At 39.2% G+C, this 246590-nt stretch overlaps 9 protein-coding genes and 2 pseudogenes across 11 annotated transcripts; 5 read left to right on the top strand and 6 right to left on the bottom strand.

Moving 5' to 3' along the window:
• Nucleotides 1-42830: 42830 nt before the first annotated feature.
• LOC137294937 (DNA repair protein XRCC3-like) lies at nt 42831-87283 on the bottom strand. The gene is made up of 7 exons (XM_067826151.1): nt 86938-87283; nt 85639-85776; nt 84763-84849; nt 66539-66661; nt 48687-48838; nt 47246-47458; nt 42831-43244 (listed from the first exon to the last, which is right to left on the bottom strand). Exons 1-7 carry the CDS (start codon nt 86990-86992, stop codon nt 42984-42986), a joined length of 1029 nt encoding a protein of 342 aa, XP_067682252.1. The 5' UTR covers nt 86993-87283; the 3' UTR covers nt 42831-42983.
• Nucleotides 87284-89946: 2663 nt separating this feature from the next.
• On the bottom strand, nt 89947-107623 carry LOC137293721 (tyrosyl-DNA phosphodiesterase 1-like). 2 transcript variants are annotated; one of them, XM_067824428.1, is made up of 16 exons: nt 107540-107623; nt 105701-106535; nt 105258-105431; nt 103060-103103; nt 102215-102270; nt 101749-101845; nt 101069-101103; nt 100373-100465; nt 99728-99910; nt 99345-99423; nt 98861-99037; nt 97621-97736; nt 97204-97311; nt 92207-92309; nt 91549-91660; nt 89947-91084 (listed from the first exon to the last, which is right to left on the bottom strand). In XM_067824428.1, exons 1-16 carry the CDS (start codon nt 107588-107590, stop codon nt 91008-91010), a joined length of 2340 nt encoding a protein of 779 aa, XP_067680529.1. In that variant the 5' UTR covers nt 107591-107623; the 3' UTR covers nt 89947-91007. The 2 variants fall into 2 exon arrangements, with proteins under 2 accessions (XP_067680529.1, XP_067680530.1); XM_067824429.1 differs by having other exon boundaries at nt 107537-107558.
• Nucleotides 107624-107782: 159 nt separating this feature from the next.
• LOC137294581 (B9 domain-containing protein 2-like) lies at nt 107783-113748 on the top strand. Its single transcript, XM_067825628.1, has 4 exons — nt 107783-107946; nt 108750-108837; nt 109090-109215; nt 111842-113748. Exons 2-4 carry the CDS (start codon nt 108750-108752, stop codon nt 112153-112155), a joined length of 528 nt encoding a protein of 175 aa, XP_067681729.1. The 5' UTR covers nt 107783-107946; the 3' UTR covers nt 112156-113748.
• LOC137294580 (protein arginine methyltransferase NDUFAF7, mitochondrial-like) lies at nt 113642-121629 on the bottom strand. Its single transcript, XM_067825627.1, has 10 exons — nt 121448-121629; nt 120419-120567; nt 119640-119720; nt 118945-119055; nt 116425-116721; nt 115838-115948; nt 115369-115518; nt 115073-115178; nt 114621-114688; nt 113642-113838 (listed from the first exon to the last, which is right to left on the bottom strand). The coding sequence occupies exons 1-10, from the start codon at nt 121524-121526 to the stop codon at nt 113659-113661; spliced, it is 1332 nt and encodes a 443-aa protein (XP_067681728.1). The 5' UTR covers nt 121527-121629; the 3' UTR covers nt 113642-113658.
• Nucleotides 121630-121849: 220 nt separating this feature from the next.
• LOC137294858 (ERO1-like protein beta) lies at nt 121850-153909 on the top strand. Of its 2 annotated transcripts, XM_067825993.1 has the most exons (15): nt 121850-122072; nt 124172-124291; nt 128712-128795; nt 134289-134345; nt 137318-137391; nt 138997-139070; nt 140439-140559; nt 140837-140880; nt 143466-143480; nt 149328-149420; nt 150352-150518; nt 150975-151051; nt 151869-151938; nt 152557-152783; nt 153707-153901. In XM_067825993.1, the coding sequence occupies exons 1-15, from the start codon at nt 121953-121955 to the stop codon at nt 153756-153758; spliced, it is 1395 nt and encodes a 464-aa protein (XP_067682094.1). In that variant the 5' UTR covers nt 121850-121952; the 3' UTR covers nt 153759-153901. The 2 variants fall into 2 exon arrangements, with proteins under 2 accessions (XP_067682094.1, XP_067682095.1); XM_067825994.1 differs by lacking the exon at nt 143466-143480 and having other exon boundaries at nt 153707-153909.
• Nucleotides 153910-170019: 16110 nt separating this feature from the next.
• LOC137293805 (uncharacterized) lies at nt 170020-175281 on the top strand. The gene is made up of 6 exons (XM_067824554.1): nt 170020-170238; nt 170895-170964; nt 172133-172196; nt 173559-173680; nt 174472-174496; nt 174652-175281. Exons 1-6 carry the CDS (start codon nt 170130-170132, stop codon nt 174721-174723), a joined length of 462 nt encoding a protein of 153 aa, XP_067680655.1. The 5' UTR covers nt 170020-170129; the 3' UTR covers nt 174724-175281.
• Nucleotides 175282-179406: 4125 nt separating this feature from the next.
• On the bottom strand, nt 179407-193902 carry LOC137294625 (fibrinogen-like protein 1). The gene is made up of 3 exons (XM_067825684.1): nt 193829-193902; nt 191206-191302; nt 179407-180001 (listed from the first exon to the last, which is right to left on the bottom strand). The coding sequence occupies exons 1-3, from the start codon at nt 193862-193864 to the stop codon at nt 179496-179498; spliced, it is 639 nt and encodes a 212-aa protein (XP_067681785.1). The 5' UTR covers nt 193865-193902; the 3' UTR covers nt 179407-179495.
• Nucleotides 193903-195802: 1900 nt separating this feature from the next.
• Nucleotides 195803-199347, top strand: LOC137294626 (uncharacterized). The gene is made up of 5 exons (XM_067825685.1): nt 195803-195864; nt 196538-196612; nt 197235-197365; nt 197979-198096; nt 198397-199347. Exons 2-5 carry the CDS (start codon nt 196546-196548, stop codon nt 198579-198581), a joined length of 501 nt encoding a protein of 166 aa, XP_067681786.1. The 5' UTR covers nt 195803-195864; nt 196538-196545; the 3' UTR covers nt 198582-199347.
• Nucleotides 199348-201500: 2153 nt separating this feature from the next.
• Nucleotides 201501-203765, top strand: LOC137294082 (aldo-keto reductase family 1 member B1 pseudogene; annotated as a pseudogene).
• A 6635-nt stretch (nt 203766-210400) lies between these two features.
• LOC137294406 (actinia tenebrosa protease inhibitors-like) lies at nt 210401-230191 on the bottom strand (annotated as a pseudogene).
• Nucleotides 230192-230936: 745 nt separating this feature from the next.
• On the bottom strand, nt 230937-233181 carry LOC137294401 (thrombin inhibitor hemalin-like). The gene is made up of 3 exons (XM_067825405.1): nt 233064-233181; nt 232168-232266; nt 230937-231136 (listed from the first exon to the last, which is right to left on the bottom strand). Exons 1-3 carry the CDS (start codon nt 233179-233181, stop codon nt 230937-230939), a joined length of 417 nt encoding a protein of 138 aa, XP_067681506.1.
• Between the last annotated feature and the right edge of the window lie 13409 nt (nt 233182-246590).

Below are 246590 nucleotides of genomic sequence, written 5' to 3'. Positions count from 1 at the left end.
GTTTATTGAATAGAGGGATGTCTTGGTGTAGTTTTTTACACCATAATCACATTTATCTTGAAAACGGTGAGAATCGACACCAAAATGTCACTCTATGCATTAAACAGTCATCTATAAAGTTGTATGCTTCATTTTAGTTTATTGGAGTTCACTATGTCCAGATAAAAATGCATCACTTTATGCATGCACAGACTGCATGCTCACTTTGATTTCATTATGTACAGTACATCATTGGCAATGGCAGACAAAATAGCCTGGAATGGTGTTATCACTAATTGGAGCCCAAGATGTGTCACTAGTCTCCATTGAAGGGACAACACCTTAGAGCTGTCCTGTACTGAAGAGCGCCATCAGTAACAACTTCCAGGAAAATCAATGGTGGAGCTGACAAGATGGCTTAGCTTGTCATTGTAGATCTATCACCTTCCATGGCCAGGACAGACATGGGAAAGTGACATGAGGTTTACAGGGCAATTGGGTCTCTCATTTAATCATGCGTTGTAACAAGTCTTCACGCTGCCATCTCTCCTGATGTTCTGAGATCTGAGGCTTAGGTCGAGAGTACTATGACGTTCTTGGAATGGCTAACTAGTGTTATTATGGCCAGGGGCAGATAGCAGATTGTCGCAACCAGGAATCAAGTGTCTCTCTATATAATCCATAGTTGTCTTCCGAGCTCTCAGTCCCCATATAACTGGTATATTTGTGAAACTGGTGTCGATATAGGTGATCACATGTTGTGGCTGTTCGTCAGGCAATCTTGAATTCAAAATGTATTGCTCTTATAAGAATCACGCTTTCTTTTGCAACAGGATACTTTTACATTGTGAAGGAATTAAATAGTCACTCTTAAATTTTCCATGTCCAATCAACCTAAACAAATATTTTGTTTTCTTTAACTAATTCTTTTGTATGCATTGCTATTTTACAACTTTGAAGCGAATACCGTGGTTGTTATGATCAAGAAAGACGATACAAATTAAGGAGAAACAAAACACCTGAAGTGTTGAGGAATTTCTTGGCAGTACATTTTCAAGCTGTTACGAACGTAGCTCTGCTTTCTTTGGCCTAGACGGAAAGCTTGCATAGCTGTTTTAAAAGACAACAAAAATTCTGCAACTCTGTCAAAGGAAACAGATATATTGCAGCCACTGCAGCAGGTGAAATATTTTCTTAAAAGATGTTTGCAAACATTGTGCCAGTAATTTGTACACATTAAACCCACAATTGATTGTGAAGACTATGTGTAGTTTAATTAGTACATTAATCCTCTAAGTTACACCTGTCTTCCACATAGACTGACCCCCTTTATCCTTATTTTAACTCTATATCATCTGGTACATTAACTCTCCATCATCTATCATCAGTGTATTTAGGTGACACCCTTCCCAGGGACGTTAACCCTATGTAAGTTAACTCTGTCACCTGTATAAGTTTTCTGTGTGAGTTGTTGACCTTTGATCTCCCAGTAACTTAAATCTCTGCTAAACCTAACCTTCAATGACATTGTGTATTAACTTTTCATGAATATTATCGCATGCATTTGCCAGTCTGTATTTACATAGGCAATGTCATCTGTGTTCATTACATGACCCTCTCCAGGTGAGGAGCCTTGTACAAGTTTGCTTTGGCAGAGCCACTGGGGGGTTTGAACCCCTCTTCTCCCCCCACTGCCACAAAAGCACACACACCGGTTTCACAATTTAGAGTGTAAATAGTCCCACTGGGTACCCATTTTCTGGTGGATGAACAGAAGCTATTTTGAACAAACTGTTCTGAAGTCCTGGGTTTGATTCCCCACATTGATATAGTTTGTAGGGTTGCTGTAGTTGGTATCGTGAGATGGTCTGAGTTTGGTTCCATAGTAAGATTGTATAGGTCGATGTTGCTGCTGCTGCAAGCAAGCCTAGATTCATCTGCAGATCTGTATAGATTACTTGTATGTTGGATTTGTATTGATTACTTGGGGTCTGGTGCTAGAATGTAAATAGTCCCTCCGGGTACCCATTCTCTGCAGGGTGACCAGAGGCAATTTTGAACAAACTCACTTGCCTAAGTTGAGGCCACATGTATCAGCTATGCTTCTTTGTGGGTCAGGAGTGAAGCTGTTACACATGGGGACTGATCCAAGACCTCTCCGTCCCCAACATTGCTTAACCACAGTTGATTTGTGACCTGAGCTCTATGCATAGGACCACAAACGTCCTGGTTAATATGTTATCTCATTGTTCTGAAGTCCTGGGTTTGATTCCCCACATAGATATAGTTTGTAGAGGCCATTTCAGGTGCCCCTGTCATGATATTGCAGGAATATGATTTAAATGGCATAAACCCCAACTCACTCACTTGTATCATGTTCATGGGGGTATGCATTATTGTATGTTTTTATCCTGACAGGATCTGTGGTCTGTGAACACCATATCAATACCCATAGGTTTAACAATGGTGGCATAATGATGTCTTCATAATCTCAGCCATTCCTCACTCATGATACTGCCCCGGCCAGTCCAACACGGATAGGTCACAGGTATTATGCTCCATATCACTTACTCACTAATCATGATTTGTCATGTGCGTAAAATCAAATCAGGCCTATGCTGAATTTATTTGGGTCCTCCACTGTAACACCACCAGTGTCTGCTGACGTAGCACATTGTTATCACTGTGTCTTGTTATCTTATCACTGTACCTTGTTATTTTATCATTGTTATCGCTGTATCTGATGTAAGAAAATCTACAGTATGTTCCAGTGACAACCTGCCAGCCTCGAACAGTACAACTCCATATAAAAGCATATTAATCATGATTGAAATGTCCATACAGTTTAGCATCACAACTGCATGGTGAACAGGTCCAGCGATACTGTGCACATGTGGGGCTAATAGCACCACTCAAAAACTGCTGACGTAAGGGAACACTTAGCCCTCATGACTAAATCATCATGCATGATAAAAACAGTGGTAACCTCTGTGACAATCAACACCAATGCCATGGTCCCTCCCTGGGCATATATATTATTCACAGATAGATGTGTCAGTTCTGCATATATACACCACTTGGACATCCCGATAATGGATCATTCATGACATGCTATGGCATGCTGATATAGAGTTTATAGTCAAGAGGCCTTGAGGATCACCATATGTGATGAATACTGTTGTGAATGAGTTGCGGATATTTTCAAATATCATCCACCTGAAAATAAATCCTTAACAATGCCACATCAGTGTAAACCATGACGACTGGAACATGATGTGAGTAGGTTGATGTAGTCAGTATGATCAAGGTACAGATGGTCTGAGTTTGGTTCCATAGTAGGATGGTATAGATCGATCTTAGTGCTGCTGCATAGCAAGCCAAGAGTCAGATCTGGATAGATCACTTGTAAGCTGGATTTGCATTGGTTAGTGGGGGTCTGGCCCACTGTGGTATAACAGAAATATTGGTGACTCCACCTTTGTGCCACTACGATATATATCAAGCATAACTATGTGATATTGGTGACTCCACCTTTTGGCCACTGTGATATATCCAAAATGTATTATTGGTGACTCCACCTTTGTGCCACTATGATATATATCCAGCATAATTATGTGATAATGGTGACTCCACCTTTTGGCCACTGTGATATATCCAAAATGTATTATTGGTGACTCCACCTTTGTGCCACTATGATATATATCCAGCATAATTATGTGATATTGGTGACTCCACCTTTTGGCCACTGTGATATATCCAAAATGTATTATTGGTGACTCCACCTTTGTGCCACTATGATATATATCCAGTATAATTATGTGATATTGGTGACTCCACCTTTTGGCCACTGTGATATATCCAAAATGTATTATTGGTGACTCCACCTTTTGGCCACTGTGATATATATCCAGCATAATTATGTGATAATGGTGACTCCACCTTTTGGCCACTGTGATATATCCAAAATGTATTATTGGTGACTCCACCTTTGTGCCACTATGATATATATCAAGCATAACTATGTGATATTGGTGACTCCACCTTTTGGCCACTGTGATATATCCAAAATGTATTATTGGTGACTCCACCTTTGTGCCACTACGATATATATCAAGCATAACTATGTGATATTGGTGACTCCACCTTTTGGCCACTGTGATATATCCAAAATGTATTATTGGTGACTCCACCTTTGTGCCACTATGATATCTATCCAGCATAATTATGTGATAATGGTGACTCCACCTTTTGGCCACTGTGATATATCCAAAATGTATTATTGGTGACTCCACCTTTGTGCCACTATGATATATATCCAGCATAATTATGTGATATTGGTGACTCCACCTTTTGGCCACTGTGATATATCCAAAATGTATTATTGGTGACTCCACCTTTGTGCCACTATGATATATATCCAGTATAATTATGTGATATTGGTGACTCCACCTTTTGGCCACTGTGATATATCCAAAATGTATTATTGGTGACTCCACCTTTTGGCCACTGTGATATATATCCAGCATAATTATGTGATAATGGTGACTCCACCTTTTGGCCACTGTGATATATCCAAAATGTATTATTGGTGACTCCACCTTTGTGCCACTATGATATATATCCAGCATAATTATGTGATATTGGTGACTCCACCTTTTGGCCACTGATATATCCAAAATGTATTATTGGTGACTCCACCTTTGTGCCACTATGATATATATCCAGCATAATTATGTGATATTGGTGACTCCACCTTTTGGCCACTGTGATATATCCAACATGTATTATTGGTGACTCCACCTTTGTGCCACTATGATATATATCCAGCATAATTATGTGATATTGGTGACTCCACCTTTTGGCCACTGTGATATATCCAAAATGTATTATTGGTGACTCCACCTTTTGGCCACTGTGATATATATCCAGTATAATTATGTGATATTGGTGACTCCACCTTTTGGCCACTGTGATATATCCAAAATGTATTATTGGTGACTCCACCTTTTGGCCACTATGATATATATCCAGCATAATTATGTGATATTGGTGACTCCACCTTTTGGCCACTGTGATATATCCAAAATGTATTATTGGTGACTCCACCTTTGTGCCACTATGATATATATCCAGCATAATTATGTGATAATGGTGACTCCACCTTTTGGCCACTGTGATATATCCAAAATGTATTATTGGTGACTCCACCTTTGTGCCACTATGATATATATCCAGCATAATTATGTGATATTGGTGACTCCACCTTTTGGCCACTGTGATATATCCAACATGTATTATTGGTGACTCCACCTTTGTGCCACTATGATATATATCCAGCATAATTATGTGATATTGGTGACTCCACCTTTTGGCCACTGTGATATATCCAAAATGTATTATTGGTGACTCCACCTTTTGGCCACTGTGATATATATCCAGCATAATTATGTGATATTGGTGACTCCACCTTTTGGCCACTGTGATATATCCAACATGTATTATTGGTGACTCCACCTTTGTGCCACTATGATATATATCCAGCATAATTATGTGATATTGGTGACTCCACCTTTTGGCCACTATGATATATATCCAGCATAATTATGTGATATTGGTGACTCCACCTTTTGGCCACTGTGATATATCCAACATGTATTATTGGTGACTCCACCTTTGTGCCACTATGATATATATCCAGCATAATTATGTGATATTGGTGACTCCACCTTTTGGCCACTGTGATATATCCAAAATGTATTATTGGTGACTCCACCTTTTGGCCACTGTGATATATATCCAGCATAATTATGTGATATTGGTGACTCCACCTTTTGGCCACTGTGATATATCCAAAATGTATTATTGGTGACTCCACCTTTTGGCCACTATGATATATATCCAGCATAATTATGTGATATTGGTGACTCCACCTTTTGGCCACTGTGATATATCCAAAATGTATTATTGGTGACTCCACCTTTGTGCCACTATGATATATATCCAGTATAATTATGTGATAATGGTGACTCCACCTTTTGGCCACTGTGATATATCCAACATGTATTATTGGTGATTCTGCCTTTTTGCAACTGCAATATACAGTCGAACCCTGTTTACCTTGATCCCACATATCCGGAAACCCCACCCTTCGGACGATATTTATGTGAAACGAAACTTACGTTCATTAACTGTTCTCACTTAACCGGATCCCGCGCTTCTGGATCTGGGCGGGGAATTTTCAAACCATTCCCATGTGATTTCATTCTTAATCTATTCAAAGGCATTTGATTTGAATTGATTAATTAGCCATCAAAACACTAGGGATGCGTGTCACTCAGGTTGTTCATTAGGATTTGGCGGGTTTGAGAACATCTCATCAGTAACGAAAACACATGTTAAGGAGAATTAAGGTATACTACACTGTAATTGTACTGTATATAACACTTATAAATCGACCCTCACTATCTGTCGCGATGCAAGTTAAAAATAGCCTGCCACATGATCTAAGTCATGTGATCCCGTCCGGAAATTTACTTTCTGCAGACAGCATAAGTTTGCAGACAGCATAAGTTTGACGCAATGTCACATGTTTTTAGGGTATTTAAAATTACGAAAAAAGAATATGCAATTGGCAAAATAGGGACGTTTTCTCATTGATTTATGTTTTTAATCTAACTTACCACCTGAAGCTGCACATGCTACATGATTACTTCCGCAGCAACCTGGTAACCTGCGTTCTGCCTTCCATGTATTATCGGTACACTTATATGTTATGATAATTCACTGTTATTACTAAATTTACTGTTGATTTATTGATATACGTACATGAAATATATTTGCTTGCACGGACATCTCGCTATCCGGATGATTTTTGAGTGAAAGTGACTTTGCCTTTGGGCCACTGTGGTATGTTCAATACATGTGATATTTGGTGACCTCTACCTTTGGGCCACAGTGATATATCCAACATGTGTGATATTGGTGACACTACCTTTTGGCCACAGTGATATAGCCAACACATATGATATTGGTGACCTCTAGCTTTTGGGCCACTGTGATATAGCCAACATGTATGATATTGGTGACTACCTTTTGGGTACGGTGATATAGCCAACCTGTATGATATTGGTGACTACCTTTTGGCCACAGTGATATAGCCAACCTGTATGATATTGTTGACCTCTACCTTCGGGCCACTGTTATATAGCCAACATGTATGATATTGGTGACCTCTACTTTTTGGCCACAGTGATATAGCCAACATGTATGATATTGGTGACCTCTACTTTTTGGCCACAGTGATATAGCCAAACTGTGTGATATTGGTGACTACCTTTGGGCCACAGTGATATAGCCAACCTGTGTGATATTGGTGACTACCTTTGGGCCACAGTGATATAGCCAACCTGTGTGATATTGGTGACTACCTTTGGGCCACAGTGATATAGCCAACCTGTGTGATATAGGTGACTACCTTTGGGCCACAGTGATATAGCCAACCTGTGTGATATTGGTGACTACCTTTGGGCCACAGTGATATAGCCAACCTGTGTGATATTGGTGACTACCTTTGGGCCACAGTGATATAGCCAACCTGTGTGATATTGGTGACTACCTTTGGGCCACAGTGATATAGCCAACCTGTGTGATATTGGTGACTACCTTTGGGCCACAGTGATATAGCCAACCTGTGTGATATTGGTGACTACCTTTGGGCCACAGTGATATAGCCAACCTGTGTGATATTGGTGACACTACCTTTGGGCCATTGTGATATATCCAGGTGATAGTGGTGCCTCCACTATTGGATCACTGTGATATATCCAGCATATGTGATGTTGCTGAATGCTTCTTGGGCCACATATATATCAGAATTATGGATATTTGTATGTTCCACAGCGAACGCTCTGTGGAATTCAGTGAACTTATACATGGACTCTAATGATGTTCATCTCATGTTTTGTTTTTGTATTTTATTGTTATTTAACATTACATTTAAACGTAGGAACATTTTGCTTCTTTCTCTATGATGATAGTGTAATATGGGATGAAGGAGTGGTGTACGTTATCCACTTCTCCTCAAAAACTAACTCATGGAATTAAATGAACTTTTTTGTTTTGTATTTTATTGGTTTTTGTTTTTGTTTTGTATTTTATTGGTTTTTGTTGTTGTTTTGTAACTTAGGTACATTTTCCTGAATTTCTCTATTCTCATAGTGTAATACAAGATGAAGTCTATCCACTTCTCCACAAAAACTGCTCAACAGAATTGACTAAGCTTATACCTGTGTTTCACTGGGACTGGAACGGTGTTCATCTTACAGTTGCATAGATGCTTATTGAACCTGTTTAGTATAAATTAATAAACAGAGCACACGCAGTGTAGGGAACTCTTCCTACAGCAGCAAGGGCATCTGTATCCCTGGACACAATGTTTTCTTGTTTAATAAGCACCTTTGGGCCAAGGTCTTTTATCTATCTCATTACTGATCATAAGTACTATTATGAGTGACATACAAATAAGTATGTGAAATACTACTGACATCATCTATGGGGCACTATGATGTATTGGAGATGTGACGTAATCTACTTTACTCCATTTCATTCAGATTCATTTAGAGTATAAAAATATAGAGCTGTCCAGAATGAATTCAGTACTGATGAGTGTGGTATGTCTGTCAGCAATGTTTTCGTCCAGCATGTGAAAGGGAGGTTATTGAGGGAGTGGATGTATAAACATTTATCCTGCTGGATGGTGGCTGGAGCCTGGTAGTAGTATCCAAGCTACTATCCGCATCATATGGCCAAGACAGACTGATGTATACAGGAAAGGTTTACATATCCTTAGCTCTCCACAGTTAACAGCTAGGAATGGGTTTCTGGGCAGCAGCAACGGACTCAAAAAAATTCCTCAGATCACTTTCAGTTTTGATATGACACCTATGAAATTGTATAGCTTCAGATTTTGAAATCTTAAAGTAGAACCAAACAAATTAGAAATTAAGGGTGAGTGATGACTGTGAAGTGTGACAGTAGTGAATGAAAATGTTTTGAAACTGTTTCGATAAAATTGCATCCTGTAGGATCGGTTTAGTATTCACTTTTGCTGGAGCCAATTTTTGTAGTTATTCTTGTATATTTATAATTGATTTAATTTTGTGTGGTGGGTATTACACATGAATCTGTTTCTGTTTGAGTGAGAGAAACAGGATCAGCCCATTAGAGAGCTAGTGAGTCTGAAATTGCTTAATTACATGCAAGATGTTAATTACGTGCAAGATATATAGCTCATCATCAGGAGAGTTAGCATGTAAATGTCAAATAAAGGAAATTGTTTTATGGATATAAAACAATCATTCGAACAATCAGTATTAATCATACCTAGGATGTAATTGGTACTGTTGTTTTTCTTTATGTGTACACTCACATCCCTTATGCTGTGGATAAGCCAGGACCAAGTGCATGCATGAAGGTATCTGTAGAGTAGAACAGACAGGGATTTATTCCTGTGCATTTCTACATACCAACATGGAAAATTGTTTGCATTGTCATGTTACAGTAGACAAGTGGGCGTATTGACTTTTTTTAACATGTAAATGTCATTTGGAGGAATTGGTCAGAATATGTGTCCTAACAACTGGTGTAATGTAAGCTAGCTTTCTTTCTTATGTGGAAAGTGACAAGTGGAGTTTGTATTTGGATTAGGATATACTGGAGACAAATTCTACCTTATGTGGAACATACTGTGCAATAGTTTTGGTTAAAATGTGAAAATGCAATTTCAAACCAGTAGGATAGGTCTGTTTATAAAGTTCCCCAGTTATGGCATGAGGTTTCAAATAGTACTCAGCAGGTTTCAGGTCTCAAAGTACTTTGCAAGTTTCAAACACAACAATGTGGGTTTCAGGTTTCAGATAATGCATCATGGGTTTCTGGTGTTAAAATTGCAGGTTTCAGGTCTCAAATAATAATCTGCAAGTATCAGAAAATACAGTAGGAGTTTCAGATTTCAAAAAGTACAATGTGGGTTTCAGGTCTCAAATAGTACTTTGCAGGTTTCAGGTCTCAAATAATACTCAGCAAGTTTCAAATAATGCAATGCAGGTTTCAAATAGTACTTTGAAGGTTTCAAATTGTTCAAAGGATACAAAATTATGTGTTTATGGTCATTAGAACATGAAAAGGAAATGTTTTATGTGTGTATGCTGATGTTTAAAACAGCTATTTCAAGGACCATCTCTGTCATACATGTTTGGATGGTTGTTGGGACATGAAAAAATATCCCGAACTTTAAGCATACAAGAGCAGGCAGAACATTGATGAAAATGATTGGGTTGAAGTTATTAAAACAGCATTGTCGATTTGATTTCCGTAGGATACTGAACGATTCGGTGAGTCACAACAAACAGGGAGGTGTTTATATTGGCGAGCTTTGTGTGATGAGCTTTACTGGAGTTTGAAGGTGATATTGAAAGGGGTATTATGACATTTTCTAATATCACATTTCAGGTTTATCTGAAAGGATGTCTATGTATAACATTAGCACTTTATAAAAAGGGAAGGGTTCAGATTACTAATGTACTCATTTTTGAGGGTCCTTCTTCCGCATTGTCATTGACCTTTACAACTTGTGGAAATACCCAGGATGATCAGAGGAATTAGATACTGAACAAACACAACAGAAAACATGCCTTACTGATGGATAGCCACTACCTATTTACAGTCGCTGTGCCCTCTCACTGAGATGGAATATGACTGGTGATTCGTAGCAAAACATGCTGTATGAAAATGTATTGCATATATATTATTTAGTGTGTGGGTTTCGTTTTCATACCAATTTAGCAATATTTCAGTAATATCACAACAGGGGACGCGAGGAAGGAGCTCACCACAATGTGCATTATTGAGATAGGATCTTGAAGTATTGATAAATGTTTCATGGTAGAGACACATAGTAATCTGAGTGTAAAAATGTAATACTGATTCTGAGCAGACTTGTTGACTAATTAATTATTCGTTTGGACAAAATATTGGATTACTTAGATGTTGGTTAGTCAAAGTTTGGATTTACCAAAATGTTGGATTAGATAGATTGTTAGTTTATTCAAGTGTTGGTGTAGTGAGAAATGTTGGATTAGACAAATTTTTGGATTACTGAGTTGATGGTTTAGAGAGAATGTTGGATTAGGTAGACTGTCAAATTACTCAAATGTTGGTGTTGAGAGAATGTTGGATTAGACAAATTTGGGGATTGCTCAGTTGTTGGTTTAGAGAGAATGTTGGATTAAACAGATTGTTGGATTACTCAGATGGTGGTGTAGGTCAAATGCTGGATTAGACATATTGTTGGATTACTCAGATGCTGGTTTAGACAGAGTGTTGGATTACTTGGAGTTTGATCAAGATGGATTGTTGATTAATCACGTGTTGGTATAGAAAGGATGTTGGATTGCTTGGCTTTTGATCAAGACGGACTGTTGATTAATCACATGTTGGTATAGAAAGGATGTTGGATTGCTTGGCTTTTGATCAAGACGGATTGTTGATTAATCACGTGTTGGTATAGAAAGGATGTTGGATTGCTTGGCTTTTGATCAAGACGGATTGTTGATTAATCACATGTTGGTATAGAAAGGATGTTGGATTGCTTGGCTTTTGATCAAGACGGATTGTTGATTAATCACATGTTGGTATAGAAAGGATGTTGGATTGCTTGGATGTTTGTTAAGATGGACTGTTTGTTAATGGAGAATGCCTGGTGTCTGAAGCTGGTCTAGATGATCTTTTTGTTTGTGAAGAATGTAAGACCTTCAAAGTTTTATCATTGGAACTCCTTACTTGGAGCTAAAACTAGACGTGTACTATTAATCCCTACTTTGTTGTTTGAAGGAGAAATTGTCCAAAATGCAACAATATTATAGGATCAGTTCACAAAAATATCTTGCTGAATAGTAAATATTTGATAGTGCTTGTCTGATACCTTTCACAGAGTAAGGAAGACTCAATTGGGCTTTGAGTAGCTCTAGCCAGACTGGAGGCGAGGCTACCAGCTCCCCATTGCCAGTTAAAGGCATACTGAAAACAGTATTGTTCATGTGATGGTGGATGGTTAGAGGCATACCCCTGAAAACACAAGTGTTCACAAGCAGCCTTTCTCTGAATAGTTAAAGCATACTCCTGAAAACACAAGTGTTCACAAGCAGCCTTTCTCTGAATAGTTAAAGGCATACTTCTGAAAACACAACAGTGTTCACAAGCAGCCTTTCTCTGAATAGTTAAAGGCATACTTCTGAAAACACAACAGTGTTCACAAGCAGCCTTTCTCTGAATAGTTAAAGGCATACTTCTGAAAACACAACAGTGTTCACAAGCAGCCTTTCTCTGAATAGTTAAAGGCATACTTCTGAAAACACAAGTGTTCACAAGCAGCCTTTCTCTGAATAGTTAAAGGCATACTTCTGAAAACACAACAGTGTTCACAAGCAGCCTTTCTCTGAATAGTTAAAGGCATACTTCTGAAAACACAACAGTGTTCACAAGCAGCCTTTCTCTGAATAGTTAAAAGCATACTTCTGAAAACACAACAGTGTTCACAAGCAGCCTTTCTCTGAATAGTTAAAGGCATACTTCTGAAAACACAACAGTGTTCACAAGCAGCCTTTCTCTGAATAGTTAAAGGCATACTTCTGAAAACACAACAGTGTTCACAAGCAGCCTTTCTCTGAATAGTTAAAGGCATACTTCTGAAAACACAACAGTGTTCACAAGCAGCCTTTCTCTGAATAGTTAAAAGCATACTTCTGAAAACACAACAGTGTTCACAAGCAGCCTTTTTCTGAATAGTTAAAGGCATACTTCTGAAAACACAACAGTGTTCACAAGCAGCCTTTCTCTGAATAGTTAAAAGCATACTTCTGAAAACACAAGTGTTCACAAGCAGCCTTTCTCTGAATAGTTAAAGGCATACTTCTGAAAACACAACAGTGTTCACAAGCAGCCTTTCTCTGAATAGTTAAAGGCATACTTCTGAAAACACAACAGTGTTCACAAGCAGCCTTTCTCTGAACAGTTAAAGGCATACTTCTGAAAACACAACAGTGTTCACAAGCAGCCTTTCTCTGAATAGTTAAAGGCATACTTCTGAAAACACAACAGTGTTCACAAGCAGCCTTTCTCTGAATAGTTAAAGGCATACTTCTGAAAACACAACAGTGTTCACAAGCAGCCTTTCTCTGAATAGTTAAAGGCATACTTCTGAAAACACAACAGTGTTCACAAGCAGCCTTTCTCTGAATAGTTAAAAGCATACTTCTGAAAACACAAGTGTTCACAAGCAGCCTTTCTCTGAATAGTTAAAGGCATACTTCTGAAAACACAACAGTGTTCACAAGCAGCCTTTCTCTGAATAGTTAAAGGCATACTTCTGAAAACACAAGTGTTCACAAGCAGCCTTTCTCTGAATAGTTAAAAGCATACTTCTGAAAACACAACAGTGTTCACAAGCAGCCTTTCTCTGAATAGTTAAAGGCATACTTCTGAAAACACAACAGTGTTCACAAGCAGCCTTTCTCTGAATAGTTAAAGGCATACTTCTGAAAACACAACAGTGTTCACAAGCAGCCTTTCTCTGAATAGTTAAAAGCATACTTCTGAAAACACAACAGTGTTCACAAGCAGCCTTTCTCTGAATAGTTAAAGGCATACTTCGGAAAACACAACAGTGTTCACAAGCAGCCTTTCTCTGAATAGTTAAAAGCATACTCCTGAAAACACGGCATTATTCACAAGATGCATTTTGCTAGAAAATCTCTCCATGATCTAGATGTACTTCTCAAAATACCTCCACGGCAGGATTGTTAAAGGCGTACTCCCTAAACAGTTTGGTACACTTAATGCTTTTTACTGCATTGGTAAAGCCATACTCCTAAAATATGGCATTGTAAACCTGATGCATACCTCTGGATTGTTAAAGCACAGCATTGGACACTTTTCAATAGATGCATGTTGTTGGACTTATAAACGCCCAACCAACTCTGAGGTTCCTGTACTTGTCTAATTAAAGGTATAAGTCTGGAATGGTTGCATGTAGTGTCCGGTCTGGCTGGAGCTACTCAAAGTACTGGTTGCTTTTCCAAATAAATACTGTCAAAACATAAGGCAGTTTCATTTGTAGACCACAGGAAAACATTTTTTCACAGTGATTATATCCTTTGTAAAATTATTCAACAGTTGATTCAGAATTATGTTTCTACATCATGAATATTGCAAAATAGATCAGAAAATACTATTTCATAGTTAGATAGATATGAACTATGTGATTTACTGAAGTTTTCCTAAAAAAAACCCCATCAAATACGTTGCAATTTATTGTAAGCTATATTTACCTGTGTAAATTGTAATTTTTTCACCTGTCCATGTGCTATATTATGTTTATTGAATTGTACTCTTGGTCATGTAGCTAAAACAAAAATACTGAATAAAGTTCCTGTTCGTCATGGATTCAGGTTTGTATAGCTCTAAAGCGTAATATGTGAAATGGTGTTAACACCGTAGTCTTCCAAGGGTTAGTGACATCATCAGTTTTGAGACATACTGACATGAAACGTTGATGCTGTCATCACAGAGGTGTCTGTTCTTTCATGACACATTAACATGAAAGCTAAGGACTATACATATATCAATTTCACACAGAAATGTTTTATTCAGCAACAGGTGTCAGTCTGATTATGATGAAGATTTTAAATATTTTAATAAAAACAATGGGTAAGTGAATTTTATGAATGTTTTTAGTAAAATGGTATGGTTGATTTTGCATGAAATCATGATAGTTTGTTAGTGTTGTTGCATGACCTGATAAAGTATGGCATAATAAAGTATGACATACAAAATTTCTGTCAAAGTATCAACAACTGCCAAAGTATCATATGACTGTATGACATCTGCTTGCTTCGAAGATGAAACCTAAACATTCATCTTGTCGTTCATAACCCTTATGCCTCAAATGTTTAATTTCTTAAGAAACATTTGATTTTTAGTTCAGTTTGTATCTTAACTTTATTCTAAGTTTTAGCACCTCAACAAAGTGTCTGTGTAGAGGTCATGTTGTAGTTACAATATTTTTTAGAATGAAAGGACTTAGAACATACTGGTGAAAACATTATTGTTCAATCATTTTTCAAAAAAAGAAACAAACAATAACATATTGTTTACTCAAGTGAACTTGCCTATGCTGATTTTTATGCATGGGGTAATAGGTATACATCTGGGTGATAAACATTCATGAACAATTTGATGACATCTGATAGTACTCCCAGTGTGAAAACACATACTTGTCAGTTCTGAGGGCTGTATATGCAACAGGTATCACCCCTCATGCAAGTCTAATGTAATCTTACGCTTGACAGACTTTGCTGTTGTCTCGTACTGGTTCAGTATGTGAGAAAACAGTTGGAGTTTATAGGTTCAACCTTCAACATGTTCTGTGTCACAGAATGTTGTCACCCCTGATTTGGCAGTTCACCAGCATTTGACAGCTGATGTCTAGGCATGTTGTATACTATCTGATTCATGTCATTGACATGGACTTTCACTTGATGTATTTATTACCTTAAAAATAAAGGTGAGCTACGGTACCTGGACATAAGTGAGTCATCATTAGAGAAAAATAACATATGCGACTTACAAATGTTAAGTTTTGCAAAAATAATTTTCATGAATTGAGAAGAAGTCATTTTATTTTGATATTTTGCAAACATCTTGAATATCATCTTCAGCTATATGTACATAATTTTCTTTCATCTTTCGGTTGATTGGTAATCGAATGACACCTAATTAAGCACCATAAGTACAACGTAATTTTAATCTGTCCCATAGACAGCCATGTTGTACCAGATTGGTATGCCTAGTATATGTTGTTTGAATAGTTGCAGTTTTCCTAACAACCATAGGAAAATTGACTGGAAATCATGTGTATGTAGCTGAGATGATTTCCCAGCTGGTAGATAAGCATTGAAAGCTATCGGACTGAAACTGAATTTATGAAAATTATTCTTGCAAGAGTTCAGTAGAATGCAAGTCTATGATGACTCACTTATGGCCAACTACTGTACATAGATTAAGGATTTCTCTTTTTCACTTCTTCAAAGGCATTGTTTACGCTCAGTGTTTGTCACTTCCTTCCTTACTGAAAGTGTGTATTGCGTGTACCAAAAACTATTTGTGTGGCTTTGTTGTTTCATTTGATCAAGTTATGCATAAACATCCTAGCTTGATTACCATGAACACTAAAGTTTAATTTTACACCATACAGAATTTTATTAACCTGTATTAATCTTTTATAGTAACACAAGACTCACCTTACCTTTTCAATAGTTAACAAAATATTTTATGCTAAATATTATTTCATCAAAACCTTGGTGAAACAACACTCTGTTTGACAACTGCTCTTTTACTCATAACGTGAGATGCAAATATGCAATTTGCTGACATACAATATGAGCCAAGTAAAGACACATTTGTGTAATAGTAATTACTCTTCTAGTGCACCACTGCTGAGGTTAAGATAACCTTTAAGTGTAACCTTTGCCTCATGTGACGAGTGAGCATGGATGTCTTGGGGCTAACAACCTTGACGTGGCCTAGGGTCTAGCTCATAGGTGTTAGTAGGCAGATTCAGTAGCCCAGTGAATCAACTACACAGATATACCATCTCAACGCTGATGAAAACAAAAGATCTGTGTTTAATTTCACCTTCAAGCATGACTCACATGTTACAAATAGGGAATAATGTGTTACCCACGCAATCTTCGTCATCTAGTCTGTCATACAGATTCCAGAAGCAAATATATATAAGAAAGCCCACACATCTAGAAAATGTGGCAAGTCTATATTTCCACAGCTTCTGGAAATCCCGAGGACTCCTTTTCATTATATTTCATGTTGTTGTTTTTTCTAAGAGCTTTTTTTTGGTAAAATCTGTTCATTTGAGAGAGTAGTCGCTAGTCTACTCGCCATCATAAAAGTAACTAATGATCCTGCAGTTTACCATAATTACTGTTACAAACTGTGTTACGCCAGTCTCTCACTTGTGGTAATGTCAGTATTTACTGTTGTAGTTATTTTTTTACATGAAAGTGGACATGTTAATCTGACAAAACATGTTTAGAGATTTGTTAGATAGGCTAGATAAATATATCTTGGTAAATATGTCAGTACCCACAGACCCACATTCGAAAATGATATCAGGTTGTAATATTCATTATTGGTACTACATGGACAAAATTTAAGAGTTTAAATAGTACATTAAAAAAATAATGTAAAACACATGATTTCTTAGATTTTTATGTTTTTACACAGGTTTTATCTTCTTGTAGAAAAAATAAAATGAAATTCATGACCTTTGTTTCTTAAATAATTTGTAATTTCTTTAACTGAATGACTGAAGATAATTCAAAAGGTATTTGTTAAAATTTTACTTGTAAGTTAGAACTAATTGTAATTATAATTGAATTGAAATGTGTATGAGAAAGGAAATAAGAATAAGAAAAGGATGCTTTTGAATGTGTTTGTCCTTTTAGACTGATTATTATTTGTGTATGTGATAGTATTTTTCTGTGAAGATAACAGCCAGGAAATGAAACTATGGCTGTGGTCAGATCAGAGACCTCAGTCTGGGTGAGTTTCCAGTCCACTTTCATCTGGAACCTCAGACAGAGGATGAGTGATGGGGAAGTTGAATTAAAATTTGATATCAGTTCCTTTTATTAAAACACATCTAAGAGACAGTATGCTGATGGTTTGCATTCATTTCTGATTGTGACATCACAACGTTACTTCACTGTCGATTTAGTCCTCAAACCGAAAAATTAGAGCCATGACAAGGAGGTCAGCAACCCAATACCTACAGAATAACTGACTTATGTGTTTATTACTGAAGAGAAATCTTGTGTGTTTTTCATATGAAGGAGTAACAAAATAATTATTAACAGGTTAATTAGATCAAAAGTTGCTGTGTGAGCCAAGATTACAAGAGAGATGGCACTGAGTTTGCTGTAAGCATATCATCATCACCTGATCACACATGTGATGAAGGATAATTACAGGTTTCATCACCCCTTCATCAGAGATGTGATACCTTTTCAAAGAGCTGTAAATGTTTGCTCAAAATAATATTATAATATAGCCTTGATATTATATATCCTAGCCTTGCTGCAAGGCTGTACTGAATGTTATACTCATAATAATCTTAGCATCTTATCCTTTAATGAGGCAAGGCTAGATAAAGGGGGCAAAGAACTCAATCATTTAAACCATTAATTATTACCATAGAGACTTGTTCAAGTCTGTTATATATCCCTTCTGTTGCACTTGTTGCTGTTTTAGCTTTTTTGTCTCAGCCAATATCATTTTCAAGAAAATTAAACAGTGAAAACTAGAGTTAATGCAGATTTATGAGTCTGTCAAAGGAAGTCATGGCTTTAGCAATGAGAAACCACTTGAGGTGGAAACAGTTTTTGCAGGTGTAATTAGATCATTGAAACCTCAACTAATCAGCACATTTAGCTGCCAGCATATTCTTTGTTTGTATAGTTTACTCATAAACAGGAGGGTCTGAAAGTTGGCAGTAAGCTTGTTGTTAGACATTTTCCAGTGATAGATCAGTTTACTGACTTGTAGCAGTCAAATTATTCAGCTTCCTTGTTACTGATGAGCAAGTGCTTCTGTGTTTTACCATTAACCTCTGTACTGAATTGTAGGGTTTATTTGTCATTTGATTAAAAACTCAGAATCCAATTTTTCTTATCATGGATTTGCTACAATTCATGTGACTTTGCATCCAGTGGGACACAGTAGTGTTTTCCTGTGTCCATTGTATACCTTTGTTTGTACTGGTCACAGCATGTAAAATCCAGACTATTGATGTTGTTGTGGCTCCAACCACTTCTTCTAATACTACTGGTATCACTGCTACCAGCACTACCACTGTCCCCAGACGAACCACAAATGTAACTATTACACCAATGCCACTACTGCGATTACCACCACTACCACCACCGCCACCACAACTGCTACCACTTCCACCACCACTACCACCTTACTACCATTACCATGACTACTCCAGTACCACTACCACCACCACCGCCACCACCACTACTGCCATTGTTCTTCAGCCCCATGTGAAAGTGCCAGTGGTTGGGTCATGAGGGAAGTATCTCTTGTTGCCTTGGCCCCAGCCCAGGTCAAGATAGCCAGCAAATGAAGCAGATAATAGCGATACAATTACTGTTACTGATTTAATGTCAACATGGCTAAGTGTGAAACTGTTTACACAGCTCAGTAGCTCTTTGCTAGCCAAGTGACAGAACGCCAAGCAACACATGGTGTTGCCAGACTGCATGTGCTCAGGCCTGCCTGTTGCAATGAATTTCATCAGGATGCTGGTATTAGTTATGTAGTCATATAGATGATTATGTATACCACAGGTTTGGGATTTAATCAGACTATTTATGATAGGAAATATCTGAATTAACTTTTGAACTTGATAATTATTTTGAAGATGGTCTGCATGGAAAAATGAATTAACCTGTTACCAAGAAATCAACCAGTTTTTAGTCTCTGTTAGGACCCAAGAAAAAATTGTATTTCTTTTAACATGCTGACTCACTAACTCACCAGCCTACCAGCCTGATCACTCACTCACTCACTCACTCACTCACTCACTCACTCAACCACTCACTCAACCACTCAACCACTGACTAAACCACTCAACCACTGATTCACTCGCTCACTGGCTCACTCAACCACTGACTCAACCACTCAACCACTCACTCAACCACTCACTCAACCACTCTCTCTCTCACTTAACCACTGACTCAACCACTCACTCACTCAACCACTCACTCAACCACTTAACCACTCACTCAACCACTCTTTCTCTCTCACTTAACCACTGACTCAACCACTGACTCAGCCACTGCTCACTCACTCACTCACTCACTCAAGACTGATTGGTGTGATTAATAAAACAATCCTTTCCCCTACAAAGCCTAAAAGACAACACTTAAATGTATTACATGAGTAAGACTATATTCAGAGAAAACAATGTTTTTGCTATTTATTTTCCTTAGTTCGGCTTTAAGAAATAGTGATAGCTACATTCAGGTGTACTACTCTTTGATTCTCTAAAACCTTGGCATGGTAGTCTTCATGAAAACGTAGATGTTGGCACCACCCCAGATGCCTACTCAAATTGAACACATGAGGAACGTGGTAATATCTTAGAAAATAACAGCTTGCTTTCATGTATAAACTAACATAGAGCATTTAAGATAATAGTTGCTAAATACAGAAATCCATGTCAGCATCATAACTGAAAGATCAATATACTGTAAACTGTCTTATTTTTGCGCCTTTAAATTTTCGTGAGTGATGGTCACTAAACCTTTTTGCGCCTTCTTATTTTTGCAAGGTGATCTTGTTACATCTCTGAATGTATTTACACGACACGCAGGTGCGTGACCATTGTGCTGTTATAAAATAAACAGATTTGCAAAGTGATCTAACAACAAATTAATGTAATTGATTTCAGAATTAATCCTTTTTAATTAGATGTTAGAGCAATGAAAATAGAATGTGATGAGCCATGTTAATCCAGATTAGCCAAACGGTGACATGTGATTGAGCAATGACACCTGTGTTGTTTTTGTGTTGTTGACTTACCTGAATAGAGTGTATGATATATCTATATTATCTCGTGTTTTTATTCTCGCGTCATGAAGTCAGACACAAAGTTCGCGAAAATTAAACGGTCGCGAAAATTTGACTGTTTACAGTATGTACTGTTATTAGAAATTTCATCACATTTACCAGTTAATCCAGATTCATGACATAGCTACCATTTTGATAAGCCACTGCTTGCACATATCTGGCAGAGGAAGAAAAGGTGTAATGATCAGGGCCAGATAAACAAACAAACAACTAGTGTCTGAAATAAACTTATTTACAGGAAAAAAAGTACATACTCACAAAAAAAAAAAAAAAAAAAAAATATGAAAAGGAGCTATGAAACTGAGAAATGTGGACTTGCCTCATAATTTAGACTTGCATGGGCTTTCTTGGATATGTTTGTTTCCGGATGTGTATGGCAGACTAAAGGCCTCTATGTGATGTATTAGGTGTGTAACAGTGAATTGTTTTCTGCCTTTTGCTCTTTCTGAAAAAACCTTAAGAATCTGGACACCAGTTTCCAGTATTCCTCTGCATACCTGACACTTTACCTTTCAGATTAAACATTCCTAATTAGTCAACAAGAAAAACACAGGATGAAATGTGATGTGTAACAGTATTTATTGATTGACAGTGCCCAATATAAACAGATCAATGCAACTGTAACACCAGCATGGATCCAATCCATAAGTCACGGACTCATTAGTGATAAGGATTAACTTCTAAGAAAAGAAATGTCTGATGGCTATGTGGTTGCCCTGTAATAAGGAATGATTGGAGCTGCCATTAGGATTAAGTAGTAAAGCAAACTGATTCATGAATGATTAAGATCTCAAGTTATTCCAATTAATCTAACAAGATCTCATTATAACAGATCTGGCATATGCTTTTAAGAGGTAACATGACAGTGCTGGAGGAAATGATATTTTCTAGTTGAGATAGTGCAGTGAACTACAGTAGATACTTATAATGAACTAGGGTAGATGGGGTAGCCTAGTGGTTAAAATGGTGTCTTGCCACGCCAAACACTTAAGTTCATTTCCCCACATGGGTACAATATTTGAAACCCATTTCTGGTGTCCCCAGCCTTGATATTGCTGGAATATTGCTAAAAGCAGTGTAAAACCATACACACTCACTCACTCACTCACTAACACAATCACTATAATGAACTGATCAGTATAGAAAACTCTTTTTATACAATTTCTTACAACGTTGTCAGATGTGACATATGTTTTGCTTGGGATTAAAAGTTATCAGTAAAGAACACATTCTCATCCTTTAGTTAGTTGAGTCAATACCAGACTTTAAGAGTCAGGCACACTGTTCCCAGTACATGAAGTCAGACATCTAATCCAACTCAGCACTTCAGCACTTCAGCACTTCAGCACTTCAGCACTTAATGAGGAATCATTATCCCAAATTTGACACATGTTATATATGTTATTATGGCCGTATTGTCTCACTGACACACATGAAAATATCCATAGAGTGGTTGATCAACATGGACTTTGTCAGTGGTGGTTAACAGGGAGTATTGGGTCATTGACTCCTCAAGGGTTAAGTCTGACAAGCAGGGTGCTGCATTTGGGAAGACTTACTATGTGGGTATCTCTGTCACATCTAGGGTTAAGGAGTGGATCAGATAAACATGTTTGTAATGATTGCTGGCAGGTGTTGATGAATGTGATTCCTCATCTGTCTTCAGGATAGTGAGTGAGTTTAGTTTTATGCTGCATTCAGCAATATTCCAGCTATATGGTGGCAGTCTGTAAATAATGGAGTATGTGCCAGACCATCCAGTGATTAAAAGCATGAGCATCAATCTGCTCAGTTGGAAACTGATGAGTTGTGTCAACCAAGTCAGCGAGTCTAACCACCTGATTGTGCATTAGTCACCTCTTACGACAAGCATGGGTTACTGAAGGCCAGTATGGGTTCTTCAGGATAATGGTTCTCACTGCTTCATCTACAGAAGCAACCCAGCTCCTATCCAGGGTTGCTGACACTGTATGATATGCAGATTCTGACACTGCATGACACACAGGACTAAAGAAATCTGACACCATGTGACACACAGGACTTCTGACACCATGTGACACAGGATTTCTTACACTGCATGCCACACACGACTAATCTTACACTGCATGACACACAAGGCTTCTGACACTTCATGACTCACAAGGCTTCTGACACTTCATGACACAAAGGACTTCTGACACTACATGACATGTTGGACTATTGACACATCATGACACACAAGACTTCTGACACTGCATGACACAATGCTTCTGACACTTCATGACACAAAGGCCCTCTGACACTACATGACACATTGGATTACTGACACATCATGACACACAGGACTTCAAATTTGTAATGGTCATTATGGCCTGCAGTAAACGTGTTGGTGTATTTATCACAATAACTTTCAGCTTTTCTGTGTTTTGTTTTTTTTCTTTTGAATGACCTGATGTCTCACCAGGCACACTTGCTTTGTGATCAGTGACATTTTTAATATTATGTATGAAGTAATAAATTTAACTAAATTTTAAGTTTATGTATAAAGTATTTTCAACATTAACTCAGATAGTGATGGTCTGCAACCCCAGGAGTGGATTGTGATGACAGCCTGGAGGCAATAGTATTATCAGTGTTTCCAACACTGACATACAAGAACATGAAGATAGTTGCCATATGTGTCTGACCTGATCCTGAAGGGGTTAAACCTGGCAGGTGTGTGTTAATTTCTGGGTTGCTATTCCCACACATCCTTCCAGGTGTCTGGTGGTAGACCGCAGTGTGCACAATCTGTCTGCACAAAGTTCATCCCAGGTGGAACTGATACAGAAGTTAATAGGGAAATGCCCCTCTGAGACTTAACCTTTGATGATATTTTATCACTGGACCATGTCTGTGCAGTTACTTTGTTTCTGGGTGTTCCTTGGAGATGAAAAGACGTTGAAGTTTAACACCCAAGGATTTTTTGTTTTAATTTAAGTTCCATTTTTACGATTTCCAGTGTGTCAGTGGAAGTGTGTTATGTATAAGTGCAGGGTATACTGTGTACTGATGTTCAAAATAGTATATAATTACCTTATTGAGTAGGACTGGATGTATGCTGCTGTGGTGTGTATTTATAACATCAGGTCAACTATATGTGAGAGAAATTCCCAACATGATACTCACTTTGGATGCCTACTGCTTTTGTTTCATCTATAAGCTTGTGCAGGGTGCTGGCAAACTATGTTGATAATCAGAGAAAATTGTCATTTGAACCCATAATCACTGGTTCCTGTCATCCCTAAGGGACACAACTCTGATCAGAATGTAATGCATTGTTCAACAACAAACACAGTTCTCCAAATAATGAGTGATAGCATTAAACAACTTAATAGCATGAATGACTAAAATTTGATCTGTCTATAAATGATTTGGAACTAAATAGAATCTCCTTTCAGGACTGGTATGTTATTGGGAATTCAGTCTATTAGGTATGTCAACTTCTGAACTGTGAGCATGTCATGTTTAGTGGGGCCTGCATCACAATCTTGTCAAATAACCTGCTTTTTGTTACCAGGACGCTGGTTTCTTCCACGGTATTCTGGGAGAGGCAATTATTAATGCACATTCATACATTCATGTGTCATTTTCATGAAATATGTACAAACTTCCTCATTGTCAGAATTGTGATGAATTGATTTTTTACATGTTTGTAAAATTCATTTAAGTTTCAAGAGTTTAGGCTGAGAATTTTATGATGAGAAATCAACTGAAGCTGCTGAATTTAATTTTATTATATAATGTTCATTTTAATTCTTCTACCGCAAGACATGTAATCTGTGTTAAGCCATCATTTCTCAGAAAGTGATAATTAAAGCTATTTGCTCTTGTACAGAAAGAAAATTTCTTTCAGAAGAATGAAGCTCCTCTGAGGAACTGAGGAATTAAATTTGAAAGTTATATTTTGAAGGAAGATAAGAAGTAACCTCAGTTTCAAATTTAAACAGTTATATTTAGTAATGGAAGGCCATCGAGGAATCAGCTCTTTCAGATCAGCTGAGCTCAAAAACATAAGTTTTACAAAATCAATAACCTCCAGAAGTTCCACAGCACATTGGATTGAAAGGAATGTTTTAATTGAAAATGATGTTTAGAAAGCCATTGTTACTGATGTAGAGGCTGCTAGTTGATAAAAGGTACATGGTGTGTGAGATTTTCTTTACGTCTTTGGCCTTGAGCTGGGAGCATGACCCCTCCTCAAACAAAGGTCAACACCTAACAAGTTCACACCAGTCTGCTTTCATGTCTTTGTCAGATTAGTTCACTGTCCTTGGATGAGACACATGGTCTGTACTGTAAACCTTCCACTGCCTCAGGATCTGCCAATAGTTTCTGTCAGAATACTATGGTCTCACATGAGGTTGGACTGGTTCAATCCTATGTCACCTCAAACCAAAAGAAATATAATACTTGATGATTATATATGTAACCCAGCCTGGTGCTCAGTATTTAGGAGATGAAACAATGACTGATCAGCTAGGAGTTGTTGTGCTGTATCTGATTGAAGTAACCATGTCAAACTGTTGCACAGTATTTCAGTGGGGTATCACTATATGAGAAGTAATAGTGTGCAGACCAGTGCAAGCTGCCACATGTTTGATGAACCACACCCACCCACTCACATACATTTGTTAAACCACACCCACCGATGCAAACATGTTTGTTAAACCACACCAACCCACTCACACACATGTAATTTAAACTGTACCCACCCAGTCACACACATTTGTTAAACCACAACCACACACTCACACACACATATGTTAAATCACATTCCAACCCCACCTCCCAACACACATGTTTGTTACACTACTGTCACACTCTCATACACATGTATACTAAACCACACCCACCCACTCATACACACGTTTGTTACACCACACACACACTCACACACATGTATGTTATACCACACACACACTCACACACATGTATGTTACACCACACACACTCACACACATGTATGTTATACCACACACACTCACACACATGTATGTTATACCACACACACACTCACACACATGTATGTTATACCACACACACACTCACACACATGTATGTTATAACACACACACACACACTCACACACACATGTATGTTACACCACACACACACTCACACACATGTATGTTATACCACACACACACTCACACACATGTATGTTATACCACACACACACTCACACACATGTATGTTATACCACATACACACATTCATACATATGCATGTTAAACCACACACACACACTGACACAATGCACATTCACATGTGTGTGTTGAGACCATACACACACATTCACACACATGTTAAAAACTGACACACACACACACTTACACATGCACATCATCATATGGTACAAAAACCTTGAATATCACATTAGCTCCATTTCACCATCACACCTCCAGCAGACAATGCAGTATGGAGGTGTGTTGACAGTGTCCAGTACTCTTTCCAGTACAGGCTGATCATGAGTGATATCCTACCTGTTCATCAGCAGTGATTACAGAAATCAGGCACCATTTGGATCAAAATGACCCAGTGGTTGATAGGAAGAGCATAAAACAAAGCATTAGAGGTAGGAGTACAAACATTCTTTCACCACTGTTACATGTTTTAGAGAGAGGCTGTTGTCATGTTCTGGGTGGGGATCCATTTTTATCACAGGTGACTAAAGCAAAGACTGGATGATTACAGTATGTGGTTAAGAGGGGTCAGTGTACCCTGAACATGTGGATTGTTGCTACTCTATCAGCCTCTCGTCGTCGGACTTTCATAGCTTAAATATTGATAACTAGCAGAAAACACTGACTCCAGTGTTTTGTGAGTGAGTGAGTGAGTGAGTTTGATGTTATTTCAGACTAGTCAGCTTAGTGTTGGAGGAAACGGTTATAGATGATTAGATCCTTACTGCTTTAGTGAAACCCACAAGCCAAGTTTAGGTGAAACCTACGATCCTGGTTTAGGTGGAACCCACAAGCGAGGTTTTGGTGAAACCCACAAGCCAGGTTTTGGTGCTAACAAACCACAAACATAATCAAGGAGTATTTTCAACCCATGGTTACTGGTATCCTTATGTATCCAATGAACACAAGAATTACTGGTAGCTCTGACCTGATTAGTGGTACAGCTGTAATATATTAGACCTATTTGTACAGAGACAGGATTAAGTTGACAGTAGTCCAGAAGGCTGTAGTTTGGTGTCAAGGCTGTGCCATGTTACGAGTATACTGAAAAATCATTGTGTGTCTCCTAATTAATGCAATGTCCTCCCTGGCCTGAAATGTGTCGTGAAATTACCGTAAGCACACGAGTGAGTGATAGTTGTTTGATTAAATACATATTCTATATTTCACTATCCTCACAAATTTACCTTGCATTGTGTAACATGGGATCTGACATTCTGAGATAAAAATCACAAAAACAGGGAATGACATTTACATAAATAGGTCAAAGACTAAGACTGAACATGTTCAGTACTGTTACACAATTTGGCACAATAGTTTGATAACATATGACCTGACTTCTCAGCTAAATATCTCACATAGTCACCAAGATGGTTGTAAAATGTTTAATTATACGATCAGTTAAAATGGTTAGCAAGGGAGATGGTTTGTACTCTCATGACTTTTTTATCAATTTGTATAAACAACTGACCACTCTTGACATGGAACTTGGTGAGAAGCAATATCTAAATGTATTGATAATTGGGTGATTGGGTAGCCTAGTGGTTAAAGCGCCTGTATAGTGGTCACAAGGGCCCAGGTTTGATTCCCCACATGGTTACATTGTGTGAAGCCCATTTCTGGTGTCTCCCGCCATCATATTGCTGGAATAAAGCAACGTAAACCTGAACTTGCTCACTCGCTCACTCACTCACTCACTCTAGTGTCAGTTACATTCTGTTTTATGAACTTTGTTACCTATAGCTTCTGTCCCTGTGGACTGAACCTGATGTGACTCACACAAGTGAAATACATCCCGAAGAAGTCATTCACTCTCCCAATGTGTGCAAGGGATATTTGCATTTTTTACATTTATTTCATGGTAATTATTTCATTATTTACAATGTGCTGAAGTCTGCAATAACATACTCTCCTCTGAAACACGTTAACAGATTTGAGTGATCATGAATACTTTCGCCATTTGACCAATTTCCCTGACTTACCAGTTGAGCGGCCATGTTGTAAATGTTTCCTCGACCAGATCTCCAGGTTGTGATTGCTGCTTGCTCCTGCTGGTTGTGCTGTTTGTGTCAGACCAGACGACCAACGATGACTGAAAGATTGCCATATAGTGTTGTGAAAGCAGCATTAATGGAGCAATGTGGCTCTCTGGTGCAGTGATGGTACACCGATTTAGATGATTCCTGTTGATTGCTCTATGTACTGTTCTACAAGCTGGGAAGGAAAAAAAATGTCCTTATGATTTCTGTGAACTGTGTTTCTAACATATTTCTAGACAATTACACCCAATAGGAATGAAGAACAATGTCCTCGTGATTCCTGTGAACCATGTTTCAAATATATGTCTGGACAATTACTCCCAAAGTGTTCATAAAGGATCATGTTGCATTGTAAAGGACATTGTCTGAGACATCTAAGCTGGAGTGGAGTTTTTAGTCAGGGCTTGTTTGTTGTATAATTTCACAAAGTCAGTGATATGTCGGTCTGTAAATAATAGAGTCTGAACATGATAACCCAATGGATGATGATATGAGCATCAGTCCATATATGGTGACTGAGTCTGACCACTTTATGAACTCCCCTCTTACCACCAGCAGAGGATACTGTGAACCAGCTCTAACCTTGTAGATTTGGGCAAAAGAAACTGTTATGGATATACCAATTGATTAGCAAATACTTCGGTTGATGGTAACATAAACGAAGTACTGAAAACATATACCCGACTCTTAAACTCAGCTTTGAGGACTAGTAGTTACATTCATGTAAAACAATTAAAAGTCATCACCAGTGCCTTACCACTCACTTATGGTGAAAACATCTTCTCATTCTTATGAATGAAAGACAGCAATAAGAGTTACCTCCCTTAAACCTCCACCAAGTTCCCAACAAATTGCTTTTCCAAGGTGGTGGCAGACCTATTTAAGATGATGTCAAATTGAGTCAGGAAATCTGCATTGTTGGTCAAGATTAGTGGAGTCACAATTCAACAATGCACCAATGACAAACTTTTCAGAATATGACATGATTCATTTGTTTTAGTATTAATTCATATTTTGATATACATCGTTTTTTATGTTATGTAATAACAATGATAATAATCATTTTCATGTTGCGCCGATAGTTCATAATTTTGGGGAGCCGAAAACATGATTGCCCCACATTTTTCTCATTATGATTGGGTGGTCAAAGGTCAATCGGGGATCAGCTAATACAGCAGACTATGGAGGTGTCATCAGATCATGGCATGTAACACATCTAAGTTGTGTTTGTAATGGGGCTGGTGGAGAAGACACCATGACATTAAGGAGAGTGTAGAGCTGTGTGTGTTATGAAAGTGCCGAGTCAGCATTTGGATACCTGTTGCATGGTATCTGCTGTATATGTATGTATCTGTTTCATTGCAGGCTTTCAAAACCAGTCTGTGTGTTAGTTTACCAGATGCTCTTAATACATTCTCCTTACACAGGAAATATCAACTTCATGAGCATCATTTCTTCCTTCATTTGCGAATATAGAACTGTGGAGGGCACAAGGCAGTGATCCCCACAGCCAAACACAAAGGCTACACCTCTTGTATTTCTAGTATACATTTTTCTAAAGAAAATATCTGTTTAAATAAAAATACCCCAGCAACTTAAGAAAAATTTGTATGTGTGTATCTCTTTTTCCTCTTTGGTATAATATTCCCGTGAAGGTCCCAGGGTAGAATAGGCCTTCAGCAACCCATGCTTGCTATAAAAGGCGACTATGCTTGTGGTAAGAGGCGACTAATGGGATCGGGTGGTCAGGCTTGCTGACTTGGTTGGCACATGTCATCGGTTCCCAGTTGCACAGATCGATGCTCATGTTGTTGATCACTGGATTGTCTGGTCCAGGCTCAAACATTGTCAATTAAGATTTACCTTCGAAGGATAAGTGTAAAATATGTTTGTTTACTGATTTTCCAGGGTGAGCACACAACCTAAGCTTGGTTTCAATGCTTGTAATGTAGTAACTGGGGAAGTATGCAACTCCAGCTTCATTTCAATACTTGTTCATATCACATAATTCTTTAATATTGAAAATTGCTTGAACAATGATCAGCTCCGATTACAGTTTCCTGTTGTTCACTAAACTGACTGTTTTCATAATGTTGTACATTATTTTCAGGTCATGACATTCAAGAAACTACAAACTGTTTCCATGGGTAATGTGTTCGGCAACAGATTAGAAAGGTAAATGAACATGCAGCTATATTGATATCTTAATCCACTTCTACTAGTGATACAAAACAATAGTTGTGTAAGCAGTATAGACAATATACTGTGTAACTTATATTCTACCATGACTTCAGAAAATACTGGATTGTGATTGGTTAATCAAAGTCATTCAGAGATATATTTACATTATTTACCTTTGATTTTCCAGCACAGTATGTATTATTTTAATATGAATAACACGATTATGGCAGAATGGAGATAAATGTACTGTGTTGGTTTTAAATCAAATTTAGAGCTACCATTGTTATATTTTCATTATATACCTCTGATGTTTCAACACAGCATGTTTATCTTCCAAATTATCTCACTACCTTATTTGCCATGGAAATTCACAAAAATGGAATGTGCAAGTAATCACGAGATTTTCAACAATGACCCTTTAACCATTAAGTCAGTTTCTGTTATACACCTTTACAGGAGTAATTATATACAGGAAGTATAACTATCAAACACCTGTAGAAACCCTGTGTGCCATGCAGAATAAACTGTAATTCATTTACACATTGTTAGTTATTTGTCCAGGTGTGAGTGAGTTTGACTAAACACTGCTTTTAGCAATATTTCAGCAATGGTCACGGCAGGGGCTTCACACACTGTACCATATAGGGAAATATCTTCCTTAACAGATTCCAGTGGATGCAAAATGGTGATGAAATCATAGCTTATACCACTGAAAATCAGTATTGACAGGTGTTAGTTAGAGGGGTAAGTCCCTGCCTACTGGTGGCAACCAGTGGTGAGTGGTTGGGTGGTTGGTTGGTTGGTTGGTTGGTGTGAGTGAGTGGATGCTGCTTCTTTCCACCAATGTACGAGTGAGTGAATTAAAATCCTTTGTGTCACCTTCAAAGTATTCAACTTGTTGGCATTAAAAGTTGACCTATTGTTATTGTTAGGACAAATGTTTCTGTACAACTGTAAAATATAACAGATGAAATATAAAATAAAAGTAGATAAATGTAGCTTGTAACATGGCTTGTCACAGTATTCATATGAATGACTTTATGCTTTCACTTGAGATGAATTTATTAATCTTCATCCTGGTAGATTTAACATTGGTACATAACGTATCTAAAATGTAGAAGACATGAATCACTATTTTCTTGTATACCAAACTTACAGTGACTTAGGAAATGTCTGTATTCTACTGAATTTAGAGCTTGTCCATAGTTATGCTCAGTCTTCCAGAAATTGCAAACTACTAAATGTGATTGCCACCATGACATGTCTGTCATGTTTTATAATGGGACATACTCTTTGAGAGAGGGAAAATGGGTAGTTGTTTTATGCCAAACCAAGCCACATAACTCAGAAAAAAGCATGTTGATTGAGGGAACAAATGTTTGTGCAGTTAGAAATGTTTTCGATATGTCAAAGGAGTCTGCAGTAGATAAACCGGTGGTTGAAAATATGAACAACAGTTCATGACACTGGGTCACAAAATGCAAACTCTTCACTTTGACCAGCAGATCCTCTTGATTCAGCATCACTGGATTTTCTATGGCAGCATCATTTAGGCCTAAGATTGTCATAAAATTACTGTCGGAAAAGGTAATGTTCTGTTTCAGGTGCTCAGTTTCATCAAGTGACCTTGACATTTTGACCTTAACCTTATGAATGGTAAAATCGTTCCCCAGGGTCGCAGGAAATTATCCATTGAAGAATATCTTCAGACGTCATTGGTCTTTGTGTGGAGCCCACATGCTACCAGCGGCAACGTCGGCAGACACATCATTTAGTAATTAATTGGACATCTCCAGTTTATATCATGATGCATTATTTCACTGCTAATATTAGAATCACTTGCTCCACTGTTGGAAACTGTACATGAAAGATCCTCTATGTCCATATATATATTAGACACCCTTTTGCAATTTATTCCATCTTATTATATCAACAATTTTTTTATTCATACAAAAACCTGATTTTTAGATTAATAGAAAACAGATGCAGTTATAGATATGAAAAAACTTGAATTAGTAATATAAAAAGAATGAATTACTTATGCAGTAGTATATATAGCAAATGATATTTATATAATAAATATAATATAATATATAATATATTTATATGATATTTAGATAACCAAAATGTGAAAAGAATAAAGGGATTTAAAACTGATAAACTACTAAAATACAGTTAAAGAAGATGGTTTTTCATGACTATAGCTTACATCCCATGTCATAGCAGAATAACTTGTCATTTTGCTGCCAGTGGCTAGCCACATTTGTGATAAACATTTAAGGAGGTCTTTTTAGTAAAACAGTACATATACCCAAAGTAAAATTATGGTATAAATAGAGATATAACATTGGATGAATAGTAACATGGCATTAATTGCACGTACAGACGCAAATATGAAAAACATGTCACTTGTAAATTTCCTTGTAATGTGTATAGAATCTGTGGTCATGATGAGCCAGCCGTTCATTGTTGTTGTCCCGTTGGGAACCTTCTACAGCTATTGCAAGATAAATACTTATCCTTTTGAAGTAGCAGTTACTTATCCATGTTCAGTGCGGCACACAAGCCATTGATTGCTTGTGCCCTAAGGCAGAGCTATCTGTGGTGTTATTTGCATGCATTAATGCTTGGCGACACAGCCTTCTGAGTGACTTCATTACAATCTTAGGTATCAATGGAATGGATCTGGTTTTTGGAGTAGGAGGCTAGCAACACATCAGTACAAGCATGTTCACAGGTTCTCTCTTAAGAACGGACTCAGTATTTTGTGTCTTTTAATTGTTTGTTGTTTAATGCTACACTTCGCAATATATTAGTCGAATATGGGGGCCTTCTGTAAATAATCGAGTCAGGACCAGACAATCCAGTGATCAACATGTCACAGCATCGATCTTTGGATATGATGACATGTCAACCAAGTCAGCGATGCTGTTAGACACCTCTTATGAGAAACGTGGATTACTGAAGACCAAGTCTAATACAGATCTTCATGGGGCAGTATTTAGTTTCCAAGGGGTGTAAATGATCACATACACTAGTGTCTATAAACACACACGTGTTTAAGAGATTTATGCAGGGACAGTTAAGTTTTCTTGACTCAACAAAATCAGTGACATCCGTCTTCACATCATGCAATAATAGTAAGTTTAGTTTTACGCCAGGTATATGGCGGCGGTCTGTAAAAATCAAGCATGGACCAATCAATCAAGTGATCAACAGCTTGAGCATCAATCTTTGCAATTGGGATACGGTGACGTGTCAACAAAGTCAGCGAGCCTAACCACCTGATCCTGTTAATTCCCTGTCATGACAAGCATGGATTTCTATCAGTTCTACTCCGGATCTTAGCAGGTCTCATGCAGTAATCGGTTCTGTATTTTGCTTTATCTGCCAATCAGAGGAAACAGTCCATTTTCCAAAACAAAAGCATTTTCTTGGTGAACAAATGAAACATTTGTGACATTTTAATGTGTAATGTGATATATATATATATATTTATTGTTACAGATCCCATGACTGAAAATTCATTTCTTTGGTGCAAATGCAGAATTGCAAATGCTTTTAACAGAATCCTTTTAGGAGTTTGACATTTTATTGGATTGGTATATGCAATTGGAAAAAATCCCACTGGACACTTACAGATCATTTTGATCCATACACCACAGACTTAAATTTTTGTTTTGTTTCTGTATGAAACATAGATAATAAAAAATATTTTGATATTACTTTCTTTTTCAGTACGATCAATACTTTCTTGAGCATTCTTGCAGTTCTTATTGTGCAATAATTTTTGTATGTTGACTTAATGCAATACCAAGATAATTTGAAAGTCTGGAATGTGGTCAATGCCTCAGGGTAGCAGTAACATGTGTTGAAGGCCTCAGTGAAATACTAGGATGTGTTAAAGGCCTCCGTGTAGCACAAAGATGAGTTGAAGGCCCTGCTGCTGTAGTAAGATGTGTTGTAGTTGACGGTTTGAAGGTCTTAGTGCAGTACCTGAACACGAGTTGAAGGCCTCTATGTAGTACTAAGATGTGCTAAAGGCCTCAGTGTAGTACTAAGTTGAGTTGAAGGCCTGCCTCAATGTAGTACTAAGTTGTGCTGAAGGCCCCCATGCAGTACTAAGATGTACTTAAGGCCTGAATGTAGTACTAAGTTGTGTTGAAGGCCTGCCTGAATGTAGTACTAAGTTGTGTTGAAGGCCTGCCTGAATGTAGTACTAAGTTGGGTTGAAGGCCTGCCTGAATGTAGTACTAAGTTGTGCTGAAGGCCTCCATGCAGTAATAAGACGATTTGAAGGTGTCAGTGCAGTATTATTTTGGAGGTCTCATTGCAGGTCTGACGGGCAGTAACCACATGATCCTTATCATTCTTTACCATAAGATACCTCGGGTAATAGATACCTCTTCAATACCCAAGTTCCCACAATGAGTGATTCATAGAAGGAGTAAAGCATACATGTTGTGTGCATTTTCAACTTGTTCTATTGATATTTCAAAGTTATGATATAGGCAAGCCCAAGCCAATTTTTGAAAAATGTTTGAAAGTAAAAGACAAAATAGCAAAAGATTTCACTTGAAGGAATGTTTTGAAAATGTTAATCAGTTATGTTGGGAGATGTTTATAAAGAAAAAAGAGTACGCAAAAAAACCCAAAGTGAATTAAATAATGTCCCAAGGGAGATAACTAAAATTACATCACAGCTTGAATATTCGGTGATATTTTTAACAGAATGAAGGTAAAAGGGTCATAAACCTTCATGATTAGTTATCTCGGGAAGATTACAAAACATATTCCAAAATTCACATCACGTAGAAGAGGAAACAGAACAAGGCCATTACCAGGTCACTATCTAAGTGCACAGTGTGGAACATAAAACCTTACAAAGCCTGGTGTATTAATGACTTGCTGGTTGAAAGACCAAGCACCTGCTAGAAGGGCTGACAGATCAAGGCCATTGCTCAAGTTGGTGTACTTCATTAAGGGTTGTCTCTGTTTCTGAGACTTACTTTCATGACTATAAGAACCATCCTTCAGGCAACTGGGCTGGGGAGGTCAAAAGTTAGTCGTGGGTGAGCGAAGTTGATGAGTGCAGAGCATTAGTGAGTGTGAGAGCGTGAGTCAGTGGGTGGAGTGATTGTGAGAATGCCAGTGAGGAAAAAATGAGAGATTGAATAAATGACAATGTATAGTTGAGTGAGTGCAGTGATATTCAGATCAACATTCCATGATATCATAGTAAAGTGATTCTGATCAACAATCTGTTACTGTCACCTCTCATATCAAGCAGAGGGCGCTGCGATGATAGGGTCGAGAAATAGATTTGTTGTGTCAAATGAGATCACTCTGGGTATGATGACACAGGACCCAGCCAGGTTGCAACTCAGAAATGCTACTTGGTGACACCTTTAAATGGCTGATTTTGAGTGAGTGAATATAGTCTGACTTTGAACGTGAGGGTGACTATTATGGACTCATAAATGCATCCTTCAAGGTGATATCTGAAACTTCCTAGTTACACATGGGAGAGCTCAGGAGCACTTGAAGTATCAGAACTCATGTGTTTGTGGCAGCAGAACTGGTGTGCTTGAGTTACAAGAACCAGTTTGACTGAAGTGAGAATTCATATACACACATATATATATTTATATACACAAAGTTGACAGTTTTAAGTTTGAATGAGAGTTCAAGATGACATATAGCCAAACCATCTTAATACATTCAAGAGCTTGTCTGTTTGTGACTGATGTGATTCGAATATACATAGGCTTCTGTCACAATTGAATTAAGATGTACCTGTAGACCTTAATTTTCAAGGTCAGGAATAACAATTCTCGACATAGTCTTCACCCACTGGTTTACACTTGGTATCCAATCCACTGAAGACATTCAACGATACTGCTCATGAAGCCATGTAATCTGCACTGAAGGGATAGGACCATGAATCGGCAAGTGTCTCCATTACAGCCACAACTGCTGATCTAGGCATACATAACATCCTTTTAAATTGCCTTTTCCTAGACGTACTGAATTCAAACAACCCAACAACAATCCACAAACATTTACCCTCCTTGAAATGTTGATGCATGACATAGCTCTACTACCCTGACCAGAGGCTGCCCCAACACGCTGGCCACATGACATAGCTCTACTACCCTGACCAGAGGCTGCCCCAACACGCTGGCCACATGACATAACTCTACTACCCTGACCAGAGGCTGCCCCAACACGCTGGCCACATGACATAACTCTACTACCCTGACCAGAGGCTGCCCCAACACGCTGGCCACATGACATAACTCTATTACCCTGACCAGAGGCTGCCCCAACACGCTGGCCACATGACATAGCTCTACTACCCTGACCAGAGGCTGCCCCAACACGCTGGCCACATGACATAACTCTATTACCCTGACCAGAGGCTGCCCCAACACGCTGGCCACATGACATAACTCTATTACCCTGACCAGAGGCTGCCCCAACACGCTGGCCACATGACATAACTCTACTACCCTGACCAGAGGCTGCCCCAACACGCTGGCCACATGACATAACTCTACTACCCTGACCAGAGGCTGCCCCAACACGCTGGCCACATGACATAACTCTACTACCCTGACCAGAGGCTGCCCCAACACGCTGGCCACATGACATAGCTCTACTACCCTGACCAGAGGCTGCCCCAACACGCTGGCCACAAGACATAACTCTATTACCCTGACCAGAGGCTGCCCCAACACGCTGGCCACATGACATAGCTCTACTACCCTGACCAGAGGCTGCCCCAACACGCTGGCCACATGACATAACTCTATTACCCTGACCAGAGGCTGCCCCAACACGCTGGCCACATGACATAGCTCTACTACCCTGACCAGAGGCTGCCCCAACACGCTGGCCACATGACATAACTCTACTACCCTGACCAGAGGCTGCCCCAACACGCTGGCCACATGACATAGCTCTACTACCCTGACCAGAGGCTGCCCCAACACGCTGGCCACATGACATAACTCTATTACCCTGACCAGAGGCTGCCCCAACACGCTGGCCACATGACATAGCTCTACTACCCTGACCAGAGGCTGCCCCAACACGCTGGCCACATGACATAGCTCTACTACCCTGACCAGAGGCTGCCCCAACACGCTGGCCACATGACATAGCTCTACTACCCTGACCAGAGGCTGCCCCAACACGCTGGCCACATGACATAGCTCTACTACCCTGACCAGAGGCTGCCCCAACACGCTGGCCACATGACATAACTCTATTACCCTGACCAGAGGCTGCCCCAACACGCTGGCCACATGACATAACTCTATTACCCTGACCAGAGGCTGCCCCAACACGCTGGCCACATGACATAGCTCTACTACCCTGACCAGAGGCTGCCCCAACACGCTGGCCACATGACATAACTCTACTACCCTGACCAGAGGCTGCCCCAACACGCTGGCCACATGACATGGCTCTACTACCCTGACCAGAGGCTGCCCCAACACGCTGGCCACATGACATAACTCTATTACCCTGACCAGAGGCTGCCCCAACACGCTGGCCACATGACATAGCTCTACTACCCTGACCAGAGGCTGCCCCAACACGCTGGCCACATGACATAACTCTATTACCCTGACCAGAGGCTGCCCCAACACGCTGGCCACATGACATAACTCTATTACCCTGACCAGAGGCTGCCCCAACACGCTGGCCACATGACATAACTCTATTACCCTGACCAGAGGCTGCCCCAACACGCTGGCCACATGACATAACTCTACTACCCTGACCAGAGGCTGCCCCAACACGCTGGCCACATGACATAGCTCTATTACCCTGACCAGAGGCTGCCCCAACACGCTGGCCACATGACATAGCTCTATTACCCTGACCAGAGGCTGCCCCAACACGCTGGCCACATGACATAACTCTATTACCCTGACCAGAGGCTGCCCCAACACGCTGGCCACATGACATAACTCTATTACCCTGACCAGAGGCTGCCCCAACACGCTGGCCACATGACATAACTCTATTACCCTGACCAGAGGCTGCCCCAACACGCTGGCCACATGACATAGCTCTACTACCCTGACCAGAGGCTGCCCCAACACGCTGGCCACATGACATAACTCTACTACCCTGACCAGAGGCTGCCCCAACACGCTGGCCACATGACATAACTCTATTACCCTGACCAGAGGCTGCCCCAACACGCTGGCCACATGACATAACTCTACTACCCTGACCAGAGGCTGCCCCAACACGCTGGCCACATGACATAACTCTATTACCCTGACCAGAGGCTGCCCCAACACGCTGGCCACATGACATAACTCTATTACCCTGACCAGAGGCTGCCCCAACACGCTGGCCACATGACATAACTCTATTACCCTGACCAGAGGCTGCCCCAACACGCTGGCCACATGACATAACTCTATTACCCTGACCAGAGGCTGCCCCAACACGCTGGCCACATGACATAACTCTACTACCCTGACCAGAGGCTGCCCCAACACGCTGGCCACATGACATAACTCTATTACCCTGACCAGAGGCTGCCCCAACACGCTGGCCACATGACATAACTCTATTACCCTGACCAGAGGCTGCCCCAACACGCTGGCCACATGACATAACTCTATTACCCTGACCAGAGGCTGCCCCAACACGCTGGCCACATGACATAACTCTATTACCCTGACCAGAGGCTGCCCCAACACGCTGGCCACATGACATAACTCTACTACCCTGACCAGAGGCTGCCCCAACACGCTGGCCACATGACATAACTCTACTACCCTGACCAGAGGCTGCCCCAACACGCTGGCCACATGACATAACTCTATTACCCTGACCAGAGGCTGCCCCAACACGCTGGCCACATGACATAACTCTATTACCCTGACCAGAGGCTGCCCCAACACGCTGGCCACATGACATAACTCTATTACCCTGACCAGAGGCTGCCCCAACACGCTGGCCACATGACATAACTCTATTACCCTGACCAGAGGTTGCCCCAACACGCTGGCCACATGACATAACTCTATTACCCTGACCAGAGGCTGCCCCAACACGCTGGCCACATGACATAACTCTACTACCCTGACCAGAGGCTGCCCCAACACGCTGGCCACATGACATAACTCTATTACCCTGACCAGAGGCTGCCCCAACACGCTGGCCACCTGGAGTACCTGTTGTCCTGGTGTACATCAAAGGAAACCTGATCTGAATACGGTAGTAGAACAGACATGACCAACATGCTCACACCTGTACTACAACTGTCAGCATCTGCTGAGTCAGCACTTTGTGCTGGGTGAATGCTGTGCATGGACAGGCTCACGAAAGTAGCATGTATCTATGTAAACAGACAAAGCATTCTTGTTTAATAGGGTATGGAATATTACTTATACTATTCAAAAGATGTTAAAGAACACCCAAGGGCATGACAGGTTATTCACAATCATATGAAAAAATAAGATTTTCTTTACTTCTTTTGAGTGATATAAACACAGGGCACTTATAGTAATGCTGTTTCGGGTCATGAATGTGTGGCTCAAAACCAGTTGATATGCATTATGTTTAATTAATAGTAATCCTTTCACATAGTCAGAAACTTTAAACATGCTTAATATGGAAGTTTCAGTGTTCCATATAATAAACCATTTTGAGAAATGTACGGATTCCTGCTGTAATGAGGTTACCTGGTGCTAAGTACTTACTGCTGAAAACTTCATTGCCTGGCATTTTGTCTAAAAATAGAGGCAGGGTTTCCTAATGAATAAGCTCCTATGAAAAACAGATACAACTGCAATTGATTTACTTTTGTGAATGAAACCAGACTCAGACTTTACTAGTTATATGAATGACATCACATGTAAAATGAGATTATTACCTGAGAGTTAAAAAAGGCTGTTACATTCCATACAGCTGGTTTTGAGTGGATTTTGGAGTTAAACATGAACAAAAACCTAATGAACAATTTCTTGACTTCAGTCAGACAGTTAGGTAAGTTGCCTTGAGTTCCCCCGAAATGATCTGAGAACAAATAGGTCTGAGAGAATCAATTTAAAAAAATAAATAAATAAAAAATAAAATATCACACGACATAGGTAATTTTATTTCTCAGTAACAACAGTATACTTGTTTATATGTTAATTAAACAAAACTCATGTCAATCTTGTGAACATACACAAATGTACTACTCAAAACATGTTAAGGATCACCATAAGTTTTAGTATTACAGAAGTTAATTTGCTATGTAAGAAATAGTGAGTGAGTGAGTGAGTTTGGTTTTACAAATGGACTTCACACAATATGCCCATATGGGATGTAAGAAACAATTAATCTGTCATAATGTGAACAAATTAGATGGTCTTAAACACTTTTACTGACTAGCATATTTCAATCTCTTATTGTTATTAAACAGCTTGTGGCTTTGTGAGCATAGTTTTAATAAACAATCACTGTGTGAATTTTCTAATGGGCTCATGGCACTCATTAAGGGGATTACGGTAGCTGTAATTAAATAGCAATAAAACTTTGTGACTTGTGAGTATGGTTCAATACGCAACCACCATGCCAATTTTCTAAGAGCTCATGGCACCTATTAAGGTGATTAAGGCAGCTTTAATTAAATAGCAATAAAAATTTGTTACTTGTGAGCATGGCTTCAATACTCAACCACCATGTCAATTTTCTAAGAGCTCATGGCACTTATTATGGTAAATGTGGTAGCTGGAACTGAAAACAGGAACTACTTCTAATCCCCTTCTCTGTAACGGTCATCCTCCTTACTATGGTCCTTATGAATACACGAGGGGTCAACGTCCTGTCAATACACATACCTGTTGACTGTGGCTAACATGACAGGTTAACAGACCTGTCATGTCTCACAGCCAGTGTTCAGTTGTACAAAGTGCTTGTAGTATTTCACATCAACACACTCCAAGTCTGTGAATACCACAACCACATAATACTTCCCAATCTTGCCATTAACATGAGAATACCGTGAGCCTATGTCTGCACCCCGTATGTACACACTGAGGTTAAACACAACACAATAGCATAGTCAGAGCTAGGTCACACAATGTACAACATCATACTCGACATTGTACTCACATTTGCATATGGCTCATATCTTGCATATTCTGTCTGTCTCAATATGTATGTTCATGTATACTCTTCAAAAAATGTAGGGGAACCTGAACTTTGAAGTCTGGTGGAAAGAAAACCCATACAGGAATTATGAATCTTGACGTTTTTCAAGGCAGGTCGATAAATCACTGTAGACCATTTTTTCCAATAATTTTCTCGCATCTGTGCATGATCAGGGTTTTCAGGGTCAAATCACACACTACTGACTGAAAATTGTACACCTGAAATTTTCCTGTCATACTCCAGTCACCTAACAAGGGGGATAACTGAACAAACAGCTCTGCTTTGAATGAAATCCATGTGGATTCTCAAAACATCCATTATTATTGTATCAACATTGATTCAATCCCATATATCTCCCAATTACGACAATCGTACATTGAAAGTACCCCTACTTGTTTTGAAGAGTATATTTGCTGAGTGTACTGAATTAATGGGTTATAGTATGAAGTGAAGAGTTGGCTAGAATTATGACAAATATGTGAGATGATGTGACAAATGGTCAAACAGATCTTTAATACATTAGTTTGTCCATAATCAGTGAGTAAGTGATATTGATTTCATCCTGCTGTCAGTAATATTCCAGTAATAACACAGTGGTGCACACCAGAAATGGGTTTCACACAATGTACATATGTGGGGAATCGAACCTGTGTCTTTGGCCTGACAAGTGAACCCTTTAACCACTTGGCTACCCCACTAGCCCTCCATAATCAGCAATGGTCCAGCAATGGGACCCGCAACTTATCCATGAGTGTATTTGTTGTTAGATGCCTAGTTTAGCAATGCTGAAGCTGTGAAAGTGAAGCCGGTACATAATCAAGCATGGATTGACAATCCAGTGATTGTTAAAATGAGGAATGATCCAAGTCATTGAATACATTGACCCAGTATCAAAAATGACTGAAATCCAGGTTTCATTGCATCAGCAGATACAATGGGTTTTCTTGTCACAAGCAATATATGTACATGACAAAACATCAAAGCCAGGGAACTACTGATTATCTGTTAGAACAGATTCCATGGGGCATAAAAGACCTGTATGTGGTTCAATTATATCAGTGAATCAGTGATGACACCAGGTGTTTGTGTATTTTCATTACCCCATTGGCTTGAAAAAAATAAACATAAACATTTCAAAGCTGTTTAACTTACACATTTGGATGCATGGTTAATTGCAGTAGTGAGTGAGTGAGTCAGTTTAGTTTTATGCCTGGCAATATTCCAGCAAAATCATGGCAGGAGACACCAGATATGAGTTTCACACATTGTACACTTGTGGAGAATCAAACCTGGGTCTTTTGTGTGGCGTGCGAACGCTTTAACCAATAGGGTACCCCACTGCCCTCCTCATAGCAGAGCAAGCAGTACTTTCAGCTGCATACTTCAAATACTGCTTTATGTTTTGTTTAAAATCCATGCAATGCTATTTTAGGTGAAAGTTTCAATATTAAAAAAAGCCGTTCAAAAGGAATAGGTGGATAAACAATGATTAAGGCGAGGTTTTTAATACATGTATTTGTAGAGAGAATTTCAAAGACAGCACTGACACATAACAACAATTCTGTCAACATAAGTGGACAAAAGTGACCTTCATACTCTCTCCACAGTAAATGATCATGCACACACAAGGGACACACTGTCCCTACTCAAGCCCAGAGACGCCCTGATGGTCAACAACAAAAGCACAGGCTCCAGGTGGAAGATGAGGGGCAAACATAACTTCTAACATCCTCACTGCACACTCAATGTTCTCCCGGCCCCCATGGACTGGCTGCACAGGTAGGACCACCTTCTGGCGGGTTCGACGCAGCATCAGACGACACATGATCTGATTGGACCAGGACAAGCCCAGAGCTGGAAGGACGGGGTTCTGGCTGCTGTTTGATGACAGGTTAGCAGACACCTGGAAAATACAAACAAAACTTAATGAATGTGGATTCTTACAATAACAATGAGCTTATGCTGGGAGGAGCACCTGCTTGGAATAGGATTAGGCAAGATGGTGGAAATTTTTTTCCTTTAGATTACTGTCGAATGTGGTGTGTTTTTTTGTTGTTGTTTCTTTAAAGTATTCTGAATTAAACAATACCCTGGTGTAAAACTCCTTTGATCCAAACCCCAAACTAAAACCTACATGGAATATGTAAGCAGTGAGATAGATAAGAAATAATTCAGTACAGAGAAACACTGATGTTTCCTACACCCTCTCAAACAGTGGCGGCTTTATGAAACACGTATATCAAAGTCAAAGCATCCATGTTATAGTCCTATTGTTTGAAGTTTAACAGACATCAGTTCTCTGATTCTGCCACTGAGGCAACAAATCTCAACAGTAGCAGTACCACAGTGAAAGTCAAACACAGCAGGTGCTGTTTCTGTTGGAGTATATCTCCGGGCTATACGTTCCGATAACTCTCCACAATAACTATTCCACTATAGTGCAGAGTTCTTGAAACATATAGCCTGGAGATATCAAGGATGAGTGTTGTTGTACTTTTCCTGAATTTTCCTTTAAAGCTCACCTGGATGAGTGGTAGTGGGTTACTGTATTGGGAACTAGGTGTCAGTGAAATGACATCCCACCCTTACAACAGGTGACACTGACTATGCTGGTCTTACAGGGTTTATACACTATTACCCTGACTACTAGGCCTGGTTACCATTATATTGGTCTTACATGTTTCATGTACTGTTACCCTGACAAATACCATAACTACTAGGCCTGGTTACCATTATATTGGTCTTACATGTTTCATGTACTGTTACCCTGACAAATACCATAACTACTAGGCCTGGTTACCATTATATTGGTCTTACGTATTTCATATATTATTACACTGACAAATTCCATAAGTGTTAGGGCTGGTTACCACAATACTGGGTTTACATGTATCATATGCTATTACCCTCACATATTCCATGACTTTTAGGACTGACAGTTACCATATTGGTCTTACAGGGTTTATATACTACTACCCTGCCCAATTCCATGACATTTAAGGCTAGTTACCACTGTATTTGTCTCAGAGTTGATGGGGTGGGGTAACTCAGAATAACAGAAATATCAATGGTTTAGTTTTATATATTTTCTTGTGACTGGTTTACCATTCAAAAACCTACAATCATAATAATTATTACTTTTCATGACTTCATAACAATTTGGTATTTTACAAAACCATTGCAGGTTTTGCAAAAGGAAATTTAATGACCATCAAGGTGTTAATGACCTCTTTGACCCCTATGCCAACTAAGACAGCACTTGTTGTAGACAACCCTAATTACACATACACAAACAGACTAACAAACTTTAGCATATAAAATAGACAATGGATGAGTTTTATTTATTTCTTTGTTGCTGCTTTGTCCCCAACAAATGACTGTTGTAAACTATTTTTGGTTTTAAAATTAACCTTGTAGGACAATGTTTTATCCATTTTTCATTTTACCTCATATATTAGGCATTTTGACAAAATAAATCTGCAAATCTGGGTTAGACTTGATCCTCAGTAACCAATTCATGTCATAAGTGGCAACTAGCAAGATTGGGTGGTCAGGCTCACCGACTTGGTTGCCACATGTCATTGTATCCCAATTGCAAAGATTGATGCCCATGCTGTTGATCACTGGATTTTCTGGTCCAGGCTTGATTGTTTAATATTTCTGTGATATTGCTGAGTGCAGTGTTAAACTAAACTCACTCACTCACTTACCAATCCTACAACAAAGAACCTTGTTTACTCTCCTGAAATTAGACTACCAGTAATTTAATAATTCAGACAACCTCTATAATGCACAGATGGTTGCTGTTAAAACTTTCAGTCCTCCATATTATTTCACACTGGTGATATAAAGGCATGTATCAAGACGTGTATGTCAAGGTTGTTCTTCAGACTGGTGACATTTCCTGGGCAAGTGCACCTATCTGCGGTCTGCTTGATGATATGCCTTTCCACAGCCCTCCAGTACATGGCCTGGCCATCAAGATGGTTGTTGGAACACCCACAACAACAGCAGACTACAATGACACCTGTAGGTTAGCTACGACAGGGTTTGATAGACATGGTGACTCATTCACACTACAAATAGATGGCTTGTAAGGCTTTCTTAAAGGGCAAATGTCTACAAAACTGAAACTAGCCTGCATGTGATTGATAATTAGACAGATGTAGAAGGACACTTGATTCTTTCAGCAGACTGAATATCAGCTTGAAAAATGAAACAAAAACTGAACTGAACTCTCTACGATTAAAGAAACAGAAGTTCAAAAGATATACCTAGATTTTCATCCACACCCCGGTCACAGGTATTTCTGCCAAAAGGTCTGCATCATATCACTGTATTGTGTCCATAAATTATCAAAAGTTTGTTGGTTTACCTTAGATACTTGAGTTGTCGAAAACAGTAACTGAGTGAGATTAGTTTTAAGCCGCACTCAGCAATATTCAAGCTATAGGGCTGTCTGTAAATAATTAAGTCTGGACCAGACATTCCAGGCATCAACAGCATGAACACAGATCTATACAATTGGGTTATGATGACATGTCAATTAACCTTGGGATTTCCAATGACAGATTCAAACACCTGTCAAAGTCGGAACATCAGTAATTATCAAAGGGAACTAACCAAAGTTGAAATAATTATAAGGCATTGTCAAGAACTACATGAGAAACAATGCAAAAATATACACAAATATACACATGTTGGTTATCAATGCAATTTAACCCGCAAAAGGAAATAATATTTTATAAAGTGCTCACTATTTGTTTCCTCATGTTTAAGAGCTATCACGTGTCACTGTATCTCACTAATGTAAACTTTTCAACCAGAATATCATGGCACCTCAATGACCTCTTGGACTTTTGTTACAGCTCAAAACATCCTGGTCAGTAGGTGGGAAAATTAAAATAGAAAAAAAAGAAAAGAAAAAAGTTTCTTTTTCTTCAAAAAGTCTGGTGCATGATAAGCTAAAAGGTGCAGACTGAATTTTATAGGTCCCTGGAAGTTAGGATTAGGTTAACGGTTAGGTTATGGTAATGTTATGGTTATGTCAGGGATAGAGTTAATTGCTGAAGGCAGGGACCTGTAAAGTGCAAGTGATCCACAAGAGGGTATAATTAGCAATCTGTAATCTATTGTCTTGCTGTACAACCTTTTCTTTTGTATTTAATGGAATAAAGAAGCATTTTCTATATTTATGTATTCTATATCTATATTTTTTACGAAAGAGCTGGAGTTGGGTTGTTTAAGTGTTGAGTTTCTTGTTTCCATAGACGTGTGAATGATGTGAGAGGTTATATCATCTTTATGACTTCGACTTCAGATAATGTTCATGATTAGGCATCATAACAAAGACATACCTCACATATGCACCATCAGAACGACTGGTTACAGTGATTTACCTAACACAAAATTCTGCACGTGCATAAAAACTACACATTTATGCAAAACAAAAGGAACTTGAAATATATTGTGAATAAACCAGATATTATGTCTACAAATGATAAATAACAAGCACAAAATGCAAGTTATGACCACAAACAATCATGGACATGTATAAAGTGCTTCTGTCCATACATGTCAGCATGATGAAAACACTAAGACATTAATACCTACAAGGTTCTCAGTCACGTTACTTATCCCTCCGGGTACCCATTTACTTCTTCAAGGAGAGTTGTAATTTTGAACAAACACATATGCATGGGTTGAGACAACATGTGTCAGTTATGCTTTATTGTATGGCAGGGCTGAAGTGATAGAAACTTGCAGGAGTCAAGCGGCCACGTATGGCAAGGACTCTCTGTGACAGATGTCGGAAGTGATGAAGGGCAAGTTGTGATTACGAAAAGCACCTTAGTAAGATAATGTTACGGGAGGTTGGGTACTTTCTACTCAAATATACCCTACCTGATTAACGCAGACTATGGGAATATTGTACTGATGTCCGAGCTTGTGCAGGTGGGCTGCGAAGGATGCCATGTGCTTAGCGCGTTTCACTGTCTCCCCTTGGCCGTACTCACAGCGGAAGAGAGCAGCGACGGAGTCTATGACCACCAACTTCACCATTCCCTTGGCCAGGAGGATGGGGATCTTCTTGTGGACACAGAACATCAGGCTCTCCTGGTGCACACAGGAACAATACAGATAAGGACAAGACTTTATGGATGAGCAACTTCTTTAATCAGGCAAGTCAGCCACTTTCTTTGTGAATAAATAATATTTGTCATATATCTCATATTTCCAGCATACGTTCTTTGAGAGGCATTTGAGAAGGTGTAAAGATGAAGGAACACCAGGTTCTCGGGAGAGTCAACTTCTTCATATTGCAGCAAGTGCAAGTATTTACCAACACCGTTATCAAGCAAGTGATGTTATCATTTCAGCACACTCTGCTATACCAATACATGAACAAGTTTCACAACTCAAATTGTTGAGGATTCAGTGTATAGTTTCAATGAATAGTTGTGCTACATGGAATAAAATAAGCAGTGATCCACCTTGATTTTCCAATAAAAGCTAACAATAACCCTCCTGACGCTGTGGAAAATGTACCCATGATAACTTTATTTTTTCGCTGCCTAATAAATCTTTATGAAGAGACGCACGCAAGGTCCCGGGTGTAGAATAGGCCTTCAGCAGCCCATGCTTGCCATAAAAGGTGACTGTGCTTGTCGTAAGAGGCGACTAACGGGATCGGGTGGTCAAACTCGGTGACTTGGTTGACACATGTCATTGGTTATCAATTGCGCAGATCAATGCTCATGTTGTTGATCACTGGATTGTCTGGTCCAGACTCGATTATTTACAGACCGCTGCCATATAGCTGGAATATTGCTGAGTGTGGCGTAAAACTAAACTTACTCACTCACTCACTCTAGCATCGGAAAATAAATAAAACACCATTACATATTTTTTTAGAGTGAATGGTGTAATGGCGCTTGCCTGGCGGAAGCACTGGACCACCTAATCCCACTTCTTTCTTTTCGGGTTGTGGATGACCAGTTATGATCCGGATCTTCATCACTTTTAACATGATCATACTATATTCCAAGTTTAATCAAAATCACCCATGTTTAAGTGACAGCCAGTATGAAACTCATCATTAACTTACATTTCATATTCCTGTGTTATCACATGCAAATATGTATGTTATATTTTGAATACACACAAGTTTGTTTCATATAACTTTACGGAATGACCAACACTGAACTGTGGATGATCATGAGACCTAACGAAGATTTCCTAACAACATAAGCTCTGGATTTGTTTTTGCAAGAGATTGCAGGATGGTAAAATCAGCTAAGAACTCTTGTTTATGTGATAGTGAGGCAGATAAGCCTTGACCTACATGCTCAGCCACATGCTCCACGAAGATGTTATCTCCCAGATTAGTGAGATCCTGCTGCAGTCGTGGCGGAGACCACTTCCTCGTGAAGTGCTGGATCACCTGGTGAAGCCTCTTGTTCGGAAACACATCCTCAGTGCACACATACACAGCACCTGAGACAAACAACAGTCTTTTATAACATACACAACTATCCTCTCACAAAACTAACAAAGAGAACGTTGAATGCTTTATGTAGATCACGCTTTGTTAAATTATATAAAAGTCACATGTGATATGTCAAGGAAAATGTTGGAATCCTCTGGCACACATGGTAAGCATGTTTTTGAGGAGTGAACTTTCAGCAAACAGCATGTTGATTCACATGATTCATCTTTGAGTGTATGTCAGAAAACCATGTCTACATGTAGCACAGATCAGACAATGTTCACTAAATACGTCCTTTCTACAGTTATTCAAATTACTTCTTCAAGTGTTTCAGTTTCTTAGCCACTTCTCACTTTCACATTTGAAATTCACATTAAGCAGGATGATTTTGTCAAGGACATGACGGTGGTAAGCTTTTGAGAATAAAAGACTGACATTTGGAAAACCAGTATCAAAAAGTGCCTTGTAACAAAATGTGTCTGGTGATAATTTTGACTTTAGTGATAATCAACTGTATTCCTCTTTCACTATCTGACCAAATGAAATAACCCAACCTTGGGATAACAGCATACAGAAAATCAAAAGGAAACATCATTTCAGGCTATCTTAAACCAAGTACTGAAAATGTCTGCCTCTAAAATCAATGTCCTTGTACCTAAACATTTGGGTGTGTATGTTGTGGCCAAACAAGTTTATCTAAACAACCTTTGCGATATAAGATATGTACATAACAATACCACTGGGATAGCAAAACCACTGCTCAGTGAATCAGTTGGGTTATTTTAAGATACTGAATTATAACAGTTTTTCATACAAAACATGCACACTAACATATTCTTAAAGAAGAATGTTATAAGATAGGGTAAGAGTCTGACTCAATAATGTTTTTATCGTCTTTAAATCATTTTGTTTCTTGAAGTGAGTGAGTGAGTTGGATTTTATTCTGCTTTCAGCAATATAACAGGGATGGTGGGTGTTGGGTGCTGATGTCTCCAGACTGACCCATAAGGGGAATCAAACACTGCCAAGGTCATGATGTATGAATGCCATATTGACTGTGCCACCTCTTTGACTCCTTAAGAAAGTTCAAGCATACAACATTGATTCTTAAATATTGGACTGGTAAAAAAAACCTAATGATAATTGTGTTTGTAAGTATTTTCAAAATCAGAAACAGACCTTTCACCATCATCTCCTCAATATACAACCATGAATAGTCAGCCTGACACAGTTACACACACTTTGGGGAAATACATGTCTTTCAGCTACAAAACCTTGACAACGGATATATACACCAGGAAACTGGAAACACATTAGGCACTGCAAACACACAAATAGCACTGGAGACCTTAACTCCTCAATCCCAAAGAGGCAGAAACCAAGTGGGAAAGAAACTATATAAATCATATCGCACATAGTAATCAGCCAATTGCCAGTTGAACCTTGAAAAAAAACACCTTAGGTACTGGGAACTTCATCTCCTGTGAATCTCCCCTGCGATTATAGCAAAGGAAGAAATTTATATCTATCAATACTTCATATTGACATCACTGTCATGACTGACCTGCATCCTATGCTGCTCTGCCACCCCCTCCATAGTTCAGGCCAAAACTACATTGTAATCCAATCAGTGTTGCCAGACAGGTCCCTGATGTGATCAAGATACATTCTAATCCCCCTCCCTATTGTATTTATTAGCATCATGGTGTGATTAGCCTGTCTATCTTAGAGTCAATCATTGATCTGAAAACCAGACCAATTACCGCTGGTTACTTGTGCCTGAGCTTATTTGACGGTATATTGTTACAAAATATTGCTGTGGTACCACCAGCCTGTCATTGGGAGGTTGCGGTTGCGTTGCGTTGCGCTGCGCTGCGTTGCGCTGCGGTGAGGTGAGGTAGTAAGTGCTAGTACTCCAGCCTTATCACAGAGGAGGACACCAGAAATGGGCTTCACACATTATACCCATGTGGGAATCGAACCCAGGTCTTTAGTGTGTCAAGTGAAACCTTTAACCACTAGATTAATGCTTTAACCCCTGGGCTAGATGGTGGTGGAGAAAGAAGGAGTATGTAGTTCTGCAAGCACTATGGAATCCTGCAAATAAACCAATCAACAATTCTGCATATAGAAGAATATTGAGTGAATGGTTTACACCAGACCGTATGTCCTGGCATGTCAGTAAAATGTGCAGGCATGAGTGAGTGATATTTAACGTTATATCAGCAATATTTCAGCCAAATCTTGATAGTGCAGACATAAGAGCACACTTTAGTAAATTCCACGAAGGCTCAAAATGAAAGACAACGTAAGGGATGGGACTCTCAGCAGTTCACTGTGACTGTACCCTGAGACAACTGGGCTATCTGAACCCCTCCATGTGTGGTAGCTAAGACATCACATTCTTGTATCCGCTCTACTGAATCTAAGTCATCATGAGAACAGCAGGAAGGTGTTAATTTTGTTTCAAGTTGGCGTCACATTGGAACTGTGATGCACCATGAGAGCACTCCATCAATACAAGATGCACTTCCTCACCATGTTCTGAGTTAGTAACATCCATCTCCATGTATTTTTAAATTTGATCTTCAGCTCAATGACCCTACAATTCCACAAATGCGGAACTAAAGCATCTCAAAAATAGCCTTTTGTTTCTAAGAGCCAAATCTGTTGTCAGTGATAAGAAAAAAATCAGTTGAAGGGACTAAAATAACCCCCAAACACTTTTTTCTTATCTTAAATGTTTCTATTTGAGATACTTAGATGTATGTAAATATGATATTAGATTTGAAAATATACTAGGATCAGAATAAGCAAGCAGAAAAATCAGTCATTTAATAAACTGTGAATGCTTTTAAGAAATCTTGCCTGACAGATATTCCAGCTTGTTTCATGAAAACAAAATTCTCAGTAAGCCTTTGAGGGAAAATATCTGTAGTTTGCTAATACGTCTGCCACAGACAGAACTGGAGATCTATCAGTTGTTGGTGAAGACCCAGTTCAATTTCCCAGGGACATTGAATGAAGCCAATTTCTGGTGTGTTATTGCAAGAATACTGCCAAAAAGCAGGGTAAAACCAAACTCACTCACCCTGCTGGCAGATTCGTTGTCAATGAGTCCCACTGGCAAGTTGTTTATAAAAAGCAAGAAACAAATCTTCACAAACAAATCAATCATCATCATCAATAGAAATTAGGATTAACCAGATACTCTTCAGATCTTGATTGGGATACAACATCCACATCTAACAAAATAATGGGCTTCTGATATATTGACATGGCAGCCTTCCGCTCCCTGGTCACACCGAACACCAGATACGTTTATTACATTAGCCTCATGTTGATATACTGCAGCAGATACTATTCACAGGGGGCACACATGATCCAGCCTGTCCGTCTGCTGGTGACTCATTCACACTGCGACCCAGTGTTAACTCCATGCAGTGGTGCAGCCCTCCCCATGTCAAGTGTCATCTTGCTCTACACTGTTGGAGTTGACTACCTAACTGGCAACAGTTACACTCATGATGACATACAGCAAAGTATGAAAATATCAACATCAAAGCCCTGATAAATGCTGTAGTGTTTTAGTGGAAGTAATCAGACATTATCAATATCAGAATTCTCCATTTTTAAATCCATGACACTTCAACAGTAAGAAACATTTCAAAGGTTCAGCCAAGATGTGTTACTTGACTAACGAGAGTACTGAGCATTTATCATTTGCGCAAGTAGAACAATAATGACAGGCACAACGTAAGTAATATTTTTTAATACATTTTCAGGATAACTTTCAATTTTTCAAAACCTGAATCATTTGTCCTGCTTCAGCGACAGCCAAACATTCACACAGGAAGTGCTCTCTCTGTCATGTAAAGGAGTTCAATCATGGACTTGGCAGTAGAGTTGGGTTTTGCAGGTTTTGTTGAACAATGTGAGGAGATTTATGTTGTAGGAAGTAGAAGTGTCTTTTGTAACAGCAACGTGATGTCTACCATGGTGTGTAGCAGCACAGGTTACATTCCCCGGTAATGGGTATATGTGCAATAGTTCTATTGATCTGGGGCCTTGTGTAAATACATTCTGACATGACCTTCTATTGTGAATTACAGCAGTATGACCCGAGTTTAAAAATATGTCATATGTAATGACCATAAATGAGGTGCATTTAACACTTTGCTAATCTCCTTCAGTCAAGTCATGCAGTGTCAGTGAAATGTGAGAGAAAAGCCTGAAAAGATGCAGATGTTTACCACTTAGGTGCACAGGTATGGTGTCGATTAAACTTAACTCACAAGGAGTTTGAATCTGGGTTACACACCAATGATCACACAATTGATGATGGAGCTCACCACACTTAGCAATATCCAGTTATATGGTGGCGGTCTGTAAATAATCAAGTCTCGACCAGATAATCCAATGATAAACTGCATACACTGATATGGGGGGCACAGTGGGTGAGCTGACTAAAGCGCTAGGCTAGTGATCCAGCAAGATTGAGGTGTCGTGATCGAGTCCACCTGAAATCTTGGAGTGAGCCTTGTGTGCAAACTCTTTCATTGTTGTCACAACCCCTAGTGTACAGTACACAACTCTTCACACTTAAAAGAACCCACAAATCTGTTGGTATATGACCAGATGACTACATGAAAACACCTAGTTGCGGGTAAAACAATGTGTATGGGATGAGAAGCGCCACAGTCGCTCAGTGTAACAAGTGGCTGCAACATTTGTATACTCCACAGGGGAGTTGAGACTGATATTACGATGTGCTGTTGAGATTGACATCCAGTGATCAAAGGAAAAAATACCAGCATTAAGCATGCACTAGTGTGTGGATATGTACACTATAGAAATATCCTATAACCTCTAGAGTGATATGTGACAGCCAAGCAAGTGAGGCTGACTACCAACTAACCAGTTCTGTTATGCCTCTTATGACAAGCTTGAGTTACTGAAGACAATTGTAACCAAAACGTTCACAGGTGCAAACTGATACAACTGAAAAACTGAAAACTGAAAAACTGATACAACAGATTTATACCACTGAACCATCCCTAATACAAATATGAAATGTTCTTGGGAGGATAAACACAAACACTTATGAAAATAAATGTCCTATATTAAAAAACTAGAAATTCCATCATATTATTATGGTGTCTCATAGCAACCACTGTACAATGTATCAATTATCCTTTAAAAGATAAATTACCCTGCAGCCATGTCATCCTCATGTCTAGAATACTTTGGTATGTATTCAAAGGAAATGACCTTGCTTTGCAAATTTTTTCTGCATAAAAGATTATGGTCTTGCACCTTTATTGCGTGCTATCTAACAAAAGACTGGCACCTAATACATTTGGAGGCATGTTTATTTTAATGATTTCATCTAGGTCATATTACTGTGGCTATATTAGCCTTGGCCAGACCGAGCCAGGAACACTGGGACCTGTGAAGATCTGAGTTAGAATTGGTCCTCGAAAGTCCCTTACTCGCGACTGATAAAACCCTGTATTTCCCTCGACACGATGTCATTACTTATATTGTTCACAGACTGGAATATTGCTGAGTGTGGCATGAAACTAAACTCACTCACTTGGGAACAGGATCTGACAGCGAAACGTCAGTACTCACACTAGGAGATACGGAGGTGGATTGCTTCTTTATATTATATTCTTTCAACTGTCAACAGGAACTTCAAAGGTCATGTTAGTAATTTAAATGTAGCAAACGATACAAGAGCAACCTGTTGAGGAGAAATGAAATGCAAAGTGTCCAGAGCCTAGATTTTCTAAGTTCTCTTAGTGCTAAGATGGTCGTAACTGAATGTTAGTGTATGGCACTTACAACTATCTTAGTGCTATGAGAGCTTCGAAAATCTAGGCCCAGTAGTTTTAGATAATAGTTTTTAGGTTGTTACTAACAGAAGGATGGCTAATGAAGGACTATGATGAGCACTCACTGGTTGTGCAGGAAACTCATCCAGTACTAGGAGGTCTGATGTTCAGGCACATGATCAAACAAGAGCCATTAACTGCCATGGATCTCAGCAAATGCTACACTTGCCAGTCGTCATTTTGCCTAGATGACTGATGACATTTCCTGACTGACTCAGGAAAAAGGTGGCGACATTAAGATCTTCTCAAGAGACAATCTAATGTTACTGTTGTTTCCACATCTTAAACCCTGGTGTTTAGTGTTCACAAATAGAAACATCACCACCTAGAATAATTTCCAGCGAAGAAACATACTTTTTTTGCAATAGACAGTGCGCACTCAGTTTGTTATTGCAAAGATAAAAGAAATTTAATAGTTCCATTTCTGAAAAGTGGTATGAAAATATACCATGCAAATGGGTACGTAGAATGGATCATCAGATGCTACTTAGCCCTTGGGTTATGTCAATTCAATAAAATATCAGTTCTTCAATACTTGGAAATATCAACAATATGCTGTAAACAGGCACCTGTGGAAGTCTGTGTTTGAATTGGTCATCCTGAACACATGATTATTGTAAGTGGCCAGTAATAAGATTGGGTGGTCAGGCTTGCTGACGTGGTTGATTCTTGTAAACTGATGCTCAGATCAATGCTCTTTGTGTCAGTGACTCGTCTGTCTGGTTCAAGCTGGGCTATATTTGTACCCACAACACGAAGCTGGAATATTTGCTGACTGCAGCATTACATAACAAACAGTGCTCTGGGAAGAAGGTGAGAGGGATTTACAATTGCCTTCAAGATTATATTAACAAGAAGGCAAAGACATTAATATACCCCTTGCAATGGCAAAATATTCTTATCAATATGTCTACTAGTTACGATGATGTTAAATGCTTTGGTGTGTCGATGGCAAAGTGGAAGGAGAGTACTTAAAGGTTTTAAAGTTCTGCTCCTGGAAGGAGCGCTACCACCAAATTTAGTCAAAACCAAACTTATTTCATTTACAAATCCAAAACTACCAAAAGGCACCAGTTCATCACCAGACCTATCTATGTGCCAAGTTTGGTAAAGAAATGCTGAACAGTTTGCAAGTTCTGCTCAGGAAAAGACAAATGTGCATGTATGCACAGACGGATGGACTGACGAAATGCATTTTAATATCCCCTTAAAATGCATTGGGAATAACAATAAGTCATCTTCTATAGAGACTGAGGGAAAACCAAGTTCTATAGATAGTCAACTTCTTTATTGCATTGGGTGCGACGTTTCGGTGCTGGTATTAACACCGTTATCAAGCAAGTGACTGGTGTCTGCATAATCCCCCAATGTAGGTTGTCACCAAATTTAAAGATATTGGGTACAATAGTTCATGAGATATCACGTTAACAAGAATCTGAACAGTGGCCAAAGTGTCGTGGTGACCTTGAAAATGAACTAAAGGTAACCAAAACTGACTGGTGTCTGTGTGATCCACCAGTGACCAAATTTGAAGACATTGAGTACAATACTTCATGAGATATCGCTTTAACAAGAATTTGAAAAGTGGACAAAGTATTTTGGTGACCTTGAAAATAAGGTCATAATGGCAGGATTTTCATTCATTCTGGACATGTCAGATAAATCTGAAGTATCCACTGCTTACTGATGATCCAGCACTACTTCGATCCCCAGGCTTCATCTGTATCAAAGTTGCATCAGATGCAGCACTTTTAAGTTTTTGAGAGGAAGAAGTTTCCATGACGCTGGTCAAGAAACATTGGACCCGAGACTTTCCTGCTGAGCTGGTGTTTTCAGTAGTATATACTCCTTGGTATGAGTCACAGCACACACAGCCACATAAAGTGTCACTGCACTTGCAAACCTTTAATCAAATACACTTACTTCCTACATTCTGGTGTTAAAATGTCAAACAGACACTCACTTGACATTGACATTAGCATTCACACGACATTGACATTAACACAAGCTAGCACCAGAAACAGTGGAACTAAAGAAAGCTGATGGTAAAAAAGGATTGCAAATTCTTTTCGAAGCTGGGTTACTAATGGAACCATCATCAGAGCTGCTACTGTGTAGCTACCAGTTCACTTTGTTCATTGTGAGCCGCCCTCATCAATGCTAAAGCATATGACGATGGCCTATATACAATCAAGTCTGGGTCAAACAATCCAGTGATAGATATTGTGAACAAAAATGAAAAAAAAAACATATACTATTGAGTACAATGTTTAAACATGTCAAAAAGTCTCATAATGAAATTTATTTAGCCACCTGTATTAGCATAGGCTGCTGAAGACATTCTGACCTGGGATCCTGATAGGGGTATAACAGATGATCGTAGAACATAATGGTAAGGTTAAATGAGGTCACACTTACTAAACCCTTTTAAAAAACACTAGCGCAACATGACTCGCTTACCTGATTCAGGAAAATCAAAATCTCATTAGTAAGTTCAAATTTTACATTGGCATTATTTCATTCGTACAGTGACTGAAAGCCTCTCAGCAATGTTTAGACACTATAGCTAATTTTGTTAAAGCATTTAACTTTCAGCTTCAGAGGAGCTTCTGTTTATGATGAGATGTAGAAAATACAGCAACATAAGAAAAAGGTTGTTAAAACTGATTAAACAAAACCAAATATGCCCAAATAGGTAATAAGTAAACGCATGACATGCTGCATATCACTTTTCGCAATGGAGCAGAAATGTCTGACAGGTGCCAAAAATGACAGTTAAAATATGGCCACCATCTGAAAGCTGTGAAAATGTTCAGGCACAATAGTCAGGATGATTCATTCAACTCTGAAGGTCAAAAAAATAAAAACCCACATGGATTTAGTTGCAGCCTTATTATCAATAATCAGTAACTTGATTTTCAATAAAATAAAATAAAATAATAGTTAAAATAAACTAAAATCAAATTTACTTTGATTATGTTTATAGAGTTGGAACAAGCTAAACACTTTAAATCATAAACAAATCATCCTCCACATGGCTGAAACAAGTGACATGAATCATGAACCTGCTTATAGTTTCAGGCAATAATATAAAAACATCCATTATGTAAAGCTTGACAGTAAAACAAGAAACCATTTTGCTCTAACATAAGCTACCGAGTCTCAACATAATGTGTGCATTGTATATTGCCACATGAGGTCAGTGACAGTCAATAAACAACACAATATCTACAAAGGTATACAAGGAGACTGTAGAGGTAGGCCTTCCACATGGACGGAGCAATAACCAACTGTTGTAAAACTGGAATTATTTCATTGTACGTGGCTACACTACCATGATACTGCTGAATGTTCAGACAGTTTAAAGTTTAGTCAGACAGCCTCCTCTCTACTGATTCAAACAGGCGTAAAATATGTCCCTAGACCTCTATGATACATGAGAGTTTGAGTGGCACACTGAGCACACAAAACCTATCAGAAGATAAACTTCCACATTAATACATAAAAACCACTGTGTCAGTTTGACATAGCTGACTTACTGGTAAAGAAACTTCACAGACAAGTGTGATTGTAAACTATTTTGTAAACAAAACCAAAATAACAAAATGTCTGATGAAAAGATTCGAGCAAAATACCTTCAATTCTTTTGTTAGTGGGAAGCAGATAATATAGACAGCTTCTTTCTTTCTCAGTGACAAATTTTTTTGCAATTTTGGCTTTTCTTTACTTAGTTTAAATATATAGCAGATTTATGCCTGTTATAAAACATGCAGGAAGAATAAAAGAAGCAAAAATCTACATAGTTTTAAAGAAGTTGTTCCCAACTTGATGATCAACCGACTTCCATTACACAGAATTTAATCTTGACAAATGCCTGGAACAAGTTGCCCCATGGATTTGTGTCATCGGTGACATTGACTCATGCAGAACATGAAAACAGGATTGCAACATTTCAGTAGAACCACAGCAAAACAGACCACAACAAACCCACAGTCGAAACCAGAAAACGAAACTGTTTCCAAATTTTGCTAGCCAGTTGGGCTATCTATGCCTGTAAGTTCATTCATAACCCTGAAATTTGAATGTAGACATTGATGCAGGTTTCATTAATAAGCTGCTAATATGATGAATAATTTTATCAAGTCATAATCTTGCAAGAGTTAAAAGAACATATCTTAACAAGTTGGAAAGAGAGATATATTTACAAAATGACCCCTTGACGTTTCACTAGACAGTTGGACCAGTGACTGGAGATTTACTGGCCTGACTGGAGTTTTACTAACCATAGGCTATGATACAGGCCAGTGAATATTTCACATATTTGTCAAAGCATTCTGTTTGCTGGTGTCTCCCCTGGAAAAGGGGCAGGCTTTAATCACCCTTTATCACCCGGATTGTGTTTGCTTGGAATTGAGTGGTTATTTCTCCAAAGTTTGAATTTCATTATGACACATGGTGCTACTGGCAGCATTTACAGTACACAAGATGTGTCAACTGCAAGAGATATCATGTATTTATTCATAACCAAATGTTGACTTGTTTCCTGTTCGGGGCACAAGGTTAATGATGATGAGATAAGCATCGTGATGTGCCAAGGAAACCAAGGGACAGGAACTGAAACACTTCAGAAAAGTGAAACAAGATGGTGACAGTTTTTCTTCCTTGTTATGTTTATGAACATTGAATAAAGACATAATCAGCACATTTTGGTGGAAGTCACAGTGGCTGAGTGGAATAGGCGGCAGGCTTTGTGGGCTGGCAATTAGGTGGCTGGCACTGAGGGTGTGGGTACGAATCCCGGATGAGACTCAACCCAAAGGTCTCAGAATCTGGACTTAATTAAGAGTGAGTGAGTGAGTGACATGGGCATCGATCTGCACAATTGGGAACTGATGACATGTGTCAACCAAGTCAGTGAGGCTGACCACCCGATTCCGTTACTCGCCTCTTACGACAAGCACAGTCACCTCTTATGGCAAGCATGGGTTGCTGAAGACCTATTCTACCCCGTGACCTTCACGGGTCACTTAACTAAGAAAGAGTAGTTCCACTATAAGTTATGTTACATAATAAGGAAGACTGAAGATCAGAAACAGATCATTTGTGGGGTCTTTGGCAGTTTTTCAGGCTCAAAACGATCCCTTTTCCAGTAGTCATGTTACACTAACCAGATTTGTACGTCCCAAATATTCTAATGCATATGAGTTCAAAAGCTTCGAGCAGCAGCCAAATGTATTGCAATTGTTCTCAGCATTATGGATTATGATTAAAAAACACCAATGGTATATGGTTTGCTGGCCCTGCAGTTGACAGGCTCCCAAATCATATTTAGTTACAAGTAAAGCAAGGGTCATGAGAAGATGACATATCCACCAGGTCCCTGCATATCTGAAAGGACAAATCATCTGACAGTTACATGACATTTCTTTAGACAAAGTTCAAATTGTTTCCAAGGAAATAATGAAAAATATCAATGCCAATATAAGTAAACAGCAAAGGCACCACATCAAGATCTGTCTCATATATCTGCCAAGTTCGGTTGAAAGATATCAAATGATTTTTCAGTTGTGCTCAGGAAACAAAGCCCATCCCTCCCTTTTGAGACTAAGTCTGTATCATTTCCATAGAAACTGAGAAAAGTGCCAAAAAGCTGAAAATAGCAAAAGGCACCACTTTGGTGTCTGCCTCACATATCTGCCAAGTTTTCTGAAAGATATTAAGAGGTTTTTAGAGTTGTGCTTCAGAAAAAGTGTCCAACCCCCTCTTTTGAGACTAAGTTCAAATCCATGGAAACCAAGAAAAACAAAAATGCCAAAAATCAGTAAATAGCAAAAGGCACAACCTTATCTTCAGTTTGTTAAGTCTGGCAATTTTGGTCTAAAAATATTGAACGTTTTTTGAGTTATGGTCCAGAAACAAAATGATTATGGACGGATGGATGGATGGATGGATGGACAGACAGACGAGGCGGCGACTATATCCAACCACTTTACATGACAGTGGTACAACAAATCATTTGTCTGAACCCATCCCCCCCAAATAAAACCCCCACTGTTTATAGTCAAATTTCAAACCAGTCATATGTGTTTGATGAGCAACAAGAACAAGAAGACAATGGCAAAATACTCTTATGAATATGTCTACTAGTTATGATGATGTCAAATGTTTTGGTGCGTATGTGGAAAAGACGAAGGAGATTATTGAAAGACTTTAAAGTTCTGCTCCAGAAAGGAGCACTGCCACTAAATTCAGTTCAAGCCAAACTTGTCGCCATGTAAACACCAAAAATATTTTATTCAGAATTCCATAAATACCAAAAGACACCAGTACACTAACAGGCCTATCTATGTAGAATGTTGGGTGAAGAAATAGTGAACAGTTTTAAAGTTCTGCTCTGGAAAAGGACACTACCACCAAATTCAAAGTCAAAAGTGTTGTCATGGAAACACAAAAATGTAGTTTATACAGGATATTATGTGGATAAGTCTGGTGAAGAAATATTGACTTGTTTTAAAGCTCTGCTCCAGAAAACAGCAGAACCACCAAATTCAGTCGAATTTGAACTTGTTACCATGGAAACACCAAAAATATTTCTGTAGAAAATCCAAAACCACTAAAGGATCCAGTACACCACCAGAAATACAAGGGGATGTCAATAAGTTTGAGCCTTGCATAGAAAAACACAAAATATTGGTATGAACCACATTTATTTTTCAACATAGTCCCCTTGTGAGTCAACACACTTGTTCCATCTTTTCTGCCAGGCGCTGATGCCATCTCTGTAGAAGGCGCCATTTTGGTCCTCAAACCAAGCCTCAGTAGCAGCAATAAGCTCATTATCATCTACAACCACACAAATGTTTCTTGAGATTTGGGAACAGATGGTAATCACTTGGTGCCAGGTCTGGAGAGTAGGGGGGATGCGGCAAGATTTCGTACCTGCATTCCTGGACAGCAGCGGCTGCAACGCGAGAGGTTATGTACTGGAGCATTGTCTTGATGTAGAAGAATGCCACGTCTGATCTTCCACCGGCGCTTCTCCTTGATTGACTGTTGCACTTGCCTCAACAAGTTAGCTTAAAATTCCCCATTCACTGTTCTTCCTTTTGGTAAGTAATCTATGTGGATGACGCCTTTGCTATCCTAGAAGACTGTCGCCATTACCTTCTGCACTGATCTGGAGGCTTTGAACTTTTTGGTCCTTGGAGAAGTGACATGTTTCCATTCCATGGATTCTTGTTTGCTCTCAGGATCATGGTGGTGGATCCAGGTTTCATCACAGGTTACAAGCCTAAAGTGAAAATCTTCTGGATTCTTGTTGTATCTGGTTAGCATGGAGTTGCTTATGGTGACCCTTGTTTGCTTCATTTCATCTGTAAGCATTCTTGGCACTCATCTTGCGCACACCTTAGACATGACGAGATGTTCATGAAGAATTGTCTCGATGGATACGTGTGAAATGCCTGTGGTCTCCTCTAACTCATGGAGTGTGATTCGACGATTTTCCAGCACAAGTCTACGCACTCTGTCAATGTTTTCCTGACTAGTGCTTGTTGTTGGGTGACCTGGACGGGGGTCATCTTCAAGACTCTCTCTACCATACTTAAATTCATTGACCCATCGTTTGACGGTAGGAGATGAAGGGGAAGACTTCCCATAAACTGCTGAAAGCCTTTCTTCAAAGTTCTTTGCCGAGTTTCCTTCAAGAACTAAAAACTTAATTACTGCTCTATACTTAATTTTATTCATTTTCACTGCCATGAGGGGGGTGTCTTTCTGTCAATGTGACCTGTTCAAAAACTTCTGAGAGTAGGATACCAAAACTTATATATCACATCAGCTACACCCCAAGGTTCAATGTCGTACCATAGACTGTGACACCGGGGTATGAAAAATGCTCAGAGCTCAAAACTTATTGACATCCCCTCATATCTATGTGCCATGTTGGGTGAGGAAATATTGAATGGATTTAAGGTTTTGCTCTAGAAAATAGCACCAACACCAACTCCAGTTAAAGTCAACCTTGCTGCCATGGAAACGCAAAAATATATTTAATGACAAATCCAAAAGTACCAAAGGGCACCAGTTTACCACCACACCTATCTATGTACTGAGTTTGGTGAAAAAATACTGAACGGCTTTAAAGTTCTGTTCCGAAAAGGACAAATGTGCACGTATGCACACACAGAGGCACGGAGGTAGTGCATTATAGCAAAAAGGAGGGCAATGTCTCTCTTGACAATGTCCAGATTGCCAGCAATACTTTATTGAATAACATGGATAAAGTTAACTAGCTTTCCTTCAATTTGGCTGACAAACACAAGGCTACTATAAAACTGAAGAATACAAACCAATTAAAATAGTTAAATGGCCCCAAACAGCATCCATTTAATTGCTTGACCCCAATCAGCCATGCTTGTAGGAAGTAAAGCAGGTGCAAGTATTATGGTCCTGACCAGCCAAGACGTTGCCAATGTTTACTGTAAGGGTCCAAAGAGAAGCAACTCTGCAGTATCACCTGGGTTTCAGGAATGATCATTGTACCCCTTTAAAGGTCACATGCAACCAAAAAATCAAACATAATTAAAACACATTTATCACTTATTCATGACATATAATATACATTGCTGCTTTTAAAAAAACAAATAAACAAAATTATAAGCGTACAATCGCGATTCAAAAGTGCAATATTTTGTACTTGGGTTTACTTCCCCCGAAACGAAGCCCTCGGGAGACCGAACCCGGTCTTAGCACCTGGATGTGCACTCAAGTGTAACGACGGATTCTGATTGGCTGTTTCATTTGCTGATCTGCTGAGGGTTCATTGTGTGTAAAGACAGATGATCTGTTTGATGGGCATTTTAGAAGTATAGCGAGTCACAAGAAAGTAAGATTCTTTATGGATAACAACTTCTTTTTGTGTACTTGATGCGTCGTTTCAGTATGGATTCATATACTGTTGTCAAACAAAATCATACACACTAAAACAAGTCGTTATTCATGAAGAATGTATATAGAAATGTTGGGTTTGGAAAATACATGTTCTCCGAATTTGCGCTCGATCCAATAAAAAATGACATCAGTAGAGATGGTAAACTACTGCGTGGCTGGAATCTGTCATTCGTCCAAGTACAAGGCAGGACTGACAAGAGTTTGCACCAGCTTCCGTGAGATCCAGTCATCCGAAAAAAGTGAATGTAGTTTGTTTGCAACCCACAGACATAAAAACATGTCATGTGTATCACACGTGCCTAATTACATAATGTGGCAGAGACGGGACTCGGGTGCACGAGTCATAAATCAACTTATTTTCTTTATGTCGTATACTCTGATAGGTGTTAAGTTCAAATTACACGTGGTCAATGAACTCCGATTTCGCGGGCTTTTTTTTCATCGCGTTTTTTTCAACTTTATAGGTTGAATTGGCATTTTTTATGATTTTTTTTCGGTAAGTGCATACCGAAAGGTACCAGAATCTGCAAAGTTGTGTTTTACGTTGCATGTGACCTTTAAGGGATGCATATTGAGATGGAATGTCGACAATGGTGAACAGTAGCCAAGATATTCTCTGCCCTTGGCTGGGTGACTACAGTGGACAATGGTATGAGCACATCTTGAGGACCTGCTCAACTGAGTAGACAAGTCAGAGTGATTGAGCATGTCTTCCGAGCAATTTTAGCAACATGCCAGTAATATTGCATGGGAAATATGGAACTGGCTGCATAAATGGTAGCTATGTGGATATTCAACCAAAGTCTGTCAGTAACAACTGACAGATTTAGCCCTTAGGCTGTAGCCCTCCACCTAACTCGGGGGAAAGGCATGAGTTTTTTGTTGAGCAAACATTGAGAGAATTGCAACACTGACATGGGTTGCGTAGGATGATTTAGTCAGGAAATTGGAGAAAAAGTACAAACTTGATCTCTATCCTAAGATATGCCACAAACATCTGTTGACTAGAGTTAGGGAATAATGTAGATATAAAGCCGATGAAGTTCTGGGCTCTTTGGTTTAAAACAACGACATAAAAGTGAAGAGGTCTTTATAATGAGGTATGGGTAATGACTGTTAATGTAGGTGGTATGCCATCTGATTTCTTTGCTGCACTGCATCCTTGTATAGGATGTGCTAGAGTCATTGGATTTGTTCATGGCTTGGATGGTTGGTTTGTGTTTAAATGCAGCACTCAGCAATATTCCAGCTATCTGGCATTGATCTGTAATTATCTCTGCCAGATAATCCAGTGATCAGCATCAGGACCATCGATCTTCACAATTGGGATACAATGACATGATTGTGTCAACCAGGTCAATGAGCCTGACCCTGTAAGCGTTAAAGTGGGGGTATTTTACATTCATTTTCCCATTTTTTGGAACAGCCCCACAGGACATTTGGGTTAAAAAATGCTCAATGCTGGTTGAAAGAGGCAACTAAATGGATCAGGTGACAGATCGCCTTGCAATATAAATCAGCTCCACACTTGATTATTTACATGCCACTGTCAGTGCATAAAAATGCACATCTGTGTTTTTCAGCAGTTTTAGCAATATTCCAGCAATATCACGTCAGGGGATGATGCACATTTGTCTTGTTACAAGGCATTTTCTGAAGAGGTAGTTATCTCCAACATTTAGGCTTATGCTGAAGATTTTAAGAGTGTTTCCTGTACATCTGATTTCACTGCTCAAAGGTTTTCAGTTAGCCTCGCATAATCAATATTTGTGCACCTACACGTTTAGGCACGGTATGCGGAATTAACAAGGCACATGGAAATCAACAATTATACAAACCTTCATCAATATTAAATGTTCATAAAAACATACATTTCAGCATCTGACACATCGCTATAGTAGTGGGATGAAGCCATCATCCACACGACAGTATCAAAGTCAATTGAGCGCAATGACATCAATATTCATGATCGCTAAAATCCAGACACACAGTATGATGATTAGTTTACGCAAAATGCTGATACCGATGTAGGATTTAAGTTCATGTCTCACAATGCTGACAAGAAGGTTTTAGTTAGGAAATGTTCAGAATTTGTCTACTTTTGTCTTTTTTCATCAAAAAGATACATTTAAACAAGTACATTTACTGAATAAACACAAGCATATGTTCATTATTCATTAATTAAAACCATTTGATTTGACCATAAAAAGTCAAGATTGTTTTCACTTAGTAACTATTTAACATTTACAAGATTTACCAATACAGACGACTGGCAAATCAGCGATGTCATGAATGAAAACTATTTTTTAGGGTTTAATTTCATCTTGATGTTTTAGCATTAGTGCAGGGCCCACTTGCACAAAGCAATCTTAGCGCTACGACTATCTTAAGCCTATGTTTAAGAATGGGAGTTACAATCATGGTAGCACTAAGATCGCTTTGTGCAAGTGAGCCCAGAAGAGTAAAACTATGTTTGCTGGAAAACATTGGATAAAAAACTCTACTTTGAAGTTTGTGATTTCCGAATCGTGACACCAGGAAGAAGATGACTTCCTGTTTACAAACACGAAATCTTTCGTCACACTTCTATCTGTAGCGACTGCGCAAATCCGGAAGTGACAGGTGTGTGAAAATAGATGTCAGCGAATTTACATTATGCCAGGAAAACAATTCTGAAGGATAACTTAAGGGTACCAGTTGTTTTGCATAAGTTGAAAATATGAAATATCTATTGCTTCACTTTTGACTGACTGTAAAAAAGCCCACCCCAGCATACAAAAGTTACTGTCCTTGTTATTTAAAAAATTTTGTTTTGATTTTGGATTACAGCTTATACCATTTTTGTAAATTTTGACTCACCTCCTCCCAAGCCTCCATGTTCAAGTGGAAGTTGTACTGTGAGACACAGCTGTAGACACAGTTGAGTCTTGCCACTTGCACTCTCCCCAGAAATCTCTGTGATACCACGTGACAATATTCCCCCTGTAAAAAATATGACAGTTGTCAACTCAAGAAAAAGCATGCTCTGCTCTAAAGTCAGTCACAAAATAATTTCAAGTCAAATAATATCCACCAACACAAGATGGTAGATATATTTGCTATACATGTTTTCAGTTATACATGAAATGAGACAGCGTGAGGTCATCTGATTTAGTTGATGAATGTCATCAAAACTTGCATTGATCGATGATCATTATATCAATCACAGGATTTCCCATCCACTCATACTTGGAACAGCAGTGAAATATATAGAAACAAACCTGTCTGCAAGTCTGCTCTTTTTGACAACCCATTTAATGACCAACTTAGTTGGCAATCAAATGGTTATTCTGTTATAATATCTGAAATTATTCATGCTTAGTGGTCAATCTAGTGTTCCTTATACCATTTACAAACACTTGTGTGATAACCTCTACACATTTAATGAATTCACTCTATGTTTACAGGTATACTGCTGTTACTAATACTACTCCTTTTGATGTCAAATAAACCTCTTCACACTTCACAACAATGATAACAATGATAACACTAAACTGTACAGCAAGTTGTTTTTCCTGTTAGAATCTAGGCATTTCAGCTGTTACATACACACCAACAGTCTTTGTTACATGGCAGGCATCAGTGTTTAATTATACCAACTTGACCACAAGTCAGAATACAGTATCGTTTCAGCAGAATTTTCAGTTTGTCATGGTGACAAAGCTTCTGTTCAACTTCTTTGATCTTTTGTTCTTTCAGTGATCACCTTGGTTACCTGTAGATTTAATTCCTTTTAATCTAAAATTTGGAACCTCACACAGTGTGTTTAGGTTTTCAAGTTCAATTTATCAGTTTATTCTGCAGGTAGCCTGGCTTCTTGAAGAAAACAGATACGGTCTATCACCTAAATTATATATATACCGCCCCCAAAGAAATGATAGATAGCCAATGACAGGACCACACAAAGGGACAGTGAACATGCATTTCTGCAATGTTGTTTGTGTCATGGGTAAATACCTGAATCTCAACACATAAATCACACATTACTTTTCACTTTGCACTCAAGGCCCATCAACCAACAGCTGGGCATCTGTGTAAAGGGTGACAAACACACAGCATGAATGCCACTGTTGTAAGTATTAGGGAAAACATCATCAGGCAAAAACTGTACTACAAATGATAACACTGCAAACCAGGCCAGTAGCTATGCTAAAACATACAATTTGTTTATAAGTTGACTAGTTTTAATTAATTAAGGACATGAGAAAGATCGCATTCTGGAACCAGACTATTTAGCCACTGACCAATCAAGCTGCCATGATTTTGAATATCTCCTCTGGTTATGAGACCTGACATGAAATGTAACATATGGCAAGTTAATTAGGTATCTTCCCAAATGTCAGACACGTCAACTGTCAGACGGGTAATTATCAGATTAGTCATGGTAGGTTAGTCAAGTATTAGTTACCTGTTTACCTTCCAGCCTTCCAGTAAAATGGAACAGACCACAACAATAAAAACTTAGCAAGTCCCAGGAAAGTTTTAATAACCTTTGCTCTTTTATTATTTACATATCAAATTATCAATTGTAAAATATGGTGATTTGATTATTTTACATCACAATCTTTATAAGTTATGTAAGCCCCAACTTTAAAATGTTAATTACATATCTTGTTAAGAAATGTAAGTACCAACTTTATTATTAACAAAAGTATAGCACTATTTACTATTTACATATATGTAAGTCAGTACGGAGTATTGTATCCAATAATTATAATTATTTACGCTGCTTTTAGCAATATTCCAGCGATATCACAGCAGAAAATGGGCCTCACACATTGTACCCATGTGGGGAATCGAAGTTTCAAGAGATGTCCTACAGCATCCAGGAATTCTATGGATGTCAGTGGAACATTTCCCTCTGCATGTCTTGATGATACATCTTCAGTGTGTGGTCTGGCCTCTGGTCTTATTCTTGGAGTATGTGAACCCATCAAGAAATACTTGCTGGGTTTTATCTCTGAGACTGAGTTCATGTTATATATCACATGTGAGATTCAGCTTGAGTTGCGGAGAACTTTAAACCAAGTAGTATAGGGAATGACAGTTCTAAAACACTTTCAAGAAAAGTCTCTACAAAGCCTTATTTAGTAAATAAGGCTTTGGTTGGGCCCTTAGCTCTTGCTACTATTACCCCTACTACTTAACGTGTGTTGGAGGTAACACTGTGCCGTACGGTACGATCAATAATTCTTCTCTTACAAACCCCCTACCCGGCCCATCCCTCAAGTAGTACAAGTTAGGTTCGTCGGCTTTCATATCCACTTTATCTATGTTGTAAGTTTTGACTGACCATATAGGATCGGTGGCTCGCTTACGGCTATCACCCTCGTGTTCCCCCGGCTGGTATAGATACATTACCCCTACTACTTAACGTGTGTTGGAGGTAACACTGTGCCTATGTCACGTTTACCTCGATGAAACAGTTTAACGTGAACCGCCTATGATCTCTTTGGTGTTCATAATAAAGGCTTGCTGGGCTTTTTGTATCCCCTGTTCTATGTACTTTTTTTTCTCGTCCTCGCTGATAGCAGACTTACGAGACTTGGATCGAATATCTTGTTTCATTCCGTTATATTTTTTGAGTTCAGAGAGGATTGAACGAAACTCCTCTTCTGAGATCTTACTGTCAGAGAGTGCCGTGGAAATACGCTCACTCACTGTGTTGAGCTTTGCTTCAGCCAGAATCCTGATCTCGTCGTGTTTCAATGCCTTACGATGCAGTCTGCGTGATACCAACTTAAGCGCCAACCCTAACACCCCCGCTATCCCAGCTGTTATTTCAAAACCTAGCACTATAGGTGCAGCCACGATGGTGGTTAACAACCCAACACCTGCAGCCCCTAGTCCCATGCTGGTTGCCATAAGGGTAGTGTCAGCCCCGTCCACGATATTGAAAGCTCTATTGTACTTCTTACATAGTGCTTTCCGCGTGTCACGGTCTTGTTCTAGTTGGCGTTTCACATCACATAACTGCCTCAAGCGGAACCCATCTACGGTTTCCAGCGTCTTCGATACTTCATCTACAACTGGGTACAGACCCATCCTATAATATATATTTTGAAAGATATTTTAATTGGGTTTCAGTTAATATTCTATCAATGAATTTGAAGTCTACAAGTTCTAGATTACTCAGGGTAATAGGTGAGAGGCTAATAGACTTTCCTGTTGTAATAAAAACCCCACTGAGGCTTATTAAGTGGTTTATAGGACCCGTGGTATCCTGTTGTATAACAATACGACAATATTTGTTTCTGTGTTCGTCATACCAGTGTATTGACACCCCGGGTAAAATTTGGTGTACTATTGAGGTGTTTTCCTGGTTAAAGAAGACTTCTATGATGAGTGTGTAGGGGGAGAATATTTTATCAAGATGCCACTGGGATAAAAACTTACTGCTAAATGTTAATTTATTTTTTATTCCAGAACTTAACCTATTTTTTCCTTCACGAAGATTTATCGAGGATGTTGCTTTATCCTCAAAAATGAAATCCCCGGGCCAGATACCGTTATTCCTAATCTTAGAGATGGCCCCCCACTCGTCTTTTAATGTGATATAAGGTGAGGTGAGTGTTAAGTTGATCAGCCATTTGGGCTCTTTTAAATCTGATAACGACACCAGTCTGTACACGTTGTCTTTGAAGTGCAGGATATATAAGGCGTCTTCCTCACCAGGTTGATCGAATCCCTCCGTATCTCCTAGGTCGCTAAGCATAGTGTTGGGACGATGACTGGCCATTGTTATACTATTACGATATAATTTCCAACTGGTTTTTTGATAATAGTTCAGGGGTTAACTTCATACCCATGAAGTGTATGTTGTCAGGCAGGAAGATCTTGGTTAGTGATATCTTGTTTTCCACGATCACGTTGACCCCCTCCATACTGGTGTCGGCTCCAACACCCACCCGCACGTAAACGTTGCAAACTTGATACTGGTGTTGTTTCACCCACCCGAGTTTGATCCCCTTCACGATTTCGACATCATTCCCCGATGGTTCCCCTTGGTAGACTTTGATGATCAGTGTTGAGTTTGCCGGTAGACTCTCTAGTATCTTAACCACGCCTTCGAATTCAGACACCAACTGCAATGTCACGTTTTGTATGGCCGGTTTACTCGATAGCATGTGGGCTGCTATAGTGTTGACTGGGCTGACGACTACGCTACGTCTCTGAGTTGGGACGTAAGCCACGAGCAGGGTTCCATTGTTCACGACTTTGTTTAGGTGGTTGTCTTTGTTATCAGTAAACACGTAAGGGGAGACGAGTCTAATATTGAGAAACCAGTCGTTATCGGGTAACAACACCCACTTGTCATCTTCGGTGAAGACGAGCATATATGGCTTGTTTCGGGCGACGGTAGTGCTCTCAACATCGTCTAAGTCGAACAGTTTACCCCCGAACGATGGGTATATTATCCAGTTATTACCGGTGTTGACAAGGGCGTACTTAGTGTTGATTTTTGCTCTTGTGGTATCTACTATATCACTTAGGGTTCCACCGGAGGGGACTTCAACGCGTTTGTAAATGTTGTTTTTCAGTTGCAAGGCGTACGATTTACCATCTACTCCGGGAGCGTCGAAACCGCGCGTGTCTCCAAGGTCGGAGATCCCGATATTGACACATTTTTTCACTCCGGGCCCTTGTGCGCTGGTCATTTTACATGAAGCGTTAAGCTGAGGTATCCTATATTTACAGGATTATGATTTATATGTAACACCAATATTATCAGCTCAGGTATGTTGCCCTGGGTTAATCTCTTATACTGCCGTGGTGAAAACGACTCGGTTCTACCGTCGTTGTATTTCTCAGTTTTCACCGGCACTGCTCTCAGTATAGTGGAAGGGTGACCTCCTTGAATGTTGTACGTTGTGCTCACCTGACCGAGATGAATGTACAGCTCTCGGTACGGTACTAGGTCGGGTAACTTCGTGCCTGTGACGGTTGTTGTTGGTTTTATCTCGTCAGGAGACATACCGAGTATCCTCGCTAATGGTCGACCGAGCCTCAAGGAGGTTCTTCCGTTGTTGATTAACACCACTGTACCGTTTGAGTCGTTCATCTTGAGTTCGGCTCCCAGGGGTTTGAAGACCTCGTCGTTTAGAGAGCACACGCTGTAGTAGCCGTCAGTTATCTGACTGCGAGTTCCACTGACGAACAGCTTATTGTTGCTGGCGTTGATGTTAGTCCATTGCGGTAGGTAGGTGATATCGCAGAGTGCAACTTCGAGTTGACCTGACGTGTTATCGATCGCGTGCGTCAGCTGAACGGCCTCACCGCTCGTTATTCCTGGAAGTGTTATGTACATATTATAATATATGAATTATATATTATAATATGGATTTAGCACACTTGAAAATCGTGGTGAATGCAGATGGTACGGGGTTTAAAACAACATTTATTGATATCTTTGAAAACTATATCGTGTCCGTTAATAACGATCAGGCGGTGGTAAACTGGAATCAAAACCCAATGCAGTTTTGGCAGAACCAACTCAACTTTGCTGTCTGGTGTGCGACGACAGGGTCGGGTGTGACACCAGACTACGGTATAGACGAACTGAGTAAGGCGGTTATTTTGTTTCATATTTATTATCAAACGAGACGAATATTGAAGGAAATAAAGGCTCCTCTTCCCCAAGATATAGGGTGGAGTATGACGAATAACGGCTATGATAGATGCGCTTATGAACGTATTTGTGGGGAGTTTGAGATTCCAACGAATAAAGACTTTCGCCTTCCTGGTGTGAACCATGGTCTCGGTATAGTTCTCGTGTACTTCTACAGGTCCGGAACATATAGGGCCGGTTCTAAAGATGGTTCATACAACCCAAGCAAACATACATTTACAGGCCCCACAACGAATGAAAAGGTCCATGTCAGCTGTATAAAGCAAATCAATCCTGATGCAGCCACAGCCTGGACTAAAATGATCTCAAAAACATCGAAAGAATTCACTCGTGCTGGTACAATACGCTTGAACGACTCGATTCGAACGTACGTGTGGGCGCTGTTGGGTGCGCAGTCGATGACGCGTTCCAACATCCTAGGTAAGGGAACTGCTTACGACGCTCAGACACAGTTCGTTGCCAACGTTGATGATGCTATCAATGCTCCAGTTGATATCCCGCGGGCCATCGACCGTTACCAAAACGTGTTAGAATACGCCAGATTGAAAGTCAACTACGTGGTCGGCGTGGGGCTGTACATGGCCCCGAGTGATATGCAACTGAGAGTAAAAAAAGTGGTGGGTTATAACAACAAAATAGTCATAGCCACGGCGGGCCAAAAGTTGGGTATCAACCCCGATATTAACGCCCCCTATATCCCACACATCCCACCACGTGAAACGGGTATAGTTGCGCCGCCCCCGGAGCCTAAAGTTCAACAAACACCACAGGAGGTGGCCCCCCATATTCAGGCCTCCTATCAGCAGCATATTGATAATAAAACAGCCCTAGTGGTTGGTGGGGTAACTTTGGGACTTATTTGGTTAAAGATTTCTTAGCCGCTACGTACACCAGACCAGCCACGGCGACGATGGCTGCCCACATGTTTTGACTGAGCCACATGGCAGTTTTAGCCAGAGCGCCCAACAACCACGAGACGATGCTACCCAGGATGCCGGGAAGGGCTTCGGCGGCTTTACCAGCTAGTTTAGCTAGGCCTTCCCCGAGTTTTTTTATCCAGTCTTTAACACCACCACCTGTGGGAGTTCCCCCGCCGCCAGGTGTGGGGGGTGTGGGGGTTCCCCCCACCAGTGACACCACCAGGGTTGATATAATGAAACCCAATGCAGTCAGAATGCTGGCGATGGTGATCCCTTGCTCCCGGAACAATATCCGAATCCTGTTGGCTAAAGTTGTATCCTCGTTCAGTATTCTATCGATTGTTTCTGGGATCGAAGCTGTTCACAATTCGAGGAAGCGGATTCCAATCGTGTACGTCTCTCGTCTTCTAAATCACGTAGTCGTTCATTGATACGACGCTTCATATCATCGTTTTCAGTTTCGTTGAGTTTGGTTTTTTCCTTAGCGATGTGCTCGTCGATTTCGTTCAGTTTCCCCATGTTGTTCACGAGTTCTCCACGCACGCGTTTCACGGCTTCGTCTAAGCCGCGCAGTTCCCTTACCGGAAAGTCAAACCCCGGTAACGGTTTGTCCCAGTAGGTGCTCAACAGTTTTTCTATGCTGTCCGAGGCTTCTGTAGCACGCTGTGGTGTCATTTCATCTCTAGTGGTGAGGTGGGATCTGGTAGCTTGCAGATCTTCAACAACGGCCTTAGGTATTGTACCAACGTAATCATGCATGTTTAGATGTTCACGGATAAATTCGACACCATGGCGTCTGGCTAGAGTTGACAAGGCCAGTGGTTTTTTATTGCTCTTGTTAACGAGGTCAACCTCTGGGTTAGACTTAAGGCGTAGAACACCCTTTGTATCAATAAAAAAATTATCAAGGTATCGACCCTGTGGATCAACGTAGTATTTATCACTTCTTAAACTTTCGTAATAATCATCTACCGTTGTTGCCAAAAGTTCTTGGTTCAATGGTGAACTAGTAAATGAGGTCTCCTGCTCATCAGATGCCTGGGCACTAGCGCCCGGCATCTCCGTCATATCTATGTCTTCATCCATTAGTATTTAAATATATTTTATTTATATATAACAATGTACGGCAGAAAATTAGATCCTTTCAGAAGATTGAGAGAGCCATTAGGCATCAGAGCCGTGCGCCAGTCGGTGACCATCACCAACAATCCCAGCAAGATAGACCAGAATCAAACTCTGCTGGTTAGATTTCCAAACCTTGGTGAGAATGACCTTATTGTACCAGGCACTGTTCGACTGGCGTTCAATATCACGTTGACCTCCGACAACGACAAACGCGAGCTAGTGCGGAACGTGGGTCGAGCTATCATCAAGAAAACGACCGTCAAGATCAGCGGTAACGAGGTGCTGAGTATTGACGACAGCGACGTGTTTCACTGCTACGGGGATCTCTGGAAAAGCGAGGGAGAACGAGTCAATGATGTGTACCAGGGCATCAGCAAATCAACCCGGTCGCGCATAGGGTATGCCTTCACGCAAGACCAGCTAGACAAGCTATCGGACGGTGAAAAGGCCATCGCTCGAGCATACGGGAATCGATTCTGCGTGCCGCTCGACTTCGAGTTGCTCACGGGACACGCGCCGTTTTACCAGGCCGCGCTGGGTGATAGGCTCGAATACGAGCTCACGTTTAACGACTATAGCAAAGTAGTGCGTACGCCGAACGGTGATGAGGCTAGTTATGCCATAGACAACATCTCTCTGGAGTTCGACATGGTCACTAGCCCGGAGCTGGCCAGGCAGGTTCGAAGCCAGTACTCTGGGAAGATGGCTATCCTGTACGATCGCGTACTGAGGCATAGATCAGTCGTGCGAGATAAGAGCGACACTGTGTGGAATATCAACCTGAATGTGCCGGCGCGATCGATGAAAGGTATCCTGGTCGTCCCCGTGGAAGATTACGAGCCATTCCGGAGGGACAGCGAGAAGTTTTTCAACCCCGAGATTGAAAAGGTGGAAGTGACCATCGAGGGCGTGCCCAACCAGCTGTTCAGTCATGGTATGAGACCACACCAGCAGTGGGATGAGATAAAAAAGCTACCAGTGACAGTTGGGGGGACCCAACATTATATAACAAAGGACCTGGACCTCGGCTCCGTGCAGATCGGTGAATACCTGACCACCAAGTACGCCCTATGGTTGGACATGCGATCCACGGATGATGATAAACTGCACGGTAGCGGGCGCCGTATAGATAACGGCAGCGAAGGGATAACCATCCAGATTACTAAGAAGGCTCAACCCGCTGGTAAGTTGAAATTATATCTGTACGTTATTATGGACGCGCAACTTAATATAGATAATGGGAGATTCGTGCAAGCCATCTACTAGTGGGGGAGACCCCCACACCCCCCAGGGGTACCCACAACTACCCACTGACCCACACTGCGCCATAGTGTGCGGGCAGACTGGCTGTGGGAAGACCGTTTTCGTCTTGGATATGTTGGAGGGTTACTACAAGGATGTGTTCGATAACATCGTTATCATGTGCCCTACTCTGAGCATGAATAAAACGTACGCGCGACCTTGGGTGATGACGGACCCGGACGTACACAAAATCGACCCTGGAACACGCCTGCAGGACTGGTTGAAAGCTCTTCACGAGAAATTTAAAGGGGAACCGACGCTGTTCATACTGGACGACTGCAGCGCTAATCGCGAGATAACAAAAAAGAGAGACATGCTATCGTACCTGGCCTTCTCCGGCCGGCATGCAAATCACAGCGTCTGGGTGCTAACGCAGAAGTTCAACTCGGTGTTGAAAGACCTCAGGGAGCAGACGCGATGGGTGGCCTTATTTCACTGCAAGGACAGGGATTCGTTCGAGGAGTGTTTGAGAGAGAACGATGTGATGAGTAAATTAGAACGGGAACGGGTGAAGAAACAGCTCGCTGAAACTAAACACGCTAAGCTCGTGCTAAAGACCGACCAACCAGTAGCATATATAGTGTGCTAAAGCTAAGCAAAGCTAAGCTAAAGCTAAGCAAAGCTAAGCAAATGCTAAGTATAGCTATGATATTTGAAGTGTTTGTCGTGTGCAACTTAACCTTCATTTCTCTGTGTTTTGTCTGCATCGGGTATTATATAGTTAAAACTAAATCTTACTTGTTATATTATAAGATGGAGTGTGAGGAATTGCTCGAACAGTTGGGGGTCTCCCCCACGCCGCCGGCAGGCCCCACTGATGATAAGCGAGAGAAACTGGTGGCGTTGGCTGTTGGCGGCAAAGCCAAACATTACTTTGGAGACTACACTCCGGATAAAATTCATAAAATGTCAGCCGAAGAAATCGATAAGCTGTACGTTAGATACGAGTCCCGGCTCGGAGCAGAAATGACAAAGACAATAGGATCGGCTATCACCCAGATATACACCGGTATTGTGTCATACTTCCTTCCCATTCCACCAGAGCGCCGACTTTACCTGTGGGAGGACCTAGATAAAGACCCTTTTATCGAACACGCCGTGAGCTCTATCAGCTGCGAGCTGTACCACAAATATGGTATGTTGTTGGCTCCAGTGACGGCGGCGATTATCACAGCAAAACATTGTCAATTTGAGAGAAAAAATAATAATAATAGTATAGATGGATGCTGCTCCCGAGGTGATACCCCCCACACCCCCAACAGTGAGGGAAACTCCACTGGAGGAAACCCCCACAGTGAGGGAAGTGACCCCTTCACAAACAGTAACCAGACAGAAGAATCCTAAGAGAGTAGCTGCCGGTAAAAAACGGTGGTGTAACCAACATAAAGTGACCAACCCCCGACTGTTGTTGGTTGTAGGTGTAACTGCTGCCTTGGCTATCTCGTGGTTATATACACATGAGGGAAACCATCACCGTGAGGTGGTACCCCCCACCCTAACACAATTAGAGGTCGACCCGCATATCATGTTATAATTTAATATTTTTATATCATATACATAATGTCTGAGGGGAAAACGTTCGTCAACGACGCATACCACGCCACAGTGGTCGCCAGTCTAGCAGTAGGGTACGCTCGGTTGACTAAAATGGTGCTTAAACAACCAACTATCAAGCTAGATTTCAACCTGCAGGATATGGGTATGCTCATAATGAACCTTGGTATGGCGATGGCCACAAAAGACATCCTAGTAAAACAAGGGATCATACCTGATAATATAATGAAATAAATATAGGGATGGCCACGATAGCTATGATGGTCGGTGGGGCGTTAGTGAATGCCCTGGCATTTTCCGGGAGTAATTTCCTCTTCTCTAAACTACGAGATGATCACGCGGCTGAAATACAGGAAGAAAGGAAGCGGCACGATCTCGCTACTGAGAAATTACAAAGAGCACAGGCCGAGTACGCTAAAAAACGTCTCCAGAGGATCGATTTTATTAACGAACAACTCCAGCGTGAAAACCATGCCGTTCAAACATTCAACGATGTTGATGAAGCAATGAAAGAATACTACCTACTAACTGGTAAACAATTGGAACCGCTCAATAAACCCACACTCGCTCAGTACTACACACCATCCAAGGGACAAATGAATCGTGAACTGGGCTTCATAGTGTTGGGTATAGCAGCTACTGCGTTGGTTGCGAAGCAATTAAATTAAATACCTATATAAGTAAACATGAGACCCGCTCCATACCGATGCGAATACATACTTATGGGGAAGACCGAGGCCTGTGGTAGGAAATGCAGGAATCAGGGGTTCTGTTGTTTCCATATGGGAAGTCCTAACTACACGTGTTCTGTGTGTGGTATCGGGGTTAAAGGACACTACTGTCTATGTAAAGCTCACGGAGCGAACGTAGTCAGACATCAACTCATCTACGAGAATAAAAAAGGCTACATAAAAGAACGTAGGCGACTGCTCAAGATAGACTCCAATATATCCAACAGTGCGTGAAACAGCCACTTAAGGGTTACCTCCCTTTACTGTGAACCAATTAGACATTGGTTCTCTTAGGTGTAAACACTATGACTACTGTGCGCGAGCTGAAGCGGGTCGCAAAACAGAGAGGTGTGATCGGGTATTCTCGAATGCGGAAGTCAGCATTGTTGAGATTACTAGGTTTAGAAGCCCCTCCTACGGTAACACAATTAAAAGCTCAAGCAAAACAGCTTGGATACACGGGTTATTCAAACCTGGGGAGAGCCGGGTTAACCGCATTGTTATCACATGCCCCCGTAGCACGTCCCACTGTAAAACAACTGAAAGCCGAGGCACACGATTTGGGTTTAGGTGGGTATTCCCGTATGAGAAAACCACAGCTTTTAGAATTATTACGACAGAATAGAGCTATTGACCTACAGTTCGTGCGCACTGAGCGCGCTGTAGGCAACTATTTGAGAGGTTGGCGCATGCACGTTGATAGAAACATAGACATTACAGATATCAAGCCTCTGATAGCTGATAAGGTCAACCAGGAACTAAATAACCTAGGAAGTATCAAGTTTCAGATCACAGTGAAAATGTCGCTCGATAAGCAGGTTGGGAGTACCACTGAGTATGTTCAGCCTTACTTCCGAGGTAAACAAGAGGTCGTCACACATACAGAGACCATTGACACATCAATCGATACCAGTTTTCAGCAGATACGAGAATACCTAGAACGCTACACACACTTGGGGTCCGGGTGGGCTGTAGATAAAATCGATAATGTCTATCTAGACATAGCTAACTACCTGCCATTCAGAGGCGGGTCATACCTAGCCTTGCCCCCCTACTATAGGAACAAACATGCCATAGTAAACGTTAAGAATAGAGGAAACGATTGCCTGAGGTTAGCTATCAGGTCAGCCTTATTTCCAGCTGACACTAATCCGAACAGGCCTTCTAATTATCCTCAGGATGATGGGCTCAACTGGGATGGTATAGATGAACCCACCCCCATATCCCAGATCACTAAAGTAGAAAAACAGAATAATCTGGCTATAAATGTCTTTGGACACGAAGGTAACAAAACAATAGTACACAGGGTCAGCCCGGTGAAGGATCGCCAAGTTATCAATATATTCATGATCCAACGAGGTGAAAAGTATCACTACACGTGGATAAAACATCTTAGCCGGTTGTTGCACGACCAGTCGAAACACGATGGGGAAAAACACTTTTGTGTACGATGCCTACACGGTTTCAGTCGAGCTGATTTATTAGAATCCCACCGGGAGGATTGCCAAGGTGTGGGGCAGACGGCCATACGAGTCGACATGCCTAAGGAAGGTGATAATATCCTAAAATTCAGTAACCACAAGAACCAAATGTCTGTGCCTTATATCATATACGCCGACTTCGAAGCCTTAGTTGTGGGTGGGGATTCCACCAGTGATGCCGCCGGCGAGGCTCCCTTCACCCACAAAACACAAGAGCATAAAGCCTGTTCGTTTGGATACATTGTCGTCCGTTGTGACGGGGAAACGAAAGCTCCGGTAGTATATAGGGGCCCTGACGCGGCTGAAAGGTTTCTAAAGTGTTTGCAGGAGGAAGAAAAAATTATTAGGAATGCATTGTATAGAATCGCTCCCATGCGTATGACCCGAGTCGACAGGCTAGCTCACGCTAGTAGCACTAACTGTCACGTGTGTGACTCACCACTTAACGGTGATTCGGTGAGAGATCACTGCCACATAACTGGTAAGTATAGAGGCGCCGCTCACAACGCGTGCAACCTCAAGCTTAAAATCAACCCTAAGACAATAAACATCCCCGTTGTCTTTCACAACTTGAGAGGGTACGACTCACACTTGATCATGCAGGCCATCGCGAAAATCGATGGTAATATAACGTGCATCCCCAACAACATGGAGAGATACATCTCCTTCAGCTTAAACGGACTTAGGTTCATTGACTCGTTTCAGTTCCTCCTGTCGTCACTCGACAGTCTGGTCAAGGCCAACAATACCTTCCCTATCACCGATCGATACACAGACGCCGAGACTAGACCCCTGCTTATGAGGACGTGTTTGAAACGTTTAGGCGGACGTGTTTCAAGCAGTATAAACTCGACCCCGCATGGTATTACACCAGCCCAGGTCTGTCGTGGGACGCCTTGCTTAAAAAGACCGGAGTTAATTTGGAATTGCTCACAGATTACGACATGCACCTATTCATTGAGAAAGGCTTGCGAGGTGGGATTTCCATGGCATCCAAACGATACGCGAAAGCAAATAATCAATACGTGAAAGGTTACGATCCTAACAAGCCAACCAATCACATTCTCTACCTCGACGCAAACAACCTGTACGGCTGGGCCATGAGCCAGTATCTACCTACAGGGGGATTCGAATGGGTACCCCACGTTGATGTTATGGGGGTTGCACCAGATTCGAACAAAGGTTATATCCTCGAGGTTGACTTAGAGTATACCAAGGAATTACACACATCGCACAACAGCTACCCCCTGGCTCCCGAACGTATGAGGGTTAACCCAGACTGGATGTCTGAGTACCAACATAACTTGTTAGGTGGGCGTGTGACAGACGTTGAAAAACTCGTGCCTAACTTAATGAATAAGACCAAGTACATCGTTCACTATCGCAACCTACAGCTGTACCTGTCGTTGGGTATGAGGCTGACCAAAATACATAGGGTGCTCATGTTCGACCAGAGCCCATGGATGGAGCCCTACATCAGAATGAACACAGACCTACGAAAAAAAGCCACCAGTGATTTTGAGAAAAATCTCTACAAACTCATGAACAACTCGGTGTTTGGTAAGACTATGGAGAACCTGAGGAAACGCGTGACCGTGAAGCTGGTTCGGTCGAGTGAGGAAGACAAGCTCAGGAGATTGATAGCCAGTCCGGCATTCAACCGTAGTAAGATATTCACAGACAAATTGGTTGCCCTACACATGAAGAAAAGTCACATAAAATTCAACCGGCCTGTTTACGTGGGGATGAGCATCCTCGATTTATCCAAACACCTGATGTACGACTTTTACTACAACGAGCTAAAGAAACAGTACGGTGACAGGTGTGAAGTGCTGTACACTGACATGGATTCCCTGCTGATGGAGATTCGAACCGAGGACGTGTACGAGGACATGAAAAAACACCTCGATTTATACGACACCAGCGACTACCCTAAGACCCATGCCATACACAGTACGGTAAATAAAAAGGTCCTAGGTAAGATGAAGGACGAGTGTGCTGGCACGCCCATAGCCGAGTACATAGGTTTGAGACCTAAGATGTACTCCATACTGAAAGCCGACAATAGTGAGATCCGGAAGGCTAAGGGGGTTAAGAAGTATGTGGTGAAACAACACATCAAACACGCCAGATTCAAGGAAGCCCTGTTCAAGACCCGTACCTTTAGGCATAAAATGAATACACTTAGAAGTGATGGACATAAGATATACGGACTGACTATAAACAAGACGTCCCTGTCGCCTATGGACACTAAACGTTGGATAGCTATTGATGGAATAAACACATACGCGTATGGACATGAAAAAATTTGAGGCTATTTACTACAGTCCGCGTGGGTACTGGAAAGGAGCTAGCGCAGTAGATAAGCTAGCTAAAATAGCGCGAGTACCCCCGGAGTAAGCCAAAGCGTGGCTTGAAAAACAAGCCCTGTGGCAGATCTATTTGCCGGCACCACGCTACGTGCCTAGAAGGAGGTTCGGTATTAACATACCTAATAGCGTTCACCAGGCAGACCTACTGTTCCTACCCCACGACAAGAGGTACAAGTATGCCTTAACCGTAGTGGACGTAGCCAGTCGTTACAAGGAAGCCGAACCCTTGACCACGAAAGATTCAGCCCAGGTAGCCAGAGGATTCGAACGCATATACAAACGCAGCCCGCTGACGTGGCCAACAGAGCTGCAAGTTGACCCCGGACGGGAGTTCATGGGTGCCGTGTCACAACTGCTAGCCAAACACGATACAAAGGTCAGGCGTGGCACGGCCGGAGCCCATCGCAGCCAAGCCATAGTTGAGAGATTTAATAGGACTTTGGCTGAGCGCTTGTTCGGCTATCAGTATGCTAGGGAGATGGCCACCCCTGGAAAACGATCGACTGAATGGGTCACGAGGTTACCCAAGGTGGTGTCGGCAATCAACCATGAAGTCACCCGTCTCACCGGTAAGAAACCGGCAGACGCTATCAAACTAAAATCAATAGTTGCAGAGTCGGCCGCTCCATTGCGTGGGAAGGAGAAACAGATACCAGATAGGGCCCTAGTGAGGTATCTATACCAGCCGGGGGAACACGAGGGTGATAGCCGTAAGCGAGCCACCGATCCTATATGGTCAGTCAAAACTTACAACATAGATAAAGTGGATATGAAAGCCGACGAACCTAACTTGTACTACTTGAGGGATGGGCCGGGTAGGGGGTTTGTAAGAGAAGAATTATTGATCGTACCGTACGGCACAGTGTTACCTCCAACACACGTTAAGCAGTAGGGGTAATAGTAGCAAGAGCTAAGGGCCCAACCAAAGCCTTATTTACTAAATAAGGCTTTGTAGAGACTTTTCTTGAAAGTGTTTCAGAACTGTCATTCCCTATACTACTAACCACTTAGTCAAGTATATACAACAGTTAAAGCTTATCTAATAATGTTTACTGCATTCTGCATACTTCCTGTATTCCATTTAGTTGAACAAACTACTACAAAATCACAAGTCTCTAGGTGCTATGTGTAGCCTAGTGGTAACAATGTTCACCTGTCACGCCCAGGTTTGATTCCCCACATGAGTACAATGTGAGAAGGACCAGTGTTTCTGTTGTCCCCTGCCATGATATTGATGCATTTTTACTAATCATGGTGAAAAACTATACTCTTCACTCACTCTCATGTCATTGTCTCTTAATACATGTGTTCTCCCTGAAGCCAAATGTCATCTGACATTAAATAACATCTGTGAAAACACAAATTTTTGAAGCACTATCAACAATGGTGTAGAATTGCATTTCTTGCTTGAAAGAATCTGTCAACAATGCAGTACACTGACAATTTTATAAACTGTAGACATCTGAAAGCATCATCTGTGACTATACTGAATACATGCTTCATATGATGACTGACCTACATTTTTTCCAGTTCTACATTTCACCTCTTGGGCTGTGTGTGTTGTATTTTCTTACTTTGGAAGCTGTGACTTTATATGAATGAAAAACCAATCATTGTCTGATGTCAAACACGTCACTTAGTCTCTCTCTGTATATAGAATTTGGATAGTTACAAATAATTCCATTTGAATTTAAACGGATCCCCTGTGAAATGGCAAATTCAGAACTTTAGTCAATCATGACTTGCTATATTTCGGGCTTCAGCATTGCAAGGAAGGCCAGGTAGAAGGAAAGGAAATGTGGTTGAGGAGCTGTGAGACAGACTGTCAAACATACTGTGACTGCAGTGTGTGTGTCACTATTAACAGCAGATGGTTGGTGCTGGCATGTAAATGTTGCAGCAGTGATCTGTAATTAGTGGAAATTCCAAGTTTCTTTTGTAGAAGCTATTTCACACCCACTTAAATCAGAAAGTTTGTAGATTTGTTTTATCTTAAACAGCTCACTAAAAAGTGACTAATATGTAAGTTTACTATTTTATCATAACTACTTGGTCTCAACATAGGGGTATTAATTATAACTCAAAGCAATATGTGCCATGAAAAAACTTGCTCTTGCACCACTAACAATCTGTTGATCATATTGTCTCCTCAGATATAACATTCTGAAATCATTTTCAATAGTAATCGTTTAGAGCATATCTCACCATCTGGTTTGGATGAAAAACAAACTCAGCTGTCTCTGTACATCTTAACAAACTTTCCAAAACCTGCAAATCTTCCCATCATAAATTCAAACATTTGATTTATTTCATTTGTAAATGGGTGTGTATGACAGTTGAAAGATCTCTTAAATTACAGGCAATGTTTTTGGGCAAAATATGTTTCAAAATACATTTAATTGTAAAAAAATCACAGGGGGTTTAAGTATAGGTAGAATGACTGATAAATGTAATCACATTTAGGAAGATTCACATGTAGGCAGAATGATGTACATGTGGTTCACATGTACTCAAAATGACCGACATACAGCTGCTACACAATACTGTAATGTTAACGATGGCTGTCATCTCAACATGTAAAGCAAACCAGGAAATCTGCACTGTGAGAAAGTAAAGCTAACTATCATGCAAGAGGCTAACATAATTCATCACGTAATTTTTCCAAAGACGTTGACATTGCAAGTGATTTAAAACTGTGCAAAACTGGGATTCAAACCCATATTCACAGGTGTCTGGTGTGTCAAGAGGACACAACTGTGCTCAGCAAAGATGACTGGGACCTGCCTTTATCATGTTTATTGAGAGTTGACCAAATTATTAAAATTATCAACAACAATATGTTTTCAGCCAAAACCAACCAGCCAGCAACTAATACAGGACATAAGCTGGTGGTAAAATAATATAATTTTGTATGTAATTGCTATTTTTACCTTTTAGATGCTTGTCTATAATAGGGCAACCTGTGCTCAGTTTCCTGATGGGAACAACACTGTCAGAGCCTTTTAATAATTCTAAAGCTGAAAATCAAAATGATAAATATTGCATATACAAGAATGACAAATATCAAAGCAATCTATGTCAAATACATATTTATTTACTTGACCTGAACTGTCTCCAGACATTATTTTCTTTAGTTGAAACAAAGTGTTAGATGTATAGAATCATCAGCTTACTTTACCAGCCAAAGTTAACTTCATTTTGGCTCAAGTTTATGACTACTGCATAATGTCAAGACTGTATAGACCCTAAATGAAAAAGAATCTAGGACAACTACAGATAATTAGACAGTCAATGTTTGTAGTAGGTTTTGTAAGAGTGTGTGCTGAAATAAAATTATAAATATGTTGTCTAGATCTTTTGCACATGAAATCCTGAATCATTTCAAATTTCTTGGTTTCTTTAATATGTTGTTGGTATAAGGTAACTTTTGAAATTAAGTAGATCAGAATCTGTAAGTACAAGACTTCTATGCAAAAGATTTCTGCGTTTTTTATCAATTTTTTGTGAGGAAAACACAGGTTTCTGAGCTAATGCAAACACTGAACAGGTGCTTGTTTTATATACAGTGAAGAAAGTAGAGACTCTAAACTTCAACTTAAGTCTCAATCAACTCTCTCAGGCCAATAGAACTTGTGAATTCAAATCTGACAGTAAGAGCAAAATATGTGAGAAATATTGATGGAGGTTACTGTCACTGACTCAAGACTCTGGAAACATCTGAGAATTGTTGATTTGTTTTAACAGTTTGGGGTTATTTCCTCCTCATGCATTGGTGAACTTCAGATGAATGTTTGCAAGAACTATACCTGTAACAACAGGTGGTTTGGGAACTGATTCAGCAACAGCTTGCTTGAGGATACTGACGTCACCAGTAGACAGGCCAGTGGCTCGCTCAATGTCAGCTGAGGACAGGCTTAAAATTGCTTCAAAACTTTGAAAACGAGCTGTATGGAAAAAACACAAATAACAGACATGGTAAAATTACTCCATATTTGTCAATTCTTCGTGTAAGACATGTTTCAGTTTACGCTCCACCTAGAGCAGTTACCAAACTTAAGTCTTTCCTGGCATATAATTGCTTTGTCTTAATGGTACACTCAGACAAATGATATCTCATAGTCAACGTGAGTCAAAACGGGTTATAGCTAAAACGGCACCACAGCAGAATGGCACCAAAATCGTTTGGTGAAAACGGCACCAAATTGGCGAAAACGGCTGTGATTAATGGGCTAAAACGTCACCATATATCAAACATTGTCATATTGACTTTATTATTATGTTGACTTTATTGTTTAATTGTTTGTAATGTTTAGATGTTTAGCAGCTTGGGTATGAGAAGCACTTTCCAATCATTGTTGGCAGAGTAGACACATTTATTATCTAAACAAACTGCAAGCAGCTTGGGTATGAAAAGCACTTTCCAATCATTGTCGGCCGAGTAGACATTTATTATCTAAACATAATGCAAGCAACTTAGGAAACACTTTCCAATGCTTGCAGTATTGGTGAGTGTTCTGGTGAATGTTGAATGTTGATGGGCATACTTACCGGATATATTTTTTTATTTATATTTAGGTAAGATATATGTTTTAATTTCACAAAGTCTATTTACGAAACACTAAAGTGATCATATCAGTGTTCATCCAAAGTTCACAATCCAATAAAGTCTACTTACCTAATATATATGTTTTTATTTCACAGTCTATTTACAAAACTTTAAATGTTTATCCAAAGTTCTCAATACAATAAAGTCATCATATCAATGTTCATCCTTTTTTAAATTGTATATGGTGACGTTTTCGGCATAACATTTGTAGCCGTTTTCATGAAGGGAAGGTTCCGTTCTGTCCAAACTGTGACGTTTTAGCCTGCACCCAGTCAAAACAATGAAATTACCAATAATAATATATTGGACTGCAATGGATCTATGAATATGGGCAACAAATACAATAGGAAGTCAGCGGGTGATGCATTATTCATCATATTCATTGAAACAATAACAAAATAAGTTCTCATATATAGGACCGCATCGCGGCTCTCAGCTAAAATGGGACGTGTTCATTTGGTCAGTCGAACGAGAAAAATAATTGTCATCGCTGCGTTACCTTTTTGTAATGATCCAATAATTCTAGGATGTATATCCAAATCACTAATCGACATTGAGATCGATGTGTGTGATGTCAAAAGTGTTTAGTTTGATATCTGCAGGTTCACCGGTTCACAATTACCGCCATTTTCATTTTGGGTGAAGCAGTGCATAATGTGCTTAATCAGTCTTTCTTCCAATACCCAAATAGATCTTCGAGTGGTATTGGCATTATTCCGTAGTTGCGTGCTTGAACATGTATAGCATCTGTACACAAACTATTTTCCACAATGTGCATGTTGTGACAATATTGTTGCTGCTCGGGACATCATGCCTGCGGGATGACAAGTCAAGCTCCTCACAGCGATAGATTCTCCACACTGCTAAAGTAACGAAAGTGTCACGCACGTGAAGGGAGCTAGCAGGCGTGTGCTCTAAGGGAGGCAACCCGGTATTGAATCTGATCGGATATATTTTCAAATATCGAAACTATAAAGTTAGATCAAATCAAAAGAATTACTCATTAACGAAATGAATTTTCCTTGTTTTGAAAAACAACGTCAATTTATTTTATAGACTTTTAATGACGTGTAATGAGTATTACTGTTATCATAAGCGCACGGATAATTCTTGCGGATATTTATTGATGTTTTATACAAAAACTGATGGTTTCTGTCGAGACTCAAATAGGAAATATAACCACACAGTGCGTTATGCCATGACTTTTGACTCATGAGGATAACGGTCTGCATGAAATGTGTGGCAATCACATCCCTGTTTCCACACGAGCCTGTCTTGCCAAGCCTATTTAATTACAGATATAGCTGCAATATTCTCGATCATGACAATTCTAGGACCTCAAATAAAAATGTGTGACATGAGTCTATAGTAGATGATGTTATCGTGTCTTCCCTCTGTGGCACTCCATCTCCATCACACCGTCACATTTCATGGACAGAGTGAAAATTGAATACCACTTTCAATCAACGAGGTGTGAATGGGTCACGTTTATTAGTGCTTAATTAACTAGGTGTTAACGGGGTATAATTAAAGGTCACAAGCAACCGAAAAAATCAAACATAATTAAAGCACAGTTGTCACTTGTTCATGATATATAAAATGCATTGGTGATTGTGGAAAAAAACAAAGAAAATTATAAGCTCATAATCACAAATCAAATGTGCAATATTTTATACATATACGAAGCAGCCACGATACCAAACCCATTGAAGTCGTGTATTGCATATTGTCATTAGCAAACAGGCTGGCAGACATATAAGTGTCAATAAACTAGAATTTGAGTTTTCTCTGTGACAGAGTCTGCTCATCACAGTCAATATGTTTTTTATGTAATGAGTAGATTATTTACTTGTCTGTGTACACAACCAAGATTAGACTACTGCTCATACAGGCATACTGTTTCAACCTAACCTGCATTATGAATGCAGCGCAGCATAGCTCTTGTAACCACTTTTCCCACTAGTGCTTGGGGTAAATTGGTGAATTGTTTGAACTCCGACTTCGCTTGCTTTTTTTCCATCATGTTTTTTCAACTTTATAGGTTGAATTGGCATTTTTGATGATTTGTTTCGGCAAGTGCATACTGAAAGGTATCAGAATCTGCGAAGTTGTGTATGTGTATGTGTGTATGTGTGTATGTGTATGTATATGTGAATGTATATGTGTATGTATATGTGTGTATATGTGTGTATATGTATATGTATATGCGTGTATATGTATATGCGTATGTATATGTGTGTATATGTATGTGTGTATATGTATATGTGTATGTATATGTGTGTATATGTATGTGTGTATATGTATATGCGTATGTATATGTGTGTATATGTATGTGTGTATATGTATATGTGTATGTATATGTGTGTATATGTATATGTGTATGTATATGTGTGTATATGTATATGTGTGTATATGTATATGTGTATATGTATGTGTGTATATGTATATGTGTATGTATATGTGTGTATATGTATATGTGTGTATATGTATATGTGTGTATATGTATATGTGTGTATATGTATGTGTGTATATGTATATGTGTATGTATATGTGTGTATATGTATGTGTGTATATGTATATGCGTATGTATATGTGTGTATATGTATATGTGTGTATATGTATATGTGTGTATATGTATGTGTGTATATGTATATGTGTATGTATATGTGTGTATATGTATGTGTGTATGTATATGTGTGTATATGTATATGTGTATGTATATGTGTGTATATGTATGTGTATGTATATGTGTGTATATGTATGTGTGTATATGTATGTGTGTATGTATATGTATGTGTGTATATGTATATGTGTGTATATGTATATGTGTATGTATATGTGTGTATATGTATGTGTGTATATGTATGTGTGTATGTATATGTGTGTATATGTATATGTATATGTGTGTATATGTATGTGTATGTATATGTGTATGTATATGGGTGTATATGTATATGTGTGTATATGTATGTGTGTATGTATATGTGTGTATATGTATGTGTGTATGTATATGTGTGTATATGTATATATGTATGTGTATGTATATGTATATGGGTGTATATGTATGTGTGTATGTATATGTGTGTATATGTATGTGTGTATGTGTATGTATATGTGTATGTAAATGTGTATGTCTATGTGTTTGTGTATGTGTATTTATATGTATATGTGTATGTATGAGTTCAGCATGAGACCTCTCCTATGAAATCAGAAAATAGATGTATGAAACATTTACTTTTGTTTCTTTTCTATGGATTTCTTATGCATTTGCTTAACAACCCCTCATACAATTCTATAAATGTGTGAAACAAGGTCAATCAAATACAGTGTTAATGAGCCAACACCTTATCAGTCATGGCATACTCCATAGAAGAACCACTCATGGAAACACAACATGACCATATGCCAATACAGAAAAGATCAGGAGGATCAATTACTATCTCATAGGCCACAGAGGTAGTAAACCGTGCTTCATCATGGCATGGACCATCGAACAAAAACTGAAGCATTTTAAACGTCAAATATTTTATTGCATGTACTTTCAATAAATGTTGATAAATTGAGTTCTATCTTAATGAAAAGATATTCATGCTATTTGCTGACAATATTTATAGTGGTTTTGTCTTTAACACTGATGATAAACTGATGTGTAAATCCAAGATTGTTTGGCTCTTTTCTGGTGCAGAAAAGCCTTAAAAAGTTCATATCCAATCACTGTCAAATGTTAAATCCAATATGTCTTGACAAAGGAAATACATACTAATGGTAAAATATTTAAGAATAATGTTCTGCTCAATCTTTTGACATAAATCACTTAAACTTAAGTAAACAGAATTAAAACAATCTTCATAAAATCAATCCTTACTTGGCAGAACTAAAACGCTTGGAAATGTACAGCATTCCTTCACAATAAAATTGTATTGCACAATAATACTTAGTTCAGCTTCAGCGCCAGTATACACAAATGATTTTGGTATCGGACCGAAAACATACTCAGTCCCAAAACTAGTGACAAGAGCTCTCAGTATATACACCTACCATGTATACATATACAATGACATATGTACATGTGAAAATGAAAGAAATGACAAACTGAGACTGTACAATAGATTAACCTTTTGCCATTTTGTCTTCGTTTTTTTTTCTTTTCTAAAAAATATGCATTTACACAGTGTATAGCCAGTAAACAAATCAATTGCAGCTTCGACTTTCCATTTCCACAGACAAAAAGTTCATATGACAAAGGCCATCTCTACAGCAAGAGTAATACAATGTTGTCAATATTATTTGTAAGTGGCCTTTATCACAAACCCTGAAGAGGTCATTTTCTGTGGGAGGGTTGTTTCAGTCAGCCCCACTGTGGAAGACATACTAACATGTCTGTAGCTGAGTCTTAGTTGTTCCTGAAGCATGATAACTGTAGAAGGGTTAACTCATGCAATCATTCATTACTAGAGCATAATAAAAAGAGATGGCTTAACAGAAGTTGTCACTTGGTTCAGGAGCATGATTACCATGGAAGAGTCATTTGAACAGGATGACTACAGAAAGTTCAGTGTCTGGAGTTGTCTACAGTGGAGGACACCACATGTTGCCGTTAGTGTCTGGAGCACGGACACATGGCACATCCATCATCCATGGACGGTCTACAAGTGAAAAGCAGAGATTATCAATACAACTGGTATATATCAACAGATGCTTTATGTAACAAACAGCTAACAGGAAGATAAATGCTACAGTCTAGAAATGACAAGCTGAAAGACAAGAAGACCAACAGAAAGAGCCTGACAGTTTGTACTAGTGAAGAGTTAACTCTCCAACAACCTGTTATGTCCATCAATAGGTTTTTCCTTGATTTTGTGCCATCATGTTTGCGACACCAGTAACATAATGATAATGATTTCACATGCACATGGAGAAAATGTATGGCTGATTGAATACTGAAGGTCAGACTTAACTCTGTCATTCTTGGCATGTTCCCTATCAATACTGAAGCAGGAAATACATAACTCAAGCCTTTCACCCATGCCAAGTTATAACTGATATGTTAAATCCATTATGTCGTAACTTAACTGTTAGTGTTGAGTAGCCTATGGAACAACACACATACCTCCTTTGACATATGGAGTGAGAGGCAGGTCATATGGTAGAGGAAACACCACCTCATCACTTCGTGCAACTGCTTCCTGTGCATCACTCGTTGCTGGAAATGTCTCACAACCCTTGATGACAGAATTGAACATATTTAATTCTATGATTTTTTAAAATCTCATTGCATAAAGTAAACTCCACATTTTATGAAGACAATAGTGCAATAAACAACCATACTGTAGCTACCTTGTGTGGAAACACTTAATTTCCAGTTGACAGACATCCATCAGTATTGTGAGAAACTGAATTCTACAAGAAATCTGTTTAAATAGTGAAGCAACACCAAAATATCTTTGTGTCTGGTGAAACAACTTCATCAAAACCTTGTTTATACAGATTATAACTTTAGTTCACGTGAATATTATTTCATTCATCAAACATAATGCTCAAGGGGTCTGTGACCACTCTTTTTTTACCTACTTTTTTTCTTCATTTTCAAAGGTATAGATAAAGCTTTTCCAAAGGATATCGGTTACACATATACATTATGTAAACAACTGATGACACCTCTTAGATTCTTTGCAATCGTGTTTGTCTTCAGGTTTATATGAAATCAGAATTCTCCATGATATTGAAAAGAGATGTTATCTTTTCGTAAAGTCAGGTGGTATCCTTACAAAATGTGTAGGAAGAAAGAGGACCCCTATTTCATAGGACCTGATCATCAGCTGGCTGCCATTCTTCTCAAAGGCACCCCATGCTGCCTTGGACAAATTGGCACTGGAAACATAAAACATACCAGTCACGTAAAGATATGTCCTTTAGATCAGAACATAATGAAGAAATTAAGAGAATAATCAAGGATGTATGTCAAAGAAAAAGATAATCTGTCCTTTGAAAGCATTCATACATTTGAGACTTGCAGCAATCATCCATGATTTGCTTGCAGCATACATTAACATGGTGCTTGGATTATTCACCTTACAGTGGTCTTCGTCATCAACTCCTCAGTGATTTCTAACATTCATGTTCACAGTACTTACAATGCTCTTTCATGAGTAACTTACAACACTGATAAGTTGCAAGGTTCGTCTATACATAATGCATCCTCATGTTTAAGAGCAAAATTATTAAAATCTAAGTATTTCAGATATTTAAATACTTACCTTACCATAAGGCTTATGCATATTACCTCAAGCATTGCTTAAAAGAGATCAGACAGCCGTTGATACGCCATTCTACAGAATGGCTACCTCATGTATCGACGATTGTATAGGAACGGAAGTGACGTGATCTCCCTCTCCGCGCAAGCGTGAACAATCCAAAACTTAACTTTTACTGAAAAGAAATAAGTCTGAAGAAGTCCAGAGTGGGGAGGAATAACATCCAACATTGGGTGGGCATAACCTCCCTATGGTAAGGTAATTATTTAAATATCTAAAATACTAAGTATTTGGATTTTTAATAAATTTTTAACTTACTCGACTGACAGGATGGTGGTGTCGGGCTTCGGAGGACCAACCAAGAGGAAACCAAACATGTCTGAAGAAAACCAAGACCAAGGAAACTAGCTGACGCTTGGAACAAGAGACAGACAGTAATCCTCAGTAAAACCAAACTCTGAAAGAGATCGGCAGATAAACAAAATTCACCAGATCATACGCTTCCTTAAAACCCAAGGTAAGAAAATATAATTAAAATTACCTAATGGGTGGAAAGTTGGGTTAGTTGTTGGGCCACCACCAACGGGCCGAAAGACTGAAAACCTTCAGTGAGTGAGTGAGTTTAGTTTTACGCCGCACTCAGCAATATTCCAGCTATATGGCGGCGGTCTGTAAATAATCGAGTCTGGACCAGACAATCCAGTGATCAGCAACATGAGCATCGATCTGCGCAATTGGGAACCGATGACATGTGCCAACCAAGTCAGCGAGCCTGACCACCCGATCCCGTTAGTCGCCTCTTACGACAAGCTGAGTCGCCCTTTATGGCAAGCATGGGTTGCTGAAGGCCTATTCTACCCCGGGACCTTCACGGGTCTCTTCAACTGCAACATCCTGAAGGTAGTGGTTTGCAAACACAGTGGAGGACCGCCAAAAACATCCCTCCATAATGGTACAGAGCAATTTCTGTGCAGAGCCATGGTGGATGCTAAGGCCCGAATCTCATGCGGGTTGCTGGCTGACAGGTGCGGTAAGTGTTTCGCATCATAGGTCGCCAAAATAGTTGCCCGTAACCATAGCGCCACAGTATTTCTAGACACCTCTCCTTTCACTGATGAAGAAAACAGGATGAAAAGTCTTTTACAGGTCCGTCTTCTCGATGCTGACCTGGAGATGTACAATTTCAATGCCGGCACTTGACAAAGAAGAAGCTCGTCGGAGTCCTGAGCCCCTAGAATGGATGACAGCAGAGAGATAGAAAATAATCTGTCCGGTTGTCCAGGGAGCTGGTTTTTGGCGACAAAATCCCATAATAGACCTAAATAAACCCGGCCATTATGAGCTTGTTCAAGCTTCACATGGGATAAATCCAGAGCATGAATCTCACTGACCCTTGCCGAAGTGGCCAAAGCCAAAAGGAAAACCGTCTTCTTCGAAAGATTCTCAAATGAATTCTTCTCCAAAGGTTCATAAATGGGGTCACGGAAATGGTCTAAAACAACATTTAAATCCCAAGCAGGAGGACGAAATTTCACCATTTGATCCTCCAGCTTAAATGCCTTCAACATGGCGAGGAGTTCCGGCACCTAGGACAGCTGCCGATCACACTTGACTGCTAAGACGGAATTAAGGGCCGATAAGTACGTCGCAATGGTACTGCCTCAAAGATGTTTGGACCTTCTCAGGTAGAGGACAAATTCCGCAAGAAACTGGGCAGAAACTGTTAAAGGATTCTGGTTTCTGAGTGTACAAAACTTCTCAAAAGATGTCCCCTTGTTATCATAAAGAAAACTAGTAGATACCCGGTGCGCAAGAGCAATAACCTTTGCCACCCAAGTAGAGTAACCCTTTGCTCTCAAGGCTTTCTGCAAATGGTCCAAACGTGTAGATGAAACCTCGCCGGATCGGGATGCGGAAGATGACTGTGTGGATGGCGTAGTAGATGCGGCCCATCTGATAGTGGTAACGGGTTTCCATCAGCGAGACGGTGAAAGTCAGGAAACTAAAGTCTGGCTGGCCACCAGGTGCGACTAAAAGTAGAGCCTGCTTGACCTTGGCCACTACCACTGGTAGAAGAACTGGTGGAAGGAACACAGAAGTGTCCAGTCACTCCCACGAAAGGAACATGGCGTCGATTGCCCAGGACTGTGGATACGGTATGGGAGACACATACAAGGGAAGCTGACTGGACAGGTTGATCAGCGGCTGGCCATGTTGACACAGTAGACGAAAAGCTTCCCGGTGCAGCATCCTCACTGAGGGAAAAAGCGATGCAATGGTCGAAGCATCGGCGAAAGCAGCTATCTTTTCCCATCGAGCCGGTGGGATTCTGACACAGTTGGAATGTGTCATGAATAGGCCTTCGATGAATGTCAACTCTGCATGCTGTCTGTAAACCTCAGGGATCAAGTCGTTGAAGAGAAAATGTGATGCAAAAGGTGTCCTAAACAGTTCGCGCTTAAATTCTTCCTGCCAAGTACAGGGGTCAAGTAATCCTGAACGCCAAATTGCAGAAGTCATACCTAGCACCGCTCTCAGGTGTGCCAACAAGTTGTGTTAAACTTTCCCCTGCCACTGGAAGTCGACAGATGATCCACCATCGGATGAGGATGAATCAGTAACTCTGACGAAAAATGAATAGCTTTCTGATCCTCAGTGCCGGCAGACGGGGAGGGACAATCCAGAAGCCTGTTGGCAATCCAGTCATACACCGCAGATGGAGGTAGGTAGGTGCCTCCGTCATCCAAGTCCTGAAGTGCATCCTCATTGTAATCAGACGAGAAGAACCTTTCTTCCATGTCATCCCATGAGACTGTATGACTCTGACGTCAATGGCCAGCGGCAGAAGTCGACATCTGAGACTCAACACCTGAGCCAAGACGAGCGTCATCGAAGAGCGATCTGAGATGCCTCGACGAATGGCGAGATGGTGGTGTCCAGGAGTGGGAACGTCGTACGCGTTTGGAGTAAGCCGGCGATTTGGAATGCCTATCATTGTCCAAATATTGACAGGGAGAAAACGATCTGGATCTGAAAACAAACAGTGATGTGGACTCCTAGAGTGTCGGCGAGACTTGGGAATACTTAAGCGAGACCGTCTACCACACCGTGAGCGTTCCGCTTCTAAGCGCCTAGTACACTCTTCCATAAGTTGTTGATGTAACATCTCTTCCCTAGAGAGTGTAGCAGTAGGCGTACGCTTGGGAATTCTGTAAGACCCCACAGGAGCCGGCATAGGTGGAGGCACTGGCAATGGAGCAGTGGATGGAGGTGACAATGGTGCTGGTGTCAGAACAGGCATCAACGTTGAAGTTGTAGAAAATATAGCGTCCAAGGGCGCAGCCACATGTGTCTGCATCGGCATCGGAAGAGTAGATGGCAGAGTAGAGAGCAACACCGGCGATGGTGCTGGATCAGCGCTCCGTCGCAATAGAGTTCTTAAAAACTTCTGCACCTCAGGGTGAGAGAGCGTGCGGATGTGAGAGGTCAACGAAAGTATCCGAGGAGTGCTGTGGTATAGGCGTTGGGTAAGTAGGAGGTAGAGCAAGAGTCGACGGAGGTGCCGGAGTCTCCGATGGTGATAGGTGGTCATCTGGCATGCAAGCGAGTGACGACTGTGATCCCAGAGACGAAACAGGGGAAGACATTTTTTGTTTCCTCTGGGTGAACTGTTTCCTATTTGCTGACGCATAACCCGTGAATTCCTGAATTGGGAGAGATGAACAGTGATGGCATAGATCATCAAAAGTACAATTAAGAGACGCATAATCCAGACACCAGGGGTGGGGATCCTTGCTGGACTTCTGCACCTTGCAGAGTGTGCAAAACCGCTGGGTCATAACAAAGCTTCAACACGAGGAGAAACAAACAATAAACTTAAATGATAAAATGCCATGAGGGAAATTTAGAAAAAAAAACCCCTACAGCAGGAATGAAACTAACACCCGAGCAGAAAAAATAGGCACGTCCTAGCAACGAGACAGCAGAGAGTAAACAACAGAAATTCCTGCCCCCACTGAATTATGCAGAGCATAAGAAACAAGCAACAAATGGATATCTAAATTATGTACACAGAACAAAAACTGGTAAAGACGTCGAAGAACACGAGGTAGCCAGGTAAGTGAAGATAAATTACTGTAATCTTCACCACAAACAAGGGAAAAAAGGTAGAAAAACTATACCTACCAGAACAAAATAGGACTTTAATGCAAAGCAAGTAGCAAATAGCGTAATAAAAAAAACCCCCACATCTGACAGGTAAGACGCTTGAAGTAAAAGTGAAGTTTTGGATTTTTCGCGCTTGCGCAGATAGGGAGATCACGTCACTTCCGTTCCTATACAATTGTCAATACATGAGGTAGCCATTCGGTAGAATGGCGTATCAACGACTGTCTGATCTCGTTTAAGCGATGCTTGAGGTAATATGCATAAGCCCTATGGTAAGGTAAGTTAAAAATTGAAGAAACTGGTCTCTTGGACATTACATCTCCATTTGAAATGCATAGTCTAACCTTGTAACAAGAAACCAGGATATCTCAGTACTGTCCGGTGAAGGACGAACATATGTCTTGATATGGGGACATGCTCGACTTCTGCCACGACCCTCAGACTTCCACTGTCTGCAATGTGATATACTTTCATAGTAACACCATCCAAACAGATAACATACAAGGAGGTTGTTGCCCAACAGTTGACATTATTTAATCAATGAAGAGAGAGTGAGCGAGTTTAGTTTTACAACCACATTTATCAATATTCCAGCTATGTTCCCCATGCTCAGATCTACAGTCACTGCCATATACGTCCTCCATTTCTGTGCAGTATTTCATGATGATGTGATTTATTCGCCTCTTATGACTGACATAGTTTGCTGGAGACAAATCCAACCCCAAATCCCATGGAGTAGGTTTGCATAAGGCTTTGACTACCTGAAGTGCTGGTGTATGTACTTCTGTTTCTGGGCTGTCTTCATGGTGTAGGGTACAGACGTGCCAGCGGGATAACCCTCCAGGCTTACACGTACATTGTCCACGGACGGGAACACCTGATGATCAAGAGTTAAAGGTGACATTCTTTAAACAAACAGGCCATCTAAGTCCGAAAATAACTGGCCTTCATAAAACTGCAGAGCTTATACGAAACGTAAATAATTTAAAACAAATCGTATGGAGAGGCGTGTATATTGTGAATTATATCACCCAAAAACTTTATCTACAAAATAAGAGTCCTCCCTGCATGTCATCAATGACCTCTCCCTCGCATTATTTGTGAGCATCCATAATTATAAAAATACTCTTCATACACAAAAATGCTACCCCCCACCACCACCCCCAACCCAATACATGTGTACAAAATTGACTCTCACTACCTCCCCAAACACCCCACCAACCCAAACTTCATCATCAGCCTCTCTAGTCATAAATTATGGGCAGTCCCTGTCAATAGTTACCTCTATTCACTGAGACACAATCACTTATTGCACAGTCCTTTAACATGTAGGGCTGCGGGTTGGTTACAAGTGTGAAATGTAAAACAATATGTAGATATGTTCAACTAACAATTTCTATGCTTGCTGTTGGCTGATGGACTGTAGTTCCAGAATATACTGTTATCAGCTCCTACTAATCAAGGACCTTCAATGTCTGCATGAATGTTGCAGGGCTCAATTTAGCGCTTTGCTACTTGCACTTGTGCAACCCAATATTACCAAGTGCAACATAGTTATTAGTAAAATTTGCACTAGGTGCAAGTCATTTTTTGAGTTGGCAAATTTCTGGAAAAACATCTAAATAATTCAAAAGCATATTTCTTTCATAATCCATTGCAATAAAAGCAGTGCATCTGAATTTGTCTGGTGCAGCTTAGGTTTTTATCTTAGGTTGCACCTGGTTAAAGTAGGTCAACATCTCTTAAATCAAGCCCTGCCTTGTTGATGTTAACAGCCAAATTTAAACTGAAAGGCCTGGCAGCAGACAAAAGATCCTAAATGTGCCTTCTATCTTAGTCTCATGACACTGATTATTAAAAGTAATAAGGATGGAAAACACATTTTCTGATTCACTGTAAAACTGAGTGAGGTTAAGGAAGATTATTAGATCACACACTGATGTCTCGTACTGTTGTTTGTAACACCATTTTAACACCAATAACATATGGTGACATCCCTACCAGTGTCATATTGGCTTTAGTTGTGACTGACATCCCTCGTGTTGAAGACAGGGACTGCAGCCACTCGTTACAGACCCAGGATTCGGCTGTTGGACCTAGGGAACCAATACTGGAGAACTGACCAATCACAGGCCAAGACTTCACGCGACTAGCATCAGGACCTCGTGTCTGAAGAACCTGCATCCAAAGAACAAATCATCACCCTCACAGTACTGATGAGCCATCACTATACTTTTTGTTCTAATTGTACCTGGATATTAATCATCTTCTTGTCATAGGTCACAATGAATTGGGTATTAGATTTTTTATCTGCTTTAAAAATAGATGTGGTGAGTGGGTAATTTACAAATATATTAGGAAACACATGATTTAAGGCAAAAAAACAAGGCACCACATTAAGTGACTTTTCTTACTTAGCAGGTGCTTAGAACAAATGTTATTAAGTTTGGTGTTTGGCAGTGAGGTGGCTAGGAATGATTTTTACCTTTCTGAGTTTCATGTGGCCCCAGCAACTCTTCTGATCTCCAGCATGACGTCCTGGCACTGACCCAATTATATGGACCCTATTGAACATGTCCACACACTGTATTGACAGCTCTCGCCAACATAAAGACTCAAAAAAAAAACAGTTCACCAGTAAAATATATTTGTTTTTGCTACTGACAAACATGATTAAGTTACAAGATAAACCAATACTGATTCTAACAAATAAAAAGTGAAATGAATTAATATTTTTTACACTCAAGTCTGAATTATTTCAGTTTGGACCCAGCAAAGCTAACTGTGAGCAAGCATGGGGTACTGGAATCTGGGGTGATGAAGTCGACGGTACTGCTATATATGGCAGTAAGGGGGATGTGTACTAACTTTGCTGCTGACATGTCATGAGCTTTGATGTGCTTCTCCCACACCGTCAGTTTGTGGGCTCGGTATGCGCCGACGTACTGCAGCAAATCTTGCTTAAAGTGTGTGTCTGAGTCACCTTGAACCTTGTCGTCTCCCGTAACCTGGTCAGCTGGCAGTTTAGGGAACACAGGGCTCACCCAGACTCTGCAAAAAATAGAAATCACAATAAGAAACTGCGAAAAATCATATTAATGAAAGGTAGATACTGTATGGATGACATTTTCTTTTTCCTATCATCCATACAGTATCATACTTTTCTCCTTATTCATCAACTTCTAAATGCCATTCAAACAGAATAAAATCATTTTTGATGTGACCTGGGATATTAACTTTGCCGATGAAAGTCTAGCTACATAATGGCAGCCAATTCATTGTCGCATCTGAAAATTTGTCAGAAACATGAATTAGATTGGATGTCTGTTATATATTTCAAGACCTTCACTCAACAATTTACTTAATTAAAGAACTGAAAGTGTCCTTACAAAACAGAGAAAACAAAACATGACGTACAATGCAGCAGACTTCTTTAGAAATCCCAAATAGTGTTTGGATTTACAAAATGCATATGTTCGGGTGTTTCAAGCTTTGGGAAACATGCCCACTCACCCCTGACTCTTCTGGTACCAGTCTCGCTGTATGAGGTTGGCGGTGTGGATGACAACCCGCATCCCCTTATCATACAAGAGCAACATCATCTTCCTGCAACCATAAACTCTCGTGGATTACTTGAATACAGGTAACATTACATCAGACAGTTCACAATTAGAAGGCAATAAATGGGTATAAATAAGGAATAACAAAAGTTTGGAAATAAAAGAATGGTGTGAATATTTCACAATGGTACAAGCACACATGGAAACAACACGTCATTTTCAAAATGGCGGAAAGATTTCAAAACTGGCAGCAATGTTTAAAATTAGTTTGGAACATCACTCGACAATCTCTTGAGAAACCATACATGCCATATATATAAACAAAACTTTTGTTCCATAACACTAGAGAGGTTTCTGAGTAGATGATGCAGTTGCATTAAACAGTGATAAAATTTTCCAACAGAGTCAAACTCAAGGTCATTTAGAAGGAGTGACTGCAAGTAGAGTATAAGTCTCTTATGATGTAAGATGAGCCATGAACATCAATTGTTTTACAACGCCCTCAGGAATGTTTCAGCCATATGACGGGACCCAGGGGCTTCAAACTGAGCACAGATGCTGCTGAATCAGCTGTTTAGTTAGGTGCGTGCTTTAACCATTATACTAAACACCAAATGTGAGACAAAAGAATTGATGAGGTATGTCTTACGTATGATGTGTCCCATACATTATATCCAGTTTGGCCTGCAAAAGGATAGAGAAAAATTCAACAATTAAATCAAACATGTCAAAATGTTACACAACACACTGAACCAAAAAGAGGTACCTCATCCATGACATTTTGCTTCTTGTCTTGTGGACAAGTCGCAACATGCTGCATTTAAATGATGAAAAGAAGCAGATAAAGTCATCAATATCCCCCGCAATGTCAAAATACTCTTCATGAATATGTCCATTAGTTACGACTATGTCAGCTGTTGTGGTGTGTATATAGCAGTGACTGTGAGATTTTAGCTTCATGCCACACTCAACAATATTCCAGTTGTCTATAAATAATAGAATCTGGACCTGATAATCCAATGATCAACAACATAAGTATCGACCTACATGAATGGGATACAGTGATTTGTGTCAACCAAGTCCGTTCCTAACTGATTTGTATGTTAGGAACATACATTTCCTAGCATCTTTAAGGTAAATTCAATAATGACTTCGAACACGCTTGTAGTGTTTATGACATGTAAAATATTGTAAATGCAAACAAATGTTCCAAAACTGTTTGTGTTCGAGTATGAGAAAACATGATTGATTGCTTGGTGATTTAGTCAATGCAGCCCATCTTTGATGTTTTCAACTGGACCACCATAAGTCACTACTGATGAGGCTCACCTGGCAGCAGGTGATGTTGGGGTAGGGAGCTGTCTCTGCAAGCAGAGTGGCTAGACCTCCTCTCTGTTCTCCATGCACCAGGGTCAGGGGCTTCTTCCTGCGCATGGACAAGTCAACCTCTGACAAGTATTGCATAGTACTACTTTAAATAATATTTCAATATGTCAAAAGGTGTTTAGTACTTTTCTTTCGTATTTATCCATTCAAACAGATGAAACATACAATTAAGTCCTTTTGTATACCTGGGTTTTACATTTTTCCCTAGCCATGAAAACTATATAAGAACATAACTGCAAAAGTAACCGTTGACGCTTATTACCTACTTATAATCATGAAAACAGTATTAAGCTGTCTCTACATTCCAGGTGTATGACACACACAAAGTATAGTTCACTACATAAATTATTCTGATTTCTGATGAAGGTTAAGCTGATCAAATACAGCTTAATATTTAAATATCACTCACCTAAATTCAGCAGGGTACTGGCTTATAATCCAGTCCACTTCGAACATAAAGTTGAACTGGAAAGTTAAAAACTGACGTAACAGAATCCAGATACATCAATAACAATACTAGACTAATGCCAATTATGAATATTTCTAATTTTGATAGTAACAAACAAACCTATTTTAATTGAAAAGGAGCCCTGGGGAGACCAGAGATTCAGAACCTGAGGAAATCTAGACTTGCATTCATTTAAGGCCTTAGCATTGTAGAGAAAGCTTGGCAGTAGCTAAGATAATGTGGTTCGGGGACTGTGAGACCGACTAGAACAATACCTTCGCAGACAGAATATTATATCATTCACAGAAAAGCAAGTGAGTATAACCTTGACAACAGTACAAAATCAGAGAGACCATCAGTTTAATATTGCAACATACACCTCTAACACTGTTCTATCGACAAATCAGAAAACAAGAATATGTCAGTGTCGATGGCTTAGTTTTCTGTAAGTTATTAGAAACTTACACTAATACTACCATGGTTAGTTGGCGAATCAAAAGTCCCTAGATACAATGGAAGAATCATGAACAATTTCTTTACTGTCATTTGAATATTTGGTGAGACTGGGTTATGTTGTTGAATGTGAAGATACATGGCCTTACCATTGCATGGGTCTTAACTTACCTCTCACTTAAACATTCATTTTTTTAGTGAGTGCGTTTAGAGTTTAAGTCATACTGGCAATATTTCAGTGATAGCATGACTAATATTTGTTCAGTGTGTAAAAAAAGCTACCACAGAAATGAAACATTTTGATAATTGGATTATTTCGGTCGCATGTTGTGCATCACAAATCTAATCCTCACCTGACAAGAGGCTTCTAAATTTCCCATACTAGTTGACAAGATATCTGTGAAAATAATACACAATCCACAAAACATATTCCATGAAATGGTGACTATTCTCAACATGTATAATGCACTAGACAGACAGACAGACAGACAGACAGACAGACAGACAGATAGGATATTTATATAGCGAAGATATCCACCCACTAGTGCATGTTCAAGGCGCTGGATCGATAGATCACAGTGGAACAGATGACTCCTACTAAAGATACACACTAGATCCTAAAGTGGTAAGTTGCAGAAACTACCAGGCCACAAGCAGACTGTTGACATGGTTGATGTATGAAAATGACAATGGCGAAATATTCACAAATAATTGGATTCAAAACTTAAAACTTTCGAGACATGAACAGCTACTGGAATAGAGAACTTTGACAATGGGCCATTTTCAGGATTATTAGCCATTTCCTGAATTTAGAATGGGCCACTGCCCTTGTATCAATAGTAACCTTCAAAAGCTTCGAGGGCCACATTTTATTCTAATGTGTGAAATGGCCTATGGCCCCTGTCTTTCCCAATACCTGCATGTATCATGATAATACTGATGAAACAAATAGCATTAACCTGGTTGACAAAATTACTGAAACATGATTAAACATTTACAAAGTGCTGATAAATGAAAATGTTTTAAGCATTTGAGTGACATTCATGAAAAATGACTTCAGATATAATATGTCACGTGAAAATATAACATTCTTTTCCAACATAATCTAAGCACAATTACCACTTAACCATGACAAATAATACACATTGCTGATTGCGAAATAAACAAAATTATAAGTGTACAACCAAGAATCAAAAGAGCAATATTTTGTGCTTGGGTTTACTTCCTGCGACACGAAGCACCCGGGAGACTGAACCCAGTCAGATTGGGTGGGTGTGCACTCAAACCCAATGTGTAATCAAAGTGTAATGAAGACTTTTCAACTGGCTTCATTTGCCATTATAATGGGTATCTATCGTGTGTATTCTGGCATTTTAGAAGTATGGTGAGTAATAAGACAGAAAGATTATTTATGGATAACATCCACTTTTATTGAATATGATGCGACGTTTTTATTGTATATGATGCGACGTTTTACTGTATATGATGTGATGTTTCGGTATGGATTGACATACCGTTGTCTACCAACAGTGACATCGGTATAAGAATCCATACCAAAACGTAGCATCATATACAATAAAAGAAGTTATTGTCCATGATACTGTATATAGAGATTTTGAGCTTTGTAAATACATCCTCTCTGCATTTGCGTTTGATCCAACCTACAAAGACAGAGATGGTGAACTACTGCATGGATGGAAACTGTAGGCCGTTAAAGTACAAAGAGAACTTGAAACTGACAGTGTGAATTTGCACCGGTTTCCATCCAATTCAGTCATAGGGAAGCAGATGCAGTTTGTTTGCAACCCACAGACATAATAACATGTCATGTGTACAAGTATCTCACCTGCCTGTATGTGTAATTACATAATGTGACAGAGACAGAACCCATGTGCACGAGCCAGAAATCAATGTGTCTTGTTTATGGTATATTGCCTGACAGGTGTTCAGTTCAAATTGCATGTGGTCAATGACTGAAGTTGTGTATTGCATATTGTCATCAGCAGACAGGCAGGCAGACACACAGGTGTCAATAGTCAATAAAACAGACATTGCGATTTGTCAGTGACAGAGACAGCTTGTCACAATCAATGTATCTTTCTATGTTTCCATTGACATGTACTAAAACATTTCAATTTTCAAACTGAGCATCTGAGCATCAACATCTCTTGTTCTCAACCTCGACCGCAAGCGATAATCCTTGCAAACATCACCTGTTTTGTATTTACAAGTCACCTTCCCAGTTCAAGCCATGCAAACCTGATCACTATGCATGCACTATGGGCGGAAACCACTTTCCCCTCCCAGAGAATTGTTTGACCTCTGATTTCACTGTTTTTTTTAACTGCATCATTTTTCAACTTTTTTCATGTTGAATATGCATTTTTAGTAATCTGTTACTGTAAGTCAATACCAAGAGGTATCAGAATCTGCAAAGTTGTGTTTTGTGTTGCACATTTTTGCATATTTAAATTTAGAAATGTAATTCAGCTGCCACCTGTTGTTGAGTAATACTTTCCACTTTCTGCAATTTCCAAGAACTTGAAATTACCTTTTATATTGATAGATCCATATTCATTGTAAACATCATCAATGCCTGTAACCTTGGTCATGTAGAAACTCAGCGGTTGGTTTTCTTTAAAGATGTCAAGGCCACTCTTCTTTGCATTCACACCAGAAAGTTTCTTAGAGATATGAGTTGTTCTAACGCTGCTGCTATCCATATCTATCAATATAGAATATTTCAGAAGACACTGGTGAAAGTACATTACAGGTGAGATAATAACTTGAACAACAATAAGTCTTAAACAATACAATAAATGCAAATGTAACTTTCAGTTTGAAAATTGAAGAACAACATAGGGTTGACACCTCACCTTTTCCATTTTCACCTGGATCTGCTACTGTGAAATATTACATGACATCAGTACATCACTATTAAGCAAACGAGTGACTGAAGACATGCCTAACAATCACAGGGAAACATTTGCTTACCTGAATGGTGGAACTCTGACAGATGAGACGGATTCATCCTGAAACACTCCTTCCCATATTTACATAAAGGCTTCTCATCAAGTGACAATAAGTCTTTGGATGATTTAAGTGAACTAGATGTCTTAAATGGTGGGCTAGAAGAACTACTCTGGATGGGTTTTGCTTTAGAGGCATGCATCACACCATTCAATTCAGTATCTGAGTCACTCTCGGACATAGCATGAGTTACACTTGGCACTTTCTTAACAGTTGGGGATACACCTGATGTCTTTGGACTGTCCAGCTGAGATGTAACTGTATGAGACTGTGATTTTTCTGTCTTCATGTTCTTTGAGGGTGAACTCTTATATTTGGAAAATATACTACTATGATTCTTTTCACTTTTCATGCTTTCTGAATCACAGAGGCTTTTTCTCTTTTTGTGAGCGGGAGACTGATGATGTTCATGTTTTCTCTTTTTCACTGTGGGAGACTGTGATGATGTTCTTGAAGTCATCTCTCTGTTTGCTTGTATACTCTTCCATATATCTTCATCAGAATCACTGTCTGATATTTCATGAGTCTTGCTCACTCTTTTCTGAAGTGATGTGACAGACTTGCTACCTGACATGTCTGGATATCTGCTGGGCTGTGCAGTTCCTGCATGATGGCTTGTCTTTTTGGAACATTTTTCTTCATCAGCAAACAGGTCTGGTGAATTGTCTCTAACCAACTCATCTGGATCTATTGTGGCATCAGAATCAGAATCCGATATGCTGTGAATCTTTGCATATGCCATAGCAAGAATCCTATCTTTTTCTTCTGAATCTTTTCTCAAGGATTCCTCTTTATCAAACTGAAAGAGAGATTAGCTTGTAATACATGATTAAACATGTTATAACTATAAGCGTGGACATGAATAAAAAATGGTAAAAGGTTACTATCTCTTATGTAATGTACAGTGTACAGACAATTGTCCTACTGGTCACAAAACAGGAGTGGGGAATTGTCAAAATAGGGAAATGTCATGTGGGGAAATGTCCTGATGAAGAAATGTCCTACACTCTTAATACAAATGTCAAAGACACAGTTAGCAGCAAGTACTTTGCATATATAATGATTACACAATATCAAAATTGTAAGGGTTGAATAAAACAACTTTAGTAGCTTCTTCCTTCTAACAAGACACTTCACAATGAAAACTCTGACTACCACCCATGTTCTAATTCCATTCAAAACAACAACAACTACTTACACTTCTTCACTAAGTAATTTATTTTCTTTTTTATATATCGGCCCTTACTTCTGCCTTTTCGTTTTGGCCCTTTTGACTTTTCACCTCAGCCCTTTTGACCACAACCCAATGTATTTAATAAATATTGACATCATAAACATGGTAAGACTTTCCCCCCACTAAATCTAACAATGGCAAAAAACATATATACACATTCTGGTAATGTGACTTGATTTAAGGGGGATACAGGCGGAAACATTTACTCATATCCCTTCTTCTGTCTTTTCTGAAAATATTTAGAGGTAAGCTATCATTCTAGGCCCACCATGGTCACCTCCCGAGGCAGATTTCTGTCTCTAAATAATATCATACCATTTCAATTTGTTCTTCACTTCCCTTCAGCTTCATAGTTCTGTGTATGGAAAGTAGAAATTAAAAAAAAATATGGTCTTAGCAATATGTAAAATACAGATGAAAATGTGTTTCAAGTACAAGCGCTTGTACATATGAATGAAAAGGAAAATGTACAGCATGTCATTCAATAGTGTGAAAGCCAGCACGTGTGTTTTCATCCTGAAACACATTCTATTATAGTCAATCCCATGGAAAATGGTGAAAATTACTACTTTTGCTTGAAGCTGCCTTGCAATTTCTTCGTCACTCAGAAAATCCACCATCTTAATACTTCAGCACAGTCATATTTTCGTATTAATCGCGAAAACACCTCACCCATAAATATGATAATTTCAAAGAGATATACATCGTTAGAATTATAATTGTGATACAATTACAGTCATAAAGCTATAGTTTCCCGCTCAAACTTTGTATTAACTTCATACTTAACTCCGAAACATTTGTCAGAACTTACTAACTTCCGGATATATTCCCAAGGAAAATGGCGGCATAAACAATGCTATATCCAAGCACCTGTTTACAAGACAATTGTTTTTATCGTTTTCACAGTAGTTAACTTGATATTGTGTTCGAAGTCACGTTGGGAAACTGAGGTTTTAGCCAGAAAATCTCACCAAAGGTGCGTATTTTTATTCCATGCTTCTTAACTTTACTTAATGATTGGTAACCATGTCCGGGCTTGCATTTTCGTTTTCATTATTACACCAGAGACCATATAATATATCTATTATACGGTCTCTGATTACACATATTGAATGGCTGTCACATTCTCTTTCTGTCGGACGAGAGCCTTACGTTTTGATGTCATAACTGATCGTCTTTGCGCCATGTATTGAAGTTTACAATGTCATTTATCCTCCGAAGAAATACTCATTTTCAGTTAGCCATTCTAGACAGCAAACTTCTCCAGCTACATCTTTGTACATGATCAGCACAGTTAGTTTATCTTAAGGTGGTAATGTATATTTTTAAGTACATTGTTACACATTGGTACACAGGTAATCTACCATTATAGACGTCCCTGACATTAATTATAGCTGATTATAGTGAATATAGCTCATTATAATCCATCTTATTATGATTCTGCTGAAGAGAGCGTCATTTGGGAGACACTTTATCATTTGGGTTAGAGTTCCTCCCATTCCCCTATCCAAAATAATATCAATAAATTGATATATACTAGAATTCTTAGCAAAACCTAACACAACAATTACTAGAGGACTCACAAAAATAACTAAAAGCCCTCACATCAAGTACGATATATTAGATAGGGTTGAACTACTTAGTGTTACCTCTGTTAATCTGCAGAAGAAAGAATATGGGGAATGGAAGGAACTCTTTCCATCATTTGAATCAGTCTTTAGTAGTCAGATTGAATTTAAACATGTTAAAGCAAACTAAAAGTGACATTTCTTTTTCCAGATGGCAGAAGTTCATGTGATTGGACAGATTGTCGGTGCAAGTGGATTTCCTGACAATAGTCTCTTTTGTAAATGGGGTATACATACAGGTAAATGAAGCCTATTTTCATACAGCTGCCCCTGCCTTTACTGTCAGTTGTTGTGAAATTGTTCATATGACCGACCCCCCCTCATATCTCGCATGCACGTTCAGACCTCCCACCTGCCCCACCCAACCCCCAAGAAAAAAAAAAAAAAATAAGTAAAGAAGGAGAGAGAGTGTATGTCCAATTTTTGCTCCAAATTTGAGCTGACTGGATCCAACTTTGAGTTGAAGTAATTAATATTCACTCTATGAACAGGTGGTGCATGGAAAGTGTTAGCTGGTCTTCGTGAAGGACAGACTCAAGTGGACAACCCCCAGAATCATGAAACAGCTTACTGGAGCCACCCAATTGATATTCATTTTGCAACAAAAGGGATTCAAGGTCTGACGTCTCAATATTTTGTACTTTTGAGATTACTTTACATATTTTTATTGTGTTTCAAAGGAAATGGTCAAACAGATGACGTGCAATATAACTGTTCATGTATTCATGACAACGGAATGGAGAAAGTAATTTGAAATGTATGCAATCATGGTTAAAGTCAAGTCATTGTCTTTTATTAGTGTCTGAATAAAATTATGTATGTGGTTATTACAAGAGAAACAGCAAAAAATTTATAACCCAACCATATCTGAAGATACTCTATATGAGTGTTCATGAGACACAACTCAAATTTGTTAACCACTAACCAGCAAGTTTGTGTATTGCTCAGTCTCAGCTCAAGTAAACTTAGCACCAATGTTATTCTTTACACTCCCACACTGGGTCTAACAACACCTACTAGGTGGTCGTGTCAGGTAACCTTTGAGATTGACCAATCAGAGTACATCTTACCGAATTGCGAAAGTGGACACTTGCACATACCTTCTGAACTTTACCCACGCAAAGGTTTGTACCTGAATGCTATTTCCCTACGATTGCCTCTGGATGATGCACAGCAGCAAGTAAACAGTCGCTGAAAATAGCGTTTTGGGCAATATTAAGGGATGTCACTTTGCTGAAATATTAGCTAATGGTAACCATGTCAAGGAAAACCAAAAAGAGTATATAGGGGATGTCAATAAGTTTTGAGCCTTGAGCATTTTTCATACCCAGGTGTCACAGCCTATGGTACGACATTGAACCTTGGGGTGTAGCTGATGTGATATATAAGTTTTGGTATCCTACTCTCTCAGACGTTATTGAACAGCTCACATTGACAGAAAGAGACCCCCCTAACGGCAGTGAAAATGAATAAAATTGAGTATAGAGCAGTAATTAAGTTTTTAGTTCTTGAAGGAAACTCTGCGAAGAACAATGAAGAAAGGCTTTCAGCAGTTTATGGGAAGTCTTCCCCTTCATCTGCTACCATCAAACGATGGGTCAATGAATTTAAGCATGGTAGAGAGAGTCTTGAAGATGACCCCCGTCCAGGTCGCCCAACAACAAGCACTAGTCAGGAAAACATTGACAGAGTGCATAGACTTGTGCTGGAAAATCGTTGAATCACACTCCAAGAGTTAGAGGAGACCACATGCATTTCACATGGTTCCATCGAGACAATTCTTCATGAACAACTCGTCATGTCTAAGGTATGCGCAAGATGGGTGCCAAGAATGCTTACAGATGAAATGAAGCAAACAAGGGTCACCATAAGCAGCTCCATGCTAACCAGATACAACAAGATTTCAGAAGATTTTCACTTTAGGCTAGTAACCTGTGATGAAACCTGGATCCACCACTATGATCCTGAGAGCAAACAAGAATCCGTGGAATGGAAACATGCCACTTCTCCCAGGACCAAAAAGTTCAAAGCCTCCAGATCAGTGCAGAAGGTAATGGCGACAGTCGTCTGGGATAGCAAAGGTGTCATCCACATAGATTACTTACCAAAAGGAAGAACAATGAATGGGGAATATTACGCTAACTTGTTGAGGCAAGTGCGACTGTCAATCAAGGAGAAGCACCGAGGCAAGATCAGACGTGGTATTCTTCTACAACAAGACAATGCTCCAGTACACACCTCTCGCGTTGCAGCCGCTGCTGTCCAATAATGCAGGTACGAAATCTTGCCGCATCCCCCCTACTCTCCAGACCTGGCTCCAAGTGATTACCATCTGTTCCCAAATCTCAAGGAACACTTGCGTGGCCGTAGCTTTCAGGATGATAATGAGCTTATTGCTGCTACTGAGGCTTGGTTTGAGGACCAAAATGGTGCCTTCTACAGAGATGGCATCAGCGCCTGGCAGAAAAGATGGAACAAGTGTGTTGACTCACAAGGGGACTATGTTGAAAAATAAATGTGGTTCATACCAATATTTTGTGTTTTTCTATGCAAGGCTCAAAACTTATTGACATAGCCTCGTATTTCAGGTCAAATATCAGTGTCATAAGGGATTTTCATTTGTTGAGAGATCAGTGTCAGTGACCACTGTATTTTGTGAGTCACACCAGCCAAATCAGTTTAGCTGTCTTGCTTTTGATTGGACGGTCATAGGTCACTCAAAGGTTAACTGATGCGGCCCCCAACTAGGTTTTTTTAGACCCAGTGTAGGAGTGTAATGAATAACACTGGGACTAAGTTTACTTAGACTGGTGTATTGCTCATTACACTAAAACTTAGTAAAGGCAGTAAATTCATTCATGACAAACTTCAATATATTGTGTTTGAGTGCATTCTGGATATACTGATTTTTGTAATCTGTTGAAGTGTGTATCATTCAATCAAAGTGAATCTTTCAGAAACAACTATTGTATGTACTTTATGTTACAACTTACACGTCTATTTCCATGTGAAGATCTGGGTTACAGTTGGTTTATTGTAGCCAAGTAAGAGCTGACTGGATAGGGAGACAGTGATTTCAATCACTGGATTGTTTGGTCCAGACAGTTATTTACAGTCCACCATAATATAGCTGGAATATTGCTCAATGCAGTTTTTAACAAATACGTTTCACCTGAGTTATTAGCTATTCAGTACAGAATCCTTATATACCACAGGTAACAACTATAACCTTGTATTTTACAGGTTGGCCAAAAGTTCACTTCCAGGTATGGCATCAGGATAGCTTTGGTAGAAATGAGCTGTATGGGTATGGTTTCTGTCACATACCAACCTCCCCTGGCAACCATGAAATAGACTGTCCCACATGGCGACCCTCAGGGTCATTCCTAGAGGGTGTGTCACAGTGCTTCCTGGGTGGAGGACCACAGCTGAAGAATCCAGATCTTGTCTACAGTGGGGCTCAGAGATACAAGTTGCACACTGTTGCCATGGGAAAGGTTCACTTACGACTTGGGATCATTCTGAGAAACTTTGACAAGTTTGGAATTGAATGTTGAGATAATTTCAAGGCTCACACTGTCCGTCCATGTGAAGTTTACTTGTATAGTTCCAAATTCTGTAAATGTATGTATGCAAATAGTTCATTTGAAAAATGTTGTCTGGTTAAGCTTTTGCAAGGAATGTCAAGTAAAACAAATAATGTCACACAAAAGTTACTATATGAAGATAGTGATGTGTCTTCTTAAATGAAATTACGGTTGCAATTCAGAATGCAGACATTATCAACATCAAAACACTGGATAATTGCCTCAATGGTTTTAGCATTTTAATATAATCTGGAAACACACATGCCATTTTTAATCCTTTTGAACTAAATCTTGTATTGAAATAGGTTTTATTCTTGTATGCTGTGTTAATCCTTTGCCAGAGTTGACTAGCATATATCTGACATACATATTGTATGTATAAATATGTAGTGTGTTTCTATCATGATATATATTTTTCATTAATCAAGTATCATATTCCTTAATTCTTAAAGCATCAAGGAGCATGTTCTGGGTTTCATCAACAGAAAATTGCATCAATAGTTTGTAGTTAAATGATTGTTCATTGGCATACATTTCTCATTCTTTCAAGTTTGTCATTGTTCATATTCATTTCATATACAATATTTTTAATAAATTATATTAGAAACAAATAATCCTTCTTTACATTATTACAGTTGTTTTGTGTCAGACCTGCATCCCACAATCAGTTTTACTGCATTGACTGCTTTCTCTGCAGACAGTGGTGGGATGGTCTATCAGCTGACAATGATTGGTACTTAACATGATTACCTCCTTTTTATGCTTACCAACATGAACAGGCCATCTTTGTTTATCAATAGTCTGGCACAGAGTATGATCATTTAGATGTCCCTGGACATGTATGTTCCCCGTTGCCCCTGTATACCAGCAGACCCACCTAATGAAGGTTTGATAGTGCCAGTGACCTGGATGTTTTGGCCGTATTCCATTGATCATTTTACCTGTGAAAGTCCGGGTTAGAACTGATCTTCAGTAACCTATGCTTGTTATATGAGCCAACTAACGGGTTCAGGTGGTCAGGATGACTGGCTTGGTTGCCACGTCATCGGTTCCAAATTACACAGATTGCTGCTCATGCTGTTGATCACTGGATTGTATGGTCCAGAATCAATTATTTACAGATCGCTGCCATATAGCTAGACTATTGCTGAGTGTGGCATAAAACAAAAGTCACTCACTCACACCATAATGTGATTGCTCTTGCTATCAGTGACATGTTCATCAGGTGGTTACAGTGATCTACTTCTTTGGTCCTCATCCTAATACAGCACAGATCTTTGCTCTGGCTGTCAACCACTCCTGTGTTTGATCCAATGATTGACAGGCTGTTGTGATAAAGTTGTAATACTACAGAGCACTGAGTGAATTAAAGACACTCTCTGAAGACATGGTTATATCATGATTACCATTCCATGGTAGACCCATCAGTGTAGTGTTCAAGCCAACCAGCAAGAAATATCGGTACTATATGTTTTATTGTGATTGCTTCAACGCTTCAGGTGTTACAAAGCCAGCTGGTATGTAGTCTTTTTGTCTAGGATTCATTAAAGCTAAGAACTTAAATCTTTCTCCCATTTTCTTTGGGTTTGTCAGCATATCGTAACCTGAAATCAGGTCCTTCCATGCTTCTTGGTCAGCTTTCTGAAGTAGAACCTGCAGTTGGAAAACATTTAAACCATTAACCAAGTGATGAAATTTTTTACAGTTTCTTTGTTTCCTGGACTTAATGTATAAAAACCTTGTCCAATGGCAGGAAATACACACTGAGGGAAAGAAACAAGGGAACAATCACTTCAAGGCAGTGCTCCTTTATTTATTTCTCTGATTTCCTCCCACAATGATTTGGGGGGGGGGGGGGGGGAGAATAACGAGCATGAACGCAATAAGAAACTGATAGTTCTTTTGGAATTTGTAATGTATTGTTTTCCCTCCCCAGCAATAATAAAGCATGATGTTTCAAGAACCAGTTCAATGACAGGTAATAGTAGGCTGAATAGTTGTAAAACTGTTGGAAAAGCTGCTTGTAAATGTGATAACTGAATACATTGTTCATGAGATGGATGGAGTAAAATGAGGGCTCAAAAACAAATAACAGTTGTAAAACTGTTGGAAAAGCTGCTTGTAAATGTGATAACTGAATAAATTGTTCATGAGATGGATAGAGTAAAATGAGGGCTCAAAAACAAATAACAGTTGTAAAACTGTTGGAAAAGCTGCTTGTAAATGTGATAACTGAATACATTGTTCATGAGATGGATGGAGTAAAATGAGGGCTCAAAAACAAATAACAGTTGTAAAACTGTTGGAAAAGCTGCTTGTAAAAGTGATAACTGAATACATTGTTCATGAGATGGATGGAGTAAAACGAAGACTTAAAAACAGATAATCAATGAAACAATGTAAGTGAAACTGCATATTTGCTATTTGGAACACACCTGTAGGCGAACACCAATTCCCATATTGTGTAGAAATTCTTGTTGTGTCAAAGGTCCATATGTTGAAACTGAAATATCAAGCATTAATTATCCTTGACAGGACTTATTTATTTCAGAAGGGTTGAAACATTAAGTTGTCAGATTTTCAAAGTGACAATGTGACAACATGGTAGGAAACATTAAAATGAAACTTGACAAAAACAACTTAATTCTACAACCAATCACTATGCTTACTGTAACAATACACACAGCTGTTAATGGCAATGTACTTTGAGAATGTAAAGATTCTGATGTTCTGAAATATAAAACCTGTACATAATACAATAACATCTGTACACCTCAAAACGACGATCACTTCCCTCCATGACAATCAACCAATCTAATTCCACTAAGAAAACGTTTGAGACCACTAACACATTGAAATCCAGCACATTTGCAAGTAATCAACCCACCTGTGGCCTCTGTCATGTTTCTTAGATATGTGAAATCTACATCAGCTGTCAAATCAGCTGTTCCTGGATCAACCAGTACATCATGAAGTTGGTGGTTCTTGAATGCCTGTGAATAAAACAGTAACGACAATGAATAATAATATCTACATAGATTATGTGTTCAAGCTAAGGAAGCCATTAAATCGCTGATGCTGGACAAAGAAGTGACTGACAGTATGTGAAATAATTAAGTCCAAAGTAATATCACAACTGACAGGAAGACCAAAGAAGATAGTACACAGATCTAGATAACTTACTCTAAATGTGTCAGTCTTCTCTGCACTGTGGCCATAGTCGGCCAGGAGGGCAAATCCTTGATGTGACAGGATTCTTTTACACAGTTCCTGAACAATACGGCCAGCATCAGGACATACCTCTATGTGGTCTCGACTCTCGCTTGGGGATACCTGTCAGAGAACAGATACATTAGACAATAGGTGAGACGCTACACTTCAGAAACCCATTTCCAAAACATCATAGACTTTGTATATATCTTGTTCTGCTGTGGACCTGCAAAGTTTTGATGATGCATGATATTTGGAAAACGCTATTAATAACAGATGACTTGTATGTCAAGCAGTTGTCACCTCTGAGTATCATAAATCTGTCTAACTTATACATTCACAGATCTGATTATCCAATTTATAGTTAAAATGTTCAAGACTGTACTTGGTGAGAGTTTATTAATGGTTCTGTACAGTTCCAGGTTAATTACAGGTGAACTACCTGTAGGAAGGCAGTGGATGCTGCTGTTGCTCCAGGAGACAACACAAACTTAAAGCTGCTACTGTCATCATCATAGTTGATCATCACCTCACACCACCCTCGGTCTGTCTTCTGAAGTAAACACAACATTGCATGGCATCAGTAGAGGAAGTACTGTCTTTGTGTAGCTGTGTATGTGACTCCTTCTGCATGGTGTCAGTTATGTCAATGATCGTGTGTTAATGGACTGAGGATTTCTTTAACTCACACAAAAATGTGTCCACAAATATCATTTACTGAAATATGGAGCAATGTTATGACCACTATATTTACTCACACTTCAATGGTAGATATTCGATATTCGAAATGTAAAATGATAGAAAAACAAGATATGTGTACATACATATCTTTTAAGAAATGTGTTTGTATCTCATAAAGGGATTCCCAGACAGTTTCCATTGGTTTATAACAGTTTGTAAATAATCAAGACAATCTAGTGATTGACAGCATGACCATCAGGCTCCATCTGGTGACGTGCATCGATGTGCTGACTCTTCAAGAGGTCATAAAGCATTGATGTGTAAAGACAACATAAACTTTCCTCATACCTGAAACTTGTGGATGGGAAGTGCATCTAGAAACTCATGAGCGATGAAGCAAGAGAGACCATAAGGTACGTCCTGTAGACTCTGGTACCAGTAAACAGGCTGACCATATTTGGAGATGCACTGTTTATAATGACCACCCTCTGAGGCTGTATCTGGGGATCTGGTCGATGCTTCAGCTTGGATCTGCTCTAATTTCTTCCCTGACAACTTTGATTCTTGGATGTCACTAAGTGCTGGACTGACTTCCACCAAGTGTAAAGACACATTGTCTCGTACATCAGAAAACCTGGATATTGCCTGAAATAATTAGATGTTTAAATGTATGCAAAATTGCCAGTGGCTACATTTGACGAAATTTGAGTGAGTGAGTGAATGAGTGAGTGATTTTAGTTTTATGGCACACTCAGCAATATTCAAGCAATATGATCAAAAGCATTAGAATCGATCTACACTGTTGGGATATGAGTCAGCAAGCCTGACCACCTGATTCCAAAGTTCCCTCTTACAACAAGCATGGTATACTTAAGATCAATTCTAACCCTGATCTTCACGGGTAGGGTGAGTGAGTGGGTGGGTTTGGTTTTGCACCCACAGGGGATACCAGAAAATGGGCCTCACACATTGTACCCATGTGGGAAATCGAACCTGGGTCATCAGAGTGATGCTTCAGCCAGTAGGCTATCCCACAGCCCCTCACAGGCAAAAGAAATTAGAAGAAAATATTCAACATGAAATTGTTACAGAGTGAATTGTGTTTAACACCACTCTGACCAGCATGCACTGTTTGTCAGTTTAACATGATAGGAAATACTCCAGTAACTCAGGGCACTTTCAACAACAGGTTAATCTGTAACTACACTCCTCGTGGAAGACAATTTCTTTATTCTTTTGAAAATTTCTTCAGATTTCACTACTTATTAAAACCAAACTTTAAAGTAAGAATGTTTGCTTCTTTATTCCTGCTAAACATATACTATAAGTCTAAGATTAATATGAAATTATTTTGAAAATGACCTTATTGTTAAGAACTACAAATGTGTACTCTGTGTACTGTACAGTGTACTGTGCAGTGTACTGTAATATACCACAACCAATTATGTCTACAAATATGCTGGCAATATGCCTATCTTGGGGGGAATCTTGCCAATACACCAAAGGAATTGGAACTATGCTTTCTGGAGTTGGTCAGGAAGCACAGGTTGGAGCTTCCTCATTTGCAAACCTCATGACTATTTTACCAAGACTACAGTGCTTCTAATTTTGACATATACTACCATATTCATAGATAGTGTAATTGATGAGAACTCAAATAAATACTTTATTACAAAAGCTATTAGTTTCAGTTTGTGTGGTGCCAATGTTCTGTTATTAAAAATATTACATTCTCAAAACATGCATCAGATGGCATTAATCCTGTGTAAATGGGCCTTTGGCATATTAAAGTGATCTGCAAATTTGATAAAATATTACTGATATTAACATGAATGCAATCTATGTGTTCTAAGTGGGTACTAAAAGCTAATGTCAAGACTGAGTAAACTTAGTCAAATTGTGAGAAAGGGTATAATGTTCCCATTAGTATTAATAAAGAATGTTGTAATGGCGAGGAATGTGTCATGATATATGGTGCTGACTAGCACATAATACTGTTGTGATGGTGGAATCAATATATATGTTACCATGGTGATGGTTGTGTCATGACATCTAACGTTGACTACAGCATTTAATGCTATAGTGATGGTTATAGTGGTGTCAAAGGTCCATATAGTGCCATATAGTGATGGTTATAGTGGTGTCAAAGGTCCATATAGTGCCATATAGTGATGGTTATAGTGGTGTCAAAGGTCCATATAGTGCCATATAGTGATGGTTATAGTGGTGTCAAAGGTCCATATAGTGCCATATAGTGATGGTTATAGTGGTGTCAAAGGTCCATATAGTGCCATATAGTGATGGTTATAGTGATGGTTACCCACCTGTGGCCTCTGTCATGTTTCTTTCTTGGTTATATTATAACACATGCATATGTTATCATGGTGATGGCATTGTTGTAATATGTAATTATAGTGATGACTGCATTATGACTCATGCTACCAAGTTGAGCAATGCATTATTCCACATGTTACCAATATAATGATTGTATTGCAATACAAGTCACCATGATAATGGATGTGTTATGTTACATGTTACCATGGTGATGATTGCACATCATGATACACTGGACCCATGTATTACCTTCAAAATGGTCGCATAATTAATTAATTATTAAAATAAAAGTTTAATTCTGAGGTGGACTCTATACCAGACACTGTGGTATATAATCGAGTCAGGACAATCCAATGACTATCACTGATCATGCATATAGTATCTAATCATGTACTTCAACCTTGTCAGTGAGTCTTGACGTCCTGATCCTCTAAATCATCTCTTGTACCTAGCTGAAGACCACCTCTAACCCAGATCTTGGTGTTAAAATAAAAAATCTAAATACCCGTGATTGCAACCACGTCCCACACTGACCCTGAGCATGTCATCAGCCAGAGTTCCACGACCGGGTCCCAACTCCACCACCTGCAGTGTCTTCGTCAAGTCAACGTGCATCCACTCATTCAGGCACCAAATACCCACAAGCTGAAATGATACAGGTGAGAACTATCTGACTGTCTTTGCAAATACAATTTTAACAGACATAACATTACAATTACAACACATTACAATCATACTCTACGATTTGGCACCTCAGCATAAAAGTCAGGAGCCAGTGTCTATATTTTGCACCAAACTCAGATAGTGATTTTGTTTGATGAGTATTAACATACTAATTCTTAATTTCATATGAACACATAATTCCTAAAATTGATACTGGTATTGAAGTCCACTCTTTTTCTCATGCAACAGGTTACTCAGCAGCAGGTACTGTAGTATATTGTAGTCTAAAATGCTAACATAAGTAACATTTCATCTTGCAAATATTCATACATGGCATTTGTTATTGGAAAACACCTTCCTAATTCCAAATATCACTTAATGGCTTCTTAATTCCCCCTCATCTCACAAAACCTGGGTAAGTATATTGAGTTAATACATATACATGCTAAAGAATTGAGTCTCTTCTCAAAAACCTAAACACTTTCTGCAAAATGGTATGTTATTGAACACATCATAATAAATTGGTGATACAAAAACTGAAAACTGGTGTACATGAAAAGTCTAACCTCCCCAAACATCTGACTAATTTCGGGAGATGTAGTGAAGTCCCCATGAAATCCAAAGACATCCTTCTTCATGTAGTAGCCCTGCAATATCCACATCACAGTAAATTATCAAGATGACAGTAGTGTTTAAATTACTCATCATTTTGTGAATGGTTCCATATAAGGAAAGAATAACTATAATTCATTTTCCTATTCAGTATTAAAGACATCAAGACAACATGTAACAAAATCATCCAAAATATCACAAAAAGTGCACACACTGTTGCCAATGTGAGTGAGCATAGCTTGATGTCACTGTTGCCAGTGTTTGAATTATGTCACCAGAGGCCTAGATCAGCTGTGCATAATAATTACTGCATACCAATTACACATTTAAAAATGTTCAATGTTCAATCAGGCAGTACATACCTGTTTAGTAAACTTACTCAATGACATATACTTAGGAGGGTAAAATCACTGAAAAACACACATATTTGAAAGCAGTGGGTAACGAAAAATGAAATACCCATTCGACATTCATATTGTCCACACCAAACAAATACAGTGGGTATAGTACCCACATGAGTTAAATCTTATCTGGAGCTCTGATGTCATGGCTTGTTAGAGTGATGTTTTGATATCCATAAACTATGCAGGACTCAAACATGTATTGCAAACATGGCATAACAAAGCTTTAACTACTATCAGGGTAAACCTATATTTGAATCTGTAACAGAAGAATTATGTGCTATTAAAGCATATTTAGGTGGACAAAGGGGCAACTGCATGTCGATACTTACTGATAAAGGATTTGTTAAAACTTCTTTCATATATTCTGCAATGGTGAGGGGGCCATTTGACTTTATCCTTGCTCTAAGGTGTCGTACCAAGTCAACATTCGAAGTAGTTGATGTAGACTGGCTGGTTTGTGTTACAGAGAGGCATCTTACTGAATAAACACAGAGAAATATTATTGCTTTAATGTAACAAGAGAAAACTATATTTAGGCATGTGGATCCATAACATTTTTTGAGCAGAGAGTATAAATTCATCACAATTAGCCCTCAATATAATGAAAACAAGAAACAGTGACAAGTCCTTGAAAAGAGTAGTTTAGTGTATGATGTTCACATTTTTAAAAGCTCTTGTGTTGTTGACTTGGGCTAATATTTCATCCCAGTAACATGTACATCTTACTTGACAATATGTATCTACAAACATTTATTTATAAATAGTACCCAGAACAAAGCTAAATTTTAGAGCTGAATGTATAGTTTGCCATATCATTTTTAACTCTGAATTCCTATTCAAATTATTTTCCAGGTTCTGGGAGACTATAGATGCCTGTGACAACGCTAACATACACAGCAACATACCAAGTCCTAATAATAGGCTACTCATGAACAGAAACTTGTTTACTCTATTATGACGACATGAGCAAACAATGGAAACTACGATAAAATAGCAGACTAATATTTACTTTTTGTCCAATCTAATAGGTTAATATACCAGGATAAAGTCGTGAAATGTTGAAAAATGTGAAAAAGACATCTAAAATGATTTTAGTTGCAACATTACTTCATTTCAAAATTCAAGGGCATGTCAATGACTATGTTGAAGTGACATTCATAAATCCTAAATGCCATTAATGCTAAAGGATCCATGTTACTTGTCACGTTTCAAACCATCGAACGTGCGGGTGCCAGTCCACACCATTTGCAACTGTACGTGCAGTTTCGCGCGTGTTGGCAAAAGTAAATTGTCATCCCCACGTGTCCCAGTCCCACTCAGGCCACTGTTAAATTTTGGTTTAAAAAATATTAACACACATGATGTCACATTTTGTGATTTGTATCCGCAGTGAAAAAATCTGTATATACAGCACGTCTTTCGTGCTGATTGCATCATCGCGGATCGTCCACAACCAAACACTGCAGCTGGGCGACTATTTGTTTTGATTATGAGGGATTTCCTCGTGCCAGGCCGAGGGAATCCCAAGCCTCGTTTTAGATCCGTGTGCCACGTATAATTTTGAACTTCCGGTACAGTGAATTAATCCGCACTATAAACATTCACTTGTATTGCATTTGTAATAAGTAATATTGTTGTATAAGTTATTATAATGCAATATCTGAAACTATAACAATAATAATGATTCTTATTTATAACTAAATCGTTCATAGTTCTGCGACACTATATTTCCCTCGGAAGTTCTTCTGGTGGGTGTTGTTGGGCCTTTTTACGTGTAACGTGAGGGATGCTTCAGCGTTGTTGACAGATGTCATAAAAGCCGGAACTGATCAGCGGGTGATTACAGTCGCCGAAGCAGAAATCATGAGGCTAGTTTACATGTGCATGTTTATGCTTGCTGTCAATCATTTGACAGCAGGAGTTAAGGTTAAGAATGGAAGTCAGAAATTCTCTGGAAACAAAGATGACAAGTGCTTCTGCAAGGTGCGTTGATTTTTTTTTCATCCCCATTGAAGTATGTTTGTCTTGAAAATTATTAGGATATCAAGCCAAAAATAACCTTTATGATCAAACTAGTAAATGATCACAACTTTAATCAATGGAGTAAACAGCATGAACTGATAATAGTGTGAATCGAGATTGTTCACATCTGTTTAGTTTATTAGATTAGGCGTGCAGTCTATGACTAGTAGCAGAAGTGGATGTGAGAAATTATGCGTGTACATAACATCATGAAACATACCTTTACATTGAAACCCTATTTCAATGAGCATCCAATGACAAGATTTGTTATTACACTGCAACATCTTCATTAGAATATTTAGGAAAGACAGTGACTACACATACTTTGCAGCTTGGTTTGCAGCTCACGCTACATGAGAATGTCTCTAGATTTGTGTTATTATAATTTGATAACTTTCTCTGTTACAATTCCTCCATGTCTGAAAACATGAGGACAGTTCCATAGGTGGTTGCATCACATGAAAATATGAATACACATCAACGGTTTCTGGTATCAGTTAGCAAAGCAGTCAGATAATCTTTCTAGAGTATGACCTGCAGTCATTTATGGTTGTAGATTCTACACATCAGCACCATTCCATCCATACCCAAAGGCCATTCTGAATATGTTAATATGGCATTCTGGTTATTGTTGGTTATTTGGTATGCATGGTGCATATGTGTATTTAAAAGAATCTTCCCAAAATTTCAGACACGAGAAGTCAATAAACGAGGTATAAATGCAGGAACTGTATGTAGTTAGTTATGATTCATCACATAATTTATGCTACAGGGTCTGGCCTTGAACTGACGTTTTTAGAATACCAGAGCAGTCCCACATATCTGTAATGTCAGAATCTGGTGCTATAGTAGCTTTTCCACTAGTGGTGGGAATTGGTTGAAATCTCTGAATTGATGATTTGATGATTGTTTCAGTACTAACAAGCAAGCAGTCATCAGAAAAAATTGGTTAGCATTATTTTTCAGATTTTCCTATCCAGGTTGCTATTGCAGATATGTAAATGAATGATTCAGCTTGCTTTATTAACGTGATGACTAATATAGAGCTCCTGGAGTATTCAAGAATTATTCAGTCATGACTTTTCAGTTAGTGAAGTGAGTGTTCTGAGATATAAACACGTTTTTAGGCCCTGACAATGGCGAGGATATGTTCCATCATCAAGTGTTTAAAAAATTAAAACAGTAGTTCCCATATCGTTTGTGTTTAATTATTAGAAAATATTATCGATTGCTTGGTCGTTTGGTCACTGCAACCAATGTTTAATAATTTCATTTAATCTAAATACCACTTTTTTCCACAGGACTGATTTATGTTAGTTATTATTATGTTGAAATGTAAGGAATATTAAGATTATCAACTGCAAATTTTCTGTAACACAGTCAGTAAAACATGGTTTACAGTAATTCTAAATGTTTTGAAAAAGTTATCACTTGAGATGATAATTTAAAACTGTTTGAATCTGAAGTGTTATATTCCCCAAATTATGGTCATGACAAGGATCTCATAACTGTCATGTCCAGTAATAAACTGTGCAGTGTATAGCAGTCATCAAAACTACCTGGATGGGCACACTATCCTCTGATTTTTGATAGGACATCCAGTGATGCTAAAAATATTTTTAATGTGAAAAACTGCACTCAAGATAACATATTCTGATTACCTGTAAAAGAACCAAAAACATATTACAAGTACATGTATTCAGTTTTGCATATTTACTATTTCATGTACAAAGCACAATTTGTCTAGGTAGAATAGTGCTGTTGACAAGGATTGATTTTTTCTTCCTAGTTTAGGGAGTCATAGAAGCTAATATTGATTTCCTGTTCTCATTTAAAGTACAGTAGTCTGAATGAATTATTGCTGATTTGAATGGTCAGATGATGAACAAACTTTGTGGTTTGCCTTTGAAGTTTCAACAGAATTAAAGAACAGTTAAATATGCTTTCACGTCAACATGTTTGAGCTTTTTCATTTCGTAAGATTAAAGAATTGATATTCATCATGTTTGTTTTTGAAAATCACTTGTCCTTGCTATTTATGATTGTATGATAAATTTCAGTTGAAAGGGGAAGTTGATGACTGCTCCTGTAAAGTTGAAACAATTGATTCTGTAAACAACCAGAAGATTTACCCTCGACTGAAAAGCTTGGTTTCAAGAGATTATTTCCGTTACTTTAAGGTAAGATCTTGTTGACTTATTGCTGTGTCAGGTGGTTTCCAGTGTTAATCTGGACTACTATCCTCTTTGTATGCAAAAAGTTGAAATATTGACCAGATGCTTTCTCTGAACAATTGACTCTTTGTACATAAATCACTAATCTGAAATGAACTGAAAGCAATTGCGACCAATCTAATAAACCTGTGTCTGTGTTCAGTTGCATAATTTCAAAAATGTTTCTTCTCAGTGTCCTCTTTGACCTGAGACTTTGTTTGGTGTCTCATGTAGATACCGAAAGTGATGTCAGTATATACTCCTCACAAATTCTATTTCAGCTGGAAATGTTTTTTTTAATGGCAAGCGTAAGACGTTTTATCAACTAAGCTAGTAGTATTTGTGTGGTGTGTATTTCAAATCCTTTTACTTTGGTGGAAACTGACCCTCTTATCTCAAGTTTGAGTCTAAAAAAACTTGATAAATCTAATACTTAGCTTATAAGTCCTTACATGTCAATGCTTATATTGATGAACAATAAACAGTTTATAGCCATTTGGGTGTTGGTGTTGTAGTGTAGTGGTTATGGCATCCACTCGTCATGCTACAGACACGGGTCAATTCCCCACATAGGCGCAATGTTTGAAACCCCATTGTGATTTTGCGAGAATATTGCTGAGAGCGGCATTATGCTAAACTCACTCACTCTTGGTCATTAGACTTTTCAGACATAATACCTTAATATGAACAAAAGAATCAAATGAGCTATGTGTACTTTGTGTAAATCCCATTGCCATTATCATTCATAATAATGGTGTATTCATGTTGGTGATAAACCCAATTATTGCATCCATGTAGATTTAGGGTTAGAACTGGTCAATAGAAACCTACTTTTTTCTCAGAGAATCAACTTAATGGACTTAGGCTTGGAGGCTTAATTGATGGTGTGTGCATTCAGATGATTGTGGCTTGTAATAACAATCACAATTGTCTCTCCAGACTTGAGTATTTAAAGGTCAGCATCATATATTCAAGAGGAACATTGCTGATTGTGGCCCTGAATAGCAAACAATGCAATTATTGATGTCATCTGCAATCTATGTATACATTGTTGTTATTTGTTCAAGTAGTTTATAGTTGTTTCCTGATATTGTTTGATGTTAATGATCATGATTGTCTCGCGACAGTTTTGGTTTTGTGATTGATGCTGAATTACTATATTTTTTAAATGCGTGTTGTTGGAACATTTTTACAGGGGAACTTCTGCACCAAATTCAATCACAGTGTTGTATGTAGCATTTAATATGATTAAAGAGTGCCATTTTGATCCTTAACTAAGAATCCACTTCAAGATGTGCATTTATATTTGGTTACATTCACTAGCATGACTGCTCTTAAAGTGTCAGTAATGTTTTCTGATTGTAGTCTAAATTAACTGATGTATTTTTGTATATGGTCGTCAAGGCTGCTGCATACCCATGGTGGTGTTCAGGTTCATACATAGATATATGAGATTTTAAAATCACTCGCATATGTATTTATCAGTGGTTGTGGTAGTAGATGAACAACAGCTAGAATTATGTTTATGCTGTTTAATTACTTACCTACGCTATCTACATTCTTCATTATTGATACTTCATTAACCACCTTTTTGATTATCTTTGCTAATGTTGAATCTTCCTACACAAGCGTTTGAAATTATATCTGAGAAGGCAATAATCAGTTGAGTCTTCAAACAGACAGGACAAAGTAGGATAAGAGGCATTTGTGGCACAATGGATCTACAAAATTCAATAACTGACTGAAATATGTATGTAGTTTTGAAGCAACATCAGGAAGAGTTGTGTTCATATCCATGCGAACTTGTCTGTCTTCACTGCAACAATTGCATACAACAACTGATAGCCCAGAACTTACAACACTAAGAAAGAGAAATGTCTTTTCACATGGAACATATCTGATAATGTGTCAATAGAGAGTCTGTCCTAAGAGTGGATGATTGGTGATTCCCGCCCAGATGTTAACAGATGGTACTTCACAGATAAAACACGGAGTGGCTGTCCTGGAGTAATTATTCTGAGTGTGGTATCCATGTTAAACTGCTTCCAGGTGTTTCAGTGAGCTAGGCAGCTAGCACTATAATTGACAGTGATGATGACTAGTACACGTAGACATACTTGATGTGAATGCACATCAATGTACTGTGAACATAATATTAAGCCCCATTTCACTTTTGGTGTGAATAATGTGATCTTTTGCATATTTTAACTTCAGATCTGCAAGAAATGTGACATTACAGGTATAATAGAGATCATTCATTGTGATGATGTCTTGCCCAACAGCAGAGTGCCTGTGCAAGCTGTTGTCATTGTGATGCAACATATGTTGTTGTGCTGACACACTGGTAGTAGGGTTCATATAAACTGTAATGAAACACTGAATATGTGTTAACAATGCCAGGTAATAGAGTTATGATGAGTATTTAGTGCTGATGAGGTGATTAAGTTATCAAATAGTTGAATATGGGATTTTTTTTTTTATTGTTGGGTTAGATTCCAGATATATTTGTGAAGATAATGCTCCATTACATATATATGAGAACACATTAGCATTTGAAACTATTATCATGGCAATAGTGATAAGTCTGGGATTGCACATTTATAAGCCCATATCAACACACAGTGCTCGTGAAATAAAATATGACAATAGGTTTATATGCAAAAGAGTAACATATTTCCATAGCTTCTACTTTTGCCCTTTTTCGCAGAGCATATTAATGGTTTGTGATTGATCTGAAGTGTGTACATTATTGCTTCATGTCATGCCTTTAGTTGTTATGTATACCTCCGATGTTGACAGCACTGGTTTGTCTGACATCTACACCATGTTTTGCCAGGTTGATCATATTCATGTCAGTATTTGTGTTAGATCATGAGATGTGCCTTAACATGAAAAACTTTGGTATGGCGATATGAACAGAGCAGAAGGATATTTTAGGAATCTGGTAAACAACACACTTTCAGCATATTGCAAAGGATATGTTTTGTGATTATGTCATGTCGTGCTGGAGTATGTTTGTGTATGCCAAAGGGCAAGGTCTTTGGTGTAAATTTTTGTTCAGCTTTAGCATGTGTTGTGCCTGTCAATAGAACCTCACTGTTTCTTCCAGATTAAACACAAGATACAGGCTCTTGAGCATTCTCAGACTGATGAGCTGCAACTGAAATATATTGTTTAAAGAATGTGTGAATAAAACTCTTTTCATATATACTGACAGATATCAATGGAAAAATTTATTAGACAGGGATCAAGAAAGGCAGGGGCCATGGGCCATGTTGCACGTTAGGATAAAAATTGTCCCATTGAAATTTTGAAGTTAACTATTGATACAATAGCAGTGGCACATCCTAAATTCAGAAAATGGCCAATAATCCTGAAAATGTCCCACTGTCAAAGTTGTCTATCCCAATCCCTGATAAGAGAATAACAAAATGATGATGTGTGTCTGAATTGCAGAACCAAAGCCATAACACAATGAGTCAGGGCCTCCTTTCATAAAGCACTAAGGTGATCATAAGTCACAAAGGTAACCTTAGTCCAGTGTTGAAGAATGGGAGTCAAGGTTAACCTTAGTAAAGGTTGCTTTGTGAAAGCAACCCCTGGTCCATATGTTTACTAGTATGTTATGCGATTTGATCATGTGTGCTTGAGTAGGCATCAATATGTCGAACTCATTTTTTAATCAAATCATTGAACCACCATAGCAGGTATATCAATGTATTTGAGATAGGTAGTTGTTGAAGCCAGTAAATTTTGATATTTTGATTTATGAGCAAGATCAACAATGACATTTTGGAAACTTCAGTAAATTAGGCTCTCAGTCAGTTTTGATTTTTAGAAAAATGTAAAATTGGATAAAATTTTGTGAATATGTCCTAATTTTAATTGTAACGTAATGTAAGTGTGTGAATTTGGATTTTGCTTGACTCATAGCAATATTCTATCAATGGTACTGAAAGGAACACCTAATATGGCAGTCTAACAGTGTATTATAGCAATGTTTGGAATCAAACCTGCGTTGTGACCATTACAGCGATCAAGTTATAATCTGTATCATAGAGACACAACCCACATGAACCACTTACCCACCACACATATTTGAATCTGCATAATGGTCTTGTTGACGACATGAATTATGTTGCGCCTCCTGGAACAGTTTACCTTCTGTGTTAAAAAATGCTATCCCCCCAACCCCATGTACCCCTATCTGAAGTTCTATTTTATATCACAGCTTAACCAATGATGATGATGAAGTTGCTTTGGGATATTGGGTATATATGATCTCATTCTGGTTTCATTGAGAATTAGAACTGACACCAGCAATGACAGTGTGTTTGATAATTATTTCCTTCTTGCTAATTAATTGTTATGTGTTTATTTTCCATAGGTGAATCTTGCCAAGGAGTGTCCATTTTGGTCGGATGATAGCCGATGTGCACTGAAGGACTGCCATGTGGACACGTGTGCTGAGGTGAGAAAACTGAATTACATACATTGTGATGCCATCAGAATTAATCAATTTGATTCAGTGGAAGGGTTATTTAGGCAATTTACTGATTCCAAAATAGCAGATTACTTGGCATTATGTTGAACATATGATGTACAGCATTATTAAAAGATCTGTGAAGTTACTGGGTTAGAGCTGGTCTTCAGCAACCCATGCTTGTCATATAAGGCGACTAATGGGATCGAGTGGTCATTCTTATGCTATTGATCACTGGATTGTATGGTCCAGACTTGCTTCTTTACAGATTGCTGTGATATAGGTTGAATATTGCTGAGTGCTGCGTTAAACAGCAAACAAACATTGTGAAAGGAAATTTTTGGAATTCAGAGGTCAATGATGAAGAAATATTTCCTGAATATTGTTTCAGTTTTGTTAGATATGTGTCAAACTAAAAAAAATCCTCATCAGCCCAGGAAAAAAACATGAACTATCAGGAAAGAGATTTTTTAGAATAAGGATAGGATGCTAAAGATTTTGATGATTCTATTTCATGTTCGCTATTCATACTGAAACACATAAGGAACATTTTTTAGTGAAAAGATTTGTTTTACTGTCTTCATAAAGGCTGAGGATTATTTCCGTGTGGATATGTTTGTCCTCCTTTATGATATGTATTGGTTTTCTCTGGCATACATTAAACTTGCTAAAACATATGTTTCTTGGATTGAAAATTTTATTGCAGAGCATTGATTAGTTTACTTTGTGGGTTCATTTTTCTGTGTCATATGCTGTGTCTTGTTTTAGCAACATCAGCAAAATTGATTTTTACATTTGCCCTTTCAAGTCTTTGTGAATAATTGATTACTGAGCTCATTACTAATGAGAGTGTTATCAGGTTTCTTAGGTTATATATCATGAAAATGAGTATTTTATTAACTTTATTGTCTCTTTGATGATGATAACAACTACCAAAATCTCTCTCACAATTGTTTCCTCTGACATCTGGTGGGATGTTTAACTGGCTGCTAAACTGGGCCCCATGTCAATATTCACAAAGCTATCATACCTTTGACTCTTGTACCTTGTATATTGTAACATACCCTGTGAAACGGGGGTGGGGGGTGGGGGAGCCCTGTACATGCAGTTATGTAGATCAAACAATAGTCATAGTAGTTGTTTTGTAACATAGTCTGAAAAATGCATGGAGATAAAAGATATTTCAGAGGAGGAACAAGATCATTTTGAAAAAATAACCTTCAGTAAGACCTTCATTGTATGGCTGTGACATCAAATAAATCAAATGCATTATTTTGTCATATTACATATTTTACAACATGTGTATGCACATGCATGCATGCTTCTTAACTTTGGGTTTGATAACTACCAGTTATGCAAAAAATGTTGTATTACTAGCCCGTTACCAAATGGATTAACTTGTTTAATTCTTTATAGATTTGTTGACCTCTATTTCCAATGAGTAATCATGCTGAAAAGATAAAGGAAGGTTCAGTTGATCTACAAGCTCTACCACTGAGATACAGAATTTAAGGGTCGAGTTAGGACCTTGGCTTATCTATAACATCAGCTTATCTGTAGCACTGTATGGTAGATAAGTTATTCTTTTCTAACAAGGTAACATCAAAGGGAATGTTAGACTAACAACTAGTCTCTGAAATGAACATATATATTTTACTGAAAAAAGTTCATAGTTAAAAAAAAATATGGTGAAATGGAGCTCTGAGACTTTCTTCATTTTTGGAGACCCTGAAGCTAGGGGAATCAAGACTTGCCACATTGTCTAGACATGCGTCGGCTTTCTTGGATATATTTGCTTCAGGATCTGTACAACAGACTAACAGAATGTGGATGCAACATTTATTTCATTACAGTTGACATGTAAATTTTACCATAGCAGTAATATCCTACTATAATGGTGAAACCACTCTATATAGTATTTCGGTAATGAGTTGCTGTACGTAACGTGAGCTGTATGTACTGAGTATTTACTTCCATGAAATACAGATTTATTGCCAGCTTCATTTTGCTTGCACCAAGATAACAAAACCAGTAAGTGGTTATTGACTGCATGTCATCTCCCAATTAACTGGTCTGAAAGTAAACTGAGTGTTGTTCAAATAGCTAATTGGGTCATTAGACTTATTCTTGTTAGTTTAACAACTGGACACAGCATAACCAGAAGTCTGAAACTAGTCTATTGAATTCATACACTTAAAACAACAACTGAAATTACTGTGTTCTATATGCAGGAAATATATATGGAAATAGACACGTAAAAACATGATACCAACAATATCTTGTTTTCCTTACAGGGCAATTGATTTAATTATTGTTTTGTTTTAGACCTAAAACTATGAACTTGCTATGTAAATCTGCACAGTTGTTGATGTTATGGTTGAAAGTCTTTGTTCACTTCAGTGACATCAGTCAACTACTTAGTCTGACTCACAGTCCCTGAACCACATTATTTTCCCTACTGCCTAGCCCACCCTGTAATGCTAAGGCCCAAAATGAAGCATGTCCAGATTTCCCTTTGTTCTCCCAACTCATTTGAGCTTCTTTTCAGTTTAAATGAGTTTATTTGTTACTATCAAATTTATATATATTCAGGGACTAAGTCTATCAACCATATATTCAATCATTCTCATTATCATGATGAGTGGAGTGATATTTGAAATATTGATTTTGAGATGACCTCCATGGTACCAAAAGTTGTTTTCTACACATTTACAATCATGGCCAGACCTTCAGGTAGATTACTTGGGCGTGGATTATCAAGAACCCATTGCCTGGGGATCAGAGCTGGCATATATATCAGGTACCATATATCATCAGGCATCCATTACATCAGGCTAATTAACTTCCTGTTAGAGTGAGTTACATGGCATCAGCTGACATATGTAACATCTTGTTTAGGAAGTAAAATGAATTAAAAAGAACCCAATATATATATCAGAAACAAACATTAATAATATAGACTTGTGTTTTTGTTATATCAGCCTAAATGTTGTAATGGTAGATAACATGGAAGTTATGAATGTAAAGAAAATTGAAGTTGTCTTTAAGATCTTGAGGTGTATACATATTCATCACACTCAGAACTTGGAATGTTCATTTGAAGAAATAATTTAGTCCTTATTCTTTCACAGACAGACAGACAGACAGACAGACAGACAGACAGACATGGTGTTTAGGGAGTGAATTTGATTTTTTGATATAGAAATATGCAAATGTCATTTAAGTCATGTTCTAGGCATCATGTTACACATGATGCTAGGGAACACAGAAAATATAAGTGTATGCATATTTAATGGCCTGTATTTGAAACCTCCCAAATGAATCTTCAGCGTAGTAAAAAGGAGGTGAGGCTTAATTAGCGCCTCTGGCTAGGCCTTCCAGCTTATTCGGTATCACCACCAATAGGACAGAACTTATACATATTTGTTGCCCATTACAATCTATGCAGCTATATAGATAACGATGGATTATTTTTTGTAGCCTATAGGTGTTAATGAGTGAAGTATTTGTCTTGCCTTTAGACACTCTCAAAATTACTGCCTGCAGCTAAATTAGATATTGTATGGTGTTTCTCAGCAGTCTAGGATTATAGTTCACTGAGTCATGTGTATAGTGATATGTTTGTTGCGCTATTTCAAGACTGCAACAGGATATTCATCCTCAATATCTCCAGGAAATACATTCCACTTTACCCGGGAGACATCTACGGCTCTGCCTGAAAAATTGTTAACCTATTTGGCTGACTTTTTTTCCAAGTAGGTGTCTACACTTGAGCTAAGTTAAGCGAACAAATCACAACTCACTTTCACTTTTTAAATTATTTAACCGATTGAACTTGGCCATGCAAACCATGCAGAGGTTCTCTGAAAAAGGTAGAAAATGTTCTTGCGTAGATTCTGTTTAAAGTTTTCGACCTCTCAGTTTGTATGATTTCCCCCAAATCTGAGTCACACTGCAAACAAACCTTCATAGCTGCAACCGTTATAGTTGTTGACAGGGAAAGCTCGGTTGTAGTGGTGGCTTAGTTGATTGGATACTGTCCAAAGGCCAAGGCAACAAGGGGAGGTAATAGAGATCGGTCAGAGCTGTAGATGTATCCATGGTATAATGGAGATTCATCGGAACATACGCCTTGGACATATTGGGGATGCTAGATATTGTGATGTGGAGAAAATGAACAAACAGTCTCTGATTTGCAGTAAGATAACTGGATAGTCTGGTTCAGACTCTTTTATTCACGGACTGCTGCCATATAGCAGGAGTATTGCTGGAAAATTGCCAAGTGCTGCATAAAACTAAACTCACTCAGTAACTTGTGTATGCTTTCAAAATTGGGATCTTCATGGTTACCTTCTTTGCCATGGTTGCTTACAGAATCTCAAATTCATATTCCCAGGTAATTAAAACAGTACTGTCACTGTCAGAGTATGACATAGTGGTGAGTCAGTTTGAGCTCATATTACAACCAAAAGGAAGGAGGTATATAAAACTAAACTTCGTAATATACCATACATATCAGAAAAGTCTCGCAACAAAATAACTGAAAGTACCGAAGTATTAACAAGATCCCACACAATGGAACACATAATACCTTTTTAAAAGAATTCAAAGGTAACTGAATCTGTGCACAGTGAAGCACAACCTCTCATACATTTTCTGGGTTGAATCCCATCATGAATTTGAACCCATACTCTAAGAGTAAGGTACCTAAATCCCTGCACACAAAGTCAGCCATCTAACCCACTCAGCCACTGCAGCTTTTAAAAAGATGGAAGTCTGACCACTGGTAGTCTAGACCATATAGTTTGTGTGTACCTCCATGGACAGAAACTAAAAGAACACAATGCCATTTAAAGAGGTGAAGTGCATTTATTTAACACACTAAAAAAGACTGCTACTGTTTTACACAAACCCGGTGAATCTCCCTGATGTTTCTTCAAAGTTGTATGTACCCATGAGACTGGCATTTTATTTGCGGTATATACTGGATTGAGCTCCCTGTGAGATAAACCAGTCCAATGAACTTGGTATCAGTATACAATAAATGTACAAATGAGTTCATTCCAAAAGAATTTCTATATATGAGTGTCAATATTTTATTGAAATGATTTGAGATAGATTGAGATGACTGAAATTTGTAATTTCCCAGTAAATTGAGGGTTCGTGCGTTCATGTTGCCCAGGGCATGCTATCATTTGTCAATATCTGTAAATGAGTTTCCAACCCCTGTTTATAAGAGCAGATTACATCGCATCCATTGATTTATTTGTGGCATTTCCAATAATGCAAACATTGCACAAGTGGAAAGATGGAAAAAATGTCAATACCAATAAACATACAGGCAGGTGATTTGCAGGTGTTACAAAACACTGAATGACTCATCCATGTCTGCAAGTATTTTGGGTGGATTTATCTTTCCAATTTTTCATCATCAAAATAATGATATGATAAATAATATAGAACTGAATTTTGCTGTTTCAGCATGAGGTGCCTCCAGCTTTAAAAACAAATGGAAATGGAAATGGAAAAGAAAACAAGGTAAGTCCTAGCTGCTGGTAGTAGTGTCGGCGTTGAGTAATACTACACACTACTTGCATGTTAATACTGAGTCATGTAGTATACCTCTTTTGTGTAGAACCAGCCTTGGGAAAATGATTGGAATGAGGATTGGGTGGATTGAATATTTTTAGTTGGTTGTCATCAGACCTTCACGCTGAACCATGTTTCTGGAAGAAAACATCTACATGAAAAAAATGATGAGTCAAAGTGAATTTGAAACTATCAAATAATTCGTTGGACCCAAAGGCTGATATTTCAATACTTATATTTTACTTGTTTGCTATACACTAAAGAAGTTAAAGGTCATGCCAGAATAACCATATTTGTGCGAAGAATGAGGTGTTGTTTAAAACTTATATATATAAGACATGCAGCATTAATTGTGCACTGAGTACATTGTGTCTAAATGCCGTGACATGTAGCCAGCGATGAATATTGATTTACTGACTATGAGATTTATGTGTGGACAACTGTCAACACAGCACCTATCTCTACCACACGGCCCTACAGTGATATTGGCTTGTGTGAAAGTTGCAGGTGTGTGTGTTAAACTGATTGTTATATATCAACTGTACAAGACTTACATCCCACGATAGCCCTTACAGCTGGATGTCGAGAGACAGCTGTGCTGATCCAGAGATTGCCTTGTGACACACACTGACTCTATATTCATATGTGTGGATGGGAGATACATACATTTGTCACCCCTGCCATTAATCAAAATTTGAGTCTGATCACAGTAGCCTTTTCTGCTAAGAAAGTGCATATATTGACATGAAATTTGTTGAAAGTATTTGAAGAAGGGCATTTTAAGCCACAGAATTGGAATTTTTTGGCACAGACTGTTAGATTATTTATGACGAGTGGTTAGATCTTTTGTTCATCATGATAAAGACCTAGTTTCAATTCCCTACATGGGTACAATATTTGAAGCCCTTTTTAGGTGTCTTCATAATCGCGATATTGCTGGGATATTGCTAAAAGAAGCATAAAACTGGACATGATGGTGATATTGTTTTTTTCTTAATATATCTTTCTGTATTGCACAAAGAGTTTCTTCCCTTTTGGACAAAGTGATTCCTAATCAGTCACAAGCAACTTATACCTGGAAGCAGACGCTTGATGGATCAAATGGTCAGGGTTAGCTTGTTTGTGGGTTGCATGCCATGCTTGGTAACCTGGACACTATGAATATGTGCTTGCTATATTAATCATTAGACTATGATTACACAAAGCTGTTTAGAAAGTGATCAAATGTATTATGTTATATTTGGGATTACACTTTCTTAGTAAAGTACAGATTCTTGTACTTTTGTAGGGTTGAGTTTCATCTGTAATTCATGTGGACTACAACAATAAACAACATACGTATGTTCCGCTATGACCCCAGGGTTCCCCTTGGCGCAGAAAACTGTGTATATGACAGAGTGTGAAGTGAAAATATGCATAAAAAGACAAGCACTGGGTCGCTTCTGATGCAATAAAGTCACTAATCAAAACCACATGATTCAATGCTATAGCTAATAAATAACAAAATTGATTTCTGATTTCAAACAGATTAGAAAGTACTTCTTTATTATAAAGAATTATGATAATTCTTTAGAATTCAGACTTTGAGACATGTAAAAAAGACATGATTATTTGAAAATTTATTATCTTCGTAAATTGTTTGACCCCCAAGTTTAGACGTCGATGCCCCTGTCTTCCAAATATAAATGTTAAGGGAGAACCATGTGACCCTATGATAATTGTTTTGTAATATACTTGAGAGTATTCATGACATGTCAGTCCTCCAGACCTCCTGTTATTCATGTCATGTAAGATCAGCTTGTAAGAAACTCACTTGAAATGTTGTCATTTATTTCCCCTACATTCTTAGGAGTCCTGTTGAAAGATATTTCTTGTGTATCATGTCTGATATTTCTTATATACTAATGTATCTGAACACAGCTACTGTTTTCTACTCATATTACTTTTGTAATAAGAAATCCAACTTTTTGAAAATGCCACATGTAAGTTGAACCTGGCAGTCTTGTCGTCGCCATATCTATAGCTGCAGGGTGATACAAGATGTCACATAGATTAGAAGCAAGTTTTGTTTTGAAGATTTCTTACCTAATGAAAAAATAAAGATGAAACTTGTATCTCTTGACCGAATCAGTTATGAATAGTCATTTTAACTTTCCTGATATTTATCTGTCCTGTGTTTTGTTTCAAAAACCTACCATATTTTATACTGTGTAATGTGCATACCAATACATTATGTATCTTAATTTATTTGAGGCAGACCAAACAATAATTCATACGCAGAAACAGATTCTTGATATTATGGAAACATAAAGCATTATATGTAGCAATTATGAATATCTTTTATTGCGCTAAACTGCTGCAAACATTTTTTTTAATTGTATGGAAAACATAGCTGACAATATCTTCTTTAATTAATATTTCATGAGTTAGGTTGACTAGTGCCTAGACAACAAAAGTATTTCCATTGTTGTGTTCATTCATGCAGCCAGAAGCCCATTTCTGGTGTCCCCACCATGATATTATTGGAATATTGCTAAACTCAGTGTAAAACTAAATTCACTCACTCATTCCTAGCTGGTATTGTTCCTGTGCTTCAGTATGGATAGACATAGTATATGAATTGTATGACAGCATTCAGGTGATTGTGGAATGAAAGGCTGTTCTCTGACAGTTGCTTATGTTAGACAGTTTCAGCTGAAACAACTGAGCATGGGTACAGTACTGACTCATTGATCTAGATACAGGATCCTAGTACCCAAGGGGAGACAACTCTGTAGTGAGTTGCTGTTTGGGTAGTACAAGATTGATGGATTTCCTTGATGTCATACACATGTGGAATATGGCAGTGTCTAGAAAGTCCCCACACAGTTTGTTAGTGTTTCTGTGGAGCAAATATAGCCAGCATTGCTTGTGTGTTTCAGTATACCGAGAAAGCTCAAGAGGTACATTCTTGTGCAGAGGAGAGAGAACTCAGTGCCTTGGATACAACTATCAGGTACTGTAGGACATTAGATTCATATCATTTCTAACACACATAAGACAAACAAATGAGACACATATACATGTGGGACACATACACACATGAGACTTATACACGTGTGGGACAATTACATGCTTGAGACACAAATGAGACACACAAATGAGAACACATACATACACAAGACATACAAATGAGACACATAAACTTATGGGAGACATACACACATGAGAGACGTACATCTATGAAACACATGCACACATGTGGGACACACTTGTGATACACACATATGAGACACATGCAGATGTGAGACGTGCACACATAAAACACATACATGCATTAGACACACAAATGAAACACACACATGAGACAGACAAATGAGACATATACACATGTGAAACACATGACACTTACAAACATGAAACACACATGTGAGACATGTGCACACAGGAGACACATACATGCTTAAGATACACAAATGAGACACACAAATGGGACATACACACATGAGACAAATGAGACACATACATACATGTGACACATACACATATGAGAGATATACACAGGAGACACAGCAGATGCATACAAGACAGGGACACATATGAGACACATACACTCATGAGAAAATGATTCACCATTTGGAATAATGTCATGTGACATAAATGGAAATTCATAGTAGTTAAGATAAAATATTAATGATGTTTTCAATGATGAAGGACAGGAGGTATCTGATTTGGTTATATTTAGTTTTACTTAGCCTGGCTTGTTATAGTACTTTTGTTCATACAGTCGTTTACATGACTTTCCTTCTCAACAGACTGCTCCAGGCGTATCTTGATAGACAGAATCACATTTACGTGGTTGAACCTGGGGACATTTAAGTTATATGAGACAAAGTGTTTGACTGTCTGGTGGGAGTAAACGAAAATATATTTGGGTATCTATTCCCACCTAATTATTATCCAGTCTAAGTAAACTTAACCCCAGTGTTATTCGTTACAAGCCTACACTGGGTCTAACAAAACCTAGTAGGAGGTTGTGTTAGGTAACCTTTGAGCGACCTGTGTCCGTCCAATCAAGTGCGAGATGGTTAAACATATTTAACAATTCAGACAACAGCTACTGTTTAGGGTTTGGTAGGACTTACAAAATACACCGGTCACTGACAACGGTCTCTCAACAAACTAAAATCCACAGTATATACGCCTTTTGGTTTCTCTTGACATGGTTACCATTAACTAATATTTCTGAAAGCTGACTTCCTAGAATGTTGCTAAAAACGCTATTTTCATTGACTGTTTATTCACTGTTGTGGCGTGCTCCATGTCCATCACCTGAAAGTGATCATTCAGAATCATTCAGGTACAGATCTTTGTGTGGATAAAAGTTCAGAAGGTATGTCCAAATGTCCACTTTCTCAGTTTGGTAAGCTTTGCTCTGATTGGTCAATCTCAAAGGTTACCTGACACAACCTCCTACTAGGTTTTGTTAGACCCAGTGTGGGAGTGTAGCGAATAACACTAGGGCTACGTTTACTTAGACTGAGGATTATCAACTGCAGATTGTGTATGCTGTGCATAGCATGTTGTTTTCCATTGTATAATGATACTATATTCATGGCAGTGATGAGAGCAAGGAGGCATTCAAGAACTGGACAGAACATGACGAGTCCCAAGACCTCTTCTGTGACATTGATGGTGAGTTGTGCTAAGGTTACTGGAGTAAACTGAAGATGGACATTAATGTATTATGGTGATAAACAGGTCACAGTTGACGTTGTCTATGATACAATGCAGTGATGATAACAGACGTAGTGTATTGGATGGCATTGTAGCCTGATATCTCTAGTCTTGATCACATGACATATCTTTGCCTTTTGTCAGCTAGTTACAATCCTCTGTGTTGACACAGCTTATGTTTTGACCATGACACCATGTTACAGGCTGTGGTATTCTATGACCATGACACTATGTTACGTGATGCAGTATTCTATGACAATGACACCATGTTACAGGATGTGGTATTCTATGACCATGACACCATGTTATGGGTTGTGGTATTCTGTGACCATGACACCATGTTACAGGTTGTAGTATTCTGTGATCATATACCATGTTACAGGTTGTGGTATTCTGTGATCATGATACCATGTTACAGGTTGTGGTATTCTATGACCATGATACCATGTTACGGGTTGTGATATTCTGTGACCATGACACCATGTTACAGGTTGTGGTATTCTGTGATCATGATACCATGTTACAGGTTGTAGTATTCTGTGATCATATACCATGTTACAGGTTGTGGTATTCTTTGACCATGACACCATGTTACGTGATGTAGTATTCTATGACAATGACACCATGTTACAGGATGTGGTATTCTATGACCATGACACCATGTTATGGGTTGTGGTATTCTATGACCATGACACCATGTTACAGGTTGTAGTATTCTGTGATCATATACCATGTTACAGGTTGTGGTATTCTATGACCATGACACCATGTTACGTGATGTAGTATTCTATGACAATGACACCATGTTACAGGATGTGGTATTCTATGACCATGACACCATGTTACGGGTTGTGGTATTCTATGACCATGACACCATGTTACAGGTTGTAGTATTCTGTGATCATATACCATGTTACAGGTTGTGGTATTCTATGACCATGACACCATGTTACAGGTTGTGTTTTTCTGTGACCATGACACAATGTTACAGGCTGTGTTATTTTGTGATCATGACATGATGTTACAGGTTGTGGTATTCTATGACCATGACATGATGTTACAGGTTGTAGTATTCTATGACCATGATGTCATGTTACAGGTTGTGGTATTCTATGACCATGACAGCATGTAACATGTTGTGGTATTCTATGACCCTGACACCATGTTATAGGTTGTGTTATTCTATGACCATGACACCATGTTATAGGTTGTGTTATTCTATGACCATGACACAATGTTAAAGGCTGTGTTATTTTGTGATCATGACATTATGTTACATGTTGTGTTATTTCACCATGACACCATGTTAAATATCTGTATTGGCAGATGAAAACTCATCTGGTCTGGAGTATGTAGATCTGAGTTTGAATCCTGAGAGGTACACAGGGTACAAAGGGGCATCCCCTCACAGGATCTGGAGAACCATCTACGAAGAAAACTGTTTTAAGTGAGTGTTGAATATAATGAAGTTTTCCATAGATCTTCCACCAACCCTTTCATTTCATATAAACATGGCTGGGTCTGTATAGAAATAATCATATAAGCATGTGATTATAACAGCCTTTCTAAATATGATGAGACACATGTTGCCAAATTGCATGGTAAGAATAATGTTTGAAATCTGTGTCAATTTTCATCAATATTACCCCTTCTGTTATGCCATTTAAGTGATTATGAGCATGTATTGATTGATTCTGATGTTTAATGTAAACTGTATTTATCAGACCGCAGTCTAAGTATGGATATGGCCCTAACAGCAAACTTGCAAGTGAGTATGTTGTAAATATTTTAAAACTTAAACATGTCATTGATCGAAGTTTTGTTGAGCTTATTGATTTATGTTTTATAAGCTACATTGATTGTGTAGTCAGAGGAGGTTTGTGTAATAATCATGATGACTGTAGTATTGATGGTGTCACATTATCTTAGAGGGTAAAATCCAGTAGCACTGAGAAACACATTGTTAGCTATTTCTAACAATGTAAGTGAAATCTTTCACTTTTAAACCTTTTTTAACCATCTGAATGAACTCCAACACATGATATTTTTGTTCTTAGTCAGTCAAAGAATTTTCTTCTTTACTTAAAATATGTATTGCAAACCTTCTGAGGTAACTGGTAGATACAGCCTTGTTTAATTGCTTTCTAGATTCCACCCAGTATGTTTTGTTCGTTCCCTGATATGATGCATGACCATCATAATTCTTGCCTTATGTTTATCTAGTCATGACTGCAGTTATACCATTCAGTGATTTTTGTGATTGTAAAGGAAACTTTTATACTTTTCTGATATTATGTTTATTGTTAAAGAAGAAAAATTGTTTTTATTTCACTGTCACTGCATTCTTTGTCTGTTAGGTTTTCACCAGTTAGTTAAACCTAGTAAGTTCCATGGGAGACATATTTCTTCATAGTTTCATGCATACAAGATCAGACCAGGGAGATGCTCGATTTCCTTTTGTGAGACCAGCTAGAAAATGGACAATAAATCTCCTAAATATTTATGGGGGGTGGTGACAGTCTTACTGATGGTTAGGTCATAAGGAAGAAGACATTAACAAGTCATTTTCTTTAAAATGCAGATTTCAATCCACACTTGTATATTAGTTATATTGAATTGTTTGAAAATTGTTGTGATAGGTATTGCTATAGTTAAACCAACTTTATCAGATCTTGTGTCAACTTTTGTTACATTCTCAATATCATCACTTCTACCACAGTGACAAGACTTTCCCAAACCTATCTCAAACAAAAACTTTTTTCTGTAAAGCTAAATGTCTGCTCATATGAATATCGTTGATGACTCATGAAGTTTACTTGTTCATTTTAAAAAAAACAAACTGTTTTTGATTCGATGTTGTTGAAAAATAACTGCTTCCAAACCTGTTCTTTATGCTGACATATATTTTCATGGGTACCTTCATGTCTTTGTAAATTTCATTTAATCTGTTGTTAACTGAAACCTGAGGTTGGGAAAAGTACACAGCAGTGTGAAGAGTTCTTTGTGGTGGTAGAGGTTGTATGGAGATTGTTCAGAAGATGTCATTGTGAGGAGCTTCAGTAGAACATCTGTTGTTGGCTTCATTAATACTGCAGTAACACTAATACCTGACATATTGTTAGAGAAGGATGCTTAACAAACAGTACTCACATGTTTTATCTGGTAGATCAATTCTCCTCACTCTGCTTGTTGTGTTGCCATGGTTACAAGCCTGCAAACAAATTGTAAATTATGAATTGTGAATCTCCTTGGTCTGAGTGAGGGTATTTCCTACATAACATTTTAATAACTGTAAACTGGTATATTTGACTTCAAAGAAATGTTTATTTTCAGTTTTAAAGTGGAAATATTTTTGTCTTCATATAAAGAATGGATTCCTTAAATTCATTTGACTGTGCTTATGTCATTATTATATGTATCAAAATCAATATATAATGTAATAACCCTACTAGAGAGCTACCCACCTTTTGACAATGTACAAACCTTAAAGAGATATAGCTCCAAAGATAACAGCTGTCAACAAGCATAAATTTTGATGAACAATTAATATCACACATCACATTTCAACATATTTATGAAGTATGTAGCGAAGTATGACCAAAAGACTGACCAGTTATGGTTCCTTTGAGCTGCTTGTTGACAGGTATTGTGAGTTCTCAAACAGATCGGAGCTAGCATGTTCGACTTCCTGTCTACAATTTTCTGTGTTTGGTTACTCTGAAATTTTTAGCTTTTGGTCATTTTGATGGAGCTTGTGTTTGTGTGTCAAGTATGTACATATTCCATCATTCAGTAGCTCTCTGTTGGGTTCTCTTGTATCCTGTGATTGTAACAGACTGACTTTAGCATTTGATATAAACTCAAACATAAGCAATAGTCAAAGCTGGGTTAACTTTCCAAGTTGACATTTTTCTGATTGGTTTATTTCAATGTCAAGACTGGATCAGGCGATTCATTATCATCCTTATTACTGACAGCTGTTAAGCAATGTTTTTCACATGGTGTTAAATGTTGATAACATGCTATAGTACTCCAGAGTCTGAGCACAAAAACATTTTGTCTTGTAGATTGATTTACTCTATTTAAAGTATTTTCCTATGAGGAAGACCAGGCTATTCTTGAAACATTTGTACGAACATCTTGAGCCCTTTCTTAGCACATTGGCTACAATCAAAGTAAAGAATTCTTAGGGCTACAAACATTTAGAGAACAAGGGCCGAGATCCAGTCTTAACATGTCGACTTTTCGTTATACTGGTTTTTACAGTGAATAGATTCCCATTGCAATGCAAGCTTAGTGCATGCTCTTGGTGCTTTAACAATCTAACCAGGCTCTTGTGTTGTTTGATTACAGAGAAGCCTTATGAAGGTAACATATGGTTGTGTGTTAGTTTTGTATGTTGCTACATTGTATTGTTAGTCACTTGTCTGTGACACTGTCATGGTCATCAGTCTAATACTGGTTCATGGTGCTTGTGTAAGGATTGGTAGAATGTGGGACTAGGACCAAATTAATATTCTGTGTATGAACTTTGTCCTTACAATAGAAGTGCTTTAACACATACTTGTATATGTTAATCTGATGGTTGTGGCTCACTGTACAATGTATGTGAATTCATTTCATTTAAAAGGGTTGCCATGGTTACTAATGATGCATTATATACATCAGTGTCTAACCAAGAATTGTAAAAGTTCAAGCCCATAATGCTTCAGTGTTTGAGTAAAGATGTTTAGTATTTCTTGTCAAATAACATTAATATCTCCTTGAGTGACCTGACCAGACATCATTGGAGGAACTTTGGCCAAATATATCAATTCTTCCAGGTCATGAAAATATCAGATGAATCTGTAATATGACATGAAAACACAAATATTCTAGCCTTCGTTCAAGAAATATAAGGGGGGTGATCATTTACTGTACCACATTTACAATACTGTAGAGTTACATGTGAATGCAACACATGGCCACTGTGAAATTTCCCATCATGCATGAACAGCATGTGGCTCTCACACACAAACAGCACAAGTGCAACAGAGTGTTTTATATTTCGTTTGAGAAAGCAATGCAGCAATAGATAATATTTGCAAAATGTGTGTATGATAGAGGGAGGAGAGGCAGTATCTCACATACCAGGTAACTGGAAGGTGATACCAGGAAGATTTTAGTGTTTGTGAATGGACAACTGATTTGCCACTGACATGTAGGGGAAATTGTATATCCTCTTGTTGGTCCTTTGACAAGTGTTGTGAATGTTTGAATTGCAAGATGAAAATACTGGACCACACTATGACCAGGTCATCACTGACTGTCACCATAGTATAGCATCTGTTAGATATTCTGTTGGAGTGTTAACCAGAGTCCAGCATCTATCTGTATGACCAAATTTGGGGTAAATCTTCAGGCTAAATTTCAGGCAGTATCATGCAGAACCATACACAGGTTAATTAGTCTGACATCAAGGTGTTGTGCATGTATTCCAAGATGGTGGAGTGAGTGAGTGAGTTTAACTTTATGCCGCTATTAGCAATATTCCAGCAGTACCAAGGCAGGTTACACCAGAAACAGTACCCATGAGTGGAATCGAACCCAGGTCTTCAGTGTGACGAGTGAATGCATTAACCACTAGGCTACCCCTACACCCCGCCAAGATGGTAGAAACACCAGACATTGATCAATTAGCCTGGTATTAATTTTACAAAGATTTATAGTCATAACACCTCCAGTGGTATTTCATCAGGTCCATACTTTTTTTTTATCCCATATTTTCTGGAATACATTCACATAATTTTAGTATTTCAAATTATAGACTGCGTAAACATGACAACGTATGTATTACTATGTAACATGTTATATATATCAACTGCAACAACTGGAAATTAAATTGGCAGATAAAAAATAGGTTTTCATGCAAAGAAATATTTTAATCATTTACTATATTGATAAGGATCCATAATCACAACTCTGGCCAGCAAACTTTGCTGGTTGTGAGAGACAAGCAAACATGAAAATGATCTAGATATACCAAATGCCAGCTTAATCAAGATCACTTGCATTTCCTTGTCAGTCCAAAATCAGTATCTGGTGAATAACAGTTGTTTTTAGTATTTTTAACTGTGTTAGGAATATATAAGAAATCACTCCATCCTATTTCAAGGTTGACAAGTAATACTACCCATGCATGCAACATGTTGTTCAGTTAATTACTGAATCCACTATTGTGACTCTGTGCTAGAAGTGGTCAGATTCTGGTGACATATTTCACAATCCATCACACAGCACCATAACATCTGGAAAAATTTCTTAACTCCTGTAAATTTCTTATCTCCTGAAATTTTTGGTGTTTTTTCGTAAGATATTCTGATTTAATTATCTTTGATATAGTATTTACATGTGTGTGTTTATGATACTTTGTATTTTTGACTATCTGTTGAATTATTTTGAAGCGACTTTACACTGACTGTGAATGTCCTTTCTCTTTCTTTCACTTTCATAGAATTGTTGGATGAACACACAACTGCAGACATTGCCAGTTGGATAGGAAACTTTGTAAATTAAACATACTTGCAATGCTGAAATAATGAGTATATACTGACAAATGTGTAGGCTTTTCATGTTTCAATTCCGCTGTAACTTTCTGATTTTTCTGCATATTGTGGCACCCCTATTATCTTAAGTGAGATCTCACAGACTGAAAATGTCAAGGGCCAAGCTGTCTTATCGCTAAGATAGTCGTAAGTTAATGTTAATGTATGACTCTTACAACTATCTTAGCGCTAAGAGAGCTAAGAAAATCTAGGCCTGGAAGCCTTTCTAAGCAGATGACGTTTATGTTTATAGCCTTGTGACGCACTCCCCTTTTCAAATTATTACTGCATAACTTTAAATCTTTGCTTTTAGTACTGAATGCATGAGTATTTTTTATTAATAATTGTCCTTATATTGTGAAATATGAATGAAGTTGAAATGTAGGATACATGTATAGGAAAATCCATCAAACCCTGTTGCTGTTATATTGCTGACTCCAGAAACTATTTCAGTGATCACATTGCTGTTGTTATTGATCTGAACAATACCTCTGCATGATGCATGGTCGTCAATATCTTGTGATCCCTGATATAATCTGTAACCTATAGTCTTGTAATACTAGTTCTGTCCATTGGAATATGTTATACAATATGGCTGAAATCAGTACAGTATTTGATAGGCTCCAACCAAAGTTAGGTATATAGTGCTGCAGTTTCCTTTTGTGAGTAGTCATGACACATGGTCCATGTGTTTCCAAGTCACGTTAGTCTTTAGAGTTCTGAGGGTCTGAGAAAATTCTAATTCTCTGGTGAGCTGGTCAATCATTGTAAGTTGTAACAATCAATGTAACTGCTGGAAAGTTGGTGGCCGCAGTTAAAAGTGTTAGTCGTTATTTTGAAGGTGTGAATGTCAGAATGTGGGGATTCCAGACTTCTCAGCAGTGTTTTTGTTGGAATATTGCTACAAGTAGCGTGGAAACTTTAAAGAACTAGTGACCAAAGCTGATCAATTGAGTCAAGTGTTCAGTGGTTCCACAAAGTGGTCATAGTGCAAAGACAGTCATATTCATAACTCCCTTACTTTAACATAGAGTTAGACTGTTGAACACCTATGAATGCTTTGTGGAACAGGGCAGTAGTTAAGTTGATAATGAGTCATTGTACCAAGAATACATGAATAATTATTTGCAAAGTCAGTCACTGTATTGTCTGGTCCAGGCCTGACTATTGCATTGCTGTCCTTTGGCTGGGATATTTCTTTGTGCTGCATTGAAGAACAAACAAACAAACATGCCATATAGATCCCTGTTTTCTAAGAGCATCCTCTCAATATGTGTTTTTCTAAAGTCTTTTTTGGTGTAAAATGATAGTTGTGAGAAGGTCCAGTACATAGTGAATGAGTTTTACGCCACACTCAGCAATATTCCAGCGACATAATTATTCACACTGTTTTCTGAATAAACTTAACAAATAATGTTTCCTTTTGAATCCATTACCAAGTTGTTGCCAGGCGACAGTATGACTTACTAACAACAATAATCCTATGTGAATGTTTCTATTTTAGCAGCTGTCCCTACTGCCTCAGCTTATCCCACGTGCCTGTCTGTGCAAAATACCTTGAGACTTTGGCCTGTAGTGACTGAAACTGCAGACTGTTGTGAGATCATGATTTGTCAGGGAGCATGGTTGATAAACAGTATATGAGAATAGATAACAGAAGTGTAGCTTGAACTGATCACATTCTTTACCTTGTGCAAAGAGAACTAAATTTTGATGCTTTCTTTGGGGAATGCAACTCTCAACTTGTTCGTGGTTATGTAGAAGTATCATTTGTTGTTATGAAGCAGAATATGTCTAATCTAACCGTATTTGAAATTAAAATGTTACTTCAGTTTGGAATTACTGTATGTGAACATATATTAGCTGATCTTAGAGATAGGTTGAGGTCCTTACTTCACCCATAAAATCATTGTCAAAGTCTTATGTCTGGCCCATTTTCTGGTGTCCCCCGCCATGGAATATTGCTAAAAGCGGCGTAAAACTAAACTCACTCACTCACTCACTCACTCACTCACTCACTCACTCACTCACTCACTCACTCACTCACTCACTCACTCACTCACTCACTCACTCACTCACTCACTCACTCACCTATGTCTGGCACATAAGCTGGACTACTAACCTTTGTACGCCTTTTCGTCATGATCAGTCATTGGTAACAGAGTATTAACAAATCCATATATTGAGTTACCCAAGTTAACCCAGGTATTTATTAATGTCGGTCACTTGATAGAGAGCAAGAAACTGAAACCAGTACATGTTATGTAATGACACACTTAAGAACACATGTTTGAATAGCCACAAAAATGAACTAAAGTTCTATGCCTCGTTTTAATGAAATAATGAAACACAATGGTGTTATTGGACAGTATTGAATCTCATTTGATGCGTTTACAGAACAACTGCCAAAATACATACTTGTCATTCCATTTGAGTTAGAGTCAATGATGTGTTTTCACACTGTCAATGTATCCCAACTGCGTAGATTGATGTTTATGCTGTTGATCACTGGATTGTCTGGTCCAGACTTGATTATTTACAGACTACCACCATATAGGTGGAATATTGCTGAGTGCAGTGTTAGTCAACAAACAAGCTCACAAGATGATATGTTTTAGTGTTCAAACTGCAAAATGTGTTTATTATATCATCAAGTGTGTCAGTGTTGCAGGAGTATTCATTGTTAAATTCACAGGAAAAAAAACTTCAGCCATAAATTTGACCTGGTTTTGACAAAAATCGCTATTGAATACAGACTTGCATTTTCAGATTGAGCACATTTCAGTTACTGGCACATTGATTTGTCTTATAATTTGCCCTCAACTGATCCAAATCATAGAATGACTTCATGGAGACTGGTGACATCTGTTGTAATGATGGTATAAGACAAATCTATAAATGATCAGATTTGGGTGGAGGTTGTGGGCAAATATATTTGAAACAATTTATTATTGTGCATGGAATTGGACAGTCTTAAATGTGTGAAAATTGATAGTATATGGATCGCAGTATCATGGCGTAATAACACGCGGATGCTATTATTCAGCCTCAATAACAGGTAGATAATGTTACAAATGCTTGATAACAGGTAGATGCTGTTATCCTACTTCGGTAACATGTAGGTACTATTATCCTGTGTCGATAACAGTCAGATACTGTTGAACTGTTTTGTCAACTATTGATTTGGCTATTTATAATTATATCTTGAGTATGACTTTCTTAATACACTGTACCAGCACAAAAGAAAAACATTTGAGATTTATAAGTATCCATTTAATTACCAGTTAGCATGTTTAGAAAAAAAAACCAGAACAATTTAATGTCTTCAGGTATTAAAATAAATTAATTTTGCCACAGAATGTATATGTGTGAGGTGAACTACAGATCCTTATTCTATATGCCACATCTTTGCAATGCACAGTTCTATATTTAGAACAAGTCCACCCATCAGCCTTGATATTGAACATGTATATTGCATGTGATGTTACCAAGCTTGAATAGCTATATTGACATACAAGGTGAATTTTCATAGGAACATGACCTGTTAGTCTGCATATTGAATCTTCCTCTGTGTGATAGTATAGCTAATGGCAGAATAGGGAAACATGAGTGTAACTTTGTGTACTTGCAGACATGTGCCTGGAGAAGCGAGCCTTCTATCGTATGGTGTCAGGGCTTCACACAAGCATCAACGTGCACCTTTGTGCAGAGTACCTCTTCCCATGTGAGTATATGTGTGTGTCATTTATGTGAGTGCTGCATTATTCTCTATATGCATCAAGTAACACATTATCCTGTATTTGAGTGATACATTCTGTATGTAATGCATTATTCTATATGTTAGTGATGCATTCTGTATATAATTCACTTTTCTAAAAGTGACTGATGTGTTCTGTATTTGAATAATGCATCATCCTATAAGTTTTGATGCATTCTGTATGTGAGTGATGCATTCAATATGTAATGCATTATTCTGCTTGTGAGTGATGCATTCTGTATGTGGGTAATGTATTCTGTATTTAAGTAATGCATTATCCTGTATTTGATCAAACATACAATGTTACATTGTGTATAGTGTCTACAATGGGGCAGGACTTCTTAGAAGTGGAGAGAATGAAAGTGTGCATGCTTGCCAATTATCCATACTGTTAAACAGTCCATCCAGAGTAATGTCCCTTGGGACGTAATTTCTGTTTTCAATGCTGACATGTTTTCTTTTAAATGCGTGAAAGTTGCATGCTTATAAGAGATACTCGTTTAATAGTTAACATTAACTTCAAAATGTCTTGCTACCACACGAACAATTAAGACAGATGTACTGAACACTGACATGGTGACCAAGTTTGAAATGCCCACGAAGATCCGAGTTATAATTTGTCTTCAGCAACAGATCATGTTGTAAGAAGCAGTCAGTGGAATCAGGTAGTCTGGGTAGTTGACTTGGTTGACACATGTCATTGTATCCCAGTTGTGTAAATCAATGCTCATGATGTTGATCACTGGATTGTCTGGTCTAGCCTTGATTATTTAATTAGAGATCATTGTCACATAGCTGGAATATTTTTGGGTGCAGCATCAAACAGCAAACAAAGCCAGAAGCAGTTGGTTACTAATGAAGAAAAGTTGTTTTGACATGAGATATTTTGTCTCAATAGCAATTGGTTATGGAGATTCTCAGTGGGGTCCCAACCTGGAGGAGTTCAAGCAGAGGTTTGACCCCCAAACATCTGATGGAGAGGGACCACAGAGGCTGAAGAACCTGTACTTTGCATATCTAGTGGAGCTGCGTGCACTGGCCAAAGCTGCTCCCTACCTGCTGGAGGTAGGATATAGTTGTAGCTGACTCGTTTACATTTCCTGGTGTGGTTTTATATTTGCTGTGATGTTCAAAAAATTCATTTCCATGTTTTACTTTCTCTGTTAAAAAAGTACATCTACCTGATATTCACCTCTGTTCTAAATTCCTACATATTACATGCAAGTCACAGAAAAACATGCAATTATGATACAGGAAATGGCAATCGCTCTTATTATGACTGAGTCTGCTATGTGTGAATTTGTTCTTCCTTGTTCTGATTGGGGGCCCTCAACATGATGTTATGATGTGTTTTTGGACTGTAGATTCATTAACATCTGTCCTGATATGTGTTAAAGTACATCTTTTCCTATGACTGGATTTACTCTGGCCAATGTAAGATTTTTGTATGTACCAGTGGACTGGAAACAATGATCAGTTAGACATGTTGCTTCCTTCTCAGTTGGATCTGTTGATTTACAGGAAGAATTCTTCACTGGAAATGATGAGGAAGATAAGGAAACCAAACAAGGGGTAGCAGATCTGCTCACTGTCATCAAGTATGATGTTTCTCAGTTATTTCTTTATCAGTATTTGTTTTTCTCTCATATAAAAATGTTCAACACATACGTTACAAGTGCACATGCTTTGAAGTATTCGTACTAGTCTGTGATTGTGTATGGGGAATACATCTCCCAGTTGTCTACCTGCAGAGTTGTCTCCCTTAGATTACCAGGACACTGGTGGTGAACTGGTGCCTTTTGGTAGATTTCGATTTCAGAATACAATATTATGTACATTTCAATGGCAACAAGTTTGACTTCAACTGAAATTGGTGGTAGTGCACTTTACTGGAGCAGATCTTAAAAACCTTTCAATGTTTCTTCACCAAATTTGGCATATGGATACGTCTGGTATTGGTGAACATTGACTGATAAGGGCCTAGATTTTAGCTCTCTTAGTGCTAAGACAGTCGTAAGTGCCATACATTAATATTAACTTAGGGACTGTTCATAATTTATTGAAAGGGGCTGGGGTGATGATGAATTTTTATGGAGTTGCATGTTCAATGTGAATGAAACTCTCTAAAATTAATGTACACATTAAATGAAGCACATAGATATGTCTTGGTACACTTTGACTGAAATTGGTGGTAGTGATCCTTTCCAGAGCAGAACTTTAGACCCTTTCAATAATGTCCTTTCACTTTATGGGTATTCAAGAACTTAATGACATAAATCAAAAGTACTTTTCTATTTCCAGAGTCAACATAACTCAGAACATGCAAGCATGTGGGCAGTCTGTTGTTGATTCAAGCATGCTAGTATATGAATAGATTACATACGTATGTTTTCATAAAATCAATATTACCAACAGGTCCTTCAATGACCACTTTGATGAGAGTAAATTGTTTGCTGGAGAGCCCACTGAAGCAAGGAAACTGAAGGTAGGAACATACATATTACATAGTGTCACCAAGGATATAGAATACAAATCTACACATGATACATTCAGTATCAAAGACCATTTGATGTGGCCCAATATTTTAAGTCTGGTTATGTCAAGAATAGAATAGTGTGTTCTTCAATATGTGCAAAAACCAAATTCAGATCCAGACCACAGCAATCTCTCTCCTTCATTTACACCATAGCTGTGCTAGAAGTTCTGGTTATATTTGCGAAAATGATACCAAGAATTTTCCTTCAAAAGAGCCTCAGTGACATTTTATGGTAAATTGTATCATGTTGGTTCCCAGGACACTATGATTGTTGTGAAAGGTGGATTGAGTGACGTGGCTCAGTAACTTGTCCCACACATGCTCCAAACAAATGCTGAAGTTGAAATTGTGTTTCTATGATGCTAAGTTTTCATAAATTTCACTCAGGAGATTGATATTGTTTCCACTGCATCTTTGTATTATGGAATGATGGAGTCTTGTTGCAGCCAAATAAGTTTGATTATTTTCACCTTTACATTGAACTTAAATGATATAATGTTGCCGATTTTCCCAGAAACAAGAAAAGTGAGCTGCAGACTCTTGTAACTGTCATTATGTTCTTTGTAGGAGGAGTTCCGGATGCACTTCAGGAACATTTCCCGCATCATGGACTGTGTGGGGTGTGACAAGTGCAGGCTGTGGGGCAAGCTGCAGATCCAGGGGATGGGAACTGCCCTCAAGATCCTCTTCTCTGGGGACACTATTGGTCCACAGTCCACAGTAAATGCCAGCAGCAAGCGTAACTTTCAACTCACCAGATCAGAGATAGTGTCACTCTTCAATGCTTTTGGAAGGTAGGTCTTAATGGGGAATATATCTGAAGTTCATGTCAGGTCGGTGCTTGGAAATATTGTCTGGGTTTTCTTAGTTCATTTCAGGGTTGTGCAAGGCATATGGGCAGGGTTTGGAGTTCCTGTCAGGAAATAACGGCAGTGTTTGGAATTGCTATCCAGGCAGTGCCGGTCAACAACTTGCAGTGTTTGAGTGTTTGTCAGTGTTTGTCAGATTATTGGCAGTGTTTGAAAATCTTGTCAGGTCAGTGCTGGAAATATTGGCAGTGTTTGGACTTCATGTCAGATTATTTGCAGTGTTTGGAGATCTTGTCAGTGCAGTGCAGGGAATATTGGAAGTGTTTGGAGTTCATGCCATATTATTGGCAGTGTTTGGAGAGTTGTCAGTTCAGTGCTGGGATTATTAGCAGTGTTTCGAGATCTTTTCAGGGCAGTGTAGGGAATATTGGTAGAGTTTGGAGTTCATGGCAGTGTTTACAGTTCATGGCAGTGTTTACAGTTCATGTCAGGTTAGTGCTGGGAAGTACTGGCTGTTTTTTGAGTTCATGGCTGAAATGTCCTGCTTGACATGGGTATCGAAACGTCACACTCACAAATTAAAGTAGTTGTTATCCATAAGGCTTGTGAAAACAGCTTGTTTGTCCTAAAGAGGCCAGTTGTAAGCATTCTTGTAAATATTTTACGTGGTTTTCATTTCCAAAAGGCTATTGTCTTGTAATCAATTTATCACTGTCAGTTTATAATTCGTCTTATTGTAATTGTGTCGTCTTATTGTAATTATTTTCCATGTAGCTCAGAATAAAGGTTTTGAGTTTGATAGAGATTAATTGTTTTTTCTAACTGCAGAGATGATCCTGAGAAAGCTGTTATAGTGATTTATAGCAGTTATGTTAATTTATGATAATTCTCGATAATCTGTCTTCCAGGTTGTCCACGAGTATTCACACACTGGAGGTGTTCCGTAAGAAGCTGCAATGATGTTGGTGAAGCTAGGTATCATGTAGTCCAACCGATCAACTGGACCAACTTATTCATGGTTAACTCCACTGTTGGACAATCTTTTAAAAGTCACACTTCTGTGTGAAAGAGTAAACATCATTCTTTGGAAATGTAGAAAGAAAGAGGAACATGAAAAGAATATTTTGAGAACAAAGATATTTTGGTACAGTGTCTGTACTATGTTTGACATTTTATAATTTCTGCCAACATCGTTTTCATGCTATTTGGTCAGATTCTAACGTGCAAGATGACCACAAACAATTTCAGCTGACAATCTTTTTCTTTTACCACTTTTAAATTTGTCTGTTTTCAATGTTTATTTTGTCTTTTTCTGAATTCTTTTTTCCTGATGTTGTAATGTATGAATTTTTATGTTGACCCAAGACTCCTCAAAATATCCCTCACACAAATGCAAAACATTCCACAAAGAATTTATGTTTTGCCTTTATATGTTGGTTGTTATTATTTTGTCACTGGACCAACATATGGCAGCTCCAAATTACCTAATGCCATTTTTTGTTGTGAAGTACTTGATGTGATTTCTTCACTGATTCCATCAATGACCAGTGGCATTTGGTCCAGACTGACACATGCAAAGTTTGTCCTCAGTGTCAGTGTTGCTATGGTTATGATTGACTCTTGGGTTTTGATCAGAACATAAAGGTGATTGTTAAATACCCTTTGATGAAATCTGTCTTAAGTTAAACATGCCTCATTTCTTATCCTAATAGTAAGTCTCATTGTCAGTTTGATTACAATGTAACATTTGATGAAATACATCAAGAAAGTGTGAGTCCAAGAGTTAGCTGATCATCTTCTCTAACACGACATCAATGTTTAACGCAACACAGCTATAAACATTATTTTTGGCTCCAAACAGTGATTATTATGAATTAGATATACATATATTTTATATATTTAGTTTGTTACAAATTGATTTTAAATCCTTCATTTCTGTTAATTAATTTTTGCTGTTTGGAGAAGTATGTATAGAATCATGGTATCAGGTGACAAAGTTTGCATTGCTTTTATATATTTGTGAAACATTTGTTGCTATATTCACCTGACCATGTAAAGATTATGACATGTTGACCTCATTTTGAACAATACAATGTTGTTCGTGATAATTGCCTACTTAAACAAAACACCTGTGTCAGCATTTAGTTGGTTATTTATTTGTTGTTATTTATACTTGCCACAACCAAATAGATTCAGATAACCCGGCACTCATACCAACAATGCATGCTGTTTAATTGTCTGTTTCTGTTAGCAAATGAAACAATTTTTTCATTATGAATCAAGGTATGAGCATGGATTGAACTTGATGAGGTAATAGTGATAAGGGATACTGATGGGCATGGGGGATAATTGATACATGAAATATAAGGTGTCGATCACTACAGTTGCAGAGAATATTCCTGGATCGCGAATGTATTGGTTTTATTATCCTGTATAAAATCACTGCAATGACACGACTGAAAGGATGTTCAAGGTCATTACTTTCAGTGTTGTTAGTCTTGCAAATGTATGTTACTTACATTCATTTGTGAAATGAAATTTGGAGTTTCAAGGTACATCGATAAAAGATTTGTGATGCATTACAAATCAGTGTCTACATACTTAAATCAATGGTATTGTGTTTTGTTCAGTTGGTTAGTGGCAGTTGTACAGATAAATACCAACTGTGTAACATAATAACTCGGGCAAATCAAACAACTGGGGATATCAAGAGAACAATGTCTATGAAGCGACAATGTGCTGTGGTGGTTGTGTCCCTTAGCTGTGCCACAACCCTATGATTGTGAGTTTCTGATATATTTTTAGACATATCAGCTTCATGCTGTTGGTTTAACCATAGTGTTTGCATGTCCAGGCTCTGCATTATGTCTACCGTTCCTTGCAAACCAAGCTGATATGCCATGCTGGAACTGAGAGACTGTTCAGAGTATAAACCCACTGTATCTTATGTATCTGACAGCAACAGTAAATATAAATGTTTCCACTTCACTAAAGAACATAGAATACAAAGTGAAATCCGTAACATAATAAACAGTATTGTCCACTACTGCTGGCTGGGTTTTTTTAAGTCCTTTCATTCTGTTGTATAGACAAGAAAGTCCTAGATCGTTGTGTTTTGGCTTCTGTTTACCAAAGAAGATAAACTTAATAGGTATCATCTCTGTTTCAATTCATTGTTTGTTGTTTGATAATGTTGATGTATATATTCTTTCATTATCTATTGATGATAAGACTGTGATATTCACTGTTTGATGTTTTGTAGGTTGATGGATTATCTGTTTTGTACAGCGCCTTGATGTGTAGTCCTTTATTTCTCATGTTTGTGGTATAGTCCTTAGTGTTAACATGCCAGCTTGTTAGGGGTTGCGCTTGCTTTTGTATACTGTTCAAAGTTTGGTAAGGACACAAATTTTACAGTTTCACAGATGATAGAAAATGTCACTGTGTATACTAGTATTTTTATAGAAAATGTTGAAGGCAGGAATGGTCATGACTTTTCAGGAATTCATGTCCATTTGTCTTCCCAGAGATCTTGCTGCACTGTTAAAATGTAAATGTAACTTTTGGGAAAAAATTGACATTGATAATTTGACATGTGAAGTCTGAGGGGTTACAATATAGCAGTAATATTGGAGTTTGGATTCTCATTTATGTCCATCATGGATATAAACGTACAGGTCTTGTTACATGACAAGAGTCAAAACCTCTATGCATTTCCATGTGTATAGTATTTTTGTTTTGAAACTTTGTTCGTTGTTATGTATGTCAGCTCAGTACCTGTGTTGGTTTTACTAAAGTGGTATACACAGATGACTTTTGTCACATTATATCCTCCCAAATCCAGCCAACACACTTTGATATGACTGAACTATAAACCAAACACAGTGACTCATTGGAAACAAACTCTTACTGTGTTTTTTTCCTTGACAACATGGAATACTTTTTGTATTACATCCTCCAGGTATCCAGAATATCCCTAGCAAAATTTGAGTGGCATAGTTTGAATTTATATGGGTAGTTGGACATAAAAGCATATAGAATAACGATTTGCTTGCAATAGCCGTGTAATTGCTATGGGTGTATGTGCTTATGTATGTGTCTGATTGGTGATGTTGATGTACAGCAGAACTGACCTTTGTGCGTGGAAGAAATTTCAACAGCAAGTTATAATATAAGTCTGCACAGTCATGATGATATCTTTGTATATATTGACATTTATAACTCAGTGTGTTCGGAATTTGTGTTTCTGTAAAATATAAGCAGTGTACCCTATAGTTGATTGTTGTCAGAGAATTCGTAGATTTATACTTTATTTGTGGTTGTGACTTGTCTCTTTTGTCTCTGAAGATGGTCCACTGAACAAACAGTTATGTAAGAAGTCTCAGTGGAAAATGAAAACAGATATTAGCTGCTCAACCAAAATTGTGCCAGCTGGGAATCTTTCCCCTTTAAAGTCAGTTTTACTTCAGATAGTGCCAGCGCCAAATTTGCTGAAAAGTCAAATATTCTTGATAGCCTTAGCATGTGGGGCCTGACCTTTTTTTACAAAAGTTATATATTTGTTTTGAAAAACTGTACAGTCGGAGTCAAAATGAAATTTGAAATGAAAATTTAGTGTTTAAATAAATTATTTCTCAAAACAATAGTAATGCTGTTTGTCTGGTGAATTAAAAAAAACCCCAGATTTTCTGGAATGACTCGTCACAGGACTGATTGCAATTTTGGTCTGCTTCGATTTTTTAAATTGAACTTGGACATTCACCTTTCTCAAAAACATAGTTTTTATTCTGCTCATTCCACATACATATGTGAATTGAATTTAATTAGGAATATGCTTTTGAACAGATATTGTTGATATTTTACTTTAGACGTAGTACTATTTCTGTGGGTGTTTCTAGTTATCATCGTTGTGAAGTTAATCCATTTATCTATGTCCCTGGAATAACTGGGCTTTTCACACTGATGGATTAATGTACAGAATATTTAGTTGAAAAAGGTGTTTTGTTTTTAACCCTGTGGATAAAATCATTGAACCCACATGAACAGAGTCATTACAGGCACTTGCATATAGAAAGACATCTTTACAAAGCCATGTAGTCCCTTTTGGGAATCCCTGAGATGTATTTTTCTATGACCTAACAAGAAATGGATGATAACTCCATGTTGAGGTGGCAGATTAAATCGGTTTCTTGAACAATGAGACCATGTTTGACTGGACACTGTTGATACAGAAACCCATCTTTAAGGGGATTGCTGATTTTTTAATATACAGGAACATAACTCTGTACACATGACCCTTTCTTGTGTAAATTGTTATCCCAAATTATTTCACTTTGGAAGTTTCTGTCCAGATTCACATGGTTTCACTATATACAGAAAGTTGGTTTCATCATGTTGCCCAGTATGACTGTATGTTTGTATAAGAGAATCTTGATTTGAAGCATCTGTACATACCCATTATAAGCTATTGTTCTATGTTCATGACATTGGTACACCCATACCACTGACTGCAATATGAAGTGACACTAGTCTGTTCAGAGGTGATAAATTAGTTAATACTTCAACAGCATAGTGGGTGTCTTGACAAGATGTTAAAACATGGAGAACAAGTGATTTGTCTCAGTAAGTAGATAAGCTTGTACACAACTCCCCCACCACTTTACCAGATACTACTCGAAAATTTCCAAAGCCATGGACTAAAACATCAACTGCATCTTTTTGATTGTTCCACATCACTGAGTCATCGCTGCGTAATACCTCTCCAGTTTTTTAGAGTATTTTTTTTTTTTCCAAGATTCACAGCACCAGATTGTATGGGTTTTCTGTGCCATTCTGTGACATCAGGTCCTCTTTGTCAGGCACCCACTGTGTCAAAGGTCATTGACTGTTGATGTATAAATCCTACGCACCTATTTGTATTTTTAGATTTGAATTTGTTAACAAGCCGTGTATTATGATAAGATGTTTCGATGATATTTGCTGTGTAAGTTGCTTTCATACAACATAGTGCATAGAAATTAGACTTAAGGTGTTCTATATACCTGTTTTTCTAGTATTTTAAGGTTCCATGCTTGTTGAATTTACAAGTGGTCTTCTTTTCAAAATGTTTTCAACTTGTATTGATTATCATGTTCATTTGCTTCTCGTTGCTCTTTGACGTTAAATATCAACTCACTCACTCACTCACTCGTTGCTCTTTGTTGTGCAGAGTTGCCTCCCTTAGCTGTGCCCACATCTAAACTGCTGGTTCAAATCATGTACTGATTATAATCAGCAGTTTCTCATCCCAGTAGCTATCAAACTGGAGTAAGTCTACAATGTGACACTCTGTTATATAACTGAAAGCTGATAAAGTGACTTTGACCAAATCGACAGTCTTAGTAAACTTAGTCTCAGTGTATTTCGTTACACTCCACCACTCAGTAGTACTGAAGATAAGTTTACTTAGACTGACCAAATCAACTGAGGGACTATTTTTCACAATCTTTGTTTGAACAAGTGGAAGCAGGCACAGCATGTTTCACCCTCTCTTATTTCTGTTTTTATGACAAGTAACTGCAAGACTGAAATCAAAAGAGCCTCCTGAGAAGTGGCAGTGACTGTCTCTGAGTGCCTGGTTGTATAACTTAGTCACTTGTAAATATGTGAAGTCTGGATTTCTATTTTCATATTTTGTAAATCATCAGAAGACCTTGAGCTGCATACATGGACCTTGAAGCAGGATGTAAAGAAGAGACATCCTTTTCTTCATACATTCGAGTGATGTACGTCTCATTTCGAGGTACTAATGATATTTTCAGAGATAAACCTGGCCAATAACAGCACACATTAAAAGCACTATTTTCATATCAGGTAACTCAAATTTTCAGAGAACTTACGGAATAACAATTGGAAAACATCAATAGTATTTTTTTTCCTAGGGTACACTTTGTGATGATATCTGTCCTTATCACTGAAGACAAATCTTCTTGCGTTCATGGAAATGAATTTCTGCTACCTATATCCCATGTTTTGTGTTTCAGTCTGTAATATGTCTCTGAAATTTTTGTTTGCTACACTTAAATGCCAGTGTATGCTAAGTGGTTAATACTTATGTCCCATATCTCTGCATGTCAAAGGACTATTATAGACACTTGGATCTGTCCAAATTTTCATAACAGGCTTCTTATCACCCAGAAAATGTTGTTATAAATATCATCAAATGTGGTTTCACAATTATTAAGGGTTTGCTATAATGTATCATCAGATGTTATATTTTTTTATTAACAAATTTAGGTGTACTTTTAATTTTTACAAATTTAGAATATGGCCATTATAACTTGAATTATTATGTACAAAAATTTTGAGGGAAGGAAAAATTTAATATTATTAACTGCCTGGCCAGTATACCCGTCTTTTATTTACGATGTCATTGATGTTCATGGGAGGGTCTAATTCAGCATGTTACGGACATGCATCACATTGACCTTATTCTTAAAGGTTTGCGGGGCGGTGGGGTAGCCTGGTGGTTAAAGCGTTCACTCGTTACGCCAAAGACCAGGGTTCGATTCCACACATGGGTACAATGTGTGAGGCCCATTTTCTGGTGTCCCTGCCATGATATCGCTGGAATATTGCTAAAAGTGGCGTAAAACCAAACTCACTCACTCACTCACTGAAAAGGTTTGCATGTTGACATACTGACCACTAAACACACACTGTGTAAGCTGCTTTTTTGAAAAACCACAATGAAGATATTTTATTTGGCCACAATGAAGATATTTAGAGTTGACAGGCCAGTGTAGTATGTTTATGCATTTTTGAACCCAAACTTAAAAAAGACATTTCAAAATGGTCATTATTGACTTTTACATAAAGTATTTTTGCAACACTGCTAGTTGATTTTCTCTTTTCCTTTATTTTTATTTATTTATAAATAACTAGCTAAAAGGTAAGTCAGTTCCTCTGTAAAGCAAAAGAAAATGTGGATGGTGGTGGATTCATAACATCATTGTGAAGCTTGAGTCACATGCTCTGTTCTGTTTTGTAATCATAGTGTAATATTGGGTGTGGGGTAATACACAAATATACCCTCTTCTGTATTAGTGCTTTTACCGTTCAGTTTTATTGCATGATACCACAGGTCACCTTCAGGATTGGGTGTTCAAGTATATTAAGAACTGAGTGTATTACTTGAGACGAGGATCCATTTTTTAAGCTGGCAACACACTGGTCTGTGTTAAAGGTAAAACAAACCTCATTTAAGAGTATCTTTCTTTTGATTCTTACCCAATATGTGAATTCATAATGTTAGATATAAAATTTGAGGTCGTAGAGAGATTGTTCCTATGAGACCTGGATAAGTTAGTGCCTGAAGGAAAATCGATGATCTGTCTCTGAAGCTATGATTACAAGCCACTGATAATGGGGGACATTGTTCTGAAGGTTATTACATCCTGTCCCAGGTCCTATTTGTGCTTCTTGTAGTATTTACAATCCATCTGTACACTTTCCTACAGATATTTGTTGAATATTTCTGAAGAAAAATTAAATAAAATTATTCATCAATATATTGGGTGTTGAGTTTATATTCTTCTTTACTGCAATGGCTGAATCATTGTAGATCTACTACAATTCCCATTTGGCCATGAACAAACTGCAAGATCATAGGACTGAAAAATAAATGTCAAATGAACAATCAAGACACCAGAAATGTTACTGAAGATATTTTATTGACTAATGCAAATATAACAACAGATATTTTTAAATTTCTTTGAACTGTTTATAACACGATTTTTTAAAATCTTTGTGTCCATCAGTAAAAGCACAGCAGAACAAACAAACAAAAATTAATAAATAGTGTTGGTATTGCACCAGTGGAATTACGAAATGAATATTTTTCATAAGTTTGTGTAAACTTTGTTCATGTGTTTGTTCGAAATACAAAGAATAGCTAACATATTTTGTATAAAAGTTTCATAAAGATGGTTGCAAGATAGCAACAGCAAGTGTTTTCTTCAAGGTAATGATTTCTAGCTTAAGTTCCTTTGGGTTTGTTCTTCCTCTTCACGCCTCCTTCCAGGACCCTCCCTCCTGTGCCTCTCACACTTCCCCCAACGTCTGGGGGAAGTTCCAGGGTGCTTAGCCTAGCTCAACCGACCACCCACTCCAGATCCTCCCACCAGACTACTCCTCTGCCCACAGGTGGTAAGGAGCCTCCAATACGGGGTCCCCCACAGGAATAATGTCAGCCCACTGAGCACCTTCGGGTATACTGAGGGCCTCATCCCAGCTACGGCTACCATTGTCGGTCTTATTTCCTTCCTCTATCCAAGCGGGTACCCGGTACAGTGGATCATCTGGAACCCCCTTCCCTTGGGACCAAGCATCCCTAACTGTTACCTCACACCATAGGCTCCCAAGGGACAAGCACCACTCAGGGTGGTAAGGAAGGTCGGAGTGCAGATCTTGGGTGTCGGGATGAAACTCCTGGGTGCTCAGGTTGTACTCCTGAGCTTCATGTTGGACCTGTACAGGATGTGTGTCTGGATTTTCTACGGAAATATTTGCGTCTGACAGAAGATCCTCCATATATGTTCCCGATCAGTTCCTCCATATAGTTCCTGTAATCAGAGTTACATTGTGTTTGCTACACGGCTGTGTCCCCTGGCTGTTCTAGCATCCACTGGTGTTCTAGTATACATATGTTTAGCGCTTATTGTTGCCTTTCTGTCCAAATAGCAAACAGCGCTCTTGGTCATGCCTTTCGCTACCGTAGTACTCAAGAACCCGTCAGCCATCTTACTAACACCAGGGTTTTAACAACTGTATTCCATTAAACAAGCAACCACGCGGCAGGGTTGGTCAATTGTAGAATACTTTTCATTGACTTAACTAAAAGCACTTGTTTTGTAATACATTATTTTCTTCTTCGTTGTCATTACGTATATTTATGACGTTTCACGTGGCCCTGGGGTTAATATCAGGCGGTTTCACGTCTCCAGACAATGAAATAATATGTTAACTCGCGAGTTTGGGGAATCAGCTCGCTTGGCAGCTAGGAGGTGTAACTATACCAACCCACACACAACACGAGAACCTCAGTGAATAAACAAGGAGTTTATTATGCCACAGTCACAGGAGGATTTTTACATGATTAGGTACAAATAATTATTAGAACATATTGACAATCAGTAATCAGTTGCCAAACTACATTATCATTATATGCTGATATACAAAGTACATAATCATCATACGTCGATGTACACGACACATACTACATAAATCAATATACATTTTCTAACACATAACATCAACCCAATTTCTTTCATACATCTTATAATACTAGCATATCCAAAACAATATTACGCAGTACATAATGAAATACACAGTGTCGAACACACTGTATACATTATACCAGTATCATTCAACACGGGAAGATATTCACTCATGATACAATAATTAAACAATAAACGACACGCTCCACGACAGCCACGAAACCACTATTATCAAATAGACAAAACATGAACAGCAATACAGGGAGCGAGTTGGGTTTTACACAACAATATTTCAGCAATAGCTTGGGACCCCAGAGATGGGCTTAACACATTGTGCCCACGTGGGGGATTGAACCCGGACCTTCATTTTGATGAGCAAACGCTCTAACCACTATGGTACCTAGGGTACTGCTCCTGAACAGAGCAATAGAGAGTAATACAGTCTAAAATATATCAACGATCACGTTCCACCTAAACATAACGACCTTGCCAAGGATCTTAACATGTGGTCATGAGAGCAAAAATGTATTTGAGGACAGCGGCGTTGACAGCGGCGAACGACATGATGCATCTGCTGACACATACAAGATATTGGTCTTGGACATTCGATATCAGTGTGACCACGAGTGAAGTACACCATAAATTGGATTAGACTATCTCTACCTGTTAACACTTGCAAGATATTGGTCTTGGACCTTCGTTATCAGTGTGACCCTTGGTAGATTGAAGATGTGGAACGTGTAGCATTTCGATATTTCAATAAAATATTCTGTCATAGAATCTTTATAAAATATTGTGCATTTCCACCATGTTAATAAATATATGTGAGATATGTTTCGTGAATGTTTGACACAACTCATTTATATCTCATATTGTAGAGGCGAAGGTACAAAGCTACAGGTAGGAACATTTGGTGTGATGGTCATACGTATCATGACAGGACACATTACTTACACAAGAAGGTAGCACCACCAGTGAAGAATCCTACAGAGTTCAGTTGTGCAGAAAACATAGAGGAGACTGCACTGTTGTAAAAGAAAATATCAGATACATACAGTTTCTATGCAGCTAATTTTCCTGGCGCAGAATTCTCGGTTGCATAGCCTCCACGACCATTTAAAGAGATTTAATATGAATGTAATATTTAGTTTAAATTGTTAAAGGGTGACTGAGGAAGAACAGTTCCCGGATATATAGAATTTCCTTTATCAAGATTCCAATCAGTTAGTGTCTTATCAGGTCAGTGTAAGAGACCAAATTTTACCACATCAAAGGGTTAACCGTCTTTTGTTGCAGAAGAGAGCCGTACTACTGTTTCTGAAACACAAGGCTGGAACCGACCCGAAAGAGATAACTTACTGACTTCGGCGTTTCGAACCACAGAGTGGGGCAGCGCAGAAAGTACTGACCTGTAAATATATATCTTGATTTTGAAACATCCTCATATAAGTATTTCAAATCGAGAATGTTATTCACGCGCGACCGCGCGCGTCCGCCCGCACGCACGCGCGCACACACACACACTAAAATATGCAGTTATATAAACATATATGCATGCCATTCTGTGTTCAGCGACTCGAAAGGTACCACAATGGAAAATATAAACGAACAGTAACTGAGCCTTAAACAACGGACTGTGTATAAAGAAAGTGATGAGAATACCGAGCGTACAGTAGTAGATATCAGTAGTACAGTAACACATGTGTGTTAGTTATTTATGTTTTCTGTAATACTTCATACAAGCGTAATGAAAGATAATACTATGTTGAATTCATAAAGGATGTAACAAAGACGTTCTAAATGCCACTCTCAGAAATTGTTCATAGGCGCGAGTCTGTTTCCGCATAGTTTTATGCAGTTTTAAAATCAATCTGCTTCGTTGATAATCTTTAAAGTATTTTACCCTGCTTCTTCTAGTGTTCTATCAGCAGAAACATCGCCGCCAAACACCCACTGCAACTTTAAAGCACACGCATTCTGTAAAGCACTGAGCATCTTCTCAACACCCCAGACGACAAATGATTGTCAGAGTGTCACGTGACGCTGTTTGTGACGTCATAGTAACAACGACGCATTTGATGACGATTGGTGGCAAACTCCAAACACAGAAGTACAGGTCCCTGTATGTGGTATGGCAGGGAAGACGCAACGTGCATGAAATATTGGTTCTAACAATGAATTCGGGGTTTTTTTAATTAAAGTTTACCCGCCACTTGAAATGAAAAATGTAACCATTAAAGTATATGTTCGTCATTTCGTGTTTTTCTTAGATGAAGTCAAACCCCAGCTGTGACTTTCAAACTGGGAGTAGAGGTAACTGAAAGCCAGTGAATGCGTTATTAGTTTGGTAAAAAGGAATGTAACTTAGTCTTTCGTGACATTTTCATGATGATATCATATATAGTTTCCAAGACGCTTTGAATTCCAACACGTCAGTATATGCAAAGTCTTATAAATAGTTTACTCCCGCTTCGGGTAACGTCCACGACGTACAACCAGTTGCGGCTCATAAGAGAATTTGGATGGCATATCATTTACACTGGGGGAAAGCCTGAAGATAAGCACATCTCCATAATATAGATGGAATATTGCGGAGTTCGGCGTAGAACTAAACTCACTCAGTTCTTGTCTTATGGTGATTTAAATCGCAGAGGATATCGTGATTTTATGACAGGGTGTTCTCGTGCAGTGCAGCACACACATTGTATCTTTCCATGAAGATCCAGGTTGATTTTTGGCCTAACGTGTGGTAACAGGCGACTTCAGAGATGCATTTATGAAATCAATTAGTTTTGGCTCTTTTGCAATTTTCTACTATACATTGAATAATGTTTTAGAGACAGTTTCATTTAAGAAGATCGATGATATTGGTTCTCTATTTTGACAATTTGGAGTAAGCATCCTTTCTCGCTGGTAAATGTTCTACATCCCAACATCACTCAAATAATGACTGGATGAGAAATGTCATTGTCAGCATAGATTCACTGTTCACGGCACTTAATCATACAGCACAAACTCCAAGCCTGGTCAGAGGCTCAGACAACCATGAATGTCAATATAAGCTACTAGTTACTGTCAGTTAACAAAATAATACGAATGTTATACGTGTTTTCTGTTACAAATGTGTGTAGAAGTTGCATGAATAATAAAATCTCTAGGTTACAAGCAAACGTTCTCGTCCGAAAAAGTTCTACATCTCTTCATGACTCGAATGATAAATGAATTCTATCATGCTACCTTTCGCTGTGGTCTATCACGTGACAACACAATGTGGCGACATGCTGGACAGTGTAATAAGGAATGCAGCGAACCGTGCAAAGGTACGTGTCGGAATAGTTCATAAGCAGCTCATGCCTTTGTAAGAGATGACTAACGGGATCGGGTGTTCATGCTCTCTGACTTGGTTGCCTCATGTCATCGTATCCAAATTGCGTAAATCGATGCTCATGCTGTTGATCACTGGACTGTATGGTCCAGATTCGATTATTAACGGACCGGCGCCATGTATGGCTGGAATATGCCTGTGTGAAAGCGATAAATAATATAAATTATTAAGTCTCGTGTTATGACAAAATATCATGGGGGTTGGGTGGGACCAAAAGCGACGCTGATTACGTGTGTATGTATATTTGCAGTGGGGATATGGGATCATACACCAATGGTAAACATCTTACGAAACTTGAATCAGGACCCACGAAATACTGCAAGGGACGTTCTCGCGTTCGCGTGACTTTTTTCCCGATAATCTTGTGTACAGGGTGACACAACATAACTTCCATCTTTGGGGACGAACTGACATACAGTTAGGGCACGAAAATACGATGGAACAAAGCAAAGCAGATACTGGTAATGTGCTGAACACACTGTTTAGAGTCTAACCATTAGGAAATAGGTATTCGATACTCAAAGAAGCTTTCCGCTGAGAAACGAATACCTTGGAACTTGATAAACCTGGAAGGTACCAGTGTAATCGCCCAGATTAACAGTCTTCCAGAAAAAGATGGACCTTAATCCACGATCCGTTACCAACGAGACGACCTGTATGACGATGCACCGTATCGTATAATTCACACTATGCCCGGGGAGGTCACATATGATACTGGCGCCATTACTGAGGCGTCTTGGAAGAGTTCACAAACTTGGTTATGCGACATTCATCGTTTCTTTTTCAGTGAACAGTGACAATTATGACATCGTGATCAACGTGACTGCTTTTTGTTCATTCGTCCCAAGTGTCATGAAATTGTCCTTTGCCTTGTACAACGCGTATTTCAAACGTGAGAGTGTAATGTTTTCGTAAGCAGCCAAGGTATGTGTGTACTTACATTTGATGAGAAGTTTGTTTAAGGTAATCTCGTGCTCATGTATTGCCAGTCAATATGGGACACTGCAATCAAGTGCGGAATTATTAAAAATGGGACTTCCATGGGGGGTACTTGAAATGTCTTCCTCAAAATTAACCTAATTAGAAATGTATTGTATATATTCCCTTTGGCTCTTGTCTTGTGTCAGTTGGGATGTATTGCGCATTGTTCTGAATACCAATTTTTGTCCCATTTATTATATTTAAGTCGTTGAACCCTTCGCCGAAGTCGCCACGATTCACAATGCGCATCTCTAAAGTAGACATTTTGAATTATTGGTTCGAATCAACTTGAATGATGATTAACGGTTTGTCGGCAACAAATGGTGGAGGTCTGAGATCTGCCCTACTACGGGTTTTCGTCTCACGTTAACCTGACTCGCTGCGTTAAACCTGGAACACTCATTGTGGAAATAAACAATCATTCAACAACACAGGCATTGGTAACCAAATGTCAGCAATCATGATCAAACCTCAGTCAAGTTGTGTTCCCTGAATTGTGAAGACGCCCTCAAGGACACGTCCCATGGGACGAACTGTAACTAGCTTTTGGGCACAGATGAAAACTGTCCCGCACTTAATTCACTAAGACTTGTCAGTAAACCACACCACCTATTTCTCAAGAAACAATGTACAACTTGGACTTGGTACAGCCTGAAAGCAGTAAACAATGACTGACTTATTAAAGGATTTATGAGGGACCTTGTTCACGCAGTCAGAAGTGAGGTCCATGTACGCTTGTCTTATGTTACAGTGCAACCTTATTGAGCAATCTGTGACTGAAATACGAGACATTCGTATTGAGAGTGAGTCGGTCAACATGCGGATTTATGCCGCGTTTAGCAATAATACGTCCGGCGACAGCAACAATGGGCTGCACGCGTTGTGCCATATATGTGGAATCGAATCCGTGTCTGCGACGTGAAGAACGGGTGCTCTAACCGTTAGCCTACCCCACTACACCTATTCGTATTGAAATTGTAAACCACCATGTAAAAACGCGCCAACATGAAGCAGCAAGTAGGCTCTAAGCTGCGAAAATTGAACTGTGTTGCCTAAACATTCTTAACCCTGTATTAGCAAAACCGTTTTAGCCGATGACCCGGATGTAATTACATCCCCCTGGTGAAGATCTCTATGTTTTATCTCGAACAAAACGGCATAAAAAATACATGTACTATTTTACTTTACTTCATTTGTTGTGAACATTGACTCTCAAATCTCATTTTGACGACACTTTGTTATACATGTCTATAATCTGTGCACATGATATGTCCTCGATCAAGACCAGACTTGCACGAGTCCAAGCCCTCCACAAAGTCGTAATGGAGCCTTGCACATTTCATCGATCCCTTGCACGATCACACAACTGTACATTCAGAATATATAGTGCCCTGCAATATGTAGTTTTAAGTAGTTTGTCTCTTCTGTAAAAGTTCAGACTAAATGTCCATGTATGCTGACCGGTGTAAGAGAACAAACACATGCTTCTTGTGCACGTTGTGTGAGTAGGTCTACGGTGGTAGTCCTGGTGTGGGTCGTGCTTTCCCTATTCGCGAAACACCGTTTGTCATCACAAAACATAAGATTCGTTTATATATTATGATTTATCGTGTTTTTCACTGCTATTTGCCTTCTTGTAATTTGTGTCAGCAGATAATAGAGACTGGTTATTCCCTGTCATTGATGTCTTATCTTTACACTTAAAAGAGAGTAGATTGCCTCTGTAGATCAGGGGAATTCCGCAATAGCAGTTGTACTGACGAAACTAGTTCCTGCTACTCCCACAGGGGTGGATTGATGCAGGAGTTCGGAAAAGAGGTGGTGCACGTAATTCCTGAAGTCCAAAGGTTAGGGGAAATGTGCTCCTCACGCATTTGGTCGGGTGTATGTGTACGCGAGTGTGTAGGGGGTGCACACCCCTCTCTGTACCCGCTAGTCCGAAAAACAATGTTTAGAAACCACGCCTGTTCTTTTCAGTAACCATTGCAAATGTGCCTGGTTTTGTACATGTTGCCTGAGCCATGCAGGTATAGACTGTCAGGTTACAGAGTTAATTGTAGACTTTCTTATATTGCGACGGGGAATCTGCATTGTTTTAATCCGAACACTGGCTGCATTTTGATAACGCGATTATGGAGATTGTAGTACTGAACTGCACACCATCAGCTCTCTAAGTGTTGGTATGTCCACCCGAAAGATTCGGGGGCGGTGGGGTAGCCTAGTAGTTAAAGCGTTCGCTCGTCACGTCGAAGACCCGGGTTCGATTCCCCACATGGGTACAATATGTGAGGCCCATTTTCTGCTGTCCCCCGCCGTGATATCGCTGGAATATTGCTAAAAGCGGTTAGGTGTAAAACCAAACTCACTCACTCACGAAAGACTCGTCCAAAGGTTATAACAGGGATACTCTACAACTATATAGGCTCCCTGGTCATAACAAGTGCCCTCGGGTTGGAATAAGGTTTCACCACGTCAGTTTAAGTTTCCGAATTTGGACGAAGTGAACTTATCGGACCCGATTTGCAGGCCAAGTTTCACCGACTTCGAAAGACCCGATTGGGCGAAAACTGTCAAGACACGGTCAGAATTACCTCCCCTTAATCACAAGGTGGCAGGTTTCGTTTACTAACAAAGCTGAGCCATGTGACAAGAGTTGGGTTACAGGTTATATAAGACAAGTTGCCCTGCACCTCCCCTGACTCCACCGACATGACCAAGTGTGTGTTGTATCTTTTTGCCTGTGTCGCAGTTGCGACGGCTCATTTATGCATGATAAGCCCCCCACAGCGAGGGTCCATGCTCGGCATCAACAAGAAGGGTGAGTTATATGTGGTCATATGCTGTGAGACTACTTTAGCACTATTGTTGTTATATTGCAACAATCATTTTGTGGTAAGAATTGCGCGCGCACTCCCACTGCCATAAAAAAAAAGAATTACAAACTTACATGCATACCTCACCCTAAATATACATTCAATAAACCAGGACAATTATAGAAACAAGCAGTGAACTTATTATGTTATTTCGATGTTGGAATATTACACCGGGGAATGACAAATTTAATATGTAAACAGAGGGTGGTTCTGGCGGAACTCTTTCCTTTTTATACATATTCTTAGGTGAGTCCTCTATACGTAAAATGATTTACTTCAGTTTTGAGTGGCGATATTTTTAAATAGTCGTACATCGGGTAATATTGGATTCCCCACATGGGTACAGTACCTGAAGCCCCGCCTTAACACTGCTTGAACCAGTGCATTAGACCAGTAGGTTAAACCATATACACTCACTAATAATATTACATGGTAATCCATGTGTGAACTGAAATCTTTTACATGAACACTTCTTCTGGGTTTTTCATAAGCTATTTTAACTAATGAAGATAATATGTTTTCATTCAAGTGGGAATTGAAGTGGGGACATGAGGTAAGTGATACCTTCCAGCCTTCTGGATGTATTGTGTCTGTGTTGCAGGAGCTGATGACTGCATATTGCTTGCTGGACCGTGTGGGGGGCGGGCAATGGGTCCAGCAGTGGCTCTCAGGTATGGGACATTGTGTGTTTATCACCTTTTTCACTCATTAATTATACTTCTATCTTCATTATTATGATAACAAGTGAGAACATTTTAAAATTCATCTGCTAGTGGTACAAAATATTAGAAGTGAGAAAGACCCAAGTCATTTTATGTCAATATATTTTTATCTCATAATCCTAATTAATTTATTCTTATATTTTTCTGTATTTTGAAAAGTACAAAATCTGTTTTCAGTAAATGACTTGTATGATTGTAATATCTTGATATTTTGTAGACTCGTTATGTAAATCATTTTTACACCCACACTTTAAGTGTGACCTAGTATGTATGCATGTGTTATTTGTCTCGTCAAACGTGAGTGAAAAAAACCCAGTGGAATGAAAGTGGCTACTACTGATGAATCAAAACAGAATAATTTAGTTAGATAACAAGAAGCAATCAATCAATGTAGTTCATCTTTTGAAGAAAGGATATTGTATTTACAAAGGGATTTTACGACAGAAAGTGGGTGTATTCAGTTTAGTTTTGTACATCTGCATACACTAACACTACGTGTTGACTAGCTGAAAGTAGTTTATCAATCAGTTAACTCATGGATTGATGTTGTTTTTAGTTTGTTTAAGTCAAGGGATACTTCCTCTTCTCCACTTCCATGGGCGTGTTGCCACATCAGACCCAAGTCAGTAATGTTGAGTATTTACTCCAGACATGAGAAATTCTAAATGGTAACCTTTGTCATTTAACATGAATGATGAAAGGTCTTCCCAATAATTTCACCTTTAAGTGAAACTGCATTAATTTCCTTTTCCCCAAACCAAACAACACACCCTTCAGTGACTGGTAAACAGGTTCTTCCATTATTTATAGGTAAAAAACCATTTCCCAATCTGCCTACAGTAATTTTTGTAGGCAAACTGGGATGTTGGCAAATTGGGATTGTAGACAGAATAGGATGTAACCAAGAAAGCCAGGGTGAAGTGACAAACCATCTGGTGTAATTAGATTGTTGGTGCAAAACATTAACCGGTCTTGATCAGGATAAGCAGCTTGATTACTTTTAACAGGACAAGGTAAATATTATATTTCTGACACATTTGTGATATGTTTTCATTCCAGTTTTCAAGTTGGTATTTTCTGACATTTAGTTTACTGATTCGGACCAACTTACTTTCAGCAAAGGCCAAAACTTCACAGTGACCTTTCAAAAGAACCTTGACCACTGGGTTAAAGCAACACCAGTAAGTGTTAATGACAGGTGCCCTTTCACCTTCACCCGTATGAGCCTTGCTGTCTTCATATTTCTGTATTTTGGAGAAACTATGGCCTATACATTTATTGTATAGTATATTGATGTATGGTTGTATAGTATATTGATGTATGGTTGTATAGTAAATTGATGTATGGTTGTATAGTATATTGATGTATGGTTGTATAGTATATTGATGTATGATTGTATAGTATATTGATGTATGGTTGTATAGTATATTGATGTATGATTGTATAGTAAATTGATCTATGGGTAGAGTAAATTGATGTATGGTTGGATAGTATATTGATGTATGGTTGTATAGTATATTGATGTATGGTTGTATAGTAAATTGATCTATGGGTAGAGTAAATTGATGTATGGTTGGATAGTATATTGATGTATGATTGTATAGTATATTGATGTATGGTTGGATAGTATATTGATGTATGGTTGTATAGTATATTGATGTATGGGTAGAGTAAATTGATGTATGGTTGGATAGTATATTGATGTATGATTGTATAGTATATTGATGTATGGTTGTATAGTATATTGATGTATGGTTGTATAGTAAATTGATGTATTGCTGTATAGTATATTGATGTATGGTTGTATAGTATATTGATGTATGGTTGTGTAGTATATTGATGTATGGTTGTATAGTAAATTGATGTATTGCTGTATAGTATATTGATGTATGGTTGTATAGTATATTGATGTATGGTTGTATAGTATATTGATGTATGGTTGTATAGTAAATTGATCTATGGTTGGATAGTATATTGATGTATGATTGTATAGTATATTGATGTATGGTTGTGTAATAAATTGATGTATGGTTGTATGGTATATTGATGTATGGTTGTATAGTATATTGATGTATGATTGTCTAGTATTAAGCTCAATATTATTCGTTACACATCTATTCTGAGTCTAACAAACCCTAGTAGAAAGTTGCCTCAACTAAATCTTTCAACTGACCAATCAGAACACAGGTTACCATAGCAAGAAACTTGACATTTGCACATACCTTTTGAACATTTAGACCTTAGTTTCTTTAGACTGTATAGTAATGTTGATGTGTGATTGTATAGTATACTGATGTGTGATTGTACAGTATATTGCTGTATGATTGTATGGCATATGGTAAATTGGTATTTGATCGTATGATATGTTTATGTATGGTTGTATATCAACATACAAACACTTTTTTAGCAAATTGTGTTGGAACAAAACATATTTAGCCAGATTGCAAACACCTGGCTTTCATGGCTGATCCAACTTGCCAGCCAGTGTCCACCACTGATTCCCTACCGGTATCTCCAGTTATCATGGAGTTGTGATCTTCCAGGGCCACTTCTCTGTCATGTTTGGTGTGGAGACAATGAACCTGACTGAGCTGGTGAGAATACCTGACATGGGCCAGCCCTCACTCTCACTTTTCTCTGTGAACATCACTATACCAGTTGTCAGGTATGTAAATCTGCATCCACCGGGCCAAGGCCCACTGTAGACCAGCTAGTGCACCAATGTCTGGGATTGAAAAGTCTCTGGTAGAATGTTGTCAGTACTGAACTCAGTAAATCATTCCGGAATATTTTATATGATGACAGAGAATGATGGTGATATTCTTGTATATTCCTATACATTCCTCATACATGTGTAACTGGCACTCTATGAAATGCACACAAGGTTGTAACAGCACCGCCTGTGTCTAATCTCTGTACATGAACAAGTGTATGTGTAGCAGGGCATGGAGTCATCACACAGATGACATCCTTACCTTGTGAGCTTGCTGAGAGGGTTATAACCTCTTTGGTCATGTGGACAAGGCATCCGACTTTGAAAGAAAGAAAGAAATTTTGTGGAAGCTAAATTAGAAAGATGTAACTATATATTAAAAGAGATGATAATCAGAGTGCTCTTTTAGTTTTCTAAAATCATTATCAGGAATAAATATGGGACTTAATGCATATTTTTTATCTTTGTCATATAAATAGACGTTTTGGAGGTTTTGGTGTATAATGCAGTCACTTTATGAATGGCATCGGAATATCAAACCAATGATGTAGTGCCAGTGATTTGCAACCATTACCCTTTACCCATGTGCTCACCAACATGTACTCATTGTATTATATGGGTTAAATACAGATGAATGATCTCCAAGAACACAAACTGAAGGCTACAGGTCACTATGTTGAGTACAGAAGTGTTGTTATCTTATAAATAATGTTCTCTGCTAACTTTCTTTTCACACATTTCAGGCCCGGTAAAGGTTATATTCTTCAGGTATGTATTAGCCTTGTGTCATGTCATTGCTCATCTGTACGGGTGTATAAGTGTAAGCACATATCCCCGACCCAACCTTCGGTAACTAACTGTGTGTATATGTCAAAACTGATCAAGTAGATACAGTGATAACTGTATACCTACCTGTATTTCAGACGCAGTATGTGACAATGAACCCAAAAGCTCCTCCAACCTTCTACCAATGTGGTGACATCGTTGTCATGTAGACTGGGATTTTCCCTGTTCAGCATTTGCTCAAGGAATGTTCAGGCACTACTTCGTTGCTTGATATGAGATACATTCTCCACATCTGTGTTACATGTAAATATTGAAAATATAAGAGCGCTCGATCACGATACACTCTACGGAACATTCTTAATTGTTTCAAATGGATTCTACCTCTTCACCAACGCACAATAAGTCTTTTCATTCGTGTATGTATATATAGTATATCCACATGTTTTCTACAATTGTTGGCTGGAGTGCAGTTTACTGGGCGTGCTACCTGGGAACTGCTGAGCACTTGCTAATGAGCGCGCTGCTGTATCCTTAGCCCTTGGGCACCTTCTAGATCCTTATCCCTTGGGCACCCCCTTCTAGATCTTTAGCCTTTGGGCACCCCCTTCTAGATTCTTAGGGTTAGTGAATAAAGGTTATGGCTGGCTTACCTTTGGTGCGAGTATATCCATCCGAAAAAAAATTGGAAAATTTGCGCCCAGTAAAGTGCACCACTCCCAAATTGTTTTTGTATTTCTATGAGGAATCATTAAATAATATATATTTTCTGTATTTTGAGTTGTTATTATTCAGTTTGTTTTCAGTTTATTGTTGTATTCGGGGACTTGTGTTGGAATAACACAAGTTGGTCACAAATGGGTCATCGGTATCTCCTGCAAGAACATAATACTCTTCATGAATATATCTTCTAGTTATGATTATGTCAAATGTTTTGGTGTGTAAATGTATATGTCAAAGAGGAAGAGATTATTTAAAGGGATTTTAGTTCTGTTCCAGAAAGGAGCGCTACCACCAATGTCAGTTCACAGGCAAACTGTAGCGCTAATGGGATTGCGCAGCATAGAGAATATGACAAGTCTACTATATGCTCGAGCGAAGCGAGCAAAGTTTGTCAACGTACGTTCCTCGTTTCGGATCGAAAAATATTTTTCATGTCAAACGAAAATATCTCCAACATCAAAGGTACACTCCCGCCCACACTCCCATTTCCTCACATGGCTGTGGCTCTCACATGTCATACCCCGTGTTTAGTAATTAGTCTCGTGAAATATGTTTTATTCAACATTTTAAGCGACTCCAGTGGTTTTCAGATCGTTCTTCGCCACCATTACCCCTGCCAGCTTCCAGATGAACTTAGTGACGGAAAAAGAAAAAGCAGAAATTGCCTAATATTGCCTAATTTTTTCGTGAACCTGTTGGAGTATATTTGCCTTATCTGCCGTCGCTATTGTTAGAATTTTCGTAACAATTATTCTACATAAAACACTTAAGGCGTAAGGGGTGAATGATGCAGGGTAGATAACTGTTAGTATTCCATATAGAATAATACTCTCCCGTTCCTTCACTCCGTTGATCTGGAAGCTGGAAGGGGAAGGCGTGGAAGGAGGCGAAGAACGGTATGATATACCACGAGTTGTGCTTAAATGTTGAATAAAACATATTTCACGTGGTTAATGACTAAACATGGGGTTTGAAATGCGAGAGCACAACCTGGTGAAGAAATGGGAGTGTACCTTTGATCGTGGCGATATATTGTTTTGACATGAAAAATATCAGGCCCTCCTAAGTAATGGAAGGAATTATGTCAAATTTGAAGGAATTGCATCTCAAATGTAAACAAACGCAGTCCACTCGCGAAACAACTGTGGCGATAGGTAGTTAAGCGGTAATAACAGAATCCTCCATATGTGTTCCAGAGATGGTAGGATATCCTGAAAGCACCCGAAACAGGATATGTACCGTATACAGTGTTCTTCTCACGGAATTACCATGTGCATGTATTACCATTTCCCCAAGTCAACAATTACTCCTATATCTACTCCTATCCACTCAATTACCTCCCCTTTAGATTTAACTGTAACTCTCATATTGTAACACCCAAGGCATGAAGTGCTAGGTTAGGAAATCCGTGTGATATCTGGCATATTACTTACACAACAGCATAACTCAAAAAGTGTAGACTGCTTTCTATCCAGATTCCAATTTTGCTCGTATTATAAAAGACGGTATGGAAATATGATAAACTTTAATGAATATTGATAACACCAGTAATGAATTCTATATCCAAAAAATCATTTACATCATATTATTATCCCCGGTACTTTATCACCCGTTATGCAGCTATACCGGTTAAAGGAACTACAAGCATGAAATAACGCTTATTATAAGTAAACGATTTATTCTGGTATGCCTTGGCATTTTGAAATATACCATGTTTCCTTTATCAATCTGGACACTACTTTTAAATTGGGTAAATATTTGAGAACGGCTTTTCATGGTTATATCTTTCAATAAACCAGACTCATATTTGTTGTTTGCGTGACTGAATGCGTTACACCGAACGGATTTGTGCTTACATCGTTGTTTTTACTTTATTCTGTATGTACGTGAGGTAGAGTACAGCTAGATCTGAGATGTGAAATATTTTCACACAAATACAGATTTGATATAAGTGAGTGAGTGAGTTTAGTTTTACGCCGCACTCAGCAATATTCCAGCTATATGGCGGCGGTCTGAAAATAATCGAGTCTAGACCAGACAATCCAGTGATCAACAACATTAGCATCGATCTGCGCAATTGGGAACCGATGACATGTGTCAACCAAGTCAGCGAGCCTGACCACCCGATCCCGTTAGTCGCCTCTTACGACAAGCTGAGTCGCCTTTTATGGCAAGCATGGGTTGCTGAAGGCCTATTCTACCCCGGGACCTTCACGGGTTGATATAAGTGACCTACCGAGAACGATATCAGCGTTCTAAAACACAGAACGAGACAAGCAAGAAAGGCTGGACCTGACACACATATCTTACACGTAATACTAGGAAATACAATATGTACATGATGTATACATTACTTCCAGAGCATAAAAGTTTTGTTTTTGAATAACTGTCATGATTTTAATATCTTTCGTTTTGCTTCATGCAGCTTTTCGCAACTTTGAAACATCCACCAAAACTGTTTAATACACATATATAATATCTCACTCTGCCTCTTGTAATGTTCTTTCAGCACGCACACACTGCAGCGGCACCGCACACGCATTTTTGCAAAGTCCTCAACCAGTCCAGGTTCACACCATTACCGGAGGACAAATGACACAACACGTTTTCTCGTTTAAAAAAAGTAACCGGAAACATGAAAGTATTTTACGTCTGTTTCGACAGGGTTTACAGACAAGCGGTAACTTACCTCGTTCGTGAAATATTGAGTGGATGTTCCAGTGAATGTTTGAACAGTATTTCATAAAATGAGAGAGTAATACCACACCATCAGCTACCAACACACAAAAATCTTAGCCATGAACATTACCACCTGGCGTAAACTGAAATAAATGGAAGCCACTCACATCAAACGTGCTAGATCTGAGCTGAATAGGACCAGGGTGTCTGCCTTCCCACAACCTGGTGCATTAACTGATTTCGTTGAACAATGGTGTTTACCTAAATATGCTGTGTATCACAGTCGAATATTATTGCACATCCCAATTTCCATTACTGTATACGTTACTGGCTTCATGTATGGTCATTCACTCTATGTAAACATGTTGTACAAACATCATGTACTGTATACCCTAGTTTAACTTCATTCCCTCGCTAATCTACTGTAGATACAACTCTGTGTCTTCTTGTAATACCTTTGTAAAACCGACTCTGTGACCTCTCGTACATACTATATATAACTCTGTAACTATTCACCTGATGAAAGGGAAGGCATTATCCCAGAAACGCCGTGTATAAATAAATAAACATTTAGCGCCTTATATCTTGAGAAGGCTGCTTTGTAATAGGCTAATATTGAATTCTTTTTTGTCATTTCACTGTTTTTGTCAAAGTTTGACTAAGGTTGTTCTTAGGTGACCCGTAACTCAGATCCTGTTTTGCGGTAGCGAGGATGATCTAATTTTATAATACGACAGAATGAAACCCGAGGCGTTCAGGCGACAGAGAACTTTGGGCATATATGCCTGTGGGAACATTTTATGTTTAAAAGTTCTAGTTTCGAATTTTGATAGTTTGCGTATTTTAGGTTGGGGCTTTTGCTGAGCACCAATGTGAAACATTGGAGCCAGTTCCACACAATGGTGTACCATTGCATTATGTTAACGTTCAAACGAGAACTGGAGGTGAATGGTCTGCGAGTTCCATGTTGCATTAATCCCTACAATGTCCATCAATGCCATCATTTCGTGTAAACAATAGATATTATCATAGTAGAGGCTGTCCCTAATTTAAAAAAAAAAGAAAGTGAAAAACTCAACCTGAAAATAAAGACGTATTCATCTTGTCGTTCAGCCTGACATCAGCCATCGCCCTGGTTTGGCAGATGTATATCATAGATTTCGAGGGAAGACATTAAACAGTTTTCAGTCTTATGGAAACGTATTCTGATACGACATCTATCTGCGTTAAGATCAACTGCAGACACTATCAACAGGTCTAGGCACCTAGAGGAATGACAAAAGATCTTGAACTTTGAGTAAACCCAGACTGGACACAAACATTTCTTCGATGTGTGCCCTTTTTAGGTATCCGGCTTCCAGATGTTTTTTATTGCTCGCACCTTTACATTTTTAAAGTCAGACTATACGAAAATCTTGTTTTTATTTGTCTGAAATCACACTGATAACCACATTATCATTCTGTGGGGTACCTTGACCCCAAGGTCATGTGTCCAGGACACCTCTGACGAAACATTAGTTCGTTTCTCGTCCAGTGGACGAAGCAGGCGACCATTGGGGTTACATTCTGCGCATGCGTCAAATCAAAATCCGCTTTCGTATCTGGCTGCACAACCTCCGGCATCATTGTCGTTGTCCCTGTCATATGTGCTGAACGCAGAACCGTTTAGCGGAGTTAAACAATCTCCTAATGACACCCTGCTGTTGCCACGTGTTTGCGAAAAGTGCATACGATAACCGTCGGCCTCTCCTGAAAGATAGAAGTTGTAGTAGAACTGTTGCTTGAATGAATAATCAGCAAATTTCATTTCAACCTTCAGTGTAAGGATCCGAGGTTTACAAATGTGATACATTTTCTCGAGCCCCAGCCAGTGATCTTTGTTGATCAACCCGAAACCGTCACGATATTCAGCCCAACTCCGGTTGAAGTCGAGAGTGGCAATTGGTGTCTCCATGCGGTATTGGATAATTGTTCTTCCCCCGTGTGCCATGACACATCTCACCGTAAACGGCGTAGATGAAGACGTTGGCTGGATGCTGTAGTAGCCGTCGGGGTAGCCAAATCCAGAAATATACCCTTCACTGCAATCTGAAATAACACCAGCTATAACAACAGCCTGGACAGGAGGGAAGAACTACTTATGATACAATACGTCCTGGTATTTATGACGGCACGACCTAGGTCAAACATGATTAATTTACATTAAAATTTAAAACCTTGAAATACTACATGTATGCAGTTAACTAATTTGGGGAACAGCTTGAGTATGTGAAGCATTATCTATTCAAATAATCCGTATAATTTCTTAATGTTTCAATGGTTCAGTGTCAAAGGAGTGGTGATTCCGGGGTCAAAAGCAATGGGCAGTTGATATATTCGATAACCGGCAGTGCGATGGGGTATATTTTATAACCGACAGTGCGATGGGGTATATTTTGTAACCGACAGTGTGATGGGGTATATTTGATAACCGACAGTGTGATTGATATCATGAGCAATAAGAGTCTAACCATCCGATCCCAGTCACCTATGAATAGCATGGGCCCAAGGTTAGTAATCGCTAATTTCCCTTTAAGGGGCGATTCCCAGCAACGATAAATAGAAATTCCCTGAGTCTTCTATTTGTCGGTCAGCTTTTTAAGACAAATTCTTTTTTGTCTTAAGTTAACCCTATGGGCCGTGTAGATTTTACAAACATCTGGCCGGTCTCAAATATATGTAGACAGCAAATGTTCACACGTGTCCAAGTCCCAAGTCTTCGGCGTGACGAGCGAACGCTTTAGCCACTAGTCCACCGCCCCTATGACGCGTATGACTCACACTAGATGAGGAATCTCACTGGTCTCCATAAATTCACTATTCGTGGCTCATAACCCTACACCCCAAACTCATCATAAACTTAGACAACAACGGATGTCAGTTTGGGCTACTGGTTACTTTGCAGTCATGAATGAAATACATGTATGATTTCGTGTGATTGACACGAATGGCTTTGGCATCATTAGTATAACGGTCAAATCTACTCCCAGGCCACCCAGAGCCATATCGTTACACATGTATATGATTGGCGGACTCAGAGGGGCGTTCGGGGGATCGAACTCCTTAACTCCCCGCTGCCTAGACCCCCCCCCCCCCCCCCCTACACACACACACTCACACACTCTCTCTCCATCACACACACACACACTGTTTCGAGAGTGTATTTTCTGTAAATTGTATTATTAATTCAGTAATGCCAAAAAATATTATTTGGGTCACAATGTTTAAAGTTTTGCGTGATTGTTGTAATGGGTCTCATTTCGTATCAATAAATGTTCATCACTTTTCGTATTTTGGCAGCAGGCTTTAAGGTAGCGCTTTAGAGTTTAAACTTACCTCCTCTTGACGAAATGTTTTGACTAGTTGTGCCTACTTCCGGGAGACTACTACAAGCTTCTACGTTGATGGCGATAGTCGCAAAGTGCTCGAAAGTTCTTGAATCAATGACTATGGATATAAAGGCTAGTTGGTGTGCTAAGACCGGACACAGAAAGATTAACTGGACTATATCAACCTGCCTCCGTCAACGCTTGACCTTCATAACCACCAAGACTTGAGTTGACATTATATTTGTGACCCATTACTTTAGATTTGATTCAGTTGCATTGTACATGAAACCTCTTTTGTGAATCTTTTGTATCTTGTCTTGCCTTTGCCTTTTTGCTGAACACAAATTATGGAAAATATCAGACTTCTAAGTGTTTTACTGGTTCTGAGGGGATTTCTTACACCTTTTGTCAAGGCAAATTATTCACCGTAACCACCCGCCACCCGTTAATACAAATGCGAATTTGTGCCTACTGCTTCATTGCAATAGATAGGACGTTTCGGTAACCATACTGACACCGTTACCAAACATGCGTGCTTCTATATGCCACTCAAGGAAGATGCCCTGTAAACGTCGTTTCCAATCACCACACAAAGTGGCCGGAACTATTCCGAGAGCAATTGTATATCTACAAATCAAGTGATGGACTGGTCCCAGCGAGTCCTTCGACCAATTATGCACCGTGCAACGTGGACCCTACCGTTGAGGCCACCAGCACTATACAATGCTTCAATACATCGGGCACAGTTTGCAAAATGTTTACGCATGCCTGTACAACAGGAAGGTTATAAAGGGCCCTATTCAAGGATGTAGAGGGAGCGTAGTGTAAACCTTCAATGCAATATAAAAGCAGTGACAAATACATCGTTATCGGAGTTTGATCGGCCACCTTGACAACATCAATGTGGAGACACGATCAGTCCTTCAGAATATATAAATATATCCGAACCAAAATTAGTGGCCATGTTCAATAACCGATTTACTACACAGAAGAGTAACACGTGGTCGATGTATTCTGTTTACGTGACTGGGAGTTCATGGAACCATAAACAGAGTTGAGTCTTTAAGACACGCAACGGAGCCATACTTTTGGAGCTGGGAGGAGAGACAGTTATGTACACTTTGTATTGCAGCCTGAGTTTATGTAAGAGTGTAGCAAGGTGTACAAACCATAAACGTCGTGGATTCTTATTACTTTTGGTTTAGTTTCCTTCCTTAACATTCGTCCCGTTTTTTCGCCGATTGCATGGGCGCAACCAGGTCATTTTCGACAGTAAGCAAGACCAATTCTCCAAAGGCGTGAAGGGCCCGACAGGTGGTTTTTGAACATTAACAGGAAAAGATTACTTGTGAGTTTTTTATGTTTTTGTTTTTTTCACTTTTTCAATTTTAACATAAGACGACCTATATTTATGATGAAGATACAACGGTGGGGTAGCCCAGTGGATAAAGCGTTCGCTCGTCACACCGAAGACCCGTGTTCGACTTCCCACATGGGTACAACGTGTGAGGCCTATTTCTTATGTCTTAATATTGGTGGGTTTGGCCTTCGGGTTTGGCGCAAGTCGATATCCGGGACAAAAAAAACCCCTAAGAAATCTTTTAGCCTAGTATATATAAGGTGGTTCTCTCTACTTGAAGTGGTTCAGCAATGAGGGATCCTGTGCCCGTTCATTAACACACGTTACCCCCCTGAGTCATGTGAAAAGTGCATAACATATTACACCAACTTTCGATGGAGGGTGTTTGAGCCAATGGTGTCCCCCCCAAATCTCTGGGTTAAGACCCCTTAAATAGGAATTCGTGGAAATTGAAAATCACTATTAAATTCTATTGCCGCATTTTTGCTCCAAAATGTTTCCAGTAATTTTTCGGAAGTATTTAGGTTTCTTAACATGATTCCTTTCCTTCAAAAGATTTAATAGAATGTGCCATTGGAAACTCGGAAACTGATTGTATGGGTGTGTCTGTTATGCTGGAATCATGTTAGGTAAAGCATAGGTGGTTCTAAACACTTTCTCCCATTACAAAAGAATCGATTGCTCTATAATGCACCACTTACTTTTCTTGCGTACCAATTCCAGTGCTGTTTATAACTCGATAATAGGAGCTCAGAAATCGATCAAAAATCGATTGAAATTGTAACCCCCACCAATAAACTCATCTAAGCAACGAATGTGACGCAAAACTGTACAAGTGAAAGAAAAATAAGAAACACGCTCCCTGAAGTTTATTTCGATGTTTCTTGTTTTATGGATATCGATAAGTGCACAGGGCCATGTACCGCTAAAATGCATGGACGTTGTATACTGTCACATACGGGGACTTAATACAGTACGAAGACCCCGTCACAGCTAGTATGTAACGTGATTGACCGACCATTTGATCACTCGAACAGCACTTCTAACTTAGGAGTAATTAATTCAGAATATCATACAAAAAAGACTAAAGTTGCTTCTAGAACACTAATCAGTTTATCGTGTAACCAATGGAATGTCAGGTGATTTAACTAGTATTTCAATCTTCTCTGACGATCTGTATTCAGAACCATATACAACGTGAAAAGTGGTGTAAGGGTCGCCAGGAGGTTTTGGTGGTGAGAAGGTGGAGGAAAGGTTAAGGAAAATTCACTGGTTAATCCAAGTCACGTGATCAGATTGGATGACTTGTGCGTAAACAGCACGTCACAGGCCAGGAAAGGGGAATGAAGGTGAGTGTTTTAATGCTGCCATGTAGAAAACCCTTCATGACTTGAGAAAACAAAAGTAAAGTACATGTATGATGAATACATTATAAAGCGCACTGTCATGAATACATAGTCTAGTTTAATCGGGTGCTCGCGAGTATAAGGTAGTCATTTCACCCTGCACTGACTACAGCACTGAATGCAGCCGGAATGAAAGGTGGTTCACACAGAAAACACTAAATGACTTGATGAAACAAAAGTAAAGAGTAATATATAAATTTATGTATAGCATACTGTCATGAGTATATAGACAGTCTAGTTCAAAAGGGTGCTTAGTCATTTCAGCCTGCTTTGACTATTAGACGCTGAATACAGCCATTTTCGATAATGTATATAAAGTACAATACACTGAATTGTTTTCGCCAATGTCAGTTCTGTCAGTTCTGAAATGAAGTGAACACCTTCGCCATCAGTAGTATCAGGGAGACTATGTTGTAGATTATCCTCGGTTGAATTAGTTTTGTGGAGGTGTCCAGCGCTCGCACGTCCAAGTGTTTTAACAATCACCAGATATACACTAGCTGGTAGGTTATTTCCTACTTTCAAGTGAGCTGAAATCGAATTGTTGTTTGTTAACGAATTCACTCTAGGGGGGACCCCTTTCAAATAACATGCCAAAACATGAATCTCAATAACCTATTCAAAGGCCTAATTTTCAGTCGATCTCCTGTGAAAGTGAAAATAGACATCACAAACAACTCTGGTTACACTTCATTCCAATGCCTTGTTTCACAAGAAAATGTTAAAAACGCATTTTAACTTTAAACTTTATTAACACCGTATTTCTATCATTTATGGCGAGGTGTAGGCATCACATCTTGACTAAGAAATCACAGACTGACCCTGTATGATGACGCCATAACATGATTCACAATGCATCTGGCTCACTGGTTACATGTGTTTTTTTCGCGTTTATTCAATGTAGTTCTGTAATGCACAATGAAATTGTTAAAGTGTCAATTTATACCAGACGGCCAACGTTTTCTTGCGGCAGAGCCTCGTTTTGAGATTTCCACGATTTCCAGATTTCCGTTTGTCAAAGCTTGCTGTGCGACAGAGCATGATATACGGCGTGTCTGCATGGATTAGAATGAGCGCAGTGGTGTTGCAGTACACAAGTGCTTAGACGTTTCAAATCATACTGATTAATAATCATGCATCCACTTTAAAGAATTAGTCTAAACAAAACTGGACTGGTTATCGCACTAACTTGTGCAACAGGACGGAACCCAGTAAACAGGAAACGAGACTGTTCTGTTATCAATGTTTTGACTTGCCAAAAGGCCTAACACCTCTATCACACTTGAGCCGTAATGAGTCGAAATGCTGTCTGAATTTCTGAGATTCCTGGAAATTCGAAGTGAATTCTAAAACTTCTTACAGTAATGCATTCCAACTGTTCGGGTCAATTCTTGTAACATGCTGTAAATGTTTTAAACATGTTCAAAACTTTCGAAGAACATTCAAAGTGGAAAAGGTTGGCAACGTACTTCCCTCGCTTCGGATCGAAAAATATGTCAAAATGAAATATCACCACCATCAAAGGTACACTCCCATGTCCTCATTTGGTTGTGCACTCACGTTTCCTACCCCATGTTTCATAATTACTCAAGTGAAGACTGGTCATATTCTCTACGCTACGCAACTCCATGGAGCATGTGTGAGACAAGGTCAATCGACGTCCACGCCGTCTTCCTTATCCGCAAGATGACGTCCTTGACCTTGCAACAGAACTTGAGAGAATGTGGCGTGACATCCCACAAGCCTTCCTTGCACATTTAATTGGCTCTGCGTGTCATCGATGCACTGCTGTTCTCACTGCCGATGGTGGACATACCCGTTATTGAGCTTGTGACATGGTCGTTTGATTCCTGTCCCGCTCGTGGACTCGGGACGTCATTATGATTGACTTTTCAGTTGAAATTCTCCCAACTTGTTATGGTCTCATGATCCCCTCCAATTAAGTTTATATGTATAGTCTGGTTCATAATTATTGAGAATTTTTCTTCTTACTTTGAGCTATCCTAACACCTCAACTGATTCACTGATACTTAAAACTAAGTAATGGTATAAGGGAGGTAACTCATCTTGGCCTACTCAGTATAGTACAATTAGAGTTACCTCCCCTGAATTTGTAGCAGACGTCATTTTCCTCAGCACTGTCAATAATGTCTGCTGAAGATAAAAGAAGGTTGATTTTTGAGTTGTGTAATCAAGGAATTGATGATGTAAATACATTGGCAGAGAGAACAGGAACTCCTCTTTCTACTGTGTAAAGGATTAGGAAGAATTTTAAAGAGGGAAAGGATTTTGGGCACCAGAAAGGAGCAGGGAGACCCATAAAATTGGACTTCTCAGATCGCGTCCGGCTGGGACTTTTAGCGTCTTAAAAGCAAAGGGCAAGCATCTCCAACATCAGGTATGAAATGATAGAAAGGGGATCAACAGTTGCATCAAAATCTACAGTTAGAAGAAATTTGATTGATCTTGGATGGGAGAAAAAGACTGGAATTCCTTCTCCTCTCATGAAACAAGAACATAAAGACAGGCGTGTTGAGTGGTGTTTGGCACATGCAAACTTTGACTGGGAAAATGTGATTTTTACTGATGAAAGCTCAATATGGGTATATCCCAATAATGTGAAAATATGGACAAAGTCTGCGTCAGCACCGTTGTATCGACGACCTAAATACAGCCCAAAGTTTCATGTATGGGGAGGGATATCCTTATTAGGAACGATCCCGCTGTGTGTGTTTGAGGGAAATCTGACAAGTCAACGCTACACTAACATATTAGATCATTTTCTCCTTCCACGTGCACATGTGTTTTATCGAAATGACTGGATTTTGCAGCAAGATTATGATCCTAAACACACCGCAAAACATGCCAAGCAGTGGTTTCAGGAGAAAAATGTGACTGCATTACCATTTCCTGCATATAGTCCTGACTTAAATCCCATTGAGAACATTTGGGGGATGATGAAGGAATGTGTGAATCAAAAGGGGTTGACAAAAATTGAAGACATGAAGAGAGAAGTGGTCCGATACTGGGACAGCATAACTCACGAGACACTAACCTCTCTGATAGGAAGTATGCCTACCCGTCTTAGACTGTGCCGTGAGGCTCAAGGAGACTTGATAAAATATTAAATTGTTACCTACACAACATGAAAAGGTCAGTTCACTTTCACAATACATTCAATTTTATCTGATTTGTTCTCGTTTAATAATATGAAATGCTTTAGCTATTCTCAATAATTTTGAACCATACTGTATTTTTGACATTGTTATTATACTTATCAACTGGGATGATATTTTGACAATGCACAGTTCCTTTTTGTGGGTAGTATAGTAAATTTCCCCACATTGTTTATAACGTTATGAAATTCAGATCATCTCCCCAGAATGCTGATTTCGATCAGCTAACTATAAGCAGTCAAAAGTATTCTTCAAATGCCTTCTATTTGGAAATCACAAAAGTTTCCTACCATCCACTGCTTGAAACTTTATGTCAAAACTTCATTAATTGACCAGATCAAACAATCATAGTACGCAGATGCTCAAATGCATCTAAAAGAAAATATTATCATTTATGTAAAACTCACCTTAGAACCCTGTCTTTTAGACCTCCCACCAAATGTTCGTATCTGGTTAACAAAATTAAGAACTTCTAATCATATATTACCAATTGAAACGGGATGATGGTTTAATGTGGATCTAGGAAACAAAACATGTACTGTGTGTGAAAATAATGTTATTTGTTATGATTTCATATTAGTTTATCATGAACACAACTTGATGCTGAACGTAAGGAGATACTCTTATTTTTGTAGTAACCCACCTGTGGACAAATGTATGTCACTCAATCAGATTATAGCCCACTAGTATTGAAACTATCCCTTTTCGCTAAAACTGCTATAAGTCTTTTATACAACTGTAATCAATATATCTCATCACATGTTACTGTAATGTAAATGACTGTGTGTTCTCTATGTCATGTTGTATGATTTACGGAAATAAACTTCTGTTCTGTCGTTATTCAGTGGAGGAGGTATATTTGGAGCGTGCATCTGCTTCCAATGTCTCTGTAGATTATCTTTTCATGTGAACCTCTTCCCACAGTCCAGACAGATAATCACTCCCACCATGATCCTATACAAGTGTTCAGATTACAGGGGTTCAAGCTTTCTTTTATACTGTTGACGTTTCAAGTCGGTTTTCACTCGTTTCAAAGCAGCCCGATTCACTACAGCTTGCATCTCTGACGTTTCAAGTCGGTTTTCACTCGTTTCAAAGCAGCCCGATTCACTACAGCTTGCATCTCTGACGTTTCAAGTCGGTTTTCACTCGTTTCAAAGCAGCCCGATTCACTACAGCTTGCATCTCTGACGTTTCAAGTCAGTGTTCACTCGTTTCAAAGCAGCCCGATTCACTACAGCTTGCATCTCTGACGATTCAAGTCGGTTTTCACTCGTTTCAAAGCAGCCCGATTCACTACAGCTTGCATCTCTGACGTTTCAAGTCGGTTTTCACTCGTTTCAAAGCAGCCCGATTCACTACAGCTTGCATCTCTGACGTTTCAAGTCGGTGTTCACTCGTTTCAAAGCAGCCCGATTCACTACAGCTTGCATCTCTGACGTTTCAAGTCGGTTTTCACTCGTTTCAAAGCAGCCCGATTCACTACAGCTTGCATCTCTGACGTTTCAAGTCGGTGTTCACTCGTTTCAAAGCAGCCCGATTCACTACAGCTTGCATCTCTGACGTTTCAAGTCGGTGTTCACTCGTTTCAAAGCAGCCCGATTCACTACAGCTTGCATCTCTGACGTTTCAAGTCGGTTTTCACTCGTTTCAAAGCAGCCCGATTCACTACAGCTTGCATCTCTGACGTTTCAAGTCGGTGTTCACTCGTTTCAAAGCAGCCCGATTCACTACAGCTTGCATCTCTGACGTTTCAAGTCGGTGTTCACTCGTTTCAAAGCAGCCCGATTCACTACAGCTTGCATCTCTGACGTTTCAAGTCGGTGTTCACTCGTTTCAAAGCAGCCCGATTCACTACAGCTTGCATCTCTGACGTTTCAAGTCGGTGTTCGCTCGTTTCAAAGCAGCCCGATTCACTACAGCTTGCATCTCTGACGTATCTTGCATTTTCATAGGTTAGAGTGTTGGCTTCTGTTCCCTCTGGGCTGTCACTGTTTTCATTTTACCTGTTACCTGTCTTCTACGGTGGCTTTCTGGGGTACTTGTGTGTTTTTTTTCTCCGTAGTGATTTTCTCAACGTGGTTTTATATGTCTCTTGGGTCAAGTCTCATCTTTGGCTCTCTCTCCTTGTTGTTCACGTCCAATCTGTTTGCTGGTGAGAGTGAAACTGTTTGTAAGGCTACATTACCGTAGAGTTTATGCTGTCTTACAGTTGCAGGAGGGAATCTTAGAGGGCGCTCTTTTTTTCACAGCACACCTTTGGCTATGCGTTAAAAATGCGATTTATATTTTAATCTGGTATTGCAATACACACATGTAAATAATCCTTGATGATCTTCACCACTGGTGTCCAGAGGCAGCAGTGTCAAAGGACATTGGCGCATGCAAACACCACCCATCACCCACCCCAAAAATAGAACTAAAACTGTATACATATTTTAGTTTACACAGTTTAAAGTCAAACTGTACAATTTATAAGGTTCCATGCAAAAGGAAAAGCTAGCATGAAATATAATTTCAACCTTTAGCGCCTTCTTTACATCTTGTTAACAATAGTTTCAAATCGTATGCTCTGCCGAGCGCGGGCTCTTTGAAATTCAACTGCATTCAGTGTTTTATAGTCTATGCAAGATGAAATGACTAACTTGCTCTTGCGCACACCCTTTTGAACTAGACTGTTTGTCTATTCATGACAGTATGCTATAGTTTAATTCATTCATTACACTTTACTTTTCTTTTGTCAAGTCATGAAGGGTTTTCTACATGGCCTCATTAAAACACCCACCTTACATTCCTCATTCCTTGCCTGTGACTTGCTGTTTTAGTGAGGGCTTTCCGCCAGGCAGACATTTGAATAAACTAGACCTGCAGAGAGTTGCGCAAAGCCGACTTGCAGGTGTCGTGTGAAGTAATTAACTCCAACTAAAGTCGTTTTGACAGTTCAGGGCTCGTCTCAGCTGACGAGTTCACCACTTGAATGAGTACTAGCTCATGGTAAATTAACGAGTTCACCAGATATTAAGAAATCTAAACCGTGTAGCGAGTCATACTGCCGGGAAAACATTCAATAAAGCTTGACGAAGACGTGTTAAAAATGAATTCTCTTTATGAATAACGTGTTTATAGACATGAATCTTATTCCAAAGTAATAATGATCTCTCAAACCACTTTTCATGTAACAATGGCGTCAGACAGGGTGAAAATCTGGCATCATTGTTATTTCCCATTTTTATAAATGATGTTGAATCTCAGTAACTTATTTCAGACTGTAATGGTGTAAATGCCAACTAAAACGATGACGAAGTTTTAGTGAAATTTGTTAAGTTGGTAGTTTTACTATATGCACATGATACAACAGAAAGTAACGAATCGTCAAAGGGACTACAAGATGGTTTGGACTCATTTACGGGCTATAGACTAAAGTGAATGTAAACAAAACTTAAAAAGCAATATTTGGGAAAGAACCATCAAAAACCACAAAAATTTCTGAAATGGTTGATAGTTATATCTACTTCGGTATAACGTTCTTTAGAAAGTTAGGCTTACCTATAGACTGTGTTTTGTTAGCATTTGACTTAATGGTAATATTTATCTTGACACATGGTGGAGAAGTCTGATCTTTCGAAACCTTGAGATATTTTAGAAAGTTCATTTAAAAATATACTGATGGCACACGTTAAGTTGCTAAGAAGCAAGTTTCTGAGCTTGCCAACTTTAGCTACAATTATGTACCACTTCAAAGAACAATAGATATAAAAGATAATCCCTGACAAGTGTCAACCACGTCAGCGAGTCTAACCACCCGATCCCGTATAGACGCCTTTAATGGCAAGTATGGTTGCTGAAGGCCTATTCTACCCTGGACCTTCGCGGGTCTATAAAGGAGTGAGTGAGTGAGATAATATCTGACGTCACACCGAGGCAATATTGCAGTCATATCGTGGCGATAAAGGAGAGACAATGGCAAGACTGTTACACTTACCTCTCATCAAACGTTCGCACTTCGTACCCACGTAGCCATTGACGCACTGGCAACTCGAGTCAGGTTGTAGAATACCGCCATTTTCACATTCACTGGTCTAACAAACAGAGAATACAGAGCAAATGACCGAGTTTACCAATGACAATCACGGCCCATCACGAATGGAATGCCGTTTAAGACGATATATTCTTTTATACTTATGCCTGAGCATCCATATCATGTATACATATATTTTTCTCTCTGTTGTGCGATCCTATTTGCGCTACAGTTTGACTTTGCACGACACAAAGCTCCTTCGCTGCAGTGACCTTCGACTAAACGGGACACAGAGATGGGGAAAATGTGCACGCGATTCAGGGGAAACTTTCCAGTTTTTGACGACTGCAGCGGGATTCTGAACATTTATCAAAACGTCACCAACCATTGAATCTCAAGGAGGATGAAGATTTTTATGGATAGACAACTTCTTTCTTGCAGTGGATGCGACGTCTCGGTGTAGATTCTAACACCGTTATCGAACAAAAGATGGCACTTGAAGAAGACATGGAATCAAGTTTTCTACTTAGCTCTTTGCGACTGAATGAATAATTTCCACAATGTGTACATGAAAAATGATGAAAAATATTGCAACAACTATAGTTAGTGATTCGCTTTTCGCCATTTTATGTTCATATCATACTTATGTTTGTTTGTATGATATCGTTGTCCATTGTCTTTCTAAACACGATCTCATCTCATAAACAATGGAGACGTTTTCAACATAACACAAGACCTTTGTCTCGGACAGCGTCACGTCACGTTGGCAAGGCAGCCACATTTGGCAGACCCATCTAAGGAAGTAATTCTAGACTGCTCAGGCCATTCCTGGCCTAGGCCTAGTCAATTCCAGGACTGTACGGAACCGACTGAGGAAGTACAACATCCGGACCCAGCGCCATGCAATACGTCACCCACGTGTTTCAGACATAGCCATAGCAGGATCTACTGCACAATAGACGAGGTCTGGAAGGCTCAGATATAGCAGGATCTACTGCACAATAGACGAGGTCTGGAAGGCTCAGATGGCATGGTATACAGACGGGGAGGTGAACGGTGCGTTGTCCGACGTAGAGTTATGGTTTGGGGGTCTCATGGTGGGACTCAACTTGTCATTGTCAGTGGCAATCTTACAGGTCTGATGAGATCATTGGGCCTCAAGTGATGTCGTTCATTCATCACACATTAATAAGATAACGCATGCCCACGTGTCACCCGTACTGTGACAGATTCCCCGAGACAGAACATTCTGAATTTCAGTTAGTCCCCTAGCCTTCTGGTTCTCCCCCTTAGGTTGTAAGTAATGATTTCGTGTAAATATGTATCTTCATGACGTAGTTTAAACATTCATAGACATGTCTGTAGAACCAAGTTGATGATATTCCCAAGCACAGCCCCAAACTGTACAACAAATATTTATCATTTGAACACCAAGAATGTGGTCCTACACTATCTAAAGTTACAGCGAGTGGGTGAGTGTCTCTAGTTTAACCGTCTGTCGCGTATAGCAATAGTCCTGCAATATTACGGGGCTTGGACACCACAAATAGGTTTCACATATTGTACACATCTGGGGAATAGAACCCGGGTCTTCTGCGTCACGAGCGAGCGCTTTAAGCACTAGGCTACCTCACCGCATCCTTAAGTTTATAACACTTAATACAGATCGACATAAGAGAAAATTTGTCACTCTGAATGCTACTGGTGGGACGATTTCACTGGTCTCGGTCATTTATCGTACGAAACTGAACCGATTTTTTTACGATATCGATGTAGATGAGGCTTAGTTCAACTTCTTTGCTATGTTTGCATGATTTATCACAGAGAAGAAAATTTGCGGATAACAACTTCTTTTATTAGTGAGTGCAACGTTTCAATACAGATTATTTAACCGTTCTCAAGTATAAACCTCTATACTTGACAACGGTACAAGAATCTGTATCGTACTTCCCGTACTGTATCGTGCTTCGATATTGTACTTCCCAACCTAAAAAATGCCATTCAAAGCAGTCTCTTTGTTTTGCCTGCACAAGCAGATCAAAATAAAAGGGGACACAATGGGTGCCCATTTGTTTCCCGTCCCGACTTTCACTCCAGGTTGGCTCTGTCATTAGCAGGTTTAGTGACAGGTGCCACACAGAAAGAGAGTTTCCTTCAGGATGCTGTGTCACAAATCAAATGTTTTGACAGAATGAACTCTCTCCTTTAGAGTTATGTAACATTTCAAATCCTTAGGGGATTTGAGAATCCTCACTGTGTAATTTCACTCAAACAATTCCAGAGAATTTAAAGGGAGTCCTCACTCGTGATCGCATCTGCGGTTATGGGTAATTTTTGTGACAGTGATTTGGTTTAATATTTGTGTTATCCATCAATAATACTTCTCTCTTTGTACAGATATAGTGGAGCGTTTGGATCAAGTACAATACACAAAGATGGACACAAGTATAGTCAAAGGCAGGAAGTCTGAGGCAGACCCTATAAAATATACCTGGGACAATTTTGACCGGGAAAACTATGAAAGGCAACATAAAGAGAAACAGTACACGCATATATATAACTCCATAAGTCAGAAGTACTCTCGTACCTTTGCGTAGAACATCATTTCTGTACTGGGCTCCATCTTTGAACAATCACCGTAATGAGATGTCAGACGGCAAATCCTCGAAGACGATCCATTTTGAAACGACTTGCAGGAATCGCTCTCAGAACATCTACTCCCACAGGCCAACTTACTTACATCCCGAATTGTCAAGGATATGTACTCACTCTTCATGATATGTCCAGGACACGAGGTCAGAACTCGGTAATTGTCCGTGTGTATCGCACACACTGGTGCCAGGAGAATAACTAATATATAGCACAAAATATACATCGCTTGTGATCGTCCGCGTGTCACGTGTATAACCATATCAACCGGAGAGGTGTGCAGTCCACGTTGTCTTGTGTACCGGCAATATCAGTTTAACAAACAGTTTTTGCGATGTGTTCTTTTCGGGTATCGTGTCCATTGTGTCGTCGGTACATAGTCGGCCAGTTTCCTTCAGTTACACTCAATAATCAACTTGTACAATACTTACTTATACATCTTCTATGGCGAACTGATGTAAGTAATTAACAAGTTCTTTGATGTCAGGTAGGAGTATTTGTTGCCTTGACAGAACAAGATTCAGATATAGGCGGTGGAGATATTTCTAAATACAAGCAACGATGTTGATGCTGATGCTGTCACCTCGCATGTAGTGGTCGCCAATGATTTCTAATCCACAATAATCGATTAGGGGCTGGTAGATAGACTGGTGGGAGGGATTAGCATGGAGACTTGCCAATATTTTTAACCAATGTGATAACGAACTGTCTAATCGCACTAATCATACAGGGCGGAGCCTGTACCTGTGTCTGCAGGACAGCGTCTGGCTAGTGCCGTGATTGGGCTGAAATATGTATATGACAAGCATTGACCAAGGCTGACCACTGGTTCTGTTTGTCAAGCAAGTGCTGACTACATGTTGTCATCCATGTCTCTGGCCAGATGAGTGAGTGAATAAGTATGATTTTACGCCTCATTTAGCAATATTCAACCAACAGCACGGACACCAGAAATAGGCTTCACACATTGGGCCCATGTGAGGTATCGAACCCGGACCTTCGGCGTGACAAGCCAACGCTTTAACCATTGGGCTACCCCATCACCCTTTTAAGATGAAATACATGTACATAATTCTACTTTTATGACACATTTCAATACGAATGCAAAAGTTTACATACTGCTTTCAGTTAATACATTAAGGTTCACAGGCATATACAGTCTAGAAACAATTACAGCTATCTGATTCCCAGTTTTCATTCACCCGATGAAGGAATAAGAAACACCATATACCTCGTGTTTCAGAAGTTGTTTATAAATGTTCAGCTTTCTGTGCAACACTTCTTAGTTCCAGTCAAAACGTTACGAACACTTAGTGCTATAAGTAACAATCAGCCAAAGGATAAATTAATGAATATGAACGAACGACGCCTTTTTAAGATTCCAAATAAGATGTTCTTGCAAATAAAATCTGATGGTTTAAAAACAATTAATCCGTTTTAACGAGACAACCTTTGCCAACAGCGTAAGGATCTAAATAGATCAATATAGGTCTATAAGCTGGATCCCGGTCTATATATAGGTCTATATACGGACAACGTCGCGTCATAAAGAGATCTGTACCTATGACAGTGTAGTCAGGAGATAGGGACTGACGGGTGCTGAGACAATGAAGCGGCTTCTAATGCGGAAGTGGTCAGTGTCACGTTTCCCTGGTGGATGCGAAAATGATTGATGCCAACTTTTATTCAACTGAATAACAACAGCATGATGGTTCGGTGTTTACGTCGAGTACCTGACGCATGCAAGAGACAGCTTATTTGAAGAATGGCATGTCAGACATGGACGGCTGACGTCACATCTCTTCAACCAATCAGTATTCAGAAAACGAAATCGTTTACTGAGGCGTGACACTCTTTGTATTGTTCCACAAATTATTACCTATCTAGTGTATATAAAGGATTGATAACCACTTGATTCTATACCAAGACCCATCTGCGGAATCTTGCACCGTGTCGACATATTGCAACGACCAGGTATGATTTAAAAAAATATATATTTCAATTAAACAGGTATAATGAATTAGACACACCTGTACGTTTTGATAAATCTCATTTCAGTTTTATTGTTTACGCTGTCATTCATTTTTGAGTAACCCATCTCCCTCCCGCCCTGAATTTTCATTCCGATGTCAATTAAAATATAGTTTTCTATCTCATTTGTTCTCGCTGCTGCCAACCTTATGCCCTGATAATAACAAAAATACTCTTTCTCTTGCACACTCAGACCCTCCGTGGCAACGTTAATTTAAACATTATTAGTGTTATCATAAAACAAGTAACATGACTAGTGAAAATATGATATATAAATTATTTTGATGCTTGTTTCCGTCTAATACAGTTCGCGTTTAAACCAGCTTATTCAAAGTCACAAACCAGTAAATTCTTTGATCTCTTCAATATTTCTAAAATACTATATCTGACCGATTTTAGTACAGGAGGAATGTTTATAACCAACACAAAGGATGTAAAAGTAGGTGCAAGTATATATTTACCTGAGGGTGTTGGTGACAAACGTCTCCCCTGCACGCTAAGCCATACTTACCACACGACTAGAGTCACTTATACCGCTATGACTGACAGGTGACACCTGGTCTAAGGCGTTGTGTCAGATAAAGGTCATAAACTATCACAATGTTTGCTGTTGCAGGTAACAATATGGACATCAAGACTGTCTTGTGTGCCTTTGTTGTTCTCACGGCAGTTGAAGCGAGTTCGTTTATTGGTACGTATATTGACCATTTCAGTTACATTTCCAAAGAACATTCTTTTCTCACAGCGGTTACATTTCATTGTGCCTAACCATCTTTTTAAATTCCCAAACTTCTACAGAGTTTGTGGTAGATTATATAACAATCACACCACTCCTACCGCTAATGTGAAGTGGATATTATTACAAATTTCCGAGAGAACGAAAGCATAAAAATATGCCCCAGTCTGACTGATAAACAGGTGGCCCTGAATAGCTACAGATTCAGTACGACAGAAACAATGATAAACTAGTAATGTATGAGACTTTCACATCCTGTCGCTTTCCGGCATACCTATTTCAAACTGTTGTTTGACTGGTATTTACGTTTGGCATTTTTGTATGTCATGATGCCGTGATCACGACTGCTTGTGACTGACATCAATTCCATCGGCATCTCCACCGCTATCGGAGCGGTCTAATAGATAGACATTGGTATCTCGAGACAATAACGACAATGTCAGAGTGTCAGGTATGGAATGACACCTGTTGAATTTCTAATTTAACTATTATTGATTGTCTGATTTTAAACTTCACAACTTCACAGAAACTTCTAAACGCCGCTGAAAGACTTCACAGAAATCATTTGTATTTTCAGAACCGGTTCCAAGATGCTTGTTGTTTTGCCTCAATGGTATGATCCCTGGGGAGTGTAAGTGTAACTCATGGTCCAGTCGTAGTGGCGGTCTACTTGACAAGACACACCCCAAAGTCTCACCACGCTGCTTGGTAAGAAACAGATAATCGATATCACAATGTTATATTGACTGTAATATTACCATCCATTGTGATTATTGGTTTGTGAGACAGTGATCATTGTTCTTCATAATTTCATGTTCAACATTTTGCAGTCTAACTGTGAAAGAAATGAAATGCAGTTGAAATTAATGTTAAACCCACATCGCTCTTTAATATCATCCCAAGATCTAATATATTTGTATGATTTCGTGCGGTATATTGCAACTTCTGGTAGACTTCTAAACGGTATAGTTTGATATAATATACTAAATACTGAGTACAAAATGTGAGCGAGTGAGGGTATATTCCCTGGCATGCATATTTTTTTATGAAGATCTGGGTTAGAACTGGTGTTCTGCAAACTATTCTTTTCTTGAGAGGCGACTTACGGGTAGTCATAACAGTGAAATATTTGATGCATGTCACAGTATCCCAACGGCGAAGATCGCTGCTAATGATACGAATCACTGGGTTGTCTAGACTTGATATTTTACAGACCACCGTCATTCAGGAAAAGGAAATTTCAACTTCTGCGTTAAGAAACCAAAAACAATTAAAAAATTATAAAGTATGCATTACATTAATTAAAAAATTATTATTACAGTTCACGCGATGTGGGAAGAATTCCAGGTGCGTGGAGCGCTATGGAAGAACCGTGTGTGTTCCCGCATACCACCCATACAGTGCCATCCGCCCTACACGCAAACCCGTCATGGCTGATGGTAAGTATGTATACTAAACTCTATTTACAGATGTGTTTGTTACGAGCGCGAAATCAGCAATGGTGGATAGGAACATTTGGTTTTGTAGCATTGAAAACACATCCATTCATCAGCAGTCGCTGCTTGCCGCATCCGGCAAGAAGATTCCTATTCGGTTGTCCGACAACACGACAACAATCAAATCACGAATTAAATCAGTCGTAAAAATACCAAGGAGACTTATCACCCATTGACACGAAACCCTATAGCCAAATTTTCAGTTTGCCTCGAAGTCACGTTTGTGATACGTCTTTGCTCCAGATACTTGCAGTCTTCCGATGGTGATCGGACGATGTCGAGCTGCCTTCCGTCGCTTCTTCTTCAACCCTGCCAGCGGCCGGTGTGAGCAGTTCCTCTACGGCGGTTGTGGGGGCAACGCCAACAACTTCAAAACGCTGCAACAGTGTCGTCGCGTCTGTCAGCGTGGTCAGCAACCTGTTCATTAAGAACAATTCATGGTCAGGGTCACATAATATTTATTGATTCATATAGCTCCATGCAGTTACAGTGCTGTTAATCTTGCTATTAGGCTCATGAATATGTATTCAATACTTTAGGCTGCAAGAAGTAAAAACTTGCAACAGGTAACCACCCATTAGAAATCTTAAGTGCAGGATTTTGGAACAAACACAACCGCTTTTACACTGTTTACTTATGTGTGATATTTTCAGTTAAACAGGTACATTTGAATTGCATAGATAGAGGAACTGATTGCACACAAAACATGCTTACATGTTTAGGTCAAGTGTTATATTAAGTCTCCCAGTCGTTCAGTTTGGACTAAGTGAGTTCATTGTATATTGCTACCCATTTTACTGGTAACCATGAAGATATAACACCAGTAACGTTAGGTTATATCATAGTAAATTACCTTATTAACAGTAGGCCTAGATGTAATTGGGGGAACTTGAGCATGATATATTTTTGTGACACCGTATAAACCAAGCCGTCAAAACAAGCAAGGATTGTACGTGAGGCTGTTGAGATATCTAGTATTCATGTCGGACTTGTCCTTATCTCCACGTAAGAAATCCAAAACCATCATTTACTGGTATTCCTTATTCCACTTGCTTTTTAAACCCTTTGTAATCCAGTACAAATACTTTACATCTTCTAAGATGTGTCGGGTCTTACAGAAAAATACTCATTAGGGCTTGAGCCATGAATTGAGGAAATAAGGCATGCGTATTTGTGATATACACGAATGTGTAATATCTGGACGAAATTTGCTCTTTGAACGATTTACACAATATGTAATAAATGTTTTTATATTGCAACATGGGTATTGTGTTTAAATGACGAGTTCGTCAGATTGCTGCCCTTACTGCCTGTGCGTTCTATTCGGAAGAGTGAGTGAGTTTAGTTTTACGCCTCACTCAGCAATATTCCAGCTATATGACGGTGGTCTGTAAATAATCGAGTCTATACCAGACAATCCAGTGATCACCAACATGAGCATCGATCTGCGCAATTGGGAACCGATGAGATGTGTCAACCAAGTCAGCGAGCTTGAAAACCCGATCCCGTTAGTCGCCTCCTAACACAAGATGAATCGCCTTTTACGGCAAGCATGGGTTGCTGAAGGCCTATTCTACTCCGGGACCTTCACGGGTCCTATTCGGAGGAGAGTGTGCAGGAAACATTTACGGTCGATGGCTCGACCCAAAACGGAACGAAGCGCTCCCAAAGCCGTTAAAAGACAAAAAATGCAAATCAAAAGTGCAATATTTTGTACATGGGTTTACCTCCCTCGAAAAGAAGCAGCCGCAATACCGAACCCAGTCAGGGCCGGTTGGTGTGCACTCAGGTGTAACGACGCCTTCTCATTGGCCACCGGTTCATTTGCCGTTATGCAACTGAAAAGCTTGGTATGATAACTATCAAACAGCAGACCACTTGCTGTTTTGTTTTTCACACTTTTATACTTCTTGTCAAATAAATACGTACAACTGAAGTAAGAGGAAAACACAAAGCACTAAGGTGATCATAAGTCACTAAGGTAACCTTAGTGCAATGTCAAAGAATGGGAGTTAGGGTTAACCTTAGTATACATGAGCCCCAGAACAGTATATTCCAGATGAACGGTCTCTCACGAGATATAAAACTGCTTAAACATGTACAGTTTTCATAGTTTCAATAGAACATACAGAAAACGATCCATTAAAAGTGGCGTCATGCCTTCCTAACGCATTTACGGGGCAATGTCCCCATGAAACAACACTGAAGATCCTTGGGGAAAACTTGTAACTTCTAAAATTATTTATCTCCGCGCTCATAACGAAATATCTTCAGAGATTATTGTCGAAATACTAGTGGAGATAAGTGTCTCCCTTTGCCAACAGTTTACATGAATGCCAACTTCTGAATAACTAATTCAATCTTTTAATCCTCTGATTTACACAGCAAAGCACGTTATTGATCTTACTTGACACCTGCCTTGCCGTCATCGATCGTATTACATGACAACAAACTTGATGAAGCACTGTTAATAAAAATAAGGATTTCAGTTATTACATGCACTGTGACAATTCTCCACAAGATAAGACTAGAAACATAATAGGTGCAGCCATGAATGATGTAATTCACTCACAACGACGTAGATAGCCTGATGATGATGTGGCCACACACACACACACACACACACACACACACACACACACACACACAAATTCATATTTACTTTGTAGTTTTATACGATGGATTTTGAAAAAAAAAGTTTATTCGAAAAGGAATATTCGAAAAGATGAATACGTCAAGTGTTAAGATGATTAGGACAATATAAATATATAAATAGAAGAACAGTGCACAGAAAACAGAACGCCGCTGGAATGCTCCAAATGCCTTCGAGCTAAGTCACTCGACTTGACTATGCCTGGATCGTCTAATTGCTACAGTAACTGTTTACCTGTTTTCAAACTTAGACGAAACCGGTTGATACCGTCTCACAGTCCCTGACCCATACAGTATTATTTTCTGTTTCAGTCAGCTCTTTCTATAATGTAAAGGCCACGGATGAAGCAAGAAAAGATATTCCTCTAGTTCTGAATCTAATTTTTGTTTTCATGGACTAACCGTCCGTTTCCAAGCGACGACCTTTCCAGTGATATATTAGCACAGGGTGGTTAGATATAGACACAAGAAACTGCAACTAGCGGAGTTTACCGACTGGGTCCGAATTCTTCGTGTGTATGTTTGTCGCAAACATTATATAGGCACTAGCATAGAGACAATCACTAGCATTTCGGCTACCCAGGGCTGATTGAACACCAATGCACATTAGTTACAGGAACTAGCCTACGGTGCGCAGAAGGATTCAGCGATAGCCGCCTACGACAACCGTATTTCGATTTCCCATTTCCGGTTTGTTTTTCACGTGTTTGTGTTTGTAAACAAAATTGGATGCTTGACTGTGTACGTCGTTGGTGCGTGGTTCCAAACACTGCATGATCATCTGTTCCCGTTCACCTGATTTACCAGAAGTTAATCGGCAAGGACCACAACATGGCGTCTATTGCGCGTTATTTGTCAATGAATAATGGCGTACGCATGCCCACTGTCGGGCTGGGAACCTATCTTATGAAAGGTGACACAGTGAAACGGGCCGTCGATTACGCTCTGTTCGTAGGATACAGACAAATCGACACAGCACTTAGCTATGGAAACGAAGTTGAAGTAGGCGAGGTCATCAATGATAGAATTAGGGCTGGGAAAAATAAAAGGAAAGATTTGTTTATCACAACGAAGGTACCCTGTGCTTATTTGGAAAGACACGCGGCATTCAAAAGTACCGAGATGTCGCTAGAAAATCTCAAACTAACATATGTCGACTTGTTGTTAATTCACCAACCTTGGGGTAATGTCAATAGAGGGGATGGAACACTCAAACCTCTCAATTCGAAAGGAGAACGTGAACTCCAGCATTATGACCTGCTGGAAACATGGTTTGCCTTTGAGGAGATGCATGGTCAGAATTGGACCAAAAGCATTGGAGTATCTAACTTCAACCCAAAACAGATTCAGAAGATATGGAATAAAGCTAAAATCAAGCCTGCAAACCTTCAACTTGAGGCACATGCTTACTGGCAGCAGAACAAACTTGTTGAGTTTTGTGGAGATAAAAACATTGTACTTACAGCATATTCACCACTGGGTGCACCATCTAGACCTAAGAAAAAACCCGATGATCCGATTCTGCTTGAAGATCCACTAGTGAAACGATTAGCTATGGAGTATAAGAAGACTCCAGGACAGATATTGTTAAGCTTCTTATTGCTTAAGGGCATGGGTGTTTTGCCTAAGAGTCAAAATTTCGAGAGAATTAAGGATAATCTGGATATTTTTGACTGGAAGTTGTCATCAAGCGATTTTGAGAAGCTGCTTAAGCTAGACAACACTGTGAAATATTTTACAAATGAATGGGCACACGGGCATCCTGAATTTGACAAAAGTGAACCATTCTGATAAATTGGACAAACAACTTCACTCATTTGTACTACCAGTACTGGCAGTATATTGTGGTATGTGCTTTTTATTCATCATATCTTGTTAATGTTATTCTGGATTTATTCATTTGGAAAATGAATGTACATTATGCTTGCTCTAGTTGATCTGTGCATAGGGCATAGCAATGTTGCTCTACTTAAGAATTCAACCTATCGATACATGAGCTATGTTCAGTAATGGTCATGGAGTGTGGTCCTGCGCATAAAGCTCAGGTCACAATCAGGTGAATTCTTCAAAGGCATTTAGAAGTTGGCATAGTAATACAGGACAAATTTTATGGATAGCAACTTTTTGGGTTTATTTTCACGACATTTCGGGGCTTATCCTAGCCCCCTCATCAGGTTGAGCTGAACTGAACAGTAAGGCTAACTGTTAACTCTGCCCATGACTTCACAATGCTGATGATGTCACAATGCTATGACAACATGATACCAGTAGCTAACAGGAATGCTATGACAACATACTAAAATTAGTAGTGAATGTTTACAACTAACATGACTCCTAGAATGAATACATCTTATTTTGTATACATAGTAGTGTTGTTGGATTAAATTAGAAATGACAGATCATTATTATACCAAATTATAAGTTTGGACATGTACAAAAAATTTTTGATAAATGTATTGCATGTATAGCATGTAAAGTAATTCTATTAATAGTACATAGAAGTTATTGTTCATCCATGGGTGCCCTTGTTGGTCCCTTTACTACGATTTTTTGGTGATGCACCAGGCACTAGGGAGGTAAACCCCTGGATCTCTGTTGATCTCCGGTACTAATCTTCTAATGCAGATTGACTCAAGAAGTTTTCTTTTCCGCCAATTATTGACGTTGGACGCCAAGATTTGAGAGTGTTGCCAGTTGATAGAATGATTTTTATTTTTAACAATGTGTTCTGAGAGTGCAGATTTAAGGTCAGGTTTTTCAACTGACGTTTTGTGTTCTTTTAGTCTAATGTTGAAAGACCGACAAGTTTCTCCAATGTAGCTGCTTCCACAATCACAAGAAATTTTGTATATACATCCTCTGGAATGGGACTCATTCTGGTTGCTGCCACCTCTCCCATTTGCTCTCAGGATGGTTTTTAAAGTTTTATCATGTTTATCAGAATAAAATGTCACATCCAAGCTTGTAATTCTTCTTCTGGGTATCCAGCCTAATAATAAAAATCACATTGTAGTGCTTTGAGCATGCCCCTCTGTGGTGTGGCTTTCAGCACATTACACATGCTCTTATTATTATTAATAATCTGTAGCAGAGACTTCAAAACTAATAGTAACAAAACTTTTACGTCAGGTAGGCTTATAATTCTGAATTGCAGATAGAGGTAGTAGTGCAACCATAAGGCCTTTCAGCATTAAATTCTAAGGCTGTTTGCATAATATCATGAGTACAATAGTGTAAGGTAGCACGAGCAGAACAAGACTGAATTAACTCTTGTGATATGTTAAATGTCTCCAGGTCCGAAAGAGAGAAGCTCTTTTGTGTTGAGTCAAACTGACTCGAAATCAGCATTTTCATTTGTGTTGAAATTTACCATCATGCTCTGCATGGATAAGAGTAAAATGAGATCTCTAGTTAACCATGTTCAAGTACAGATTTCAGAATTATAACAGTATCTGTTATCTGAGCTATATACATGATATAGGGTGGTAAGGACTTACACAATTACTTGATATCTCTCACTTGATATAGTTGGATGAGATAAATGACATTTTTTCACACCGAATTTTACCACGGTTACCTGCTTCAGTTATGATGAAAAGTCGGCAGGTGAAAATAGGGGTAAATGATATGAGTGATGTGCAGCTCGATTTTATCTATGACCTTACAACACCAAAAAACTAAATGTCAAGGGGTGAATAGGACCATTCAGTTCATGAAATCCTGTGTACCACATTATCACATGACGAGTGATTTATCATCACAACTGCATACTAGACTATTTTTGGTTTTATCTTTCTTTGTGGGATGATTACGATTACACACTGCCATTTAGAAAGTGGTCAAATGTAACATTTCATATTGGGATTACACTTTCTTAGTAAAGTATAGACTCTAGTACTTTTTGGGTTGAGTCCCATTTGGGATTCGTACCTGCACCCTTTTGTGGAAGTCGCGGTGGCTCAGCGGGCTAGGTGGCTGACTTTGTGTGCTGGCAATTAGGTGCCTGACTCTGAGGGTGCGGGTTCAAATCCCAGATGGGACTCAACCAAATAAGTACTAGAATTTGTACTTTACTAAGAAAACGTAATCCCAAATATGACATATGTGACATTTCTGTGTGGGACTTGATCAGTATTGAAACCACCATGGAACCATCATGGAAAGAGTAAAGATGTAAACAGGGTGAGTTGTGACATGATATAGCATTTGTTATGTGTTATTTGTTAATGAATAAGAATATGTACCAGAGCTGTCGTGGCTTTGCATTACAGCTCAACTGATAGCTCAGTTCTTGACGGAGTGCTTGCTGCATGCTAAGTGTTTGAAAAGAGTTAATGTTAAAATATCATTTCTGTTTTAGCAAATCTCAATGCTGTGCGTTTATGCTGATGCTTGTGTATTGCAGATGACTGAAATATTTCACTTGATGAAATGACATGATTCAAGTCTGATGTTTCGACTGTGACTTAGTCCTCCTTTAACATGTGATCATGGTGAACAGAACTCACCAGATTTTACATGAAGGTAACACACACTCTTGTATGTGAAGAGGATGCAGGTTGTTGTACATGGTGCCATATTTGAATATGTTGTTGGTTGATGTTTTAGATACTGAGTATTCACACGAGCACAAAGTGATATATATATTTATACGTGGCTTAGGAATATTAAAATAAAACCAAAATTTGTTTCATTTTGTATCTGTCAACTTTTTTATCTCCAGTTATTGGGCCATAATCGACTAGAAGCTGAGGGGAATGATGATATTTATGGAGAAACGTGCAATGTGAATCCCGTGTACAAATTTACTACCCCCACCCCTCCCCACCTCTCTCCCCCCTTTAAACTTACCACCAATCTTGCCGTAAGTTATAAATGATCCCATATAACTCACTGATGCAGCTGATATATTACCTTAGTGTGTATGTTTATGCATATTCTGCTCTGTACATGTAGACAGTGATGTACTCTGTGCAGAGTTGCTTCCCTTGAGTATGGGAGACAGGATTGTGGACCCATGCTGTTGGTAAACATCGAACACATGTATCACATCAAGCGTCCCTCCAATGTTACGTTGACACTATGTCATGGGGCTTGGGCTGGGCAAGAGAATGTTTGTATTTTAAAGCTCTACTGCCTTGAGGACAATTAGTAGATAAAAATACTTTGTTTGAAAATCATAGGTCTATAACAAAATTATAGTAGCTCTAAATTTGATTTAAAACTGAACGTGTAGCGTCAGTTTTTAAATGAAACACGTAGAGCTATTATAGTTTCGTTATATACCCTGAATTTCAAAAACAGTATGTATTCATACAGTATGCATTCAAATCAGTGGCTGATAGAATGAGCAATACTCAGTGACATTTTACATGTTTCTGGCATGTGCCAAGATATAATACCTACATGAACTCCAGTGACACGTGGTCTGTCACGCTGTATGACTGGCCCTGTCACCCATTTGATGATAGCAGGAGCAATGGTCAATGCCATAAAGTTACTAAGTTCCTGACATTGTGACCATAAAATCTGTATTTCAATCAGCTCGAAGGCGAGTAATACAATGATAAAACAAATTTCAACCTTCCATGCCAGTCAACTCTGAGGTGGTACCACACTGCTGAAACAGACATTAAATTCTTGTATTTTTTTATGATGTTGAATTCACACTGTTGAGTCTGTCATATGTCAGACTGTGAAGGCTGCAGTTTAACACATCCTGGGACTTTGTGCCTGTGAGTGAGTGAGTTTTGTTTTACGGTGCACTCCGCAATATTTGAATTATATGGCTGTGGTCTGTAAATAATTGAGTCTAGACCAGATAAACAAGTGATCAACAGCATGAGCATCGGTCTGAGCAATTGGGAACCGATGACATGTGTCATCCAAGTCAGCAAGCCTTACCACCCGATCATAATAGTGGCCTCTTACGACAAGCAGAGTCGCCTTTTGTGGCAAGCATGGCTTGCTGAAGGCCTGTTCTAGCCCAGACCTTCACAGTTTTGTTCTTTAGATGATCAATCTTATACGGTAATGCTTTTAAATCTAAGTGTTCACATCACATTCACACTCGTAATTTATCACATAGATTTTGAGAATGAAGCGGAAGTAAACTCATCAAGACTGCCTGGCCGGCGACGGAGATAAACCTCGAGTGACGTCCCTCTTTTCTTCGAGACCCAGTATTTTTTTTGTCATAAGCCTAGGCCCGGGGAGGTATGGGACGGGCATTACTTCAATGTCGCCCCCTGTTCGGGGATTTTCTGAGGAATAGCCCTTGGTTTATTTCTTGTTTCGAAGACTGATATGACTTTGACTTGCTAACACTAAATGCGATCGTAAAATATAACAATATTGAAAACTTCAGCATGTAGTGCCGACACCCAGTTTCGAAACCTCAACATTTCGTGGTTTTATCCACGAACACATTTTTGGGTCTTTTCTCTCTCAGACATACAGCTTGGAAAGTTTAGTACGCGTTAATGAGTCATAAATTCAGTCACAGTCGGTCTTGCAAACACACATTCTTAGAGTGGACAAATGAATGATCGGGACGCGGCAAATTCAAAATTATTTTTTTTAATGGCAATGAATTAGAGTGACGCCGGTGCCCGAGAAACATTTCACTCTTCTAATTTAACCTGAGCTGTGGGATCAAATGGTTCACTGGAATATTCCCCATTCCCTTCAACATATATCTGTTTCTTGTATTGGGGGCTTCTGCTTCTTCATGGTACGTGCTTGACAGGTAACACACTCGGAGACATAGCTGTACAATCCTTTGTACAAGTTGAGCCAAACTTCCGTCCTACTTGTCCACTACCACAATGAGGAAGTCCCAGGGTGACCTCGATCGTTGAATGATGTAAGTCATTGGTGGCGTCATCCACAGCTTGCCGCTTATTTAGTGGAATGGTATAAGGTTTCAGTCTAACAGGCGTGGTGGTCACCAGTGTCTATCCTCATACGAACCGTGTCAGTATGTCCCAAGTCCATGTCATTCCTTGTAAATAGATCCTGGTTCCTATCTATTCAGTCACGTATACAGTTACTGTGTTCACGCGGTACTCTAATCTTCAGTCTTGCTGTCCAATAAATCTGCATACTAACTAGACTTTCTGGAGGAATGTTTTCTAAATTGCCGACTACACAACCTCTCCTTAATCTGACTGATCTATTGGTGGTGTTCACCATCAAGACTGGAACATCCCTTTCTTTGCTAACCATGACATCCGAATTGCTAGCGAGTATACCTGATTCATTATCTAAGTATTCCCTGTCAGCTGCCGAAAACTGGTACAAATCATTCATTTCTAAGCTAACCCTCTTCTTGACTTTAACTTTCAACACATTCTTACTTTCCGGCGGTAATGACACATTAGCAGCTAGTCTAACGTCGGATGAGATGTGAATGTCCTCTTCCAACTTAACATAGGTCTTTCCCACCCTTAGGCCACCTAGGTCGAAGTGAATTCCAACTCCTGCTTCAGTCAACTAGTCGTGTTCAGGTATCATGCTGTGCTTCATATTAGGCAGTATTAAGCATGCTTCTTTTAGTTCAAGCTCTATTGATCCAAACAAAGAAATGCAGGGTTAAGGTCACAGTAATCTGAACCGTTGCTCGATTTTGTTCCATTGTTTGCTTGAAATACAATGTTTTACTTTGCATCTCTGGTAACTGCTGAGTAATAATAATTATTGCACCATGTATTTGGTATTATAAGACACATCACAGATGCATCATTGCACAAATAATACATTGAAGAAACGATGTTACTTGTTATGACTTTGGTGCTTTCCAAGGTTGCCAAGTATTTCTGACTGTATCCCATAACTGCACTACGTCATGCTGTTCTGTGCCCAGATGTTGCTTTTCAATAATATTATCCCTGCATTTTAAATGAGTGAGTGAGCTCAGTTTTCCACCCCCATCAACAATATTCCAGCTATGTGGCTGCGGTCCGTAAGTAATATAAGTTGTGTGGCAACCGATGACATGTTTCAACCAAGTCAGCGAGCCAACCACCGGACTTGGTTGACACATGTCATCGGTTCCCAATTGCGCAGATCGATGCTCATGTTGTTGATCACTGGATTGTCTGGTCCAGACTCGATTATTTACAGACCGTCGCCATATAGCTGGAATACAGCTAAGTGCGACGTAAAACTAAACTCACTCACTGTACACTATTTCATTCTCATTTTAGTTGATAATGTACACGTGAGTGAGTGAGTGAGTGAGTTTAGTTTTATGCCACACTCAGCAATATTCCAGCTATATGGCGGCGGTCCGTAAAATAATCGAGTCTGGACCAGACAATCCAGTGATCAACAACATGAGCATCGATCTGCGCAATTGGGAACCGATGACATGTGTCAACCAAGTCAGCAAGCCTGACCACCCGATCCCGTTAGTCGCCTCTTACGACAAGCATAGTCGCCTTTTATGGCAAGCATGGGTTGCTGAAGGCTTATTCTACCTCGGACCTTCACGGGTCTGATAATTTACACGTACAGACTGTACTTAATGATGTAAACACATATGACTATACAATACACTATATTATAAGTTGCATATGTTACGTCAAAATAACTGTGTTTTTTATATTCTCTTTCTTGCGTGTTCTTTACCGACGCAATAGTAACTCATGGCAGGGGCGCTGGGGTATCCTAGAGGAACATTCGTTCTGCAGTTATTATTTTCCTCGCATATGATCCTACGATAAAAAAGTGTTCTTGAATCACCTCTTATTCCACTAGCGACACAGGGTTACAAATACTGTTAATGATCCCAAACGAGACCGAAATTCAATGTTTAGAACATTGGGGGGCAGGTCAAGTTCGAAGGTAAAGGCAGTCTCATTTGGCTAAAGAGAGATTGAGTGATTTTAGTTTTATGCCGCTTTTAACAGTGGAAAAGGGCTTCAGTGCTTTGTCGATGTGGGGAATCAAACCCGACCCGAGTCTTTGGCGAGCGAACGCTTTAACCGTAAGCCTACCCCACTGTTCCATTTGGCTAAAGAAAGGTGTTTAATGCTTTGTCTCAAAGTGTTTGTACATAAAACAAGTGAAATCAGTAATATCGTGGAACTATCTGTCCTCTTTGACACATTACGATCAACAGAATTCAGGAAAAATAAGGCAAATATGCGGACCTCAACTGCGAAATGCAGTTTGCATTCCGAATTGTCCGACTACCCGGTGGAATTCATAATACTGTTTGTTTGTTTACGCCACAGTTAGCAATGTACCACCAACATGACATCGGTCTGTACTGGAGTCTGGGCCAGACATTATAATGATCGACGTCGATTACTGAAATTAGGATACGGTGGCACGATTCATCAAGTCACCTGACCTCCCGATCCTGTGAGTCGCCATGTAAGCTTTACTACATGACGAGTAGATTGCACAGTTAATATTTCTACTATCAGTGTGCATCATAGGAGGAACATTCAACCAGAGCATATTTATGTGCATGGACATCGTATCGGTGGCAAAGGTCAAAGTCTGCAGTGAAGTACCAACACCAAGAACCGTTCGACCCAATAAACAACCTGTTGATTTGGGGGTCTCAGTATGTCACAAAACACGCTGGAAATCACATTATGTTTTATTGGTTACAGCGTCCAAATCGTCATGGAAAGACGCCCTCGTTGTAACTGTACATTGTTTATTGATATGTAAGGTTTAATATGTCGATCTTCTCCGACACTGGAAACGACACTCGTCCAATGTTTTAAAGTTGTTGGCGTTCCCTTCACAGCCTCCATAGGTGAATCTCTGACATCTGTTTGTGCGTTTGTTGTACCACCATCTGGGTATAGCGGCCTCACAAGGACCCGAATCTCTGGGGAGACTGCAGAGGTCTCCGCCTGGACATGAAAGGGAGAAACATGTTGTATTAAACCCTTTGAAGAACTACCATGATTGCTGAGTTAGTTTTACGCCGCTTTTAGCAATGTCACAGCAACATCAGAGTGGGGAACAGAAATGGGCCTCACATATTGCACCCATGTGAGGATTCGAACCCGGGTCTTCGGTGTGACGATCCAACGCTTTAACCACCAGGGTACCCCGCGGCCCCATGCCAAGATTAACACCACCACGAACAACATCAACAGCATCAACAACCTCACTACCACCATGACGACGACGACCGCCACCATCCAACTAACCCAACGTTTCGATACAAGCACGCACTAACGCACACACGCACACATCCAGGAATATCAAGGCGGGGACACGTGACCCAACACGTCGTTCCTATGTGAAGATTCAATATATCGAACTAACCCAACACCCCTCCACCCCCCCTGCACACACACACACACGCACGCACACAGGCGCAAGCACAAAAGCACACACACGCACACACACACGCACGCACACACACACACATCCAGGAATACCACGTAAGGAATCGACGTATTATCACTACACATTACTCTACCTCCACATCTACGCCTGCAGTCCTCCACAGTGTCGTATCACTACACATTACTCTACCTCCACATCTACGCCTGCAGTCCTCCACAGTGTCGAATCTATTGGCATTCCCCTGACACCCTCCGTACACGAACTTCTCACAGAGACAGGTCCTACTGTTGAAGTAGTACAGTGGGATGTACGCTCTGCATGGGCCAGGGTCTCTGGGCAGCTGGCACACTGAAATCAAAGTGTGTATATTAAGTTCCAGCAGTGCATGAAACACTAATCAACATGTAATTATAGACGGAGGGTAAATCATTTCTAAAGAAACCCGATCCCGTTACTCACATTTTGCGAATAGCATTGGTTGCTAATGGCCACTTCTAACCCAGATCTACACTGCTTCCAGCTGAGTGACACATCTACTTTACCATTTAGCTGCTGTGATAGTAACTAGACTGTTACATATCTATTGTGTACGTTTAGGGATTCTAATTGATTGGGTTTTTTTTCGTTTACCGGAATTTGCAAAAAGACATTAAAGCATGACTTCTCTTGGCTAAGATTTGTTTCTTTCTCCTTTTGAATTAGTCAAGTAATATCGACACCCTTTTTGACCTATTGCCCTGCATTGAGCTCATGGGTCAGGAAGGAGGGTACTGGTTCAGCTGTCTTCAGTATATGTTCAAAGGCCTCACAGATGCGTGGTTTGCGAGTTGTCTAAGACGCTAGGCTAGTGACCCAGGAAGCTTAAGGTGCCGTGATCGAGCCCACCTGTGACCGGGTGTTAACACCTTGGAGTCAACTTTGTGTGCTGACTATCTCAGTGTTGTCACAACCCCTAGTGTACAGTAACACAACCCTGTAAACACTTAATAGAAGCGTTTGGTTAGACACCACATTGCGCCACATGAAAACATGCAAACACCTAAATGCGGGTACAGCAACATACAGTAAACTTGGACAAAGTATTGTGACTATGTGGGAAAGCCACAATAACATGGCGAGTCAACATGGCTGAACGAGTTGTATGATCCCCAGGGAGGGGAGGTTGAAAATACCATGTGCCGTTGAGATATACATCCAGTGATCAAGGGAATATACAAAGTACCTATGAGGATTACAGGCGCTAAATAAATATATGCATGAATGGATGGTTAACTGTGAAAGGTGTACTTGTACTTACCATCATGATATTTGGCTGAGGTCAGACCGACGAATAACAACAACAAACCCAGCTGGCAGAAGGACAACGCCATAATTCAGTCGTGATCTAAACAGACATTTCACTGAGTGAGCTGGCTTCAATGCTTTAACAGACAAAACTTCACTTTAGCCTCATGACGGTCGCGGGTTGCATGGGCGACAGTGTCGTTTGCGTCGATGCACACTGCTGTAAAGAGTTGCGTCCATTGGAAAAGCCAGAACCATCTGACTGTGGGATACGGATGTGTATTTCTAAAGAAGAGCGTATCTGTTCTAGACAGTGGTAAAACTCTAGACTCGTCAAAACCCTTTCATGATCACAAGAAAGTCCATTAGAATAGAGAACTATATCATGATAATGTGTTTTCAAATAACCGTTGAATACTCAGGGGTTGAAAAAGTGCACCCGGTCCCATGGCGACCTCATCATTAGCAAGGCAAGATACAGGATACAAGTAATGTATACATAATTGTATCATACGCCATGTCGGCTTTTAACACGTTATCCTCGACAATGTTCATGATCACACGCACACGTACAAGCACACGCACACGCACACGCACACGCACACGCACACGCACACGCACACACATGATCATTTGAAAGCTTGAAAAGTACTTAGTCCAAGTGCTGAATATTGTAGCGTAACGAAGATCTTGAAAGCGCTATGCGGCCGATGGCCATTTGCATGAGAGAAACAAAAATAATTGTTCCACACCTACCGGCAAACGTCGAGCAACAGGATGCACTTTGATATACTGAGGACATTTATATAGGGTGGCATGTCACATGTCAAGTTAAAAATGAATTATTATTTTATTTCACAGTGTGACAGTTCCATGTTTCACCTCAACACGCCGGCGCGGCAGGTAGGAGTGCACTTTATTAATGTCAGTATTTGGATTGTGACAACCCCACCCACACCCCAACCTCCCACCTCTCCCTCCCCACCCCACCCATAACAAAGAAAGAGGGCGCCCCAAATGAAACTGTAAAATACAAACAGAAAACAAACAAACAAACAAACTTATTAGCAGTGTAAATCCTTTTCTACATGTGATTGTGGGGTCCCTCCCACAGTAGAGGGAACATCTTTGACATAACTGGCTTGCATTTCTATAACAAACATAACAGAGAGATTTGTCGTAATCGACTCCAATGAAGCATACTCATTTCTTATAACTGGTTTTTGATCGTTCCTCTGTGATGATTGTATATACATGTATGTACTTGGCTTCTTGTAAATCTATTGTTTTCTGCACCAAGAATTAGCCCTGAACGTCATGTTATACTGTAAAGGAGTCGCCATCTGTATACTCGTCCTATATAGTCACCAACTTGTAAGTACCCCTCAAGAATCTTGCTTATTGCTTTTGTTTCCACACTCAGTGAGAATTTCTTAGAACAACCGCTCGTGGGTCACCCGTCTCCAAAACATCTTTCAAGGTGCAACTACAATAAAAATATAATATCACAGTACATCTTGTAACTGTCCAAAAATTGGAAAATGTGCATTGAAATTAGTTTATCAACAACTGGCTATCGCACGAATCGATCGTTAGTAAAATATGCATGCATTTTAATGTAAAACTTACACATGTGCTACAAAATGGTCATTAGATCTTTAGAGTAAGCGCCTTTGTAAGCAAGATTCATGAATACATTGCTATCTACATGCCGTTATGACATACCGTATATGCTTGGACGACCGTGCATGAGAGTGTATAATCAATTGAAGTTCCAGCTCAGTTGTTTGTGGAAGTCTTTGTATTGGAAGAAAGGACTACGAAAACAAGACTCCGGTAATAGGAAATCTTTATACTGTTTGTTTGGACGCCTCAGCCAGCAGTGTTCCGGCAATATGACGTCGGTCTGTAATCGAGTCTGAACTAGACACTATAGTTACTGACGTCATGAAGATCCATCATCCCAAAAGACATACGATGACATGCTCCAACCACCGTTAGTCGCCCTATGCGCTTTATACATGGCGACTTAACTACACAGTATTACCTGTGATATTTGTGTCCTAGAAGCAGTTATTATTTTTAGTATCATTGTGTATCTTTGGAGGAACCTTCAACCTGAGCATATTTATGTCATGTATCATCGAATCGGTGGCAAAGGTCAAATTATACAGTGAAGCACCAACACACAGACATAGACTCATTAAACAACCGGTTGATTTCGGGCTCCAAACATGTCACCAAACACAGTAGGAATTACATCTATCAGGTTTTATTGGTTACAACGTCCAAGTTATCCTGGACAGATGCTGGAAGTACAGCTGTACATTGTTTAAGGCTGTGTAAGCTTTAATATGTCCATCCTCTTCGACACTGGAAACGACATTCGTACAGCGTTTTAAAGTTGTTGGCGTTCCCTTCACAGCCCCCATAGCTGAATCTCTGACATCTGTTTGTGCGTTTGTTGTACCACCATCTGGGGATATCGTCGTCACAAGGACCAGGATCTCTGGGGAGAGTGCAGAGGTCACCGCCTGGACACAAAGTGGAGAGAAACACGCATTAGATCTGTTGAAAACTTACAAAGATTAATACCACCACCAACGCTATGACTACAACCACACATGCACACACGCAAATGCAACTGTTACATAAAAGACAAGAAAGCGGCAGAGAAACATACATTATAAATAATGATAATGTGCCATTGTTATGTCGTACATCTAAAGAGAGAATACTATGTATAGATTAATACACTGTAAACCATTAGATTTAATATAATGAAGAGATGTTCAGGGTAACAAAGACGGAACGTGTGTTACGAATGTGTATTTTCTGTATATTTTGTTATTAATTCAGTAACAATTATCATTGGGTCACAATGTTTAGTGACTTGAATATTTAATATAATGGGTCACATTTCGTTTTAATAGATGGTCAACACTTTTAGAATTCTGGTTTTCCGGAATTTATCTGCTCCTAGTTTTCTATGTGTTTACTTTCGGGAGACTTATTCGAGGGCATTTTACAGCGTTGACGATTGCCTTATGTGCCCGAACTTTCGGGAAATGACTGAGTAAATATATAGAAAGGCTGGTTGCCGTGTTGAAAATGACACTCATTCATATTAACTGGAAGATACATCACTGCAACGCTTGATCATCAAAATCCGCTTGAATCTACATTATCTGCTGTCAGATCGATCGCTGTGTTTACATTCTCCATAGTGATTATCTCTCGTACTGAGACTTTAGTGAGTTTGCTATATTATATCTTGTGTCCCATTGACTTAGATTTTGTCTCTCTTGAATTGGACTAGAAATCAGTATTGTGGAACTGACTTGTGACTTTGTATACCTTGCTCTCGTTGCATAATAATACATAATGTGAACGTTTATGACTTGTCTTTGTTCTGTTTTGCTGGTTCACAAGGGGATTTCTTACGTCTTTTGTCACGGTAAATTCTTAACCGTAACACGTGTAAGTTGTCTTAAATTGCATATATTTTTCAGAATCTGTAAATATCATAATCATTTGAATCATTGATATATTACACCATTTTTCTATTTTCATGGTTTAATGTTCTTTCGGTTATCCTAAAATAAAAGATACTAATGAATCTTATCATTCTCATTACACCTAAATAATAAAGGGAGATGTGTATGTATCCAGCATGAATAGAGTTATCTTTTCTGGAAAAATAAATTTCATCTGCTGTTACAGTGTTTTAGTGAGTTTAGTTTTACGCCGCACTCAGCAATAGTCAAGCTATATAGCGGTGGTCTGTAAATAATGGAGTCTGGACCAGACAATCCAGTGATCAACAGCATAAGCATCGATCTGCGCAAATGGGAACCGATGACATCTGTCAACCAAGTCAGCGAACCTGACCACTCGACAAGCATAGTCGCCTGTTATGGCAAGTATGGGTTGCTGAAGGCCTATTCTACCCCGGACCTCCACGGGTCATCTGCTGTTACGTAATACAATAACATGTTGAAGTATTAAAAATGTCCGTCATAACGAACATGCTTTTAAAATACTATTTGCCGTTTTTAATATACTGACTGAGTGAGTGTGCTTAAGTCTTTCTGAAGGGGTTCGGGAAGAGTTTCGGAATCTTCGATCAACTTTATCTTTGTGCCAAGCGGCAGCTCAAATCGACGACGTTTTATTGGTCGGTCCGCCATTTTAGCATGTAATGTTCATGTCAGGCGCTTGAAGTCTTTTAACAGGTGTCGAGAGTGACACTGAGTTAACAGTGTTATCTCAGTAATAACCGAGGTTAATGTGAGTTGCCAATAATCAAAATAAGTGCCGCTATGTACCGCTACTCAGTCGGGATTATAGTGTTTGTTTTCAAAGTAAGTTAGTCTGTCGGGCCGAGTTAACCGTTAATTGTCCGACTGGCTGTCTATGGTACTCAGTTGGGATTATAGGGTTTGTTTTCATAGTAAGTTAGTCTGTTATCCATAACAATTTGTCCTATTTGTACACCTCAACTTCTAAAATGCCACTCAAAAAAGTAAGTTAGTCTGTCGGGCCGAGACTTCTGTCCGAGATCCGACATAGAGAAAGTCCGGATTATAGAGAGATGATTTTATGATAATATGTAGTATTGAATTCGGGACCGTAATCTCAGACCGATTTTCAGAGAAATCCGAGATAGAAAGAGACGGAATTATACAGAGTACACTGTATTCCAGGAATATGTACACGAGGCACCTGATACAGGCTAAACATGGGGGAATCCAACCCGGGATTTCGGCGTGACGATAGAACGCTTTTATGATGTGGTCACCCAATTGATATATGTAAGTAGCAACCTCAACCTATTTCACACAATACAATGTGTCGTATCACTACACATTACTCTACCTCCACATCTACGCCTGCAGTCCTCCACAGTGTCGTATCACTACACATTACTCTACCTCCACATCTACGCCTGCAGTCCTCCACAGTGTCGTATCACTACACATTACTCTACCTCCACATCTACGCCTGCAGTCCTCCACAGTGTCGTATCACTACACATTACTCTACCTCCACATCTACGCCTGCAGTCCTCCACAGTGTCGTATCACTACACATTACTCTACCTCCACATCTACGCCTGCAGTCCTCCAGAGTGTCGTATCACTACACATTACTCTACCTCCACATCTACGCCTGCAGTCCTCCACAGTGTCGTATCACTACACATTACTCTACCTCCACATCTACGCCTGCAGTCCTCCACAGTGTCGTATCACTACACATTACTCTACCTCCACATCTACGCCTGCAGTCCTCCACAGTGTCGTATCACTACACATTACTCTACCTCCACATCTACGCCTGCAGTCCTCCACAGTGTCGTATCACTACACATTACTCTACCTCCACATCTACGCCTGCAGTCCTCCACAGTGTCGTATCACTACACATTACTCTACCTCCACATCTACGCCTGCAGTCCTCCACAGTGTCGTATCACTACACATTACTCTACCTCCACATCTACGCCTGCAGTCCTCCACAGTGTCGTATCACTACACATTACTCTACCTCCACATCTACGCCTGCAGTCCTCCACAGTGTCGTATCACTACACATTACTCTACCTCCACATCTACGCCTGCAGTCCTCCACAGTGTCGTATCACTACACATTACTCTACCTCCACATCTACGCCTGCAGTCCTCCACAGTGTCGTATCACTACACATTACTCTACCTCCACATCTACGCCTGCAGTCCTCCACAGTGTCGTATCACTACACATTACTCTACCTCCACATCTACGCCTGCAGTCCTCCACAGTGTCGTATCACTACACATTACTCTACCTCCACATCTACGCCTGCAGTCCTCCACAGTGTCGTATCACTACACATTACTCTACCTCCACATCTACGCCTGCAGTCCTCCACAGTGTCGTATCACTACACATTACTCTACCTCCACATCTACGCCTGCAGTCCTCCACAGTGTCGTATCACTACACATTACTCTACCTCCACATCTACGCCTGCAGTCCTCCACAGTGTCGTATCACTACACATTACTCTACCTCCACATCTACGCCTGCAGTCCTCCACAGTGTCGTATCACTACACATTACTCTACCTCCACATCTACGCCTGCAGTCCTCCACAGTGTCGTATCACTACACATTACTCTACCTCCACATCTACGCCTGCAGTCCTCCACAGTGTCGTATCACTACACATTACTCTACCTCCACATCTACGCCTGCAGTCCTCCACAGTGTCGTATCACTACACATTACTCTACCTCCACATCTACGCCTGCAGTCCTCCACAGTGTCGTATCACTACACATTACTCTACCTCCACATCTACGCCTGCAGTCCTCCACAGTGTCGTATCACTACACATTACTCTACCTCCACATCTACGCCTGCAGTCCTCCACAGTGTCGTATCACTACACATTACTCTACCTCCACATCTACGCCTGCAGTCCTCCACAGTGTCGTATCACTACACATTACTCTACCTCCACATCTACGCCTGCAGTCCTTCACAGTGTCGTATCACTACACATTACTCTACCTCCACATCTACGCCTGCAGTCCTCCACAGTGTCGTATCACTACACATTACTCTACCTCCACATCTACGCCTGCAGTCCTCCAGAGTGTCGAAATTGTTGGCATTCCCCTGACACCCTCCGTACACGAACTTCTCACAGAGACAGGTCCTACTGTTGAAGTAGTACTGTGGGAAATAACCATAACATGGTCCAGAGTCTTTGGGCAGCTGGCACACTGAAATCACGAGTATAATATGAATGAGTGAGAGATGTAGTTTTACGTCGCGCTCAGCAATATTCCAGCTATATGGCGACGGGCTTGTATAATATGAAGTTCAAGCAGTGATGAAACACTAATCAAGTTGTACCTATAGACAGGGACAGGTAAATCATTGAACAAAAATAAACAAATATCTACCAGATCCAGGTTATGTTGTAAGCGTGTTTGTTAATTGATATCAAATAATTATGCTTGCACACGTAAGCACGTAATAAATACGCACGTGCTTGCGGTGTGCGTATCTGCGATGTGCGTATCCTGACGCACCGATACAAACAGATGAAAATGGAAGTAAACTGTTCATCATATGATACACATGAATATAGGCAATCGATTTGTGACCCTAGTAACTGTCAACATCTGAACGTGGAGTCTAGTTGTTGAATTCAATAGAAACGAACCATCCCATTACCACTGATCGTGCAAAAAGAAATTTTGAACCCAAACTGTGCCATAGGCGCTCGACACTGATATATATATATTTGAAAGAACGATCTGAATACAACGAGTGACACTTAAAATGTTGAACAAAACTTATTTCATGTGAGTAATTATTAAACACTGAAAATCTGAGAACACAACTAAGTGAGGAAATTTGAGTGTACCTTTGATGGTGGCGATATCTTTTACATGAAAAATATTTTTCGATCCGAAAACGAGGGAGCCAACTTTTGCTCGCTCAACTCGCTAAAACGAAGACTTGTCATTTTCTCTATGCTGCGCATCCCGATTTGCGCTACAGTTTTGCCTACCTCCTACTGGGGTTTGTTAGACTCAATATAGGCCTGGAGTGTAACGAATAATACTGAGACTAAGTTTACTTAGACTGAGTCACAACAGGAACACTACTTACACATTTACGCTCCTGTCGTTATCATGCTCTGTAACTGTATAGTGACATGTACATGAATAAAATTATTACTTACTGGGATCCGATGACACGTGTCAGCTTAGTCAGACCACCCGATATCGTTACGACAAGCAATGGTTACTGAAGACCAATTTTGACCTGGATCGTCATGAATTCCAGATGTGTGGCACATCTACTTTAGCCCTTTATTTGACGTGATAACTTTTTTAAGTACTGTTTTGTGATCGTCATCGTCTTTGACAGTTAAGGTTTACAAACAGACATCAATGTAATACTTCTCTTGACCAACTTTTGTTTCACTTTTTCCACTTTCACTTTTTTGAATTTGTCAAACAACAGCGTCCTCCATTTTTAAACTATTGTCAGTTATTGAGTTCACGGGTCAGGAAGTAGTATATTGGCTCAGCTGTTTTCACTAGCTAAGTGAACTTTACAAAGGCGTACTTACCATCATGATATTTGGCTGAGGTCAGACCAAAGAATACCAACACCAAACCCAGCTGGCAGAAGGACAACGCCATAATTCAGTCGTGATCTAAACAGACATTTCACTGAGTGAACTGGCTTCAAAGTTTTCGTTCACTTTAGCCTCATGACGGTGGTGGATCACATGGTTGGCAGTATCGTTTGCGTCGATGTACACCGCTGTAAAGAGTTGCGTCCCTTGGAAAAGCCAGAGACGCGTGTATGTGGGTTTGAATCCCTGTTCGCCCCGATTGTTTCTAGGTTTGTCAGCGTTATACGCGCTCGCTGGCTAACATCAGAGACTTGATTTCGCGTTTTCCTCCCCTATCGATCAGACACGACGGGATGAGTCTAATCCTGTTAATCGGCTTCAAACCCGACTCACAAATTTACTGCGTCATGCCTGGTTAGATTAACGTGAGAAGAAAGCCGTAACATATTGGGTTTTCTACAATCAACCCGTTGAACAACTTAATATAAACTGAAGCGGCAAAATCCACATTCACAAGAAGCCTCTGCTAAAAGTGGAGTCGATTGTTCAGTGGTGATTATGTCATCAGCAGATATTTTCCTTCAGCAGTGTTAAACAGCTGTATGTTTTTTGTAAGCATATCGAGTCTGGACCAGACAATCCAGTTATTGTCACCATGCAATACGATGGCAGAGAATGTGTTTATGAGTTACTATGAAATAATATTGATATCAGGGGCTCACGAAAAGGTGAGTATATCGTGACCCACAGACAGTTAAATGTTAACCTGAAATACTTCGAGAACGTATTTTATAAAATATGCAGTCAAAATTTCATCGGACATCATTTTAGTCACTGGTGCATCAGGTTTGGAACACTCTACCGTAAAACGTCTTTAAAGCTTTACTGAGGCCTTGAATGCTGTACCTTTAACCTGACATATGCAATAATAGCATGACACTGTATGTACGCAAATAGATAAGCGTGTGGATCCCAGTAATTGGCAACCCATGTGAAAATTCACAAGGATTTGGACCATGTCATAGAACGCGTTTGTGAATCAGTGCCGAACTGTGATTTTGAAGAGGTGTGTCTGTCAAACCGGTTACCACATTATTAACAAGTTGAGGTAAGTCACGGTACAAATTAGATATACTGAATTATATCATATTATACATCAGTTTTTGACTCGTCACATTTGAAAATATTCTGCATGATTATTTGAAAGCAGTAGGAGTTCGATGGACATTTGGATAACAGAAACTGAAATATCATATCCACACGGTGACCTCATCATTAGCAAGCCAAGATACATCAGGATACAAGCTATGCATACATAATTGTATCATACGCCATGTCGGCTTTTAACACGTCATCTTCGAAAATGTTCATGATCACACGCACACGCACACGCACACGCACACGCACACACATGATCATTTGAAAGCTTCAAAAGTACTTAGTCCAAGTGCTGAATATTGTAGCGAAACGAAGAAGATCTTGAAAGCACTTATGCGGCCGATGGCCATTTGCACGAGAGAAACAGAAATAATTGCTCCACACCTACCGGCAAACGTCGAGCAACAGGATGCACGTGGAGATAGTGAGGACAGTTATATAGGGTGGTGGTCTTCCATTGCATGTCACATGCCACAATTAAAATGAAATAATATTTTATTTCCCATGACAGTGGAAACATTTATGTCGCGACATTTACACCAAGAATGAACTTAATGAATATCAACAATTGGACTTGACAACAAAATAAAAAAACATACATGTTTGTCATGCTATTCGATGGTGATGCTATTCGAGGCTGGATGCTGAGAAATTTACCCACACTTCCTCGTCACCACCCTTGTCATCGTAAGGAAGAACCCATATTATTTGCAAATAGTAATACGTGTATATTGCACGTACTTACGCAAGCTCACAACAAAAGGAAAGGTAGGTTAGCCTTGTGATTAAACCCTTGACTGTCTATAGTATTCGCCACAGGTACGCATACCTGGTGTGTAAAGTCCATTTCTCGTCCTACAAACACATCTCGCCTATTTATTGGTGATCTGTGCACCTTAAAACGTAACTCACTCATAGTGAATTTCCGTTTGAATGTGTGTTCTAAAACAACATTGTAGCCTATGTCGGGAGTTACAACAAAATCCTCCTCCAGTGTACTGTAGGGTTTATTCAGGCAAGCACCCACTTGCGGTATTGTGACCCCTGTCCTGACCTTAGTATGATGCTCAAAAGGAGGGTAACAAGAAGCAAATTAAACTATCTGTGAATAATGGACTCTTGGTGATGATCACTGGATTATATAGCCCATACTCGATTATTTACTGACCACAGCCGTATTGGTGGAATGCTGCTGAATGCACATGTGGCTATAAACAACAAACAAAACCCAACTACAAAACGAATCCTGATTAAGACCATCAGGCTGAATCTAAAGATGCACCATCCAAATCATGTCCATACTAAACACATTTGACTCGACTCCATCGGTTACCATCATTGACGCCTTTTATCTTCCGCAGCAACCACCACTAACGACATTCCACGTGCGGGGTTAAACTGTGATGTCATGGACAACAGGGACAAGGATGACATTCCTTGTCACAGGTGTCAGTGACACACCACGTCGCCATGAATTGGTCCTGACAAACATGAAACCAAACACCACAGTTTGACAGTCAAAACATCAAGAATGTCACATGTAAAGTAATGACAGGACACTGCTTGCCTCCAGCATGTTAGCAGTGACAGGCCTACTCAACGTTTAAGTATGTTTAAATGAACATTACTAACGAAAAAACAATATTTTTGCATAATGGCCGAATTGTTTTCACGATTAAAATGTAGATGTTAATACTTTTGCATTAGAAATTGGGGTCCATATTTCTGATGACTTTATCTTTCACCCAGCCACACATTGCAATTTTCTAGTATTCTCAGAAGTTCTTTTCATTTACTGTGAGACTGTCAAGATTTCATGTATTATAGCATTGATGGTGTGTGTCATGGTAACAATGGTATACAGTGGAATACATTACCGTTGAAAGCAAGTCCTTAAACACTTTATCACCGTTCAATATACATGTTGTCCTTGTTCTCATAGGTTCGAATGCAAGATTAAAAATCTTTCCTTTTAGCTTTGTCGGGATCAAACTCGTTTTACTGAACGGCAATTGTTTTTATTACCATGTAATCGTACCATTTTAACACGCGGTGTTTGTATTTCAAAGCACATACAACATGTAGTGTTTTCTGATATAAGAAAGTGGGTGGTGCTTGGTTAATCTTCATGTGCATACATTACAGCTTCTGAGCCAGTGCTTGACAAGAGTGTCACATTGATTACCTGTTGCGTCTCTGAACCGCCTTAAGCGCACAATCTACGTCATCAGATAATAACAAGACATGGTTTCTAGTACAAGGGCATCAGAAATGACAATCCGTCATCATCCCTTCACAATGACCACAATGTGTGCGTGATTCAATATGTACTACTTCGTGGCAGTCTCATTTGTAATCATCTCGGAACTGCAACCGTAGTCAGGTTGGGCACTGATAACGTGCTTGAGCATTTAGCCTCGGTTTGGTGCAGGCCCAGAACATGACACATCTGTCCGTAACCAACATCTTGCTATAGAATGACGTAACGTGTATAACTTTCCGAATGTGTTGCTTCCACATTTAGCCTCGATTTGGTCCATATCTGGCGATTTCAAACTGAGGCATCCGTCTAAATAATAAAAAGTATCTTACTCTAGATTGTGTACGTGTGTGTTCGAATGTGTGTTGTTGACATGAATGTTGTTAATATACCAGCATAACCTCTCCTTGTAACTGAGACTACTTCAAGACACGCCATTTTGTACAGACGAAAGACATTTGTGCCGTTTGAACTGATGGTCGCATTACATTATGTAGGGAGTAAATGTTCGTACACATCGTACTGTAACATGAAACTCATAGACTGAACAAATTTCAGATTCTCAAGCCATTCGACCAAGACGCCGCTGTACATACATGACAAGTCCGAATATAACTTGTTACATTTATTATGGAAAATATTTGTGTAGTGTCACTACCAAGTGTCACAGTAAGAATATATAAAGCTGAATATGCATTGGCGACTCCACGTTAAAGTTGATTCGCCGGAAGCACCAGGAACTTCCGCAACCCATTCGGTGCTTCCCTGAGTTTAACAGCACTGGAACTGACAGTCCTGAAGAGTGTGGAAGTTGTTGCAGTTGCCCCCTCTCCCTGAGTACACAAATCTTCGGCAGGTGCCAGAATAATAGTCATAGAAGTACCGAGGGTAGTATCCCCGGCCAACACCTTGAAGAACAGGTTGCAAACAAAGGTCTTCTCCTGAAATAAGATATATTATAATTAATCATCTCGGAACTGCAAAGATAAAATAAAATTACAAATAGTATGTGAGATGTGACACTGGTGATGGAAAGGTGGTTGTGAGATGGAGACGTTCGCTGGTGACACAATATGCCGGGTTCGGTGCATGAAATAGTTTCCGTCTCTCTTAATAACTGACAGGAATATTTGTAACCCAGATCAAGTAAACAGATAAAACATAAACTGCACCCAAATAACAAAAGTAAATCAAAGACAGATTTAATTAAATTACAGTCAGTTACGAAACTATCGATTATCACGCAGGCAGTCGAATCATCGATAGATTTTCGTTTCTTCGATTAATTGCTATCGGAGACTCATCATTTACAATTCATCGATAGTTGGATGCATCGTTACAGGCATAGTAACCATGGCGTGCCGGAGCGGTATAGCCACTCACAAAAGGCATTATTTGTTGCCTGAGACCCGTGAAGGCCCCGGGGTAGAATAGGCCTTCAGCAACCCATGCTTGCCATAAAAGGTGACTATGCTTGTCGTAAGAGGCGACTAACGGGATCGGGTGGTCAGACTAGCTGACTTGGTTGACACATGTCATCGGTTCCCAATTGCGCAGATCGATGCTCATGTTGTTGATCACTGGATTGTCTGGTTCAGACTCGATTATTTACAGACCGTCGCCATATAGCTGGAATATTGCTAAGTGCGACGTAAAACTAAACTCACTCACTCACTCACTCACTCACCATTTGTTGCCTGATACCTCACACATGCAGACAAGTCTTCAAAATAATCAACAGACAGGAGATACCGACTTATATAAAAACAAGAAAAGTGGATTTTAATTTTTGAGTAGAACTGTCCTGTGCATGTGAAGAGACTCTGAAGACAAAATCCCAGGTATGTATTCCCACATACGGATTTGACAGTGTGAATATCTTCCTACACTGCATGGCACGATTCATAACGAAACAAGCACAAATAGATATTTTCCTACACTCCATGACATGATCCATAAGGACAGTCATTTACTGCATCATCACGTACCTCCACAGACGGCGCGGCATTCATTCAAAGTGTGGAAGTTGTTCGAGTTTCCGGCACAGCCTCCGTAGATGAACTTCTCGCATATACCAAGTCGGTAGTTAAAGTAGTACCGCGGAATCGATCCTAAACAATGACCTGTGGCCTTAGGAAGCTGGCACCGGTAGGGGTTAATGTGGTACTGGGCTGAGGTGAGAAGAACAAGCCCAGCTAGGACAGCAATCAGAGTTGCACCGTGGAGAGACATCTCGCTGTGGAGAGACAGATATATATATATTATATACATTCATATCTTATACATATCATAATTGAGTATATAATACGAAAGTATTAACTTTGCCTTGCGGTCACCAAAGGTTAAGGATATTTTGTAATTAAACATCATCATTTATCGTGATGATGGAATTGACTGTTCAATGCTTATTTGTTAATTTGTACCAGGCGTTGAGTTTAATGATTAAAGGTTGTGAAAGAGTTCATGTTTCGAAGTGAGATTATGCACTGACCGTAACAATTACTTCTTATAAACGGAAATAATGATTTTTACAATTCACAAGTATCAAGAGCAAACACCAACTTACTGATTTTTTCTCAGGTCTCTTTTGAAACTGTCCTTTATGAAGAGAGTATATATAGTCGACCTTGATGGGACATAACATGATTGATTGACGTAGAAGATTGTGATTGAACACCGTGTCCCCACTTAACGTCTACTCTCTTTTCAGTTGATGATGGATGGGACAGGAGGAGACCGTGACGGAATCACCTGTCACCAGAATCACTATTTATTACACCACAATCAGATGTTCTCTATCAGCTTTTTGTGTAGACTAAACCCTTTGCTCCCCGTCCCTACTCAAATTGGGTGTTCCTTAACTTGGGGTCGGTGTTATTGTCAAAACGTCAAATTCAGAACAGTCTTCCTTCAAGTATTTCTAAAAAACTAAAAAAAACCACAAAACATCCACCCAAGCCACGTGAGATTTAATTGTAATCATTTCCATGACGTTAATCTGCATACGTAATCCTCATCAATACTGCAGTGTACATTTTCTTGTCAGCCACTTTCACTAATTAATCATCCCCCTCGGCAGGGTCTGCCGTCACATCAACTGCGTCATGTGCTATTGTGTCTCTGTCTGTCATTGTTGAGTCTTTGCCTGTCCATTGTTGTCAAAACCTGTATACATGCTCACATCTGTATTGTCATGCAGACTGGTATTCTGACTGTCTGCGCAGGGACGACGGCGAGCAGCACTAGCATGCTGTTTATCATGCAATGTATATATAGTCAACAAATCTTTTGAACTCAATCTATCCTTCGTCTTTGTCAACGCATTATTCGTCTTATTTATTTCCACGTCGAACACATACCATGCGTTGACAATATCGCCGGTGAAGATACATTTCAGTGCTGCTGAGAAAGCAAGCATAAAGTCTAGGATGTACCCAGGTTCATTAGAAAGGCTTGACGGTTAAGGCAGACACGATTGTGACAGATGTTGTTATTTATTATCATCAGGATATGTCAGTAAGAAGCGTTACCAGTCTGGTAATACGTTGAAACAATTTTCACTTGACAAAGGCAAAAAGGATTGAAATTACACAAATGATAATTAAAAAAAGGACGGCACTAGGCGATTGCGAAAACAGTTTCAATGATCAGTAGCTGGACAGACTCGCCTTTGGTATTGCTTTCCTGGCTCTACATATACAAATGCATTTGATCTGACACAATTAAACTATAACACTGAAGAATGACGCTGAATGGTTGAAACTATTTTTGAATTCCATACATCTGATATGATCTGAGTCTTCAACATGAAGTCACCCTTAGACACTTAGTAAAGCCACGGCTTATGCTAGAAGCGACAAATTTGTTTTAGAAATTAGGATAATAATATATCAGTTCCTATAATACATCGAAAATGAAATCTAGAAATATAATCATTTTCGTGATATTAAATCTCCTGTCACATCTCCATTCCTACTAACACGAGCATTCCTTCAATAACTACTCTCAGACAACGCTGAACGAAAAGCTTTAGAACAAGAGAGTCGTTTGATGCTTTTAATATCTTTGTAGAATTTGTTCCTTGTTGAACACCGCACTCAGCAATATTCCTACCAGGGACGAAGGTCTGTAAATACTAGTAATCTAGTCTGGACCAGATGATCCAATGAAAGGCATCAACGTCAGCACTACTGAGCTACAACGGCATGCATCAGCCAAGCTGTCGTAGATTGACATAAAGGGAAGACTGACTGTTTGAAAGTTGACGTCATCAACTGATCACTCAGGCTTGCGAAGCGTAATTTGTCAGTATTCATCTGTTTACATGATTCAAACTAATCGGATGCTTTCACGGGCTTCTTTTGTATATATTGCTTGTGAGAAAGGACTTGGATCATTATTGACTTACATTACATGATCTATCTATCTGAAGCTTCAGGTAAAATACCTGGCGAGATCTACTTGGTTTGGCTCCTTCTTACCCACATGTCACAAACTAATGCACTGGAATCCGTCCTCAAAGTGAATGTCAAATAGCTCCTTAAGTGCATATATCTATTGGTAGTCTATTTGAACTGCAACTTAAAGAAAACAAGGATGGAGAGAACTTCATAACAAGAGAACGGTTATCCCACAACTGTAAATCTTAAAGATGTCCGTCCACATGGAGAGATTGTGGTGAAGAACAAGTAATGGGTTTCTAATTTAAGGATTTTATTTGTGTAAGTGAAGTGAACGACCGTGATTTGGCCGGCAGGCTGCATTTAAATATTGACATTCACTTAGATCGCCTTTGTTTCAAATATCAATGACAGACACTGAGATCGATTTTATTTGAAGCAATAATGACAATCACTGAGATCGGCTTTGTTCACGATATTCCCTTTCACAAAGAAGTATTATCTCCAACTCACAGGAGACAACGTACGTACCTCTTTTTATTTCCTAACCCGTGAAGATCCGGGTTAGAAATGATCTTCAGCTACCCATACTTGTCGTATGAAGCGACTAACGGGATCGAGTGATCAAACTCACTAACTTGGTCGACACGTGCTGTTGTATCCCATTTGAACAGATCGATAATCGTGCTTGTGATCACTGGTCCAGACTCGATTGTTTACGGACCACCGCGAATTTGAACAAGACAGACACACACAGATCTTAACAATAGACATTTCTTTCAAGGTAAACATTTTATGTCCGCTTCAGATACACCTCGAGCCAGGGGCGCACCGTTTATTCTCCTAGCAACTCACATCTTTTGACCAGAGGAAGAAATTCGTTTTCTTCGTGTTGAATTTCAGCATGGATACTCGATGCGGGCACATCGCAGGGAGACCTTGTATCATCTCCCAATACCGATCACCGGTAAGGTTGCAACCAGCAGGTCTGTTGGTTTAACGTTGTCGATGATGCACGACATCAGAGTAAACAGCGGAGGCGGTCGACACGATTTGTAGAATGGTCAGTTTACATAATGGTGGTGAGCAACAATGTCCGAATATGAACTAGGGGTCATACGGAACGCCACCAAAATAAAAACGACTGTAAATTGTCAAAATAATTGTCAGTCTATTTGAAAATAGCGAAAAACACATCTCTCGAACACAACACATCTATTCCCAGAGAACACTTGCACTTGCATTTTGTATTTTGTGAAAAAGTCCGAATTTTTAAGAATAAAGCAGAAACTGTGCACAAAGGTACCGTACCAAATTAGGGTATAAAAACTAACCAGGTATATTCTCTCACATCATTTTAATCGATTGACAACCTGGAACATGCCTCGTTTAACACCAGAGTAGAGGGATAGAGCAACCGCTATGTTACAGATGGAACAGACACAAGAGCATGTGGCTACGACCATGGGATGCTGCAAATCCACTGTCTATGTCAGACTGGCAGTACTGCAGACAGGCCAAAAGAGAGGTATACTGAAGGTCACTACCCAAAAAGAGGACGGGTATATACGGCTGTTTCAACTGAGGAATTGAGGTCTCCGTGCCAATCAACCTTTCAAGGGCATGACGTGCCAGATCGAAATGAACCAGGACTTTGCGACACTGGCAGCAGCGAAACTGGCGAAGAGTGAAAGTTATTGACGAACACAAGTTCAAACTCTTCAAGATCTGTCCCCAAATTGAGCATCAGCTGGGACGTCATATTCGGAAACGTCAAAATGAGCCAAAGAAACGTTTTGGCAGCTCCCTGCAAAAGGAATGGTGTCGTATCCCTAATCAAGAAGCAGAAAGACTTACCTACTCTGTTCGACGTCGTGTTAGGGTCTGCATCACTGATAGGGGTGGCCACATCCGGTATTGAACAATATGTGCTGCCCAGAAATTTGTAAAAGCTCCTATTCGATTCTGCACTGGTTATCGAATACTGAATATTGCACCAGTGTCATTCATGTGATATTAGATCACAAGCTGCATCGTTTTTCTTTTTGTTATCCATTAAATACTCAGTCTTTTAAAATGCTGAATGACTGCTTCTTACAATAAAACACGTAATGTTACCATATTTTGCGTACGTTTTGTTTTAGACCAGAAAAAATATTTGGTGGCGTTTCTTTTGGATACCAGTTTACCAGTTACTTGTTAATACCCTTGGATTCCTGGGATACGATTGTCCCAGTTACGAACCTTCCAATATTATGATGCTTTTCCTGTCAGCCTACATGTCTGAAAACGTCAAATGTCCACGTTCATTTTCTCCCCAACAAACTGCTACTTGTGAAAATACAATAATTGAATGTGGTTTCTATCCAAACTCATTCCTTTCGAAAGTGAAAAGTTGAAATCATCCCTCGATTCGTATGAGGTCAGCTAATTAAACATAAGAGCCGCAAGTTATGCCTGATTTTATATAACAAACGTTAAAGTTCCACAGAACATTTATTCCTGCAGATTGTTCAGTGAAATAAAACGCCTTCTTTTTGACCACAATGCATTGGCTTCCCACCTAACCCAGACTGTTGGGAATGAGCGGTAAGCAGTTGCACTGGAACTGACACTGTTGTTTAGTGAGGAAGTTATTGTAGTTGCCTCCACATCCTCCATAGATAAATGGTCTGCATGTTCCTCTGAACTGGTCATAGAAGAAACGTAGGATGCTGGCAAAGCAATGTCCTGGATCTGGACGTTGTTTGCATTGGTCAACACCTGGAGGACATTAACAGAATATTACTATACACCCGATACAACATATCGCTAAATTTCAAACAAAAAGATTAAACAGAATTCTATGATCCGCTAATGTAAATAAAAAAAACATCAAATTACCACAGCACACGCCCATGCCTAAATATTAAGATTTGCTTGATCTTGACGATATGCGTTATATATATATCATGCATTATTTATTCATCAATATATACACAATACCCAACTACACATACATTCTACGTAACCATACGGATATATTTAATTGTAACACATATATGACCTCACATGCCGGTGTATCTGACCTCATATGCCGCCGCTGTCTGCGGCCTGAGTTCACTGCAGTGTAGAGTTGAAAAATAGAGTTCCGTTCAGTGTAGAGTTAAAAAAATAGAGTTCCGTTCAGTGTAGAGTTGAAACATAGAGTTCAGCTCAGTGTAGATTTGAAAAATAGAGTTTCGTTCAGTGTAGATTTGAAAAATAGAGTTTCGTTCAGTGTAGAGTTGAAAAATAGAGTTCCGTTCAGTGTAGAGTTGAAAAACAGAGTTAAGTTCGACGTAAAACTACATACCCTTTTTCCGCTCAAAAAGTCTCCCGTAGATTAACTGATAATTGATTCTTCCTCAATCATTGTCGCGCTTATCTAAGATTAATAGTGATATGGCATTACACTACAAATGCACGGGTGCCGTTGCTTCTTTCTATGTCCCACCGTGCCTTTCACACTTTCAATGCTCGTCATATATACGAGAAACGACTTAGGTGAAAAACCAGTAAATATGAATGGAGTATTTCCTTACTATGCTCCAAGTTTCATGCCATACCTACTGCCACTATCTTTGTAATTGTAGTAATGATTTCACTGAATGATCGAGACTGGTTATTCTCTTTGTTAAAGTTAAACTGCCGGTGTGGGAGGATAATAATTCTAGAATATCTGACTGCGTTACTGACATTCGAAATACGAAATATATCAGCAGTTAGACTGGGATGATTAATCACGAAATGCCTGCATCGATCTGTGCAGATACTGAACAGCAGGATATCTAGCTCGGATGTGGCGTTGAAGATGCCCACAGATATTTTATGGGGCGCCTTGGTGGCAATGATACTCTTTAGATTGCGTTGTTCTGCAAATGAGCATTGACGGATCGAGAGCAGCGAGGTATACAGTTGAGTATCCAGCGACTGGCAAAGGGATGGTTATCAAAATGTGGCACAATGCTGATCACCGGTGTTACAGGAAACGCAACCCCACACCATCACTAAGCCAACACCAAAGGTTTCAACTACATGTACTTGGATAATCCCCTGGCGATATAACTCGTCATAATAGACGACAATGGGCATCGAAGACATGTCGTAGATTGCGTCTTTCATCAACTTGCAGTATTCCTGGAGCATGAACCACGCAATACATTCCTGTCCGCGGCTATCTGTGAGAAAAGGACACGTGATCGGACGAGGTCCCACTGTCCAGCAGCACACAGCCTTCTTTTGATGGTATCGAGGAGAGACGGACTGCCGTTCCCTATTGCACGTGCAGCCATTGGCCTTGAGATTGAACAAGATGAATTCTGACTCGACTTCGATGAATTCGACTAGTAACCTTGCACATAAAATATAATGTTCAAGTTCAAGCACCGACGTCCAACAGGACATGATTGGCCTGAAAGTCTGTGTCATGACACTTCAAGAAAGGTTCATTTGTGTAGTGTAAATACTGTAATTATGAAATTCATACCTTAATGTGCCTGGTGCCTACGCAGCATATAAGTGTTCGACACACAGCTTTCGAGGTATTGATGGTAGAGCGTGCTTTACATGGGTATTCAATGTGCCGAGCGTAAGGTCTCTTAAAAATAAGTCGTCTCTTAAAACCCTGTTCTAATACGTTAGTGGGTATAATGGCTGTAGTAATACGTACCCCCACATATAGCTTGGTATTCATGCAGGATGTTGAAGTTGTTGGAATTCCCTTGACAACCTCCATATCCGAACCTCCTGTAGACACCTTTCTTGTTGTCGAAGTAGAAGCGAGTCATATAATCATAACACGGCCCTGAGTCTTCAGGAAGCGTGCATCCGAGTCGGTAAGAAGCAGACCAAGTCCCAGAAAGAGGATCACCAGACTTGTAACGCGGAGGGTCATTTGCTGACATGTATCGCTGAGTGAGTGAGTGAGTGAATAGCTAGGTTTGAACGGTATTCCAGTAGGTAGGGGGGCAGGTGAGCGTGGGTGGAGGGAAGCTAGCAATCATGCAGAACTGAGACATATGGCATTTGAAAGCCTTGAACACAGGTATGGTGCTGAAAATCCTCGAAACGTCATTTGAACCCACGATTATGGGTTTGTGCCTTTTGTGGGATGCAGAGTCAGAGACAGAGTCAGAACAGATTTGTTGTTCAGTATTTACAGTAGCTTGTAGCAGCGCCGTCAGTAATATAAGCTTTAAAATAGAGTAACTCAAATGGAACGCTAGTTTTCATATCCGTAGTTCGTTATACACATTCTGACTGACACAGTAGTTACACTGCCACCATGCTTTATATCAGTTTGTGCGTTATAAGCGTATTTGTTTTAAAGGTAGTCTACTGTAAATTTTTCCCCTGTATATATAACACAAGCAATATACAGAGAAATATATATATGTAGGCGCCACACAAAAACAGGCTTGCTCGCGCACGCACGCACACGCACACACATACACACATACATACATACATACATACACACACACACACACACACACACATACATACATACACACACACACACACACACATACACACATACATACATACATACATACATACATACATTTAAGATAACATTTCAGATAACAGCACATTGGAAATCACGGTAAAATTTAGAAATACTTACAGTTTATTTCTCAAGTGCTCTGTGAATTATCTGCATATGAAGTCACCTTATATAGCTCTTCGTAATTAAACAACGCATGATTGATCGCTAATGTTGCAATTCCACTAAATTACATATACACGATGCCGAGCTGATGATGTATCAGGCAGATCAAAGAATGAAAAAGAAGAGACAACGCATGACATGTGACACTATTACCTAGGAGGGAGTCATCAATTGACTGCGAACTTTAGTTTCATTTACCTTCTTACATAACATATCAAATGTAATCCATGTGTAGTGAGTAGTGTTCGTATATTGTATATTGGTGGATAACCATATCTTTCACAAAACATAAACATCGTTCCAGTGAGCCACAAATAAAAATATGAAATAGTTTAAGGAAGGGAGGCGTATGGATGTCAACGTCTTTATGAGGAACACAATGTTTCTGAGTACATATCTGCTCCTTTAGCAGGTGAATAAAGGAGTAAGTACATATGTCGAGTACAGACAGAGCACAGACGTTTACATCTATAAAAATCCCTTCCATACGCGTATCACTTCCAAATGCCATTTAAAGACCGGATGCAAAACATACAATTCCACACTGGTCTTCCTCCGCTTGATGAGTTTCAGGAAACAGCTGCAGCTCCATACTCAGTGTCCATGTCGCCCAAACCTGTCCGGTGTCAACATTAGACATTAACGTGCCCATTCCATGTATGGCAGTCTGACTTTGGGTGAGAAGGTGCTTGTTCATTTTGCGCATTCTATCCAATAGTGCCTTTGAGCGACGTTTCGGGGTATATTCTTACTCCGTCATCTGGTGATACATCAATGATTCGTTCACCTGATGAAGGGGTAAGAATATACTGGGAAACGTCATGTGAATCATAATATACAAGCTTACATCTTTTGCCTGAATGCAAACGGTCTTTTTTTAAAAAAAAACAAACCCTTTCTAATGAAGTTCGTGTAATGATTCAAATATTTCTTCTGTCATAAGAAATCTCTTAAAACAGAGACCATTGTAGGATTCTCCCCCACTCCTGCCCAAAATATGATCGGCAATCCGCAATAATATCTGAATATTCATGATGCGCTTCTGGGGTACGTGGGAGACTTAATCTCTTAATCTATTTGAGTCCCTAGAATGAGCCTAATTCGCTTCGATGTTAACCCTATGATACTCCTGACTAATTCCACCAAAGGACGCGATCGGTTGACAGTTTCTTGCCCACAATCGCCCACGGGGAACGTGGGGCAATGCCGCTGACTCATAAGATAACTACAAGACAGTATAGAATTTAATTATCAATTCAGTCGGTCTCTCCCGTGGTGGTTGAAGATATGCAAATATGCAGTTAATGTTTACATAGTTATTGGTAACTCAATTTGAATTTACGTGAGTAATATGATTGCAGATGTCAGACCGATGTATTGCTATATGTGAAGTTATGCAAACTAGATTTACTTGAGTAAAGTAATAACAATTGTACCCCGTGCTTTCGATACCGAATGATGTTCATTGTGATTGCATTACGGTGATGTTATATAACGTCGTATGCTACTGACACACTCAACCACAGAAACTTAGTACCTTAGGTCGAGCTGACGATACTTACTGTCGGTGAAGCGAAATGGAATGAGTGAATATTGTCTAAAGCCGCATCAGCAATTTTGCAGCTATTCGCAGCGAGGAGCTAAATGGGGCTGAGGTATTCATGACTGTGCTTATAAAGAGTGGTGCATTTCTATTTGTGGTGAGAGACTGAAGTTCAATATATTTCGGACATCCCGGTTTATATATAAATTCTGTGACTTGTCATATCTGTTTCAAGTACTTATCCTGCTTTACAAATCCCACGCAGTCCCCTAGTGTAGCACAATTGTGGAAGAGGTAAAGTGGGTAGTGCGATTATCTAAGGAAATGTAGTGGTACATCACCGTTCATCGAGGCCAGGGTTTTCAGTTGGTGTTATGTACAGCTTTGGTCATCTACCTTCTACCTGCATCCACTACTGTGAGTATACTTATACTTTTGTACGGTGGCATAATAGGGCCATCTGGTTTTCTATTTTCTTCTAGCAGGATTTTGAAATTTCAAGATTCTAAGTTGAAATTCCAACATGTAGATCTTGAAATTTCAAGAAAATAAGTTGAAATTTCAAGTCCATAAGTTGAAATTTTGGTCTGTTTGCCTCGTAAGTGTGTTTAGTTACATGAATGTTTAATTACATGCACCTGTGCATACGTGTGATGTAATCATCACGTGTGTATATTTGCACCTGTGCACTGTAGATATTATAATGTCAATGCAAAGCCAAATTTGTATGCATGCGCAAAGATCACAATCCAAAGCTTGGCACCCAATTGCTAAATGTTTTTTATCTGACAACATATTAACAATAAGTAAAGCTCCACTCAAATTTAAGGCGTTTTTCTGTTCACACGTCTACGATGAACAAACACGTCTTTACATGTTAAAGGTCATAGTCTGTAAGAACCTGTGGGTTAAACAGCGCATTCGAGGAAAAAGACATGTGAACTCATCAGCAGTCACAGTACCAAGTGCCAAGCACTCATTGCTTGTTACAGGAGGTAACTGATGAGCGATCTGGGTGATTGTATCAATGTGCCCTTGTTCATCTGCATACCTTGTATTTGCCAAAGGATAGATGCCATATTAGCTGTTGCATAAACACGTGCTCATAGTCGGAAACGTACAATGACGAAAGATTTGGTGCTTTTTGAAGGGATTTTGCTTTGCTGTATTTTTGCGCGAACGACGTGGGTGATGCATAGCTCAGACTCGAAGACTGTGTTGTGACAACGGATAGGCTTCCCATGACCTTTGAATGCGAAAACTACAACTGACTTGCTAACATATCGATTCACAAAACGTTTAGTTTTTTTTTATTTTGACTCTTAAACTGAAGAGTTCTCCAGACATTAAAACAATTAGTTCAAGGCAGTGTGTCCAGGTTCTCTTGGTCTTGGGACCAGCTATCGTACCTTCTTTGTGTCTTCGGGAATGTTTTTCAGTCACCCACTTATTTCAAAATAGATAGGTTTCAAGTTTTATTTCTACAACTGCGCTTTTTATAAAACACAACGAACCAATCGTTGTGCGTTCTCAAATGTCTGGCCTTCCTATGGAAGCAGTGTATATGTATTTCTGACAAGTGCTGATTTTCAGCTTAATCTGTGTTGTTTGGTGTGTTGAAGCGATGTTGTTTGTCGCGATGAAAGTGTGTTTGATTTTTCTCTTAATCTGTGTTGTTTGGTGTGTTGAAGCGATGTTGTTTGTCGCGATGAAAGTGTGTTTGATTTTTCTCTTAATCTGTGTTGTTTGGTGTGTTGAAGCAACGTTGCTTGTTGTAGCGGCGAAATAGTATTGAGGAAGATGGCATTAAATCAAACAAAATCAAACACGCATTTTTAAAGAAGTACACGGGAAAAAAGATATCTCGTTAGTGTCACACTGACGAAGTCTTTGTTTCACATCAGAACCGAAATGAATCCAAACTACATAAATACATTAGCACGTGAATAGTGTTTTATACCGCTTGATCATTTACTATGCCGTAATCAAGGTGGTGGAGATTGAAAGAAGGCTTCATTCATTGTAATCATGTAGAAAATCGACCATGGTCTTCTGCATAAAATCCAAGGCTTCAAACATTAGCCATTGCTTCTCTGCGGTCTGAAATACAAAGATACTTAAAAATAGTTTTCCCTTTCAACTTGTTTATTCCTATTAAAAAATCTGTTTCAGGGTAAAGGCAAAGGTGAATAGTGATCACAACATCGCTTTGGGGGATTCGGTGTATATTTTGTGTATTCAAAAAGAAACAAACTCCCCAAACAAACTCAAACCATCTGGAACTACATCCACTATACCTAAAAGGATAAGCTGTTTATTGTATGTATGAAACATCTGAAATATATTGACCCATTGTATTCATTTTGAGGTTACGATTGCTTTTCTCTGTGGTGTTTCCGAGCTGTTTTCATTATTTAAAAAAATGGGAAAAGGTGACGAATACATTGAGCGAGATAAGATACAAAAAATGAAATTCTGCGGCCTCAAATTTCAAAAACACTTGCCGGGAATATCGACGATAGCAAATGGTGTAAATGCCGTTGACAAGAATATCAAAACAGTTTTCGCTTATGTTGAATCAACTACAGAAAATGGTTGGAAAATGGGCAGGAAAACTGAAACTAGTGCCCGTGCCCGGTGTTCCAAAACATGCACATCTCTTCATAGAGAAATGCTGATCATATGATGAGATATGTCACCTCAGTGGCTCTCTTAATTTTTAATCAATAAAATCCCGGCACTTGTACGCTGAGAAAGTTGAATATTTCTCTAAAACCAACATATTTTTTTAAAGTTACCACTGAAAATCTAGAACAGTCTGAAATTTTTTAATCAGAACCCATGGCATAATCGTATTTTAACAAAACCTTTTGTTTCCTTTTTGTGGCTGACAATTGCGTTTTTGACACGTTTGGAGGCATACATAGTTTCTTTAAGTTTATCAGGGAATAGTGTTTTTTTGTCGAAAATATATAATGAAATTATCATCCCGATTTGGATCAGTAATCTGTCTGTACCTTGCTGTAGCAGTGGATAGTAGCCAGGAAAGGGTTTTGTTGTTTTGAATATTATGAAAATGCTTAGTGTTTTGGCGTTCGCCCTTATCCTAATAGCAAACATTTCACTGAATGGATTAATTTGAACACAGGATCATGGGTGTGTGAGTTGATTTTTACGCCGCACTCAGCAGTACTCCACCTATATGGTCTGTAAATAATCGAGTCTGGACCAGACAATCCAGTGATCAACAACATTGGCACCGATCTGCGCAACTGGGCTATGATGACATGTGTCAACCAAGACAGCGAACCTGACCACCCAATCCTGATAGTCGACTCTTACGACAAGCATGGCCATTTCTAACCCTGGTCTTCACGGGTACATAGGATCACGAAGACATGTAGTTGGATTTAAATCTATCACCAAGATCAAACTACATACACGTGTCATGTCTGGAAATCATGATAATACATACAACAACCACGTACACCTTTGTAATATAGTTAGGGCAAACATTGAATCAATGCCAGTCCATGAGGGAGAATGATGATATTGTCATGTGCTATCATATTACAACAGTCGTTTTCAGCATTGACCGTTTTACTTGCAAGAAGGAAATGCTTTTTCATTATATACAATAATACCCCTAGACAAGACCGTGACCAAGTGTACGTGTACATGTGTTAAATCTACAATGACCTCAAGTGCAGAATATTAATGAATATCCATAAACAAAAACATTACAAAAAAAACACAGCATTTTCTTCTTTACTCCCACGCACATTATGTGTACGCGTCCGTGTACGTGCGTACGTAGGGTAGGGGTGGGAGTGATTATGTTTTTGTTTTGCTTTTATGGAGGAGCATGTACAATTGGAACGGTCCCTAGTTCTGCTGAAGATACAGGGACTTGTATGTGACATGACACATAAGCTCTGCCTGCTCATGAATTTTCTGCATTTAGACCATTGAAGGTTTAAAGGGCAGCACATAGGGGTACACTTGTACAAGTGACCGCAAACAACAAAAACAACCATTCTATACACATATGTCTTCATGACAATGGCTCATCACAAACCTTACAAAAAGCGATAAAACGAGTGTGTAACGTATGTGCCGCTCAACAAAATCCAGTGAAGGCACTCCGTGAAGGCACTCCGTGAAGGAGCAGATTGTGTTATAGGACACAAAGATATAAAACATTATAGAAGTATGTTACTTTTCTTGCTTTCCAATTCAATATAACACATCGTATATAACGTCAAATGTCTGTGTCAAAAGTTAATGCAAATACTTGGTTTGGTGTGTCATTCTATGCGCTGTGGTTGTAAACACGCAAGAAACAACCGTCACAGATATCTGCCACATGTGCAACATCCACCTTATAAAAACGTCCTTGACAGTATTCCATAAAGGATTGTTTGTGACAGTTGTGGAATTTCCATGAAAATACAGTCATCCTGGACCAAGGTGTTGTCATAAGCTGTATGATTCAGATAAGTTCTTTTCAATACTTTTAACAGACAGGCATATAAATGACAATAATATGAATTTAATGTTCACGTGACCTTTCTTTGATACAACTTTCGAAGCACTTCGATAAAACACTCATAGGGCAATTGACATTCTCCTTACAACAAAGATCTGAGATCTGATATAAAATGTAAATTATTATTTACATAAACGTTTGAAGCTTTGACAGCCCGATGTTACACAAATAACGACATTATTCACATTTTAAACATTTCTGGAAAAAAGTACGCACCGGACTTCAGAGGTCATTGTGACAATAGCACTTGTGAATCATTCGTGGGCGATAACATGCATTAACCTCCACTCCACAACTGAACCAGTAGCCCCATGGCGAGTCCATGTGACCATTCTATTTTGGTAGTAACAGGCGACGAGTGTGACAGGGTGGCCAGACTCCAAGATGTGGGTGAAGGATATCATCGTATCTCAAATGGTAAAGTAGACGGATGCTCATGATGTCAATCAGTTGATTATCTGGACCAGACTCGAGTTTCCTGCCTACACCATCACGAATTTGTTTCTAGATATAGTTAAAATGCCTTCGCACTGACGTTTCATATGAAAACAACATACAAACATCTGCATGAACACCACCAACAACAACAACAACTACAACAAACCTAATAGGGAAACATAAAACCAGAAATAATATCCCTAGGGTTATTCACCCTGAGGGCCATTGAGGGCCATTGCATGAGGACATTGTCCACTTTTCTCTCACGCTAAGTCCGTCCCATGACAACAAAAAAAAACAACCAACAAATTGAATAGTTTCATTGATATTGCTATGTGCAGTGAGTTATGCTTTTCATCAAGTCTTCACATCAGCCAGATATTCAATATCATGAATACAAATATCACACAGAAAGCACAGGTAATCCTGAGTCCAAGTTTGGAAATGTTTCAGAATCATTTTATTGCAATCCATTTGAATCACCGATCTCCTCAGAACACGACAAAGGCACTCAGTTGTATATTTGATATCATTTCAGCAAGGAAACACTGAAGCCATCTTTATCTAACGGTCATTAGGTCAGTGGAGTTGATTGACTCGTCGAAGATGAGGCTACCACTATTCCGATATGTGCATGTGTATGTCTTTGAAGGCAGAGCATAACCATGTACGCTGTGAGTACAGTCTTATTTCGATGAGGCACTGGCACGGATTGTTTTGTTTGATGAAACATCTCCATTTCAATAATAGACCTGTTACGACAAATTACATGACTGTCGGGGAACATTTTACGAATGCTTACAACAATTATTGCACAGGTAATGTCCTTTCGTTTCGGAACGCTCGGAATTGTGTGGCCACATTTGGCATTAGTTGTTTCAAAGGCATTTAGAAGTTGGTGGAATCAAACTAAACGTTTCGAGACAGATTCGAGACTAGGATCTGTCTCGAAACGTTGTGACCTTGTATAATAAAGAAGTTGAACCATAAAGCACTTTTAGTTCACATTTGGCATGTATTCATTTATTCGTTTTCTTCTTTAACGTCTCATTGACGTGCCTCTGACAGTAATTCATTTTGGTTGTCAAAAGGAATTTTCGCTTTTTGAAATTTTCATACAAAGCTCTACCTTTTTTGAACGAGACAAAGGATTATGGAACATATTTGGCATGGTACAACTTACACTACACAGCAAGACCCGGGTTCGATTTCTCACATGGGTACAATTTTTACAATTTCTGATACCCCCGCTGTGATATTACTGGAATATTGCTAATAGCGGCGTAAAATAATGCCATAGACAATGTTATGTATTCACATGTCACAATACATTTATATATCACACATTCGTACATTTAGGTATGGGATAAACTAAACTCTTCTTAATCCACGAGAAAGGGACAAAATAACAAATACCGCATAGTTGTGCATCATGTAATTTACATGAGCCGAAAAAACAATACTTTGAGGACAATAATCCAGTGAAGCTATTTCTGAGGCTAGCCACTTGCTGGCGCTAGCAGTTGCAATTGTCACACAAACAAAATATTCTGCAGATCGATTAATCGAAGAAGACCGTTCCCGTGAATGGCATTTGGACTGACATTGTATTCGATGCTTTGTTCAGGCAATCATACTGTGTAAGTATGTGGCTGGTAGTAACAGGTGCCCATGTTAGGAAGGCACCATACATATAGCTCACCTGTATGCCAAACAGTCATCTGCCGAGGCTCAGGTGCTTGACGTTGGGAACAATTCCTGTTCTATATCTAAGACTGTACGCGCCAGACAAAATATTCAAAGTGGACATATGGTTGAACCAAGTCAGTAAACATGCTATCGTGTTACGGTATTGTCTGGTCCAGACTTTCTGTCAATACATTGTCTCCATCAGCTGTCGTGATTGTTGTGAGTAGCATGTGCATTGAGCTTTTCACTAACACCTGGTCTCATTCCTGATTTTCACCGATATATTTTGGTGGTAGAATCTGTTTCCTTACGTTCTCTCCCAGAGACGTTCTCTGGGGTGTCCTTTTCTGTTTACATGAACTAGGTCGGTGTTATTGGTGATCGGCTGAAGTCCACAGGTTTTATTGTGAGCTCGGTAGCATTATTAGTATATCAACTCCATAACAATTGTTTTGGCCGAGACAACAGAACTGCTCCCTTCAGTCTTTTGCAAAACAGTCATATTTATTAGGCGTTTTTTCTTCCCGAGCAAAATTTGGCATTTTTACCACTAACATTAAATTTTGAGTCATTTTTAGTTCTTAACTAGTAATTTTTATGGTCCATCAACTGATTGTCTGGTTTGTTTACTAGTGTCGTATGGCAGGATTGCTGTAGTACAGGGCCTATAAGCATCCACGTATTTTGTATGGGAGTGAGTACTAGTGAGTTCGGTTTTACACCGCTTTAGCAATATTCCAGCAATATAACGACGGGGGCACACCAGAAATTAGCTTCACACATTGTACCCATGAGGAGAATCGAAGCCGGATCTTCTGTGCGAGTGAACGTTTTAACCACTAGGCTACCCCACCGCCCCTATTTTGTATGGAGTTGTGTGGTGGGCATGTTTCTTCTCCTCATGAACTCGCTGTCATGGATGATTTCCGCAAATCCATTTCATATTTTGTGCCAAATGGAATCGAAATTTCTTCTTGTTTGTCCTTGGACGAGTTTCGTGTGTGCTTGTAAAGGGAATCAAATTCGATATCCTTCTCAAGTATATTTACGGGAATGGATGTTTACAGTTTGACTATCACGTTCACAACGACTAGAAAATACTGATATTTTGTAATCTAAGCATTCTGTTAACATGTACATTTTTTTTTTAAAAAAAAGAATCACAAACTGTTTATTGCATTTAAAGTTATAAATTCGAAACAAAACTTAATGTATTTACCATGACGTCATACTCCCACAACTGTGACAGTTGGTAGTGTGGGATGCGAACGCGTCACGAATGTCTAATACCCAGTCGAGTATTTATGGTCTGTTTGCAGTGAAGACGTACCGATGAATTTCACTTTAAACAAAAACGTACATCAAAAACTGAAATTAAATGCGAATCCTCATTATTTGACCTTAATGAGGGACAAATCACACGACGCTCTTCTTCGACGCTTGCGCCAGCGCAATCCGCCACCTCAGACACTACGACAACTTCACCCAGCACACACAGAGGTATCAAAACATTCCTCATGTGACGGCATTCGGCATCTCCTTCCTTCTGTGGGTTACCGATGCTAAGCTGTTATCGATGTTGATGGTGGTCACACCAGACACTGACATTTTACTCTGAACACGTGGCTTTAATAGCCCCTCTGTGGTTTTACCAAACACTTACTCGATAATCGTGTGTTGGAACTTTGTAAAACGGCGGTTTTACTGTAAATGAGCAGTGATGTCATGTTTGAATTACGTATATGCACTCGGTAAGTAAACTCCAAAACAACATGTTAAGTTTCTTTTTTCAAAGAGTATATACAGTGAAAAAGTTACGTTTCCGGCCCTTTGGCTGCCATCAAATATCCACCAGAAATCTTTATATAATTTGTAGGTCTTTGACAAGAACGATTGTTTGTCAGTTTATCCATTCCTCATTTCAATGAGGGTATCCTCAGGCGTATTCTGTTTGCACGTTCTGCAAATGTCATCTGATAGGTTCAGGGTTTGGAAAATATCTGTAGGCCATACACAACAAGTGTTATATATGTATATAGTGCAGCAGAGTATATGGTGCAATATACTCCAAAGCATTGTACATGTGTCGGAAAAGAACCAGAGGTTTTATGTCAATCATAAAGTGAACTTCGAATCTACAATCAAACTGGTGTTTTGCATGTTTTCTCTGAAATTTATATGTCAGTCAAACATGCCTTCGCTTTGGAGGATGGAGGGTGGTGGTGGTATGGGGGTGGGGGTAGGAGGGCATGTGGTTAATGCGTTTGATCGTGACACCAAAGATCCCGGTTCATGTGAAATGGGTAAAACAATTTTTTACCAGATCGCAGTATAGAGGTTGCCTAGGTCAAGTCTGCTTTGGTCGTCTGATCATTTTCGTTATAGAGTGGCATCGTGTCACAGCTGAGTGGAAAAATTAAATCACTGAACTAGTCCAGACTTCATATTTACATGCAGGAAACTATCGACTGAGTTCAAGAACAAACACATATAAGAATTATAGTACGTTTAGGGGAGGTAAAACCCAGCTCACTCACTAACTCACTATATTTTGACCACATTAACTGACAGACGTATTTTCAAACCAGGTGTTAAAAACATCAGTGTCACATATCAACTATTTTCAAAATTTCAGTTTTGAAAGGATTAATATGTAAAGTACATATCAGTTTAATATTCTGAATTAGTTCACCAATTTCGACTTTTACTTAAATAATACTTAGTTAGTCAAAGCAAAAATATATATCTTTGTTGATTACATTTATTTTTCCAGAACACAGTAATCTTTGAGGTTGATAATGATGTTTTTCGTAGTTACTGGTTTATCGCTGACTATGTAAAACCTCGCGAGATTTGAAATTAACATCATGCGATTATGCTTCAGCCTCGTTACTGTGATGAGAGAGGTAATAGCTTCTGTGTAGTGTTTGTATCAAATGACATTATCTTTGTGCCGACTGTGGCTTTATAAATTCAGTTTGAGACGACATCGACCATAAAAGTGACAAATGTTTTTATGGCGATGATTACCTCCAAAATGAATTAACAAGAACAAACTATTGTACAGACTGAAAAAACTGTTATATCCAATACAGATGTACACTATTTTAGCTCACACGATATCGCCACAGCCAACCTCGTTGTAGCCGACTTTCTCATATCCATCTTCTTTACAGCCGACTTGGTCGTTCTTCTGTTGAGGTAATCATCCCTGCTTTCACAGAGGCTTTGCTTACCGGAGATACTGCTACAGTGAAACATCAACAATCAAACCGAGATATCCAACATGTTGGAATGGCAGAATCAAGCCGAGATATCCAACAACATGTTGGACTGACTGAATCGAATCGAGATATCCAACAACATGTTGGAATGACAAAATCAAGCCGAGATATCTATTCAACAACATGTTGGAATGACTGTATCAAACCGAGATATCCAGCAACATGTTGGAATGACAAAATCAAGCCGAGATATCTATTCAACAACATGTTGGAATGACTGTATCAAACCGAGATAAGCGTGTTGGAAAGAATGAGTTATTTCAGTTATTTCATGCATTGTTTACATCTCAGGCTCTCGGATCCGATGTCAGTAGACTCGATGTTGTATTTGGTTATTGTATCCTCGTTGGATTAGGTTTTGTTGAACTCGAAATCGGTCTGTCTGTTTCCACAATCCGCGCCGCTACGTCTGCCTTCTTCAATCCGGCATTGTCGTATCTTAACTAAAGATAAGATATAATCCAATTTATCTTATCAATATCACATAATTGATGATAAACATTAATATTTAAATACAATCTTTAGCTACTTAATACCCAGACTGATAAATATCAGTTCCGTATCACACGTAATTAAACGACACATCGAAATACAATTAGCTGAGAAAATAATCACTTTTTTTTCTAAAGCAAATTAATTGATTTCATGCCACACAATTATCAACCAATGGTTATTCCTGGCTCCTGTCGCCAACCCATGTGTAAGATACAGTACAAGAGAATCATTCAAATACCTCGAGTAATTAATAGTAAACCTACAAATCTGTCATGCCATTAACTCATTGTGTGCAGCGCTCAATAAACGGCCCCCAGTTTGCCTGCATAACATCCGTGTGTGTCAACTCTTGTAGGGTAAACATACAATCTTCATTAGGTTTCGCCTGTAATTATTTCTTCGTAGGAAGTGTTCCTAATAATTTGGGGTGGATTTCGGAAATGCGAGAGTAGATTTTGGAAAATTAAACATCGTCATAGTTCTTCTTGATCGATAATTCGATGTATTTGTAGTGCTCAATATCCTGT

This window comes from Haliotis asinina, chromosome 8, assembly GCF_037392515.1.
Source record: "Haliotis asinina isolate JCU_RB_2024 chromosome 8, JCU_Hal_asi_v2, whole genome shotgun sequence".
NCBI classification, from domain to species: domain Eukaryota; kingdom Metazoa; phylum Mollusca; class Gastropoda; order Lepetellida; family Haliotidae; genus Haliotis; species Haliotis asinina.
The sequence above is the reverse complement of the archived record's forward strand: the minus strand, read 5'-3'. Positions and strand labels throughout refer to the sequence as shown.

Coding starts and splice junctions, on each gene's coding strand:
- LOC137293805 (XM_067824554.1), top strand. CDS start 170,130: ATGACCAAGTGTGTGTTGTATCTTTTTGCCTGTGTCGCAGTTGCGACG. Junction 170,965..172,132: donor GGTCCAGCAGTGGCTCTCAG/GTATGGGACATT, acceptor ACTTACTTTCAG/CAAAGGCCAAAACTTCACAG. Junction 172,197..173,558: donor ACTGGGTTAAAGCAACACCA/GTAAGTGTTAAT, acceptor GTGATCTTCCAG/GGCCACTTCTCTGTCATGTT.
- LOC137294626 (XM_067825685.1), top strand. CDS start 196,546: ATGGACATCAAGACTGTCTTGTGTGCCTTTGTTGTTCTCACGGCAGTT. Junction 196,613..197,234: donor TGAAGCGAGTTCGTTTATTG/GTACGTATATTG, acceptor TTGTATTTTCAG/AACCGGTTCCAAGATGCTTG. Junction 197,366..197,978: donor AAGTCTCACCACGCTGCTTG/GTAAGAAACAGA, acceptor TTATTATTACAG/TTCACGCGATGTGGGAAGAA.
- LOC137294580 (XM_067825627.1), bottom strand. CDS start 121,526: ATGATGCAATCAGCACGAAAGACGTGCTGTATATACAGATTTTTTCAC. Junction 115,949..116,424: donor TTCCCATCCACAAGTTTCAG/GTATGAGGAAAG, acceptor TGTTTACTTCAG/AAGACAGACCGAGGGTGGTG. Junction 114,689..115,072: donor AAACATGACAGAGGCCACAG/GTGGGTTGATTA, acceptor TTGATATTTCAG/TTTCAACATATGGACCTTTG.
- LOC137294401 (XM_067825405.1), bottom strand. CDS start 233,181: ATGACTCGCTTCTACTTCGACAACAAGAAAGGTGTCTACAGGAGGTTC. Junction 232,267..233,063: donor ATACCAAGCTATATGTGGGG/GTACGTATTACT, acceptor GCTCATTTGCAG/AACAACGCAATCTAAAGAGT. Junction 231,137..232,167: donor GCTAGATATCCTGCTGTTCA/GTATCTGCACAG, acceptor AATGTCCTCCAG/GTGTTGACCAATGCAAACAA.
- LOC137294858 (XM_067825993.1), top strand. CDS start 121,953: ATGAGGCTAGTTTACATGTGCATGTTTATGCTTGCTGTCAATCATTTG. Junction 134,346..137,317: donor GAAATGGAAAAGAAAACAAG/GTAAGTCCTAGC, acceptor TGTGTGTTTCAG/TATACCGAGAAAGCTCAAGA. Junction 140,560..140,836: donor TACGAAGAAAACTGTTTTAA/GTGAGTGTTGAA, acceptor TGTATTTATCAG/ACCGCAGTCTAAGTATGGAT.
- LOC137294581 (XM_067825628.1), top strand. CDS start 108,750: ATGGCAGAAGTTCATGTGATTGGACAGATTGTCGGTGCAAGTGGATTT. Junction 108,838..109,089: donor TAAATGGGGTATACATACAG/GTAAATGAAGCC, acceptor CTCTATGAACAG/GTGGTGCATGGAAAGTGTTA. Junction 109,216..111,841: donor TGCAACAAAAGGGATTCAAG/GTCTGACGTCTC, acceptor TGTATTTTACAG/GTTGGCCAAAAGTTCACTTC.
- LOC137294937 (XM_067826151.1), bottom strand. CDS start 86,992: ATGTCGATTAGTGATTTGGATATACATCCTAGAATTATTGGATCATTA. Junction 48,839..66,538: donor ACATGGAGGCTTGGGAGGAG/GTGAGTCAAAAT, acceptor TGTTTGTCTCAG/GTGCTGTGTATGTGTGCACT. Junction 43,245..47,245: donor CCATAGTCTGCGTTAATCAG/GTAGGGTATATT, acceptor TGTATTTTCCAG/GTGTCTGCTAACCTGTCATC.
- LOC137294625 (XM_067825684.1), bottom strand. CDS start 193,864: ATGGAGCCCAGTACAGAAATGATGTTCTACGCAAAG. Junction 191,303..193,828: donor AAATGATGTTCTACGCAAAG/GTACGAGAGTAC, acceptor TCTGTTTGTTAG/ACCAGTGAATGTGAAAATGG. Junction 180,002..191,205: donor GTGCGAACGTTTGATGAGAG/GTAAGTGTAACA, acceptor GTGTTATTTCAG/ATTGCAGTGAAGGGTATATT.
- LOC137293721 (XM_067824428.1), bottom strand. CDS start 107,590: ATGGTGGATTTTCTGAGTGACGAAGAAATTGCAAGGCAGCTTCAAGCA. Junction 101,846..102,214: donor CAGTACCCTGCTGAATTTAG/GTGAGTGATATT, acceptor GTCCATGCGCAG/GAAGAAGCCCCTGACCCTGG. Junction 101,104..101,748: donor CCAACATCACCTGCTGCCAG/GTGAGCCTCATC, acceptor ATCCTTTTGCAG/GCCAAACTGGATATAATGTA.